Here is a 259,278-nt window from a genome sequence, read left to right as displayed (position 1 = left end):
GCCAGTTCCTCCTTGGTGATCTACTGGCCAACTAGATTTTCAGTGATGACAGGGACACCTTCCTGTCGCAGCTGCTCCCGCTTGGCTTGCCGCAGCAAGGCGACATCTCCTCTGTCCCACTCAAAAATACAGCTGGACAGTTCGGCCATAAAGACAGGGTACAGAGGATGTGCATCCTTTGTACGTCCAGATGCCAGTCGCCGCATGAAGTGTGTCACGACCCGGCGCCGCAGCAAGGCGACATCTCCTCTGTCCCACTCAAAAATACAGCTGGACAGTTCGGCCATAAAGACAGGGTACAGAGGATGTGCATCCTTTGTACGTCCAGATGCCAGTCGCCGCATGAAGTGTGTCACGACCCGGCACTAAGGCCTTGACACACAAGGAGGGAAACGCAGAGCGAGATGAAAACAAGGATAAATTTATTCAACAAAAGACAAAATCAACACATGAGCAACGCAAAAGGCGATGGGATGTGAGCATCAGTAAGTCTGTGGTGAGTGTACGTGAGTGTGTGAGTGAAAGGCAATGTGTGTGTGTGAAAGTGTTGGATGTAGAAAAACAAAAGACAGCAACGCTGGCGAAAATGAATGGGCTCAGAGAGAGGACTCTGGTTGAATGAAGCCGGGGCTTTATAGTAGTGGGCGGCACCGGGCCCAGGTGCCTTCAACTACAGGTTGGCAACTCCGCCCACAAATGACCTGCAGACAAATTGACAATCAGGATGAGAACACAAAAACACAGCCTGAAAGCTAATGACGGAACAGGGGTCCGTCACAGGTGGTAGATGTCAAGCTTGACAACCGGGTCTGGCCACCCACCAAATCTTTCTTTCAATTTGGTCTGTCCTCTGCCCTCCCGACAACAGTCACAGTCTATATAAAGTAGCCGAGGAGGAGCCACACCAGCACTGCTGTATCTGCGGACGAGGTCAGTTGCCATGATGTCCGAGGCAGGACCCTCCTGAGCAGTCAGGGCACTGATAAGGATTTGGCCTTTCTCATTGCTCACAGATGTAAGCCACAAGGCCATCCCCTTGGCAATGCCTGATAGCTTCTTGGTGATCTGTAATGGCACAGAAAAGACAGTGAATGATTAAACAATTTATTTCATTTACATGTGAGCGCTCGTATAATAGTACTATGTTTCATTTCTAAATTTCATATTTTACGTGCATGTATTGCTAATGCTGTATTTTAGACTACTTTTATTTATAATGTAGTAATTTACGGCGTTAACGGTTAAAAATATTTACCTTCTTTGTAGAGTCCATTTTTAGGATACCGCCGAAGGTGGACGTTACGCCGGCTTTGATGTGCTCCAGCCTGCTGAGAATGTCTCGTCCATAAACATCCAGCATCCACCTGTGTGAAGGAATATCTACTGGTTCAGGTGGTTCATGCAGCTCGACAGGGAGCAGGCTTGGCCGGGCAGCAAAGTCCGAGCGTGCCCCAAGGTATCGGCAGAGGCGCTTAAGCCACTCCTCGCTGTGGTTTTCCCTCAGCTGTCTGACCAAGCGAGTGGGACTGTTACCGAGGGCCCTCTCCCTCAGAAAGCGAATCACCCGCATATCACAAGCGCATCTGTATTAAGCAAAGGGAAAGAGAGAAAGAAGGGGACAAATATTAAAACCAGCTCATCTGTAGTGTGTTCAATGACAAACATCTGTGACCTAGGCTAAATTATCTCAGTATACTCACTTTCGAGTCAGGATCAGTCTGAACTCCGCCTTGTGCGCCAAATCCAGCTGTTCCAAGACAGTCTTGCTGGTGGAAAGGTAAGTTGTTTTGCAACCAACTGCACTGCACCAGAGAGTCTCTGTTATCATCAGGTAATACCTATCGACATCCAGAACGTGGCGGGCTCTCTTGTGGGCTCCGTAGCTTGTGAGCCGTTTTCCACACACAGGACAGGTCAGCCTGACCTTCCATAGGTGGTATGGCATCCACAAGAGAAGGCGGTGTGTGAAAAAGCGCTCTGGATCGGGGGCCTGGTGATAAATGAGGGCTGGCTCTGGTGGATCATACCACAGTTTTAGGTCAGTGCGCAGCCGCTGGTGCTTCCAGAGAGCTGCTGAGATCCATTTCTGATCTTGAGCTGGTATGGTCTTGATCAGCTTTGTGGGCAGCCAGCAAGGCTCTGACCCAGGAGCAGTCTCCACATCTTCAGCCAGTGGCAGAGTATCAGGTGCAGGCTGGGCTGAAGGACCAGCCACAGATGGAGCAGCAGAGGAGACACCAGCAGAGGCAGATGCAGAGGTCACAGGAGCGAGAGGAGCAGAGGAGGTACCAGAGGAGATACAGGAGGAGGCGGCAGATGACACTTCCTAATTTATAATTCAAAAAAGTAAATATATAGACATGATTACAAGCCACTCATGAAGAATGCTTGTTTCAAGTGTAGTTAAATATCAATGTGAAGAAAACAACTTAATTTAGTTTCTTACAGCTCCGGCAGTGGCCAGTGGAATGGTGGAAGTTGAGTCGGTCGAAGGCGCAGGAGAGGGAGGAAGTGAAAGAGGAGAGACAGTCTGAACCAACATCCTGGGACTGCGGGCAGGGGACGCTGTCCTCCTCGCCATCGCACTTGTGACAGTGCTGGACGACTCAGACGTTCCACTGACGGGCTGAGAGAATAAGAGCACAGTTTACAACATTATAATAAAAATAATCTGTCATTATTAAGTATTACAGTAAATAGGACCAGATCATTTAACATATCTTTGCTGAATGAAAATCCCACTATAGTTACCCAGGCATGAAAAATAACAGTGCGTAAATTGCAAAATCTAATTCAAACTGTGTCACTCTCCTTACATTACCTTAGTTGCACGCTTCCCAGCCAAACTCAGGTTTGGCTTTAAAGCGGCACCATGAGAGCCACCAAACCGTGGCTTTGTAAACTGACAAAAAGAAAAAGGTAACCTTAAGTGGAGTCCTGTACATTTTGTATAGTTAAATATATCAATTATATAAGTATCAGCATAAGCAAATCCTCATCACTTACCGATGTCAAAATCAAAATGGGCTTTTGAGGTGTCCGTCCAGGCGTTACGGTGGGTGACAAAGAAGATGTTGATGCAGATGAGGGTCCTGGTTGTGGTGTCCCCAAAGATGACACAGGGACAGAGCTGGAAGGCTAGAGGTTCACAGACAAGAAAGTGAAATTTTACAGAATACAACACCAACACTTCATAACTTTATGAGAGACTTCTGGTACCTTGTGTGTATGGAAACCACAGTTACAGGTCTGTGTCCCTCCGAACAGAGACATTTGTCCCCTCAGCTGCATCGGACATTTCTCAATCCGTAACATTGTTTGACAGTGACTCATAAAAATGTGTCTCCTTTTAATATGACATAGCTTTGTGTTTTATGACAGTGCGCACATGACTTTGTCCAAGTTTACCTTCAGATACAGATCATGCCACTTTTTCCGGCATGGTGCCGGCCTGTTTCCCGCCTCAGAGGGCCAGACCCCCGAGGCAGCAAACCTACGCAGGCGGGACATCCACTCATCATCACCCATAACTCTGTGCCTCTTCTGTTTGGAAGCCATCTGCCATTAATCGAGAAAGAAAAGTTACGTGTACACCAAACCAGCTTAGGTTTATAATAATTCAGTTCATTACACAATATAACCATATCAATGTGCTCACTATTACAAGAACACCTGCATACAAGTAATGTTGTAGCAAGCTAGCCCCCCCTTCTGTGTCACCTTGTGTCCCTGCTTTTTCACCAATAAAGGAGAAAAAAAAAAGCTAATGCTAGCTAGCTGCTAATGCTAGCAAGCTAGCCCCCCCTTCTGTGTCACCTTCTGCCACTGCTTTTTCACCAATAAAGGAAAAAAAAATGCTAATGCTAGCTAGCTGCTAATGCTAGCAAGCTAGCCCCCCCTTCTGTGTCACCTTCTGCCACTGCTTTTTCACCAATAAAGGAAAAAAAAATGCTAATGCTAGCTAGCTGCTAATGCTAGCAAGCTAGCCCCCCCTTCTGTGTCACCTTGTGTCCGTGCTTTTTCAACAATAAAGGAGAAAAAAAAATGCTAATGCTAGCTAGCTGCTAATGCTAGCAAGCTAGCCCCCCCCTTCTGTGTCACCTTATGTCACTGCTTTTTCACCAATAAAGGAAAATAAAAAATGCTAATGCTAATACTGGCTGCTAATGCTAGCTGCTAATGCTAGCAAGTTAGCCCCCCCCCTTCTGTCCCTGCTTTTTCACCAATAAAGGAAAAAAAAAAATGCTAATGCTAATACTGGCTGCTAATGCTAGCTGCTAATGCTAGCAAGCTAGCCCCCCCTTCTGTCCCTGCTTTTTCACCAATAAAGGAAAAAAAATCGACGCCTAAGCCTAGCAGCTGCTATTGCTAACCAAACGTGGCTGAGCGCTCTGCCGCTCCCCTGCCCCTAGCACAGGGGCATTGCGCCCAGCAAGCAGAGCTAGCCTCCGCCGGCGGGCTAGCTCGCGCCCCCCCAGCACAGGCAATTGCCCGCCCAGCAAGCAGAGCTAGCCGCCCGGCGGCCTACGCTCGCGCCCCCCCAGCACAGCATTGCGCCCCAGCAAGCAGAGCTAGCCGCCCCTGCGGCTAGGCTCGCCCCCCCCCAGCACAGGCATTGCGCCCAGCAAGCAGAAGCTAGCGCCCCGTCGGTAGCTCGCGCCCCCCCCAGCCACAGGCCCATTTGCGCCCAGCAAAGCAGAGCTATTTCGCGCGGCGGCTAGCTCGCCGCCCCCCCCAGCACAGGCAATTCGCCCAGCCAAGCAGAGCTAGGCCCGCCCTGAGCGGCTAGCTCCCGCCGCCCCCCCAGCACAGGCATTGCGCCACAGCAAGCAGAAGCTAGCCACGCCCGGCGCATAGGCTCGCGCCCCCCCCAGCACAGCATTGCGCCCAGCAAGCAGAGCGTAGACCGCCGTGTGCGGCGCTAGCTCGCGCCACACCCCCCAGCAACTAGGCCCATTAGCCGCCGCAGCCACAGCAGAGCTTAGAAGCCGACCCGGCGGCTCAGCTCAGCGCCCCCCCCCAGCACATAAGGCATTTGCGCCCAGCAATAGCGAGCAATAGCCGCCCCGGCGCTTAGCTCGCGCCCCCCCCAGCACAGGCCATTGCGCCCAGCAAGCGGAGCTAGCCGCCCGGCGGCTAGCTCTCGCGCCCCCCCCAGCACAGGCATTGCGCCCCAGCAAGCGGAGCTAGCCGCCCCGGCGGCTAGCTCGCGCCCCCCCCCAGCACAGGCATGCGCCCAGCAAGCGAGCTAGCCGGCCGGCCTCTCCGCCCAGCACAGGCATTGGCTGAATGTGACGACTTAAAACTAGCCCTCCGACTTAGCCCCCGACTTAGCCCCCCGACTTAGCCCCCGACTTAGCCCCCGACTTAGCACCAAGTCCCCCTGACTTAGCCCCCGACTTAGCCCGCCGACTTCTAGCCCCGACTTAGCCCCCCGGACTTACCGACTAGCCCGACTTAGCCCTCCGACTTAGCCCCCGAACTTAGCCCCCGACTTAGCCCCCGACTTAGCCCCGACTTAGCCCCCGACTTAGCCCCCGACTTAGCCCCGACTTAGCCCCGCGACTTAGCCCCCGAACCTTAGCCCCCGACTTAGCCCCGGTTCAAATTAGGCTCAAAATCATTTTGAGCAGATCCCCTGATAAAGTAATGTTTACAAATAATTCCAATACTTGTAGTTGGAAATCAAACTTTGTAAACCTGGAAAATAAATCTGCATGAAAAATTCAACTTTGCAATGTCAAACAATTGCACTTGAGGCAAAGAGATGTGTATTTGTTAAGACAGTGTCAATCAAAACTCAACAAATGATCACTGGTGAAGTTCAAGACACAGGAAAAGTAGAAAAGCTTTTGTGGACGACTGTGTACAGAGATCAAGAGCAGAAAACTGGAAAACTCAGTGTGCAACATTCCCAGTGAGTGACACTGACAAGCTAGTGAATTTTGTATCGCTTGTCATTTCACTGTCACACTGTGGGAACTTTTGACCAGAGTTTTACAGTTTTCTGCTCTGTATCGCAACACAGATGTCAACAAATCCATTTCTTCTTTTGCAGTGTCTTTGTTCAACCTCAACACTGATCGTTGTGGAGTTTTGATTCAGACTTTCAACAAATACAAATCTCTTTGACACAAGCGCAATTGTTTCACATAAGCAAACTTGAATTTCTCAAGCAGATTTATCTTACAGGTTTACAAAAGTTGATTTACAGCTACAAACATTGGAATTATTTGTGAACATCACTTTACAAGCTCAAAATCATTTTGACCCTAATTTGAGCCTAGGTACACATATAGTTACAGTAACAACAGTTGTTTCCTTAACAACAAATCAGACACAGCAAGATTCCAAACAAGTATTTTAATATTCAAGCCAAATATTGATAATCACATCCGAATTGTTACCTGATGCATTTGATATGACAATAACTTCAATGTAATAAACAGAATATCATTTTAACTCATCTTAAACGTTTAACTATGTAGTGTGTGGAAATGCAATTACACAAAATACAAACTGCTTTTAACAGAAATTGAGTGATTTGAGCCTAAATGTATGGGGTGGAGTAATGTGCATGACTTACCATTTCTTGCTGGGCAAGGCGTGGTTCTGGCCCGAGGTGGATTCTGCCATAGCTATAAAAACACAAAAGGAAAAATAAGGACATAAGCAGCTCCTCTTGACTATGAAATGTTTTTGAAGCATTCTAAGGACTTCACAAGATAAAAGATGTATCAATCATCCATTTAAACTTCATTTACCATATACTGTAATAAAACAAGACTTTATGACTAAATCTGAACAAATGATACATGTACATGTGAAGAAGACACACACACACACACACACACACACACAAAAACACTGAAAGAGGAAGAGCTTCTGTCTATGTACACATGCAAAGCACAAAACTGTAAAATGTGGTGCTCAAAATTCCTGCAAGTGTGTGACACTGAGGTTACAAGTAGAATTTAAATTCAGGTGTGAAAATAGGATCTAAATACTTGTAACCTCAGTGTCATACACTTGCAGATTTATGAAGGCAAGGGGATACTGCAGGACACATGGGTGGTCCTTGGCAGGCTATAGCAACATGAGGACGGGATGATGACATCATCGCAAAGGCAGATTCAGAAAATAAAGTTTATTGCCAAGCAGGTTTTCACTTGCAAGATATTTGGCTTGGTGTAGTATCCAATTAACGTATTCAGAGGAAATAAAATAAAATAAGTAAAATACTGCAACAGTCAAACATAAATCAATACATATTAAAGAAAAAATTAACAAAACAATGAAAACAATCCTACAAAACTATGTACAAAAGTGTTTTAGAATGACAAAACTCCTGCTGGGCAAGATGTGCAAAAGATCACAGTATAGACAATATCCATCATGTGCAGGGATAATACCTCAAGGTGTTGATTTAATGGGGTTGATTGATGAGGCCACATGCAGAAGAAAAGGCTGGTGCTGGTCCATCATTAGTGATTAGACTGGACTTCTGGTCCTGATACAGACAAACATGCCATAGGACAATTCCTTTAGATCATACAAGTTCTTTATAATCAAACATGTTAGATCTGTTGTGTGTGTATATTAAATTGTGAAGATAGATATGAATATGCAAAAATACAGTATGAATATTATGAAATTTAAATGCAAGGAAATGAAGAGTAAACAACTAGAGGTATGATAAGAATTCAATGTACACACACTATATAACCAACAAATGCTGCAATACAAATATGGATATACTGATTTAATCAGTGGTATACACAAGTCTTACTTTTAAAAGTGAATGATAGCATGTTACTCACCTAGACCCTCCCCACTGTCTGGACTCTGCCGTGGGTGAGACAGGTGGAGGCGGTATTGCATCTGTACTGGCTCAGGTCCTGATAAAGACAGGGATGCTGAAATCTCCTGAGAAATGTAAAGACCTAGCTCACTTTCAGTCATGGCTAGTCTCCTAACAGTAATGTAAAGTGGTTACAACATGGTGAACCGAACGACGTGTATTCACTCGGTCTACTGGGTCCATACAATCTCAAGTTACAGTCATCAGTTACAAGATGAGCCTAGAGTTACTGACGTCACTAGCTGTACAACAGCCGAGAGCAACAGACAGTCCTAGTAACCGCTAAAACGTCTGTAGACAAAGTCAATATCACCACCTGAAATGTTCGGCGGTACGGTTTGTCAGTCGTTGCACTGATTATACTTTTAGCTAAAGAGCCAACCTTGATACTACTCACCTGGCTAACAGGAAAGTTGCGAGCTCGGCATCAAACCGCATCTCTTTACTCTCAGGAGCCGTCTCCAGCGGTGGAAAGCCACACCGAGATTTACTCGTGTTGCTTCTTTTCTTTGCCGTTGAACGTGGTTTCTTGTCGGGAGCGGTCCTGCGGGATACAGATGAATATTACCTTTTAGGAGGTTCAGCCATTCCTGTGTTTCTGTGATGCTAACCGCTAGCTGCTGGAAGTTGTTCTTCTTCGTGGGACTGAGGGCAGACTTGACGCTCCGCTGACTCACACAGCGTCTAGTGTCACAAAGTGGTATTACAACACAGGACAGGTCGGGGCTGGCTGGTGCGCATGCGCATTTCAGTAGATAACTCTGAAATACAACAGATAGCGATCTTCACCATGACATCGTCATTGTGGCTGCTTCACACACTGTTGATAGTGTTAATTCGTTTTTTTGAACATTTTAAACTAAACTTTTGGCCACATCTTCTATTGCACCTTTACAGCACAACCACCAAAGCTGACATTTAATAGTAAAGCTACATGTTCTTTGCCCACATTGCAAACCGACTTACAGTTTTGACACTTAAGTTAAAAACAAAGACATTGAGCTGAACTTGACTGATATTGACACATTTAATGCATACAAAACATATTGTGATTTGCTTTGACAGTATACAAATCTATGCTTGGAAAATAAAATACAATCATGCTTTCCCTTATACTTACATTCAATTTGTGATGTACAAATGTTTGTATTTGCCCATTTTGCATTCAGGCCAGTAGATGTTGCACTGTTCACATGAAGCATCAAGATGTAAACCCTTTGTGGAACCACTTTGCTGAGAAAGTAAAACCTCAGACGCCGTGGGACTCGCATCCAGTACCGGGCAGTTGATTTCTGCAAGCAAAGAAGATACAACAGCCCGGCAAGTATTTTACAGTATTTCACTTACTGACCGCGGACTGCTCATAGAGCCAGGTTTCAGTTCACTACAACCACGTTGGCTTCTGGCATCCATCTTCCCAGTCACCATATGTTGGCAGGCTTTGTGTTATGACCCAGCTAGGGGAAAAGGGAAGCAACATAAAACCAGGTGTTATTGGTAAATCAGTTTTACTGATTTAATTTATTGCGTTAACAGGAGGGTAAATAAGTAAACAAATATACAAACAAGGCAAGAGGATAAGTGAAGTAGGGGAACAGGAGCCGACAAAGAGCCTAACTATGCGATTCTAACCAACCCAAAAACACAAGAAGCAGCACCCCTGTTCCTAATGTGTCTAACAGTCTTTTTCTAAGGGTGTGATGCACAAGCAGAATTTTCAACCTAGCCCAGTCCCCAACAATCACTACCAGCATCCCAAACCAAATCACAAATTACACACAAATGTTCACAAAGGAGGCACAGAGGCGAGCTGCATATCATGTCAGCCGCCACTAATGATGTGCGGGCCGGGCTCTTAAACTCTCTTCCGCTGATGCTTAAACGGCAGCAGCTGTGGTGAGGGTTGACAGGATCATTGCCGCACCAATAGGAGAAGATGGCCGTGGAGTCGGAGGCTCCTCCTCTCTGCTCCGACCAATCCCGTCACAGAGGCGGCGCGGCCTTATTAGCATACAGACAAAACACACTAAAATCCAGGTGACTGCACTGACGCTCAGTTGAACATATTTTTATATCGTGCAGAAAGTTGAACAAGAAAGAGCTGAACTGATGACACAATTATGGAAGATTGCGCCAGTAGAGGATAATATTAAAAGTACTAGAAAATTCCTGGAGAACTTTTGAACATGCCTGCTGCTTGGTGTAGTATCAATCTTTACAAAGGACATTACATTGAGTCTCATTCATGTCGTAGAGACTCATCCTGACACTGATCTCAGTCACTGCAGGTGTCCCTCTAAAAGCCTTTTGAAGCTGTCACGACATGCCAAAATAACCTCACGCTGATGGTTTCAAACACAAATTTGTCCCCACAACCACAGCAAGACATGTATACACACATGTACATGCCCTAACAGAAGCTGATCTGCAATAAAGCTGTACCTCTATATCCCCATACAGAAGATAGATGAGTCATTTTATGAAACGGGAGCCATTTGGGTCCGCAACATTTGATGAGATGCATAAGGCACAAAAATGTGCAAAAGTAGGTTTCCAAATCTTAAAACCATTAAGTCAAGTACTCTTACCATGATATTAAATGAGAAAATACTATTTATAAAGACTAACATAGTATTTTTAGCCATTTTTCCTTAGAACATGAACAACTTGACATTTGTATCCAAAAATATCACCATTAAATGTTGTTTTTTTAATCAAACCTTTATTATTGTCAGGATTATATGTGTGTCCCTATTTACATAAGATATTTATTTAATAAAAACATACTTTTTTGTAAAAATGTAATGATTTGTGTGTGTCCCTCATTTTGATTTACCACCCGTCACATTAACATGTTTTGTCTATAAACAATGTACTGTTGCTTTTAACTGACATCACAGAGAGTAAGTGACATCATTTGAGGCTTTGGAGCAGCCAGGAACTAAAGCAGGCAAGTTCTGACCGGCACATAACAAATGTCTAAACAGCTGGTCTGTCCTCTCATCAGAGGAAGCTGAACTGAAGTGGTTTTCTGGCATCATCATCATCACCATCATCATCACAGCCCATTTGAGAACTAAGGATGTCCGTGCAGTCTCCTTTGTCCATACATGAGGTCCTCCTTCTGTGGGCACCAGTCATTCAGTTTTCAGTGTGGATTCCTTTGAATGACAGTAAAAGACAAACACTTTAGTTCAGACATGGTGGATCACAGTTAATCACACACATATACCAGCTGTCAGGACAGGTGCATGAATACCTGCTTCAGTTGAGGACTCCTGTGTATGAATTTACAGTATTAAATGACAAACCCCCACAAGATAATGTTCTATTATACATTGTGTATTGTACTCAATACGATACCAGCGATAAGAGGAGACAGAAAATAAGTTAATAAGATAAACCTGAATGTTTTGCTGCATGTAATAAAATTCTATCAGCGACTGACTTTTTCTAATAACATGACAGTGAGATAAGTTAAACTATATTTATCCTTGTCCTGCAAATGTTTACATGTTTGGGACCAGGTACGGTTAGCATAACAAACACTAAGTTACCCGCTAGCTAGCTAGCTAGGTTAGCAAAGTGTTAACTGTCTCCGTTCTCCGGTCAAAGCACGTAGGGGAAAAAACGAACTAGCCTTTTTACTGGCATCATACACATTAAAACTGTAGGACGTTCAGAAAATAAACATTTATTTACCGAAAAAAATTGTATATCATCATCATCTCTCCAGTTTGTTAGTGACGAAGAATGAGCCATAATTACTGTGAACCGAAAACTCATTGAAACTAAATAACAAACAGCAAAACTGTCAGGGCTAAATTATTCTTCCACCGACAAATATTGAGAAAAATAATATTCAACACAACTGATTCAATACGAAACGCTCACGACACAAGCTCTCCTCCGGTGACTGATCCTCCGGTGATCGACCTCCCGGCCTGCCGCGTCATCTGATCAATCATTGCAGACCAGGTATATCAATCAAACAGCCACGCCCCCAAAAATACCTGTTTTTAAGGCCTAATATCTAATTAATTTGGTGATTATTTTCAGATGGACCACCAGAACACTGAACAAGAAGTGTGAATTTAGCCCTTCACACCGTAATGAGTTCCGGAAAAAATTCATCGACTGAGTATTTCATGAGAGAAGTTGGTGTTTTTATAATGAGTGTGTATTGGAACCAGAGTTTTTTGGAGTCAGCCCCCAGCGGAACCTCGGTGGTATTGCACATTAAGGCACTTCCGCGTTGGCTTCACTTTTCAGCCCCGGAGACTACGTCCATTTTTATATACAGTCTATGACTACAGCAGGTTGAATCTGAGGCTGCGGAACAATAGTCTGTATAGGGCGGGGGGAGAAGAAGGAAGAAAGGGGAAGGAGAAAAATGAAGGAAAAGAGAGGAAAAATTGAGAAATTGAGAGAAATTAAGTGAACTGATAGTCATTGGTGTCTCTGCTGCCCATCACAAGTTATTGGACACAGTTTACGCTCCATTAGTTTGAGAAATATGACCAAACATGACACTTAACTAGAGTATGGCATAGGAAACTGCGGATCCAAAGGTCACCGGTTCGGTTCCCGACTGGAACATGTTGCTACCCAAAATTACCAAGCATTGTAAATCTATCAAATATCACTTAATAAGTGATACAAATTGGATGGGGACTTCTTGTGAATGCCCTACAGCCAAATAGCAGTTCATTGTGTTGTTTAGTGTTTACATAATGTCAAAATTTTATTATTAATAATGAAATAATAATAAACTTTATATAACAATGTAAGAAATATTTGTAAAAATCACCACAACTAGACACATACGTTTTGCATTTACTTTTGGCTAAAATATATTTGATATTTATTTTTAAATTTCGGACCAATGAATACAATAAGTATTGAAAGTACTGCAACAATGTAATTCTGAGTGATTAGTTTCATGCTTTCATGGAACTGTTTGAAATACTATTCTGTTCCTTTGTTGTATTTTCATTATATGCTAGTGTTTGAATAAGTGAAAGATACTTCTGTAGAAATATAGCAAATTTATTACAAATTTCACACCTTAATTCTCCCTCTCATACACACACACACACACACACACACACCTATACATACTAAGAAATAAATTAAGTGTAATAAAATAAAATAAATAAAATATAATAAATGAACTAAAAATAGAAGATAAATAAAGCTAGGAAACTATTAGAATAAGACTAAAATATAACAAGACATTTTTTTTCTTTTAAAACTATTTAAATCATGTACACATAGAGACAAAGAATGTCACAAATCTATTTTTTATCTGCCCTTTTCCTCCACATCTCCTCCATCCACTGATCAACTGGCATGTTGGCTTTTTGGGGACAGTATATGTGTCCATAATACTGACTGTGACCAGTTTCCTTATTGCGGGGCTGGTGGCCCTGACTACATTTATTCTTTTCAACTTTTTTATGACTTTTTATGCCTCATTATACTATGACCTTTTTATGACTTTTTATGCCTTTTATGCCTTAATCCGTTTCAGTGACTTTTTATGCCTTACTATACTGTTTTTATGACTTTTTTCCATTCTTATGCCCTACTATATGACTTTTTCATGCCTTACCATACTATGACTTTGTTTGCCTTATTATAGTATGACTTCTTATGTTTCACTATACTATGGCTCTTTTTGCCTTACTACAGGATGACTTTATATTTCGTACTGCACTATTACTTTCATAGCGATTTTTATGACTTAATGTAATATTAAATTTTTCATCATCTGGACTGATCGGTGCACTATAAAAAATGGAGTTGTCAAAGTCGATCATCTTTTTTTTAATCACAAAAATCAATATTGATATTGCGTGATTTATTAGAGCAAATTTACCAATTCCTAGCACGCCAAAATGTCACCTAGTTATCAAAGTTGTCGGTGGAAATGGCTTTTAGCTCTTCTCATCAATATACAACTTTATGTTTATGCTACTTTTCCATTTCAGTTTTAATCAAATTTGTGTAAAATCTAGCTTTTTAAATGAAAAAATAAAGAAATAAAAGAAAACAAAAAACAATACATAAAGAAACAAAATGTAAAACAGGGTACATGTGTTCATTATGTTTAATTTTCAAATAACTGATGGCAAGATGAGGATATTTACATGTGAAAATATGTAAGATCTGTACAAAGAAATATACATGCAAAGATAAAAAACATAAAAACAAATAGCAAACATGTAATTTATGAAATGGGAAACAAACATGACAAAAGTAAAAGACAAACAATGAAAAAACCCTAAACTGAGGTATCCAGTCCAAGTTTCCTTGTTTCTAACGGTCTGTGCACACCATTAAAATAAATAGAAAGGTAACAGAGGACTGTGACTTCTGTTCCTGGTAGAATCCATTTAAACTTGACATGTCCTAGCCGCCATATTGGATTCATGTATAGTCTGGTGGTTCTCACTTCCAGGAAAGCAAACTAACCAAACTAAAAACCATTCGTTAGTCGCTACTTTTAGGGCAATTTTTTTTTTTCTTAATAAGGATCCGGAATTCATGGAAGAAATATTTTGGCAACAAGTATTTGTACATAAAGTTAGAACACCATTTAGTAAATGATGCACCACAATCTCCCATTCAGCATAAATGTCTTTCAATAATCCCCTGCCTTTATATTAAAGAGCACATGAGACTAAATGAACTAATTGTGTTCCTCCAACGTAGTATTTTTAACTAGTGTAAACAATCAGTTGACATGGTCATAGATTATCTAACTCAAGTGAAACATAATCACAATAAAACATTTTTATTAAGTACTATAAAGCTAGAGCAACTTTGGTGTACCAATACTACAGAGGCATACAGTACAAAAAGTGTTAAATTATTTTTTGATCAAACCATAATGATTGTAGATTGTGACCTCTGACACGGCCTGGCCTGGAAGTCGTAACACTCAAAGATCAAATAAACACAAACTACCAGCAGTGCTTGCAGTACCAAGTACATGCTTTTCTCTAGATTTATTACAGATACAACAGATGTCTTCATAAATAGTTGCATAAAATGTTAAAGCCGCAACATTGCACATGATAATCAAACATAACATACAATGAGTGCATTTACAGTAATTTGTCTTCCTCTGCCTTTCACATTCACTCCCATCTGATTGGCAACCACCGCTGCCACTTAGGCTCCGACAGTCTCTCATCCTGCCGTCCAGAAGCAGGAGTCCACTGTGAATGTGAGGGGGAAGAAGGCAGAAGTCTATATACAAGGTAAGGCTTAAACATCTCATATCTGCGCAACACAAGTTTGTTCTAGGAAAAGCAAACAATGGATGTCTAGTGTTTCTTCTCAGATTGGACAGTGCAGCATTGTTACTCGCAACATGGTCATCATGGTTTCTTAGATTAGGTACATTATGTAAGCGCAGCCATCAAAAAGCTCTGATCGCACGTATAAATGTCTCAGTTAAAGTCAAGAAGCTCAGTCACTGTCTATAGAGTCCAAAGTAGCACAGCAACTTTCAACTGATGAGCATTTTCTACAGTTATTGTTTTTTGTTTTGTTTTTCTCGGAAATGTAGAGACAGTACTTTTCCTTTCTATACATTGTTTCTATAAGAAAGGGCTGCTTCTCAAATGTCTTTGAGTTAACAGTTTAGTGTAAAAGAGCAAAAATGCACGTCTGTGTTCCTCTCTAGCAGCAAGAGGGAGGGCAGTTTGCTCTCAGCGCTATCACTAGCTTCGTTGGCATCACTTTCTCCTGAAAGCTCTGCATCTGTGCAGTGGTGTCAAGGCTCGATCAACTGGCTCTTCTGATCAGCTTTAACTCTTGCAAAGGAAAATAAATTACTTCATAAAGTTTTTTTTTGTTGTTTTTTTTTTTTAGATTTTTGTTCACTTAACTACAAAATCTGTTGAGTTGAATCCAGCAAGCAGCAGTAGACAACGGCATCCATTAATTTATGTGGTAGGAGAGAACTCTGTTCTCTAGGGCTCTGATTGGCTGAAGACCTCAACAGGTCTGTTAAAATTGATAAAAGGACCACAGGACTTTAGTAAATCAACATTCTGTGAAAGAGGATAAGATCAGCATTCATTGTTTCTCCTTCTTTTACATCTAGACAATCAAGATGCTCAACTCCAAAGGAATCTGCAGCCCCTGTGGACAACAAGCTGAAGTGTGTCCAGTTTTTCCTGCTGTGGTCTGGTCAGACTGCTGAGGTGGTGCAGGGCTGGGAGTTGGTTTGGAATTGCGTATCCTCACTCAGGCTTCAAACTCGGGGTTGAAGGCGACTTTGGATGAAGCTCCTGACTCCTCCGATGGACCGGGCGTCAGTCTGGTGTTTCCTCCTGTCTATGAAGGAGATGAGGCGGGAGGTGTCCAGGCAGCCCTCTGCTCTGGCCCGGCCGTCAGCCAGACCAGCCTGCAGCCACGGCTCCTGAAGGCAGAGCCCAGCTGGAGGCCTCCTGCCGGGGTCGGTCCTCAGAAGCAGGCAGACGAAGTCTCGGGCTGCCTGACTGACACCCTGGAAGTAATCCCTGGGGAAACTGAAGTCCAGCCGGCAGATGTTAAGGCAGGTCTCCTCGGCACTCTCGTCAAGGAAGGGGGAGGCGCCGCTCAGCAGCACATAGGTCACCACGCCCAGGCTCCACAGGTCAGAGGTCAGCGAAACCGGCTCCCCGAGGACCAACTCTGGGGAGGCAAACTCAGGGCTGCCCAGCAGAGGGTGAACATAGTGGGCACTGTTGAGCTGGACAGCGTCACCAAAGTCTGTGAGTTTGACTGTTGGCTGGCCGCTGGAGCTGTGAGCCACCAGCAGGTTCTCAGGCTGGAACAAGAGCAAAGAAAAAGTCAAGTATCTCCATTAGTCTTCTTTACTTGACTCTAATTATATTATATATTAATTCAACCCATCAGTCAGGACTCCAGTCTTCTGAAGTGAACCCATTTGTTTTTTTTACAGGTGAAACATAATGCAAATCCTGAAGTTTGACCCTCAACATTCAAAGAAAAACGAGGATCTAACTAAGACTGGAAATGCACTGTGTGGCCTTTAACCACCATGATGACTAACTATAGAGATGAAGTAGGTGCTTGGTCAGATTAAGTGTTTTGGAATCCAGACCTTTTGTTGTGTGAAGGTAAAACACTTTAAACTTGCAGTCACGGTTAAAGTACTTACTTTTATGTCCAGATGTGCTATCCTGCAGTTATGCAGATAGTGTAAAGCTTCTAAAACGTCTCGCAGGTAACAGGCCACTTTCTCCTCTGTCAGATTCCCCCAGCTCACAACGTAGTCCAGCAGACGACCTTGGTCAGCCCTGAAACACACACAATAAATGCAAATGCAAGAAATGCAAGGTTGATCTATGGTGGCTCCTAAAGACTAAACACATATAAGAATGAAAGCACAAACATTTAGGGAAACGAGCTGCAAATCTGGAAATGCAAGAAATACAACAACCTGATCATCAGTGCTGCCTGTGTGGATTTTGAGATTGTTGTATGTACAGATATGTCACCACAGCACCAAACTAAACTATCACCAGGACAACGCTGTGCACTGAGTGACTGCTCTTCACATTTCAGAAAACGTGCAAATTTCCAAACAGACATTATTTGGATAAAGTGAACACATATTATAAAAAAAAACTAAATGGTTACTTTGTTGCCTGGATAAAATATCAATACTTATTCAATGGTCAGGTACATAAAGCCTGATGGACACTGCTGCTTCTTCTTTTGGCATGTGCCTTCCCCATTTGTATGTGGTTTGGTATTTGTATTGTGTTTCCTTTACTGTTTATGCCTTCAGGTACTTTGTCCTTAGAGGCCACCATACTTATAAGTTAATGAGCTATATATGTATAGTTTAATTCCAAAACTCTTTGTGTAATTTTATTTTGGTCTGTACTCACATCTCCAGGACGAGGACGTAGCTGCTGGGGGTTTCGTACGTGTCTATCAGACTGACTATGTGGGGGTGTTGGAGCCTCTGGAGAAGATTGAGTTCCTGAGTCACCCGGTCCCTCCTCATCAACTTCTTGTTCACGTGTTTGACCGCCACCGTACGTTTGGTGCCCTGGTGATCACAACGCTTGACAACAGAGAAACGACCCCTGGTGAAGACAAACAGAGGGAGGGGTCACACAGTAGTTGTTATGGTTGTCATGGTATTATCATAGAGAGGGCTGAAAGCTAAGATGCTCTATTTGTAACAAAAAGCTAATTTGTTGTAGTGTGTTGATTAAAATCTATACAAGGGTCTAACTTTGCTAGAAACTACAGAATGATAATGGATAGTGTAAGTAAGATCATTTTACCTTCCCAATTCAACCACCTCAGTGTAGTGAGACTCGAAGTTGTCCTTCCAGCTCACTCTGACCCCGTCAGTGGACACAGCTGAGACAAATGACACCACAGACAGTCAGTTAATGTCTGTAAGCACCAGCACTGTCACACCTCTGAGGCAGAACTGATACTGTCCGTTTTATTTTGTACCTGTGCCCTTACCTAACACTCTGAGGCTAGCTGATGACGTTACACTGCCCAGCTCGTTCGTGGCAACACAAGTGTAAACGCCATCATCCTCAGAGGCCACGCCAAGTATCCGCAGCGTCGCTTCACCTGTGTCACTGAAACAAACACATACACGTTCATTTAGTGACCGTCCCATTGCACTGCGTCATGTAATTAACCCCAAAGGCGATATAGACTGCAGTCTGATTTATTATCTAACACAAAATGAGACTCATGCAGTGATACCTGTAGGCGATGCTGAAGTGTCCGTTGTTGGTGAGGTTGCTCTGGTCGGGTCCCTTCCAGGTCACAGTGGCCCGGGGTCGACCACAGACCTTACACCTAAGGGTGACACTCTCGCCGCTGTCACACGTTACATCACTCAGGGGTACGAGGAACTCTGGGGGAACTGGAAGAGAGAAAAAGTCAGAGGTATAATCCTGTTTAAAACTGTTAAAAGTTGCTTTTGAAAAGATGTTGAATTGGTTTTGTTGTAAGTTTTGTTAATTTCACAAACTTCACACTTACCATCATAGATGTAGTTTGGATTTAGAAGCTGAAGACAGAAAAAAAAAACAAAAACAAAGAAAAAACAAAGCATGAGTGAAAAATACACTGTGGAGCAGAAGCATGACTTAATAGTAGTACTAGTGTTTCCTCAGATGAACTGATAAACTCACCTTTACAGAAACTTTATTGGCCAGGCCATCTCTGGACTTCCTGTAACCGTTTTCCAGCTTAGTCTCTTTCTTTGCCTCCTTGTCCTTCTTCTCAGACTTTTTACGGATGCGCAGGGACGTGTGCCAGGATGAAGACTTCCTGCTGGGACAACAAACAAGTTTATTCAAATAAGGATCAAGCTACTACAAATAAGAGACTGCAAAAATAATAACTCCAATTTGCAGAAAACAGTAAAAATAATTCATACTGGTACAGTTTTTCAGAGCTCTTACTTGATGGATCCCTCGGGACAATCAGGGACGATTGCCGAGGTGTGTCCCAGCACAAATCCGGGGATCCAGCCCTCGGCGGCGGGGCCCTGCTCGGTAGCTGCCCTGAACACCAAGAACATGTTTTGCTGGTTGCTGGCCAAGATCTGGACCACCTCGCCCTGAATGACGCTGATCTCATCCTCCTTCACAGCCATGTAGTCCTGGGTCACCAACATGGTGGATACGCTACTGCTGCTGCTACTTTCACTCTGCATCACAGGGAGGAAGCACGGACATGTAGGAAATAGTGAGTACAAATTCATTTGGTTCGCTGCAGTTAAATGTAAAATCTCTTCAAGGTTTGGAGGCAATAGGTATGATAACACCAGATATCTTTAAATCTAAACTATGGGATGAAATCTCAAGAGGAACACAAGCGAACTAGTTTTGGAAGAAGTGAAAAAGAAGTAGAAAAACAAAGAGGATAAACACTGAAAACAGTCTTCGAAAAAGATTAGAGTGAAGACAAAACACGAGCGAGTCAATATTTTCTTCTTGAAAAAAGTGGATGAAGAAAGGCAGGAATAAGATGAAGATTTCCATTTCACTCGTCTTTGCTCTGCAGCTCCAGGCAAAGACGAGATGAGGAACGTTAGCTTGAATGAGAGGATCTTGGTCGAGTACGTTTGCAGGCGAACCACAAACGTTGGAGGTTAGTGGCAGGAAAAGTAGATTTGAGTAACACACCATGAAGACAGCAGGAGGTGAAGGACGGCCAGGAGGAAGTCAGGTGTTAGTATAAGCTTTGTTAGAAGTAAGAAAATCTAGAAACAGCCTTGAAAGTGAATCACTGAAGAGCTGAACGAGGTCCACTAGAGAGGTTTGGAACCTGAAAACATGTTGACAAACTTTTGAGAGAGGATGATGTTGAAGAGCAGTGAAGGTTGTCAGAGATGCGTAGTAGGGGACAGATTAGTAGCGCTGGCTGCAGCAGGACAGGAGACAGCAGGCAGACAGGACAGACCAGGCCTCCCTCTGCCTCGGTGTTAGTCGGAGCAGCACTGGGCAGCAGGTAGTGGTCTTACCCCGTTACTCTGGGTGGACTGGATGGACTGCTCGCTGGCCGATGAGCATGTACTCATGCGGTCTGCCTCCTTGCTGTGCGTGGAGTGCCTGTGGGTTTGGCTCCCAGATCCAGAGCCGGTCTGGATTTGGTTCGAGTTCTGGCGGACCGGACTCTCTCCTGCCTCCCCGGGAAAGGTGAACGAGCCAGGCCGGCTGGCTGGAGAGCCTGGCATAGAGCTCCAGAATCCAGATCCTGACTTCTGGCCGGGGCTGGGAGGGGGAGGAGGGAGGATGTCTTTGCCAAAGCTAGGCGTGGCCATGGGGGAGGCCATGGGGGGCACGGCTCCAGGCCGCGATTTGGAAGTGGGTGTAGAGGGCAGGGGCCCGACTGTGGCACGGGGAATAGGGGCTACAACGCTGGCAGGAGTGGGGGTCTGTGCTTGGTCCTCGGGGGCCTGGCTGGGGCGCTTGCCCTGCGGGCTACCCCCTGGAGGAAGCAGGGGAGGAGGGACAGGACGAGGGGTTGAACCTGGACCATAAGCGAGCAAAACTCACACCTCAGTCACATCTTTCATTTTGCCATACAGAACAAATTTCACAAATACAGACAGAGGTTCCATACCTGACATCTTGTTGGGGCCGTCGGGGTCGGCCCCGGGGTGGTGGCGTAGGGGCTGGGGCAGGCGGGAGGGCTGGGGAATTCTGGAGGGCCGACGAGAACCACCCTGGGGTCCTGAAGGGATGGAACTGCCCTGGGAGCTTCCACCTCCAACTCCAGGGGACGCACTGGACCCACTGCTGCCTCCACCTGGCGCTCCCATGCTGGGTACACATGAGCCACCGCTCGCCCCTACATGGTTCCTCTGATACTCTATTGGTGAGGTCAGAGCTGTGATGAGGTATAAAAGAGACGACGGCAAACATGTAGCAAACAGTTCCTTCTATAAAGAACATGTCCTGTGTGTGTTTGTGTGTGTGTTTGTGTGTCAGTGTACCATTGAGGAAGTTGCGTTGGCTCTCGAGTATCTGGCTGATCTGAAGGGTCCAGACCTCACGCACCCCTGGGTGGGAGGAGTGAAGCACGAAGGACTCTGCGGCGCCGTTGGTCGACCGAGAAGTGAGACTGAACTTACAGGGGTCACCTTCCACATTCTCCTCCAGACCCAGACAGCTCACCTGCAGAGTACAATCACAGGAGAGGTGTCAGGCGATTTCTGAGCTTTAATTGTGGTAATGAGTAAATTAGTGTAATATTATTTATTTGATCAATTATTCTTCTCTTAAACTTGCATTTTTATTCTTTTATTCTCTTTCCTTAATTGACCTACTCTTCTGTAACATACTGACAGAAGCTTAAAGGTTCACCACCTAGAAAAAGAAACATATATCTGACTAAAACTTCAAAATAAAAGCTCGCACAAACAGCAATGAAGATCCTTTTCATGTTGCATAACATGACAGTCTTTTTCTCAAAAGAAAATGCCTAAATTCCACTGGTGAAGCAGTGAGAGGAATGACTAACACACATCATATATCCATTACCTTAATGCTGTTCTTGTAGAGAAAGCCAGGCAGGGAGAAGCCTTTCTTTTTATCGAGGGGCTCGCTGAAGATGACCAGCTGCTCAAAGAGGAAGACTCTCCTCTCCTTCATCCGGCCGAGCAGACTGCCCTCTGGGTCAGACACCATGAATGTGTCCTGCAGCAAGAGGCGGCCCTGAGCCACGATCTTCCCCTGGAGAGGGAGATGAACGTTGTGGGAAGATGAAAAGATCGGTTGTGGGAGAGGAAATGTGAAAATGTAAGTTAAGTCTGGGTGAACACATGCTTTGAAGAGAATACTGTATTAGTGTAAAGCACAATTTTCAATCACAATTTAATGTAATTTCTTACATCAAATCCCTGAAGCCGGCCAACATTCATCATGTCATTACACCTTTTCGGCACAATGCACATGACCTCCACTGCTTTCTGTAAGAGTCAGACATGACCAGAAGGTTGATGGAGTTTTTGAATATGTTTTTTTCTTGATTTTAAACATTTAACAAGAGCTTTAAGTTTTCTTATCTTACCTCTAACTCCATAGACTCCAGCCCAGCCTTTTTAGAGTGTTTCAGGAAATCCTAAAACAGGAAAAAAAAAAAAAAGAGATGTGTTAAGAAAACAGAACTCAGCAATTTACTCTTTAAAAATCAGTGCAGCTTTCAGATGGCAGAGATGTATATTTATAGACGGCAGATTGGGACAAACTGTATAATAAAACGGATGATAAAAGAAAGGGGGAGCAGCAGCCGGAGCTCTGGCACCCCCTGCTGTACTGTAACACACCAACCTTGAGCAGCAGCTGGTACTTCATGATCCTCTGGACCGGCTTGATGAGCAGGTCTGTGATCTGCAGTCTGTGTCCCAGCCGCTGCTTCAGGTCCTGCAAAGACAGAGGTTAATTGAGACATTGATAGCAAGATGTTGGTTTGTAGTGTCTGATCATCATAAAAATAATGGGCTCATACCTCGAAGTAGGTGTCGATGTACTCTGAGACGATGTGCTCCGACTTGGGCTTGTTCTGACAGTACACTACGTACATGTTCAGTCTCCGTTCCTGGGTGTAGAGAACACACACAATTACAACAGGATCGAGTGTGTACGAGAAAAGCAGAAGTTGGAAATAAGAGTTGTTCCCATAGCGATATTAGTAGCAGAAATTCACTGTGGTCGAACCTGTTTGAGAAAGAGCGGTCCCAGTCTGTCAGGGTCCTCCAGGCATTTCTCCAACTCCGCGAGGAAGAAGCTGAGCAGGACAGGGAGAGCAAAGAGAAGGAAGTGAGTGACTGTGCAAGTGATTCTGATCCGAGGAAGCTCTCTATCATCTGGACGTGTGTGCCACGTACTCTTTGTGCCAGTCGTAGATCTGGTGGATGTTGCCAAACACGATTTTGTCTTTCCCTTTCATATCATCGGGGACGCCCTCCTCCTTCATCCGGCTCATGTAGCCCTTAGGACGGAGACACTCGCTTTAACAATAATTTACAACAGGGAGGCTACGAAGTTCAGCAAGTTAATCCAGAAAACTTTCATTGACATTTTAAAATGCCAGATAGAATAAAAAGCTGAGCGCAGCTCGACTTACTACAGAACCATAAAGATGTTCATATTTTCAGATCTGACAGTATAATAATGTACAACTAATTAACTAGTCCCACTGCTCATAAAGCATCAACTCACCTCCACCACCAGGCCGAGGTCTCTGACATAATCTCTCTCCGTCTCCACCAACTCCAGCAGAATGTAACTACAGCGAAGAAAGAAAGAATAAAGATGACAAATTTATAAGAATGAAAACTCTCAAAACATCACAGCGTGTAAGTAGAAGGAGACATACTGTCTCTTCTTGAGGACGCTGGTCCTGCGTTCGTCCATCTCTTCAATGGGGGAGGAGGAGGAGAGGAGGGAGTTGTCAGAAGGGTTGAAGGAGGGAGAGCTGCTGTCTCCCTGTTCTACCGACAGAGAGCTGGGTCTGTCCTCCAGAGCCTGCACCGAGAGAAAAAGGTTAAATGATGTGTTTTAGGAGAAGAGAGAAGAGTGGCATTAATACTAATTAAAATCAAAACTATTAAAAGTACTTTGATCATGTCATCATCGATCATTCTAATGATAATGAAATATGAGACTCATTTTACTTCTCAACTTAAGCTTAATGAAAAAGAATCTAAAAGTAAAACTAAAAGTTTTAAGAAAAATTCTAAGGATTAAAAAAATATATGTGACACTTGTAATATTTCGCTGTAATGAAGACCTCTGAATTCCTCTACGTTGATACAAATTTCGGATGTGTTCTTTTGTTCCTCTGTTATCCTACCATCTTGCTTTTGACCAGCTCCTCGATGGCGCTCACCAACTCGGCGGCACTGGGCGTTTCCGAACTGGATGGACGGACCGACAGACGAGAGGAGGTCTGCGACGAAAACGGAGAGATGAGAGGAGGGACGAAAAACAAGCATAAGACCCTGACAGTTCATGCAACACGACAACCGTTCCTGCTAACGCTAACTCTGCTCTTTGGCTGGTGTCAATACAACTGTTCCTACAGAGAAAATGGTGGCGATTAAAGTAACAAACTATAGTTTAGAATTGATACAAGCTTTACTTAATTATTAAAATAACACGGGTCATTTAAAGAGATCTTGCGTTAAACAGCAAATTCCTCATCTGTAAAACAGACGATAAATACTCTTATGATCTGTTTTAATGGGAAAACTTCAAGGCTGATTGAACCCATGAATGTGAACCTGCATGTAATACGTTTAGTCCATAGATGAACAGCAAAAGAAATGGCTTAATATTATTTTATGGTTAAAGGACATGCTTAAGTTTTGTTAAGATTCATTTCAAGATTAGCTTCTGTTAGTAGTCTATTAGTTTTATTATAACTGAATGAGTTACTTCAGTCATTTGCACGAGTGATGGCTTAGTGAAAATGTTTGTTAAAATGTTCAATGCTGTAATCTAAAAAGAAATCCAATAAGTAGCTTCCACTAGTGAAACCCCCAGTGCAAAGGGGTTTTAAAGCTAAAGGTTACAAGAAAGTGCAAAGAAAAAGTTCATGAACTTTAAAAAACTGTCAGTGAAAAGGTAAAAACATGAGGCTGAAAGTCGGGTGAACGAGATGAAGTTGAAGAAGTGAAATGTCAGAGAAAAGTGATGGGGAGAAGGTCAGGAAAAAAAAAGAAAAAAAAGAAGTGATGTTTGAATAGAGGATGTTTCCGTTGCTTTCTCAGGTGATGATGAACAGCCTCTGAAATAAAGAAAGGATGCTCACAGAGCGAGAATGAAAGAGGTATATGTATGTATGTATGTAGATATAGTTCAGGAGACTCTCACCCTTGCTGTGCTGTGCTTCAAGACTTTCCCCAATTAGGTTTTCTGGGTGAGGCTGTGTGCCCTTCTGGCCTCGCCAGCGTTTAGAAGATGCCAATTACTCGCATGGGTAATGAGGTTAACGCACAGAGGGTAAAAGGGAGATGAGGACGAGTGGGCAGGGCGGGTGAGGAACGGGGGGGTGGTGGTGGTGGTGGGTGGTGGGGGGGCGGGATGATGGGAAACAGGAGGGGCTATTTGAATTTTCACCTCAGTGTGGGGTCATATTTAGATTATTATCCAGGGGAGCTGCCTGCTCAGCTGACAGGATATCTTACCGACTCTCCTCTTTGTGTTTATATTGAGTATTTGTTTCTTTTTAAACCTCACTTACCGACCTCCTCCCATCCTATGAACGATAAACATGCAGGAAAAAAAAGCTGCAGTCCTGTGGTTTTTCTAGCTGGGCATCACGAAATTCTAAATATCCTCAAAATTTATAAAAGTTAGCCTTCTGAGCTTTTCTACTGCCTTCCCTCTTTATCTACATTTCCCTTCGTGCCCTTGCTCATCTGCCAGGCGACTCTCCATTACAGCGGGGTGTTGAAGAAACAGGGCAGAAAGTCCAAGTCAAAACAAGTCAAACTAAAAAAAGATGGAAGGAAAAAAAAATCTGCACTAAAGAAATGCAGGAATGTTTTAGAGTTCAGAAAAATACAAAAGTTAAGAAGAGTGACTTTTAGGGGACAGAGAGGGGTGCATATTAAAAAGAAGAAAGTCTAAAGAAAAAAAAAAAGAAAAAAAAAAAGCTGCTAGCTTAATTTCCTTTCAATCTAGAAACTGTGTAGTAACCAAGGAAAAAAAGGCTTCAGTAAGTAGCGTATAAAGCTGAAGAGTAGGGGGTAAAAAAGAGAGAATTGAAGAACTTGACCGAGGGAAGAGACAGAGGGGGGAGAGCAGGGCATTTCAGATGGAGAGGTATGGAAACTGAGACAAAGCAAAGACAGGACATAAATCAAGGTAATGCTACAGCATGGCAAACAGCAAACGATACAACCAGGAAACAAAACAAAAGAGAAACAGAAATTAGTGTCAGAGGCGTCTCCACTTAAGACGAGGAGGAGACTTGGACCTGCCTGAAACTTTTCATCGCTTTCTGCTTTAGAAGAGAGAGGGGAGAATATGATGCAACATGCCAAGATAAAATGTTATGCAATACAGAAACTAAGGAGTCACTTAAACACCGTGTCAGGAGATGTTCCTTTTTTTTTGGGGGTGGGGGAGCGGGGGGAGTGGGAGAATAAGACTTGAAATGAGCGGAAATGTAACTTTCAAGAACTAAAGATCACAACAGCAATGACAAGAAAGAACCAGTGTAAGTGCTGGATTTATCTTTAAGATAATCATCATGCTGAAATTAGAGGGACAAAGAAAAACAGCTGTTATCCTGCTCATACATCAAAAAAGTAAACACGATGTATGGTCTAATGGAAATTAACTGTTTCAGTCCTTAATATTTAGTTTTTAGCCACTGACTTGACTTGAATACTTATTAGAGATAAAAGCTGTTGCCTCGGGCTTGTTGACTCAATTTTTAAAAGCTTCAACCACTGTAAGTTACAAGAACAAACAGAGAAAATAAACTAAATTTGTTATGTGGAAATTTTGTCTGATGACAAAACAGGTAGAGTCAGTGAAAGTTTCTCTCACTTAGATTAAAACTAGGTTCAGAAAACAGTTCAGTCATAATTTTTCTCCTCTGACTCCTCTGCCTTTCCTGTCATCATCTTTGCCCATCTGTCCACCTCCGTCCCTTTTCTCTGACCCCTCTCTTCTGTACCCACGGTAACATCCTCCCTCTCCTCACCTTGTCATCCTGTGAGTCCGGCTGCAGCAGGCTGTGCTGCTGGATGGCCATAGGTGGGGGCAGTGGTACTGAGTCAGCACCTTCCTCGCCCTCCTCCTCCCCGCAGCTCTGCATGCCCGAAGAGCTGGACTTGGACAACGTGCCGCTCGACAGGCCTTCGTTACGAACCCTCTGCAACACACATGGATCGCAAAGCAGAAATGAATACAAAATACTGCGCAGAACTGCTCAGGAACCGCTCACTGGACAGAGGTGTATCCACCCACCTCCTCCACAGTCTCGTCCTGAGGTGTAGCAGCACTGTCATCTGAGTCCTTCTGGGAGCCCATTGTCATCTCCCCGCTCTTCCTCATCTCGCGGCTCTTCTTGTGCTTGTGAGCCAGCTTCTTCACGTGGCCATCTGCCTTGCCGCTGCTTAGCCGACGCACTGGGCTGGTGAGCCACTTCCGCAGGGTGTTACCTAGGAAATAACCCAAATACTTGAAGATAAACCTACCTAAACATGCCTTTTATCTGAAAGATTTCATCTACATTTTGACAGCTGAGAAGCATCTCTATCCAGTAAAATTCAGAGTACACTTCCATCAGTGCAGAGGGACTTAGTGGGAATTTTTTAGCTACTAAACAAGCACTATTACTTAACTAAAAATGGAGGATATTTTTGTGATTAAGCTGAAATTGTGACATTTTTTTAAGCAGGCACAAGAGAGAATATGGTTCAGGGATCATACCTGGTCGTTTTGGCCCTGGTGAGGTGTGGGAGCCAATGCCATGACCAGGCTGAAGCGTGGCGGACGACCCCGGCATGATGGAGTCATTGCTGCACACTGACAAAGTGTCTGTGATACACAAAGCTACTGTTAATTCTATTTTTTTCCCACATGATACAGACAAAAGTATCAAAACATTGTTTCAGCCCCCGTGCATAAAACTCCTTAAATGCCGATGCACATACACCCTCCTCCCTCACACCACATACAGCACTGACCTTTGTGGTTGAAGATGCCCTCCATCTCCATGGAGGACCTGGAATGGGCGATACAGAGCACGGAGCAGGGGACCAGGCCCTCTTGGGCTGGCGAGCGGTCTGTGGTCCTGACCAGGCACCAGTCTGGCTTGTCGTGACAGCGCTCCAGAACCTCCACCGTCTGGCCGCGCCGCACAGTCAGCTCATTGCTGTTGCTGGCCATGAAATCGTGTATCACCACAGTCAGCTCACAGCCACCAGAGAGCTGAGGGAGAGAGGAGGATCACTAAGACCTGGTCTCCACATGACACTTCTCCCAGGTACAAGGTGTAGTGATTCAGAATAATATGAAATGTGAAACAGTTCACGGTATCATCAGTGTGCGTGCATCCTCACCTTGTCGCTGTCCAGTGTGTTCTGAGAAGTGCGGGATGCCAGAGAGATGGTGTCTGGTTGGCTGCTGCCTTCACCCTGACTGTCCAGGTCCTCTCCATCCCTAAGAAACACACACACCATCAGTTAAAGGTGAGTGTATGTCTGAAACTGAGTGTAAATGAACTTCACTGTGTGCATTCCCTCATGTGCACTACTTTCTGTTCCCTTAGAAAATCTTAAATTTCAGGTGACGCATGTTTACCTTCGTCCCTTGTGGTGCTTGGCTGTAGTTGCTTTTGGAATATGAATGGGCTCCTTGAGCGCTCCTCTCAGGTGGATGGTGCGCTCTTGGATCACCTCCCTGATGTGCTTGATCCAGTCCTGCTTGTTCTCGATGCTTGACGCCTGTTAATGGTCAATGATGGAGGGAGTTCAACAAGCCAAGAGTTAAGAGTTGTCAGGAAATTAAATTCCTTTGGAAATGTTGTTTCACACTGTGTAGTTCACACAAGTCTGAATTTGCCTCTTGTCATCTCTTATCAACCTTAGTCATTTTACTTTTTTTGTGTTTTTTACAGTCCTCTCCAGCTGTGGACCTCTAGAGCAGCGGTTCCCAACCTTCTGTGTCAGCCGTTCCCCCACAGCCCTCTCAGATTAACTCAAGAGCCTCTTCATCATTTGAACTGATTTGATTTGAACTTGGTGTTATTCACTTAACACACTAGTTATATAAAAGTGGATTCATTTCTTATATAACTGAACAGTTTGGTAAAGTTTTACATTTGTGCTACTAGCTACCACAGCTACATGGCAGAAGCTGGACGTCTCACCCATTTATCCATTACTTTTAGCCATCTATGCTAACTGCTACTGCTTTTAGCTAGCATTAGCTATTTCAACTATTTGTTACTTTTAGCTGTTGATATCATCAGTTTCTACATTAGCTAAATAAATAACTATTCTATTTTTTAACTGTTTATAACTTTTATAACTATTTTAACAATGAATTCATCACTTTTAACCAACCTTTTAAACTTTTAATAAATTCGTGTTACCTTTAGCTAACTATATCAAACACTTATTTCAAGTTAGTAAATTTTAGCTAACTGCTAGGTAACTAGTTTCCATGCACTCTCAATCACAACACACAGTCTTCATGTGTTACAGCAGACTCAATATATGGAGATGTGTCTGTAATAGTATTTTAATTTCTTTTGTCAAATGTGTTGTGCTACTACATAATCTTTCCAAGTGCTCTTTGCCAACTGCAGAAAGTTTCCCCCTGATGTGCAAGTACCCTTGGTTGGGAATCACTGCCCTAGATTATTTTATAACTTTCAGCCCCACACCTGTGGTGGCACTGGGCTAAAGTGGGTTTCTGCTGTGGATCATGTCTGCCGTTAGGTTTTCCTAAGCTCCTGTTTATGAAGAGCGAGGATAAGAGGTGCAAAGAGTTTGTGTTTCAGACTTGTGAGAAGTGGCTGAGGGCTGTGTTGTGGGATAGTTTGTACTCACCATTGCTCCATGTTTGGATCCCTGACTTAGCTTTGAATTTAAAATATAGAATAGAGAATTTCACTGGTTTGGTTTTAGAAGATGTTTACATGACATTTCTTATGCTGACAAAACGGTTTGACATGAGAGAAACGCACAACACTGATAATTTGTGTTCTGACAGCCAATTAAAAAGTGTAGCAGATTGTAATGGATGGTGTGCATGTATATGTGTGTGTATGTGAACACGTGTAGTTAGTAATGAGACACACTTAATTTACAATGCACATACGACATGACTGCTTCTCAGCGGTTAGTTTGGTAGTCAATGCTCAGAATTAAATGTTAGGATATTAGCTTCATGCTGTTCCAACGGCTGACACACAAACTTTAATCCATCTGTGACAGTGTTCAACAGGAAGTTTGAAAAAAAATAGGGGATGGAAAAATCCACTCAGGACTAAATAAATGTATCAATGTTGAAATCAAATAAAAGCTTAGTTTTCTGGCAGAGGAAGATGACTGCTCGTCACTTTGGTAAAGTGGCACAGAGCCAGAATGAGGCGATTGTGGGCGTTCAGGAGTTGAATCGGTGTCAGCAGCGTTGGTGGAAGCACATCAGCCCACAGAAAGAAATTAGAGATACAAACATCCACAGAAAACACAGCCCCAGATATACAGATGTGCCTGTGTTTGTTAAGAGATGGAACGAAGCAGAATCTAACCAGAGGACAGAGGCTGGCACAGAGAGACGGACAGAGAACAGAGAGAAAGAAGAAAGAAATCAAGGAGACAGAGGAGTGTGTGACTACAGAAAGCTTCTTGGCTACCGTGAAGCTGCTCATGCAATAAAACAAGATGTCAGAGAGAACAAGGAAAGTTGAGAATATAAGAAGAGAGGCGGGAGAGGGTTGAATGAGAAGAAAGGCGAGAAAAAACTAGGTGAGACCGATATAAAGGTTTTCCAACACATTCGGCCAGCACTGGCCTTTTCCTCCCCATCAGATATTAATCCGTCAGTGACATCCAACACACTCATATGGAAGTTTGTTTGATTGCATAAGTATTCTAGAAATTAGTATTTTCAGTGTTACTATCTTGTGTTTCAAGACTTCTAAGACTTCTCCCCTGTGATTCTTCCTTTGAAAACCCATATCGGTCGAACCTTAAATGATATTTGAGAAGGAGTCGAAGAGAGGTGGTGTGTTTTACCTTGAGCACAATCTTGTTGTCGGATGTCGGGGTGCGTCCCACCCATAGAGCAAATTTACAGGGGTCTCCTTCAACATGCTCTGTCACCCCCAACTCTGATGTCTGGAGAGAGAGAATAATAATAACAGAGTACAATGGCCATCTGAGAAACTCTCGCTACATTTAAAGTGTGATTTCTTGAGACAATGGAAAAGACAAACTTCAATACGTTTATTTGACCATCATTTACTTACAAAGAGTTTGCTCTTATAGATGTATTTGCTCCTGCCGTTTGAGTCCTTGACCTCCTTGCTGAAGACCAGGGACATCTCAAACAGGAAGAGGTGGCGCTCTCGACCCTTACGGATCAGAGTCTTTGGATCCCAAACCTGGAACGACTCCTGGAGGATGAGCTCGCCCTGGGACTCAATGTTTTCATCAAAACCTGAAGGAAGGAGGGGATGTTGGCATGAAAAAAACATGTTGTTGCCTGATTTATGTTGATGGCGAGTTATAATTTGATTAGAGGTAAACATTCAACAGTAAAGGAGTAAAATCACAGCAACATAAATAACGAATAGAGTGTTTTCATCACCTTCCAGCATAGAGAGGTGCATGGCATCGTTGGCTTTCTTAGGAACACTGAGCATCACCTCGAGGCCGTCCTTGATCTCTCCTTTACCTTCTTCACAGCAAGTCAGCAGCTCCTAAACACACACACACAGACACACACACACACACACACACACACACACACACACACACACACAGCAGAAACCATGACGACAGGAACCGTAGAGATGGCAACCACAGCAGTGTGACGTGGTCAGGGGGGCTACCTTGAGCAGGAGCTGATACTTGGTGATTCTCTGCACAGGCTTGATCAGGTAGGAAGAGATGGAGTTGGCCAGTCGGTGCCTCTGTTGAATTTCCTGTCAACACCCACACAGAGACGTGATGCGATCGCACGCAACCGACGACGACAAATCCAGTTTCTTTTTAATGACCACAGGTGATACTCACATCAAAGTAGTTCCCAGCATGCTCCAGGATGAGCTGGGTGGAGTCAGGTTTGTTCTTACAGTAGTTCACATACATCTGGAACTTATCAGCCTGGAGGAGGAGAGAAAGTGTTTGAAGGTTAAGCATCTTTCATGAAGGTACAGGCATTCAATCATACTTAAAACCTACAACCTGTAAGCTAAATATGTAAAATAATTTTTGCCAAATTCCAGAAACATTAAGGAATTATGCATCTAAATCTCCATTGACACAGTACAAGAACATAACACATACCCATGTGACGAAGCAATGGCCGACATCCTCTGGTAGCTGCTCGTACTTCTCCAACTCTTTAAGAAAGATGCTGACAAAACAAGGAGAGAGAGATGTGAGAAACAGCAAAGTCACAAAAGCTTTATTAGATGAAAAGTGTTTCCAAAATGAAAATTGGATTTTACTTTAATCCAGATCTGATGTGTATCTGATGTGAGACCCTGTGATAGTTGCTTGCAAGGCTGAAAATTTCATTTAAGATAAAGCACAGAGTGACTAAACTCCAAAAAATGTGTTTCTTACTTATGGTGGAATTCATAAAGGTCCTGCATGTTTCCAAAGATGATGTGCTCCTTGTTGATGATTCCTGGAGGAATCTCCTCAACTCCACTGGTCATCTCCCACAGGTAGGTCTGCACCGAGACAAGAAAAAAAAAAAGACAAAGCCAATCAAAAACTTTGACAGGGTTCTGATACATTTTCACATTTTCGTGTGTTGTTGCACAACTTGCACATGAAACAGGTTAACAGTGGTGGGTTGTGAAGCTGAACTCACATCCATGCACTCCCGCAGGTCTCGCACGTAGGCTTTTTCTGTCTGAATCAGCTCTGCCATGATGAACCTAGACACACACACACACAAAAAGACACACACATGCACAATATTAGCAATTGTCATACTGTCCTCATCCACACATTGATATATCACCATGCCGATAGCTCCCTTTCAGCCTGTCTCCTCCGTCCATTTACGCTAATGAATAATGAAAGAGTTACAGGCCATAAAACTTGGCCATAAACCAGCCACGAATGAAGCAAATCACGCTCATGATTTGTGCTGCTCATATAAAATGACACAGTCTCCTTTTCCTGTACACTACATGTAGATCCATTTGTTCTCTAGTGGAGCTTGACTGTTGTGTCTGCAGTTCTCGCGCTGACACAGCAGAGAGGAGGGTGCATGGAGGGGGGAGGTTTAAATCACACAAATCCATTATGTATGTACGTTTACACTGAACGCACTCAGTCTCTTATTCAGAGCCGCTTACAACTATTCAGAAAGTGGAGGTTCAGCACTGACATTGCTGTTGACAAGGACACTGACGAGCACAATGAATGACCCTGGGAACATTTTAGTAACCGCTCGGGCCGCTCTGCTGCGAAATTTGGGCGCAGAGCCAGTCATTTAATTTCTCGTGCTTTGCGGCAATAAAACATTTCCAAGAGGAGGTAAAATGCTGTGAAAATGCTGGCTAGCTACTATTTGTTTAGTTTGAAGGCATAGCACGTAGTGCTCACAAGTGCAGCTTTTTTACAGTTTTATTGGCACAACCTTTTTAATTTACTAAATTATTCTCAAGAAACAATTCTGTTTGGAAAAAGCCATGTCTGATATCTGAAACTGTGACGTTAACAAGGAAGTGGGGACGTACTCCTTTCTGCGCGCCGACTTGCGCTTCTCCTCGTTTAGCTCATGGGCGGCATCCCTCAGCTTGACCTCTGACCCTGGAGCTGTGGCTGGGATGATGTCCAGCTGGAGATCCTTGCTCTGACACAGAGAGAGGCAAAGTAAGAGATTAAGTGATTTCAAGAGACAGACTACAGAAGTGAGAGCATGGATTGGCCGGTGTTCTGCACATGTAAACTCCTGACAAAGCACACGGCCACTTACTGCCTTGTTGGAGTCCGAGGAGATGCCCAGGGCTTTCTCCAGGCTGCAGCGGTACTTGTCCATGCGCAGGGAGAAGTCTCGGTACCGTTTGTCCACAGCCGTCACCCATTTTTTGATCTCGCCGGCGTGACTGTGGCCTTTCTCGCAGAAGCCGTCGGCCAACTGGATCAGCAGCTTCACACGCTCCTTAGTTTGCTGAAGAAAAGGACCAGAGAGAGAGAGTTACATGTATGCACACGGATACGCACATTAACATGATTCTTTGTGTGTGTGTGTGTGTGTGTGTGTGTGTGTGTGTGTGTGTGTGAGCCTAACCTTGGCTGTGATGTGGAAGTCCTCATGCTCCTTCAGCAGTTCCTGTGTGTGGTGGATACTCGAGCCAGTGGAGGTGTGTGTGGACAGGTAAAACTCCCCAGTGTCGTGAATCCACTCCAGAGCCTAAACACACACAAAGGATACAGACAGTGAAATGACATGACAACAGAGAGTGCTACGTGTGTTTACTCTCTGTCTTGTTTCAACCTAAACTGAACTATGTGTTCATGTTTTGTTTTTGTTTTTTTGTACCTGTTTGGCGCTGCGTTCAAACACCACATACTGTTGACACTGGTCCAGCCGTCGTTTCCTCATGGTCCAGAAGTGGAGAACACGATTCTCTCTCTGCAGTAGCTCGTTGAGGATGTCTGAACACGAGAGAATCACAGAAAACACTCAGAATTCAGACATTCAGCAACATAACACGCAGTGTAACTTACACACAGGCAATACGCAACAAGAACCCAGATCTGTTCAAGAGCTTTTCTGCCTTTGGATGTCGGCAAGAGAAGAAGTGCTGAAGACAGAAATAAGTTATCAGTCATGTTCATTAACGTTACAAAAAGTGGTAATTTGTACAGTGGTTAAGTGTCATATAATAACTGATTGATTAATTAATGAATAGTTACTCTGCTGTGATATATTTTGCTGATTTTATAAATTAACAAAAACTACTCTTTACTATCATTCATATGCATTGCTTTTGAAGTAGCATATGCACAACTATCACTGGATGCAGGGCTCCAATTGAGTAGGATATTTTTGCTGGGGTCCCCGGACCCCACTTTAAGAACCACTGACAGAAGAGTTTGGTATCACTCGTTATTACTTATTGTTGTTTTTTTTTTTCCAACCATTTATCTGTAACGTACCTGTTGGGACCTCTCTGCTCGCCTGCCAACTGGTTTTCACTCACTCTCAGTTCAGTTGTTACAGCTGAGGTAAATGCTCAATGCGTTTTCTGACACTCACTTTTAACCTGCTGTTCTGGTGCTTTGACGTGGCTCAGCATCCCAGGCATGTTGACACTGTTCCTGTGCATGTACTTGAGAAAGACATCTGCATTTCTTCTGGCCAGAGTGCATGCCTGATTCAAAGATTAACACACACCTTAATTAGACATGCAACTTGAAACTTTGCTTCGGTTTGATGCCGACTTTGTGTGTGTGTGTGTGTGTGCGTGCTACCTTGAGTAAGGCCTCCTTCTGCTCCAGGTGTTTACTGATCATGGGGGTGACATGGTCTGTTTCACAGTTGGGTCCCAGTTTGTCGGCTCCTCCGCACCAGTCCTCCTCTCTCTTGTACTCCTGCTCCAGGCTCTCCAACACACTGCACACCTGAGCGCACAAACACACTCAGTCAGTTGTCTGAGAAACACTGAATTGTGTTTTTGTGGAATTGAGTGTGGTCTCCTACCTGTTCAGATGTCTTGTAAAAGGCCACAGAGGCGTTGACCAGCTTGAGTCTGTCCTCCATCTTCAGCATGAGCTGCTGCCAGTGGGAGGCCACGCTCTCGGCACAGTCTCTGATCAGGTCCATGTCGTAGTGGTTGGCCTGGAGCAGAGCCTCTGCCTTCTGCTGAACCTGCAGAGCACTCTGGTGGGTTTTCTGTAGAGAAGGCAAAAGGTGGAGAAAGGAGGAGGTTAGAATTACCAACAAATAATGAGCAATTAACAAAATAAAATCCAGCTTCAGACTTTGGACAGAAAACAAAACTGAGGGAGAAACTGATGGGACAAACAAACACTATCTCACCTCAATGGCATGTTGAAACTGTTCATGCTCTCTCTGCAGTTGTTCGGCCTCCTGCAGGGAGCTGGCTGTTATTAGACCAGCGTTTAGCATTGACTCGCCGTTACGAATCCAACCCAGAACCTGGAAAAACAATGGGAGCTGTAATAATGTCGCCAACCTGAGACTTTATTTTGATCAGTTTTTTTTTGTTTTAAGAAAAACTTGCAGATATCCTAGCATACTGTAGTTGCAACATCTTGGCCTGCAGGTGGCGCTACCTGTTTGACTTCAGCCTGCAGGTGTCTCAGCTGGACGCACTGCTCCAGATGCCTGCGGTGCTGCTCAGCGGCTAAGTCCAGCTCTTGCTGTTTTTCATGGAGGAACTCCAGCAGGTCCTGAACTCTCGTGGCCATGTCGACATCCCGGTCACACAGGAGCTCCACCCCTGCGGGACGGACAGACAATCACATTAGCTCTGGATGGATACACACAGCAGACCTGTATCTATGCTAGCTGCATTTCTGTCAAACTTCTGCCATGAATCTTGCAAATGAACTTGAATCACTTTGACCCATTCTAATAACTCCTCTGTGAATAATATCATCAGTATGCTCCGATACACGTGACGTGATGTAACCATTCCTTGTGCGGTTTTAGAGAGCACCTATTAGCATGTGAGATCACAGGTGAGTTATTATGGTTAGCGAGTGGGCGCCTCTCATCACAAACACTGACCGAATCCGACCCAAGACACCTACACACTATCAATATTAAACTAATGTAGCCAACACAGAAATCTGTGCAGCAACAGTGAACATGAGCTGTATCCTGTTTTAACCCTCAGCTGGATGATGACTGATGACTGATGTGGCAGGCAGATGACAGTCAAACATCTCTTCACTTCACCACTTCATACCTCACATGACACTTGAGATGTAATAGATTCTGACAGAGCAGTGTCACAAGAGGGCAGACGCACAACAGCTCATATAACTTAAGACTGAAGTTTGTTCTTTTTAAAACTGCTTTCTGACAATGATTTGTTCTTTTTAAAGCACCGGTGGCTACCATGGATGGCATTGTAACTGCATTACAGAGTGTTGGGGGTGTGTACTCACCAGAGGCCTGGACTTCATTGACGTACTGCAGCAGCTCCTGTCCCTGGTGGATGACATCAAAGGTGAGGTTGTTCATGGTCAGAGCCTTGTCAGCGTGGTGCTGCAGCCGCTGCTCGGCCAGCGTCAGGTCCTCCGTGTCAAAATCATTCATCTGACCCGTCAGCTCCTCGTTCCACGACTCCAGGTCAGAGATGATCTGAGGAAAGGACAAAAAGATTGTATTTGTCAGAGGTCACACACACCTTGAATATTTATGTACAATGCTGTAAGGAAACGGAATTGATTTAAAAACATTTTTTAAACAATACCTATAGTCACTGAAAAGTCATTAAGCTTTCTTGTGGAGGGTGTGATTGTCACAAACTGAGAATGAAGCACTAGAAAACTCAGTTTTGCATGGGGACAATGCATTTGATAACACTTGATATCATACGACACAACATATTGATATCATATGATATCAAAACATCAGGTCTGAATGGAAGATTATTTTCATTTCTTTAGATTCTGCTTTCTGGCCTTGCACCTAGCTCAGGAAAAGTATAATTTCATTTCAGTGGTCTGCTCAAAATGTCTTCGTTTCAACACCAGTCACTTAAACACACACACACTCCCCTCATCCCAAGCAGACTCACGTCAATGGCATCCCTCTCGAAGATGCGGAGCTGCAGGAAGAGCTCCAGTTTGATCTTCCTCTCCTGGAAGAGTTCCTCCATCTGGGCCTGGGCCTCGTCCAGCTGCTGCAGGACGCTCTCGATGTGGTTGATGGAGCTGTTGTGGGGCGTCTTGTTGCTTGAGATGGCCGAGTCCCTGGAACAGAAACACACAATTAAGAAATAAGCTGTGAGAGGCAGAGCAGTGCACTTTAATAAAAACAGCTATAAAGATACTTTCGGGCTTGATGCCAAGTGGACTTAGCTGCTCTTAAAATTGCTGCATAGCTCAGCCTGCAGTGGCTGATTTAGCTGTAATATAGCAAACCAGCAGATTAGAGAAGAATGGCTGATTGAAATTAAACGGGAGGTTATCCGTGAAGGAAAATAACCCAATATAACCTTAAAAATTTTAATTTCAAAACTTAATTTTGGCTTTTTAGGTTGTGATTTAAAAACCTGGTTGATATATATTTAAGTTCCTTTTTTTTTTTTTTTTTTTACTTTAACTAAAAAAACAAATACAAAGTGTTAACCATTCTGCTCTCTTACATCTAAAAGAAACATGGGTTAAAGAAGGAAATAATACCAATGTATAAAACAAGGGTATAAGTGACTATAGATGTGTACTGTGCTAAAATACTGTATCAACAATTATCAACATATAGACACTAGATATTTAGTCATAACTTTCCTAAAACACTTTGACACACTCAAAGATTAGGCAGAAACTTATCCACCTAGTTTGTGTCTACATTTATAATTACATTTTAATTTACGTTATTACACACATCTTTCAAAGTAAGCATCCATCTCTAGCTGTAATATTACTCATGAAATCTAATCTTTAAACCTTTGCTTCCACGGCTTCAGAGTTTGGTAGAGTTTGTTTATTGTCTATTAGAACCAGACCTCTGAGCATGTCATTTTTATTTTTATCCAACATGTCTGTAGAAAATTTCCCTGGAACAAGGTCAGAGGGTTCGAAAACATATGTCTATATTTAGGACAGATTTTTATTTCAGCCTTTACTGTCTCAAAAAAGATGCCATTTGGGACAGCTTCAAAAGTATGAGCAAAAATCTCCTGTTAGACGACATTTTTTTTTTATTATAGCATTTACCTCTAATTCCCATCTATTCTTATATCATAAATATCTCTTGTGTCTGGAGGAATCCTCTCGTAGATACATATCACTTTTATTGAACGGATTTCATTTTGGTATTCCAGGTATTAGATGGTGTTGCTTGTTCATTATTTTATTTTACATGTTTTTTTTCTAAGCCCTGTTTCATATATCTCATATTCATATATATTTTGTGTACATTTTAAATAAATATATTATACAAATGATGATTATATTTTCACATCCAGTGTGAAAGGTGATTTAATGAATGTGTGACAAAGTGTTGCAGCAGAATCGTTTCATCCTAAAAAGACAATCAGAGTAACACTGATCAGCAGCATCGTTCAATACAAACAAAGTACAACACATCATATTGATCATACTGGAGGAGACTAACAGGGTATGGCTGATACATGGATCTTACTCCGGTCCACACAATGTGCACCACAGAGTCTCAAGGGTGCAAAGTGAAACAAGTCGAACAGATTCTGATTCATCAGCCCGACAGACGCACACCTGCATGACGCATGAGCAGTGAACACACAGACGCCAGTGAGGCCTACGAGAGGCGAAATATAAGCAGGCAAAGACAGCGAAGGTCAGACGGATTCTGATTGGCTTCAGGTTGATTAATCGGCGTGACAGATGCACTCCAACAGCCAAATGCACATTCATGAACGCACGTGTGCACACGTACAGTACAGTCACTCTCTCTCTCACACACACACACACACACACACACACACACACACACACACACACACACACACGCAACAGGTGTGTAGAGTTACAGTTGCCTCCTGGGCAGACTGTCACACAATTAGACACGCGCTTATAAAAGCAGACTTATGTAAGAATTCACAGTGGAGCCAATACACCAGGGAGAGAGAGGGATGGAGAGAAAGAGGAAAACAGAGAAAGAGAGAAGGAGAGAAAAAAAAGGGGGGGCGGATGAAGAAGGAGGAAGAAGAGGGACTGGAACATCCTCTGTTTAAAAATAGAGTTGGAGAATGAGGGTCAACTGCATCCACCTCTCCAACACCTTCTCCCATCCTCTCAGTTTTCTGTTTTCTGGTTTTCAAGCATCTCATTTCTGTCTTTTCAAAATTACACTGACAGACTGTTTCATTGCATATATTTAGCTCTTTTCACTGTTTACACATTAAATCCAAATCTGTGCATGTCTTAAACACCCTGCCAAAGCTCTATTCAATATCAATATTCAGTGACACAAAGACTAAAAGTTGATTAAGCAAGCAAAAAAGTTTTTTTATTTACATTTTTTCTCCACTAATTTGTTCAGAGTTACTACTAATCTTCTGCTGGCCACAACATGAGCACTGGTATCTGGCTTTCTGTCGCTGCTGCTGGCCTCTTTCGTTACTTGTAGTTTAGATGATATAAATGATCAGTTTGGGTCGGTTTGTTGGTTTTTACTCGATGGTGTCTAGATTTGCAGATGGCTTCAGGCTGCCTTCAGAGTCTCAATACAGCTGAAATTGAACCTGGTTTCACATCACTGTTAGAGGGGGAATACCAGTTTAAGCGTTTCATGTTTACTTCTTTGTAGTTTTTTGATTTTGCTGCAGAGTTAAAAAAAAAATACAGACTGTTACCGCACATAGAAGAAGAATGTGTCGACTGTGAAAACAGAAATATAGCTGAAGAGTGACCTCGGGAGCTTGATTAAAAGTACAAAATAAGTAATCTCAATAGACTTCACTCTATATGCCTCTCATTTGCTTTTGACAGAAAACCACTCCTTAATGCTTTGCTCTGGTTTAATCGTTAGTAAGGTGTATTACTCTTTACCTGAGCTGCTGGATGAGATCCTCTCCCTCCTTGATGACGTTGACGGTGACCTGCAGCGTGGTCTGCTGCTGCTGGCCGAAGCGTTTGATCAGATCTTGGACGGCCTCCACAGACTCTGCGTAAACGTCATCCAGCAGCTCCTTCTGAAGCTCCTCCAGCCATGTCCAGAGCTACAGGGGGACAGGTATTAGAATTTTTTATTTATTTTTTTTAACTTCAATCAGTTGACAGCACAGAGTGTTCCTGCGCCATGCTATGATCGTTTCTGTAAGTGTCATACATATTTTATTTAGGTAGGCTTGTGTGAAATCTCATTTTTATCATTTAGAAAAATGCAGTACACCGTCGTCGTTTGATGGACTGTGCACTGAAGCCAACACTAGACTGCACCTCTCTGTCTGGACACAGAATAAACACAAAAATCACACTGTGGCTGCACCGTAACACGTAAACAACCAGTTACATGCATTTTCCATTGCTTTCATATTTACGAAAGATGTTTATTGATGGTCCACTGACTTCAATCAATTCTTAATCCCTCGCCTAAAACTTTAGTACAAGCCAACACTTGACACTTGACCTTTACCTTCACCTTAACCTAATCCTAAATCTAATCATACATTTTCCTCTTTTAAAAGGTGAGAACTTTAGGCAAATGTTCTCAGTTTTAATAAGTGTCCATGTCTATGTGACTGGAAGAAAATCAAACAAAACACATATTCCATTTTATCTGGTTATTATTTCCCTCTTGCTCAGAGAGCTCTGTGAAAGCTCTCATCCACACAAACACACAGCCCACCATCCACTTCAGCATTATGTCATCCTCCCTGCCTACCTCTTTGACGTGCGTGTGGAAGGCGACAGACATGTCCAGCAGGACTTTGCGCTGCTCCACGCGGCGAACAAAGTCTTGGATTCTGTCTTCGAGCTGGTGGGCGGCCTGGTAAATCTCCTCTGGGTCACACTCTCCCGTCTGGGCCAGCTGCTCGGCCGCCTCCAGCAGCTTGTCTGCATTGGTGTACGTGTTCTACACCGAGGACGGGGGACAAAGACAGAGATGGATTGGCCCAGGAAGACAATGTAATGCAAGCAAAAATATATTATATTTTGAGGATGGGCAGAGAGACACAGCAGAGGCACGGAGAAAATGAAAACAGGATATGCAGAAGACACAAACACTGATAGAGTCGGTGATAGCAGAGCTGAGCAGAGATAAATACTGAGAGGAAATAGAGAGAGTGTGGGTGAAGGTGATATAAAGAGGAAGAGAAAGATTCTGCAGAAACAAATGTTATATTAAAGGTGGGATATCAAAAGGCTGATATTAATATTTTCTGCTGACATTCTGGGCAAGTATTCTATACACAGCTCTGGAGGAAGTTGTCAGATTTTCTTTTAGTTAAGGCTTAAGCTTAAAGTAGCAATAATGCAATATAAGAGCACTTCATTAGAAGTAAAGTTATATATGATATTATTGGAATGTTATTACTGATGCATTAATATGTAGGTACCGATTTACTGTTGCAGCTGGTGGAGGTGAAGCTGAACCATTTTATATGTTGTTGAGCAGTTTAATCTCTGACAGTGCATTACATTTTATGTGCCCGTCATATGTTTTGTATGTAAATTCGTAATCTGTAAAATAACTAGTAACTAAAACTATCAAATAAATGTAGCAGAAAAAGAGTAAAATAATTCCCTCTGAATTGTCGTGGTAGGAGTTGCAGCTAACACAGCCTTTAGACCATAATGTAAATGTAAAAGGTCATGTGGTGAGCTGCCTGGCATTTCAGGCAGGTTTTGGGGAAACAGCTCGCAAGCCTGTGTAACTTTATCTTAAAAGCAGCTACTACAGCTACATGTGACATTTATGGAATAATTTAATGTTAAAACAGCAGCACAAATAGAGAATAAAGAGTCATAAAGTGAACTACTCAGCAATGTCTATCTAATATGCTAACATCATGAAACATTAGCTAATAAGTTTTGGCTAGTTCTTTAGCTAACATTAGCTAACACTAGCCACGAGCTATCAGACCATGAAAGCAGAAAAAGCCCCTTGTGTTTATTGAACTGAACAAGGCCGCATTTTACTGCTAATGAATACAACTTTTCATTTATAAGAGGACAAATGTCTTATTTCTTCCTTCAAAAGTTACACAGCCTTGCTTTGAAATATAATTGCCTAAAAACATCATGCTACTCCACAATTAACTGAATTGATAAAATAGGGAAAACACAAACTCGCTTAAAATTTTAAGATTTTAAAATTGAATAAAAAAAAACACATACTGATATTTGTCTGATATTATAGAATGATAGTAAACCACTATAAACAGCGTGGCCCTAACAGAGAGTGACAGAAATAGAAATGGAACTGATCTACCTGCGCCACTTCCTCAAAGTCTTCATGTCGTTTCTGCAGAGCTCGGGCTCGGTGCAGGGACTTTCCCACACCTGTGTGTTTGCTGAGGAAGGCCTCACCGTGGTTTTCTATCCAGTCCAGCACCTATGCAGCGAGACCACCGGTCCACAAAGTTAGACACACACTTGAAAACAGGCAGCCACAAGGGGGCACTCTGATAGTGGCAGTTGAGCCACAAGTGATAATCAAAAGAGTGTTAAAGAGGAGGAGGAATGACCGAAACAATGATCAGTATTACAGGAGGTGTTGCACTGAGCCTTTCTCCTCACACTCCTCTCCCTTCTCTTAGTCCTTCACAGCATTAATAGATGAACAGCATCTGCATGGACATATGACCCAATTCAATTGCCATAGCAACAGTTGCCATGGCAACATTCTTAGGAATGCCCAGGATTTTTGGACAGTAAGCAACTGTATTATCATATTGGACCATTTGATTATGGCATGCTCATTATGCTTGTTTTCAGGCCTTTATTATGCAGAGAACATTTACATTTCAGGCATTTATCCAGTGTTCCTTTCCACAGGAAGGCATGATGAGTGCAGACGTAAGGTTCCAGCAACTTGCTCAAGGACATTTTGATAGGAAACATGGCTGCTGCTGGGATCAAACCCTCTATTAAGAGTACAATCCTTCTACCCAGTAAGCTACCCTGCTATTTTCAAATTACTGTCTGACCCTCTCATGTTATGCTGAAAAAACCTGGCAGCAGTTTGGTCCTTGAATTATCACGCGTTTGAACAAATGTGTGCATGCATATAAACAAAAACATATACACAGTATTTGTGTGTGTGTGTTTGTGTGTGTGTGTGTGTGTGTGTGTGCGCGCGTGTGTGTGTGCGCGTGTACCTGTTTAACGTCCTGCTGAAAGACGCAGAGCTGAAGACGTTGGTGCAGCCGCACTTTGCGGTGCTGCCAGATGTTTTCCAGCTGTCTCTGGTGGTGAAGCACCTCGTGGATGATGTCCAGGACGTGGTGCACCGCTTTTGAGTAGTTTGCTGATGCTGTCAGTGAATCAGCGCTGCCTGGGGTCAAAGGTCGCTGTAATTTGTCCAACAGGGCTTTGCCATCTTGGCTCACCTGAGGTTAGAAAATTGATTGCAATACACAGAGATGAGAGGTATGAATTTGACTTAAGCTGCAACAGCTGCAAGAAATAGTGAGGAATACACTCAGAGGTGATATCTTGCACCGTGCAGTAATACTGTTAGCGTAAAAGTAGTCATTTATTTTAAATTAAATTTGTTGTACTGTGCAGAATTTGACTGGAAAAAGCTTTTATTTTGACGATGCAAAATGAAGATGCATTTGTCAGAGACTGTGAAAGGAAACTTAATTTTAAAAGTTTATTTTCCATTAACAGAGAGAAGTTGTGTGTGAATTATATTCTAATAACACAGTAAATGTCACTGCAGTGTTTTGAAACTTAAGTAACAAGGACATTATTGCAAATGTTTCAAATGTTGAACTCAAGTTCTGTCATGAATTTAAAGGCATTGCTGCAGATCCCAATGCTATGGACACATGCTGACTTCATTCATTTTGCATATTTTATATCTATATAGGTATTTAGTGTGATGTTACCTCAGAGTAAGCAGCAGTGATGTGTTCGTACAGGCCTTGGTGATGGTGAATAGCGTCTTCGAGGTCCTGCAGCTCAGATGGCAAATCCACCTCACCGCACGCTTTACACCACGAGTCCACGTTACTCATGTACTGCCGGGGGAAGAACCGCACACTCACATTAACACAAACTGTTCCTCGGATATAAAGCATTTCACATAGACGCATCATGAGACGGTGGTGATGTATACATCCTTGTGCTCTTCCCAGGAGTCACATGTTAGTCAGGCATACCTCGACGTGCATGAATTCGCCTAAGGGAGCATTTTCTTTACTATTCCTGGACTTAAACATACAGGAATGTCTTTGCATGTGGGTATGAGCTCTCTTAAGACTTTTCAGAGGAATTATCTACGGCTGAATGTGCTGTTTATTGGCCTTTGGTGACTTCCAAGAACTGTCTCTACCCCCCCCGTGGGAGGGAAGGGAAACAAAAACAATCAGTGAGTCTAATCTCAAAGAAATATCAAAAAGTCGAAGTGATTTCCATCTCATTATTGCCTTTTAAACATCTTTCCCATGATAGCTGGAATGAGATACAGGAGTAGAACAAAGCTTTAAAACGAGCTTCTCTGTATGTGTAGAAAAGAAAGGGTTGGGGTGAAACCTCTGGAAAAAAAAGAAAAAAGAAAAAAAAAAAAGAAGCTGTTCCTATTTCGGCTCACAAGCATGAAAGGCTGGTCTGATGACGGCAATATTCCAGGTCGGAAAAGTCGTACCACCCATGTTCCCTCGTTGGGATTCTGCTTGTGTGCTTTTTCAGCCCATGAATCATTCCATAGTGGTCCGACTAATGAGCACAGACAGGAATAAACAGCAGATAACAAATGCTTTACTTACATTGTGCATATGTTTATGTAAATATATGTTAATGCAATGCACATGTGAGGCTTTTATAGATTTAATGAAGCCAAATGGGTATTTTACAACCCAGAAAGGGTGTGCCATGTGTGTCCGTGTGCATCCATAAGCACAGTGAAGGTCAACACCTCAGCGGGTTCCAAAGCTACATCACTGTGGGTTTTACCGAGTCCAGTTCCCACCAAGCCCTGACGTGGGAAATCTAATCTCAATGTCAAATCAATATAAGAGCTGAGTGAGTTTTGTTTAATTAGTAAAACTAAACTACAGGTGAAATATTCCAGAGCAGTTACAAAGTTTAGATTAGTTTCATTGTTCTTAAATATGAGATAAAACACAACAATGTCTGAAAAGAGGACAGTTTGTTTCTGCAGCTCTGTGCATGAAACTGTTGACTGGGATTGATTTTCTATGAGATTTAATATGGTTAATAATAATAATAATAATAAAAAGATACTACAGTCCCTTTGCATATGTATAACACATCATCATGACTTCAAAATAAAAGTCCTTGTCATATTTGATTGGAAATTCTTGATATATTCACTAGAAACCAAACGTCTGTGTAGCGCCAAAAAGACTGGGAGATGATTCATCAGCATAAATTTTGATTATCTAATAATTGTTAAAGTCATTTCCATCCATCCAACATTTTTCAGCTCCTCCTGGTAGATCCTAACACGTGTCCTGTCTGTTTTAGTCATTTTTAAAGGGAAAATGCCAAAAACATTTCCTGGGTCCAGCCTCTCCAGTGAGAAGATTTCCTGCACTTCTCTGTCTTATATGTTAGTAAACTGAAAATAAGCAATGCAAGCAATTTAAAAATGCCACTTTGGGCTCTTGATGGACATTCTCTGATAGTTAAGGAATGAAACGGTTCATCTGCTGAATATGTGCTCAATTCATAATTATAATAATCTTCAGTTGCAGCCTTACATCTGTGTTGGCACATTTGTGTTGAACCCACCTGGTCACATTTCTGGTGGAAGCTAGCGGACATCTCCAGCAGCGTGCTGCGTTCATCCAGTGCTGCAGCGAAGGCCTTCCACTCCTGCTCCAGCTGGCCTGAGATCTGCTTGATCTGCTGGGAGGCGTAGTGACCCGACTCCAGCAGCCGGTTACCAACTGACATGATGCGGTTGATATTGACGTACACATTCTGCACAGCAGGAGACAGAGAAGAAGAAGGGAGTGAGAAGGGATTCAAAAAGAGGAGTTGTAGAAGAAGAAATATCAGACAGAGGAGGTGATAGGTTCGAGGAAAAGGATGAAACTGAGCTCTGTAAAAGCAAAAGAGGAGGAGGGAGTGAGGCGAGGGGCTATCAGGCTTTCGCACTCTCATCCACTGACACTAACACAACAGTTTCATAATGGTTATGTAAGGCTGGCTGTAGATAAAGAATAGGATTACTTAATACCTGGTTGTGCTGCTGCTAACACGCAGAAAGCAGAGGCAGCTCTAAACACCCAAACACAGTACTGGAGGTTGACGCTAAGTGCAGTAACCGTATGATAATACAGTGCAGGGCATGAACTTGATCGTCCTAGTGGACTGAAAAGCATTACCACCATGCGCGTGTGTCTGTCTTACCATGCAGTTCATAGCGAAGTGGTTGTGCTGGGTTTGCAGCTCTATAGCGTGGGGGTGGTTGTTGCCGATCTCTGTGTAGCCTGCCAGGAACAAACCCTTGTTGTGCATGATCCAGTCAAACATCTGAGGCATGGGGATGACGGAACAGACAGACATACAGACACACAGAGAAAGGTTAGCGGTTAGCCAGCCAAATGAAAACATGTACACACAAGGTACGGGTGCGCCATTAACTTTCACAGATCATTGCATGAGCAGGTAAAAACAAACAGCTGGCACTTAGCCGTGTGGATAGACCCCAGTGTGTTTGTGCACTGCTGCAGTGTGCTCATAGTTGTCATCTTTCCAGGCCAGAATACAGAGAAATGGACTGCCTCTGTTAAGAGTATCCTCTCAGGCTCTCCTAGAGAACAACTAGTGGCCTATGGTGTCCTAGCAACAAGCTCCTACTACTGCAGTGTATCCAAGACTGCAGCTCTCTCTGTTGCTGCAACCTGCTATTTTATTCTACTCACTCAAACATGGATCTCTGAATTTTTCTCCCTGCCTCCTTCTACTTTGTGCTGCAGCTGTCATCACCTGAGCTGCGTGGCAGCCAGGCTAGGTGTAGCTGAATATGTTATCCCCCACTTAAGGATGTGGGGGAGGGTAAAGCTATTTAGTTTTTATCTCACGTTTTATTTGTGAAATTAAGTTTAAGCCACCGTTCAAGGGCCAAAATAAAAAGGACATGAATTCATACAGAGCATAAATCAATGCTTCTCTGTGGGTGTAATTATGTTTTTGTTTCTATCCGCAGTTGTGTGCCCTTCAGTGATCACCCACTGTGGTTATAGATTACCACTACATCACTGCTCACTCTGAGTGACAACCCCCGCTCCCCCCCGTCCACCGACCTTCTCTGCGTCCTGTTCGAACAGGCGGAGCTGGAAGCACTGGTCCAGCTGGAGCTTGCGGACATGCCAGGCCTGGTGGAGGTGCTGTCGCGTGGAGTGCAGCTTGTCCAGCAGCTGGGTGATCCGCGGCAAAAGGCCCTGGGTGTCGGCGTTGCAGACCCCGCCGCTGCTACTGCTGCTGCCGCCGCTGCCACCGCTGCCGTTACGGTTGGAGAAGGACTCGCTGCTCTGGATGCGCTGCAGCAACCTGGAGGTGGATTAAATATGTGGTTTAATGGCTGGGCTGCATTACTCAAGTCTGTGCTCTAGTTTCTTTAAGAGCAAAGTTTTGCCTTGTTTTGTGTGTGTGTAATATGTCAAATGAGAGACAGCACAGATAGATATCACATCAGCACAAGTGAGATACAATAAATAACCATCACATTCACATTTGCAGGGACTGGATTCTTGTGCACTCATTATGTTTAGATTCATGCGTGATGAGCATGTGACTTGAGGGAGCAAACACTGCCATTAATCTTTTTTTTTTCTTTTAATTTTACATGATCATATTTTGTAGTTTTTAGACTGTTAGTTTCATACATGTGAATGAACAGTTTTTCTGTGTGTTGTCTGCACATCAGCTCGCCTCGAACTGCCCCTTGATGTGACGAATAAAAGTATTCTGATCTGAATTGAATTAACATTTAAACTTTAAATTGACATTTCCAGTGAGTGCACCAAAGGAATAATTTGCATTAAAAAAAAACACAAAAGTCTATAAGCAAGTGAAAATAAAACATGCAACGGGCTGCACAGCAACAGAGATGCTAAAGGAAAGAAGGGATAAATGCTACTTTTTGATACGACCTAGCAGATAGGGAAACATTAGCAAGAAGGTGGTGTAAGTTTCCGGCCTTTCCTCTACTCGTCATCAGGCATCATTTCAGCAACAAAGAAAAGCTCACACTGTCTGCTCACCTCTGTCCTTCGGTGTCCAGCTCCTCTATCGGGGCTTTTATGACTTTCTTCTTCAGTGTGGCATGCTCTTCTATCATCCTCCTGGCTCCCTCCAGGTCTTGGGGAAAATCTTTCCTTGACACAGTTTCCTGCATCTCTTCTAGTCGGGCCAGCATCTGGGTGGCGTGACCGGAGAACTCCTCAAACGCCACACGCACCTGGACAAAAACACAGCAAAAACATCTGAGTGACGGCCAGTAAGTCAGCATCTAAAAAGCAGATAACTATGACTATAATTATTTTGTTCTCTAGTTCTCATTAGTCCTTTTTTTTTTCTTCTTTTTTTTTTTTTTTTTTACAAATTCAGCCTCTTAGTTTCCCGTCTTGTTCTCTGCTTATTGATTGCCGCTACTGTGCATCTTAATGTTGTCGAGGATTTCAGGAATTTCAGGATAGATTTACAGATCAGGCAGACAGCCGTGACTGACATGATGGGTGGGCTATCTGACCTCTATCCACTCTTCGTGGTTGTAGTCCAGACTGCCATCGAAGTCCGCCGTCAGCTGGGAGGGGTCTACGACCTTTGTCAGGCCCTCTAATGACACCATGGTGGTCTGAAGAAAGAAAGGTGAAAATATTAAAAGAGAGGAAAAGGGAGGGCGCCCCAGTAGCTCACCTGGTAGAGCTCATAACATCAAGGCTTTAGTCCTAACCACAGCTGGTTTGAATCCAGCCCGGGGCCCTTTGCTGCCTCTCATCTGCTCTCCCTCCCTGACCCTCCTGTCTCTCTCTCACTGCAGTTAAAGGTGCAAAAAAAAAAAAAAAAACGCCTGAAAAAATAACTTACAAAAAAAAAAAGGAGAGGAAGGAATTGAAGCAGATTTAAGTTAATTTCACTCAGTTCAGCGCAAAATTCCCCCCACCCACTGTGTTTATTTGCTTTCTTGTGCTGTTGAAAATGTTATTTAGAGAAGACATGACCAACCCCGTAGTTCCCAAAAACTAGCAACACAGATTTTGAGTTGCAGAGATCATGTAACTGATCACTTAATACATCAATGAAATGACTTAAGCACATTTTATCCTCTTCATCCGGACAATTCAGCTCAACTATAAAAAAAACAACAACAAAAAAAACAAACTGTAATGTACAATAAAAAAATGTTGTGCTGTCTTTTGTGGCTTGCAAAGCCAGACACCTCAAAAACCTTGGCACAGTTTCTCTTTGATTGTCCTTCACATTAGTGAAATGAAAATAAAAATCCCCTCCACACAACAACTGCATATTACAATATCAACTTCAGAGATACAGTGAGGAAATGTCTCCCTGTTTGGTTTCAGTGCCTCTGTGTTTCTGCTAAGCCACCTCCGCACAACACCCCCACACACATGTCCAGAGAGGGATGGAGACAGAACGATAGCTATATCGCTTTGTGTAGGCCAAACAATGCAGAGACACACTGTTGTCCTTGGGTAAAAAAGCACTGTGGCTCTTGCCAGGGGAGAATACTGATACCACGTTGTTCGCTATTGTTGTTCAAGTTAATTGATTTGTACTCTGTTGAATGGTGCGAGAGTGAGAGAGAGAGACAGAATTTGTCAGGGTGGTTTGGGCAACGTTTGGCTCCCACAGAACCGCGCAATTCATCAACAATCAAAAATCGAGGTTGCAGTCGGCTCGCTGCGCTGCGGCTCACTGCTTCCTTTCTTTCCTTCTCAATTCAACAGGAAGGAAGGAGGAGAGGAAGAAGAGAGACACGTCCGACCTCCGGTTTTCATTTTTACAAAGCGTGGAGAGAATCCTTGATGCACATGCAGAGACAAACACACACACACACACACACACACACTTGCAGCAGTAGCACTCAATAAAGTACATGCTGAGAGCTGATTGGCGGTGTGATTGCTGGACGCAGCGGATCAGTTTATTCAGCCATGGAACATTTTGCACACACGCACAAGCGTTCAGTGCAAGTGTAGCCCTGGCAACAAGTCCTGTGTCAAATTTACTTAAAGCAAAAGCAAGATGAAAACTTTCTGTTCACACAACCTTAAGAAATCTTCAAAAATACACAAGGTGCGTGTACAGCATGTATGAGGTCAGGCAGTGATGCATGAGGACAGACACACATACAAACGCTCATGCAATGTATCCGATCAATGGCTGTGTGGAAAGGCAGGGTAGCTGGTGATAATCGTAGCCCGCCCCGTGGCATCTGGTTATTCTTCCTACCAATTAATCAATACGGTGTCATCAGACTACAGTGGAACTATGTGTGTATGAGCATGTGAGCAATCAGAGCAATTTCCACAACAGAGTGTTCACTCACACAGCTATAGTCAGAGGCCAAAGGAGAAAACATAAACTCAGAGCATCTGAAACATACTGTACAGAAAAGGCCTGTACCAGTGGTTTATGACAGCGCTCACACAAACGCACGCTTCACTACTGTGGACGAGAAACTGATCATTGTCATAGTAATCTAGATTCTTTAATGAGAGATCAAACAGGAGGGTGTGGAACTGGTATCTAGTCGTCATTAGACGGCATTTATGAAAAAGGCTTCAAATCACACGGAGGATTCTTTGCTCAGCAGAAATCACGCACTGTTTTACGTGAGCACATTACTGCGCATTTTCGTCCCGGTTTATAACTATGAAACAGCCAGAGCGTAAAAATCAGCCTGTTCTTCTGAATACATCATTAAATTAGCTGTGAAAAGGCGTTCTAACGCTTGACTGACAGCGTCACAAACACTCGTCCTCGTGATCCTCGCCGCATGCCCCTTTTTTTTTTGGGTTGAGTGTGATGAAATTTCTCCTGTGGTAGACAGCTGGCTGGTGATGTACACATCCGAAAGCCGCGGGGAGAGGGAAAATAATGAAATGTGCCGACAATGAGCAGCCCCGGGGGGGGGGGGGCACAGCGGCCGTTTTCACGGCTCAGCTGACGGCAAGTTGAGGGAAAATTGTTGACTTTTTTTTTTTCTTTCTTTCTTTCTTTCTTTTTTTTTTTTCTATTTATACCACTTCAAAATGCCAAATATAAAAATGGGACACTTAATTTCTCCATGTCTGCGAGCATTTTTAAATGTATTACAGCATGCTAAAAATGTATTCAGCCTGTCCTTGAGCAGCATATAATTACATAATAACAGTCAAACATCAGTTCTTTGGTATGCAGCTTTGACTATAAAGCATCAAGTGTTGCTCCTGTCCATGTTTGCAACTTTCAGGTGAAGGCAGCCGATAAATTCAAAGTGTAGATGATATTTGTTATTGTAACAAATGCACCACAGCATAGGGGAGGACCTGAAGGTTTTCCCTCCATCTCACCTCGAATTCGAACTTGGAGCTGCCGAAGTTGGTCCTCTGCTTCTGCCAGAAGTTGTCTGGTTTGATGATGAGGGCGACGTGGATGCAGGACGGAAACGACTCCTGCAGGATCTTCAGCAGAGGCTTGATGCTGTCCCACTTGGAGCCGCGCATATCAACGATGACCGTGAAGCCATGTTTACACACCTCCTCGCTGGGAATGGAGAGGGATCGAGGTCAGCGAGAGTGGGAGGAATTAAAGAGAAGAGAAGAGAGGAGAGGAGGAGGAGGAGGAGGGGAGGGAGGGAGGAGAGAGAGAGAGAGAGAGAGGAGACAGATGACAGGCGTGGGAAAGGATGAGAGAGGGATGATGGAGAGAAAAGAGAGAGAGAGTAGGGCGATACAGATGGAAAAAAAGGGGGAAAAAAAGAGGGAGAGAAAGAAAAACAATCAAAAACAGTGAGATGACGCATTTTCTATACTGTGAGAAGCCTACGCAGCAAACACACCCACCCACGCACCCACACACACACCCACACAGAAACCTGCGACGAATGACTCACGAATGTGTGCATAAAATAAAAATACAAATCAGCACATTTGTGTATCAGCAACCTCATGTCCCTGTGGTGCTCTGCTCTGGCCGACATCATTATCACATAACACACACACACACACACTCACACACACACACACAAAATGAGATACACTGACACACCTGAAACTAAAATCCGCCAGCTTTATAAAAGATCTAAAAAATTATTATTCGTCTTCACGATTCGAGAACCATTTCGCCGTCAGTTTGGCTTCATCCGTCGAATCTTTCCCACCAAAAAACTACTTCTTTAATCCACAACTCTGAACCGCTTCTTTACCTTCTAATAATTTCACACATCAGAAAGATACAGAATATCTTTTGTTAACCATCATTACACATATTATTTTAACATCCTTCTATCACTGCATCTCCAAATACCTCCATCCTTTTCCAAACCTTTCCCTCTCTCTCTGTAACAGCCAGCCAGTGTGCAGCAGTGTGCAGATGTTGCCTTTCCCAAAATAGAACACCTTTGCTCACAAAAAACCACAGAGTTGAGAGAGATTGAAATATGCAAAACGTGACATGATGACAGTGAGGACTTGAAAGCCTACGGGATATGAAGAAGTAAAAAAATAAAAATAATTTTAAAAAAAAGCATACAGAGACAATGTGATGACAGACTTGGAAGGAGATGAGAGTAGATGGGGAGAGGATGGATTGAGATGAGATGGAGGGAGGAGGCGGGAGGCAGGATTACAGGAAAATAGAGAGATGGAGAGGAGAGATGTTTTACCTGCGAGGTGAGGAGCTACTCGTCCACAGTAACTGCTGCTGCTGCTGCTGCACTGCTTCAGCTACTGCGACACTTTGTTTTGCTTTCACACACACACACACACCACACACACTTGCTCGCTTGCTCCCTCGCTCGCTCACACACACACCTCCTCACACATGCGCTCTCTGTCTCTGTCAGTTTTAATCCACCCTCCCTCCCTCTCCCTCTCTCCCTCCCTCTCTCTCCACTGGTTTCTCTCTGATCCTTCCTTCCATCATTTGTTTTCTGTTATACATCCCTCTCTCAGCTCAGGCTTTCCCCCTCCATCTCGGCATCTCACTATGTCTTGAAACTGATTTTTTGGCAGCGAAAAAGCTGCAGCAACCTAACTGGTCTTGAATTATTTCTCTCCCCCATTCCTCGCTGGCCCCTCACATGCTCATCTCAGCTCCCTCACGTGTTCGCTTACAGAGCCTCATCCACTTGCTCTGGGTGTTTGTTCATTTCAAGACATTGCTTATCCTTCGCTCTTAAAAACATGACAACTCTCACACACACACACACACACACACACGTACTGTGCTCACACACACATCATAGTACAAATGTAATGAATGCACAACCTGGGGATGCCGGCGAGGTAGGCGATCAGTCTTCTCAGGTCGTCCGTTCGTATTCTGTCATGGTTGCTGCGTGATGGAAACGTTAACACTGGACCACCGCGCCTGTCTCTGCCACCTGAGGCGATACACACACACACACACACACAGAGACAGACACAAACACACACAGAGCGTTTGATTAGAAACATGAAAGAAAATACAAGTGTGTATTTATATCTACTTTGGTAGCAACGTAGTAATACACTGCAATTAAGATCTAACAATTCCCAGCGTCCTATTAAACAGGTAACGTTGGAAAGCTGTTTGACATGAGTGTTATATTTGTTTCACCAAATCAGCAAGAATCTGACTGGAGTATAAAAAGGTATTATCGTAGCAAATTAGCTAATCCAATAAATGAGTGAAAGGCTTGACAAATATGAAATGCTGAGCCTGCTAAATTCATCGCCGTTGGCAACACACGTACAATAGATTTGATTTACTATTTTCTCTGCAGGAAACCCAAAATGAATGGGGAGCAGGCTAATAATACAAGGCAGACACTCTATAACTATAACACAGAATATCTAAAATCAGCGGAGACAGGAATGATTCAATTCACAAAGTCGTCCACAATGCAACAACACACATCTGGAGCTTTACTGCAGGTTGTGTCCACCTACGTGTTTCTGTTCGTACAAGTTCTGTGTATCAGAAGCTGCATTTTCTCCTGTTAACACTTAAGTGTTTCTGTTAACAAGCTAAGAGCCTGAAATCCTCAGGTTTTATCTTTGATCCGTGCTCAGGTCTGAACACAACGGAAACAGGAGTCTATGGCCATGCCAGCAGCTGACAGGCTAAATGCAAATGTTAGCATGACAACATGCTCACAGCGACAATGCTAACATGCTGATGTATAGCAGGTATAACGTTTACCGTTTCACTGTTTTAGTTTGGCGTGTTGCATGCTAATGTTTGCGGAGTAAGCGCAGCTGAGGCTGATGGGAATGTTGCTGGGTTTTTTTTTTTTTAATATCAATAGAAACTTTCATGGCAATCCATCAAATTGTCGACGAGACATTTCACGACACCACTACAACCACAAACATAAGCCTCGTGATGGCGCTGGGGGAAAAGTCAGGGGGTCTCTAAAGCCAGTGGGATACATCATCTGAGGACACTGAACATCTTCACAAAGTCTTGTGCCAATCTATCAGGCAGATGTTGAGATAATTCACTAGATAAGTAAATGTATTATCACAGTCAGTAGGATTCATCCTCCAGGGATCATCAATGTCGGCACAAAATTTAATGTGTATCTGTCGAATAGTTGCCGAGATATTTCAGTTTGGACTGAGCATGGCTAAAATATATAAATATTTATATTCAAATTTAAATTTAAATTTACTCATTCCAAACACATGCCGGCTAAGTGAATGGTTGCTGTTTGCCTTAACCTTGTATCATGTGCAATTTTTGCATATTTGACATTTTGCATGTTTACAATATTTCTACATTCAAGAGAATCCCAGCCCGAATCCAACCGTATGAATATTATTTTGTCATTCTAACTGGTAGTTGGGTAACATTTACTATTTACAGTACACAGTCATGAGACTGACTTACAAATATCTGGTACTATAATAATGATATTTTTGCTCTAAAAGCCCCTGACCAGTTGCAGAAGCAGAGAGCAGCTTCACTCACATGGGAACTTGTAAACACAGGCTGACTGCGCTCAGCCCACAAATTAGTGAGTTCAGTCGGGTTGTTGTGCGCCCGTAGGCTCAACCCGGCTGCTCAGAGGAGAAAATCAAACGCTCACGTGGCAAGCAGGCAAACATGAGTGAGGACGAACATGGCCGATTTATTAAGGGACCAGATCTGGGATAATAGGCTTAGCTCATTTACCCTCCTTTTCACCAGCGGTTCCTCCTCTGCCTCCCTCCCTCCTTCATTTCAAAGCCAATTATTCCACCAGTGACTACTATGGGATGCGGTAGCTGACAGTAAGTCATCTCCATAGTAACGCCGCTCCGTCTCTCCCTCTCTCAATTTCTGTCTGTTTGTCTGAGTCATCGTCCTCATCATTGTGTTTCTGCCTGTGACCTTTGCTGCACACACAAGGAGACCAAAGAAGAGTGTGCATATGGCACACGCGCACACACACATTACACTTTGTTATTCCATTTGGCCCGGCTGCGACCCACTGTATGAAGGTTTTTCCAATGCATCTGCCTGCACATAGATACATGTGATGATAATACACACTGTCACACACACACACACGCGCGCGCGTGCGCACACACTTGCACAAGCTGAATAATGTTTTTGTGTGTTGTACAAATAATCCTGCTGGATGTTCTTGGCAGTCTATATCTCCAGCTCGGCCTCCTGTGAGTTTTCCCTGGCACGACTCAAGCGTGTGTGTGTGTGTGTGTGTGTGTGTGTGTGTGTGTGTGTGTGTGTGTGTGAGTGTGAGTGTCAGTGTGTGTCGGACATGGTTGAGCTTTACTTGGAGGGAGCAAAGACACAGGCAGCTGTAGCTCTCTACTCTGATACTGACTAAACAATGGAAGGCTGTGTGTGTGTGTGTGTGTGTGTGTGTGTGTGTTTGTGTGTGTGTGTGTGTGTGTGTGTGTATGTATGAGTGTGAGGAAGGGTCCAGGGTTAAGTGTCTAGGCCTCAGTGTGACCCTGTGAGTCACGGCTTATTATGATGACCACTTTGTCTTTGTGTGTGTGTGTGTATGTGTGTGTGTGTGCCTGTGCATGTGACAGACTGAGAGAGGAAGGTGCTACATACAAAGATATGTGTACAGTTCAGTACCTGGGAGCTGTGTGTCCATGTAAACTAAAGACTCTACTTCATGTTTCATTAGCCTTGTCTACCATGATCAGACAGCCTGGGTTGGCAGAGTTGTGAGACTAGACACACACACACACACACACACACACACACACACACACACACACACACACACACACACACACACACACACACACACACACACACACACACACATACACATACACACAACACACTGACAACACAACACATAATCTTACCTGACAAAAAGGCAACTTTTTCTTTGAGGATGGGAAGCACCTCCATTGCTCTCATCTCCTCATTTCTCCTGAAACCTGGATGGGGAGAAAAAAAGGGGGGAAGAAGAAAACAAGACAATCAGATTTGAATGAAGAAAAAAAAAGAAGCATGTCCATTTTCTGCCTGTTCTTTCCCAGTTGATCTGCCATGACCCTTTTTTTTTTTCCTTGAGGGCAGATTATTTGGGACGGAGCAGATTTTGTCCACTTGTAATCTGAGATCTGCAGCTTTTGAACGCAAGGGATTTAGTCCCATTTCGTATTGCTTGCATCATGAGGAAAAAGTCTCTCCCACACACGGTCTCACACACTCACACACACTCACTCACATACACACACACACACACACACGGTCCAAAAGGAAGAACAGAGGCTGTGGTTGGAGAAACAGTAATGGTGAGACAAAGTGAGGCCAAATTCAGGGGAAGTTCAGGGGAAACAAAGAGCTGTTGTAGCTCGTGCTGTAACAGAGGTGAAATGGGGTAAAGAAACATTACTCACCAAAGACCATTTCAGTTCCCATTAACGGGAGTTAAAACTTAACACCATAAAATACTGAAGATATTAAGAGGACTCCCGAGTGGCGAGTGACTAGCAGTAAGTGTTGGGGGAAAAAAAGCCATATTCATGAGGATTAACCAAGAGTCTACAGCCATGCTAGCACCTCTGTGAGGCTGTAGCACAGCGGTGCTTTGAGCTGAATTAACATGCTGATGTTTAGCTGGTATGTTCACCATGTTAACCACATTAGTTTTGCATGTTAGTTGCTAATTAGCTGAGGCTGACGGGAAAGCCTTTCGTTTGTAAGGTATTTGGTCATAAACCAGCACTGAATTGAATTTTTGACCTGGTGATAGTACGGCGCAGAAAGTCATGAGATCACCAGAGTTATTCCAATTTACCTTCAAGGGACTGTGAATGTCTGCACGAGGGCTGAATGATATGCAAAAAAAATTAATTATTTATTTATCAAAATCATCATATTTCGGCAGATGTTGAGATTGCAATACAAGTGAGGATTTCAGTGTGAGTAGTGATTTTTCCATTTCATTTTCACTGAACAAAATATAAAAATGAGGATGATGTTTTGTTCGGGCTTGTACCAAACAAGCATGTTCCCCTTAAGTTTGATTTGTAGGCCGGGGAATCCCTGTAGCACCATTTTTTTTATGGTATGTTGTGACATGATAATATTTCGATTAAATGTGCAGCCCTGGTCCTGCACCAAACTTCATCGCTACCCATCCAATAATTGATGAGACTACAAATGTCTTAGGAGCACCAAAGTCATCAGGATTCATCTGCTGGGAGCCACAAATGTCTGTACAAAATGGCAAACCATGGAACTACAATTATGACTCCAGCTGCCCTATTCAATACATTTTCTTGTAACCTTTTGAATCCCGGGCATTGTCAACTGACTGTATGTTCTCAATTTGGAAATTGAGACATCTCAGCTTTCAAAATTTCCCTCCACCTACTGTACAAACCACAGTCAGAGGATTTTCTAAATGGCACTATTAGAGAAGGCCAACAAGCTGTCAGCTGAGAAAAAATGAATATAAATAAAGTTACTTTACCCACTTCAACTCTGTTTGCCTTCTCTTAAACTACTAATCTGTGAAATTTTCCTATAAATAAATGTCTGCTAGAACTTAACACATATTCACTGATGCATCACACAATGGCAGCTGAACCTTCAGTTTGCTTCATAAAAGGTTTAATATTTCCTCACCGCTGACTCTCTCATGACTGTAGCTCTTTCTTGGGAACAATCTTCTGGTCTAACAAGGACTGATGTGTTTTACATACTGGTTTGACTGGAATAAATGAAGGAGCAAAGTGGATGGTTGGCTTAAGAATTAATGTAAAAAAAAAAAAAGAAAGAAAGAAAAGCCATAGCAATAACCTGAACTATAAACTATTATTATTACTATTAAACGTCAAGCTGGATCTCAGGGGTGTGATGGTGCCGTAGATGGTGCCACCCCCACCCCATCCCCACCCCCCACCCCCAGTTGTGCTGTTCATAGTCTGTCAGAAGTGAATGGATGAGTGTCAGGAGATATTCACTAAGTGAAAACCTGTTCAAACAACTCCTAAATATAGACACACAATACCCCAAAGTGATTAAAGTCACATCTCAGCTTCAAAACACACACACACACACACACACGCAGGTGGACAGAATGGGCCCAGATTTTGTCCTTCAGACAGAGCGGTCAGAGAGGTCTGGTTTGTGTGACTGATGACCCAGACAAGTCACATTACCCAAGTGTCTTCTTTTCTTCCGCCCCCCGTCTGTCTTTGACTTTTGCTCGTGATCTCTTTGTCATCCTCAGCAACATTAGGTGCGAGAGAGACATATGTTTAACACAAATTAGAATGAAATGAGCTTCTCTCTGAGGTGTACTGGGTCAATCACTAACACACGATTGAACTATTCACACAACATCGTCAGAGAAAGAGAGAAAGCCTAAAAGAAAAGACATGATGTTATATAATTCCTTTTCTCCCTCTACATTGTAAGTCTACAGTGTCTTATAGTGTGGTGGTGAACTGCTAAGACACACACACACACACACACACACACACAAACTGTTACCGTGTATTACATAACAGTACAATAAGTACAATGTAAAAAGGGAGGAGTAACACTAATACACACACACACACACACACACACACACACACACACACACACACACACACACACACACACACACACACCCCTCTCGGGCACTCTTAGTGAATTGTCTCTGCTCTCAGCATGTCGCTGTATTTATGACTGTATGCTAATGAGATGCTAATTCTTTTCCGCCACCGGAGGAGATCGAGAGTCGGGACTTGTCTCTATTTTTACTTTTCTTTCTTCCTCTCATTTTGTCTCCTGACGTCCCTCAGGGTGCCACAAAAAAAAACTAAACAAAAAAAAAACAGTTTAGCATGATCAACTACATTTCCCACTGCCTGTACGGCCTGAGCTTGTAGTTCTTTATAGATGAGGCATGAGAGGAGGGTGGTGCAGACAGAGGGCTCTTGCTCTGCCTCTGTTTGTGAAAACCAAACATGGACCGTGGAGAGCAGCGGTTATTAATCATTTGCGGACATTTTGTCTGACATTTTATCATCATTTAAATTAGCCTGTTTTCCCACATCCCCTTGGGTTTTGGGAAATTATGATGATGTTTTTTTTAAAACGTTTGAAAGACATTATGATTAAATAATCAGTAGATTAACCGATAATGAAAACGACATTAGCTGCAACCCTTCATGAATCCACAAGGCAAGGGCTTATGGTTGCAACTCATAATTATTTTCATTATTGAATCTATAGATTTAAATTATTCGATTAATCGTTTAGTGTATAACAGGTCAGAAAATACTGACATTAGCACCACAATTTTGAAATGAAATTACAACCTGAAAACATTTCCTTATACTGAAGGAGCAGTATAATGTTTATCAGTGTGCATCATTTATAGCAGTGATGCATTTGCTGTGTGAAGCTAAACGTGTTGTCTGAGCAGTGTACGCTTTGAGGGTGAATTACAGCATCTGCACAAATGGATCAGTCAGCATCTTCTTTACCACCGAGTGATCCATCTTCTGAAGAAAGGACTACCTTTGATGTTGCCCGCAAACTTGCTGTCTGATTGGCTTGCTGCCACTGAGCAAGGGGGATAATCAAAGGTCAATGAAAAACCTAATGTTGACAAGATGACAAGCAGAAAACCACGACGTGTGTGCATGTGTGTGAGATAATGTGAGATAGTGTGTAGAGGGAGTGTGTGCACACAGTGAGCGCTTTGTAGCACTGTGTGAATTCGCTACTGTATAGTAAAATTTAACGGCCACTGGATTAGGGTCTGCCCAGACACACATGATCCTCTGTAAACTCCACAAAAACACACACACACACACACACACACACAAAAACACACACACACACACACACACACATTTCCAACCCAGAAAACCTTTCCCTCCTTCCAAACTTTTTCCTCCTCTTTTGCAGATCAACCACAGACTGACTCTGACTCGGTACACGAGCATCTAAATGACATTTTATCTGGAAATATCTGAACATGATGACATGCTTATTTAATAACCAGCCTGAGTGTGAAGACTGTAGTAAACCTGCAGTTGAGGTATTTAAACTGTGCTTAAGTATTTTTTGTGTGGATTTTCTATTTCACCAAACACAAAAAAAGGTAAGTGTAACCACACAGACACATCACTTCCCCGTGCTCTGCAGTGCTCTGGGACTGGAGAAAGTGGCACAGCAGCTAAATATAGAGTGGCCAGGTCACACCCACCCAACACACACACACACACAAACACACACACACACGGAAACACACACACACACATGGAAACACATGCATAGGAGAAGGAGGGTTTTCCGGATGAATGATGAGCAAAAGAACTAAAGAAGTGGCAAAGACAAAAAAAAAATGTGTGAGATAATGACACGTGTCATTGTGTCGTAACTAGGCTGAGAGTATGAGAGTGTGTATGTGTGTGAGAGAGAGAGAGAGAGAGAGAGAGAGAGAGAGAGAGAGAGGGTATGAGGGGACAGTTGAGAGTGAGGGAGAGGAAGGCAGAGAGGGAGCGGGTGGGAAACGACAGGTGGAGAGTCTCACAGAGGGAGGGTAAGACATAGATGGTGATGATGCACGAAGTCAAACCCGTCAAACGCATCATGTCATTTCATTCCCTCCTTTACTTTGTCTGTCTCTCCGAGTACTATGAAGAAATTTAAAAACTAAATTTATCAGAGGAGGGAGGAGCGTAAAGCAGAAAATAAGGGAAATGACCTCATGTTGGATGTTTAATTGCCGCCACCCCCCCACCCCCCCACCACACCCACCCCTAGACATGATATTGTACCTGTCAGCTGGATGAGGGTGGAGCCAGTCTGGGCATACTGCCACTTGTGATTGGTTGCCCAGCAAGTCATGCTTGATAATTCTTCCACAAATTGTAAAAAAATCCATAAATTGCTGTGGATTTGGCTTCGCTCGCTGACGGAGAAACGTAGTCCACTGCTACCGTCAGCTAATGATAGACTGACGGGCCGATGTGCTGAAGGGATCCCAATCCATTGTGGGCACGGTCGCAGCAGCTGAGGCTAATCCTGGGATTCCTGAGGGGAGATATTCCAATCCAGCAGACAACCAAAACCACCCATTTCGGTGCTGTCTACACGTCCATATGGAAAAGCTGGTGCAAACATTTCCAAGCAGAAACAACAGCTATCGGTGCAGACTACTTCCAACGACTAGCACACAGTGTGGATGTGCGGCGTCGGTGCGCACCTCATGTCGGCATTAGGTGAGCTGCTAATCTGCCTGTCTTTTGGAAAGGCGGGTTCCTGGAGGTAATCCTCAATGTGTAGGAGGGGTAATGATTATAATATGCCTGCACTGCATTTATGCTCCCTGAGAAGCTGCTTAGCGTTAGGAGACTGAGGGGATTGATGGGGAAAACCCTTACAGTGCAGCAGAGGCTTAGATATGAAATCAAACAAACATCAAAGTCTTTCATTCCCTGCCATCACCCCAGTGGAGCCACTCGGTGGCCAACAGTATCACACTGTACAGCTTACACATCTGGACGTGTCTAAATGTGTCAGTGTTTATTAAACCCAGAATTCAGCATAAAGGTAAAAAGTGCATAAATACGTAACTACACACTATGATCCCAGTTTCAGCGCTCAGGAGTGAATACACAGGAAACCACTGAGCTGCTGTGGTGGTTTGTATTTAGGTTCATTATCTCACGGTCACAACTTCTAGCGATTAGGACTTAATGATCTCACTATAAAAGAGATAAGTAATGGTTTTAGGGTGCTCACTTTTGTTTTAAAGTTTGTTATCCTGAGAAAACAATGTATTTCTGTTGTTATGTAGAAATATCACACAGTTCCCTCATGATTATGATAAAACACCTCATTAATAGAGAACAGCTTCCAGACTTGACTGGACCATTTAAGCTGCTTAGATGACTATCTATACTTCAACTTACACAACTGATAATGTCAGAGGGAGGAGTCATAGTTGATCACAGTTCACTTTCTACTGTAATAAACGACAGTGTATCTACGACAGACACAACACTGAAATAAAGAGTGAAAGGAAACTGTAAACTAAGAAACATTACAGCCGATAAAACACTGAAGACCTTGCAACCCTGTCACCTGTACAGAGAAGTGGATAAAATACTTCTCGTAATACAATATAGAACAACTCAAAGTTAACATTTCTGGACTCTGAACAATACACCAGTGTGTGTGTGTGTGTGTGTGTGTGTGTGTGTGTGTGTGTGTGTGTGTGTGTGTTTTCACACAAGTCCTGATGTTGAGATACTGGAGAACCATGCTGTGTCAAGTAACTTTATGTTACTCTCTTTTGTGCTGTGATGCATGAGATTTAAAATACTATGACAAATTGTGGTTAAATATGCAATTTCATTACATGCCTCATTTCATTTACAATCAATAAGCCATTCGCAACAGCTGAGAAGGTTATTATTACCTATTTGATGATGTCTAAATTCAGGAATCCAAAGAAACCAAAGTCCATTGCCGAGCCCTAAATTCCCAAGAATAATTTACTCTCCGAAAGCTGAGGTGAGCAGTATTTTCCAGGAAGCTCGTCCATCCCCTGCGACAAAAACGCAGCATCAACTAGATCAATCTCTCCTAAACCAAAGTCAGTCCCAATATTTCCTGGGTCACTAGTGCTGAATGAGATGGCCAATGATGAAAGACAGCAACACTGCTACACCCCTCAGCGAGAATGGGGCAAGGGATGAGAGGGAAATGCCAGAAATGTTCATCATCCTTTGCATGTGTGTGTGTGTGTGTGTGTGTGTGTGTGTGTGTGTGTGTGTGTGTGTGTGTGTGTAATGTGGTGATAAAATATGTCAACACTCTGCACACACCTCAGAGGCTTGAGACTTGTAGGGGCCTCCCAGAGGTCAAGTGGGCATTAGATTGGCTGATACAACAAAGTAAATTACTCAACAACACTTACACAAGTCTCCCCCAGAGAGGTTGTGACAAATACCTCAGGGAGGGGTCGGAGTGAGTGTGTTTCTGTTTACAAAAAAAAAAAAAAAAAAAAACGGAGAGAGAAAATGCAACAGCTGCCTGGACCCTGACAGATGGGACGGGTGGTGGGACGGGTGGTCAGTCAGCGGAGGGAGGGGACAAGTTGCCTGCATACCACGAAATGAGCGCAGCACACACTCACAGCATCTTCCTCGTCAGATTAAAGAGCAGTTACACGCAGGCATAATCTCATAATGGCTCCCCCGCAGCTGACTTGGACACACATCGTTTCTGAACCAGCTGTTACGGGTCAAGAGAAACCAGAACCGCGCACATGTGTGCATCCCTGCATAGTTGTGGACTTCCCACATTCGCAGCGTGCCAGAAATTCCTTGCTGAGGGATGTGTGGGAATGGCAGGAATTCCTTGAGGCTGAGGGAGTGGACAGGAATAGGGCGTCCGTGACCTGGACCCCTGACCTACATCCTCTAAGAAACCCTGCTTGTAAAAACCTAGATACTGGCCAGTGTAGTTTTATTTGACTGCATGCTTATTTCATTCATGAATACTACATTGTTTTACAATGTGGGAAAGGCTGGAATGGAAGTCATTTGATTTTGACACTTTATATTGATTAACTGAAGTATGCATGAACGTGTTTTATGTTTCCCATGGTGTAAATGTTGTTTCAGAGGCATTTCCTTCCTTACAACGAAAACTCTAATGTGGAAAACACTATACATAATGGTCTAAAGACAGATTCAGCTTGTGAAATCATAAATTGGCCTAAAGTGTGGCAGGAAATCGACCTCGCAAAACCTGTCAAGCTTTCCATTCTTTACAAAGAAATTGTGTCAGATTTACCATTGAAATTCTGTAGTAATTTTTGAAACAATCGATCCTTGATCCCAGAATTAATTTCTTTGCCGACAAACGTCAATTTGTCCAGCTGAAGTTTAGACTGTTGCTGGCATTTGATTATCAGGTGTATCTAGCTGAATGGTTAAGCTAACATTAGTCGGATTCGTTGGTTGAAAACACTTTTAAACGTTTCCATCTGACTTGCAACGGGAGCCTTAAACATGCTCATGATGGCTACTTATGACCCATTAGAAGAAATTAAGAAGCCGCATCACTCTTGTCTTTCAGTGTGACGCTAGTATTGTAAGTATGATAATGAAAAATATATGATTTCATTTTAACACGGCCGTGTTTAGCTGCTTAGCTTATGTACTTGTATGAAGACAGTGTTTAAATTCATGCTTGTTTTGTTTGTCTTTTCAAAAAGTATGGTTCCACTTTTAATGCCCCTTGGCCTTGGAACTACTGCTCAGTTGTGTTTTTGGTTTCTATAAATGCTCTTACTACAGCGTCATGCACGCCACTTTCACATATGGTAAAATCCAAAGCTCGACAGACCTGCCATGCCTAGTTACATTTTCTAAGCTACGATTGTACAATTGCTCAATCAATTATCAATTGCTGCAAATCTGGATGTGTTTTACTGGATACAAAGAAACATGGCGCAAATGTGTCTGTGAAACTGTTGTATATTTAAACCCACTAAAGCCCCTCTCACACTGGACAAAAAGCCCACTAACATCTGGCTTTTGTCTTCGCAGAGAAATGGCAGCATTCATTCCCGGGTCAAATGACTCTGCAGTAGTCATTGGTATTTATCGGCTCCAGCTCTGACCGGCAGTGGTGGAAACATGACAACTGGGTGGATACCAATTTTCTCCCCTTATCTAGTGCAATGCTACGACACGAGTCATTCCGTCAGCGTTGAGTTAGAAGAGACTGAAGCAAATAGCAGCCATAGCAGAGACCCTGACCTCTCTTTGTACTGTTGTCCGATGCGTTTGTGACGTTGACAAGACACATGAGAGAGAAACACAGAACGGCAAACTCGTCTACTGGCCCTGGGAACGGAGCCAATCACCTATCTTTAGCAAGTTTACCCAGGTAGGAAAACCCACATATACACACTAGTCTTGGTGTAAAAAGGGTCTTAGTGATGCAGGTGTTTGAGACGTACTGAGGACACACTGAGGACGCCGGGAGAGCAGCACCATATTGTTCATCAGGTCCATTCTATTGTGTTTCCCTCTTTATCGCTCTCTCTTGCCAACGCAACACCTCACCTGCCCTGACTTCTTTGTTTGACACCTCCCATGTTCCTTCTTTCATAACATGAACCCTCCGTCTTTTTGTTCCCATCTTTTCTCTATGTTACAGTTGCCATTTTTTGTGCTTTGTGTTGTTATTCACAGCCAGAAACACTGTCTTATTCATCTCCTTCTGTCTGAGCTGCCATGAGCCTACTTTACTTCTGACTGGGAGCTTCAATCTGCCTCTCTCTCCTAGTAGAGCAGCTCTGATTGGCTGCTGCACCGCTCAGTGTTGCCCGACTGGACAACGCAGAAACAAAAAGGGCTGATCTGATTGGCTGTTGTGATCAAACAGAGCCTTGGCACTCAACCAACAATGTACCAACTGTGGGTACAGCTGGCACTGGCTATGCCACTGTACACACACAGACAAGTAGGTAACGAGTTAACAAGAAAGAACATGTAATTACAGCCTATTGTTTCCTCTGATGATAGAGCAATATGTGCCCATATTTTTAGCTGCCATTAGTGCTAATTCACTATCAATCTGGGACACAACAGCTCTCCACTGGAAGCTCTTTGAGGCAGAGGGAGGCAGGTTTCAATGCATTTTTTTTTTACAGCCTGGCAAAGTAAGTAAATCCATCCCAACACCGCTGGAATAATTTCTCAGGCCAAGTGTCTGGTTTGACCCAGGAGAGACAGCTTGGACTAAAAGGTGCAATTTTCAAAAGAGACGTTTGTGTATTACTTATTTCATGCTGCATTAAAAACCGGGCCTTGTCAATGAAAATGGGGTATCATTATGTAGAAACATCAAGCTGACAGCATAAGTGATTGAACAGTGCAGCTTGGGTGTTTGTTTCCAGTCCACTCAGACTCTCCGTGTCCTTCCATTTTCCTCTTTTTGTCCCCAAATCTGAGATTTGGCCCGGGAGAGAGAGAGCGAGAAAAAGCACCATCTTTCCTTTATCTCCGCCTCTTTCTGTTCTCTCCGTCCGTCCAGACCTCTAATAGCAGGGTAGGCTAACCGAGCGAGAAGCAGGCCAGGGTTACCCCAGCGACCCAAACACAGCAGGGGAGGAGGAGGGAGGGAGGAGAAAGAAAGAAAAAAAAAGACAGAGAAAAAGAGAAGAGAGAGAAAAGAGGGCTTGTTATTGGTGCCAAGGGTTCATTTGTCCGGGTCTTTTAACGCCACCTGATTTCATTCTGACAAACCGTGACGAGGCAGAGAAACAACTCAGTTATTAACACCAAGTTTCACACATGAAATTCTAATACTAGATCAGAGAGAGCAAAAAGACTCATATTTCGTCCACAATTCTCCTCCTGTCACTGACAGATTCAGCGCAACACACAGTGAACCGTTTGACACTGTTTGTCTTGTTTTCAGCTGTTGACTCTCGCTGCAGTTCACTGTCAACAGCCAAACACAGCTCTGCCTGCTGCAACCCTTTTTTCTGCCTCAGCTACTCCAATCTGCACGAATACGCCATCTGGAGGCGACCCTAACATGAAGTTTCAGCTGCAGGATGCAACTGATTACTGAAGATTTACACAGATTCAACGACAAGCGAGGCAGAGAGAGGGAGAAAAAAAAGTAAGAGGAGAGACAGTGATGAAATGGACGAGGCCACAACACTCCCTCCTTGCAAAGCACTCTTCAGCACATCTGTCAAGGTCCATAGGCATTAACATTATTACATAACAGCAATGCCCCCTCCCGCCTCCCCCTCCCCTTGCAACCCACCCCTCAGCCACCCAGTCAGACCAGTGGTTGAGGAGGCCAAGCTAACAGATGGACAGGCCTAATCCCCCACACCCTCCCCTAAACCAGGAAGTGATAACTGGCAAGCACAAGAAAGCTTAAGAAAAACACCGCCCTGACAGCTTCACACAGACAAGCCAAACAGTATCAATGAAGCCAAGTATTGTCTAGGTATAATTACATTCGTGTTGTTTTCATCGCCTGTTTCTGTGGGCGCTGGAGCCGTCTCCATCTAGGCCCCGGGGCTTAGGAGCAACCTGCCAACTCACTGTCCTCCTCAATATCTAGGGTTTGAGGGTTTTGAATTTTCAAGGTCGATACTGCTAATACTTTTAGACTTAAGCTATTTAAAGTCAAAAATGTGCGTGTCTCACCTTTTCAGAGTGGGAAGCCTTTGTCCGTAAAACATTAAAACTTCCCACTGAAGCACAGGGGAGTAATTATCTTAAATATCTAAATGATCATATGTCTCCTCGATATGTCACATCAGAGGAAGACAGCACTGACTGGCAAATATCAACTCTTTCAGATGATAAAACGAACCGTCATTATAACGTACTCTTAAGCTTTGTCAATACTGTGACAATAAAAAGGAAGAACGAGTATGACTGAGAGGAAAGGAAACAAAAGAAATGTCATTTTAGGATGATGGAACGGCAAACTGGGTGAATAAATGATAATGGAGGAAAGAGCAGTAGCGACAGGAAATATGAAATCTCAAATCAAATGATAATGGACACACGAGGCTGGGGGAAGCAGAGGGAAGAGGAATGAAAGCGACAGACATCGTCCATCTCGACTCGTCATGGAGAGGCTGCTGTCGCTACAGAGATGGGCGCTAGGCACAGGTAGCCCAATCACGGCACTGGGGAACGTGGTTTCTGATGGCGGAGGAGAGAGGGGAGGGAGGAGGTGTGGTGGAGCGATGGAGACGAGCAGAGAAGGGGAGTCGCGCAGATGTGATGGTGAGGAATAATGGTGACAATGACCTGTCTTTGGTCACTGAAATATTAATCGTGTCTGTGCGTGTGCATGTGTGACACTCTTATTTCCACCATTAATAAAATACACACCCCTCTCCCACCATCGCCACACACAACAAACAAAAACAGATATATTGAGAATGGAAGAAGAGCTGCATGAGTGTGATTTGCTGTGCACGGTCTGTTGGGATTGATGTATGAATGAATGCTTGTTTTACCTGCTATCTGACTCGATACATCTCCTTTTGGCTCTTTAGGCAGGGATCCATCTGTAGGCACACACACACAAAAAAACAGAAGAGGAAAAATTAAAGAAGAATTAAAATTTGATCCCGCTCCACCTGCTCGGCTAATTCAACAAACATGGAAAACAATTTATCACAATTCTGTGCACTTATTGGATTACTGTGCCGAGAAAAGGAGCGATTTCATATCTAATCTAAAAGTAGTGGTGCTAAATGCTAACATTAGCGTACTAACATGCACACAGTGACAAACATTCTGCTGCTAAACAGGAGCGTATAATCACCCTGTTTACCATTTTAGTTTTGCGAGTTAGCATGCTAACATTAGCTAGTGGCAATTAAAGTCCAGCAGAGGCTGATGGGAATGTCACTGGCTTTGAAGGTGGTTGGTGATCATCAAACACATTATAGTTCATCCTGAGAGAGAGATGAATGTCTGTACAAATGTCATGGCAATCAATCCATTTCACTACCGAGACATTTCCCTTAAAAAAAAAAAAAACCCAAAAAACAACGATAGGCTGATATTGCCATTTGCACAAGTGTGGCTAAAAAAAAGTTAATAGCACTACTTCACAGTAACGACTAAGGGAGTAGGGTGCTGTTTGTCCTGCACAAACAGAGCTGCTGCTCTCAGAAGAAGGTTTTTGCATTAGTTTAAGGCTGATGGAAAACTCCAACATTAACTTGTTCAGTAAAGCGAAAAACCAAAGTAGCAAAATCATCTTAGTCACAGGAAACACTTTGGTTTATGACAAACACAGTCTTCATTTTCAGAAATCTGAGCACACCTAATGCCAGCGGTGTGAGACAACAAGCCGACGCTCGTCTCCACCATGTTCTCCTTCATTTGTCATTATTATACCAAGGTACCTCATTTTGACATTTTTCCAGCTTGTTCTGCTTACGCCGGACCAGTGCATGCAGGAGTCATCTTCTCATCACCCTATAACTCATGACCGAGGCCCAGTGGTCTCTCAGCCAACACAACAATTGGCCCATTGATCCACCGGCCTATAGCCTGTGTGTGAGAGAAGCTGCTGCTGTGACGGAGGGTAACATGCGGTCAGCGTCATGTGCTGTCAACATGTAAACAGGCTGGACGCTCGACTGGTTGACTCAGTGACACATGCTGCTTCTGTTCTGACTCAGGCTAACTCTTTCCTGTTTGACCTTACAGAGTGCCGCATTTAGGCAGACAGAAACTGCTGGTTGTTCTGAATACAGGCTCTGCGCTGCTAAGTATATAACAATATACTCTAGGTCCTAGGATATCTAGGATTCTCTCCTCCAGAATACAGAGGTCCATGAGCTGAAGTGCACTGAAGAGAAACATGTAAAACAAGCTCTGAAAAGGTTCAGTTATAGAGTGAAACTTTTCACACCAATAAGGAAGCTCAATTGTGACACATTTAATGGCTAACTGGAATTACAACACTGCTTTATTTTGGCAGCAAAAGCTGATAGTCCCAATTAAGTAATTGCTTGAGTCACACCTCCGGGAGTGAAAGTATTATTAAAGCCAAAGTGTAACCTGCTTTTTGGGTTTCAGCTGACTCTGTATCAGAAAACAATAACCATCTCGCTCACATGCTTACACGTTCAAACACACGGCACGGTCATCCAACTTACTGCATGTTCCGGTCAGGTCAGCGACGTGAGCCCAGTCCCAGGTCTGTGTTCCCGCACTGGGCTCACTTCACCCACACAAGAACCAACCGTAAAGAAGAAGAGTCTTGTTCACCGTGAAGTATTGTTTCATTCTGCTGTTGCAGAGAATTATATATTATATATTATAGTTCGGGATTTTTTCTTTCTCTCTACTTCTTTATTCTCACTAATAATCACAAATGAATTCGGCCCTGTACGGCAGTTAACACACTCCTGCATTATTTCCTGCAGCAGGTTTTTGTGTGTGTGTGTGTGTGTGTGTGTGTGTGTGTGTGTGTGTGTGTGTGTGTGTGTGTGTGTGTGTGTACACACCCATCCACATGTTCATGTTTTTTTCAGGCACTTCCACATTATTAAAATTAAAGTTTCCCTGTCGTAACTTGAACTTGGATGTTGATGTGAACGCTGTGTACAAGTTGACTTTTGTTTACACTCACACCTATAGGATATACAGTGCCAGAGTAGGGCTGGTATACACTACAAGTAAGGGGACTGTCTGTCAACAGAGGGTCCAGATTCAAGACTCCATACCATTAAGTCTCTGCCTCACTAAAGAGCCCTTGAGCAAGAAACATAACTCCTTTTAGTTTCATGTGTAACAGCCCATGACCTTTGACCTTCAGTCAATAGCCTTGTATCACATTAAATCACCCTGCTGTTTCCATGTATCAGCTGATCCGGTCATTATGATACAATAGTGCTCTACGTGACAACTGGTTCCTTTCTGCAGTGGCTGAGAAACTGGACTTCCTTACCAGACAGCTGTGGAATTAGCAACATTTTGCTGCTGAAAAGTTTCCATTATGAACATATAGAAGCACAGTGCACACAAAACTACACATGAGCAAACTTGCTTGCAACTACTGCCAATGCCAGAGGGGCTCATATTCACAAGAAAAAGCTGTCACGCACAGACATGGCATGGGAAAGCAGAGTGGAGATTCAGTGAAGAGAAGCACAATGACCTCGAGGGAGTTTTCTCTAAAGCTGTGTACCTGGGAGAACTTCACAGAGAATGAATGAGATGAAGGAGAAAGCAGGGGGGAAAAAGAAAAGCATGAGAGAGAGACCAAACACCCACATACTTCACATATTTGCAATGCCAAAGATGTCCACTTAAGCCACAGTGTGCAACAACGTCATACCAGACTACAGTAGTGGTTGCCCACATCTTATCGCAATCTAAACAATAAGACTTGTAGCCGGGCCAGGAATCAAACATGCATGGACAAACGGGAGATTTAAAAAAACAATGTACAGAGAGTGTCCAATACAGCGAGCCCAACTGTACGTGCACGATGAGACACAAATACACATGCAGTCATGAACGGAGGCTTTTCCTCCGAGATGTGGCCGTTAGAGCAGTGGGTTAATCCAACCGCACACAAACATGCATACACACTGAGCCAACTTTGTTACAGACCATAGTAGGATAAGCCCACCGCTAAAACGTCAGCTGAGCTGTTTGGATAAAGTTAAACAGATCACACACACACACACACACACACACACACACACACACACACACACACACACACACACACACAGACACAAATCTAACAGACGTTGAGGAAATGACAAAGCAAAAAAAATGCAACGGGCCCAATCCTATAAAACATCCAAACTCCCCTCTCTCTCTCTCGCTCTCTGTCTCTGAAACATGCAAACACTCAGATACAGTGAACTCACCTAGACCTCAGCTGTGTCGAACACTGCCTATACTGTATCCCAAACCGAGCTGCCTTCCACAGACAGCTCCCTCTTGTCCTGAAAACACACCGTTTCTGTCTACGAGCACGCGTTAACACAAGACCACCCTTTCTGTGGGCCCCTGCCTTCCCCTTCTCGGCAGGCACACTCATCGTTTGACTCACACACAAATAGGAAAGACCCCTTTTCATTTAAAAATACCTATTGTCTGGCTCACACTGACTGAAGTGAGGTGTGAGGCGCAAAAACAATGAGCAATACCCTGCTGTCAAAGTTGTCTTGGAGAGTGTGGTGGTATATGTATTGCTGTAGGGGTTTAGCAAACATTTAAATGTCAAAGGCCATGAACAGCACATTTAACAGTATATTACCTAAGGGATCGGCCATCTCGGTGGATTTGTGTTGCTTGGCACGGAGCTGTAGGTGGTGAGATAACAATGAGAGAGTGAAACTTGTAGGACGCATGGTGTCAACTCCTGAAACTCGTGATCAAAGTAGTCCAGTGGAAGGTAATACTAAAGTGAGAGCATGTTTTTGTTATCTTGTTCTCCGTTTCTGGAGCCAAATGCTCATTGCTGTGGTATTTATGCACTGAACTTCCCGGAGAGAGAGAAAGAACCTCTTAGTTAAACAATGCGATCGTTACTGTGACGTCGCTGTCTGTGGATTTCTGTAGAGTTTCTGCAGTTGGTGCTCTTTTCTTTGTTAGTTCAGCCATGATGGTCGTCACTGCTCTGCCAGCCTTTGCTGCGGGTAGAGACAAAGTCCCATTCAGATTCAGGAGTTTAAAAAGACGGTCGAAATTGATGTGGCAGAACCAGATATAGTCGTTTTTATTCCACGCTTTCTTTTTTTCTTGCCAAAACATGCCGCCTGCATTACCCACAATGCAAGTCGAAAGCCAACAGTCCGAGATTCGGTTGTGTTATGCTAGTAGCGGCTAATATAGCATTGAGCCACCGACGAGCCGTTCGCACATACAAATTCAAAAAGCTGGGACAGTGACAGCTGCTATTCATTGTGAATGAGACCTGGTTTTGCTTTGCTCTGCAGCCCCCCCTGAGCTTTTACAACTCTGTGTGTAATGCACATTCAGCATTTTCCACCACCAGATTCACATTAATATCTGGATCTGTAAGAAATTGTCATAGATATCAACACCATAAATATGTTTGATTGTTTTACATCAAGATCCAAACATTGCAGTGGACACACGAGGACAAAAAAGCTCAGTTGGTACAGTAGGGGCGGGCAATCGTCCCCCAAAAAAATCATATGACAATATTTTTTATCAGACAATCACAATCCAAAATCTGAATTGTGATCTTTCTTCCTGATTTTGAAATGCACCACAGAAAATATCCAGACTCGAACCGGCCTAGAGCCCAGGCACCATTTAAAAAACCCAATACTGCATTAAAAGAATAAACAATGGTCTTGTGCATCAGTGTTTTAAATCCCTTGTTGTCCACAGCTTTGGGACGGCCCCGTATCCTTATCCTCGGTCACTACTTTCCATCATTTGCTGTTGTTATCGTATTTATTTGGACTGTTCTAATGTGTCGGTCAATGATAACTGTTTATGTTTCAGGACCTCATGAGATACACATGGTTTCCGCCAGTGTATTCCAAGTCCAGCAGGTGCATCCCTAAATCTTGGCTTTGTGTGTAGCTGGAAGATTAAAAAGTACATCCCTAAAGCGGCAGATCAGGGCTGAATCATGGCTGACACCAAAATATCTTTTTGAGAACTTCCGATTTTGCACAATGAAAACATAAGTAAACATGACGACACTGGGAGGTTACTATGTTGTCTTTGTGATATTGCGGTACTTGAAACAAAGCTAATCAGAAAGCTTACCTTTATCTAATCCCCACCATCATTCACCTAAACACAGACACTGCCTAAACATAATCCCCTTAAAAGTTAAAACCTATAATTTACAATTGTTAATTTTATCCTTGATACCAGCTTCTTGTTTGTCACAGTCATAGTATCGCTGTCCCATAGTTGTATCTGAACAGATCATTTGTTCAGAGATCAACTACCTATCTACCTAGTTCTTCTTCATTCCATACAAACTTGACACATCAAATACATGTGCACCCAACAGCCGGCTAAATCAAAACTGTCTTTCCATAAATGTAGAGCAGGAACTAAGCTGACGACAGACAGGAGCAGATGGAGTATATGAAATGTAGAACTGTTTATTCATTCATCCAGTCCTCCTCAGTCCTGGTGCTCAAGACCGACATTTTTCTATGAAACAATGTTGTTCTCTGCTCTCACAGGGGACCCCAGGTGCAAAATTGTCCCTATTAGATACTATAGCCAAGATGAAAAAGCCTGGCTGTGTACTAAATATGAGCACTAAAGACCACTGCTTTAAACTGTTCCTCGTTTTTCCTGAGGACCTCAGGGACCCCCCTCCACCCCTCACCCCTCAAGGACCTCAGCAGCCTGTAGCCTTTGCTTTAACACACAAAAGGCCACTGACTGTGATGTTTACAGTGGATCAATTCCTCTCAGTCACTGGCCCTTAGCAGGAGAGAAAAAGGGAGTGAAAAGTAGTCAGAGGAAGAGACAGACAGAAAGAGAAAGTGAGCGAGATGGGGAGGGCAACAGTGAGATAGCAGTTTTGAATGCACTGGAGACCCAGAGAGAAAAAAAAAAGGAGTACAATGGTCTTTCAGGACTTGTCCTAGTTTGGTTCACTCTTTCTCTCCGTCTCTTTCTCCTCTCAAAATAGGAGCAGGGACCATTCTGGCAAATCTTTCACACTTATCCTAATCAATTGCAAACCAATTCAATTCTTCCACTGGCCACTTTCATTAACCAGTTGAAATTCTGTTAACACAACGTGACACTCACATCCACACTTCTCCTCTTCATCATCTTCCCAAGGTCTTGCTCTATCTCCATCTTTAATTTTCACAGCTTCTTCTGTCTTTTCTCTGCCACCTGCGCTGAGCAGACTTCTTTATTTCCCTCCAGCAGTACAATAAAAATCATTCACTCCCTCCCGAGGCTTATTGTTTATGTTCCTCTTGCAAGAATGCGTAAAGAAAATGGTTATCTGCACACGTGAGTTCATGGCCACTTGCAAACCTGCGCTCCCCTCCTACTCCCCCCGCCCCGTCCAACCTACCTCCTGTCTTCTCCTTTCTCTCCATCTTCTCTCCATTTTTCTCTTTGCCCCCTCGACTCTTTTCCCTCCCTCGTTCCAGCTTGTTTTAAGGAGGCAGCGGCGGGGCGGCAAATTTTCCCCGAGCTCACACCAATTAGCTATCACGCCGGAGAAATTACCGAACGAGAGCACAGCAGATGAGAGGAAAAAGTGGGACAAGCTCCTTTTTATAAACACACAGAGGCAAGAGGTTTGCATATGTGGGTATTATGTGCGTGTGTGTGTGTGTGTGTGTACTGTATGTGTGTTCGAATTGTTCCTAACAGGGGATTTAAACAAGCCAAAAACTCTTTCATTTACACATCTGACAAACAACCTAATACCTCAGTTCCCTTGCTAATGCATTAATAGACTACATTTGACTTTTTAAAAAACTTTTATCCAACAAGGTAGAACAGTACTAACAAAGGCCGACTGATACTTAATAGCCCTATTTTCACTTTCACTCATCACCCACTAAACTGAGTGTAAATACTCTGTTCTGCTTGATCTGATTCCCAAGTATTCTGACAGTTGTGTTACCACATGAGCAAACTTCTGCTTTTTCATTTTGGTTTGTTTTTCTAAGTAGACTGGAGCTGCGCCGCAGGGAGAACTTTGTTTTTAATGCATCCAAATACAGTGTTGTGATCTACTCAATGGCCCATATCAGGATCACAGAAACCAGCCATCGCTGTTAGCACTTATCAGCTGGCCCTTGGTCTTATCTAGTCCGTACCTGGGCGGCAACCTGCGTGTCTGTTTTTTGTGAGTGGCACTGGCTCACTGACAGCGGCAGGCCTTTGCCACCCTGGTTTACATAGGCCTGCTGGTAAAGACATAACGTAGGTCAGACGGATGGACGTGGCAGCTGTGGTTACCATGGTGACAGACTGAAAACCAAGCCTTTTGTGGTGGACAAAAAAAGCAGAATTAAAACTGGCACAGACAGCACAGAAAGCTCTCTGTATTCTGTACATTTCTTAGTGTAAAAGTATAAAATATCTACGTTATCTTTCTAGGATTGTGTAGAAAAAACCCATTTATAGGTAAAGAAACTACTTACTAGCAATAGTATTGAAAACATGTATACAACGCCGTTAAAGCCTGTGTTACTGTGTGCATGTGCATGTGCAGTGACCTATCCCTACTTCCCTCTCTCCAACTCCACGCCTACATACAAAAACACACACGGAGTAATCCCAGAGAATAACCACCAGATTAGGTCAGCGTGTGTAATCCAATGAACTCTCACCTCTAACATGCCTAATGCTGTTAGAGCTGACAACATCACACCGCCACACACACACACACACACACACAGGGACAGGGACTCGTACTGCTGTCACATAGCTCTGCTATTAAACACATGTGTAACATGTATATCTTCCTGTTTATGTGAGCAGATTTGTTGTTAAAACAGTTCTTGGCCAGTCTGTTTTCCCACACACTCCACACTCTCTCTGAGAGGATCTGCAATCTGCTCACTTTATTATTAATAACATACTGACTTTCTGGTGTCATAACATTGTATATATTTATGTTCATCTATGGCAATCCTTGGGAATCCTATTAAATCCATTTCTGCGATAACTTCACTGCAGCATAGAAAGACACACAGGGCCAATGCCATTCATCACTCTTTTTAAATCACTCCCCAAACTTGTCCTACCTCATTGGTAAGCAGTTTCAGGCCGCTCTTCACATCGCCATGTACGGCACATCCAGAGAAAGACAAAACTTGTTTACAAGCATCTGACTAACTGGGAAGTGAGCGTTGTTCCCTGTGAAATGCAATCTGCTGCTTTTTGTTCTGGTTTGTGGGGTTGTATTACTGTGGTACGCCTAAAAAGTTCACACTGACATCATACATGCTTTGGGCTACTAACAACTGCAGCACTCCCATTCATTGCACTTCATGGCTTCTGATGGCTTCGCTCACCGTGTTCTGATTGAAAAATTACAGTGTTTTGTCTAGCCAGGCATCTGTGGGCTAGGTTTTCCGACCATTTCTGCTGTGGACCCCAGTCTGTGAGGTCAAAACATTTTTCCCCTCTTTTTCTGTTACCATGGTAGTCCCCCCGAAAATCCTCAATCTGCATCAGTAATTTCTCCATTTGCATTAAAAACCCTAAACCAACGGACGGTGCAAGATAACTTTACAAGTGATTCCCTGCTCTGCATTTATAGACATGCTTATCAGTTTTTAAGACCTCATGAAATTTCCTCATCACCTCGGTGTGATTGATTCCAACCACTAAACCTACTGTGGTTCAGACAGGAAACTGTTACTGCCGTACGGCCACCATGAGAAATTTACCTCTTGGCTCACCTTGTGACATCAGTTTTACAGCACATTCAACAAATAATAAAACAAAGCAGGCAAACCCAGACTTCTCACACTGGAAGACATTGTTATTCCACAGTAAACCTAACCCAGATGACCAGTCCTTACAAGCCTGCGATATGACACGCAGATCAGATGCAAAGGCCTTGAGCAAGATGATGTATTGTGCCAGCTCGGCATCAGGTTCACCGCAATATTTGTGTAATTTTTTTCCAGAGAAATTTAAAGCTGCTATAGTCGATATTTTTTATTCCCTGGAGCATTTTAGCATCTTTGAGCTTATTGTTTTTCTGACGCGCAACTTCGGTTCCCTCTCACAGCTCTCACAACAGTGCTTTTGTCAGCAGTAGGCAGCTAATTTCAGTTAAAACTCACTCTACACTACCTTCTGTCTGCACTAGAAAGACAGATATTTCTTACACGATTCAGAGGAGATCAAAAACAAAGCTAAAAAGGAAAGTGAATATTGGACTTGTGTTCAGTAGATGGCCAGAAAGACAACTCCAAATAAATGTTTTAATCAATGTTTTTGTTGTTTTCCCTTCCTGTATGAGGTTGGTGCTGTTCACCTGTCCTGTGTTCACTCCTACCTTGTTGCTTGAGTTGAGGTGGCGGTTGCTGATTGGACCAGAGACTGATGACACCCACTTTAAAATGACACCTGCCGATGGCAGCTTCACTTCACCTCTTCCCTGACTCCCAACCAGACCGTGCCATGCTGCTCTGCCAAGTCATTGCCAATTTGGTATTAACTTGATTAGCTGATCTCATTGATTCTTGTTGTAGATAATGGAAATATATTCTGAATGCACTATTACTCAAAACCCTGCACAAGACAACGTGTCAGCCACACTATTGTCATTTCTTTTTCGGTGGTGAATCTCAATCTGATGAATTACTTGCATCTTCATTCACCACATTATCTGATAATATTGCCAGTGGTGTGTTTACATTTTAGCTGCCTAAAACTGGCAAAAAAAAATCATTAATTCAGGTTTAAATAAACTAAAGTAGGAGGTGCTGCAGTGCACCTCATCAATATTTTCTGAGCTTTACTTTACCTCCTGCCTATCGTCCCAGCTGGTCTGAGATTTGGACCTTTTGTCATGTCTATACTCTGATTCTTGTTTGTCGTTTGTGGTAACTTTTGGAGCCTGTCCCTCTTTCAGGCTAGAACGAGCTTTAGAAGTGGGCAGAGTTTCAGTCACATGATGTGGAATAACAGTGGGTACATAGTGATTTGTCAAACATAACCTTGGATGTTTTCTTTCCATTCTGGCACAAACACCCATTTTGTATCAACTGTGTCACAGACTGTGTGCGCTAATCCTGATCTGAAGTGTCATTCCTCTCAATGATCGGAGAGACTGGCATCTCTCCGTGTCTAAATGTTAATGATTGACCAGAAAACTTTGATCACACTGCCACGGCCTGCAAGAGATTAAAACTCAAACAAGAAAATAAAATTTAAAAAATGACAATCCTCCCACGCAAACTGACCTCACAGCAGATTGAGGGGGCTCAGCTTTTGTCTGATAGCTGTAATCTGCCTTTAAATTTTAATGTACCTGCACCTGTTACCAGGGACGAGGAAGATTATGTGTTTACACAAGCACTCATGGGAAAATGAGAGCAATTTAAATAATTTACTCTTTACTGTTTACGAACCAACTGATATTTTCAACATTTTTTCTGCAATTTTTCTGCAAATATATGAGATTATGAGAGGAAGAGGTTGTTGTTGTTGTTGTTATTCAGGACAGGATGTGTCAGCAGATGCCTGTCGGTTATATTATTTGGAATACTTCTTATCTCCAAAACACACCATTTTTTATGTTGACAAAATCCCCTTAAATTTCCATCCTTATCCGCATATATAGATGGGATGTTTTTGTCTGTGCCACTAATGGTTTCCAAGTGCCTGATCTGCTGGTCTTGCTTCCATGTGTTCAATGTTTTATTAGTGCTTCATTTTAAGGGATGAATGCCTTTCTAACTGAAACATCACATTTTTAATGCCACAATAAAAAGGAGCAGTTCGAGTAGAACGGATGTTTTCATCTCCATGTTTTTAGCTTAATCCCAGCCTTTTCTAAAAAAGCTTTTTACCCAACCATCCATTTGTGATTGAAGCTGCCTAGCTAAATAAAAGGCTAAAATCTCATAACCATCATCTTTCCCTCCGACTGGCTTCCATTTATTATATTCATGTCGCTCATTTGCACAATAGTACAGTTACTTAGAGGTGTGTGTGGTGCCGGATACATTATGTGTGGATGAGTAAAAATGGCTACTGGCTGTGGGTGAAGCAAGAATGAATGTGGTACGCCGTGACCTTAACAATACAAAGAGAGGGAGAAGACGAGATGGAAGAGGACGGAGACGAGGTCAGTGAGAACGGCAAATCTGAGACAGTGCTCGTTTGAGAGTGAGTAAGTGCGAAAAGCAATAGAGAGGGAGAACAGCGGCTGCATATCACAAAGCCCCTTGTACAAGGAACCACATGACGTCTGAGTGTCGAAAAGCATTACTCTCGATTACTCAGCCTGAGCTTCTGAAAAATTTGTCTTTTCAGTGCTCCAAGTTCTGCGCTCTGAAGCCAATCTTCAGCTAAATTCTGCTCAATTTTTCTTTAGGAGTAACCGTACCTAAACAAATGTATGAGACATTTGGATGTTGTGGTGGGTGATACAAGCATATGCTGTCCGACGATATAAATTTGTCTCGTTTTGCCGTTCAGTTTAAACTGTGGTCTCTCTCCTTAAACTGCCTTTAACATTTGCATCTGTTGTACCAAGGGAGGCAAGGGATTTCTATGGCACTAAAAAGCATTGGCAGTCCATCAAGACTGAATTATTGGAACTGATAGATAAATTTGCTATATCACAGATACTGTTGCTCTGCTGCCTTCATTTTGACCATCATTTCTTTAAATCTGTCTCTCACAAGCCCCCCAGCTTTATGGAAGTGCATCACTAAATTGCTTTAAAGTCATAGGTGGTTTTTGCAATTGGAGATTTTGGTTCAAATGTTTGATACTTGTTTTATTGGCCGTTTTTCTATGATTACCGGTTTTGAACAATCTGTCAAGTACAAACTAAGAACAATATCTATGTTTTCAAGACAGCAACAGAATGAAGACACTACAAGCCCAGCCTTCATTCATTTGTATTGATCTATGATGCACCAATCCTCTGTTTACTTCCATCCCATAAACACGAGATGATAAAAGAAATCTGCTTTGTATAGCAATAGGCTTTAGCCTCTGCTCTGCGTCTGACTTGGCAGCTTTAAGCCCGGAGGAAACCTTTACTGAGGGACCTCAATCAGTCTCCATCTCCTGGATCAATATCCATTAGTCTCAGAGTGTGTGTGTGTGCATGCATGCATGCGTGTGTGTGTGTGTTCAGACATCATCCTGGGTGAATGGTCCTGAGTCATAAATGAAAGCTCTGGATCAGATTTCTCCTCCTCTCCTGGTTGTCTGGTTCACTCCTTTTCTCCTACAAACACCAGTACACACTGATGCTCATTCAAACATACAGACCGACCTTATGAACGACATGCTGCTACCTCGAAACATTCATTCATGGAGGCCTGGCAGTGCGGATTGCCTTTATGTTTTCTTTTCCACTGTGCATAATACCATAAACTACCAACAAGTATTAACTGTATGAAATCAACACTAAATCAGCCTCTTAGTCATCAGTGTAGCCAAAGATATGTTTGGCGTGGAATTACTTGATGATTGACAACATGCCACAACAAAACTCCCCATTTCGGAGCTCTGAGGCCTAGGTAATAATTCCAGTCTGTGAGACAGGGGAGACAGACAGGGGGGAAGCTTTTTTTCTTTTTATTATTATTATTAGTTGTCATTTTTGTCATTTAGCATCAGGACAGAAAGGCCCAACACGAGTGAGGGAGGGAGGAAAACGTGAAACAGACATTGGTGAATCAACGTTCAGACAAGCTGACGGAGAAGAGCGAAGACAGAAAAGAGGGAGGACAGGGGAAAAACAAAGAGAGCAATGCCGAAGGATGGAAAAAGAGATGAGGATGGAGCTGGGGATGGAGGGGGGAGAAAAGCGTAGCCTGTGGCAAGACACTCAAACCTGTGCATGTCAGAACAAGATTCCCAGATCTATGAGGAGGAAGTTCATGAGCAAAACAAAGAGGAGGGGAGCCCGAACGTGACACTCAAGCCTCCCAACAAGCTTGTTGTACAAAGCCAGTGGTATGGTATCTATACTGAGGCCTATAGTGGTTTCACTACTGGTTTCACTACTGAGATGACTGATTCACAGCAAAACCCTCAACAAGGATGCGCCACTTGTTTTTAAGCCAACTGAAGTTGAGAAAAAGAACTAGTGATTGTGTACAGTGTGCAGAGAGCATTTCTTGTCCTCAGTAACTACACATTGCGTGGAGACAAAAGATAACGGACTTGCACTTTGCAACAAAAAAAAAAAAAAAAATCAAATCCCTGTCAGCCAAATCCAATCTCATATTTACAGTAAATATCTGTCCATAGTCATCATTATCTCATACAGTAGGTGGTCCTGTCAATCACTGTCCTGTTGTGCTCAGTTAGATCTGCTCACCACCAACAGCGCCAGGAACGGGGGGGGGGGGTGTTGAAGAAAATAAAAACATATGCTCCCAAAGGACTGTCATATAAGAAAGCAGCTTATGATGCAAAAAGTATACAAAATTGTGGACCCCAAAAAGTTTGGTAAATGCCAAATTCAGGTTAAGATTGTGGTTAACATTAGAGAAAGCTGATTAAGATTAAGGTTACAGTCTGAATGGTACCAGGATCATTACTGTGAGAACTGGGAATGCCTCAAGCACAGATTGGCCTGAAATTTAAATTATATCTATTTGACAGCCAGTGTTAAAATATTCTTTTGATTTAACAGTGCCAGTGGCAGATAGTGGCATGAAATGCTCATTCATGATCCTTCAAGTGTGTTTTTGTCATTTACAGACACAGATCTGTTTTCATTTTATCAAGAATTTCTCTCTTTTAATAATTCAGCAGTGGTAGCCCCACCACTGTTAGAAAAATGTAAGTGCAATAAAAATGAATTATCTGTGTTACTGTTTCTCTCAAACAAACAAATACCGTTAATATGTGGTTTCAGTACTGTATTGGTAAATGAAGAGATATTTCTATACTACAAACTAAAACTGTAGCAAGAACAGGAGGCATATAAAAATGTTTAATTATACAACACATTAGTAACAGATCTGATTAACAATGAAGCAGAATGGTTACAGCTGTGCAGCATCAACAGAACACACAAAGTGTGGTTGCAAGTGAGTTACAGGATGTCTCTCACTTCTCTCCCTAAGAGGAAGCCATCAGATCAGCTCAGTACGAATACTGAACTTCACTCTGCGGCTTATTATCTCGCTAGACACAAAACCACAGGAGCCAGAGGCGGGATGTCAATACTCTGCATTCTCGTCCATGTTTACACGCTTCTAACTGTACTTCAAAATCTCAGTTATACCACAATGGTCCTATACATGACAGTGTACTAGAACAGCCAGTGATTTTCCTTATAAACAGTGGATGCACAGTGAATTCTCTGTTAGAATTTCTTTCATATGCCACCATGTAATATTTGAGTATCATACACCTATGCACATATAACAGGAAAAATTAACTTGCGACTAATAATATACGTATACTACACAAGTAGCTATTGGATCATGGAGAGACTTGCTTTGAATACATATAAACAGTAATTCATACAAGCTACCAAAACAAGTGGAGCAGACATGACATCAGGCACTGGGTCTAATTCACTGCCTGCAGTCAGTGAACAGAGCTGGAGGGGGATCTGGCATATCCAAGTGCAGCCCACAGGCTCATCAGCTTTTTCATGTCAAAGACCCTCAATAGAAAGGCCTTCATCCATTGGATCAAAATTTCATTCAACTGTATCTCAGAAAACCCCATTTAAAAATGCACTGTTATTATATGCACCAACTGTATAAATGTTTATACTGTACATTAGGTGGGGGCATGAAAATGAATATCAAATATGCCATCTTTACATTTGTTTTCACATGCAAAGTCTGCTGGGTAAAATAAAACGTATCATTATATTTCTACAACCCCTTAAATCTCTGTTAGGACCTCTGGAATTCACAGTTTATGAGCCATTGTTATGAAATCACTGTAGGCCCGTGTTGGGACTTCAAGTCACAGTCCTTGCTTATAAATTAGCCTACTTAGCTAGTGTTAGCAATCTATACATGGAGCTGGGAAGCATCTAACAATGTCCAAAAGCGAAAGTTTAGTTGAGTATGAATAAATCGGTGTCAGTGACCTTTGGGTGTTTTACTACGTCCAGCAGACCGTGATAATGATAAAAAAGCAGCCCTTTGGCCTTGATAGCTGTATTACACAGCTAGCTTATCCTGCACAGTGCACACCCAGGCTATGTGTGCCACGCCATGTATTGTTTACATAGCTTGCACGCTTGTGCTATTTTTTTTTTTTTTTTGACCGAGTTAACGGGATAGTGAATTTAAAAACAGACACACAGTACTTGTGTTTGCAGCTAATATAGAATTAGCTGTTAAGATACACACCAGCTTTGTCATGTCACTGGCAAGCTAGCAACGCTAAACTAGCTAGCATTTGTTAGCAGACAGGATTCACCAAATCAGATTCAGGATCCCTAGCTTAGAGGCTAACATGGGAAGCTAATGTTGAATCCAGTTAGATAACACGCAAACCCATTGTCGGACAGCCATGGCCTGTTTCTTTTCTGATTTCAACTAAATCTCTAGTTACTCCATTGGATCTGGACAAATATATGCCACCCATGTGCCATTCTGACAGTGTATTCATCATAATGACAAAAAACGCTAAGATTCAGTTGTTGTTGTGTCGGGCTTTTGCTGGAAGGAGGACATACAGTTGCGGTTCCAATGTTTTTCTTTTCCCCTAACGTTTGCTTGTTCCGACATACATTTCACATCACATTTAAACAGCAGAGAGTGTCGTTAGGGAGTTGAGGTAGCGCCAGTGAAAGGGTAAAACACAGAAAATGTATTTTGAAGAAAAGTAAAGGAAAGCTAGCCTAGCTCTGACACATCTAGGAGATGTGTCCGGAAATGGAACTCGGTCAATTAGCGCTTCAGCTAACGTTGCCTGGCTACACAGTCTGGATGGGCTATCTCATGTAGTTTATAAAAATGCATTCAAGAAACCGATTTTCAGATATTTCCAAAACTGCGCTAGCCATTGCCATTTGTCGTACATTTCGTTTATGACAACCGTTATGAGATTAATTGGTTAAAGCCTACCCTAACCTTTACTGTCTGAGCCCCCAAACAGACTACAGGACGGGAACAATGTCCCTCACGTAGCTGGACCAAAGGGAGCAGCTCCCAGTGGAGCTCAGTCCGACCTCTCCCACTCTTTTTTGGGCTTACCTGTCTTCAAAAACGGCGGTATGTCGCTGGCGTCCTTCGTCGTATCCTCCGCTCCTTCCCCGGAGCTCATGGCTGCCTCAAGCCGAACCTGGAGATCAGTGTCTCCCGAGTAAATCCCCCAAAAAATCGACAAAAAGATGGCACCAACAAATCACTTCTGTCCTGACAAAAGCGTCATTAAAGACAAACGGACGGTTACGGTGACTCGTAGACGCTAGCAGTGCCATCTGCAGACCTCCATCTTGGGGTAACGTAATTGGAAACGATCTGCCGGGGGCACCGGGTTCCTCCTCGGAGTGGAGCCGAGGGGAGAGTCGCTGTAGCGCGGAGGAGGGGGACGGGAGGGGCCGGGTCGCTGCTCGGTGAATCTCCGTAAGCTTTCGGAAATGAGCAGACGGTGGGTCATCAAGGAACGACGGCGGTCAGTGTGTGTGTGTGTGTTTGTGTGTGTGTTTGTGTGTCCGTATATGTGTGTGTGTACCAGTGTCCAACTTACAGTGAAACGTTGGACACTTGAAACCAATGACTCATGTATCAAAAAAACACAGATGATAACAAGGGATATAAATGCTGTCAGTTGTGATAAATAAGTGGTTGACAAGCTTATAGACTATGTGTAACTTGAGCTGTCTATAGTCCACTTATGCGACACCAGCTGTTGGGAGTAGACCAAGTTTTGGGGGATTTGACAGACTATGATTCATCTATTGTTAATTGTTTCTGTTGTGTTTCCATAAAAAGTAGGTGGATGTGAATTACTCATCCTTAAAAGGTGGAGTAGTGAAAGTGGTACAGTCTCCCGGACACAATCCAAACAGAAACGTTTAGCAGTCCTCCCTCCCTCTGCCAGTGATCTGAGCTGTATTACTAACACCATCTGCTGGTTTAGGCTGGAACTGATGCTTCTCCTCCCAGTGAGAACATAAAAAAAAAATGAAATTAGTGTTTATCATATTAATGCTTTTTTTCTGCATAATTTCACCACAGCTCATAATCTCATCATCGGTTGGCCACCACCTTCTACATAAACCATCCTACACACTCCATTAGAAACTATCCAGCCTTCAGAAGAATTAATCATGGGGATTCATTCCCCATGGAAACTCAACGTCTTCAGTATTAAATAAATAAATAAATAAGACTATGAAACCATGAAATAAATACTCTAATCAGAACACGCAGACATGATGTGTAATATAAAACTAAAACTTAATATAATCCAATGCATTTTTAAAACTCAGCTCAAATATTATTAAATGCTGCTTCTTTTCAAAATAAAGCCATAAAAGGACAATCTAATGTCATCTCTGTGATAAATCACTCAACTGTTTGCTGCTAAATTTCTGTATCCAATTTATATTAATCAGTGTAGATATACCTTTCAATATAACACAAATTAATTCAACCAAAACAGATATAAAATTGAATCAACACCTCTCTAAAAGAGCTTGAAATAACTTTCATAAAGGTTACAGGGCTGTTGTATTAATCTCAATTAGTATAAACTATACTGTATGTTATAAACTAGCAACTGTAACAATTCTAAAAAAAAAAAAAAAAAAGTCAATAAAAACAGATAAAAAAAAGTATTTTTGAAATAAAAGGGGTCAATCAGTTCCACACTGATTGAAGCCTTGAGTCAAAGCAGGGTTTACACTGTCATCTTTCTTGCTGCAAACAGCATTCAGAACTATCAGGATAATGCTGCTGCTGCTGCTTGTTTGAGGATTACTCACTAATAATCCCCAATTTGCAGGTTGTATGTTCCTTAGTGACCTCCAGGGCTTCCTCAATTAATGCCAAGTTAATATATTTCTGGAACAGTAGGTCCTTCTAGTAATGAGAGCGCCACAACACAGCTGCATGATCAAAGTGCTTTGACAAGTAACACACACACACACACACACACACACACACACACACTGCTCAAATGTTCCAAATGATTTCCAGTCAGTGAAAATGTTGATATTGATTAACTGCTGGGGAAACATAGCCACAGATAGTAGGGGGATTTACCGATGCAATGACATTATACTGTCATTTTATGACTTGGACTCAACATGGAAAATGACCTTTAGCTGTATTCATTACAGTCAGTAGAGGAGTGCAGATCAGCTCTATTTCTGCTAACTATGCAGCTGTTCAGCTGAACTGGTTCAGCACAGAAATCAGCCCACTGGTGATATGTGAATGCAGGTCTACAGTCAATACACAATAGTCATTATTATTATCATTTCACCACTTATTTCACCTGTTTTCACCATAACAACACTAATACTCACAGTTTATTACATTTATAGTTGAAGCACATTGGCAGGACATTTGGATAACAGATTTTTGTCTGTATATATATGGACCTATTATCAAAACAATATCAGACATTTCAAAAGATTAGAATTAGGTGTCAATGAGGGAATTATGCAGCAATAGAGGATAATACTCACCAGAAATCAGAGACAATAGAGCAAGAACTCACAAAAGAAATCAACATATTGAGAAAAACACATGCAGATGAGGCCGAGGGTAAACCCATCAAAGTCAGGTTAGCCCTGTGTCTTTATGCAGAACAGAGTTTGTATATTTTATCAACAATATTTTATGATATTGATTTATACTATTTATAGTTATAAATGCTGCATTAAACTGATTTGTGAGTCTAAGTGTGGTTCAAGTAACAATGCTTATTTGAAAGTTGATAGATTTTTGTTAGTTTATACTATATTGATTACCTAAAGAGTGTCACACACCACTACAGTTAAACAGTAGCACAACTAGAGAAGAGTCATTAAATTAGCAGACTCATTCTAATGTCAGTTACACAGTAATATCTCTCTAAATCTCAGTAACAGTAACTAACATTAGCCACTATAATCTACTGGTGATACCAGGCCGAGTGAGGCCGTAGCAGCAAAAACCTTTTGTGTTTTAAATTGTGCAAGGATGCCTTTTAATTTCAAAAAGGAAGAATGTGTTATTTTTTAATTAAGAAAATGACATACAAATTACATCTCCCCTTAAAGCATCTATACAGAGTTAGTAGGTTGATCTGCTACAATGAAAATTCGTATCTTATTATTCCCAGTCAGTTGAGGGTTGGCGAAGGCAACGATGCAAACTGTGCTCATTGTTGACATACCCAAAAAGTTGATTGTCTTTCCTTGTGCGACTGCTGTTATGTGTGAGCTCTCCTAGTCAAAGAGGGTTCCTATGTTTTTATGGTTTGTGTTCAGCAATGTACCAACATTGACCTTTTCATTGCCATCATTGCTTTCCACGACTTCTCAGATTCCCTGATGTACAGCTGCGACTGTTTCAGCTCCATCTTCATGGAACCACCTCCTCTTCGGTATCAGGTAGGCACTGGGCAGGTCATTTGTTGCTCTGCTTCCCATGTTTTGTTTGGCAAATTAAGTTCATCATCTACTTTACATATAAATCTGTCTTATGTACATGCTGATGTATTACTTGTCGTGTCCAGCAGGGGGGAGGCTGATACTAGTGATCAACTGGCTTTCCACAGGGGTGTATCATCGCTGGGCAGTGGAAGAATGAGAAGAAACTCTCCTCTCCTCTTCCCCTGCATATATCATAGCACTGTCCCAACTAGAATCACCTGTGGCAGTTATTTGCCTCCACCAACCAGTCAAGTTGCAGTTTGCATCCATGTCTGTCCAGACTCATATAGTATATGTAGTAAAGACTTTGAAATAATTTAATAAAAGGTATTTCATCATATGAATTTTTGACTTATGGCCAAAAATGGTCACAGTGACTTTGACCTTTGACCTTTTACTACCAAAATCAGGTTAATCAGATTTAACTGACAAGTGGAGGCAACACAATAAATGACACATACACGACATCTTCACATTTTCTAACCGAGCCCAGATCAGTTCAAGTCAGTGTGTGAAGAAAGGGCAAAAATACAAATACAGAAATCTCAGGTGTAAAAAAAACAAAACTGCTTCAACTTTTGCAGAAAGCCCTCCCTCCGCGTTGGACCTCTCGCTGCTCACAGTAGGAAGCTGGTTGAGAAAATGGGTCATGGTGCCTTTAAAAGCATTGATAAGGTTCCTGGGTCAAATGTGTTGCTTCATTATGAGCTGAAGCTGTGTGCCTGGCTTCAAATTGTCTGTGCTGCTTTTAATGACATAAAACAAAGGGCAAAGAAGACAACATAACATTTAATTCCATATTGTAACATAATCTAAAGCAGTGTAATATATATATATATATATATATATATATATATAGATGAGAACAAAGCTCAGTAACACTGGTAGCTCCCTTTAATAACTCAGGTGCATTGAATGCCTGACCCCTGCCTTCAGGTGACTTCATTCCCACAGTGACTCCTGCCAAATAGCAATATATCCCTCTGAAATGTCAGCTGTAATTACTCCTGTGCACTGAGACAACCTCTAAAATGAAAGAAAGCAGCTGGTGATCATGCTCCGGCTCCTCTCTCTCCTGCCTCTCTCTTTGTCCACATATCCCCATCGCTAATTTGTTGGCAGTCACATCAAAATCTGTGCTCCCCTGATCTCAATGAGGTTCAGAGTTTCTATTGTGGTTCTATTTATGTGTGTGTGTGTGTGTGTGTGTGTGAGAGTGTTGTGGTCTGGGCCAGCTCACAGCGCAGTGAGTGGTGTCCTCTTATTGGCCACCCCCTGCTGCTGGTCTGTCATAATTACGTGGAGGGAGAGAAAAATAACAGCAGGTGGGACTGACACACACACACACACACACACACACACACACACACACACACACACACAAACACATTCACACGGAAAAATAAGGTGTGTCACTATGTCACCGCTGAAGTCTCCTAAATGAAAAGGCTTGAAGGTTAACTGGACTAACTGGACAGGTATGTGGACAATGTAAGTTTTCTTTCAGGCAACTATCACTGTGCAAGACACACACACTTAGTGATACACAGCGTCTAAAAGGCCCTTTGTAGGCTACCTATTTTGTGTGCCACAAAATAATATTACAATACATCTATTTGCATTTTTATTTGTTGTTTAAAAATACATACAATTCTATTCTGTTTAAAAAAAATTAAAGATTTGAGCTATTCATATTTGGTGTACAGACGTGTGGTATCATCTCATCTAAATCTTGGCAAAATAAGGGAATAAGCCATAAATGTCAAAATGTTGTAGCAGCTTTGCCTGTTTCCCCATTGGATTCAGTTTGCTAACAGTAACTGGATGTGCACCATCTGTATCTCTACATACTGCTGAGGGGATAGGAGATTATTTATACTTTATTTGAAGCCTCAGCAATTGGACTTTCTTGTCACCCATAACTGAACGACGTATTCTGCACAGTGCTTGAGGCATAGTCTGTCCATTGTTATAAATCGATTCTGCTGCCAGAGTTACACCAGCAGATGAAGTGAGAGACCTTCAAAGGGGCTTGAAGGGATAAGTGTTATTAGCATAGAGGGAGACACTGGTTGCAACTATGCAGGCATGTACTATCACTTTATTTTGATAGTTGATTCTCAACACTTTGCAATACTTCAACTGTGTACAGTATCAGCTGACAGACCATTTGATGGGTATTTTTCTTTGAATATCAGCGTGCCTTTAATCAGCTATAGAATTTAGGTAAATGGTTCTACATCTAAATTCACCTGCTGGTGTCAGGCAGGCTGTAACTTTAGTTAAAGATATTAGGCACACAAAGAACTCGGTATATGGATATGTATGAATTTACGGGGGTTATGGTGCAGTAAGCCAACTCCACTTTCATGTACAATTTGGAATGTAGGAATCATTTTGTTCTCCCCAAAGGTTCCAAGAGTAAAAGAATGAAAGCTTTATCAATAATTGATGGTAAAAGTGAAGCAAATTGCAACAAATAACTTAATAATTTCCTCTGGGGCTTTCCTCCTTATTTTCCTGCAGCAGAAATAGCTCTGTGCCTCCATAAAAAGGTGCATTAGTAACAATGCCCCTCCAGGTCATATAGTAAAATGTGGCTTTCAGTTAAACCAGTTGAAATTTGATTATTTTTTAATTATATAAAAGAGCAGCAGAAAAGGAATCCACAAAAATATTCAGGGGCAAAAGGCAGCAAGGGGAAATATTCCCATTTAGCTGAAAATTTGGAAACAACATACATCTGAATGTGTCATGAGCTGCACCAGTCACGATAAAAACATAAACATTATCTTTGTTTTCAGGTGATGGACATTAAATTATTTGTCTCTGTGGAAACACATTTCGGTCAGGTGGCATGTAGCTCTTTAAAGAGCCACATTTAGCACTCAGAAGCTCAGAAGTACAGGCAAAGAGAAAGCAAGTGAAGGCAGCATGAACTCCTGTGCAGTGGGTCGGTTACCTAGCAACCACAGACGCCAGTGCTTCGCTTCCCGTAGCTGAGGATTCACTTTTCTGAGGTTTTGTGACCTTTACTGGGTCATTTGTAGCCGGGAAGATGGACGTATCAGTCCAGGCACAAACCAAACCACTTTCTACCTTGTCTGCCTTCAGTTACATCCCACCACGACGAAAGGAACCAAAAGAAATGTCCTACTTTAACAAAAACTCAGAGGTAAGGTGTTGGAACAGAAACTACGAGAAGCTAATGTGGTTAACTCACTAGCTAAATATTTAAATTTATCACGATACCTTGACAATATCACAGCAGAAAATATGTTCATATAGGATTCACACAAGTCACATTCTCCACATAGCTAATAATATATGAAGACGTGTGTTACAGGAAGTCAGGGAAATTAGTTAACTTAATGCTAACGCTAACTGCCTAATTTGTGAAAGGAATATTCACAGATAGCCAAGAAATGTGTCCCCACAATATACAGTATACTAGAGGATATTGTAATTCAGTAACAACTTTTTTCACTAGCATCAGGGTTAAGAAACATAAAAGTTAATAACGTGTAATTCATAAAATTACTTACAGAAAGACATGGAAATATTATAAAACCACAAAATTAACCTTTGTCCAACAAGGATACTACACTAATACCATGCTTTTAAATGATTCATCAAAATAGCATAGCATTAGCATTCATTAAAACAGCTTTGATGTAACTTAAACCACTCTTGAGAACAGATTTCTACCTTTGGTTCTACCTCTACCCCCTACAGCTTGTCCAAAATGTGTGAGGACAGGCTTTGAGTGCTAAACATGTGTTCTGTCTCCCCACTTGTAGGTCCCAGAGGTCTCCATGTATGACCATGTGTACCATCAGGCTGAGGGTTATGATATGAAACTGCACCGGGATGACAGACAACATCATAAAGGAAGAGGTCTAAACATGAATGAAGAGGTAGTGAATGCATTGAAAATAGTGACTATTTTACTTCTCAAGAATCTCGTTTGAACTGCTTTGGCTTGCTGATGATGATGACCTTAGTTTACTTAATTTTGACTCAGCAAGCCCTTTATACCTGTCCCAGACACTGGAGTTACATTGAAGCAACAAAACAAAACAAAATGGCAAACATTTTGCATTTCAGCTTGAAAAATAACTGAAATGATTATTTGATAATGAGCTTATGAAAGTAGTTGTTGATTTTGTCAATTTTCTGTCAAACGACCAATCATTGCAGCTCTGTTGTTGGCTAAAATCCATGAATTGTCCCCACGATGATATGGAAACACACGCACGCACACACAGTGCACACCACTCAGTGCTACAGACATACAGTGGCAAGAAATTGATCTGATCTCCATATAACAAGTATAGAGAAATACAATGTGCATACAAACTCACCACAAAAGATGTGTAAAAGATTTTTAAATCACCTGTAATTATTGTTGTTATGTTTTTATTAATTATTATTCACCGAATTTCGTGGCCACAGACATGAAACATATACTACTACACATACTTCTGATTAAAATCACTCCTTACTTTTGAGTTGACCCACCAGTGAATCGGTTGTACTATGCTATCAGGGATTTCTTTCAAGAAGATGAATCTTTTATTTACCAAGTATGTTTTTACACACAGGAATTTGACCTCTGCATTTAACCCATTTAACCCAGCAGGCAGCCACAGCTGCAGTGCCTGGGGAGCAGTTGATGGTTAGGTGCCCTTCAGCCACAGATATTGAGAGAGGGGAAAAGCGCTATTCATTCTGTCCCTTCCCACATTTTCTCCTGCTCATCCAGTTAATCAAACTGGCAACCTTTCAGTCACCAGCCCCGTCTGTAACCTCTAGGTCACAGCTCCCTTTCAAATTGTGTTTCCTTGTACGGGTAATATGTTGAAAACTACTGCATTATTTTTATGACTTTGTATAGTGCACATGAGCAGGGGCACAAACAAACCTTGTGCAGTTGTTTTACAGGAAGACGCAAAGCAAAACTAATGAAATGAGTAGTTAAACTAATACATCACAGTGCCTTTCTTCTTTTCCAGTTATGATTTCAGTGGATGCTTCCTTAGAGCACTGACCTCCTGTACACTTGGCACACAGACCACAGACCACAGACCAGTACATTCATTACCACCCTACTTAGCTGATAATTCACCATCATCACTGTTTCCTGAACCTCAGCAGAAGGTGCTGCTTATTCCTGCAAACACGGAACTTTCCAAGGTTTAAATACTGACAGTAACGCTTTTGGAGTGTTTATAGATTGAAACATCAGTATATTATGCAAATGAATTCTAAAATTGCATACATTTAAAATTGTTCCATATTTATAAGTCTGTTAACATTTTTTTTACCATATGGCAGCTGACATATATCTCTAAGTTTTATGGCATTTTTTTATCAGTCATTTTGAAGCTATTTGATCTCCATAGAGTAATTATTCATGTCAAGAAACCTAGCTCACAGTGAGTTTCTGGGTCACTGAAAGCAGAGCGGATGGTGCACAAAGCAGCCACACACACACTGCTGAGTTTGTAATTACAGTGAGTTGAGTGGTTGGCTGTCAGCTCCTGCTGAATGAGGATGTTTCTGTTCCAGTATTCACATTTGAATATGAATTAAAAATATGTGTTGCATAAACTGTTCATAGGATAATGGCAGTCTATTACTTTTTTGTTCCTGTTTCCACTTAAGTTCATGAACATATAAAACCACTGCAGCCAGGAGCAGGTACTGTCTGTTCTGAAGTCAGAGGCTCTCGCTCTTCAAAAATCTGTGTAAAAAACTCAGACTCACTGTTGCTCTGGGTAATATTTAGCAGTACATGTACTTCAGTTTTACCCAATATAACATTAACAATGCATTGGAAGAGTCTCCTGGAAGAACCTGAAACTGCTCACCACCTGTCACTCTCTGTGCCAAAACGCTATCTATCTATCTATCTATCTATCTATCTATCTATCTATCTATCTATCTATCTATCTATCTATCTATCTATCTTTTTTAGCAGGTGGAACTGATTCTGTTAATAATGGCTCTGCTTGATTAGGACATGCACAATACCTGGAACTGACACACTGGATGCATTCAACATTGTTATTAGTAAATCCTGTGCTTTTCCTGTGATGCCCTGTGAAAATGTTAGATGATAACAGATCATCTTTATTTATTTATTATACCTGACTCCTTAATTTGTGGAAATAGGTTATATTAGTAGACTTATGTGGATCCTAAAAATCACAACTAGCACAGCTTTAATATTTACTCCATATCTCGCTGCCTTGTTGTCCCGCCCACTCTCTCCCAGGAGAAGTCCCGAGCCGTGCCGGTGCTCTCCTCTTCAGAATACGGCAGTCGTCCAGTTCCCGCGCTCTATGAAACCGGCCGGCACTACGCACGTGTGGCTTGCATAAAAGCTGAATTTTTCATGAAAAATGGGATCATCTGGAATGTGGCAGAAGGATACGGATCAGTGGCCCCCCTTTGAAAGCCTGAAGTATAGAGTGTTCTCACTGTGAAAGCATTGAATAAAAAACAAGTGTTGTAGTGTGTAGATTTCACTTTACTTGATGGTCTATATAAAAAAGAAATCAAACCAATTAAACCATAATGTAATCAGCTGGCATTTAATTATGATATATATCTGTATTATTAACTGGTAAATAGCAAGAAACACAGAGTCTGTCGAAAGACTGTAAAGAGTAAATGAGAAAAATATGGAGACTTTGACATTTTCTGGGAAGCTCAGGCTACATTTCCTAGTTTGAGGCTGAAATCACTCCATCAATAGGACCATCATGTAAAGGTTCAGGTGGTACAGACTCAATAAATCAAATAGTCTTCTAGTTACTGCAGCTCAACATTGCAAATGATATCAAAGATCAGAGACTTGGTGTTAACATTCCTGCCTATAATGGTTGTATGAACTTGAATGACAGGAATAATGTGAATTCTTAAACCGACTACCACTTACTCTAAAGTATATGATTGAAGCGCAGAACATTGATAATGAAATCGCTGTCCAAGCCAATCTAAGGTACTTTGGTCAAAATATGAACCACCTTCTCCTTTAAAACCTACTTCTTAGCTGCTTTTTAGCTTTAGACTTTTGCCATTGTACGTTCCTTATATTTAATCTCTCCTCTGCCTCGTGCGCAGTTCTTTTTGTGTATCCCTGACCTCTCTGATTTGCAAGCTCCTGAATTCTTTTTGTGTTTAAATTCTGAACCCACACAACTGAGACCAACCTATTACATAAGGTGATTTTTTTTGACATCTCTCATTTGCCTTTATACTCATAGACATTTTTTTCTTAGAAGGGGTACAGTGTTTCAATCTGTTTGGTGTTACAATGGCAGTGTTTATTTGATAGGAGCTAATGTTGTCATGCAAGGTAGTATTTGGTCATAAAAGAATGGTTTCACACCTCAAACACCTCATCATCAGAGATTTCTGTTCAGTCCTAAAGTGCTCTTTGTATTTACCACACAAATGATTTCTGTTCATGTTGTTTATTTTACAAGAAAAATTATACACGTTCTGTGGATATTTACTCTGTTTAAGTTCTGAAGTATTCACGTAAGTATTACGTACTAACATTGACAGTTTGTATTTGTAAGGCATTATTTTCTCTTTAATGAAACAGCCTAAAGACTGATGACACTCTCATATCTGTCAGTTAAATATGAAGCTACAGCCAGCAGCTGATTAGCTTAGCACAAAGACTGGAGACAGCTAACCTCCAACCAGCACCTCTAAATGTCACTAATGAACACCTTGTGTGCTGTTTGTTTAATCTGCACTGTGCTGTTTACCCCTGTTTCCAGTCCTTGCGCTAAGCTAACTGGCTGCAGGCTCATGTTTGACAGACAAATATGACAATGGTATCAATCTTCTCATCTAACACTCCACCAGAACGTGAACAAATGAAGAATGTGAATGAATGAAGTGTATTTCCCTAAATGTTGAACTACTGCTTAAAAGAAAATTGGTAATAGAGCCCCTGTAAAAGTAGAGATGGGTATTACTAACACATTCTGGCCTGTTTGATGGCTACAATAAATAACAATTACCAAAACCAAATCTGTTTTTCTCTATTCATTCAAACTAATGATCTTACTCTATTGTAAGAACATCCTGTGAATGTTTATACACAGTAAAATTCTGCCATGGTGAACTTGTGTTTAAAGCACTAAAGCAAAGACACAAAGACAGAAAACGTCGTTGTTTATATACAAATGTTTAATGAATAACAAAAGGATGGCAGTGAACATTTACACACATTGCTGTTGGTTTGGTTCCAGATGGATTATAAAAAAAGAAACTTCTACTTTCCTCTTGAATCCTGTGCCTGAGTCCACCTACTCTTCAGTGGGACACAAACGCAGCTCTAAAGCTTTAAATACAATTCACAGGTTTTGGCAAACTACTCATCACGCTGGCAATTTGTTGGCGTCGACTGCTCTATATGACAATAAACTATTGTAACATCCATTTGAAATAAAATGGAACAAAACTGGCTCACGGTGCCAACCAGGCAGATATAATAATAATAATAATAAAAAATAAAAAAAAACACAGCTCGGCAGGCAGCTCAGTTTGCTCAAGTATAAGGCTCTGAAGCACTGCAACACTGGCAATTGGGTAATTAGCTCCACACCACTACTACTGTACAGACGGGTGACTGTGGTCCTTGAGAGCTGCGCTAATTTAGCAAACCCCTCTTTAGTCAGGCACTCCTTTAGACAGTGAAGAGACTCCTCAGAGCGAAGTCCTTGTTACACTCGAGACGTGAGAACCATCTGAGGTGCAGTGTTGAAGGGCCGTGGTGGTGCACCTCGGCCCCGCTCTCCCTCGCGGTGCTAAGGACAAAAGTTCTCGACAATTGTCTATCCGTTGCACTGCTGGCTGCTGGTAATGGGTTTTAGTTACGGAGCATGACGATTCACTTCTACGGCCACTTTTCGTGTGTGTGTGTGTGTGTGTGTGTGTGTGTGTGTGTGTGTGTGTGTGTGTGTGTGTGTGTGTTTGTGTTCTCATGTCTGTCCTCAAGTCTGTCTGTTTGTTTGGTTAGTGTGGCACGCTCAAGGCATCACAGTCCCTTGTGACAGAGATCGGGTCATCTCCGTGTGAACAAAGTAGGTCTTCAGCTCTCCTTTGCCCTTCACGTTAATGATGCCACGACATGAACACACGTACCCTAATGTTGACAAGATACGACTCGTCTCCTCTGTTACCTGTACGGATAGGAAGATGCGATTAGTTTACTAACACATTGTAAAACACACACCTGTATTTTGTAAGACATCTCACCTGTATTTTTCCCAGTACCCCAGTGGTCTCCATCCTACTGGCCACATTTACACTATTTCCCCAGATGTCATATTGAGGTTTCTGGGCCCCGATAACTCCTGCAATCACCGGGCCGTGGTTTATCCCTGGCAAAAAAAGCCCACCAAATTTAAATAAACATTAACTTTAAGTTTTAATCTGCGTGTAAGGAAAATAATCAACTTTGTGCACAATTTACAATTTTATGCAGTGAAAAACTATTCTCACCGATTCTGAGTCTGAAGTCGTTGAAGGAGTGTTTGTTGATGACATCTAGCTTCCCAACAAGAGCGAAAGCAAACTCCACCATCGTTCCTATGTGCATGTACTGTCTGTCATGTTCCTGGAGGGAAATGCAGAGGGGAGTAAAAGAGGTTGAACCATGTGTCATTGTAAAATTAACAATGATAACCTGGGATGACTGTAATCACCATGATTGGCAATCTCAGTCTCGTGTGGTGGAATCATTATTTTTGCTTGTCTATACTTTGGAGCTGATATTTGTAGCTTTGAATGGACTCAAAGGAGCATTTCTTTCTTTCCGTCTTGTTCTGTGAATCAATATATTTTTTCTCTGTAAAGCAATTGACTGCTGCTAAACCCCTCCCTCGAACAGTGATTGTCCAACTGTTGCTTGGTAACAGGCACAGCAGGTCTGTCAAGCTCTGGATTTGTCAGATGTCAAAGCAATTCTCCAAGAACACAAGAACAAAATTTCCAAGGAACGGATCAAACACTGTGATTATTGTCAGCTGTACGGCTGTAAGCGTCAAACGTTAGCATCTCCAGCTAACTAGCTCACGCATTACTTACAATCGTGGCCAAGCGTTGCCTCCAAGACTGAGGAATATTTCATCAGCTATGGAAACTACAACTTGTAGGGTTATAGGTTCTGTTACTAAAAAATAAAAGCTAGAAAAAGCTGCTGATGTAGGATATAGGATGCTACTATGTCAGGTAAAGTTAGCGGCACTGTCCTTTGCTTTATTGTATTTTGGCATGTTTACACAGAGAGAGAGAGTGTGTTGCGTTTTCCAAACTCATTAAAACCTTTCCTCTTAGAAAAATGATGATGAATAAAGCTAAAAAAAAGTATATCAATCTAACCCTCATGTTGCTCTTCTACTTATGTTTTTTTTAAACTTAAATTAGCATTATTTGTTAGCTAGCTACAGCTAATAAATCAGCCAGTTGCAGTCGGCATTTCAGCGAAGAAAATGCACGGCTAGGATGAGAAGCCTTAGTGAGCGGTCAATTAAGCAGATTTCCTACCAATCAAGCAGATTTGTTTTTACAACACAATGTGCTGCCACATTTCTGACTGATGATCTCATTTGCTTCCAGTGATTACACTCATGCATTCAAATGAGTTTAGTAATGAATCACTGATCACTGCCTGCATGCTATGTGCGGCACATTTTAAGGAGCAACCCACACAAAGCTTCCAAATGTATTTGGACAGCAACAAATACTTCATCCCGTTTTGTAACCATAAATGAAAAATGACAAGTTTACTGAAAATGAGCTCAGCCTGCCAAAACTCTTCTGACACTCTGAAATGAGATGATCATGTTCAAAACAGCTCTTGTTTTTGCCTCGTCTTCTGCTATTAAAGTAAAGCTGACTGCAGGAGCTTTGACCTCGAGACTTTAAACTCCGAGTGGCTGTCCACTCACTGTGTAACGCGATGAGGTCATATCTGTGTATGCACGTGTGTGAAATGAAGTGCATGTGTGTGATAGCGTGCCTGTGCGCACTCTGGGCCTGGTGTCACATTGAGTCCTGTTGCAGCCATATAGGTGCTGCCAATGGTCTTTATCTTCTCCACTCCGCTGAACTTTGGCTTGGACAGCAGCTGAGGACACATGAGGAATAAAGTGAAGATAAGAAGAAGAGGGGCAGGAAATAACAGCAGCTCTCAGCCAAATTCTCGCACAGTTTGCTGCTTCTCCTACTACTCTGGAGCATAACAACCGAGTGTGACTGCCTCTCATAAAAGCAGTAGGAAATGTATTTTTTTTTCATGTTGACAGACAGCCAGGATTATCAATAGGAGAGGGGTTTACCTCATCAAAGTCTGCTATGATCTCGTTGAGAAGACGGAGGCACTCAAGTCCTTCCTTATTCACATCAGACTCTGTATAAAACTCTTTGAAGTCTGGGATGGAGGCGAACATCACACACACCGACTCGTATGACTGATGATAAAGGTCCTGATAACAAGCAAGAAGAAAATAACAGTTGGATGTGCTGTATTGATCAGGCAGCGGCGAAGGAAAGCTAAAGACGAACGGTCCGCGGTTTCAATGAGTCTTCACCACGGAAAGAAAATCTATGAGCTGAATACGGCCACACTAAACAGTCTTTAAATAAATAAGACGAAACTTTGATTATCTCTGTGGGGACACCAGGTCACCGCAGCAGCAAAATAGCAACAGCATTCATCACAGGAAAGTCAGAACAAATGAGGGTACCCAGTTTACAGCACTGGGCCGAATTAAGGAGAAATATAAGGATGGAAAGTATGTTAGGCAAATAGGCTACATCAATAACAGCATACATGAAGGGACAACACACAACAGCAGCAGAGCATGAAACAAAAAGCTTATGCGCCTATTAGTTTATAGTGGAAAATAAAAGGATGCATGCAATGTCCAACAGTTGAGGACGGTTGGATTAAACAAACGAGATATAACGAGTTAATTAGTGAGTGTTAGAGGTGGCAGACAGATGGACAGAGATGGGCTCCACTTACACATTTACCATTCAAATCTTCAAGAAAGCGATTAAGTGTATTTCCCAAAATGTCGTATAGATGCTCATAATACATGAAAGATAATTACAACTACTCGTGAATCTAATAAAACTGTCATCTTTTCTCGGAAATTCACCTCATTTTTCCAGTTGCGTCCCAGGAAGTGTTCAGCGACGTGAGCAGGTAAGACGTTCTCCAGCAGAACCCGGTTGAGGTTCTCCATGGTTTCGATCTCCTCGCACTCCCTCTTGAACTTGTCCCTCCACAGGAAGTCCAACCTACAGTAATATTCATTCTGTTACAGGAGGACACAGAGTAAAGAGACACCTGTGTCATTCACACCGAGCACTCTGCTCCAAAGCTTCAGGCCACAGAAGAAACCGCCACCAAAGTCAAGAAGAGAAACTGAAATGTTGCCATTTTCGACTGGAGGTTGATCGGACAAACCACAAATGCATCTGCATCCGCCCCCGCGTAGTCCTCCAGCTACAGAAATTTGTCCAAGATACGAGAGCGTTTCCTAGAAAAAAGCTGCCTGTGCTCTCCTCTAATCATTACCACCAAATGGAATCTTTATTGGATTTCTAGGAAAACCTAACCAACGGAAACTAGAAAGCACGCTTGGTATTCATAGAAAATTAATGTCCCAATAAGAGGACACAGACACAATGCGAGAAGCTCCATTGTCATTGCTCAAGGAAATAGTTTGCAGACAGGACTGTTTTGCATAAAAGATAGCCACCGCTTCTTTTCTATGCTTTGGTTATTCATGCTTGAGGGAGTTTTGAACACATCAAAATATGTCAGCAAGACTCATCTATCGGGGTCAAAACATCCCAAGAGTGTGTGTTTGTGTATCAGGCATCAGTGTCACCCTGAACACTGCATCATTATGTTCATATATTTCTGAGAGCTCGGGGCAACTTGTGGGCTGGCCCCTGCAGTGTGTGTGTGTGTGTGTGTGTGGATGTGTGGGAACATTTTCAGTCTCCTGTGACATATATTTCACGTGTGTGGGTAGCAGTCTGGATGATGTATATATGCACTGAATATTTCTTCCCTTGGGATTAAGGTATGGTGCCAATTTAGAAGAACCAACAGCAAAGGCCTCTACACCACTCCTGAGATCTTGTGCTGCAGAGTCAGTAGCCTGAGGCTGACGTAGAAATATAGACTATATCCCAGCGTTAGAGACGGATCATAGTCTGAACCATTTGTGTCTGTATACATCTGGACTTTGAGCACTTGCTCCACTTGAGACGAGAGGAACTCCTGTACCTCCAGGAGTCTAGAAACTAGGCCAGAGGAAACTGAGCTAATTCCAGATGCCGTTTAGAAACCAACTAACAAGCTTGTAAATGAGCTTTGCTCCGTCGTGCATCTCTTCTTGAGGGATGAATTATAGATGCCTTCATTCTTGTAACCTGCTTTTTCCTCCCTCTGACTAAATGGCTGGGAATGGGCTCATTAGGGCTGACGATGAAAATTTTGCAAGGCAAATTTGTTAACAGCAGGCTAAAAGCATGTAAAAACGGACGCCTATAGCCCATGCACCCGTCAGATACAGCACACAGTTTCTGCACTTCTGTGTTAAGAGCCTTGGGTGACGTCACTCTGAACACCTTTTGACCTGTTTCCTGAATCATTTTGATGATAACAAATGAATCATTTTACTGTGTTAATTTATGCCCAAACAACATCCGGAAGGACGAACCCAATTACCCCCGAACAACCTTGATACACGCACATCCTGGACAACAATATGACAGTAACAAAAGAGTTTTGTGCAGCAAAGTTGTGTTTCCAAAACAAACGCTCCCCTCCCTTCTGGTGACAGTGACCCAGAATGAGAACAACAAATGAAGCTGATTGGACCAATGTGGCTCTCAGGGGAGCCCCGGTTTTGGCTACAGAGACTCTGGGGGGGGAGAGTCTTTCTGTCCTGAACATCTGTTTTGGGGTCAGAGATGATGGATGGTACCCCCCCAAAAAAGATAAAACACCAAATCTGTGTCAGCTGAGTTCGCTCTCACATTAAGTGAGGATGGTGGACACAGAGGAGATGGAGGCAGTGGGCCACGCGAACAACTATTTTGATCCTCCAGCATATTGTGCCAAATCCTTGAAGACAGGTTCAATAGCTTCCAAGTTTTGGAAGCTAGAGGGTTTTAAAAAAAATCCCTCATCCTCAGGCAGAGGATTTCTGTAAAACAAGGTTTTGCTATGGTGCTGAACGGCCAAATAAGATGGAGCAACTGTAGTGAATGACCCAGATAAACCTATAGGCTATATAAGCCAGAACATCTAGGCTGTAACTACAGTATGTGTCACTATTACAAAAGTGATGTCTAGTTGTGTCACTGTGGTGGCCAGTTAAAAGGATTACTGACCTGTCTGGCCAACACCAGCAAGGTGACAAAGAAGATGAAAAGAGACACAGAGCCCATTGTCTTTAGATCCTTCAGGACTCCTGGTCTGTGGAGAGAGAGCGAGAGAGAGAGAGAGAGAGAGAGAGAGAGAGAAAATACAATGTTGATATTGCTTAATCAACAAATCCCATGGAAAAACAACAACAACAGCAACAATAATAAATTGATCCTATTAGTACAGTATTCCATGTGTATCCAAATTCTGATCCATCTTATTCCTCTGTGCCCCATTGTTTTTCCAAAAACTATTAAATACACACCAGTGAGCCACACTTTTGCACACGTCAGCATGAACGGTATTTTGAGCCGGTCTGACATTAACCATCTTGGTGCCATAAATGCTTACTAGAGCCGAACAGCCCCCGACTAATACACCGTTTCCTCCTGTGCCCAGATGTTTTTTCTGGAATTACTTGGTTTTCTTCAGAAAACGATGCATCCATATCGAGCGAACATCTTAACCAGTTACTGTATTTGTGTGGTCGTGTGTGTTGAAGTGCAGACCGATTTTAAAGGTCGAGTGCCATTACCCCGTAAACCGATATGTAAATTTGACAACATTAAAGCAGACACAATGTTCATTAGGATATACTGCCAAACTCTGAAACCCTGTTCTGTATTTAGAGCGGCAATTTGTACGTTTTCTCTGCCGCTGAGCGTGGTCTTTTGCCAGGAGCGAGTGGTGATTGTCATTTGACAAGAGCTTTAGCCATCATTGCTTTAAAAGGTTATTATACGCCTTCTGAGCAGCGCCACATCTTCAGGGAAGATTGGAGGCTACAGTGAGTCGCTATTGGAAAATGACAGGCTAGCTGGTTAGTGTGATAACTTCAGTAGAAGAAAAGAATTAACATTGCTTTCCACCACTGGAGACAGCTGTTGGCGAGTAAAGGAATGAAGTTTGTTGCTGAACTTGCGACGTTTCTCCTAGACTGGTAATTAAACAGCTGTTAATGCTAACACTGGCTATGTAGCAATAGCGAAACTTACAAATATCTCCTTTAAATGAACTGAATGAACTGAATCCTTGAGTTCAAGAAAAACTCAAAATGTATAAAAACATAAAATTACTGGTCTGGTCCTTTGATCTTTTTTATAGTTATCTGTGTCTGTTTGTTGATGTAGATGTAAAGAAAACCGATCATCAAAGTTACAAGAAATGTTAGAAATTCTCCTTGAAGATCTGTAAGATCATTTGTTTTCTAAATCATGTGATGGGCACGTACCAAATGTTTTTACTGGTTTACATTGCAGAGTGAAGCCACTTGATGAAGTCAAGGAAAAAAGTTGTCTGGAAACAAAGTTGATTTAATAGGCAGTCCTTGTCTGTTTCCTTTTTATTTAGCCCTACATAACTATTCTATTCTCAGTGCTTTGCCAACAGAGATATACTCTTCGTGCTCATAAAGCCAAGGTGAGAATGAGAAACAAAGAGAGAAATATTAGAGTGAGAGAAAAGTATTTTCCCCAGTCTCTCGAGGTGCTGTGAAAACTTTTGGCATAATGGGATTTTTCAGCAGCGACACTCCAGCTGTCAATCAAATGTGAAAAATGAATTCAGCTCCATCAACACAAACGGCTGTATCTCATTCTGCCACTCATCATCCTCCCCTCCACTCGATCGACAGTCTTATGGGATCTTGCCACATCAGCAAGAGTCTTTCCCTGAAAACTGGGGTCCAGTCTTGTTCGTCTGCTCAACGGACACGAGCTGCAGGTTCAGAGGGCCTCAGACAGAGAGAACTGACCTGAAGTCAGCCTGATATCTGTCACTGTTACTTAGATTAGTAAGTAGAGATGGTGAATGAGATGTGTCTCTGTGTGTGCATGTATGTGTGTGTGCACTTTGCAGGTACCTTTCCAACTCCTTTGTGGGGTATGGTGCATTGCTTAATCCATCCAGCAGAAAGGCATGTGTCTGGAGGATGATGATGTTGTAGATCACCACGGCAACCAGCATCACCACCATCTTCAGCTCATAGTTGATCCTCAGGAACACTGAGCATGACACCAGGCCCAGGATACAGCAGTAGATGAAGTACTGGAGACGAGAGAAAAGAAAGATTTTCTGTAGAGGTGCTGCGCAGCAACAAATAATCTCAATGTGTTCGTATCAAGCAAAGAAAAAAAAAGTGTTCGGTGTATCGTGCTGCTCTAACAGCGGTGACTCACCCAACATATAGTTCCCAAGCAAGAAGAGGACTAGAGTTTGCATTCTGGCAGCAGAATAAGTCAATATTCTTATACAACAAACACATTTATGTAATTGTTTATGTAATACCAAAGAGTGAAACTAAACGGTAAGAGGAGTGAAAAGAAGCCATCTACGCCAAACTGGAGCGACCATCACTAAAGAGAGGAAGTGGTCTACAACACCACTCATCAGCCACTTACAATGCAGTCTTTAGATCCCTCCCCAGGCAGCTTAACACCCATTTACACCACGACTTGTGACCCTAACGATTCACCCGACGGCCGCTGGTTCAACGACTCATGTGACCTCGGCGGCTCTCAAGATGTTAACGAAACCCACAAGCGGGTAAATCCCAAAGACGCCTTTCAGATATGAGGTGAAACTTCAAGGAACCTCAAGTCTGGATGACTGGGAATCAACACAGACCATTCTGTAAGCCTATAGAGTGTTTTTGTTCGTGTGTGTGTGACGGCGTCTACCACCACTAAACAAGGCAATGAATGAAAGCCTAAAGATTTATATGTCTGACAAGCTGGCGCCACTGATGTTTCTAAAATAAACACCTTGGCTTGGCTGTTTTCTCTTGCTTGGTGTGAGATTATATCATGGACTTAACAGATTTGAAACGGCTACACACAAGTTTCCTTGTGAAACTTAATAAAATTGGCATGGCTGTCTCTTTGAATTATTTTGCTTTTATGATATAGAGACAGAGCTGTGTGATGAGAGACATTGCTTTCAGCAAATATCTAGCATCGGGTTTACACCAACATGTGAGGAGAGTGTGTTAATCAAGAACAGTTCCCTGAAAGTAAAAGAAATGTTATGCATGTTGTTTACAACAAAAATGTTGTAAAGAAAGATAAATCAGTATAAGCATGAATGTCACACTTTGCAGTTTTAGAAAAATGTCAGATTGTTTTTGGATCTGGTGGTCAGTGATTTCACATTTACATATTTCTCGTCTTTCTAGCCTCTGTGTGTTGTTGACCTCTCACTTACTGGCAGATAAAATTTGTTTTCTTTCGTGCTTTCCTCCTGGTACACCAACACGCTGCCATTACTTATATTCACAAGGGGAGTGGTGATCAGTACTTCAGGTGGAGTAGATGCTGGGACCTCAGGTGGAATAGATGCCGGGACGTCCTGCATGGATCCTCCAGGATCCTCCACGAAGAACTAACAAACAAAACAGAGAGAATGGAGGACAATAAGTTTATTGTTTTGGCAAGTTGCCATGAATTGATAGTTAACAGCCTATAGACAGACATGCTACATGACATGCATCAAGGGTCCCCCAGCCAGGAATTGAACCATAGACAATGCGGTTATGCAGTATGCGCCTTAGCCACTGGGCCACCGGACGCCCTGGAGGGCAGGAGGAATCATCCATCACTGAAATGTCACACAGCCAGAACAGATTTACATTACATCTGCAGAGGAAAGATTTACCCAGGAGATGAGTTACTGAGTCTCATATGAGCTAACTATAGCACAACTACAGGGCTTCCCTATTGAGGATATTATTCTAAATGAGCATGTTACTGCTCGAGTCTCGTAACAGAATACCCAACGAGCACTTAATGACTTTATTATTGTGGCACACATGGTGGAAACAGAAAGCACCATGATGATCATGAGACTTTGATGTTTCATGCTAAATTGGTGCAGCAATTAAAAATGAATGCAATATTCAACCTCAGAAAAGTATGACCATCCCGCTTTTAATGCCTCGTTACAAAACAATATAATGTATTATGCTTGTAGTCTTTTAATGCATTAGGCATGCGCACTGGTATGGACCTCACAGAAAATGTCTGTCTTTGTATCAAAATCCTACAATAGCAAAGTATTAAAAAGCAATTTGACCAAAGCTTAAACTCAGCTCATGTTAATGTATTTATTTATCTTCAAAATCAACTATGCTGAATTGGTTTAAATTTTTTAGCATGAGCAGTTTCTTTCTGTCCACTGTGTTACTGCAGCTGCTATCATAACCCGCAGCGACCCTGGACAAACCAGATCCACAACAGTTTCACTTCTCACCATATTGAAGACAGCCATCACCAGTATGAGAGCAGTGGTCGTCATGGTGAGGACCAATCGCAGCCAGGGATTATTGGTGACGATGATGCGGGAGGAGGTGGGGCACCAGGTGAGAGAGCAGGAGCCCTTCCTCCCCTGCTGAGGATGCAAAGACACAGAGGGAATGATTAGACAGAGGGACAAGCAGTGGACAGAGCAAAAGAAATACCGTACAACTCACCCCCTGGGGACTTTATGGTCTCCGCCGCTGTGACTCAAACTAATACAAAGATACTGGCTCGGTGGAAAGTCACATTTGTTATTCATATGGCTCACGGCAGCTCATTCGATCTCACTATGTCTCAGCGAATCAGAACAAAGCCAGAAAGTATAGGATCAAAGCTCATCTATCACATACAGGCCAAACTCCAGCTCTAGCCTTTTATTTTTTTGGGAGAGTTTCAACTTAAAACATCTTTTATTAGTGTTATCCTCGATATCGTGTCTCCTCCTGTTCCTATTTAAAATCATTTTCGAGCGTAGTGTGACAGTTTCCTCTCGCGCATCAGGACAGTATGTTCATACTTTGCTACGAGCTCTAGCGGAGACCTCACACTTGGAATGAGTCCTTGGTTATGTGACACTTTCTAGATGAAAGAAATAAAAAAAATCAACAGCACACTTGTTTTCCAAACTAAGCGCGGTTTCATGAGGACATGAAATGCAGATATTTCCCTCTGATTCTCATAAAACAGTGTCAGTCAGTTTTACATCTTTTCTTGAGGTCCTTTCTTTCATCCGACTTAAAAAGACATTTGGCAAGGAATGTGTTTGATCACAATAACTGTGTAATGCTCTCTTTCACAGATGAACACAGCATGTCCTTTAACGATAATATGCCTCATTAATGATGACTCAGACAAACTGATTGTCCTGGGCCACATGACGGCACTTGGTTTGACCTCCTCACCTGCTCGGAGCCTATAAGAGCTGGGCGGTTTCAAGATGGCTCCCTCTCCCTCCCTCCCTCCCTCCCTCCCTGGAGGGCAGGTGCCGTTCAGCCACTCAACGTGGTTTTGTTTGGTTTGGATTGTGTCGTTTGTGTTCATGTTACAAGTAGTTAGGGTTAGCACCTACATTCAGTGTTGGGGAAGCTTCTGTGGAAGCACATTACTTTACACTGGAAGAAGTTAAACTACAGCAAAGCTACTGTAAGGAGAAATTTAGTTTTTCTTTAACTAAAGCTACTTAGAAAAAGTAGCTCAAACTACTTTGCAAGAAAAAACAAGCTCATATTGACGATGTACATGCGATACAAAATTATCACAAAATACAACACAAAATAAATACATGCACGTTTATTGCAAAAAGTTCCTACTTGTTCACAGGCCACACATAAACCAAAAAACTATTCATGGGAAAATGCTGGATTGTCAGCTTTGGTTTCATAAACAGCAACTGCTTAAGTATGGCCATGATAATTTTCCCTCATATTTCAGGAGGTTAATCCATAATGATGCAGTATTAGCCCTGAGCAACACCCGCCCCTTGGCTTCTGCACATGCACTGCACAAAGGTCAAGTGTGTGGTGGTGGCTGCCTGACGAATGCATTGCCTGGGCATGTCTTCACAGTATTCAGGATGACAGAGAGAGAGAAGCAGTAGTAAAATGAAAAATTACAAAATTAAAATTTCTTTCCTTTTATGGGCCAAAACTGTTTTTAACTTCAGTGGTTAACTACACAAAAACCTTAACTATTCAAATCACAATGCACGTCCACACTTCACTGCTCTTTGCTTACATTGAGTTGTCCTTGATAAATATCTTGTTTAATTAAACGGTTGCTATGTGGAACTCCCTGCTTGGTTACGTTCCTGAACGAGCCCGGGCAAAAAACAAAACCCAACCAGGTGCACGCAGCTGAAGCAGCACGCCCATTCACACGCAGGTAAGAGTTTGTTAGACACGACCTCTCATTAGTGAGTTGTGTGCTCTTTCACCAGTGACCACAGCAGCTTTTATTGAGAACAGATCGAGTGTTAAATTGATGGTTAATACAAACCCATCAAACATAAGCTGCTCTTATTGAAGGTGATATCTGGGTCAGGATGGATCCAAGGTTACTGATAACCCCCAATTACTCACAGGTGACCCACTTACTGGGTGATAATTCTCTCTTGAGAGGGAACAAGGAGCAAAATCGGTTCTTGAGGGAGCAATCATTTATTGATTGTCCATAAAACACTTGTGACAGGTAGCTGGAGAAGCCCATCCCTCCACTTGTGCTGGATAACAAACAACAGCTGCGACTGGATGGATGAGGACAATAAAAGGAAGATCAGCTCATATAAAGCTTACATATAATGGGCTGCAGCTGACACCATGGTCCAACTTGTGCAACAAAATGCGTCTGGATGGAAGATCTGGCCCTTAAGAAAATCCACTCTCCGTTTCAGTCCATTTCATTGTTATTTAAATAGCTAAATAGTCAAAAAGGTAACGTTATACCTTACAGTTTACTGTGCCACCCAGTTCGAACCATTGGACGCATTGACTCCAAATAGGAAGATCTCAACATAAAATCAGAACTGACCAACACTGAAACTATAAAGTCAACAGTCTATTTTTTGTTTTTTTTGCATCTGTACGTAGTTATAGGAAAGTAGTGCTTTCTGTCTTCGTGGATTGTGTCTTGGTAACATGTCACTAAGTGAAGGAAGAAACTGTTCAGACAATTAGCACATCGATAATGGATTAAAACCCCCTTAAAGACAAACAATACGTGTCAAAATCCAGAGAATACAAATGAAAATAGTAAGAAAAAAAAGATATAAAAGTTATAAGAAAAAACTTAGAAGATTGGACGGGCAATGCAAAATTCAAATTAATGAGAGCTCAAGGTTTTATCTTGTCAGAGTTCAACACTACATCGTGTCCAGAGGGTAAGTTTGATTTGCACCTTGTGAGCTGCTCACAACTAGTTCAAACATGTCCGCAGTCATAAGAGACCAGATTGGTAGATTTGTAGACAGAGCAAATCATGGTCTGTAACGATAAAAGTCAGACACTGTTTACTCCTGTAAATGTGGAGTTTCTGAAAGACTAGATAAATCATATTTACTGTAGTTCCTTCTCTAAATAAAGTTAATAGATATATATTGAGACACATGTAATAGATTGTTGTTTGTCATAGTTAAAGGTACAGTACGTCTCAATTGTGTAGATATTATTTTGATGGATAAGTCATTAAGCTGCAGGAAATTCCACGTGAAACTTTTAAAAGTGCTCAGGAGAGAGGAGAGGCTCTTCACATCAACCTGTAGGAAAACGACTGTGTCATCAGAATTTAGAGGACAAAGAGGGATAAGTGGGGTAAGTGCATATTGAATTTCTACACAAAAGAAAAAAGTAATTGTGTGTGTGTGTGTGTGTGTGTGTGTATTCACTGATAAATCCATGCAAACCCACCAGAATGTGACCAGCAAAGCAAAGGAGCAGGATCAAAGCCAGCAGCAGGAATGCCAGGCCAAAGGAGATCCCGAGCACAGCAGTTCTGCAACACACACACACACACACACACACACACACACACGCACATTACTCTAAACCCTCTTGGCACCTCTCGGCCCTCTGCAGTGCCGTCCAGGGAAATAAATGTAATGAAGGTCTTAATGTATTCTACCTCAGACTTGCAATCCATTTACATTGAGTAAGCATAACAGTGGATCGTACAGCAGCACAGTGTGTGTGTGTGTGTGTGTGTGTGTGTGTCACGATGAAGTTACATTCATGTATCAGATTTTCTAAGGAGGAACACAGCACATCTGATTTAATGATCTGTGCCATAAAACAGATGATGTCACGTCTAAAAGATGCTGCGACAAAACGAGCAAAGATAAAGATGAAGAGAGAGAGAGAGAGAGAGAGAGAGAGAGGAGCGAGAGAGATAGGGGTGAATTAGAAAATCAATGGCCCCTCAGATGCTGAATTACACCTTTGGCTCTCACAAGCCGTAAATTAGCATGACCGTGAATTTCTCTCCTCGCTGTTAAAGAGACGCCACACTTTGATTCACCTGATCTATAATCACTAGCAGACATGGTGCCCTTTCATCTCCATCTGCTTTTTAGCATTCTGCCTCTTGCTCCCCTGCCTCTTTCATTTCAGCGTGGTCTTGTTGATGAGACAGCTGGCGTCAAATGGCTTTTTAACATCAACCCGCTGCCACAGATGGAGTTTGCTGACGTTACGGGGGGAGCGCCGTGAAGGGGGTACAGACTTACTTGGGCAAGACGAGAACCTGCACGATGAATATGCAGCAGAATATGAGGCAGGCGCAGGTGACATAGTACTTGAAGGCTGGTAATGTTGTGGATCTGTACTGTTGACAGAAGATAAGACACAAAAACAACAAAAAAAAAAAAATGTAAAATTTTGTACATTATGAGGCTGCAGCAAAACAGACCAAAGTCAACAATAACACTGAGCCTGCACAGTGTAAAAATATACCAGACTTCTGTGTGGATTACATAAAGTATGACGCACAAAAAAAATAATCTGTAACTGTTATCGCATAAAATATATAGTGGACAACCCGTGTCCTGTATACTGCAGGTTGTTCAGGCCCTTAATGACTTCTGTTTCCCTGACACCTATACAATCCGATTGATTTGTCCCCCCCCCGGTGAACAATGCTGGCTGGTGTTTTGTATGCGTTCGCCTACCTCTTTCTCCAGAGCTTTGTTGTGAAAGAACAATGAGATCCTCTGGATGTCCTCAGACTTCAGCCACTGTCTGGAGACACAAGTGAAATAGACAGATTGAGAGAGAAGCGGGACACACACACACACACACACACACACACACGACAATATCGGCAAAACATCAAAATACAATTTCCAAAAACTACTACATGCAAAATGCAAAATGCAACAAACAACACCAAGATCGATATAGACGTCGTTTAGTTCAGTGAAATTTGGGATTACAGAACTGAACTGTAAAGTAAAAGTTCTGTATTTCACTGAATGATTGACATATTTCGAGGACATTTGTCTCCACATGAACCACATGTTCTGTTTTCTCTGGGTTGCCGTGGTTTTTTGTTGTGTCGTCCTCGTTCGTTTTGCCACTTTGTGGTCACTGAGCCGCTACGCTACGGTCTGGATCTGCCTCTGCTTTCTATCTCTGACAGTTAAGAGATATTCTGCTCATTCATTACACTGTGTTATAACTTGGTTTACTCTGATTGGTGTTTGGAAAGCAGTGTTGTTGTGAGACCGGTCAGGATGTGTGTCAGAGGGGGGGTGCTCTCTTTTGAATGTTAATGATCAGTGGGTTTCTGCCTGGTTCTGCTCGACAGGCATTTGTTGGGGTTTTTCTTTGTACAGTATGAGTAAAATGTACCTGCATGTAGAGATTCTGAGTGGGTGAACCTGTGATGACCGAGTGGACCCCACAATTCACCACCATAAAGCGCAATGGGCAGAATAACACCATCAAATATTTTAAGACAGATTTTAAGTTAAAAATTTCTATTAATAGCATTTAGAGCTCTTACATCTGTTTATTTTTAAGCTTATACTTTTCGTTTTGAAATAATTTTACAAAAAGCCAACACTTGTCTTTTCAGTGAATAAAGCCGGAGAGTGTTTTCTTGTTTCATGAATAATAAAATTTATGGTAATAAGCCCATTGAAACTGTTCCGGATTCAATTACATTGCAAATATTGTATACTTCCTACTTCTTGTGTGAAATTCGCAATAAAATACCAAAGACAACAGGAACAAACTATAGTAAGTAAAACTTACATTTGTATATGAGTGAGAGGTTTCTGTGCATCATTATGCTTCAGTGTATAACACCTAAATGAACTCCTGAAGGGGCTTCCTCTGAGAGGGAGGTGGGAGGGAGGTGACTGAGCACGACCTGTGACTGTGAAAAAGTGATGCAGAAACAGGAAGTGCAGCGGATATGACTCTTACTTCTGTGAGTTGATGCCATCAATGGTGCGAATCATTCGCTCATTGAGTTCCTCCTCAAACCTCCTCCTCTGAGATTTGGACCTGCAGTTAAAAGGAAAGAAGGGGACACACTCACACATAATGAAGTCTCGCAAAGACTTAAGAGTAAAGTGGTTATTATACAACCACTGCGCTCACCTTTCTCGTCGCTGGAAGTGGTACTGCCCCATTGGAACGTCCTGAAACAGGAGTCACGACATTGATCTATCGATAACTGACACCCGTATCTGTGCGTGCGACGAGACAAAGAGCTCTGCGTTGTACTCACAGTGGTGTTGATCTTGCCGTTGTCTGTGGTCATGCTGTCTCGATGGTGGAGGTTGGCGAAGGGTTTGGCGGCTCCCCAGGACTCCAGGTACCGGGTCATCCTGACAGATGCCCTCATCTTCCCGCTGTCCAGGGAGGGACGAGAGCGCACACCCAGCAAAGGGCTGTGCCTCTCAGTCTGAGAAAACCAGGACACATGTGATCGTCAGTAACTGTTGTCAATCCTTTAACCCGTGGGTAATTCATCTTGACACCACATTTTAAAAATGAAATGTCACGCAAATAATGCTGACATAGATTCATTTAAGTGAACTGAACAGCACCAGCACCAGCACCACAACAACAACAACAACAACAACTGGAAAACACCAGTTGTTTCCATTTCATGATACATTATAAATGCTCTTGGACCAAAGGTAAGAAGGAGAGAGAGCGAGACACCATGTGGGTTACCATCCCAACCACATTAAAAGTGATAGTTCGGGTTATTTGACGTGGTGTTGTGTGAGGTACTTATCTATAGTCACTGTATTACCTGCAGTAGATTTGGATCGCTGTGCTGTCATTTTTAGAGAAACAGCTGGTGACACAGAAGCTGAGCGAAAACAAAACGTGCAAAAACGTGTTTTAGCCAAAATTCCTCCAAAATGGAGAGAAAATGTAGTTCCAAAGGAAAGGCCTGTTTGACGGCAAGATAAAGTGGTGAAAATATTAAAAAGAAAAGTTTACACTTCAACTTATATAGTTTATTTTCTGTGAGCTTTTTTTGTGTGGCCATTTTATGCCTCTATTGAATAGCGTAGTGGAGACAGACAGGAAGTGCAGGGAAAGAGAGAAGGGGAATGACATGCAGACAATGGCTGGGAACGCTGGGTATGCGCCCTTACCATTCAGATATCATGTTGCCCCCTGTGTGGCTTAAACACGTTTTTGTGGAAGGCCCCGCCCACAGCAGCTCATCGCTCAGCTTCTGTGCCGGTGCAGGTTATACACCGACTACACAACCCCACGTCAAATAATCCCGACTGTCAATTCAAGATGATATGAATGATAAATACAACATGTAAAAACCTGACCGAGCTGATCTTCAAAATGGAGAAGAAATATCACGTAAAACCCACTTTGATCCATCAACTGCAGCTGTGTGAGCCGGACTTTTACGCATGTACTCAGCAGGTGTGAGGTAAGAAGGACTGGGTGCTTTGGGAGCAGTGATCTCTTGACTTCTGTGACCTGCCTCTCAGTGTTTTGAGCCACTTAAAACACTTGTAGTCAAGAATGATGCAGTTCTCCTTTTATTTTGGGCGGTGTGCCAAGTGTTTCTCTCTGACAAACTGCGCCCAGCTTCACTGCTGAAACAAATGTTGCATCACTGTAAAGCCATAAACCAGTGAGAGTTGAAGTTTTTCTCCTTTTCCTGCATTTTTGCCCAAATGGAGACGATATTTCAGCGTTTGTTATAGGTAGAATCTGGTGAGGTGACAAGCCCCATACCTCTGGTGATTTACTTTAATTTCTGATAGAGACGGGTACACGGCACAAAAGCCTGTAAGAACTGAAATAGACAATGACTGTGTTCATTTTCAGCAGGTGTGCTGAAAAGCTGTGACAGTGACAATCAATGACAATGACAGTGGAGATGACACCTCCTGTGATCCATGCTCCATATTTGGCCTTGGTCCATTCAGGGCTTCCTGAAAATGTCACATCCTTTTCCCAATATCTGATAGGACATTGGAAAAGCCATCTCCATTAGAGTAAATAAAGGTTACAGGGCAGTACTTTAACATTATTATTGAGACTTCCCATAAACTATATTGCTGCTATATTGTGAGAAGGAAAATTACCACACTAAAAATACCCAGACGCTTCGGTTAAACCTAAAACTGCAGGTTTGATTCATTACTGTAGGGCTGCATGGAGCAAGAGTAAATTAGGTCTCTGAAGTGCTGCTACTTTGCATTCATAAATAGGATACTAGAAAAATCTGAAAAAAGTTAAACGAAAAATATGCAAACAGTATAAATACCAAACTCCCATGACATGCTGTAAACAGAGGGCTGATAACAAGCAGCTTGTACTGTTGCCAAAATAACTTCTCATTTCAAACTGAAACACAGCTGCTAGAGTTTCAACAGAACACTGTGATAAAGGATGTTGAAATATGTTCATGTTGTCGACTTCTTCTTTCTCTGAAATTCAGGATGGCACAGAGGAAAACCTGCTTGAGCTGTATAAACGATATAAACTCATTGCTAACCATTGTGTCTTCTGTTATTCATGCAGAATGTTATATGGAATAATGCAGCTCACTTTTTGTGGAAAAACTAGTATATGCAGGTTTTTATCATGGGATTTTCTTTCAAAACAAAACTTGACAAATCTCATATAGATGTTATAGTGGTTACTCTACCTTTGGTTGTTTTTGTTTTCTTCTTGTTATTGTGCATTTGTGACAATTTAGTTTCTGTTTTCATTGTTTATTGTTTTATATATTACAGTTATTTTACTTATTTTTTGTGTTTCATCTTATTTTCTTTTTTCCCCTATTTTATTAATTTGAATTATTGTTTGTTTTATTCGTTGTTTTTGTGTGTGGACCCCAGGAGGAGTAGCCACCACTGTGTGGAAGCTAAAAGAGATCCAAATAAAGAAATAAATAAAGTATATTAACAACTCCTGTGAAATACTGGCAGAACTTTATCTTTCAGATCATTGAATCTGATACAGCTTTATTTGACTTCTTGCAAATTCTAATCTGGAATATGTTGCTACCGAGACGTGACTCTGAGAACTGTTTGAAGTCAGGTGATGACTTCATGTGAAAGCTACAGATCCCTGGTCAAACTCTTCAGAGATGAAATAGAAGATGAAAAAAAAGAAGACTACAGGGAGTCAAAGGAGCAGATTTGGAGGAATCGGTGCTGAAAAGACACCGTGGCTTTCTGTGTCACTGATGGCATTTCCAAAAGATGCACTGGAGAGTGTAAAGGTGTTAATTCTTGCACTGAGACTCCTCACGTCTATGAGGAAAGCAGATAGTGAACACAGGATGTCTTAAACAGGAAAAGGTGTCACTGCAGATATTTATGGGGGTGGGTGCATCTTAGCCAAGTTATGAGGGGATTATGGAGGCAGGACTGTTAAGCGTGTTTTTTTTTGCAGACTGGTTGCCAACAGTATATTCTATATAGGGATATTCTCAGCAGACAGTTCACAGAGGAGTCAGATGTCTTAAATGTCCTGAACCAGTCCTAAGATGTGTGATGTCTCAAGCAGTGGAAATGGACGTCACTTCAAACATCTTCTCTGAGTAGACAGACTGAGTGAACTCTGGCCCAGGTCTTCATTTGATAACATCCGTTGCTACACAATTGCATTATTTCCCTATACTTGACATTGTCAAAATTGTTCTGCTCTTGGTGGTATTTTTCTGAGTAAACCTGACCAGCACAGCAAGTGTTGGTGAAACAGTGGCGTTGTCCATGGTGCTGAACCCTCATAGTTTTGCACTCTGGCTCAACACACCTTCTATAAACGCCATGAAAACACAAGTCATGACCCAAAACACACACACACTGTCAGCAGTTACCTCTTCTGCAAACTGACAATTACTGTATGTGACTTTTCAAACTGGATCACGACTGATGACATATACTGGATAATGTAAAGTGAAGTGAATGTAATTATTTTTCATGTGTCTCCAAGAATTCGACCCTGCGTGAACTAAGAAAAACAGCCTTGTTTTCTGCTTTGTGAAAACACATTTGTCAGATAATCCACTGGGTTTCTAGTTGTGCTAGCAGCACGGCTCTAGCTCTCTCAACCACTACTGAATGAATTGCCATAAAATTTTAAACAGCCATTCATGGTACCCAGAGGATGAACCCTAGTGACTTTTTGATCCCCTGACTTTTCTCTAGTAGCAACAGGAGGTTGACATATGTGGTTCAAAGTGAAATATCTTGACCACGTTTGCCACATCCTTATTTTTCCTCTAGCGCAACCATGAGGTTGACATATTTGTTTTTTATTGAAAAAGCTACTGAATGGGTTGCCATGACATTTGGTACATACATTCATGATCCCCCAAGAATAAATTTTAACAACTTTTGATCCCTTGATTTTTCATCCAGCGGCATCATCAGATTAAAATTTGAACTAGTGCAATACTTTATGGCCATGTGCCTGCAAACTAATCCCATCCCCATCAGCCTCAGCTGTGCCTTGTGTTTGGTGCTAATTAGCGAAAGTTGGGCGGTTTTCGCACTTCAGGAACTTCCAGTATAAATCTGGAAAAAAATCTAAATCACATCAACATTTTTAAACGATAGCTGAAAACCTATTTATTTAATTAGGCTTTTAATTAGTTCTCATATTTTACTAATCTTAATGGTTTCCGTTTTATTTTCATTTACACATTTTATTGTCTACTGTCTTTCTAGTGTCTAATTTCATTCTCCTTGTAGTCACCATTATTTTATTGCTCTATTTCAATTTTTTATTGTGAAGCACTTTGAGATCTCTTGCATGAAAAATTCTCTACAAATTAAGTTTATTTATTTATTTTATTTTTTATTTTGTTTATTTATTTAAATTCAAGATGATCATAGATACATGGTTTTCTTTGGACAGTGAAGATATGTAGTATTTTGTCTGTGAAGTGATGGGAATACTTTCAATTTTTACAGGGTTAAGGACAGTAAAGGCAGTACAACATTATCACTATGGAATCAGAATAGAGTAGAATAAACAAACAGAAATGGTATGTTTCCAAAATGTTTTCTATATTGTTATACTTACTGAGTTCTTAGTGCCACCAGCTATTTATCTCAATGACCCAACATCTAATATTCATATAATGGTCATGGTTGGAAAAGTACATTAATTCATATTTTCTTTTACTATATTTTCTTAAAATTCAGTTGAAAATTTACTCTAAATTGTATAATCAGTTCAGATTTACAGCATTACACTGAGATAGCTTCAGATGCTCCTATTGTTTTGTTCCCCCTCTGCACTATATGTCATCTGTCAAACATTATTTGAAAGTAAGTAAAGTGAGTATTTTCCTGCATCAATTTCATATGTCATAAGATTTCAAAAGATTTCATAAGATCCGCCTTTGGGGATTGAAAATGTATTGTTTTTTTTTCAGTATCTCAGCTTTATTCAGTAGAGACAGTAGAGAGTAACAGTAAAGGCAGCAGAGAGAGAGAGAGAGACAGAGAGAGGGGAGAGGGGATGACATGCAGCAGAGGGTCCAGGCTGGATTTTAACTACGGCCGCTGCAGTAAAGACTCAAGCTTGTTTGGTTTACGATGGTACGCGCTCCATCGTGCAAGCTACCAGGGGGCTCCAATCACCTTTGTTTTTTACAAATCTTATGATGGGCATGACATTTTATTGTCTGGCACACAGCCACTTTAAAAATATATATAAAATCAATAGCAAAGTGAAAACAGGAAAAGGCAGCTGGGGCCACTAAATAAAAACAAGTCTAGAACAATTTTACTTTAACTAAGAAAGACTAATTACCCACTAAGTGACAGTCCTCAGTATTATCTCCCTCTCAGTGATTTCTGACCGTGTGCTTGAATGTATGGAACCATGTCGGAGATGGTTTCTGACCTTGGGGTTGATGACCAGGTAGGTGACCACTCCGTGCTCCTTCAGGTAGGAGTCCCGGGTCTGTCCGTCTCCAGGCTCCACCTTGTACGAGCCCTTCAGATGCTCCAGCGTCACGGAGGAGATGTGGACCCTCCTGGAGACGAGACGGGAAAGGGATGAATGGACAGATGATGAGAGGTTAAGAGCTTGCGTCACTGCGCCATTAAAAGCTCTATCAAACGTGTTATTTATTTTCCAGCTTCATAACTAATCTAACCTGCAATTCTCACTTTTCAGGTTTGTTTGTTACACCTGCAAATAGAGATGGACAGAGATGGAAATGTGCTTTTTTTTTTTTTTTTAGCTGCCATGATTTTCAGGAGCCTTTCAGCAGGCGTCAGAGGAGACTAACCATTAGCAGCCCAGTGAGACAACGTGGTGGCCCTGGAGAGCTTAGTTTCAGTGTAGCACACACAGAACCACCAATCAATTTTCCCAAGCTAGTTACAGAGCTGGGATTTCAGACCTAATGGCTTTATAACACATGTAGAGCTGATTGGTCAAATGTGGTGGCTTTAATTGTCTTAAACACTATAATAGAATTAGAGCACAAAATCCCACGCTCCATGTCCGTGTCTGTATGTGTGTGCATTTGTATATACCGTATATAAATATATATTTTTTCAGCTGAGTCTTGGTTAATAGCCTCTGTTGTTCCCTCAGGTGTATCATCATCTTTGGGTTTAAGGTTTACTGGGGTTCAGTCAAGACTGATACTGATATTAATATTCTTTTAGGGTGGCCTGGTCAATCTGTCATATTTCTTGGTGTTATTTGATAAATCTGATCATTTCTACACCAAAAAAGCCAAAAGAAAATTGCACAGGTTTAATGTTATTCTAATATGGGTGAGAAAACTTTCTAAACAGCCTCCTTGAGATACACGCTCTCCTCTGAAACTCAAGATAATGATACTTTGGTACTGCTGACCACTGGGACTTGCTCACTTCTACTTTAGGCCACATGGAGCTGCAGCGGAACAGATGGAAATTCACTCACTTGCTCAAGTGCAATTCAACATTAATCAGTGAGAGAGCAGGAAGTGTTAGTAAATTCCCAAAGCATATAGCTTCCTGTCTGGTTCACTGACTAAACCTGGCAACGCTGCAGGTACAGGTCTCTGGGTTGCCAACCAAAAGATAATTACAAAGATTTGGGGAAGCAGCACTGCAGCAGCACTGCAGTGAGATCACATTAAACTTTCTTTGTGTTATTGGTTATGTCTCACCCTGGCACGCCTCCTGCCTCCATGTGATTGGCTAGCGTGACATCATGTGACCATACATCATACTGCCACTTGCGCAGGCCAATCACACCGCAGAGGACATTCCCAGAATGAACACCAACACGCATGTTGATGTCGACTCCAGTGGCATCTCGGACCTTCCTGTGGAGCGAAAGGAAGAAGAAATCTTTAAATTCAAACTGAAACTGAAAGCATGGTTAGCCTAGCTTGGCATAAACCCTGAAAGCAGGGGGGAAAAAGCCCAGCTCTCCGAAGTCAAAAATCCAATCCTACCAACACAATAAAACACTTACTAACAGATTGTATCTTGTTTATGTAAATACATAACTTCTCATGTTGTGTTTTTTTGTTTATGTAACCATTTCTTAGCGAATCAAGTTTATTTACCAAAATGTTGTGTTTTTGGAAAGTAGCAGGGATATTTCCTGCTTTCTCTTTCTTTATATTTCTAGTTTGCCATTAGCAATCCTGCTGATTCACTAAATGGTTCAGTGTTTCCTCCACAATTTAATTGTGGTCAGGGCGGAAAACCCGCTTCACCAACAGACTCTGCTTCATCATGTCAAAGGTGTACGACATCTGAGGTGGATGGCATCTTTAATCTGATTGTGATTAAAGGTCAGTCCCGGCAAGCCAATATATTGGTCCATAAAACTAGTGTGTGTGTGTGTGTTTGTGTTCAGGCATGAGTGAAAGACACAGAGAGCAGAAGGGGGGGGGGGCATCTGCGAGAGAATATTTTTTCATTTGTTTGAAATTTTTATTTGTTCAGCTGGGAGGCTTATCATATTGCATTCACATTGTGTTTACTCTGGAATTCAAACAGAGCTGAAATCAAGTCTGGCATTCCTTCTGCTCAATCTGTTTGACAGGCGCGTGTTTGTGTTTGTTTGTGTGTGTGTCTGTGAGTGAGAGAGAGAGAGAGAGAGAGAGAGAAAGAGAGAGAGAGAGACAAAAAAAAGAGGGAGAGATCTGGTATTTTACTTGATGGCCTCACACATATCCAAGCCCATCTTCACGCAGTTCCTGGCGTGGTGAGGCAGAGACTCAGGCAGACCAGACACACAGTAGTAACAATCTCCCAGGATCTTGATTCGCATACACTCGTTCTCCTGAGAGGAGGAAAGAGAGAAGTAATGAGGGGATCCCTAAGTTATCAATATCTTTAGTGAGGGTTACCTATTTAAAAAAAATTGTGTTTCTCATGCTCTTTTCACCTCCACACACTCCGTCACATCCATCAAGCCCAAAACTCATACACCCACACACATAACACATTAGCCCTTATTCCACATGTGGGATGAGTAACAGCTCATCGTTGGACCGGGTTTATGTAACGGCAGCTTCGTCAGGCGGAAGGACAGAGCTGCTGGACACAGCACTGAAGGAGAGAGAGCCTGACTCAACTGTTTAGACCCATATAACTGAGCACCCATGAGACCGCGAGATTCACTCTGACCGGCCCACACCGCTACGACCTGCAGCTGTGGAGGTACGGCTGCGGAGGCCGAGTGTGGCCGCGGGACGGAGTGAACACTTGTTTCAAGGTCGCGCTTCAGATGATTGACAGCATAGCTCAGACACTGTTCTCTCCCCTCAGTTGTTTTTTTTAATGAACTCATTTGTGTACACTATTCAAACCAGGTGAGCTGAAAGCACTGTTTGAGAAAACACATTCTTTTATGCTTATTAACGTCCTTAATTTCACAATCAAATCCAATTAATTCTCAATGACAAACATCACATTTTAACTTTAGATTGAAACATGTTTTAAGTTATTCACTGGGCTCTAGAAATCAATCTTACAAGACCTTCTTAATAAAACCTTAAACTGAAAATACTGAGGGGTAGTTCACATGGCTAATTCTGGTGTCCTTGAAATTTCCATTCTATGTAGATTCTATGTGGTGCTGCAGTATCAGGGTGCATCATACTGGAAAGTGTCTCCAATGTTTTCTCTACCTCATTCACATACTGTACAAGGAGGAGCATAAACACCAAAACGTGCAGGATATTACAATCCAATACAAGAGCACAACAAAATACAGGCTTGTGAATTACAACAGAATTGAATCAAGACCTCTCTATTTTTTTCCTGAGAGAATGTGGTCCACCCCGGACAGAACAAGAGCTGAACATCCTCTGACGGTGCAAGTTACTACTACTTTTTCATTCATTCCTGCTGTGAAGCACACACAGTGTCCCTCTGTATGAGATGTGATATATGAATGAAGTTGTCTTGAGTTTACCTTTGCGATCTGGTCAAACTTGCCAAACAGTTCGTTCAGCATATGCACAAGTTCACCTGGAGAGCAGTCGCTGGCCAGCCTGGTGAAGCCTACGATGTCGGCGTACAGAATGCTGCAGAAACAACAAACAGGACAACTGATATTGCATTACTGAATAACACAACCATGTAATAAAACAGTTCATTGCGTAGCTAGATTTTCATTATCCTCTATTAGGAGAGAGGCATCAAGTTTCTCACTGTTGGGGATATTTGCTGTACTTGATGGGATTGCTTTGAATTAACTTGTGTCGTTCTCTGCAAACCCACTGAGTTCTTGATGAGCACGTTTACCACAGTGCTGACTATTAAATGTTCTGGAGTAACAGAAGGGATATTTTACTACAGAGGGAAGCCTTTGCGTTCATACTTGGCAAACTACAAACAACAGGTGTAGATGAAAAACACTCAGGTTTCCAATGCAATTAAACGAAATAATGCAATACATTTCTGTATCTAGAGTGTAGGTAACTTCTCTGGACCATGCACCTAATCTGTTAGTTTTTTTTCCATCACGATCAAAGCAACATTCTCAAATATTGAAAAATATTAAATAAACTTATACAAACAGCAGTCCAAACATTATGTCTCCACCCAGGGTGACAAGTCAACAAAGCTTCTACAAATATCAGAATATTTCCTCAAAGAGAAGGCCTCCAGGGCTGAAAAATGAAGCCAACACTGAAGCACCAAAAACATTTCCTCTAATGACCTCTTGAGTCTGGCTTCAAAAGTGAGTCAATCCCCATTAAACTGCCCAACTTTACAGCAGAAATAAACATGTTTACAGCCTGGTACAAATCACAGTTTTGGTCTCTATAGCTAATTTACTCCTTCATGACAATACGGGGGGTGAATCTTTATATAACTCACCTGTTTACATTTTATTAAAGTTGCATAATTGATGCATAATTGAGAGTGTTTGAGGAAGTATGCTTGCCACAAACCGGCATGCACCAAAGTCTCTGCTCCACATGTGCCCCACCTCTTTGCCCATTCTTGGATTAGCCAGGAGTCAGGCGCTGCCAAGATGGCAACAGCAGAGCAGCACCCCTCTGAACTTCAAAGCCGCTCCTCAGAAACATATGGGTGACGTCACAGAGGCTACGTCCATTTTATATCTAGTCTGTGGTAGAAACAGAATTCAGCCTGTTTCTCTTCAGAGACACCAATTATTACAGCTGGAGATACGATGGCGGCAGTAGCTGGTGTCTGGCTCTCCACTGACGGCCAAGTGTAGGAGGATCCCAGCCGGGCCGCACCGCCACCCGTCCTTGAGTGTCAGTTCTTTGTTCTGGAAAGATTGCCCTCTTCACTGGAGCTAGACCATGTGAGAACTTGTTATTATTGGAAGGATAATGGGCAGATCAACATGAACACTCACACCCACACACCTGAGACCCACTTAAAAGTGCCACTGTGATATTGTTTCTTCTGTGAAGCTCGAGCATTATGAGAAACAGGTTTTTAGAGGACATTCTCTGGAGAGGCTCTTGTGCTAAGCCTGGATTTGTGTACTCTTCTCTGTTTCTATGAACCCCCACAATATAGAGGAGGATGTCATTGAGAAAGGAAGACATGGGCTTCTCTTCATTTGGCAAAGTGACCTCAGAGTACAATGAAGGTGGATTAACTCTGAATTGAATTTGGGCATGACAGTGAAAAGGGACCAGGAGATGAGGTGCAAAGAAGATGGCGAGAAAGGAAAGGAGAGGAGTCGAGGAGAGGAAATAAAAGGAGATGATAGGGAGGTGAGAGGAGCGCTGAGTATAGGGGCAATCCAAAATGTGAGAGGGGAGGGGATGAGCAGTGATGAGGGGGAGGACAGGATGGTATAGGAGCAATCAAGCGCAGAGATGAGAGCAGAAGATAATAACCTTTGTTATGGAAGGCGCAGATAGAGGAGCAGGAACCTTACCTGACATTGGTGTGCCGCTGCACGTAGAGGTTGTGGAAGTTGTTGGTGCTCTCTGTTCTGCCAAAGTTCGGTCCCTGCAGCCTCTGGATGATCTCGGCTTTCATCACTCGCGCTATATGAGCCGGGAGTAAGGACAACAGCAAACGCTCCTACGGACAGAGAATGTATTTGGTTCATAAACTGGTTCGTCTGGATTTACGTAGGATAACATGATAATACCAATGACTGAATAACACTGTTAACTTCGTGCTACACAATAAACCTTCAGATTCTATGGCTTTTTCATTCAATGTGGCTGGACATGTTTCCACCTTGTGAGTCTGTGTGTGTGTGTGTGTGTGTGTGTGTGTGTGTTATCATGTCGTCCTGGTGACACCTACTGTAGCAGGAACTATCACTGAGATGGTTGTCAGTAATTTCACAGGTGTTTATGTGTCTGTTTGTCTGTGAACAGATTTCGTCACGGTGCAAGAGACTTATTCTATTATGTGCTGTTCTATTATGTACAGCTCTGTTCAATTCAGTTTCGGTGTTGTTCTCATCTATTTTATTCTTTTTTCATTCTATTTCATTTTATTCTATTGTGTGCTGTTCTATACTGATCAGTTCCATTTACTCTGTTCCACTCTATACTGCTCTGTTCTACTCTATAGTATTCTGTTCTTTTACAATCTATATTATATTGAGTACTGTTCTGTACAGCTCTGTTCTATTCTACTCTATTCTATTCTGTTCTGTTCTATTCCTAGTATTTGCCATTGTGTGCTCTTCTGTACCGATCTGTTCCATTCTATACTGTTCTGTTCTAATCTATAGTATTCTGTTCTGTTACAATCTATATTCTATTGTGTGCAGTTCTGTACAGCTCCATTCTATTCTAGTATTTTCTATTGTGTGCTGTTCTGATGTGTTCTGTTCCATTCAATTCTATTGCATGATATTCTGTTCTATTCTCTTTCTCCAATACTCCATATAAATATAGCCATTGTCATCCACAGCTAATATTTAACCGCCTAAATAGATTTTCCTTCATCCTCTTAATGGTGGTTCAATGAGGCTTATTTTTTTTTAGCACTGAACACAGGAAGCCAGAGTCAAGAAAAGAAGAGCGATTGAGGCACGGAAAGTATCTTCATTTTCAAGACCGTGGCATGGTGGAGGAAAGCAGTGGAGCATGTTCTCTATATTTCTGCATTGCCCGTGATTTTTACCGTGCATATTAGATTATTATGAGGAGATGAAAAGTGAAAATGAAATAAAACCTAATGATAATTAACAGGTTTATCTTAATTCAGTCAAAAGGTACAAAAAGCAGCCTGTGAACACTGCTGCATATCTACACTTGCAGGAAAGCACTTGTGGCTGACGTGCACTAAGGCAGTGAGGTGTGTCTCGTTACCACATCTACTTCAGTGGGTTTCTCTCTGTATGGTTTCGGACGCTGCTTTTGTTGTTGCAAAATTGTGACTACACAAAGATGCTTTCTGACCCTCACATGCTGACATCAGAGTTTTTAATGGTCGCTGTTGATGTTTTTAGGAAGTTGATATATTCTCTCCAGTCAAGTTCCACTAAAGCAGCACTGGAAATCTGAACAAGACATGTCATTGTATAGTATAGTCAGTAATCAGGGGGAATAAGAAAAGTAGAGAATCAGAGATGCGAGATCCATCACCCATAGCTGTTGTGTAACCATGTAAGTTGTGGGGATTTTTTTTGCTTTGATTTAGAACCGTGCACACTGGTTGGAGGGTTGTTTGAGGGTGATTGTGGTGCGTGTGTGTGTGTGCGTGGGCAGAAGTGTGGGTGTGTGTGCATGTTAGAAAGAGTGAATAGCTGCCTGAGGGGGTGTGACTCATAAATGCAGCTCTCAGCAGAGAGGGTCATTACATTGTTCACACACCACGGGCTCATTTCCTAAAACACAGCAGCAAATTAAGTAGAGAGAGGGGTTGGTGGTGGTGGTGGTGGTGGTGGTGGTGGGGGGGTATGCTAAAAATAGAAACCCACACCACCCGCACTTATTTACTTATTCAGCACTGAAGCAATATGAGCACTCTACTGTGAGCATGCAGAGGGGGTATAATAGCCTGAAGAGATGTAGCTTTGTTAATCATGTGTTTGATTAATGAACTAAAGTGATCTGTATTCAGAGATTTGGTGGTGTTTAGTTATGCACTGACATTTGTATTGCATCCTCACACATTATTAACACGCACACGCTCACGCACATACAAACTGGTGCGCGTGGAGAAACGTATGCCAAATAACATTTGTGATTATTCAAATACCATCTACAGCAACCAAAATGTTTTCACTGTCTTGTGGTGATAAATCTTTTACAACTTAATTCACGTGATAAAGAAAAATTATTAGATTATTTTCACTCAAGATTGTTATGCCAACCTGTAGAATAAATGACGTATAAAACATGTCATAAATAACTTAAATAATAAAAAATTTTAATATTTGTATCTAATGCAGAGCATTTATAATATTTCATTATAAATGCATATAAAACATGCATTTTACAATTATATATTATGATTAATTATGTGTTTCACCATTTGTAAAATGAAATACACATTTTACAATTCAAACCCCCCTGCTGCGTAGACCACCACTTATTAATGTGTCATTTCATGTGTCATTTCCCTGGTTGGAGAGAATGGCTAATGTCAGGGCAAAGGCGCTAATGTCAAGCAAATGTCACTGCATAATGCCTCTTTAGACATGATCGACTTACCAAGTCAGCCCTGCATTGAGAAGTGAAATATTTTGGCTATAAAACAGAATAAGTTTTTCATTTCATATGGGCTTAAGTGTGTGTAACTCTAAGAGCGAGGCAGGAACAACAAGAATCAAGAGTCCAGTGCCGCGCTAGCAGCTTAACTCAAGGGTTTACGTTTGAGTGTTACATTGAGTGTTGATCTTTTTACAGAGCAAAGGTGAAGGTGACAGAAAAAGCTTCATTCTCAGAGCAATAAAAATGACAAGTGGCAATAAAAAAAGGCAGACAAACATCAAGCAGTCAACCTCTGTCTGCAGCCATGCTAGCAGCTCTGTGAGACTGTACTTAGGCACAGTTGTGCTTTTAGCTAAATGCTAATGTCTGCCTGCTAACATGCTCTCCAGAATAGTTAATATGCTGACGTTTAGCAGGTGTAATGTTTACCAAGTTCACCACATTGCGTTAGCATGCTAACATTCGCTAATTAGCACCAAACAAAAAATACAGCTGAGGCTCACAGGAATGTCATTAGTTTTACAGAAAAAGTAAACATTTTGACCTGATAACAGCACAAGATGAGAAGTCACAGGATCACCAAAGTGATTACAATTCATCATGAGGGAGAAGTGAATATCTGTACCAGGTCTTACATCAATTCATCCACTATCTATTGAGTCATTTCAACAAAAAGATACCAATCTCCTAGTGTCGCTAGAGGACAGGTCATAGGATCATCAAAGGTGGAGTGACAGAGCTACATGCTAGTGCTAACCACTGCTAGAGCCACGCCGCTAGTGTGGCTAAAGAATTGTGTAGTTGTACAGAGAATGCAGAGACACTGATGAGTTAATGTCTCATGTTTTAACTAAGGTATTAGATTGTTATTTGTGACATTTTGAATCGTAGTCTTGTATTGGAACATTTTATTCCACAGTAAAAGCAGGCCATGCATCCTCAGTAATCTGATGACAGCAAATGATATTAGACTTCACTTCACATATTATTTCAACCCAGGGCATGAATGTAAACATGTACCTGTTGGTGCTTCTCAAACTCTAGTTTGATGGGCGACTTGATGCAGTTGCAGGTGTCTTGGTAGGTCTGTTTGAGAGCCAGGTCCATCAGATGCTTGTGGTACGCCCCAGCCAGGTTACCACAGGTGAATATGATCACGTTGGCTAAGATCTGCCACACACACACACACACATACACACACATAAAGAATAACGCATTAAAATATTAGGTGTATGTACCTTTAATTTTCCCACTATCAACCTCCTTCCACTTATGTCTGTATTACTGCCTTGTAAAACCAGCCCAGAGCACACACTTCAACTGCACTTTTTCCACCACTATGTCAACCTCATGCTCTTTTAAATGTGGCCTTGCATATCAATAGGTTGTCCTTAGTGCTGTATCCAGGGGCAATGAGCGTCTTACAGCATGTTTTATTGTTGGTGTGCTTTTCCACTGCGTATGTGTGTGAGAGACACAGAAGCGAGAGACTATATGATGATTACAGTGTTATCAGCATGTTGACTTTGATGGTTGATTAGAAAGAGTCACTGTGTGTGTGTGTGTGTGTGTGTGTGTGTGTGTGTGTGTGTGTGTGTGTGTATCAGACGTACATGTGATACAGTTAATTTCACTTTCTGTGGTAACTGGCACGTTTCTGTATTTTTGATTAGTTTTACAGATCATATTCTCATGTTATTGGTCATTGTTGTTTTGTTTTTTTTTTGCTCTGGTATTATGAAGTTTCTGTTTCGTGGTGAGATTTTCTTCTGTATCAAGGGTCCATTCAGTTAGAGCCAGTGTTTTAAGAGCTGTTCCCTGAGTACATTAAAAGGCGGTTTGTTTGACTCAGGAGGCTTTTCTGAATGTGCTGTCACATTGATACAGGATGGGTTCACGGTTTTATAGCCCAAACATTATTAAAATGTTGTACCTCATCATCTTTAATCATGCATGGAACAACTTTACCAATTTAATTTTGATAAACTAACCCCTGCGCTGCAGCAAACAGTGCAGTGAAGCAATCACTGAGGCCTTCAGGAAACTAAAATGGGAAGCTCACAGCAGAGTCACATCTACAGCACGATTTTGTGTAAAAATGTGGCTGTCAACAGTCTTTTTCACATGCACCTTTGAAGGTTTGAGTTTGTACAGTCACATTGTCTTTACCTGCCAGTCCAGAGCCTCCGGCTTTGGGACGGTGTTGGCCAGACAGACGCTGAGGGTGACAGTGTGCGAGAAGCAGGTGATGGCGCTGGCGATAATGGCCCCTCTCATGGAGAAGGGCAACATGGTGTAGACGACAAACACGATGAACAGGAAGAAGGACACCTGGAAATGGGAAACAGGAAGATGTCAACAGCTAAAAGGGGGCACACCTGTCCAAAATAAACCAGATCTGGTCAAAGCTCTTGATGTTTTCCAATATTTTCTGATAACGTGGGCTTTTTTTTTTTGTCAAAATAAATAATTTAACACAGATCACATAAATGCCTGCAAATGAATCCCACCACAGATTTTTGTTCTGCATCTTCCATCTTTGTCTGCTTTTTGTCTAAATACAGAACACAGCGAGTCGAGAGTTGAATAAGCTGCCCACTCGTCCTCACAAAAAGATCCGACCATAAACTGCTGATGCTATGATAAATTATCAGAGGTGAGTGGGCTGCTCACTTAGTTTTACAAAAAACAAAATCATGTGATAAACTGACCAGAAGATCCAAGTACAAGGCATCAGAGCATCGCTAAAGTACTGACGTTTAAGACACAAAATGCTTCATTTTTTCCTTACATATGGGAATAGATATGTGTTGTACTTTGGGGTTTCCTGCATGTTCACTGTGATCAGTCCTTTCTCTTTCCAGGTTTCCATCAAAGCCTCTCACTCCGCCTTCCCATCTGCTCTGACTTTGGACGTGTGTGTGTGTGTGTGTGTGTGTGTGTGTGTGTGTGTGTGTGTGTTTGTGTGTATATTCTTGTATGTTGTGTGCACATATAGATGTGTGTTTCTTCCTGTGTTGTTCATTGATACCTTTTGCCTTAACCTCCTGCCTCGTCCCTGTCCACTTCCTCTACTGTCAGTCCACCCCTTCCTGTTATGGTGGCCGAGGGGGCGACTGGTGTGAACGGATCACGACTTTTTTTTTCGACTGGGACAACATTTGACCTCTGACCTTCCTGCCTGTCTGTTTATTTCCCGTGTCTATCAGGTTGAAAGAGTTTGTCTGCAAACAGGAATCCACTGAGACTGACGGCGTGAAGTCACTAATTTTTCCTGAAAAACAAACCGACAGTTATCAGATAAACAAAATTTTAAATAATAAGATATTTCTGTGCTACAAGTCTCACTCTTCAAACAGCATCCAGGAAGAGCTCTTCACATGCTGCTCACAGTGTTTATGACATCAACATTATAAACAGTATCCGCAGTGACGGGTTACTTGGTGTGAGGTTTTATCAAGCAAAAACACGACTAGAACATTGGATGTAAGTGATTGTTTGGTTGACCGAGTTCCTTCTAAAAGAAGACCTGAACACAGAGAACAGAGAGAGAGAGGTGTTTGTGGAGGCTCAGACTTTTTGTTGCTAAGGGAACCAACATAGGGAAGGATGCTGACGTCGGAGCAGATGTGGTGTTTCTTCTATCCTGCATATTTTCCCATCACCTTCAACTCCTAACCCTGAACTCCCACCTCTGGGGGGGGGGTGACATCCGAGTGTTTTTAGGTGGCCGCAGGAATTGAGAATGGCAGCCCAATTTCAGGTGCGTCACCTGCTCCTGTCTGCGACGCAGGGCAGCCAGACACACTCCATCTCCACACAGCACTGAATCCTAATACACTCTCCAACACCTCGGGATGGGAGCCGCAGCCATCATCTCGCTTTAGCTTTAGCTACTTTTTTTTCTTTCTTTTCTTTTCTTTCTTTTGTTTAGAGCGCACCACAGCCCTCCTGTGTTTCACACAAAAGCAGCGCACGCTTGCTTTCCTCCTAACGCAAACACACACAGACGCACACAATAGGCATGCTTGAATGCATCAAAAATGTTTTGCTCTCCGCTCACTGTAGCAGTGATGAGCGTAAGCAGCTCGGCAGCATTTTTGGATGCAAGCACGCACGGTTTTTGTTTTTGGCAAGTATGTGGCAACACACACATATATATACACACACACACACTCTCACATGCAGGTCAGTGTGACTGGATCTTGATTCTCGGGGTACCAGGTGTGGCGGCCATGTTCAATCCGCCTTCTGGAAAGAGCCTCGGCCTTCACAGAAATCAAATAAAGCTCAGTCTAAGAGGGTAATGTAGCTAGATGGTGCAGCTCGGGCTGTATGCGGACAAGATATTTTTGTTTGTGTGTGTGTGTGTGTGTGTGTGTGTGTGTGAGAGAGAGAGAGAGAGAGAGAGAGAGAGAGAGCAGGCGAGCATGTTGATGGCAGTGGGGTGGAGGGGTTAAAAGTGAAGGACCGAGCAGAGCACCAGTTACTCTCTCTCGCTCTCTCTCTCTCACTTCTCTCTCTGTCTCCCCCTCCCCTCTCTCTTCACTGTTATTAGCTCTGTGTGCTCGATCAGACACGCTGTTCTCTCAGTAATCACAATCAGTCCAACCCACTGAGAGCGGGCTGCAATTCCAACTGTTCTCTTTTCACCGGATTTCTGCTTCCCGACAAGTTCCTTTCATCATGCATTTCAGTCTTTATATAGACTAGACAGACAGACAGACAGACAGACAGACAGACAGACAGACAGACAGACAGACAGACAGATAGATAGATAGATAGACAGATAGACAGATAGACAGATAGATAGATAGATAGATAGATAGATAGATAGATAGATAGATAGATAGATAGATAGATGGGGGTATAAGTGGGAGAGTCGTGGAGGCAGAACAGAGTGATTAATAATGCAGACTGATTATGCTGTCACAGGTGGCTGATGATAAAAATATCTCCATCCCAGAGGAGGCAGGGAGGGAGTGAGAGGGAGAGGAAAGAGGGGAGAGAGGAAATTTTGGGCATGGTGGGGAAGGGAGGGAGTCTTAACAGGAGAGGAGGAGGCAGGTGGAGAAGCTGGGGAGAGAAAAATGGGATTTGATGAATAGGGGGAGACAGGGTGCTAGCATGAGAAAATAGGATTCCTGAGACAAAGAGAGAGAGATGAGAGTCTGGCACTGAAAACTAATGTGTCTGTCTGCTGATCCGCTCACCTCCAGCTCTCATCAGGCCTCATTAACACTTGTCACACGTGGAATTAATTCTACTATCACGCCTGCGCACCACACACACACACACACACACACACACACACACACACACACACACGTATATACCTAAACTGCTACGACAGATGTGTAAACATTGTCACATAATTGTAACAATGAAAGGCATTCATTGATTCATTCATTCGCAGTGTTTTTGGAGTTTGACTAAAAGTAATGATATCTTGTCCTGTTGTTGCTTCATGTGGAAGTTTCAGGTCCATTACTTTATATTTTGGTTGGTGTTTCAGTGCTCCCAGTGGGTCATACCTTTTTTCTTTTACTCTAACTTGACCCCTCACTAAGCCCCTCCCGCTGAACAGTTATCCAGTCACAGCTCAGCAACTATAACTAGGCTCAACAGGCCTGACATACTTTGAATATCTCTACATGTTGGAGCAGAGTGCGGGGAACTGCAGCACCAGCAATACTTTATGTATAAAGAGTTCGGATGCTCGTTTCTTTTTTCTCACCTTCTCTGAAACAAAAAACACAAAAGCTAAAGTGTAGGGAAGGGATTAAACAGTGCACTTGTCTGCTGCTATATAAACAGCAAATGTCTCTGGCTTATTACAGTAGTAACTTAACATGCACCCAGTGTTACTTCAGAGGCCAGTGCAATTTTGTAACACATTACTTTGCGGGTTTATAGCTTTAAAAAAATAAGCCTGCCATTGATCTCCCATTGGATGCTACTATATCACAAGGAGGTTAACATTAGTTTCTCTGTTAGGGCTCTAAAACAAAGCTGTTTTCTGTATCTGTGCAGCTTCACAATAATAACTGTATTCCTTTATTTATTCATATTTACACTGGAAGTAAGCAGGGCCTAAAGCAGAAGGAGCTGAAAATTGGCCACAATTTTCTATATTAAACCAATTACACTCCCCTCACATGCGTGATTGGAGTTAGCTGCTGAGAAAATAAACCAAAGTTTTATATTAAAAAAGATAATCAACAAATAAATAATTAAATTAAATTAAATTAATAATTAAAGAAAATAATGTGGAAACTAATGGTGGAAATATAATGTGTGTGTGTGTATGTGTGTGTGTGTGTGTGTGTGTGTGTGTGTGGTTAGCTCACACACACTCAGGGGCTGATTTGAACATTTAAAAACATCATATTGTAGCTGCTCCATGAGATTACATCTCTGAACTAATACAGTTTGGGTGCTAACAGACTGAATTCCCTGTGGCTGCGTTCCAGTGGTGCAAGACAGATACCTTCAAGTGTGAAGATGAAGGCCCTGGAGGGCTCCAGTTCTCTTGTATGTCTTTTTACTTAGTTATTTCCCACCTGCCTCTGTTGGAGTCTAGACTGTGTTTACGTGCTTAACAATATACCTCGTCGATATATCTCTTCAGACGGCACATAAGCCATAATTTTTATGAAAGAAGATATTGTATGACATTTTTTATATCCTGCATGCCTTTAACAAACTGGCCATCTCTAAAATAATATCTCTAAATAAATTCTGGAGCAGATATGATCTGTTAACATAGACCCCTGATGCAACCTGTGAACTACCTGTTATGAAACGGGCACAGAGCCGGCTGCTGGCACAGGCGGCTCAGGCACCGCGCCGCAAACTGTTGCAGGAAAATAAATAAATTCTTATACTCAAATAAAAAAAGTGATACAGTATATACAGACTGCAGCGTGTGTGTGTGATCCATGTTTCCATTGGATTACATTCATTCGTGTTCCTGCTTGTTCAGGCAACTCACTGGCAATCCTTACGCATAGCTGGCATAGTGTGTGGGTAGTACCTTCATTAATTAGATAAAACTTCTAATTTAATGGTAAATGAGCTTGAAATTCAAGGTTCAAATATGCAAAATTATACAACAAATTCATTTGGAGTAGTCTAACCTTCTTCATTCAAGTCTTTAAACTCCATTTGATGTGGCCTGACAATTGCTTTTCTCACTGACTGTTTTAAAAGGATAAAATCAAGCTGCTACAGATGAGCGTACAAAAGTCTACAACGCCAGATGTTATTTATTTTTTCAATTTTTTCCCTCCTTTCTACTGTTTTCACCCTCAGCCCTGGGAGCACTTTCAGCAGGTAAGCCAGTGCAGGTCCTGCACTGCACACTCCAACTGTTTGGAGAGGCACTGAGGAAGTTAATGGGATATCAACTGCAGCATTGTAGTCCAGCGGGTGTCTGTCTGCAATTAAGGGTGAGCATGAGGGGAGAAAAAAAGCTGTTCATATCTGTTAAGAGGGCATCATCCGTTCATATCCAAACAATGCATTGGTATTTGGTTACTCCTTTAGTCTGTCCTGAGCCACAGCATTTACACTCCCGGCAACCCCAGCTAAACAAAAGTGACACACACTATTTGAAAATACAAACATAGCATGAATCTAATGTGTCTTGTATTATTGTTGTATTATTATTGTTGTCCAAGTACTGAAGCAAAGCAGCAAAACATGTTTACGTTAGAACAAAAAAACTGCATGTTTCCTCATCTTACTCTTAAAACTCTACATAGCAAGACAAGAGCGATGCTGTGTCTTTATCTTCATGTCTTCTATGTGACTCACCAACTTGCACGGATGCTAACTGTTCACCTTGGACATAGCTAGTTTTCTGGCTAGCTTCTAGCTTTAACCTCAAGTCTTTTATAATATCCTTTTGTGATGTCACGGTATCATGTACATAGGGATCAGGTGAATATTTAAGACACCTTTACAGGGTTCTCGTTTCAAAACAGGTCAACTGGAAACAATTAAAAGTTGCCTGGAGCTTAGTGAATACTCAACTGAACTGATTGCACACCTGCGCATGTACAACCAGACCTGCAGTAGCTATAACCAAGCCCGTAGATGTTCTTTGAGACACACACATCCAGATACACACACACACACACACACACACACAAAACAAACACACATTTATCTACCTGATCCCACGGACTGAGTATCCCTCCTGAGAACATGAACAGGTAACCCATGGTGACCAGACAGGCCCATATAAGGAGAGAGAAGAGGCGGAGCATCCGCTTGAAGACCGACTCAATGCAGACGAGGATGAAGATGGACAGGAAGAGGATGAGAGCGGCCGGCACCGTGATCAGGAACGCCAAGTGGTCCTCTGTTGTCTGGAGAGGGAGAGAGAGAATTATTGGTTTATACAGTTGCAGGTGAAAGTGATTGGAAAGTGATTTTCAGTACATGCCTGTATGGATAGTCAACAGTCTAGACACCTATACACGTTGTATTAATATACTAGTGAGGACCCTCCACTAGGCACATTTGTAACCACTGTGGGAATCGACTAGCAGCTCTAAAAAGTCATGTACTCTGATTATACGCTAGCACAAAGTCTTTTAAAATGTTGGACCAGAGAAAGACCAACCAGAGACACTAGAGGCTATTTGTAAGTTTCCTCTGCCACCAAATGTGGTTTCTTGCCAGGAACGGGTGGTGGAGTTTCAGCCATTGTTGTGTTTACAAGACAAAAGGTTAATAATACAGCGTCTGAGCCGCACTACGTCCTCAGGGAAGATTGAAGTCGCTGTTTAATGTGCTAACTTCACTAGAAGAAAAGACATGATAGAGACAAGAGTTAACATTAGTGCTGCTTTCCACTGCTGGAGACAGCTCTCGGCGAGTAAAGGAATTAAGTTTTTCATCTAGACTGGTAAGTAAACAGCTGTCAATGCTAACTGTAGCTATGTAGCAATAACAAAACTTACAAAGAATTCCTTTAAGAAGTCCTGAAATGCTCTAAATACCGACTACAGATCAGTTGACCCAAACATTAACCGTAAAACCAACTAATATGGTCAAAATAACAAAATGTCTGCATACTTTAGGAGAACTCCCCACAACTTTGTATCTTAATGAGGACATTATGTGCTCAGGGGGATGGAGGTATGACATGACACGACACACACACACACACACACACACACACACACACACACACACACACGCACAAACAGACGAACAGACGGCACGCAGATCAGCAGACAGACAGTCTGAGCCCAGAGAATGTGCTACAGCATCACTTCTGCGCTCACACTGTCAAAGTCAGCATTTACAAACCGTCAACACACACACACACACACACACACACACACACACACACACACACACACACTCTCTCTCTCTCTGTCTCTTTGACTTGGACCAGACCTCCCTCACCCACCCTCTCCTACTCTCCAGCAGAGAGCCCCTTCCTAACTCTAGGTCTAATGTCATGTTTACACTCCAGGAGGATGCACGCTGCACAAAACTGTCCGTCCCAACAGTTGACTTGGAAAAAAAAGAGACGAGGCTGCTGTAGTTTTTTTCTAAGAAAGGCAGTTCAGTTTTTTTTTTCTTCTCCGCCTTGAGAGGATATTGACTCTTCTTCCTTGAAACTTTTTTAACTCACGTAGCTGTCAGAATTTCTTATTTGTTGAAGATGATTTCATGTATGACAAAATAACACACTCGCTATCACCGCACTATTATCCTCACCACGCTTTCATGGAAGGATGGATGGTTCTCATGTCAATTAAATATAGAGAGACTACAAAATTGTGAACCAAAGTTTGTTCAGCTATCTGGTGAGATTCACGTAACTTCTCTTTGTGATAAATTATTCGTGCCAACAGGAGGAGACTGCAACACCTTTCAGTTCCCACACCATCATGTCTTCATCATCCCATTTCTTACCTGTCCGTAACCTCTGTATGTGCATGTGTCCTCAACATATTTCTAACTATACAAAAGCAACTCTTTTGATTTTCAGTGATAAACGCTTAACTGTGCAAAAAAAAAAAAAAATCCCATCACTTGCAAACACACACACAGAAATGCAGGCAGGGTAAGAATAAAGGACTCTCTTAGTCCTTTTTTTCCCTCTTCAGCGTGTGTTAAATTATGGAACAGCGAGCAAAATCACCATCATTTGCTCAGAGAGACTGTGAACACACGGCTTCCACACACACAGCTCACTCTCACAGACCCGATCCTACCCGACACCCACGTAAACCATTTTAAGTAACTCCAAAGTCATGATTGCACTGACAGGTCCGGCAGCTGTAAATGTTAAATTAGCAAGCTGCTGTACGATTAGATGTCACCAATTTTACAGTAAAATGAACATCAGTGTGGGCACAGAAATGCGTTTGACTCTCTTAGCATGCAATTCACTGGAGCAGCTTTTATGTAACAGAATGAAAAGATGCCACAGGCTCACCCTTGAATTTGTGGCTGATTTGACAGTTTATTGACTGGAGCTAGAGAAATAGCAAGAAGCTATTTGGCCGGAGCAAACGCAGGAAGAGAGCGTTTTGCTGTGTATTAATGAAGCAGCGTGATGTAGCAGAAGTAGTATGAGTCAGGGTCTGGCGAAGGGATCCCATGGGACCTGGTTGCTGACGCCACGCCAGCTATACAGTAAGCCTGAAGCACGGGTTGAATCCCAATGAGGATGTAAGCAAGACTGCAAACCCACAAGAAAAACCAGAGGGGTACCTCGGCGACAGAGACCCGTCCTTCGGTGTCAAAACTCATTTTGTACAAACTGTATGCTCACACACACATACATGCACACACAGGTTAGGGAGCAGAGGGAGCTGCTTTCTCTCACTAAGGAAAAAAAAGAAGCATCCACACTTTTGCACATTTCTCACTGCAGGCCATTTAATCCTGTTAAAACCCCCTTTGAAACCATTTAAAGCCATTTCCCTCGACATGGCATGGAGGGAGGGAGTTGTGCCTGCCTGCCATAATGTACTGCATTGTCAACCAGAACAATTATTTCCTTTTTTAACCCAGTCTGGCTTATCCAGCTATTATACTGGGAGGAAAAGGGGGAACATGGAGACACAGCAGCAGCAGCAGCAGCAGCAGCAAGCCAGAAAGAGACAGAGAGATGCAGTAATGTAATTACTCAGCAGTGAAATGACACAAACACACCAAATACACTGTGTCAGTGGGTGAGAAGAAGGCGAGAGGTGGCACAGGAGGAGTGTGTGTTGAAATCATGACGGTGTGTATGTACTTTCCGTGTTTTGGTGCCTGTTGAATATTTATCCTGCCTGATGAAGCAGCGTCCGTGGCTGGATTTTCTTCAATCTGCTCTCAGCCTGGTTGTGAAAATCATCAATAATCAACAAACCTTTCCTCGAGTGCTCTATTTGCAGTGTGGAGGTACATTAACAGACTTTGCTAAAACAGGTCAAAGGTTGTAGAGCAGCCATGTATATGAACAGAAAGATTATGATATGAATTATTAATATTAGTTGGAAGCAATGTAATGAAAGGACAAACACAATACAAAACTTGCTTTATCATGTATAATGATCTTGAGAAATGTTGTTCCTTCAAGTGTGTGATTGTACATCCGTTCACCACAGCACCCCAGGGGACGACTTTCTCAGTACAGGGTGAAGAAACAGTTGTTTCACAATCACACAGAAAGATGCCAGAGGGCAGGAGCAGCGCGACGTCACCGCTGAGAGGATCGAACCAGTTTGGAAGGCATTCGTACAAGCGAAGATTCCCACAAGCCACACAATAAATGACATACATGTGAAGGAAAGGCCATGGAAATGTGGTGATATGGGCCCTTATGAAGCCGTAAATAAGGAAGTGGCTGAATTATGAATAATAAGAATTTCAAAGAAATCTAAATTAGACTTTAATGTAGACGACCACAGTGTGTTTTCCATTTCCAGTCAACAGTCACTTTGTTCTTTTTCAGTTTGAACATGATTATTCCCTAACCTTGTTGTTTATTACTCTGATTCATCATTTTAACCAGAACAACGTTTCGCTAACCTTAACAACCTACTTACATCAAAGCAAAGACCCTGTGACTAAATCTAGCCAAGCAGTTTTTGTGTCGAAACCTGACCAGACTTTAACAGCAGCATTGTCAAATCATAAAACTGATTTATGTTTCAACAGGGATTTGTAACAGATTCGGAAAGCACAGATAAATGAGGCAATCCTTCAGATAGAGGCTTCAGATCACATTGAATCCATGTAGTCCTTAGTACTTACACCAAGGTCTCCTACCGCACTGAAGCTTTAGTGATGTCCATCACCATCACCGATAAGACGCTTTGGATGAAAGCGTCTGACAAATGAGAAAATGTAAATGCAAATTGAGCACAAATAGAAACAGTACAACTAAAAAGAAACACAACACCAGACGGACGAAAAGATGCACTTGAGTTGTTTCGGTTTGTCTCATACTGCCGCTTCGATTGTGACCATTCTTTGTTGAATGTGTCTCTTGTGAATCCCTCAAACTTATGGAGGTGTAACACTAAAACAACGGAGTGGTCCTTTAATGTGATATTTTCCTGTAGCACACTGATATGAGATGTAACTGAGGGCGGTATCATTCAAAAGTAAAGCTAAGGGGATATCATGTAAGGAGATCAAGGCTTTTTTTTTTTTCCCCAGAAAGTAAAATGAAGATCTTTTTTAAAGATTAAACTCAACATTTTTGTATGAAGTCAGAATCTGCATGTACAACATTCGTCCTTTGAAGTGTTGCAGCTCTACTTCACCACATTCATTCACCTTCCTGCCCCCCGAGTGACAGATTGGTGATCCATCATTACAAAAACACCCTGCTCTCACAGCCCTGCATCTATCAAACTCCGGATGAAATGGAAATAAATCAATGTTTTGCAGATGTTACTGATGTAATATCAACCAACTCTGAAACCGCAAAGACGAAAAGTACGTTGCAAATGATCCTTAACTACCAGAAACTGAAGTCAACACTGGGGTCAATAGTAAACAATACTGATGTAATCAATGACGCGAATCATGAAAATAATGTGAGCTGTTTTATCCAATTTATAGATTTCCAATGTTCCATTACCGGATGTAATATCGATCTCTATTAAACTGTCAAATGGTGTTTAAAATGTCATTTGGTTAACATACTGCCATGTGACTGCGAGAGACTCACACGTGTTTGGGCATGCTAACACACACACACACACACACACACACACACACACACACGCACATGCACAAATACCTACACACATTCCAATCAATACTTCAAGGCAACAAGAAAAAACAAGACGAATGATCTTCTCTAAAAATTGCAGATTAGCCTGTGTAGGAAATGAGAGACTTCCTCAAATAAACACACCCAAACAACACACAAACATGAACACGCATAGCAAGCATATACATGTACATACCCACACTCCCCAGGTACACACACACACACACACACACACACTCACACACATTACAGTATGGGTGGAGGAGTCTTTGTCTTAAAAACACCACATTCTCCCACTCCGGCCCTGATCTGTGGGGAAAGATTAAAGTGTGCAGTCATTTCGGGAGCATTAGTGCTGCTTTGGTTGGGTTTCTGTCGGCTCACTGATAAAGCCAGAACACTTACAACAACATCCTCCCCTCCCTCTGCCGCCCAGCTCCAAACCCACCCTCTATTTATTCCTGCCATTCTTCTACGTCCAGCAGTAATAAATACACATGCCCCGCCGAACAACCACTACATAACTATAGACAAATCTGTCTGTTGTTTAATAGAAACAAATGGGGAAAAAAATGTGATGGATACTGTGAGTAATGAAAAATTATTAGGGGAGAATGCAATCAACCTGTGACCCAAGTGTAGAGGAAGAAGATGAGTAGAACATGGGGAATTAAATCGACCCGCCCGGGTAATAAGTCATATTGATGTGTCTTAAATAGAAGTAAAGGGATTGATTCAGGTGGAGGTTCTCCTGGGAATGACCACATTACAGAGTTCAATTGAATGTTGCAGGACTTCAACGACAGCGTGCCGGCGCTACTTTGAGAGCACATGACGCGCGCACACACACAAACACACAAACACACAGAAGAGTCTACAGCTTGCCCTGAACATACGTACAGCAGCAAAAACAATCATTTTGAAACAACAACAACCTCAGCAATGAGTGGGCTTCCTTTTGTACTGCTATTTCATAAAAAACTGAAAAGCTGCACTTGAGAAAACAATAGCTTGTGTTTGTGGTTGAGTGTTTGTGGCCAAAACAACACTTTTCCCTTGACAAAAGCACCAACACCCACACAGCCGCGAACTCATCTCTCATCCCGCTCTTGATCCGCTCTGCAAACCCGACGTTGCAATTTAAAGTGCCGCTTCACATATAATCATACGCATGCACATCGGCCTCCCCGTCTCATCCACTCTCGTGCTAAAACCAAAACTCTTCTTTTGTTCGGACTCTCCTCTGTGATCCTGACAAGAAGGCTACCATCTGATACTTAAACATGGTATATACAGCTTGTAGCAGGACTTTTTAATGGCACTGTAATAAAATATACAGAGTTCCTCAGCATTAAAAACAAACTGTGGCTTTTATTTTGACAGGTTTTGAACTTTTTTAAAATGCATTTTAGTTTGTTGATCAGTACAGTTCATGGTCTGTCTCCATGACTGCAGTTCTGGTCATCACTTGTACCTGAGAAAACTTCTCAACACTTCTCAGAGTCCATCACAGTACTGCAGAAACAACAAGTGCAGTACTGATGTGTGATGTGTTCATGATTCATTTCTAGAGGTGGCACGCTTTCTCATCCTGCTGCTGATCACTGCTCATATTAGAGGAATAGCTCAACATTTTGGGGATTGAAGTTATTTGCTTTCTTTTGCTGAAAGCATGAAAAGAAGAATGATGCTTCTCTCATGTCTGAATATGCAGCTGATGGAGCCCAGAGGTATTTAGCTTAGCTTAGCACAAAGACCGGAAACACTGGGGAACAGCTAGCTTGGCTTGGCTCTGTCAAAAGGTAACAAAACAAAATCGACCTCCTAGCACCTCCAAAGCTCACTATTTAACACACTATGTCTCGTTGTTTCATTTTCTTTTGGTCAAGAAATTGTCCAGTACATAATGCCCCCGGTAAAACAGCAATGTTATTTTTACACTTTGTCTAAACAAACAAGCTGTAACATATTACTTAGTTAGCTTTAGATTTTTTATCATTAGACAGAGCCCAGCTAGCTGTTTCCCCCTGTTTTCCAGTCTTAATGCTAAGCTAAGCTAACTAGCTGCTCACTCCAGCTACATATTTACTTCACAGAAATGTGAGTGGTATCAATTTTCCCATCCAACTCTTTTTTCTTTTCTTTTTTTTTTAAATGATTGAGTGTATTTTCTAACATGTTGGTCAATTCCTTTAAATACCAAGATCTTCTATTTAATCCAGAGTCTCAGAAACAAAGTTAAGAGAAAAAAGAAAAACATCTAAATGTGAATAAGTCACAGATTAAGCTGTTTGTTACCATAGTGAAAACATACAACAATAACAACATTTCCTGTTAATTGATGTGTGGCATTTATTTCTAAGGTAAAACTAACCTCCTCTTTCTGGATGGATTAACTTACCCACACCTCTGCACGCACGCACACACACACACACACACTCACAAACGCTCTCACTCACCAGTCCTGAAGCGAAGAACACCGCCAGCAGTGCGAGGCAGGTTCCCATGACGATCAGCAGCAGGAACACGATCAGCGGATGCTGCTGGCTCATTCTGTAGTAAGATTCATACAGCCAGTCCTGGGGCTTCTCGCCCTCCACACACACCTCGCCCTGGAACCCCGGGCACCCGTCCCCAAGGCTCTCGGGCCCCTCTGCAACCTCGCCTCCATCGTTCTTCTCCAGCAGGTAACGTCCGCGGGTCCACAGAGCCTCCTGCCACATGGGTAGCTGCCTCTGGAAGGATGGTCCTGCTTTCTTACCGACCCAAACACGTGTGCACGGAAGTGACCGGGGTGAAGGATACTTTCACTCCCGTTCCTCCTCGCCCACCCTGGGCAGTACACCTCTTCCTCTTCTTCTTTTAAAAAAGTTTGGTCAGCTGATAGATGGACAGCTGACTGAAAGAGAGCCAACTTTTCAGCTCCTCCAGTTTCCCTTGCATCTTCTGCCACTCCTCCTGCTTGAGGTGACAAACTCAGTGTGTGAAAACAGATCTTCTTCTTCTTCTTTTTCTTCTTCTTCCTCCTCCTCCTCCTCCTCCCAGAGAAGATGATCAGACACCAAAGAGGAGAGATGAGACTTCCCTTCCTCTTGCTTCTCCTTGTTTGCTCTGAATGTTTGGTCAGTCAGACAGAGAGCAGGCAGCCTCTGCTTACTGCTCAGCGCTGTGTCTGCGATGAGGCAACATGTTACTCTGCTGAGGTGCAGATGAGGACTGAGAGAGAGAGAGAGAGAGAGAGAGAGAGAGAGAGAGAATGTGTATAACTGGGAGGGAGGAAAAGAGAGCAAGAGGAGAGAGGGTGTGTACCAATGTGTGTGCTGGGGAGAGCTGGTGGGTAAAAGTGTGTGTGTGTGTGTGTGTGTGTGTGTGTGTGCGCGCGCGCTGCACCTATTAGAGCAAGTGGAAATGTGTGAATGGTGATGTGTGAGATTAGCTAATGTGAAGAAACTGGTGTATGACTCAAGACAGTGTGAGTATGTGTGTGTGTGTGTGTGTGTGTGTGTGTGTGTGTGTGTGTGTGTGTGTGCGTGTGTGTGTGTGTGTGTTTTCAAGGTGCAGAAAAAGGAAGAGACTTGGAAATTTACATAAGAGAGAACGAAAAGACAGTTTGAAGTTGGCAGAAGAGGAGAAAAAGGGAGAAGTGAGTGTGTGTGTGTGTGTGTGTGTGTGTGTGTGTGTGTGTGTGTGTGTGTGTGTGTGTGTGTGTATAAGAAAAGCAGAGCAAAAGTGAGTGAGTGAGAGACGGGTTGTAACAGCTGTGTTATACCAGGAAGAGCAGCAGAGCGTAGAGGGAAAGAGAATAAAATGGCATCCAGCAGCCGGCGACGAGATAAAAAAGATTGGTAAGAAAAACACACAGAAGGCGGAAGGACGGGAAGGAAGAGGAAGAAGAAACAAAGTCAGGAAGGAAAAACCTCAGGAGACGGAGAGAGTGTGGGAGGAAGAGAGATTGGTGCTTCAAACGGGTGGGGGTGGGGGGGGGGCTGGTAATGAGTGAAAGTTTGTGACTGTCAGTGTGTGTGTGTGTGTGTGTGTGTGTGTGTGTGTGTGGTGGGAGTAAAATACGATCTGATGAAACAAAGTCCCAATATTCCTCTGCACCACCCATCTCTCATTTCTCTCTCTCTCTCTCACTTCGACTCCTGTTCTGCCACGGCTCCCTCTCTTGCCATGCCACATGTGATGCTCTGTGAAGTGTGAAAATGGCCGTGCCACTTCAGTGTGTCATGTCCACATAGTTTCTTTGTAGCACGCTAACGCAGACAGAGAGAGGAGCAGAATCTGTACACAAAGGCTGCGAATAATAAATACGGTTCATAAAACTGAATGTCATATTTCGAAACTGTAGACTTCATATCTGAGTCTTTGTCTTATCCAGAGTGAGAGGGAATGAGCTTCTGTCCCAGAGCAACAGAAATTACAAGCAGCCATAAGCAAAGCAACAAACATGCAGTCCCCTGTGAATTACGCATCCACCCTGTGGACAAACTGGTAACAACTTGTACAGACTGTACAGACACACAAGCAGCTCTGTGAAGCTGTACTCCAGACTCAGATAACATATGTAGTGAAGTCTTTGAAGGAATTTAATCAAAAGGTATTAAGTGTATTTTATCACATTTAGTGTGTGAATTCCTGACTTATTGCCAAAAACGTGTTTGTGACTTTAACCTTTGACCACCAAAATCTATTCACTTCATCGTTGAGTCCGAGGGATTGTTTGTGCCAAATCTGAAGAAATTCCCTCCAGGTGTTCCCGTGATATTGCCTTCAAGAGAACGGGACGTCATTAGGATTCTTCCTCCGGGGACGCTGAACACCCTCTACGAAATGTTATGACAATCTATCTAATTTTTGTTGAGACACTTCACACAAAACCAAAAATGTCAACCTCATGGTGCCACCAGAAGAAAAGTCAGGAGATCACCAAAGTAATTAGGATTCATCCTCTGGGGACCATAAAGGTCTGTAATAAATTACATGGCAATCCATCATGTGGGCCAATCATCCGAGAAATCAATAGACTGGCCGACATGGACATTACTAGACCCCGCTGCTAGCATGGCGACACAAATGCATTTACACAGCCCATTTACAGGACTTGTGTTGCCTTGTTTTTGATTGATTGCACACATAATATAGTCAGAACATGTCGCACTGATGGTCTAGAGGGCAGATTATTACAACATTATTACAACAAGAACATCGTATTTCATCTTATTCCAGCTCTCACTTCCGACCCGTCAGTGTCATTTTGAAAATAATAATAAAATCTTAGACAAATGGACAAGTTGTAAAAATCAGATTGGCAATATGTATGAAATCACGTGAGAGAAGAACGAACACATGAATAGACTCACTCAGGATTCATATTAATTTGTGGAGGATATTGAGGTTTGGATCTTGGATCAACATCGGTACAAACAAACTGGAATCCCAGAGTGCAAAGGACAAAGCAGTCGTGGCCGTTCAATGTTCGTGTCACTGGAGAAAGAAACAAAAAAACGAACATTTTATAGCAATTTTCAGACAGAGCGTAGAGCAGGGAAATCAATTACCGTGGAGAAGGGGACATGGTGATAAATTCATAGAAAATCACCATCCAGTTGGCTAAAGTAATGGCAGTAATGACAGTGATAATGATTCACACATCATCATGTCCTGCTGCACATCAACCCCAAAGTAACCAACTCATTTTTCACTTACACATTTAGAGTCAGACATAAGAGCTGGGGGAGCTCTGCAGAAGTGTTAAATCAAACACATTCACCGTAAAACCATTAATATACACTATGGGCTATGTATTCTGTTATTTCTATCATAAAATTAATGACTTCTATAAATAGAAATGTTCATGTTCATTAGTCACATTTCAAAAATACAAAATTCCATGCAGGTCAGTAAGCAGTGGTTACCTTGACTACAATTCTGTGGGCTAATTAATAAAATACTGTACAGCTGTGATGTTATTAGGATTTAAATCTATTGATTTTTTTCTTTAAATGCCCTAGCACTAGCAAAACTCACAAATCGCTCAGTGCAGATTTTATTTTGTTCACAGTAAAGTTCAGAGTTCTTGTGTGCTAACACTAGCTATCTGTTTACTGCCATCACAGTATACTATGAACAACTGTATATGGCATTAGTGTTTACTTTATAGTATTTGGCAACAGGTTTGGCTACAGTTAATGTTTATTACCATCGTATCACTGTAGCTAACACATTATCAAACAGTTGCCCACCTACAAATCCTTTTTCTAACAGCAATGTTAGCATTTGTCTGGAGTTGAGTTTATAGCGCCCTGACAAATGTAGCACTCACATTTTAGCTCTGTTTTGGTCGTAATTACAGTAGGTTTTTCATCTTTCCTTACCCATTAGCCGTTGACTCCAGCTGTCTCTCAGGAGCTGATAAGAGAGGGATGGTTGTAAGACCTAGAGTCTACCTCTGTAAAGAAGAAAGATATTTTTGTTAGTACTGGGTAAAACAGTGTAATCGGTTCACTATTTAAAATATCATATAATGCTGCTTTAATTTTTTTTTTTTTTTTAATTATGAGTAGTAGTATACTATTTTTCATATAATGTGATGTATTCTGTTTTGTTAACTTTCTTTTCAGCATTTGTGAGTAATTATAGATACTGGAGTTATTTAAGTAGGTATTTACCGCAGTGTATTATTCCACTTAATTAGATAACAGAAGGTAAACTTAAGTAACACGTTAAAGGTCCAGTAACTAATGTTTTATCACCCCAATTCAACACCACCACTAACTACAGTCTCAAAAACAGAGACAGATTCGGCTAGCCTGAATTTATTAAGGCCAGATGCTCCAGTGGTTGATCACCACATGAGGATCAAGTTCACGGTGTCAGTAACCTTCTGAATGTAAAGCAGGACGCTGCTGTAAAAGCCTTCTGGAAAAGCAGAAAGCCCAAATATTTATTTTAGTAACAGGAACGGCGGCAGCGAGATAGAAGGGAGATGACTGATGCCGAGAGTCACGCATCGTAATAACCCAGATTCCCCTTGACAAGCTGATAGCTGTATGACATGGCGTGTGATGTATTTACAGCCATCCAGTGTTGCTCACTCTGCCTCCTGTAAAAGTGTGAGTCTTGTGCTGTCCAGGCGGCTTTTTGCCCCCGTAGAAATTGGTGTGAATCTGTGTTTCATTGTGACATCAAATCTCCCTTCTAGTGATAAGAGGCATTTGACAAACATGTGATGAGGTCTTCATCTGCCGTGTTTGGTCTCTATGTCTGTTTTATCCCTGTGTGTGTGCGTGTGTGTGTGCTCTTACCATATTGCAACATATCATATGCTTCCTGCTTGGTTGCCTTGAATAAGCGTGTGTAATGTAATCTAATTAGGTCTGCCTTGACACAACAAAGACAAGATTAATGAACTGAGCTGAGCTCCTTACACGCAGGCACACACACACACAACCCCCATGATAGTTTAGCAATATGTGTGTGTGTGTGTGTGTGTGTGTGTGTGTGTGTGTGTGTGTGTGTGTGTGTGTGTGTGTGTGTGTGTAAAATTGTGCAAGTGAGAGACAGCTTGAACTGTGAGGCGTTTTCCTTTACTCAACCTGTCCTTCGTTGACTGTGATAGATGTTGTTTTTTTATTAGGCCGTGAGTTATGTTACTCAAATTAGGGGAATCCCACTCTTTATCATCAACAGACGAACACATGCACACACATACACACACACACACAAACTTCCCCTGTGGAACCAATCTGTGAAGTGTAATTTAGACTGTGAGGGGGGAGGGAGAGAAAATATGAGGAAATATCCCAAAAAATTAAGTCAAACACACACACACACACACTGACAGCGACATCAACGGATATGAGCAAGTGTGTGCGAGACACAGCCAGTGACAGACAATATACTACGACGCCTATTTTTACCTTGTTGTCAAACCACATCCCATTCATCATAGATGTGTGTGTTTGTTTTGCTATAAAAGGAATATTCTATATAAGCTCTTATACTCCATCACATTAACAACAGGTGTGGCTGTTGCTGACCACCTGCTACCCACTCCACATGCACACATACACACATATATACACACACACACACACACACACACGGATACAGCGCTAAAGGCGGTGACAGAATGAGAGCACATTGAGGAAGAGTGGCCTTAACGCACTAATTCTGCATCAACACCATCCCACATACAGAGAGAGGCACAGTGTCAGGATAGAAGACGAGGCAACGCAAGCAGATGGGCAGAGGACAACGGCTGCCTTCATGTGCTGTCGGAAATCTTGAAACTAATAGATGAGCATGCAGAAATGACCCCTTACACAGTCGTAGATACTAATGTGAAGGTTAAAACTGAGGTCTCTTGGAACTAGTATTGGAGCTATTATTTTATTACCTCTTAATGCCCTAAAAGCTTCATGCTAGGTTTCCAAATTGTATGTATCATTTAAAAGTCACACTTTCCTTCTTTGTACAATTTATTGTTAACAGTAATGTACACATTCCCTGTATGCCAACACAGTGTACCATAAAGAATTCTTTATAGGGATACTTTATATGTGTGGATTTGTGCCTTTTGCTAATATTTGCCAATATGTTAGCTAACAGTTGCCTATTAACACATCCAGCAGACACGGAGCACGGCCAGGAAACCAAAACACTGACTGAGCTAAAAGAGGCTAAAACAGACCTGAAGGGAAGTTGAGAATTAAGGGATAGTTTTCTGTGGGTTCATTATTTATAATTAACCCCTTTGACATCAAATGTATGTCATATGATCCACTGTTCACTCAAAAATGCAGCTTTAATGTTATAATAGATAATTCGGAGTAGAATTTCTGAAGCCACTATATTCAAAATATCGTTTATGGATGCATTCACCACAAAATATTGAAGTATATTCAATATCATAATCACGTTGATATATAAAAACATTCAAAACCCATGTAACTTTAACTTTAAATAAAGAAGACATCGAAAAATAAATAAACAGCATATGTGATGAGTGGGTCTTTTTTCATCCTCCTGCCAAATGCTTCCCTGTCAATTGGTTGTTAAATCAAAACAACAACCACTAAAATATCAAGAATGACTGTGACAGGATCTATTTTTGCTGGATATGGTCTATTGGTCACAGTCTATTCCTGATTAAAAACACTTAATTACAGTGACAAGTTGCTTTTACAGATTGGGAACTGGAGGAAAAACCTGAGGTGCACAGTGACAGCAACATCTGACCAGCTAACGCTTTGTGGCTGCGATAAAGGGCCTTTGTGTGTTTATCTATATTGCACATGCGCCTGTTTTAATGCATGTTCCTCTGTGTTAAAGTTTTTTTTAGCTTGTCTCGGGTAATCAAATGAATAATTAGGATGCATGATGCTGACAGGCCTGCTGAGACAAATCTGCAACTTGTCACTCTTTTAAAACAAAGAGCAGCATGAGCTCAGGAAGAGACAATTGGATTCTGGCTCAGTCCCCACTGTGTGCTGAAGTTTTAAGTACACCAATAACAGCAAAAACACACCCATACACCCACCAGGATTGTCAGAGATCAGCATATACACAATCTTATTAATCTCCATCTAAACAGAGATGGAGATCAATCCTGTCTTATGGTTTCACTGAGGCGCACAAACACAAAAAGGTCAAAACACAATCTGATCTTCTAAATCCTATAAAGTCTCTGAAGAGAGTGAGGGCTAAAAATGATCTAGGTTAAAAAAAAACATCTTGTGAATATTGAATTATTGTTAAAAGATTGGATAAGATCCCAGATGTAGCTGAGCACGAACAACGATAATTACAGGAGGGCTGATGATGTGCTAGAAATAAAGCAGATTTCCCACCTTGATGAGAGGAAAGTGGGCTTCATCACCTAACTGGGTCTCTCTCAACCCGACGGTGATTAAAACACACTGAGATGACCTAGATAAGTTGCAATCAAGGTGGGAAGGTGGGAAAGACAGAGAGCGGGAGAGAGAAGGGGGGGGGGGGGGTAGCAGCACCCACACACAGAGAACTCCTGATTCCTCATTTAAGACAAACACTGTGGGATTCATTAAGGACGACACACATTGTTTTTCTCAATCAGACGTAGTGATTTAAACCACGCTGTGCGCTCAGCCTGCATTTGATCCCCTGACGAAAATGCTTTATTTGAGAGATACACAAAGTATCGGAGAATTGACAAAATGCTAAACTAATCAGGCTTTTAATTACCTTTGATCGCTGTTGTTTGGGGGATTCTTATGAGGCTTGTTAAAATGCTGCTTGGCTCTGTTTGCTGCAGAGGAAAACCTGGAGAAGTGGGTGATCAGTGAGTTTGAAGACTCCCTGGATGAAAACTGGAGCCTCACAACATCATTCAATACTACAGGTGGTGATCTTTCTGCACTGTAACTGTAAATACAGCCGCAAATAAATCTTTTTAAGATTGCCTCCTGTTTCTTTACTGTCATAAAGGAAACAATTAGCAGCAGAAGATATGCTTATGACACATCAGCTTTGCCTTACCATTGCTGTAATATAATGGATCAGATCAACCACCTGTGGTATGTATTATGATAACCTTTGCTAATTATATCAACATTTAAAGTGCTGGTTTTCAACATAAGGGTCAGGATTCACAAGATAAAAACTAGAGTTATCACCTCAGGGTTGTATGTCTCCTCCAACCAGTTCAGGTGCAGTTTACATACATGTTCGTCCAGACTCATATATGTAATGCACATCTTAAAAGAATTTCATAAAAAGGTGTTTAGTATCTTTTTGGCAAAATGAAACATATACATATATATATATATATATATAGCAGTACAGAGGACTGACCTGAGAGCTTTATCACATGGTGCAAGGACAATCACCTGAATCTCAATATCAGCAAAACCAATGAGCCTGTGGTGAACTACCAGGAAAACAGGCCCCCTGTCCTGGTTGTCATTCAGGCAGAGGAAATTAAGAGCGTGGATTCCTACAAGTCAAATCAATAAAAAACCTGAACTGGACTCACAACACTGAAGCTCCTGTCAGGAAGGAACAGAACAAGGAATTCCTGAGATATCTCTCTCACAAGTCCAAACCTGTATTGTGAGGTCAGAGTGGCTTAAACCTTGACCTTTGTCGACCAAAATCTTCTCAGTTCATCTTTGAGTTCAGGTGAACGGAATTTGAAGAAATTCCCTCAAGATTTCTGAGATACTATATTCACAAAAACAGGACATACGTACTTGCATTAACTGACTTTTGGCCAATTGGGGGCAGTACAAACAAACTGTAAACACAGTTTAAAGATATTTCCACATAAACTGATGCAGAAAAGGCATGATGATGATGACCCCCGACTTAATATGCCCCCCCTCCAATGTTATAACAAAACCTAAGCCCAAGATTACAACAGCTTTAAATACCTCAAAGCTCGAAAACATATACAAACTGTGAAGACAGAGGTTGAAAGAACACATTGCATTATTTCAAATGTCAAAAGCCAAAAAGATTGGGAACCACTTATACAAACAATCATCAATCAAACATAACATAACATAAAAAGAAATTCTGTTTTGGTTTTCTTGCCAAAATTCAACATATCCTTATTTAAACAACCAGGAAATGAAATTTCAAGAACTTCATGGTCAGAGAGGAAAAATCTCATCTGCCTTTAATCTCCCCTCTCTCCTTCCTCTATATAAGAATCTAACCAAGTGTGGATGCAGCTAATCACTGACTTCTGAAAGACTTGTCCATTCAGCCGTGCATGAGGCTCTTCCACTCAAAGCCGTTTTAATTCTCATGCTGGCTGAGGAAAGACTGCTGGCCTGGTTGATCAGGTTGTACGGCTGGCACTGCCAGACATACCAAAGCAAGCAATCTGTCTGTTGGACAGACTCCTCTCCAGCTTAGTTACTGCGGACAGTTTTCTGTTTTTTTGCGGTGAAAATACAGCACCTTTCAAGCTGTAGAGGCAGGTTCAATATGTTGGCAGCCTTACAAAGATAAGCTCCTTCCTTGTCTCTGTCATTATCTTTCTTATTGGAGTTTGTCACCGTAAGAGCTCTCAGACTCCTGCAAGAAGCCTTTGACTCTCTTCTCCTCATCTTCCTGCTGTCAACCTTGTCTATGCTGCTTGGAGCAATAATCCACATGTCTCACCTTTGAACAGGTTGCTGTTTTACAATTCAGATGCTCTTACTTTTTGCCCCCTTTCACCTCCTTCAGCCAAAAGCCAAAGCTTCTTTTGTAATTTAGCTTTATTGCTGCTCAGAGGTCATACCAGTGGGGTTAAGAAAAATGGATAAAGATCATCTTGAAGATGCCTGGGAAGGAGCTTCAGAGTCGGTCAGACTGATTCTGTCCTATCACGGGACGCACCACTGCCAGCACAGATAGTACACCTAATCCTGGACAAAACCACACACATACAAAATCCCTGACTGCCACTGAATGCCCGCTGTGACTGAATGTGAAGCTTGTGGACAAAGTCTGGCAATGTGGAGTTAACGCTTCTATATTTGGTTTAGGGGTTTAAGCGTACTGAAGAGATCAGGGAGCTCAGCAATGTAGAGCAGCCTTTTGTTTGAGAGCTTCTCCTAATTCAGCACCCACAAACAGTACATGTGCACCACCTAGTGTTGATGAGAGGAACCACATGTTGACTGAAAGCTGTCAGCCAGATGGAGACTGACACAGTACGAACTGAATCATACAGCCCAGGGGTTCAGAATAATTAGAAACAGGTTGCGTTCAAGAGAATAAGCTGCACCAATCAATATGTTTATATGAACAATAGGTCAAATGATGCATTATGTGAAAGGTTGTGCCTGTAAGGATGAACTGACATTATCGCTGCACTCAGCAGTTTCCTTCAGCTCAGCAGTTTGGTTTAGCTCCTTTAGCTCATCGTTTTGGGTTTATGGGTGATACCTTTACTGTTTTGGTCCAGTCTCCCTGCTCTCTTTTTTGTCACTTCCAGTCACAGCAGGCAACTGAAACTGATGAATCCACTGTATCCTGCCTGCCCACCACCAAACAACAGACACAATTAGCACCTAGCCAGTGAACATACTGCAGGATTTAGCAGTAAAGAGATAAATATTTCCCTTCAGGGTTGGTGCAGACTAAAACATATCTAAGAGGAGAGTGAATATCAGACTAAATGGCCAGAAACATGATTGCAAACTGATGCTAATGTTGCATATCTGCTGGAAGTGTATACTTTTCAAGTGACAACTTTCCCATTCAAGTAAATTGGAAAGTCTCAGACCTATGGATCCCACTTTATTCACACAATTGTTTGCTAACATTTTTGTCATGATGTCACAAGATAATATGTCAATTTGTGTTTACAGCTTGTTGTGAAAGATGAATTAATTGAGCTTTAAAGATTCTGTAAACCGTCGTCACTTCCACTACATACGGCGCTAGACCACCAGCATCTCAGACCAAAACAAATGCTTCTCTGGCACACCTCCAGTCTCAGCTCTCAGTTAGCAAGTAGCACAATTAAAGCGGCCACTAATCACACAAGTAGCACAATTGAATAAAGTTACCGTGTACACGAGAGTCAACAAAAAACATTTTCAACCACAACCATTAGCCCACGCTAGTATTGCCGTGATATGCTCCATGGCATGCTATATGCTGACAGTTAGCCAGCTAGCAATAGCAACCTTTTACCTAACAGCAAGTTAGCTAACGGTTATCACGCCTACTGTAGCCGTCAGTAATGAAAACAGACGTGGAAGATTATGTAAGTTACTTACACATTGAGGGAGAAGAAGGGCCAGTTCTAAGTCCAGCTGGAGTCCTTTAGCAGCATGTAGAGTTCTCCAACTCAGTAAAGACCAGTATATGTTCCACAGTCAGACTGGGGAAGAAATTCAGCCATGGGCATATCTGGTAGGACCGCGGCCTCTGATTGACTGACTGAGCCGGTAAAAACTTTTAAAACTTTTTGGGATGTTTTGCCTGTCCATTGGCTGAGCAGGACTTGAGCTGGTAGTCCCCATAGCCAGTCCGCCTGTGCTCTGCTCTTAACTCTTTCTTTGTTGGACTTTGAGGTTTTTCTTGTCGAAAAAGTGATTTCTTCAGTGGAGGAAATTTTGGAAGATAGCTTTCACGTGAATCATACTGCACTGTGCAATCTAGCGTGTGGGCGGTGTCTGTGTGTCTGTAAATGTGGGGAGGACCAACTGTTTAACAGGAGGGACTCACATGCACGCCTTACCAGACCAGCTTCCAAAACATAGAACAGAGAAACTGATTAGAACCTAGAACACATACAAAGAGAGGGCGTGACTTCATTCTCTGCTCAGGATGCCATTATCAATATATCTTTACATAGACAATGATTGTTTGCTGCTATATTATTGTTTAAAATCTAATTTACAGAACCTCTATGAACACATATTTTATCAATGTCACTTAAAAAACACACATTGACTGGCAGTTTTAAAATGTTTATTAAAAAATAAAATAGAAAAAAATATATTTACATAAAAATGTCAAAAACAAACAAAAAAAAAAAGGAAAGAAAAAAAAAAAAAAAAAAAAAAAAAAAAAAACAAGCTGGGCAGTGGTTCCCTCTGGCCACCAATAGCTAGGTGTCCATTTTGAGGGCTACTGCTCACATGAATCAGCCAGGACAAAGAGGGGCTGCCACCTTTTTCTGAACAGCGGCCGCCAGTTTAAAATCCCTCATTTTATTGCAATGGGGGTAATATTACATTGCATCTACATGTACATGTGTACGCCAAAATCTCAGTGGTCCAAGCCATTCCCCTTGCTTCCTGTTCCCTCACTTTTACACCAATCTGAGGAAGTGAAGGCAATGTGGCAGAGCGACACCAATACCTTTAATTAAGCATTCCCCATCACCAATCTGATGAGAGAAAATGACACAAAAGTGAGAACAGAAAATGAGCTACATTGGACCGCTGAGATGCACACACAGATTTTAATCCATACAGACTTTCTAAAATACTGCATGTCAGTCTATGCTGTGAAGATGCAGGCAACTCTAACCCAGTCGACAACTTTCCATCACCAGGTTCATTATCAGCTCCTCATAAATGCTGGTTCTAATCTCTAAAAGCAGACATGGCTATCAGGGGTACAGTTTGACAGGGTTAAACAGGTTTTCCAACTTCATCCACCCTGTTATCCAATTTATATTGGGCTAGGATTACATATTACTGAGCATTTCATATGTCATCCTGACCACTTCCCTATAAATGGAAATAATTATTTGGAAAATAATCATCCAGAGAGAATAATAGAGTGACAGGATATGATACTGGGGATCGGCACATCTCCAAAAAACGAACTCCCCTTTCTGGCAGTCTGGTGCATCCATGATGATTTTTTTTGTCAAATCATTAAAATGTGAGAGGAATTTCTCAAAGTACAGGTGATGATTAGCTCATAATCTGCTTTGCCTGTGAGCCAACGGTCAAAACAGAAACCATTCATCTGAGATTGAATTGATGCCAGGTGAAGTTTTGACTGACGGATCAGAGTTGCCATGGTTTAAAGAAAAATGAATAATAAAGAAACATCTCTGAACAGAGTCTCAGTAAAAGGTAAAGAATTGTTGGTGGACACTTTTGGTCCCTTCTGAAGTGCACCTGCAGAGTGCAAGTCGCTCTCTGGGTGCACGCACGGTCGGGCACCTGATTAAAAACATGTGGTGGCAAGTCATGAGTCTCAATACTTTCTCACACACGTTTCACTATGTCACACACTACACAGACCCACACCCAACCATTGACATTTACATCCCCCATTCCTTACATTTGACTGATATATGTAGAAAACTAGACTTTGAAACATATCAGGACCTTCGTACAAATACAAGGGGGGGGGGTCAGGGGATGGGGTTGCAGTTCACATGAGTTGGCTTGAGAGTCTGACTGTCAGTAGCATTACTTCAGTCCTACAAGCAGTGTTTTTCATTGGAAAACAACCCCAAACGGAAAAGAGAAGAGAATTGACACAATAATTAGAATAATCCACTTGCATAGTAATAACACCAGCGTGTGTAGTGTTCTGGGCGAGTCACAGCCTTTGACAGTCCTGTCTGTGAGTGTGTGTATTTGTGTGACACGGTGTGCTCGCAATACGACGTACACACACTCCAAGTAAACACAAAGAAAGGCATTGCAAACAATTAGAGGAAGTACCTGGCAATCAAATATACACAAGATTCCTGAATGGAATCAAAATATAATTCCCTTTCACTAGGGTCCTTGGTTCAGGAAGACCCCCCACCCCCCACCCCAATCCCACAACCCTCCCTCCCTCCTTCTCCTTTGTCCAGGACCACAAAGGAGAAAACCTTATCGCTGAGCATCTTAGTGTTGGTCTTCACTGATTTACAGCTGCGGGCAAGAGTTGACCTCAGCCCTGGGATCAGATTTCCACAACTACGTCCCTCAACGAGGGAGAGTGAGCATCTGAGGAGTTCTCTGACCTGGAATCAGTGGCTTTCTGCCCTCTTACCCTAATCTTGATCTTCAAATTCAAGTCAGATAAGCTGTTGCCTTCTAGGCCTCAACTCCCCCTACAACATGTAATAAAAAGAGACAAGCACAAAAATGAAACACACTAGCATATATGCGTAACAGAACAGGCTCTCTCAGGCCAAAGTCCTGCACCGTCTGGAAGCTTTTCTTTTCAAATCACCTCCAGCGGAAAGAAAGATGGCCGAGACAAAACTAGCAGGCCACTGCCAGCCTTCCCCTGACTGACGAAATATGGTAACAGCACAGCCCCATAAGGGACACACACACATACAGAAGTGTACACGCACACACACAATCTCAAGATGGTTCTACTAAAGCTCTTATCTGCTCAGGAGCTACCTCTTCTAGGCCAAAACAGAAGAACAACCTCTCCTATTTCCCAGGATATCCCAGGGTGAGATTTCATCCCTCCACTTCCCTCCAGGATGCCTTAGACTAACTGGACTGAGGAACAAAACTTCCTCAGGGAATTTCATGTTAACCTCGCCCGTTTTTACAAGACACGTGAAGAAAAATGGAAGGAATACCAAGATAAGAGCTCCGTATCCCTTTCTCTTCCGCTTCTCTTTATCAAACAGAACAACACAAGTAAAGAGGGGAGAGAAGAAGAGGAAGAGGGGGGGCCCTGCAAACTGGGCTCCATCTCAACCTGATGACAGACAGGAGTGCACACTCCCGCACACACTCACACACGCACGCTCACACACGCACGCACACACACACACACGCTGAAATACCAACTGATGAACACACACACTCCAGAGATGCTGCCTGGGGAAAGGTTTCGTAAACAAAATTTAAAACTCTACAAAAATAAAATAACAGTATAAAAATGCCTTTACATACACACACAAAATTAAATAAGCATTTACTTAAGTTCAAAAAAAGAAATACAACATTATTGCACAAAATGAAAAACAGTTTGTTCTTAAGTGTATAAACTGTTAAAAAAAAGTAACACTGAACCTCAGGCAGCTTGGCTGCGAGGGTCGAGGCGAGGTCAAGTGAACTTGGCGACAGCATTGCAACCAAGTTCAGTAGCAATAAACAAGAAAACAGGAATAGACCTGAAACAAAGATGAGAAAAACAAAATACTGAAAGTAACATAATACTGAAACTACAAAACTGTGAACAAAAGTCATGCAGAAATGGAAAGGTAGCGATAGGAGAAAGATGCAGAGCTGAGGGCTGTTATTCCATGTCGTGGCAGCCCCAGAATGAAAACTGCTGGTCTCTGGTCCTCTGTCTGCCTGTCCATCCTCCTTCGAGACGAACGAAGAGCCAGGGTTTGCAGCCAGAGAGGAGGAGAAGGAGGAAAAGTTATGGGAAGAGGAGTGGTTTCTATCTGCTGAGGCTAACCGGTAGACTGTCCCTCTTCCTGCGTCGCCAGGTGTTGCGGTGATACTGTGTGTGCGTGTGAGCGTGTGTGTGTCCACGGTTAGCCAGAGCAGGGCCGTTGACCAGTGGCGGGTTGTGGAAGCCCTTCACATTGAACTTGGTTCCGTTCTGAGGAGGGGTGGAAAGACAGGGGGGATACAGAAAATTTGTATAAACAAACTTAATTTGAACTTTGAACCCTGTAGACCAACTTCTAAACACTTTAAGCTTCTGTCAGTTACTATGTGTTGAGACAAAGTGAGGCTTTCGCACTGTGTCAAATAAAATCACAGCAAAAAACCCAGTAAAAAAGTTAGTTTACTGCCAACTAGCTGTACAGTCATAATTAATATACAGATATGAGACTGGTATCAATCTTTTCTTCAACTCTTGGCAAGAAAGTGAAAATGTCTAACTATTCCTTTAATAAGCCAGCAGGCCCTAAGAACTAAAAACAGGATGAAACCATTACGCATCATGTCCCCGTTTATCTCATTTCCCATAGCAACAGGTACACATCAGATGTTGGAACATCAGGCCTCACTGATTGTGTTGTTGTTTACTGATCATTATGGATTACAGATGGCAATTTCATTTTTTATGTAACCTGTTACACGACTAGTCTGAACAGAGTGACAGAGCGAGCGAGGAGAGAGAGGAGTGAGTGTGAGAGAGATAAATCAGACACTTGACAGAGAATGGAGCCTGTTGAAGAGACACAGAAAATATGGGATGTTTGAAAGAGAGTGAACTTGTGCGAGTAAGAGAGACAAGTTTGTCTTGACAGTGTGTGTGTGTGTGTGGCATCCGGCGCCTACCTTGTGTGTGTGGCTGGAGTGGGGGCTGGGCGGAGGCTGGGGGCTGGAAGGGGCAGGGGCATGAGCATGGGCTGGGGGGGGCATGTGGAAGAAGGGGGGGAGCCCGGTGTCTATACACACCTGTCTGCCAGGTATGGAGTGCATTGCTAGACCACCGGGCAGTGAGACGCGAGCCTGGAGGAGGTAAGAGATAATAATCACCAGCAGGTAAGAGCAACAACCTTTAGTTGTTCTAGATTTTGCAGTTTTTTTTCTGTTCTAATCCCAAAGGTCCCCCTCCATACTTTATATAATGTTAGATTATTTCTACATTTCTACTTATGAACTAGTGTCTGCTGGCATCACTGCGTGCCTACCTGTGAGCCTGGAGGCATGAGCAGATGGTGTCCTCCCATGCCGGGCTTGCCGGTGCCCATACTGAGTCCTGGTGGCAAAGCTAGGCCCAGATGTGGGAAAGATGGGTATGGTGGCAGGGCTGGCGGAGGGACGGGACATGGCAACGTTGAATCAGAGTCCTGGCAGATCAGATCACACAAAGAGGAAGAGATTAAGAGCAAGGTGTAAGTCACAGGTAGCTACTGAATGTTTGCATGCTTCCATCAGCTGGGTTAGAGAGAATAAAATGTTGTTATATCAGGTGGGTGTCAGTATAACACCATTATGCTGGAGGTCAATTATATAATCACAAGAAATTGTAGCTGTGACAGATAATATATAATTTGCAGAGGAAAAAATGGATGGTGGTCTACTGCAATTTACTAGTTCAATTTACCAGTGTGTCATGGGAGTTTCAAACCAGTGAGTGTCGAGGGCAGACAGTATTGTAGAGGCAGAGTTCAGCAGAGTAGCTGTTACATTAATTGACTCTTCACTATGATACTGTACGTTTCCATCTGGTATTTGAGACAAAAGAAAACTTAAAAACTTAGAAAAAAACACATATGGTGGTTTTACACTGTGTCTGCTTATCCTACACGTGTGTGTGCGTGTGTGTGTGTGTGTGTGCATTTTCATACATTGTCTGATCCAGACAGCGAGGAGACAGAGGAGGCTGACGAGTGCTGCTGAGGGCTGGAGATGGACATGGGAGAGTCTGCGCTGTGAGGAGACACTGAGTCCCTCTGCTGCTCCTCCGACCCAACACCACCACGCAGCACACAGCTGGGATCCTGCTCTGACACAGGCTCCTTGGGAGGTGAAACTAGAGAAGAACAAGTGAGAGGTAAGGATGGATGGATTTTAAAGCTGCAATCCCAAAAAAGATCAGTTAAGTACAAATTCTACAAGGTTTATTCAGTGGATTGACATATTTTTACATAAGGGTTTACTTCCTGTTTTCTTCCATGGCAGACTATAATACTCTGAATTCTTTATAAATAAGAGTCTCGAAGTCTGGTACTAGAACTGAAGAGCATATGATAAAAAAAAAGGTATGGAGGTATGGAGCATTTCCCACTTATCAAAATAATCATTCTTTTCTCAGTCTTGGACTCAAGATATTATCACTGTAGTTTTCAAGTGTAAAGAATGGTACCTCTGTTGTCTGTTCGCGTCAGATCCCTGCCGCCCCACTTTTTAATGATCCATTCCCTGTAGTCGATCACTTCCTGGGTCAACCTGATTATCCTGCCCAAGGTGCTGCAGGAAGGAGAGAGAGAGGGTTTTCACAGAGCGCCCGGTTTTATCCAGGGTATCTTTATTGCTGTTGAATGGACTGAACTCTAACCTTTCACAGTCTTTGTTGGGATATGACCGTGCAAGTGGTGACACAGCATGACTCAGGACAGTGTAGGCATAGTCAAACACCTGCTTGACATGCATGGCACCATAGGAACCTCTCCCCACATCATTACCTACATGGTGGCAAGACAAAGACAATAATGATAGTTATGAGTTCAATTCAACCAGTTTTACTTTTTCTAAACTTGCTACTGATTGCAACATTTCATGTATCTATTACATGAGAATATGAACATATATACAAGGTATGTTTGTATATATGTTCTTATTTAAGATCAAACTATATGATCAAATAGTGGTGCTATGTGTTGGAAGTCTGACATGTAAAAGCCAACATGTGCCTAACCATATGAACTGTGGACTTGTGATTAAAGCATATTTAAAATTATTGTAATTGCCTGTGTATTTGTTTGAAGCAGCGCCGGTTACGCTTGTTCAGGGGTTTATTTATTCATTCTGTGTAGAACTGCTGCCTTCGACCATGACATTCTTGACACCACCACCGGATGGTTTCAATGAATTACTTCTTTCAAACTTGTGTCAATCAATTTTTATCAATTCATCTTTTTTTCTAATTAATTTTTCTTTATGAACAATAAATAAACTTAAAGAGCGACTGTACAAATAGCCAGCTATTTTAGCCAGCTACTTGGGTAGGAAGTTTTTTATTCACTGTAAATCATCTTAAACTAGTAAAAAATTACACACCTGGAAGCAGTGGGTCCTCTATGCAGAGCATGGATGGCCTGTATCCATTTGTCATGGCCTTCATGATCTCCTCTTTGGCTATGTATGCGCCTCCATTTTTGATGCGGATCCCTGTTTTCAAGTAGTTGAAATGGCGGCCATACAACTCAAAGAACTCGATCAGCAAGACCCCCAAGTTCTCATTAGGGTTCCTGGCATCAATACGAGGATGGAGCTGAAAGGAAAGAACAGGGAGATTTGACTATCATTATATTTAATACTACTATAGTACTATATTTAAGTACTATTGTGCACTAATTAAAATTATAATTCATGTTTGTCTACGACACCAGATATGCTTAAGAATGTTGTTTACTATGAATATTGTTATTAACAATAATATGAATACTCACTTCCTGCGATGCTGTAAACTACAATACTATTACTACAACTGTACTATCATGTGATCATGTGTGCTGTGTTATCTAAAGCACTGCTACCATAACATGTCCTGGGGCTGCTTCTTGCTCTTACAAGATGTTTTCGTTGTTTCTGTGGATTCTGTGTGTTTCTGTACCTGCAGGAAGCTGATGACCATGAGGATGAGGCTGTAGGAGCTGATGCCCCCGGTGAAGACTTCATTTAGATCTCTCTGCAGCAGAAACTGCTTCAGCACAAAGATCAGGTAAGGCAGCACTGGATACTTCTGAAAGTGGAATGATAATAGCTGATTCAGTGAAACTGTGGATTAAGTCAAAAGAGTGCAGAGTAGAGGAAGAAAGGCAATGAAAAGTAGATGAAAAATGGACTCAGCTTTGATTTGCTTGACTAAGGAGAAATAGGGATCTCTGAGATAGGACTAGACTACATTTAAAGAGCAAATCATTCAAATGACTGCAAATAATTATAATACATCACCTACCATCAGGGGTGTGATTTTTTTGGCTAAATACCAGTTCAGCTTGATTTGTGATTCAGTGGTTGGCAATGTGACTTAACAGCAATTACCTTTTCATCTTAAACTGGAGTCAATTCAGTAAACTGTGATTTTATTCAGCAGCTATAACCATCAAACAGAGAAACTGTATATCCATGCAAATAAAGCTTGCAGCAGATTTTGTGACAGACAAAGAAAATATTAGACACACCAGCACTACCTACAGTCTAAATGCTGTGTACACTGGTTTAGTTTCCACAGTAACTTGGATACACTTTTACAAACTGCTCCCATTCTATCTGACTGAGCTGTCTGTTTTCTTTTACGATGCTGCCAAGCAGTGAAACTCCCTGCTGAAGCCGCGATTATTGCTGAAACCACGGTGATTCATTGTTATTATTGTTTTACTAAGAGGCAATTGAATAATCATAACTAGTAATCAGTGTAGTGTATGAATTGTTACAGCCCCTACTTACCACATAAGTACTCTCTCTAGCTTCCAACTGGGCCAAACTTTCTAGAAAGGTATTAAACAAGGCTTCCTAGAGCCTGTGACTTGATAATGTGGTGAAACCCCAAAGGGCCTGGGAATGGGAATTACAAATATGTTCATTTTCCAATTGAAAAGGCAGCATAACCTCCTGGCAGTGTGTGCGTGTGTGTTTGTGCATGTGTGCATATCTGTGCCAGTGGAGCAGCAGGGCTTGGAGCTTGACATTTCAAATATGCTTTTAAGAAGCGAGAACAAGACTGCGAGGTACGCTGCTACAACCTGACCTATGAGAATTAACTCTGAGGTGACCTCTCAATGACAAGACTGCACTGGAGTCTGTCACACCCCACGCATGAACAACATCAACTATTACTGGATTGACGCTGAGTGTGGTTGTCAACAGCAGCCTGGCAAGCTCTGACACGTATTCCCAAAGAGACATGACACAAATATGCAACAACAAAAGGAAAAAGGCCAAAACCTGACAGATCCCTGGAATATAAGCACCTGGAATTCCTCTCTTGGATTTGCTACTACAACCATGACTAAAGCCGGCAGAGATCCACCTCCAGCAGGAATTCTGCCACTGCCACGGGCTGAAATTCACCTCAGCTTCGGAGATGGCAACAAAGTCTTCAGGGACACACAGACTTTGTTTGAGTTAAGTGGAGAGTATACTGAGCATGGCTGCTGGGGTCTGTTCCAGCTTCACTTTGGAAATGAGTCGAGCCAGTACAAGATTGGAGTGAAGTGTAATGCTTTAAAATGCTGGCTTGCCTGATTCAAAGAGGGAATTTCCAAAGATCTGTATTTAGACCCCGATGTAAAATGGTAATTATGTGACTCCTCTGGTGGTTTTTATTTAAACATGTCTACATGACCTTTTCCTGCTCTCTTCCTCAATCTGTATGTTCTGCCTGCAATGTTCCTCGTGGTCAGATTTCATTTAGTCTGTGAACACTTTAATTCATAATTCTTATCCAATTTTAAAATTGTAGTACCAATAGATGCTAAATAATTTCTGTGTGTCATTTGTTGCCTCCTGGTCTGATTTAACAATCAAACTCATAACAAAATAAAATTTTCAGATCTGCAACCTGTGGATCCTGACAGCAGACGGTTCATCTTACCTTTACGTAGTCTTTAATGAAGCTTGCCGCCTTGACTCCAGTCTCCACGTTGAAACTGATGTCCACCTTCACCTCAGTCTCCTGGTCTGTCAGCTTGATGATTGGCACCTGAAAAAAGACGAAGTGTATTAGCAAAAATTACAGTCAAGTCATTATCTAAAAAAAAAAATGGATGATTGATATGTGGTCAAATCAGGAAAAAAAAAAAAAGAGTATCTGTCCCAAATGACAGCCTTTTAGAAGGAAAAGCTGATCCAAGAATGAAAATCCAGCCATTAGCTACTTATTATCATGTCAGTCAATTCACCATCGAAGCTTGCAGCAGTTTGCCTGGTCATGTGCACACCGCACAGGAGGATATTGCATGCACCCATAGCTCCCACTGGGATTGCAGCTGTGAACACCAGGGCGGGTGCACTCATGACACTGAGCTGCAGAATAACGCCTCAACTTTGACACAATGACAGGAAGTTCTGATAAAACTGAAGTAAACAGTGGAACATCACTGGACTGGGCTGAATTGGCAATTTTCGTTGTGGGTGAACAAGAGCCGACGACGTATACACTTCAGTATTCGCATTACAGTGGTACCAAATAAACAACAATCTGTACATTCACTGTTAATCAGGGAAAAAAAAGACCATAAAGTCCACAACAATTGGCAGACTGTGCCATAGATCATGCAAACAGATGGAGGACGCTAATTGAGTCTCACAGATGAGTTCACCTCTTCTTTTCCCCTCATCTTTGCTCAGAGATAAAAGAGTGAAGGATACTTTTAACTGACCATTTGATGTCAAGAGGAACTTTTCTGGGAATGTAAAAAGTGCTGCCAATTTTTTATTTGGCTGGGTTTACTCCAATTCCCTTCTTCGTTTCCCCATTTACTGAGGCTGTAATATTTTATCACTTACTCTGAAGAATAAAACCTTTAAGACTTAGAGTGAAATTAGGCGTCAAACTATTCTATTTTACAGATCATTTATCACTGCATCACAGTGCATGGAATAATCAATCACTGTATTATTTAAATCTCTCGTATTTGATGGATGTCTGCATTAGTGCATACCAGTTTATTTTAAGCTGTATTTGAGAACAGAGTATGAACACACGATGACATAATGCCTGGAAGATTTGAGACGCACGGCCTGAATGCCACTACTCACTGTAGCCTTGTCCAGCACTTTGATGGAGAACGGTTCTGCCACGTTATGTTTGCGAAGAGCTTGCTCCAGCTCTTGAAGTGGGGGGCGCTCCCACTTCCCAAACACCACCAGGTCAATGTCACTGGGGGCAAAAAAAGGTCACAGTTAGAATTCTGGCAAACAAAATACAGCATGTATAAAATGCTTTCCTTCAGTCATGAATAATCTATCTTGCCTTGTTGGAAGGTAGAGTCCTGTGCTGAAGCTGCCAAAGATTTGGACCTGGAAAAACAAAGTTTAAAATATGTCACAATGATGAACAAAATCACTCCAGTTCAAGTGTTAAAGACAACATAAATATCAACAAGCTGAATGAGGAATATTTTAAGAAAATAAACAAACAGTGGTATTTCAAAGCCTCTCCTATCACAGTCCAACAATAGTGGAGTTGACAATATGCTTTTGAAGAATGACAGATTTTCAAAAGCATGAGCAACAGCTCATTTGTGGCGATGATGTACATATCCAATTCAAATGTTTGCAAACTACCAGGAACTAGGTATTTCCGGGTTCCACTTCAGAGACGGTGAATGCTGCCAAGTGTAGTGTGCTGCCAAGTTAAGTATACAATAGTTAGAAAAAATGCTGTGTTTGGGGGGCTGCAAGCAAAAGCTCTCCAAAGGAAACAGAATGGAGTTCTTTCCCTTTCCGTCTGGTAAATACGACAAGGCAATAGCACAAAGACAAGCCAGGATTAATAGGTTGAAATGAAAAGGGAGGCCGGTACAAATCAGAGGCTTGATCCATTTACCTGACAATCTGGCTCACAGTGGAAGTGGGGAAGACTGGCAGCCAACAAATCACGGCTGCACGTGTTTTACATGATTAAGTGATGAGAGGGGCATTACATCAACCCTACCTCACTGCACTCCTCAACCAGCTGCAAGAGCCCACTCTCACTGTTTCTGCTCATATACAGTGCAAATTCCTCCAAACATCAGTGGACAGTCAAATTTTACACAATGACTTCTAATTACTGCTGATCGATTTACTGTGAAACTTCAAACTAACTACATGCCATTGATATAACTAAAAACAAAGTAAATACTTTTTTGCGAGTTCTAACCCAGTATAAATATACGATAGGTTGTTATCTTGTGCAAACATTTCATCACTTTAAAAGAAAAGTGTTGTCAAAATATGCTGAATAAATTTATGAGCGATCTGAGATCAGTCTGTCTGCTCCAGGAGTGAACGATTTAGGAACCTGCTCTTTAAGATGTTAAGATCCTGAAAGGTAGGGAAATTGATCCGAATAAATAAGGCATGTGTGTGTGTCTTACATCTGCTGTGGGCCACAGCTCCTTGATGATCATCTCTATCCGGTTAACCACCTCCTTCCTCATAGCTGCTTCCTCTGGCCGAGGAGACATGAAGTTGTAGAAGTCCATCACCTCCTCGTGGAGACTGTGGGGAAATGAGATTGACAGAAAAAGGTTATTCTCACTTGTACAACACGCAGAGCAGTATGAAATCTGGACTGAGAGTAGGAACTGTACATGAACTGAAATATGTCCTTTGTTTTAATGTTTTTTTTCTTGCTGCAAATGTGGATAGAACTAACAATCACATGAGGATATCTTCTAAAAATTACACACATACCAGATTTGACCTACATTTTGGAAAAAAACAAAACCACTCCAGATGGGCCAAGATATGCTTCTTTATCACTGTTCGAGTTAAACCCCATCATACCAGCCCAGAGCCAGACATGCAAAGCAATGGCATAGTATGTTCTGGTTGAGGTGTTGTCCAGTTTCTGTTTTCTAATTTTCTACTGAACTTGAGGCCTGTTGTATTATCAGGAAAATGATAATCCTCATTGACACTTATACTGTCCTTACTAAATAGATCAAGTATCAAGCAGATGAGACCAATCGACATTTAATACTATTTATAATAAAAATCATTATAAATTGCAACAACAAAATTGCATAAATCTTGAAAAGACATATTAACATCTTATGTCTGAAAATCCCCAGAAAATAAAATGACTTCACTGACTTCACTAAATTTTAACTGCTTTCAAGTATAGTTTACTTTTTTTTAATTACCCTAACCTGACCTCAATACTAGACTTAGCCCTATGCCAGACAGCAACTGTAACCCTAGCCCTTAACATAGCCACTATCCCAGAAATAAGCCAGAACCAAAGTGGTCATAGTAACGAGGGAAGGAGACTTTTCAGAGTTCTTCTAATCTTACTATCAGTAAACTCCACACAAAAACACAAACACAACAGCACAATCCTTTAAGGTTCTAAGATGGACGTGAAAAGAGGGTTTAGTAAAACAGTGAATGGCCAAATCATTCAGAGTCTGTCTAAGAGTCCCAGGCCTCATTGTTATTACTGATATGGCTCTGTGTTTGGCAGGAAAGCGGCACATTTAACGTAAAGATATCTGACCAGTCAAATGCCTCTGAACAGTAGAACTCTGTTCAACCCCATGGCCATTCATTTTTCTAGGAATGCATGCCATGATGTCAGTGTGAAATACAGAACAGGGAGACTGTCACAATCAATTACCAGGGCTCTGGAGAAAATGCAGGCATCCCATGTGCCCACTCCTTGGTGAAAAGTCTCTGCCAGCAAGCCAGTCAGGCCAGGGCGTATCCATGCCAATAGTCCACCACTGACAGAGGCCATAGTTATTGTTGGTCCCTCCACAATCGCAGCCATCCCTGACAAGCTAGTTTAGAGTCAAACGTCTCTCTTCAACAACTTTAGGGCCCAGTATAAAAGTAATCAATAGTGATCACTGCTGCAGTCTATAACCTCACTACCATGACAGCCATGTATCTTACTGTGGAACTGACAACACACAGTTTTCTATTAACCAAAAACTTAATCTCCGATCATCACAATTACACTGTAGCATAACTACACAATTATTTGTATTTTCAATTTGAAGTGCAAATCCCACTGTGAGACTTCAAAGGGTGCCCCTGAAGGCAAACCACTGCAAGACTAATCAGAGCACAAGCCAAAACTTGCATCTGAAAACTTGTAGAAACACAAATACCCAGAGAAAATGAAATATATTATTAATTTACTATATGAAAAACAAAATATTGATGAAGAACATACATTTCCAGTTAAATGAGGATTAGGGATAGTGGGAAACTTAGCATGAAGCTTGTGGAACTGATTTTATGACAGACATGAAGTTGTTGTAGAGAAAATTCCCAGATGGGTGCAACCAGTCCTTACAAATATCACAAGTTCCTGCAACACATTTGGAAGTTCTTTGGTCATTTGTTTTGTGAGAAGGCCCCTGGCAGAGTAAATTAATACAGTTAAAACATTTAAAAAAAAAAATCATAATACATTCAGTTAGTCAGCTCTTCCTACCCAAACAATGTACATGTCATACATTTATACAACATCTACTAACCATTCATAAATATCAAACGGCAAAAAAGGGAGATTAAACTAAAAATATACTCTAGTTAAGCTGCACTCAAACTGTGTTCATATCGATAATACTATTTCAGTCAGTTTTGGTCAAGTCACTCCCTCTGCTGTATCACACTAAAAGAACACCATAAGGAATCACATGGAAAAAGAGTGTTAACTGTGACTGCACCAAGAGTAAAAACTTTGGTATCAATGCCAGTTATCCAGAACAGTGGAGTATGATGTGCATAACCTTACGTACTGATTCATAGTTTTACTTCACTCTTAATCAGTGTTATGAAATGTAGTGGAAACTACTGAAACATACATCAAGTTTCTCCCGTTATACTCAAACTTGACTCTCATTATGAGCAGAGTGATTACTTTTATGATTTAGGAACAGTCCAGGCACATTGGCTATTCCCCCGGGGTGGGGGGTAATCTGTTACTTCACCAGCATTACACAAGTTAAGTGTTATCCAACCCCGTTAGCTAACACCTGGGGAAGGTTATTTAGAGTTTCACCCTGCTTTCTAGTTTGGCTTAATTTAGTTAGATTAACGCGGGCAATATATTCATTTTATTATTTAGTTGCTGGTTTCCTGACTTTAATGTTGAGCCAAAAAGGGAAAACCGCTAGCTAAGTTAGCTATAAGCTCCTCGATCCGCTAACAAACGGCTACACTAAAAGGCAACATATCCGGTGAAAAAATTTCTAAATAAATCACCCACTGAAAAACACTACGATAAAATTGGATTATGTGATATGTTACTATACACGTTCACACAACGTGTGTTTTCTAACGATACCTCTCAGTAGTTTGTTGGAATTTCCTATTTTTTAACGGCCCGGTTCAAACTTTGAAAGACAAAAATCACAGCACTTCCGGTCTCGTTCTGGCCGTCTATCACTGCCTTTACGCAAAGATCTAACGGCAGCTTTTTAGCTATCCAGCAAACAGCCCAACTCCAGCTCACACTGCAATGCTGGGTGTACTGTCGTATCTAACAGCATTGAGAAACGAATGCATAACGTATGTATGATAATACCCAACACACACGCGAGAATTAACGTGTTTCAGCCATTAGACTAGCGGCCACAGACAAACGTTAACGTTAGCTTTTTAAGCCTAAAGCAGTGAGAGTGTTCAGCCACTCACCCCATGACCCCAGGGTTGTACTTCCTCGTCTTCCAGGGTGTCCAAGTGCTCGCATAATTGCCATTAGTGCAGTTTGAAAGCAAGTAATTCATCCCATAAGTGCTCGCCTTGTTGTCACTTTTCCTTCGGCCTGGGTGGTGATTGTGTGTGTGATTTACAGGTACAGAGGGGTGAACCTGATGACGCTTCACGCAGATCTGCTGTAAATTGAAAGCCGGGTGCTCCTGTAGGTGACGGTGATGATGGTGGTGGTAAAGGTTGACATTATTGTCCATGCTGTCGCTCAAGCTGAAGAGCAGATTGGCACCCCCGACGTTTTTATTAATGTTGCCCGATACATTTACACCCATAGTCCTCTCAAGTGAGCAGCTGGAGGGGGGACTGTCCGTCCCGGATTCCTGTGAGGAGGACGAGGAGGAGACAGATCCCGTCTTCTGAGGAAGGATTTTTCCCTCACCTGGTTCAGCGGTGTTTGCCGTGCTGAAAGCGTTATGTACGTTCCCGTTGGACAGTGCTATCCCCAGCGAGGAAATCGCAGTGCCGTTTATACTAGTAGTGCCGTTCATGATGCTGTGATGGCTGCTGCCGTTGCTCCGATTGGCAGTAACGTTACCGTTGCTGCTGCAAATGCTCTTGCTCGATGCCACCGCGGTCGCCACATTTTTTAAAACATCCAACGCAGCGTAATTGACACACTGGTTGTGGTTTTGATTGTGGAGCTGTTGCTGAGCGGAGAGCGTCCGTACTCCCTGAGAGGTCTCCCAGACGTGCATCCACAAGGCGTTCGCAGGTCCTTTCTGTTCGGGCTGAATCCAAGCTACCCTCGGATCCATTCAACTTCTTTCTCTGGTAACCCCCCTACTAGTATCTAACTGAAGCTAGCGATCCCGTAGTGAATCTGCGCTGCTCCCTGGACCTTTCAAAGGCCGCTACGCTGTCCGGGGTTACGAAAAGAGAAGTATTTAAACATTAAACCGAATTAGGACCATTGATAAAGTGGCCCCTTTGCACCGCTAGCTGGAAAAAAATGCTAGCCGATTCCTACGAGAATTCAATATGGCGTATTCTCTTCAAATCCATGCGCATGCGCTCTACGAGGGGTTTCTTAAATGATGACTGCGCCCCCCATCCGCCCACTCCTTCATCGCTCCGGCCGGTTGATGAATTGCACAGAATAAATAGTTGAATTTTTATCTGATAAATATTTAACTGAACAACAAATGAAATACACGTAGAACCTCAATAATGAATACGGGTCCTGTGGTCCGTGGCTCTTGAAGAAGGGCCTGGGAACCCAGAGGTCCTTGTTGTCTATCTCCACCTCCCGGCTGTCACCACTGGGTGGGGGGAATGAGTGGGTGGGTTCATAGGGTATCCCCATCAATATAAGGCTCATCAGTGGCTGTATCTTGCAGGGATGACAACTATTAATATCCCAGCTTCAGATAGCTAGCTGTTTTTGGCACACATTAAAACTGAAACTAGAACAGTGTTACATATTTATATAAAGGCAAAGCTGTGGATTTGGGGGCAGGTAATAGTCTGGGGCCCCAGGGAATCTGTCTGTTTTGCCCTGTGGGTAATCCAGGCATGGATGCTCTGCTTCATGCGTCTCTGCCTAGTAAAAATGACTGGGAAAAGCTCACTGTAAACATCTGAAATCCTTAAAAAATCTAAAATAGAGCAGCAACATAACTCTTCATCAAAATACAATTTACATAAAGCCCACATTATGTTGTCAGCTGGCATCTGAAATACTGCTGGGGGCCATAATCGCAACCTCTGGCCCTTGAAAGGCTGCTCACATACATACAAACAGCGGAAAACTCACACTGCATTTCATTGGGGGACACAGTGAGATAATTTTTCACTATATAAGCGTAAATGCATTAATTTTCTGTTTATTATTTCACGTGTGCTGTGGCTGCTGAATCCAAAAGCTAATTTTCAAGGGGCTATACACAGCAGGTGGTGTTGATCATCCCAGGCGCTGTGTGCCGCCCAGCCCCAGTAACAGCCATCTCCCAGCCCATTAAACTCTATGATGGAGTGGAGGCAGGCTGGATAAAGCATAACCAGCACCTTCTGGGATGCATATGCATGTAAAAGAGAGAGTGAGGGAGAAAGCTTCTTGCATAATGCCCGCCCCCAACCCCTGCTACTCACGTGCAGCATGTGACAGAGTCAAGGAAAACCCCCCAGAGCAAACTATCTGTCAGCTAGGATATGTAGCTCTTTGTGTAACACACTCAGGCATACACACAGCTGCTCACTCCCACTGTACGCCTGTAGAAATCCATGCTCTTCTTTCTATCTTCCACTGTATGAAACACAGGGCTTTGAGTGACACACCAGTTTGAATAGGTTATTCCTCTCATCTCTCATGTCACAGTGTCGGCTCAAGCCAAACGCTGACACTGACTGTGTGCCAGTGCGTGTGTGTTTGTGATTTCAAGGCTGGTTTGCCTCATTGTCAGCTTTTATGGGATTACCACATTGGTGACGACTGGACCATAGCTGACAGATGCCTAACACACACACACACACACACACACACACACACACACACACACACACACACACACACACACACACACACACACACACATATATATATATATAAACAGAGACATGGCTGGAAAAGTCAACAACATGCTCACAGGCATAACAGTAATAGCGGATAATATTAAGGGGGCAAGCAGTTGTCTGAGGCTGCATGTTGAATGGTAATGAGGCCGCAGCATTTTCTAGATATTTAACCCACATTAGAGGAAAGTTGCAGTTACACTGTTACATCAACAGCTACATCTCTACACGAGCATATTGCCCGTGGTGTGTCAGACTCTCTATGGGGTTGTGTACAGTATAACGAGGACATGACTACAATGGACCAAGTGAATATCATCCAACTGCAGAGCAGCAGCTCCCGCGGGTCCGGAAAAGTAAATCTGGACCATAGACTTTGATCCAGAGCTGTAGTTCCAGTCAACCTGCGGCACCTACAGACAAGAAGAGTAACAACAGCAGTTTAGACCTGAGGATGTAGACATACCAATGTGTGCCACCTACAGGCAAGGAAAAACAGATTCCTTAATTGTCACACTTGCACCACCAACAGGCAATCAGTGCATTAGCTGTACTTTAATTTATTAATTTTTTTACAGATGCTATTAGTGTTAATATTTGAGGCTTTACATTTGTTTTTCATGCATATCTTTTCTACCTATCCTGTTTAGTTTTTTTTTTACCTATTTTAAACCAGCACATTGTTAATTGGGGCATGAGGACAAAAAGGGATAAAAAATAAAAGTGACACTGTAATTTCTGCAAAGTTCTGTAATAGCTGCTTAATATTTAAACTAAAAATATTGCTGTTGATTGAAATCATTTATATTCAGAGCAGGCATCTCTGTATTGGTCTAGTGGCAAAAAAACTAAACATCCATGCATGTTTGGACAGAAGTATAAACCATAAACTCATTAACAAAATGTTTAAAAAGCCAGCATTTGGTGTTCTATAGCCACAACTTGAATTCTCAAAGCCACTTGAGCACCCATGTACTTTACATTAGATGTTATAAAGAACATTAAAACTGCAGCTGTGACTCTCTTTGTCTGAAGGTGGCGCAAGTCTATCTTTGCCTGTGGGAGGAGACACTGCAGGCCTTAACTGTTGCTTTTCTTTCTTTTACGTGGGACAGGTTGACATGTGTATATTATTACGGAGCAGCTCCCCCTGTGGAGTACCTGCTGCCTGCATGAATGAATGTGTGAGTTTGAGAATTACAAGCCATTTCATTGAGTTGGTTTGCATATAAAAAGTAAATCCACTGGTGTCTGGCTGAAGATGAATGGTATTAAAGTCAGATGGCAGCCTCGGTAAATACTGGCCGTGTAATATAGTGATGCAATTACACGAAGCGTGGATAAAGAAGATACAGAGAGGAAATAGCCTGGAAGAGAAAGAGAGAGAGAGAGACAGCGTGGATCTTCAACATGAAGGATGTCACTCTGTATGGCCTTCAGCAACACACAGCCAGATACAGCAGCCTTACTATTTATTGATTACACCCTGTGTAAAAATGATGACAAAATACGTTTATTTTCAATACAATACATTTTTTAAAATTTGCAGTGACACGACCTTGGCTATGACAGGTTTTGTAGAAATGTCCTCCACCGGGACAGAGAGCTGATGAGTTATGGGAAGAAACTGCAGCCAGCACTTTATGGAATAGGTACATTAGTGAGCCAGTGTTTTTCACTTGTATATGAATGTAAGTTGTGAAAGATTTTTACCAAAGTGAAGTGATAATTGCACTTGTTTCCAGTCTAAACCTATTTTGTAAATGTTAGGCACATTAGTAACTACAAAATAAGACATGATTCCAGATAAGTCCTAACTCATGTCAGCAAGATTGTTTGGCTCATGGTAAACATGAGTATGAAACAGTAGAAAAGCAAAAGAGATGTTAACATAAATGTCACATGTACATACATGCTCCTGTTTCCACATACTTCTTCATCAGTTCTTCTTCTTTACTCTCTTTCTAAGAACTGTTGACAAGAGTGATGTATTGAGGCAACACTCTCCTCTTCTCATTTCAGGCATGGGTGAGTTATTGAGGGCCATGCTTGATCTTCATTTGATTTCCCTGCAGCCCAGTAGATGGGGACAGGCCTGCTACTGTCTTGGTCTTTATAGGACAGAGATGCAGTTACCTTTCGTTCCAAAGTGGCTTTTCTATCAGGAGTTTCAGATGATGAGGCAGCTAGATAATTCTCTCTGATGACACCCAGAGCAAAAAGAGGCAGGGAAATGTGTTGAGAGTTAATCCAAGGTCCCTTTTTCATCTATTTAATTCGAATGGATGTTAAAAAGATAGTTTTTCAACAGATGACTCTTGAGGACGAATGAAAACTTTAAATGTCTGCTTTGCATTTCCTAGTTTATGTTCCATCTGGGAGAATATGCAGATCAGCATAGAAGTCTTAAACTGTTTACTGCTGGCGCAGAGTGTTATAAATCCACTGTATTGCTGTTGAGCTATGCTCCAATCACTGTCTTATTTCCTCTGGAGGAGCGCTAAACGTTGCCTCTTCTGCAAGCACACCACTTCCAGTATATTCAGTTCATGGTTGCTGAAGTTTGTTGGTGCTTTATGGACATTATTACCAATGTAATGGCAACAATAAAAATCTTTTTAAGATGATGGCTTTTAACTGTTGCTTGCTTACAGCTCAGAAGAGATCATTTACAAGCATGCAACCTGTGCTTCAGTCTGTTCTCAGTGAAAAAAAGTATCTTCAAGGTTTGTTCACACATCAGAGCTTTCCTAATTGAGGAAAAATTATGAGAATGTTCTTCTCAGCTGTTACAGTACCTTTTTCTGGTTTCAAGTATTTTTAGAATAAGAATGGAATCAAGGCCTTCCTGCTTTTCGGGTAGTCTTCAAACTTAGCATGGTACCATCTACAGAGAGAAGAAGAGGGAAGAGCCATTTTCTTCTATTATTACAAATGTGGGATATACTCCATGCAAACCTGCTAACTCTGTGTGTGTGTGTTATTATTCTTACTTGTGGTGGGCCACAGCCCTGCTGGTGAGGACCACTGTGGTAAAGATGGCAAAGGCTGAGCTGTGAACAGAATAGCCAGCCAGAGCAAACCCTGCCCACTCTGTTATCTCTCCCAAGAAGTTGGCTCCAGACACATATTCAAACATTCCACCTGTGGGTGGAAGACACAGGAATTAGGACAGGTATGCTTAACCTTTTATTTGTTCACTGAAGCAAAAAGCCCTTTTTTCTTACTCTGGAACCAAATTTAAATTCTGTGGATTTTCACCTACTGCAATTCAACATGTAACTGAGTGACTACTGACATTTCCACTATCTCTTAGTGTAATTTTGAGTCTACATGCTGTTAAAAAAATTAAAGGGCATCCACACAGCTCAGTCCACACTGACCATAGATGGCTGAGCACTCACTATTTGACTGCAGGCCATGTGCACGGTAGTGCTGCTACCCTCTATGCGAAAATGGCAGATTCTTGGCTGAGGGGATTACAGACGTGCCTGGAAGTTCATTTGGAGCAACACAGCTCACAGCTTCCTCCTGCTTCGCTTTCTCCACTTTATTTTCCTTAAGAATCCGGGATGGATTGTTTTAATAGGTTCACCGCAAGTTCAAGCTCAAGGTGCCATTGTTGTGACTATGTTCTTAGTCCGGGGAGCCACTCTCTTTTGTGAACCTGTTATGATTACTGATTCATTTAGCAAAGTAAAAATCCAACGTATGGTTTGAATAAGCCCATTATTTGACCTAAAAAAGAAGCAATGCAGATCTTACTTTACTTTTCCATGCTGCCCTCAAGGCTATTTGCCAAAAAGTATTTGGAGATTGGCCAAAATCTTATTTACCCAACCCCTGCTTACATCTCACAGAATGTGCATACACTCTCACACAGTAAAGGTCATACACTCAAAAAATGTCCACAGTTAAAACATTATGTTCAGTCTGTTTTGGTGATGTTTGAGTTATGAGTGTAAATAAGTAGTTGACCTAACCTTTAAAACTTCTCACTTATGTTTTTAAATATCAACACTTAAATTTAGCTTACGTTTGTCTAGAACCATTTAAATTAAACTAGTGCAAGCCAGTGCAGTCAACTGTTGTCAGTGTTAATCATCTTGTACCATTAATTTTCATTTTCTAGTTATAAACAGAGTGATACGACCTATCATTCTTTGTTTTAAAGGAACAGTTTGTTATTTGGCTTGTTCATATCTTATGTCCATTCAATATGAACCTGGGTCAGGCAGCCAGTTAGCTTAGCATAAAGACTTGAAACAAGGGGAAACAGCTAGCCTGGCTTGAAAGTAACAAAATTCCATCTACCATCATCTCTAAAGCGCTAATATGTACAAAAAAACAACTTGGCACCAACTGAGCCTGGCAGCTTCACACTGATGACAAGTCTGCATGAAGTCACTGCTCACAGCCAAGACACAGTCCAGCCCATAAAATCATGAATTGCCATTTTTAGTGGGGATTCTACTGCCTTTGCTCATAGCCCAGCTAGCTTTAGCGCCCCCCACCCCCACCTCGCGTTTTCAGTCTTACTGCTAAACTAAGATAAAGGTCTGGCTGGCTCCTGCTTCATACTAAATTCACAGATATGAGAGTGGTATTGATCTTATCATCTAACTTTCAACAAAAGAGAGAGAATACATGTTAGTCCTTTCTCTGTACTGTCACCAGTTTTGAAATTATTTGCAGCCAAGCTGGCAAAATTATTTCACTGTCTCTTGAAAAATAAGCATTTAAAGTAATAACATGTACACTTTTTTTTTTACAGTCCATAGGCTGAATGCTTTATATAGCATGAATCATGAATCAGTCTGGCCATGACATGTAGAGACATATAATGTACAGTGTACAGTGTAGACTTGGCTTGCTGTCTAACATGATTACTATCAATGCTGTGCGGTTTAGAAAATGTCTATGTCTGTGTCAGCTAAAGCAAAAGTACACACACCAACACTACATGTATTGTGAGTGACTTACACACAAGCTGAGTTTGGACTATATCAGAGTCAAAAGAACCTTTTTATACACTAATGTAAGGGCTCACAGAGGGCAAGGCAGTGAAGAAAAGATAACTAGTGACAACCTGTGATTCTGCTTACGGTGTGATTCTGTATAATCATGTGACCACACTGGAAAATTAGCATCTAGTGCTGTGCACAGAGACCGCGGTGTCCTGTGCCATGTGATTACTGCTTTCTTGACTTTCTTGTCACTCCACAGCAGTGACGGAAAAAGTATTCAAACTGTAGACCTCAGTAAAAATAACAACATGTTGTAAAATGTGCCTTTAATAGTAAATGTCTCCAATTCAGAATTTAAAATACTCCCTCTGAATGATAGTCCCCTTCAGACGGCAGAATGTGAGTATTTAATGTGAGATCCTGGCAGCACCAGTAACTAATAACTGCAGCCATCAGATACAGTACATGTAAGTGTTAAAGTGCAAACATGTAGTGGAGTAAAAGTTGAATATGAAGTCTCTGAAAGTCAGATGTACTGTACTTGTTCGCTGTGGTGAGAAAACTCATTAGTTCCAGTGTTTTCGTGACTAAAGAGCTTACCTGTGGGAATCTTGTAACCAGTCTCTCCGGGCTTTCTCAGGTTCCTCAGGATGTGGTCAGAATGCACATTCACCAGCCAGCCGAAAAACCACAGTACAGACCCTGGAGACGAACCAACCAAAAGCTGCTTTAGCACGAGATTTTACTGACCAACAGACAGACAGCCAAGCTGTATTTTTAAAAGCTACAGCATCTATTCACAGTATTCAGTCAGGATTCATGTGAGATTTTGCTGCTGTGACCCTGAAAATCAATTTTCTCAGTCAACTTCTTGCTGATTTAGCTATATCTGAATCAAAACTAATGACAGTTGAACTGATAGTTGCTTATTTTGCCAGGCCCCTGTCGATCAAATCTGGTGAAAACACAGCCACACAGTCCTGATGAAGGACATTTTGCTGAGTTTATGAGTGTTAAATTAAATAAGAATGTTTTTTTTTTCAAAAATATTAAAAAAATATTTCCACACTACATGAATACAGTTTCATCATGTTTTTGTAAACACAGTCTATTTTGGTTGGTCCTATTGTGGCTATTGCCTGAAATATACACTGGTCAGCCAAAACATTAATGTTGTGTACAGTACTATACACAGTACATATAGAAAAATGGGATATAAATTTATCAGTAGGTCAGTAAGAAATATATTTGTTTAAATGTCAATTGCACTCTCAAGGGTGGGTAGTAAAATGTTGAAAATTAATTAATTAAAGTTTTATTTCTTATTTAATTCTTAAAAGTAACTTTTCACATTGGATGCAGGGATTGATAGGGACTGTAAGGGGAGTGGAGCAACAGCAACAGAGGAAAAATATATATTCTGAATTGACAGATCCCCTTGTTTGCTTGATCAGCAAGAGGAGCCAAAACTTCTGCTGAGCACTTTAGAGAATTTAAAAAAGCATGAGAGGCACCTGCACTGGAGCAAAAGCCAAAAGAGGAAAATGATAAGAAAGATAAAAGAGTTTCAAAGTCTGCTATGTTTAAAGTCTTGCCATTTCATTTAAGAGAAAGAGAAGGGTAGGGAAAATAAGAGGGGGAGAAGGGATGAGCTGGGCGAGATGGTAAGAAGTAGGGAGCCTGTTATTATCCTGACTGTGCATCTTACTCAGTTCCCCTCTTGACATGTAAACCATTAAACCATTCATTAAACATATTCATCGAGAACTGCTTTTATATATTGTTGTTTGTTATGAAGTTACTGGTACTTTTAGTAGTTTATTGACAAAGTATTTTTTTTCAGTTTGGTACTACTTACAATTAATTAAGTAATCAATTAATCTTGTGAGAGTTTATGCCAAACCAGATCTACTTTACACTGAAAAAGGTTGGCAACTCTATTTGGATTCATCCCTTGTTATCTTCCTGTCACAGACAAGCTTTTGTGCAAATAAAACAATTCTTGTCTTAGTTCCCTTGTAGAAAGAGGAGTAGCAGACACAGAACACCTACCAGCGATGAAGCATGGATGTGTAACCCAATATGCAGGGTACTCAGCGTAATGGCTCAAGTATCTGATCTGCATGTAGCCATTGTACAGGCAGAAAACAAAGGCCAGGGCGAATGAGGCAAATGGTGTCGATTTACCACCTCGGATTAAAAATGGATAAATAAGGGATCTGCAGCAGAACAAAAAAAAAAATTAATTTGCACAACCTATTATTAAAAATACATGCTTTGACATACTGACATTGATACTTTACTAGTACTAGTGACATTGTATAAAATGAAATGCACCTTTTGAGATTATTCTTGTTATTCTTACTGTGTCTATTATCAAATAACATATTCAAATATTCATCAGCTTATTGGATGGGAGGGGCTGAAGGTCTTCACTGAGCATGCTGGCAACATTAGCTGAATATTAGTCTCACATAGCCAGACCTATCCTGCCAGCGCTGGAGAGCATGTTGAACATTAGCTGAGCATTAGCTGAACATTAACACTTCAGTGGATCCAGGTGTAAAGTCTGGTTTGACTGATGGTGGTTACCTACCTCTGGATATAGTGGCAGAAATACATGGCAATGAGCAGCTGATTGGGCAACAGTGAGGTTTTCGCAGAGGAGGTCCAAACTACCAGACACAGAGGCACAAGGAAAGCGGGCATCTCCTGAACGAACCAGGCAAACCTGACATTAACTGGAAATCCATATTTGCTGCTAGCATATCGTCCGTACGGGACATTTTCGAAGAGCAACGTAACCAAAGTGCAGGCTGCCATGAAAACCATAAAGTAAGCCATACGGTCCAAAATGTACACTTCCTCCTCCTCCGAGGAGAAGAGACTGGAGAGGACAGCATCCATAACGGCGGGAGAGTTAAAATTACAAAAGAAAAAAAGGGAAACAGTGTAAATGTAGCTAATATTTGGAACAATATGAGAGTGTGGGGTATCACTAGCTAACACTGCAACGGATGGTATACAGTACATGCACGCGACTCACTTTCCCCATCCCCATCCCCATCAGCTCGGACCAATCACAATGCCTGAACAGATATGGTATCGAATCTTATCAACCAATCAAAATGTTCGGATTTACATGGAAGTCATTCAATGTGGTGTGGCCTCTGATGTCACTGATAAATATTCATAGATCAATTTACATATATTACATGCTGTAGACGTTGACCTGGTTACCTGGTTGACAAGAAAAGTGTACACTTGTACCCTAGTAATGTTACATTCAAGCTGGAGTAAACACAGCCCTAATAATGTAAAAAAAAAAAAGAAAGAAAAAAAAAAGAGGAAGAAGTAAACGATGTTTTGTTTAATGCGAATCTCGTTCAGTGTAATAAGTAAATATAGCGCTAAAGCGATTAAAAGCAAAATCATATTTTGGGGTGAAAATGTTTCTGAAATCGAACGAAACATCCCGAACTGCCCCGAAGGTGTTTTTTTTTTTATGTCAGGCAGATTTCGTGGCCACCTCGAGAGGTCCTGATTCACGTGCGTCAGAGGCAACACGTTTCGAGGATACACAGCACAGCGTAGCACTGCATCCTCAAACGCTCAGTAGATTTACATTTTATCCGAGTTGCAGGTCACGTTTCTCTGCATCCACCCATTACGTCGTTCCACAGACTTTTCTCCAGAGTTGTGTGCTTTTCCAAGATGGGGAAAAGAAGCAGGCAGCGGCAGAAAAACCAGACTGCCGGCAGGGACAGCAGAGACAACGCTGTAAGATTTACACTTCTGCTGCTGCAACTCTTGCTAGTATGAGTTGCTCAGCCAGGCCACATATCAGCACCTGTATTTAAATGTAGTTAATGCGAATGGAGCCGAGGCGAAATCAGGGATTTTTTGGAGGGTGCTTATCTTTACTAACCTTATATAGTCATGTTGCCATGACACTGTTTAACATCTGCAACACCAGAGAGCTTTACCGTTAGCTACCCTTAATTAAGATATTTTCTAAGCCATATGGGTGACCAACCTCTATCACCTTTATAATCTCAGCCCACATTTGTACTTATTTTTTTTGTCGGTAGAGATTGTGAGGCTTTGCCAGACTTCGCTCAGAAATGTATTGATTTTATATGGCCATGCGTACAAGTAAGGAAACGTTGGTTTAAACTCCAAAAAGTAATTGAAATAAGTACTAGTTTGTTGATTACTAAAGGCCGAATTGATGATTAGACCATACTAAAATGTAACAGATCTTATGTCATGTTCTACACGTTGTCTATCCTTGACCATGAGCAAGAAAAAATTAAATTGACACATTTTTGAATGACATTTAATGTAACCTTTTCAAATGATTTCATCTCCATTTATTGGTGCTTATCTGGTTATTCTGTACAGCAGTTCAAATAGTCATTATACACTCAGCTGCCAGTTTATTAGATACGCCAAGCTAAAACTACTGCAGTGTAATACAACAGTATAATTTATCATAGGACTCTTGTATTAGACTGCATTAGTGTGAGCCAGGTTTACCCAATAAACTGGCAGTTGAGTGTATATGGCCCGTACTAATGACCACACATCCTTGTGTTCAGGGCTGGGGAGCTGGCTATGCTGACATTGTGAAGGAGAATAAGCTTTTCGAGCACTACTACAAGGAGCAAGGCCTGGTGCCTGAGGGAGAGTTTGAACAGTTTATGGAGGCAATGAGGGAACCGCTGCCAGCAACCATCCGCATCACTGGATACAAGAGGTCAGCTGGACATATTTCTAACCTGGATTCATACTCTTTGTCTTGTGCATGCTAGACATAAAGCAAGAGGTTGTCAAATTTACATGCCTCTGCTCACTGGTAAATGTACACACATCACAGATAATAATTCAAGGCTTTTCTGAATTATTAAGGTCACTAATAAATTATTACCCGGTCAGGGGCTCACATCGTCAGCCTTATATTTAGATGTAGGGTAGGTGATGAGAGAAGGTTAGATTTGGTAATTTAGCTGTTAAATGAGAAGGCTTACACTTTGTAGCTGAATTTGTACAATGCTTTTAAGAGCTTGCCATCGGACAGCAGCATGTGATGACAGAAAAGCCTCATATAAAAGACTAAGGCAAGAATGAAAGTTGACGTGTTGGAAGTAAACCTGCAACTTTGCTCATTTTTATCATATGTTACAGCCTATTAACCCTGCAGGCTCTTGACCTAAGGTCTCCCACTGCTGCTTGACGCAAATATTTGTAGCTACTTCACTTACCATATGCCATATTTCTGCACCTCTCTGCCTTGATCCAGCCACGCCAAGGAGATCCTCCACTGTCTGAAGGAAAAATACTTCAAGGATATTCAGGAGCTGGAGATCGATGGCCAGAAGATCGAGGCTCCACAGGCTCTGAGCTGGTAAGGTCTCACATGGTTTACCCAACGCTGAAAGGCATCACATATTCAAACCTGAAACTCAGTACGCACCGTGTCTGTCTTCTCCAGGTATCCCGATGATCAGGCCTGGCACACTAACATGAGCAGGAAAATCATCAGGAAGTCTCCGCTGCTGGAGAAGTTCCACCAGTTTCTGGTCAGCGAGACGGAGTCTGTGAGTGTAACACAAACCAAACACAATATTTAATAGAAATAATAACTCTGGATAAGGAGTTGAAAAAACATAGAGAAAACAAAATGTCAGAAGTTGTCAGAGAAATGAAGAGGCCGCCGTAATTTTTATGTTTGTCCTTGCAGGGGAATATCAGTCGACAGGAGGCTGTCAGTATGATCCCTCCTCTGCTCCTGAAGATTGAGCCCCACCACAAGGTAAAAAAAGAGCTGCCTTCTTTTGAAGGTTAAATCTGTCAGTACTTAATGCATTTTCTTTTTTTTTTTGTTATTTTATTTTCTTCCTTTGGGCCCTTGGAAACAGCTGTGCTTATAAAAAGAACCTTGTTTGAAGTACTGATGCGCATGTGTTTGTGTGCAGATTCTGGACATGTGCGCAGCTCCAGGGTCAAAAACAGCCCAACTGATTGAGATGCTCCATGCTGACATGGATGTGCCATTTCCAGGTAAGAAGCACACGTTTGAACCTGAATAGATATTATGATCACTGATATATTTATATGAAATTTAAAAAAAACTTGAACTAATTCTAATACTACACAGTATAATATAACAGGCATTTAACAGTGTTCCCGGCCACTGTGACCCTGCATTAACCGTTTGTAATTCTAATCTACGCCTCCATCTACCAGAGGGCTTTGTAATTGCCAACGACGTGGACAACAAGCGCTGCTACCTGTTGGTGCACCAGGCCAAGCGTCTCAACAGCCCCTGCATCATGGTGGTCAACCACGACGCGTCCTGCATCCCCACACTGCAGATCAACTCGGACGGCAAGAAAGACGTCCTCTTCTACGATCGCATTCTGTGTGACGTGCCCTGTAGGTCAGTAAACAGCCGCAGGGCGTGTCTGCACTGATGGGTGCTACAGCGCTGCAGGAGAGTTGGGAAATGTGATGAGGAAGTGGATAAAAACAAAAATATGGTTGATGAGCTCTGCTGTATGTGTGGGTGTTTGGCTGGAGAGAAGATTCTGTGTGTGACAGACGGAGATGTCTGTCGAATTCAAGATATATACAGGTCCTTATATATGGTTGTTATTAATGTTTTACTATTTATTTTCTTCATGTTTCTGTACGGGATAAGTGGTCAATCATGCATCCACATCATACATGGAATTACCCTGGTGTATCCCTGCTTCACTTTAAGTCTAGTGTCATTTTGTGGTCAAAGCAGAACTGCGTTAGTTTGCAATTGCTGTGAGCAGCAGGGTCTACAGCCTGAGTTTGGCCAGCTGCAGTGCTGGAGCCAGGAGTCCCTGCCAAACACAACAGAGGGAGAGGAAGAAAAGCAGTAATGAAGACAGAGGCAGGCAGCAGTGATGTTAGCAGTCAGCTAAAGCCCGGCATTTAGACAGTTTGTGCTTCGCACACATATATATATATTTTTTTTGCCTGGTGGTTTCGGCACCTCGGGCCAAACTGGGAATATGTCTGAGTGGTGCTGATGTTTGCTCTGTGTTTCTGCAGCGGGGACGGCACCATGAGGAAGAACATAGACGTGTGGAAGAAATGGACGACTAGCAACAGCCTGCACCTCCACGGGTGAGTGGGAAGAGTGTGTGCTCCTATTTCCGTGACAACACAGGATTTCATGCACTTGTGTGGTAGACTAAATTGACTAAACAACAAGGGAATGGAGTGTGTTTCTTTGGGTGCTAATTAGAAAAGTTGGCTCTATTACAGTTTTTGTGTGTGTGTGTGTGTGTGTGTGTGTGTGTGTGTGTGTGTGTGTGTGTGTGTGTGTTGTGTGTGTGTGTGTGTGTGTGTCCGTCCTTTCACCAGGCTCCAGCTGCGGATTGCAGTGCGCGGGGTTGAACAGCTGGCTGTGGGAGGGAGGATGGTCTACTCCACCTGTTCACTCAACCCTATAGAGGACGAAGCTGTCATAGCAGCACTGCTGGAGAAGAGCGAAGGTAACAAACACACACAAACGCTCACAGCGAACACAACTTCAGCCATATGTGTTCAACTTTTCTTTTTCAAATCAAAGTTCAATTTTAGTTTTGTTTCATGCAGAAAGTTTTGACTTTAATCCCTGTTACTTTATGCTTTGTGCTACATTCAACAGTTATTTTTATTATCCCTTAATTTCTCAGTTATTTTTCCAGTTAATCAGTAAATGTTGGTCCATAAAGGTTAGCATTCATCACATTGGCTGATTTATTTATTTGTTGGTTTGAAAGCTGATTTATAATTAAAACACAACACTTCACCCAAGTACTTAATATATAAAATATATTTTCTTAATGTATATTTTGAATAATTAGATTGTTACACAATAATAATGTGATGCCCTGTGTAGTGTTATAGTGTAATGAAACCCAAGCGAGTGTCCACAGTGACCACATTCAGAAAACATCTCCTACGAGATCGTATTTTTATATGAATGTGAACCTCAGGAAACACAAGATGATTTCTGGCCTTTCAATATCTTTTAAATTTGAACAGATCACTTCAAAGTGGTCCTTCAAAGGCAAACCACTTCCTTATTGCTGAAACGCGTGAGGTCAGAAGCTGTAGACCCTCCACCAGAAATTCACTTAAAACTGGCTAAATATGTCAAAACATGTGATATGAAAATTATATCTAAATATAACCCCTCAGTCTTTTGCTGCCAAGTTGTAATGGCTCTTCCGTACACATTGCCAGGAGCACTGGAGCTGGCCGACAGCTCCGCTGACCTGCCAGGGCTGAAGTGGATGCCTGGGGTCACTTCCTGGAAGGTACTGGAATGTTTAGTCTTTGGCAGTCACTACAACAAGCCGACCGCAGCCATGAAGGAAGGCAGTGTTTAGGTCATGGAAGCGTTTCAGCTTCAAAGTCAGACTGAATGTTTTTTAGCCCAGTGTTGTGACTGTGGATTGTGCACTTTCCTCTGTAGCTGATGACCAAAGACGGCCAGTGGTTCTCGGACTGGTCCGAGGTTCCAAGCAGTCGGCACACACAGATCCGTCCCACCATGTTCCCACCAAAAGAACCAGAGAAACTGGCGAACATGCATCTGGAGAGATGGTATGTGTACACACACACACACACACACACACACTGAAAGTTTGTTCTGTTAATAAAGTGTGAGGGATTTTGTTTACGACTTGTAATTTCCTCTCAGACCCTAATCTTTAAGTCTGTGTATGGTTGACTTGGCTCTGACAGCGCCGACTAAAGGCTCTATAGCCAAAGCCAAAGTTTGACACCCCTGTGGGAGCCGAAATAATCAGTGTACTCTGTTGGTGAGTTCAGTAGCAAGAGGGTGATTTATAAAATAAAATAAAAAAAGATTTACTCATCTATTAAAGTTCTAATAAAAGGCCCATCCGATGCACTTAAACCCTTTCCCCCCCTAAACCCTGATCTTAATTCAGCTCATTTTTCTCATCTTTTCATCCTTGTGAAAGAATTTTCTTCTCACAAGAGCAGGAAGATCCAAACACACACTTGCAACCTTTTTCTCTTCAATGATGCCAAATTAATTAGCTGAGTAATTTGTCTGATTCATTTTTTTTCTTGGCACAGCTTTTCTCTCTCTCTCACTCACACACACACACACACACACACACACACACACACACACACACACGGACCGTCTGCATGGATGCACATACATTTACACACCTGCACTCTCACGTAATGGGGAATGATGTCATTTCTTCTTTGCAGCTTTTACTGAAATACTCGGACTGACACGATGTTGGCCAGCAGAGGGAACCATTGTTACACGTTGTCACAGCACCTCTTATTTTATGTCGGGGAACATAATCCTTGTGTATCTTCACAGTAGGTGGCACCACAAAACCCAGAGCCATGATTTCTGTTTTTGTGTGTTTGTGTGTGTTAATGTCAGTATGAGGATCCTGCCACATCACCAGAACACTGGAGGTTTCTTTGTGGCTGTGCTGGTGAAGAAAGCCCCAATGCCATGGAACAAAAGATATCCCAAGGTACTCCCTCACAAACAAATACTTAATGGCTGATGAGATTGTCAGTATTACCCAAAGAGGTAAATGGTGCAGTATTCCCCCATGTAGGTACGCTGCATCACTCACCTGTTCAGTTTAACCAACCACAACTGGGGACTTTTTCATTTTCTTTCTTTCTTTGTCTGCTCACCCTCCTCCCACCCTCCTCCCACCCCCTCCTCCCTGTCGTCTCCAGCTGAGGAAGGACGTGTTGTCCAGCTCAGCGGCCCAGACCGGAGGCTCTCCGGCGGCCTCGACCCCCGCAGACACTCCCCACCTCCCCGAGAGTGTGGAGGGGGGAGGCCCAGGAGGAAAAGTAAGTGGGGAGGCAGAGGAGGAGGCACCCAAAGGAGCTTCTTTGGCGCAGGAGACTACACCTAAACAAGATGGAGTGTGTGGGTGAGTCATGTTGGTCTGGTGAGCCAATAAACAAAGGAGACCTGTCGGTTCATATTCAGTAGATTATTAAAAGCTGATTAAAAAATGCATGTTTTTCCTTCATGAAAGCTTCAGTTAAGCTACAGATATGAGATGGTTTTGCAGCAAAGCCGAAGTAAAATTAGTTTTTGGAATTGAAATGTTTATTTTTTTTAGGTAATTATTTAATGTTGATGTGAGTAAATTGTTTAATATGTCTCCTTTCTGTTTTCTAGACCTCCACCCTCAAAGAAGATGAAGCTGTTTGGTTATAAAGAAGACCCCTTTGTGTTCCTAACCGAAGACGACCCAGTCTTCACCACCATACAGTAAGCGTCTCTATGTCTATCAGACGTGCACATAATCGTTTTCAGGATTTTGATGAAGTGAAATTCTTCTCTTTTTTTTTTTTTCCCTCTCTCTCTCTCTAGATCTTTCTATGATCTGTCCCGCGACTTCCCTAAGCTCAATGTTCTGACCAGGACCCACGAGGGCAAGAAGAGACACTTGTACATGGTGTCGAAAGAGCTGCGCAATGTGCTGCTGAACAACAGCGAGCGCATGAAGGTGCGTGTGCATGTGCGTGTGTGTGCTTCAATTTAGATCATCACACACATTGAAAGCCAGGTTTGATGATGATGATGATGATGATGGTGGTAAAGGATTTCCTTGCATGGAAATCAGACAAAAATAGATGCAACAAATCAATAATCAATTCTTTCCTGGAGGTTATGCATCCAGTATTGATTAATTATGCAGTGTAGTCAACTGCATTATGTTCATGATGGTAGAAGTGCACAGACTGGGTAGTGTTTGAATGCAGACATATTGGCTTTACACTGATACCAGTTTGTTTTTCGTGTGTGTGTGTGTGTGTGTGTGTGTGTGTGTGTGTGTGTGTGTGTGTGTGTGTGTGTGTGTGTGTGTGTGTGTGTGTGTGTGTGTGCGCACTAGCCCATCAGGGAGAGGCAGCCTAACAGATGGGACCCTCTCCTATCCCAAATCCCCGTAGTCCTCCACCCTGTAGCACCTGCACAGGTGGCGCTGTGTGTGTTTATGCGCGTCTCAGTCTCTTTGTTCTCCACATTGTTTTTGATGTTTCTCACTTTTTAGTTTTCGCTCAATTGGACCAAACCACAGTGAATTTCATGTTTTGACATCATTACAAATTCCGATTGAAAAGAGGTGCCTGTTCACTTCACTTCTCCTCACAATATCTGCAGTTTCACAAAGTGAAATCAGAATGCTAACAGACTCGTATTCAGAGTTTTTAATATCAATTTCTCCTCCTTCCATATTCTCGTATTAAAATATTACATAAAATCGAATTTCGCTTAATTTCCCTGAGGTTACAACAACAGGTCTACTTACTTCAGAGGTGTAGTTGTGTTTTACTATGCAAATAAGTGACAGTTGCTTCCCTCTCCTGCTGGGACACCAGAGACCGGCTGCACTGTGTTTACCCACAGTTTTGTAATATCTTGCACAGTAAACGCCTGGAGCAGGAAAGTTTGCTAAACATCAGCGATTATAAAAACATTACCAGTAATATTACCACAGCACAAGCAACATAATTAATCCTTTATTTTGATTTAAATTAGTTAAATTGCCACCTTTGATTATATTTTTAGCAGAGACATTAATTAGTGTGCTTTAAGTGAGGGGAATCTGGCATCATTGTGTTGTTTTTTTGTACAGAGCCATATGTCAGCCTGTGGGTTTTATTTTTTCTATTTCTCAGGTCATTAACACGGGGGTGAAGGTGTGGTCGCGCAACAGTGATGGAGAGGAGTTTGGCTGTGCCTTCAGACTGGCTCAGGAGGTAACGCAAACACACCCACACACACACCCACACACACTCAAACACACACCACATTTATCGCCACAGCACCCTGGACATGAGGCGGTAGGTTTCAGCCAATCACAGTTCATCCTCACACGTTAAATCATCTTCAGTGGATTAAAAATAATTTTCTGTAAATCCACTCGGTCTTTATTAATTGAAATCTGTTTTATTGTGAAATTGTAACATTTTCTTTGAATCTTCACACCTTAGCTGCACATTTTCACACCATGTAATCCTCTTTTTATATGCAAATGAACCCAATAGTGTGAAGTGATGCATGGTAAAATACAGAGCTTATATTTCCAGGACTTCAGAAACCTACTTATCCTTTCATTTTTAGAACAAATCTCATTGTATAAGCAGCTTCTTCTGGGTCTGCTCAAACATGCAGTAGGTTCATCTTGCTGTCAATTCTGTATCCGCCATCAAAGAGATGCAGACAGCTGAATAACAAGGGAGCCAGATGGTGGAGTTCACACTCAAATAAACTGATAATTAATTCATTTTATATGCAGAGAGTGACTGTAAAGAATTTGAGTTAATTATATTGGTGTGCAGGTTGTAAAGCACCTCTCTGTCCTGCCAGGGTATCTACACTCTTCAGCCGTATATTCGCTCCAGGATCATCAGGGTGAGTGTGGAGGACATCAAAGTGCTGCTGACCCAGGAGAACCCCTTCCTCAGCAAACTGGAGGACGACGCTCACGCTCAGGCCAAGAAACTGGGTACGTGCTCCACCCAGGGTTGTGCCGATGGACGATGAACTCGGCAATAGCTTAAGCCTTTGTCAACGTCAAGACAATACTTGCTTTCCTATTAATGTGTTAACTTATTATTATATAAATTAATATTAAATTTAAGTTGCCCGCCATAGTTTCATGTATGTAACCACAAATAACCGATGCTTGCAACACGAGAGAGAGAGAGATCTACGCGGCTCCCACTGCTGATTTTGAGTGATTGCTGAGTGTATTATATTAAAAGAATGTATGTTTTATTTGTGATAAGAATTACGTTTTAACACAGCCATAAAACGTATTTGAGATCATATCGATCATATGGGCTTTTGGTAATAGGACAATCTGACTGTGAATAAGATCGTGCAACTCTTACTGCACCGTTTGTAAGTTTTAATCAAATGCCCACTTTCAGTAAGGGGAAGCTGTATGATTAACATCACCACAGATTTCTTTAGCAAACTGACCGAAAAATAAAATATAGATTTGACTAAATCTGGATTTGGGAAGCAGCACCAGCAGCCCAGAGGTTAGAGTGCTGAATTATTTACTGGAAGGTTCCTGGCTTCCTAAGAAAGCGAAGTGAATGATTAATGCTCTGCCTTCCTCAACAACTGCTGTTGAGCTTCCCATGAGCAAGGCACTGATCCTAAAACCTCAGAGAAGGCGTTGAGCAGTTCCGGTAAATGAAAACTGTAGTAACACTGGGTCATTCTCAGATATTCATGAAAATAACGGTTTGGATTTTCAAACAATCCTGTTACTGATGCATGTTTGTCTCCACAGGAATGGGCAGCATTGTGTTGAAGTACATTCCCAACCCAAAGTAAGTAGTTTTTTATACGTTGTTTGTATGCATATTTTATCATTACCTTTTAAGGTGGCGACCTGGTTTGTGACTATTTCTAACACCTGCCGTTTCCCACTGTTTATCAGTAACTCAGCGGAGCCTCAGTGTCCCATCCAGCTGTGTGGCTGGAGGGGAAAGACGTCCATCCGTGCCTTCGTCCCCCGCAATGAGAGATTTCATTACCTCCGAATGTTAGGCGTGGAGGTCTTCAGAGACAAACAGGGCCTGGGGCAGAAACGGAGAGATGGAGAAAAGGAAGGAAAGGAAGAGGTGGAGGACGAGGACGAGGTGGAAAAGGTCGCAGAGGAGGAAGGAGCGGCAGAAAATGACAGAGAGCTGGACTTGGAGAACGGCAATGAAAACGGATCATCAGAACCAAAGACCGACAGCGTCAACCAGGGGACTAGCAGCTGAGAATGTGGAGGAGACAGGAGAGAGAAAGGAGGCTTGACTGAGGACGTATTGTAGCTCTAAGAGCTGCTGACCACGTCCAAGACCACATGACGTGGTAGAGGAGGGTAATACGCTTCTACGGGTTTCTCTGTTGATCACACTGCCAGTGCAGAAGGATTCCCTCCCAGAGGTGGACTCCCTTGGGATTTTTCGTTTTTGGATCCCTCCAGGAGTCAGCTTTTTAGTTAAAGGCTTGTCTTATTTTATAGAGCTGTTTTTCATGTTTTAACAAATTTATTCCACTGATAAAGTGGCATAATTTTTTTTTCAGTTGCTCATGTTTGAGAGGTTTATATTAACTACCATCTCATTTTTTACACCTGTAATTCAGCAGAAGTACAGAGTTGATTAAAAGCGTGAAAAGTTAACTGTGTCACAGGTCAAATTATTTGGCTCATCCTGGGCCTGTTGAAGTGTAAAGAGTGTTTCATCGGGGGTTGATTAGTTTGTGCAAACTACATAAATAATAGAACACAGCTTTGAAGAATTAAATTACACCTACAGCAGTAGTTCCCATAGTGGTGTTTCAAGGACGAACCAAGGGTGCAGCAAGATTTATTTCCCTTTTCTGCTCCACGTTTCAACACATTAAAAACCAATGTGACATTTACATTTATTACATGTAATGATGTTCCCTGTGAAATATGCTGGTATGACCTAAAACTGGTGCCAACAGCTCACAGTCACATAGTAATGGAACATTCAGCAGTCAGAAACAATAACTGTCAGATGCAGTTATGATACCGAATTAGCTCATGAGACACAACATGCCTCTTTAGCCAACAGAGATATTTTTATTATATATTTGTCTTGAAACAACTAAGTAAAGGAAAACAGAACCAATGCAGAAGGTTAACTCCTTCCTGAAAGAGAATGACATTAAACCAAGTTGCATATTTAAGTTTTTACATTTAAGTTTAATATTTATCTACAATCTGCACAAAACTGCTAATGTCTTTCCTGATCGAGGATAGGTCCATGTTATTTGACCTAATATTGATATTAGTTCATATAAATATTACATGTGACAGATGGGGTTGGGCATGGGAAGCACATGGGTGTAAACGAGACGGAATCTACAGCTGCTAGCATGTCACAGTGACAATGCTGATGTCCACCATCTTTATCGTTTACCGTGCTAGCATATTAACATTTGCTAATTAGCAATAAACATAAATTTCGGCTGAGGTTCGTGGAAATGTTAGTTTTGCAGGTATTTGGTCATAAACCAAAGTATTGGACCAATTCGAAGTTTGAAAGCATCACAAAAATTATGATGGAAACTTGGGAGACATTTCACCCAAAACCTGAAATGTCAGTCTTATGGTGGCACTAGAGGAAAACTCAGAAGATCACCAAAGTCATAAGGATCCTTTGTGTAGGAAGTATGAATGTGTGGACCAAATTTTGTGCCAATCCGTCGAGTACGTGTCGAGATATTTTACTGGTCAAGCGAAAACTTTCACCTGTGAGACAAAAAGTCACCAAATTCATTATGATAAATTCTCTAGAAGCTTTACACAATTCTATGCAGATCTATCCAGTAGCTGTTGAGATATTTCAATCTGGACCAAAGGGGTGGACCATCTGATGCAGCGACATTACCATCCCTAAAGCCATGTCACTAGCATGGATAAAAAATGCAGGAACCACTTGTGTTGCCCTCTTGTGGTGTAAAACTTGTATCTTCAAAATGTCAAACTTTAGAAACTAAGCTTTGTCTTTAGTTTGTGAACACTGTATTTAGATGGAGGCCTATTACCCCCCAATTTCCTTAGACTACAGAGTCAAAAAATTCTATTTGTGGGGATCAGAACATGAAAAACATAAAATGACAGCAGCACATTTACTTCATCCTGTCATTGGTTGCCACGGTGGCTTCACTGCACTGGATGGACGGATGGATGGCTATCTCTTCCTCCTGTTTATTACCCACTCCAGCTGCCATGACAACAGCCGTCATGACAACCAGCCCCCTCACCTCTCTCTGGTGACGGGGAGAGAACAGAGGACAGAGGGACCACAGAGAGCATCCTGCACTCCTCTGCTCTTCCCTCTTTTTTTTTTTTTCTGTCAGCTCCTTCATCACTTCTTTATCCTCTGTCCTTTCTTTTTTTCTTTTTTTTTACTTTGATCTGTGACCTCTAAAGTGCACGGCAGTGGGTATTACCATTCAGGAGAGCGGCTGTCATGTCAATTCCCGCGGCTGTGGGTATGCCAGTGACAGCGCTGTTTGCAGAGGCAGAAGGGGACAAGTCTGGGACAAGAAGAGTCAATGTTTGGGTTACATGCTAGGATCGAGTGGAAGAGTAAACCCAGTTGTGCCCTGTTTTCCCTGCACAGAATACAGACAGATGGAGAAGAACGACTAAATGGTTGATTATTGGACAACACAGCTGAGGGAGGAGGAGGAAAGGATGAGCAAGATCAGGGAGAGAGGAAAAAAGAGACTGAGATTTAAAAGGTATTTCAGAGTGAAGGTGAAGCCACAGCAGAGGGGTGAGCCGCTTGTGGAGTCAGTCAAGGATGAACCAGGGGAGAAAAACCCTCAATTTTTTTCAAGCTGAGCAGGGGATAGCACATGAAAATGGAAAGAGTTGAAAATTATAAAAGCCTTGGGCGGATGAAGAGAGATGAGTGGATGGAGGGTTAGAGAGAGAGAGAGGGTGGGGATGAATAAATTGAATTGGACAGATAGGGAAAGGTTTGAAGATAAGGCAAAAGTTGTTACTGAGTCATAGGCCTGTCTGTGCACGTGGGAGTGTGTGTTTGACTTAAGCCTGCATGTGGAAATGTGTGTAAATTTCAGCTAAGCCTGTCTGTGTGTTTAAAGTGTGTGCGCGTTGGTTTTTCAGTGTGAGTAATGCCTTCTTCCTTTTAGCTTCAGCGTTTACTGACATACTAGTAATCAACTCCGCACAGGGACACATACATTAACTTCTATGTCTTTTCTCTCCTCCATCCTCTCCCATGCTTCTACTCTCTTCCTGTCTTTGACATTCTTGTTAAATTTCCATCCAATCTTTGTCTCTAATTTTCTTCATATTACCACTCACCTCCTCTTTTCCATTTTGATTATCTTTCTCCCTGGAAGAGCTTTCTGAAAGCACTTATGGCCTCACAAAGCTCAGAGTCTATAATGTCAGACTGAAAGGTGTCACTCCTAGCGACAACCTAAAAGTCAGAAAGTGAATATGTTATTCGTGCGAATTTGACCGCTGGACCGTTCATTATTTATTCTCACCGAACCAACAAACCCAAGCCAACTGCATAGATGTTAGCTGCAAGTTAGCTAGCAATATAAGTTATCTGCATGTGTCTGTCTTTGTTCTCAGAATTCATCAGAAACTTTGAAAAAAGTCAATTAAAATTAAATAGTTCAATCAGAATCCTTATTGAGCTACTGTAAATCACTTTAACCAATCTTCAAGTTGCCAGCTCATGTAAAACTTTATAATCTAATTATAAAGTATCAGTGATTGATTTATTAATGTTAGCAGCCATTATGCACAGTCCCTCAGTGGTACCCGACCCACTGTACACTACCTGCCAGCACAAGGTGGCAAAGGCAAAGTTAGCAAGTTAGCTGGAAAAGTCAAACATTTCTCCATCTATATATTCTTCTCAGGAGTTGATAAAACCAAAACAGAGCTAGTAGGAAAGGGAATATTGGACTTCCTGTTAGGTGGCCAGAAATATGACTCCAAATGAATGCTAATGTTGCTCTGTGTCAGCTGAATGAGTAACTAAGCAATTAATGTTTGTTTTTTTTAATTAAAATATTAATTCTATCTCATATTATTTGGCATTGTATCCATTAACAGCCTTTAATGTGTTCAACCCAGTTTAAAGTTTAAATTTGTCACACATTTATGATGTTTTGACAAGTAATTACGTAATTCGCCATTTATTACATCATCTTTTGCTTGTCATCTTGTACTATTTAAAGGAATTAATAATATAAAACCTGCTGCCTCCTCTGCTCACCTGTAGGAGGTCTTACATCAGCATGACTGGATTTGCAGCAGTAAATGTGTGATGTCATTGCAGCTCTAATCCTGACAAGAAGTGAACTCGAGAGTACCACAGAGCTGTGGAAGCTGTCCCCTCTTCCCCTCTTTCTTTTCTTTCTCTCCCTCCTCTTCTTCCTGCTCCTCTGGCTCCAAAGCATCCCTCTCTCCAATTTGATGCTCTTGCATGCTTCATGCCCTCTAGCGCTCAGCCTCATGGACATGCATATATGTTTGGGATTATATAATCGAGCTGTTACGCAACACTAAAAGAGACTGAGGGAGGCAAATTCACACACGCACTGAAACACACACACACTTAGAGGGAGAGAGAGTGACAGAGAGGAGGGGTGGTGTGTTGTGTGTGTGTGTGTGTATGTGTGTGTGCGTGGGGGGGGGCTTGTGTTTCATGTTTGGATTAAATCAAATCCCACTCAGCTCTACACACACACACACACACACATACACACATACATACACATACAACTGCTTGCCCTTTTAAAAATCCCCTGGTAAATCTCTGGTTATGGATGTTGGCTCTGTGTGATAGTGTTATTCTGCAAAGCCAATGTACGTTCATATCCACGTGTGCACGTACATCCACAAAATATAACAAGGCAGCTTCCTTCCCACTCCACACATGCACAGAGACAGAGCTCATCCTCTACGTTTTTATTTCTATCTCTGATACACACACTGTCCTCTTGCGTATGACGCTTCTGCTTTCACCAGCTTTAATCCTTTCTTTCCTCTCATCCTCTGTCCGTGACTCGTGCTAAATGTGTGCATGTGTGTGTGTGTCCATCTACACTTCTTCTGTGGCACCATTAGTGCTGAATGTACCGTCTCCTTGGACTGCATCTAGGATTTAAATATGAATTCACCTCTAATGTGCTATAAAATCATATCTCACAGGTGAGCTAAAACCCACTCCTGCATTAGCCTCAAGAAAGCCTCAAGAGGTACACTTGAGTCCTCTTCACTCCTACCTTAATCAACAGCTGAACAGCACCAACATTATGACAAATCTCTCTGCCAACCCCTCACTATGTCGCTACAAGAAGCCAAATAATGTCATCAGATTAGTATCAGAACCATATGTGCTTTTTATTTATCAAATCAGGTAAAAAAAAATTGTGATATGAGTATGATACAGTATTTTATATATTATATATTGTTTACCAAGGTTTAAAAAGAAGTGTTTATGAGTTTAAAGGCACAATATTCCTTTGTATTGGTCAAAGCCAAAATCACCAAACAGCACAGGGTCATTGCTTACAAACTGTACTTACTTGCTCCCTGTCAGGTTGACTGATTTCATATATGGTCCACAGATTTATCCTCCTCAGCAGCACATAGAGAAAGATGGGGTACTATGTCAGAATGACAGTTTGGGGTTAGTTTTACCTGCCTGTGCCCTGAAGTGTGCTGTCTTTAACTACTGCCTCTATCTTTCTATCCCTCTCTCCGTCTCCTCAGCCCTCATCCTGTCTCCGCTGACAAATCACCAAAAGAGATATAACAATATTCTCAAGATAAATGAATTGAGAGTTCAGGGCTCAATCCAGGTCAGGGCCAGGTCACTGCTGCTCGCCCTGCACATTAATACTGCATGCTCATTGGATTAGCCAGCACTGAATTGACAGCAAGGTCTCCATTCAGATCCATTTTTTGGGAGAGATAAAACTCATACCACTCAACTTTTCTCCACTTGACTGCTCAAAAAGTGGCAAATACAATCTTCAACCTGTACGGTACCAGAAAATAGTCCTGCAGGCTCTTACCTCTGCAGACCCCTTTAAGGATGCATGAAATGCTCCACATAGCAGCTGTATTAAAAGAACAGTAGCTCAAAGAGCAAAGGATGGAGAGTGTTTCTGTTGTGGTCTGTGGAGGCGGTTTGTTGATGCCGGTTTATTGGTGCTCTGAAGGAGTTTGAGGCACTTTGCATGCAAAATAATAACAATAAAAAGCAACAACATTTAAATAAAATAGAAAGCCTACATTACATTGTTTGCAAAAGACTTGGATACAGATTCAAAATCAACCCTCCTCTGCACACGTTCTTCTCTTCATGGTTTGGTTCTCTATGATGAAGACCACTCTCTTTCTTTTTTATTATCCATTCAATAAAGCAGTTTATGCCTTTTGGTTTAAAAGTGCCTTGAAGCACTTACTGCAGCTTCCTGGAGGCAATATAAATGTGCTTATGCGAGTCAGAGACTGTAGGATTTTCATTAAGTCCTTGTGGAAGTGCCATGCCTCAAATGCTTAGGTTATTATCAGAACTGATAATAACCTCTACAGACCAGGAGCCGGATGCACCAGCTCTTCGTAAAGTCAAACTTAACCTAGTTATTACATAAGTGTCTACTAAGTGGGGATTTATGCATCACTAATTTACACTAGGGGTTACAGGAGGGTTAATCTACCTCTGGTGTAGAGATTAGTTGTTAATAAATTATTTACATCCAGTAACTGGCAGGTTTAGCTGTTGCATACCATAATGAGCCCAATAAATCTGACCCACCACTTGATAGAAAGCTGCTTAATAATGATGTAAACATCTCACAAATCAACACACAACATTTACTAAACCTTATGCAAGTAAAATTTTGCTTTAACATTAGCTAGGTTAGTATAATCTGAGATCTGAAACACACATTTCAGAACTCTACATATATAAATAGCCTACACCAAAAATATAACCAGTTTAGCCTAACGTTAGCCGAGCTAGTTGAACTTGCTTGCAGTCTCTAACAATTTAGGAAGGTCTTTACCCAGAATTTTGGTATTGGATTTATGAATAGAAGGTGTCAATCCAATCCATCTGATAACCTTGTGTCTTAGTTGCTTTTCCTACTTAACATTTATCTACAGTTCGAAGAGCTAGTTTGCTCCTTTTATAGGTTAGATCGTTCAATCCAATCCATCTGTATCTAGTAGGTATCGTTAGCAGTCGACGTGAGTTATAAAGTTGATTTGGATTCACCACCTGCAGCTGGTGAAAAGTGTATTGGAACCTGTAATCTGATTTACCTTGCTAACCATGTCCCTAACCTTTTTTGTTTTTTCAAACTAAGGAGCGCTGTCTTTCCTGTTCAGTGTCAAACCAGAACCCCATCCAAAAAAAAAAAAAAAAAACTGTTCCTCTGTTCCGTTGTGTGGAGGGGATTATCGAGGAGGAAGAGGACAACACAGGAAAGAACAGGATGTGTGAGAGGAAAGTGATGGGTGCTGGGATGAAGGGGTGAAGGGTAAGGGTCCTGGAGAGTTAAGGGATTAATGAGGGAGGGAGAGATGGATGAGGCTGATGAGGAGAGAGACAGAGAGTAAGAGTTGGACTTAGAGATGGGGGGGTGTTGAATAGTGGGTACAAAGCTTTATTTAGTGCATGCCTGCAGGTGTTGCCTAGTAACAAAGAGGAAACAGATCGAGGGAAGAGAGCTGGAGAGCACATCTCCCTTTATCTTTTTCACTCTTTCTCTTTCTGCTTCTGGCCTTACCCTCTTCCAAAATCCCAACACAGGCACGCACACACAAACAAAGACACTCTCTCTCTCTGTGTCTTTCTCCCTTAGACTCTGTCAGACACACACACACACACACACACACACACACACACACACACACACACACAGACAGACAGCAAAAACCCTGTCCCTCATTAGCAGTCAGGATGGCTGCTGTCCTCATGTCAGGAAGACGAGGAGGAAAGGAGGGCAAGGAGAGGCAGGAGGAGAGAAATGAATTAGGTGAGGAAAAGTAGACACGGAGGAGGGAAAATGCAGTGAAATCCTCCTGTAAAAAAAAAAAAAAAAACATCCATCAAGGTTGTTGCCATAGCATTTGTTGCTCTGTTACACTTTCTCCTCATTTTTACTGTGTGAAAGCTTGTTTTGGATGGGTATACTGCGGTTCCATCATACAGTACACATCCAACCTACACGCCGGCTTTTAATGAGTCTGATTTGCATTCGGCATCTTACAGGAGAGCAGGAGAGATAAAATGAGTAAAGAAGGCAGCTCAATAAACTGCTCGATGTGCTGTTGTATCCTGCATCCAATCATGACCCTTTGTAGAATTGATCAAGGTCAGATTGAGGGCACTCTAGGTGGGAGTGTGTGAATGTGTGTGTATGTGTGTGCATCTAATCGACCCAGTTACCCGTAGCCTTGTTCAAAAATACAGCAGCTAACAGATCAGGTGTAAAATAGACAGAGAGAAAGATAATCACACTGCATCTTTTTCCTTTCCATATTAAATATTTTCATCATGATGTGTGTCTTGATTGAAAAACTGATCAAATCCTCCTCAGTCTATTCAAAGAAACAAATTGCATCAGTGATGTAGCTAATCATCCAAGGACATGTCTAAATGTGTAGTGTATTTTTTATTATTATTCTATTTCATTCTCTTCTATGTCTAAGAGCATACAAAAGGTTACATCCTCGGGTGTTTGCAACGCCGCAACTGTGAGTGTGCGACTGCTGTCTGCTGCTCATGTTCATGCATGCATGTCTTGGTGGCCGGGGGAAGGGTGTGCTTTGCATTTTAACATCCCATCCCTCACTACCGACATTTGCACAGGCTTTTTCTCTCTTCCTATTCTTTGATTTTTCCCTCGCAGTCCCCACGTTGCCCTATCAGTGTCCCTGTCTTTCTAACTGTCCTCTGGGAGAGAGGGATCACCTTGTGTAAAATCCCACATACAGTGAGACGCAGGTCCTTAAAACTGGGACTTTATTGAATTTAAAGCTCACATAGCGTATCCTACCTTAAAAGAACTCATTGAGAATCAATGCTGCAACTGTTGCCAGCGGACAGCAGTCAGAATTGATCGAATTAATCAAGGCCGACTGTGATGTACATGGGCGCATACAAAGAGAGTCGAATTAATCCACACCAAAAAGCTGTCTGGCTTCTCAGAGAGCTGGCTTCTTGTGAAAGCACTGGAAGAGTCTAAAAATACATTTTTCCCACATGCACTGTGCCATATAAAATATTTATAGTGAGCCCCAGTCTGCTAAGAATGGCAAATATGCTACAGAGTGAAAGAGAGAGAGACAGACAGAGAGAGATAGAGAGAGAGAGGGAAGTGGCTGCCAAAGCTTGCTGTAGCCTCCATCCCAGTGCCAGAGCTTACATAAGAGCTAACTGCAGTTTGAAACAGGAGTACAGAGCTTTACATTTCTCTATCTCTAGTGATCACACACACACACACACACACACACACACACGTGCGATCAAACAGAGAGTGACAGAGAAAGACAGACAGGAAGAGAGAGGGGACTGATTCTGATGTGTGTTCTTTCTCCAGGAATCTATATTTATCCTCTTTTTATACGCGGCTCGTTACTACGTACGTCCTGATTTTACCGAGCAGTTGCAGCTGTGGGTGTGAAGCATCATCAAAGGCCAGAAGAATGAAAGACAAAAGAGTAAGGAAGAACACCAAATTTCAATTTGCACTGCATTAATACTACATTATTAAAGAGTACAACACATACAGTCGGATAAATTAGAGACTAGTATCCCTGTACTGCACTGTAAGCAGCTCTCCTGTCCATCCTGGACAATTAGTGGACAAAAGAGATCCTTCCTCACTTGTCAGGAGGCAGACAAATGGGAAATACCCTTTTTACAAGCTTCACATAAAATGACAGCCTACATTTTGGACCAATCTAGTATTTAAGAAAAGTGGGGGAAAACCCTAAACATCAATTTATTTCAGCCACATTAAATTCATTTCCCTGCGGATTACATTTACAAATCAATTTAAGATTTGGTTAATTATACGCTGTTTATTTCTTGGAACTAAAGAATTAGATGTCATCACTACACACAGGATGATGTAGTGCCACAAACAGCTGTGAATCTAGGATGAAAATGACCCATTTCAAAGCATCCTTTCAACAAAATATCACATAAATTACAGCTTATAATTAAAGGATGATAATTTACAATAGACTAAAGTGTTGTGAGAGGCAATGGATTGTCCCTTCCCTTTCATTTATGAATGCAGTGGGAGCACCTAGCAAGATTTTGCAGATTTCACATGGACAAATGGTGTGGTGGTTCTTGTGCTTTTACAGGGGTGAAAAATTGGTTTCCCCTCAAAGACAGTTCAGTTATTCTTTAATACAGTTTAAGTATTTGCTGTGAGGGAAAATGTGTGAGGAACTTCGGACTTGAACACTGGGAACTGGAGACTCAACTCGGACTCAAGGTTTATTGACTCGACTACAACACTGATGACATGCACTAAAAATGAAAACAAAACAAAACGTGTAATATAGCATGAAAATAAAAGCAAATATCCACAGCTAGTAAAACCAAGCTACTAAAGAGGATCTTCAGAGGTCTTCCAATGTGATTTTGATATTGTGCCATAATTGCATAAAACAGTTTGTATTGACGTTGACCTTGGCTGTCTTCTGCACTGTGTCTGTGTCTGGCTGTGTAGTCTGGGAAAATACAGTCTCACAAGAAAAGATATCCTGTGATGGTAAGGTTTCACTCTCGATAACAATATCACAGTAGGACAAAGTGGCCCTTTCATTAATGAAAGTTATGGTGTGAATGTACTGAGTGAGAGCTTTGTGTTCACATGTTGCAGTTCGAGGTTGGATGGTTTCACGGAGAAAAACACCGCACATTTACAGATGACTACCTCTATTCCCAAAGCTTTTGGCTCTTACTGTGTGTATAGGAGAAAAACTGTTCCACGTATCAGTATCATTAAGAGGGCATGGCTTGCACTACATACTAGCTTCGTAAATTACACACAGTGATGCTGATGAGCAACAGCAGCTATTCTAACTGAGTGTTGATAAAGCTACACTTACTGTAATTGCTGCAAACAGCCTCCATTCTTCAAACTGCTCTAAGTGTCCTGCTTTAATTTATCTGGCAGATGTTTGCTCATGGAACAAAATCAATTTTTTATGGCCTAATTTATTCACACACATGCACACATACATACACACTGCATATGTGATCTATGTGCAAAACCTGCACGCATACGCACAGTCCTCCATCTTTTCCATACGTCTGTGTATCAACAGGAAAAATAAATTCATTATTTAACACCATATTTCCAAGTGAGACAACAGCGTACTGGGCATTGATGCATAATGCATACAGCCTCTATAGAATGAAATCACATTTCCAGTGTCCCTCACTCTCCACAGTAAAGCTTCATCTCATCCTACGCTGGAGCTATGGCATCAGTTATGCACACAGTATTTCCGATTTTTTTTCTCATCCTGCTGCGGAGGAGAAGCATCCTTACAATTTTCCAAGACAGCGTCATTGTACTGTACATCATCCCGTGGGAATTAGCATGATCACCAGGTCATATATAATGTGTGATCCATATATCATCAATGCAAAAGCACTTCCAGTATTTCATGCATTTTGAAAGACAGCTACATACATCATGGATTGACTTATGTATGGAGAAGGAGGGGGGCCGATCCATAATTCAACACAGGCTTTTTGAAGGCTTCTCCCCAGAGATTTCTACCCTTGTGGTTTTTTTCCTCTCTGACCTCTTTAAGAGCCCTTTTCTGCCTCTGCTGATCCTCTTGACATTAACTCTGTCACCAATTGAGCAGCAATGTACGTTGCATGTGTGTGTCTAAATGGCGTGTGTGCTTGTCTTTGTGTGCTCTGCAAGCAGCAAGCAAGCGTCCTCTGGCCAGCTCTCGACATGGTTGATCTCATATTGAGACATTCTGGGAAATCTGCTCAGCATCGTGCGTGTCGGCGAGGCGAGGAGGGGGCAGCGGAAATAGGAGACTCACAAATCACATCTTATCTAATGAAGCTAATACAATTCAGACGGAGAGGAGAAGCTCACCCCCCTCCCCAGGCTGTGTGGCCTTGTTTCACTGTCTTGTTACAGCCTTTTTTAAAATAGCCTACTACTTTTTCAATTACTTGCTGTACTTGCTTCAATGAGTGTCACCATGACAGTGTTTTCCTAATTCATTTAGTTAATTGACAGAAAATTAAATAACAACCATTTTGCTAATCAATTACAACAAATCCTGAAAGCTAAAATACCAAATAGGTAATTTGTCAGTGTCTTCCAAGACAACATTTTAACCTGTGTCCTCTGTGGTTAAAATGACTTACTGTCCATTCGCCCATAAAATGTGAATTTTTACACTTTGGTTTTTGTATTGATTAAACAAACAAGATATAATTAGTGATGTTTAGTGGTGGTAAAGTGTAGATACTTGGTCTGGTACAAGTTGGTAGCTTATGGTGGCTAGCTAGTATTAGCTAACTTTAGATATTGTTGTGCAGCTGACATTAACTGAGTCAGTTTGTCGACTATATTAGTCTTATTTGCTCATGCTACTGCTACCCTACATGCTAGCTTCAACTGATAATTAAAGGAACAGTTAGACATGTGTATGTCCTTTCTTACTGAGAGTTGGAGGAGAAGATTAATCCCACTCAGTTACACTACAGAGACTGTTAGCTTACGACAACCTGGTGTCTCTTCATTTTGGTTTTTTGTACAGATTAAACAAATGAGATATAATGTGTTAATTAGCATTAGATGTATTGGTAGATGGATTTTATTTTAAGGTTAGCTAGCTAGCTGTTTGCTTTAGTCTTCATGCTAAAATAAGCTAACTCTCTCCCAGCTGTTGCCTCACAGTTACACATGAGAGCGATAACGATATAGCAGCTGCCTCATGGGACACCTCCTGTGTGACCTGATGAAGGTTGGATAGACTGAAACATTGTAATCAAATAAATATTTCAGCAGTAAGCCAGACAGTGTGCAGGAGTCCCTCTCATTGTTTTCAAGCCTGTTCTTATCTAACACATGCCAGTGTGCTACTAGCTGCAGTGATGTGTCTGACTTCCACAGATACAACTGTGGTTAGACTGGGTTTAGGAGGTTTTTACCCTCCACGACATCTATAATCCTGAATAAAACAATACCGCAGGAATAACACCAGCCATACGAAACAGCTTATCACCATTTCCTCACAACCATTTAAAATCTCATTCCAACCAAGCTCGCCCCATGAAAACAGCTGCCATATGCTTGCATCTGTCAGATTGTCATGGTCCCATTTCATCACGCTGCGTGTTGCTTTTACAAATCACACTAACAGCTTCTTCCGGGGAGGAGTGGGGGGGTTTAAAATAAATAAAAGCAATAACCTGAATACATAAACACAGTCACGGTCACCTTCCGCTCAACTTGCTCTCTCATCTCACTCTGCTCCTCTTTTCTTTCCACTGGCGTTGTTTTGGATGTTTTCTGTGTCAAGGTAACCTTCAGGGGATTCATTCTCGTTGTCTCACATTTGAATAATGAATGTTTTTGTCTATTGCTTTCACTCGAGCAGGAGTGGACGCAACACATACAGCTACAGTACGTACACAGAATTACCTTTTTTTTGTGTGTGTGTTTACTGTGTTAACTAATCAGAAAATTAAGCGTCTTTGCTTGCTCAGGTGTCCCCAGAGCATTCAGCGTGGTGTCATTAATACCTCGCTCGCTCTCTCTGATCCATACACAGCTCCGTCTCTCTCCTCCCCTAATGAGCAGCGGGGAAATATCAGCTAGACAAAAACAAGAGTGCTCAGGGATCAATTAATTGGGGTATGTCAGCAATGATGATAGCAAAGCGCATGTACGTGTGTGTGTGTGTGTGTGTCAGGGTGGGTGTATTTTTGCTCATTTAGGTTTTGCAAATTTGTGTAGTTCAGAAGATACGAGTGTTGTCTAACACCTGCTGAACAGGTGTTGACAAAGACTGAATTTTGATGTTAGAGTGTGTATCCGTGTCAGTTTTCATGGCCTTACTTTACCCATGATAAAACCGCAACGTGTCGGTTTTTACAATGTTTGTTTTAACGAAGCAGCTAAATGGAATGCAGCCATCGGTAATTTTTATAATGTACACCTGTGTTTTTCCTCCTGGGACCTTTCAAAATGTCTTTGCGAACAAAACGTTACTGGATTTAGATCTTGCCAAATACTTCCTTGTTCAAACTACTTAATCAGGTGACATTTACTTCAAATGTGCTGGATCACAAGAAAAAAAAAAACCCTGCTTTTCTCTAGAAGAAAATCAAGCTTTCCCACTCTGTCATCACAGTTTTGTTTGGTTTTAGATGCTCTGCACACTCACACAGGTGGTTTTCAGTTACCTCATTAGTCCTCTGCTCAGGAGGGAGGTGGGTGGAGGTACCTGATGTCACCATGCACTAATTAGGATGTGTCCTGTCCAAACAGGTGCAACAACTTAGGGGAGCACAACCCACAATATCAGTCCTCTACACACCCACTCAGTCCTGAGGTCTACTCAGGTAAAATAAGTGAAAACTTTCTTCATATATATTAGACTATGTGTAATTCAGTATAGATCACAGTGATAAATCAGCCTAGGTTTTTCTTCAAAGTTTTGTCCACCATTCTTCAATTATGATTACATTTTACCCATCAACTTTATTCTAGGAGTAAAAGTAATGCACCAGAAATGTCAGTTGTCACTGGGCCAAAGTCGGTCTGCAAAATCATGATTGATATTTACATTGATTGGATGATGTCATCCTTGCCTGCTGGACTTCTAACTACCTAAAACTATATAAATTAAACTAGATAAAGACTTGATTTTCTCTTTAAATGTTTTTTTTTTAACAATACAAATACTTTTAGCTCCACTTAACTGTTTGAATGTTATGTTCAGCTGGAATCCATCCTTAATCTCTCCCCATGACCCGTGCATACACTCTTTTTAACACATCCGCTTACAGACGCCTGTGTTGCGCCAGGGTCAGCGGGCGCAACACAGGCGCCTGTTAGTGGACCACTCCACACACAAGCAGAGGGAACACTGTGTTTCCATCAGGCTGGAGGCTGTCTGATAAAAGCACAAGAGCAGGGACAGATGATTACAGCCTGTGTTTACTGAGGATGTTCGAAACACTGTCTTATTGACTGCAGTAAATGAAAGTAGGACGGTGCAGGGGCCAGGCAGAGGACACAGCAGCCCTGAAGTGGGTCATTAAAACATATGCATGTGTAGCAGAGAGGCTCAGACGCGTCCCAGATGTGACAATAGCTCGTAACGCCAATATGAAACAAAACAACCAAATCAGCAGAGTTTGAATAAGCTGTAACTTTTATTGCACATTCCTGTTTGGTCTTGCAACGACCTTTCACCTTTTGAACTTTTAAGACCTCGGTCTCGACCAAACACTCAAGTCAGGAGTGGGACGACGAAGTAGCCCAGAGTTACTGATCACAGGTCAGATTCCCTTAACGAGTTAGATTTGAAGCACAGGGAAGTCACACTGATCCTAGATCTTCGACTGAGGGGAACTTTAGTCCAGATCTTTGTGTTGACTGCATTACCCTCAAGCCAAATCACTGTCTAGAGCACGACCATAGGGGAAGGGACAGTAGTGACATCATGGAGGGGACTAGTAAGTATTCAAAGGAGCGTAGGAATTTTCTTGATTCCACTTTGATGCACTCCCAATAAAGGAAATACTCCTTTTTTTAATCTCGAGGCTTTGCAACCTTTTGTCCTTTTTCACTCCCTGAAATCCCCCCAAATAAACACACCTTCCCCCATCACACAAAATACATAGGCTATCATTCTTAGTAAGGTTTTTTTTTTTTTCTTCTCGTTTTCTTGTGACAATACCTGCAACATGCTTCAAATCTTCATTTTGGCAAACCACAAATAAATTAAAACACAAACATTCATATAACACAATGTGACATTTTTTGGGACGCTTAGAAAGAAAGAAAAAAATACATACAGTACAGAACCCAAAAAAGGAAAAAAAAAACAAAAAAAAAAACAAGAAAAGAAAAGCATTTGCATTTTTGTTTTTTTCCCCATATTTTTTCTTGCTTTTCTTGAAAAAAGATATACAGTAGCTAGCTACCAATCACGTATCACATGCAGATATAATACAACATAATCAGTTCACCCAGTTAGTGTCTGCAAACTACCAATCTAAACTATATCACAAAATTATTCTCTTGAAACCAGCAAACACTGAGCTTTTGAGATATTTTGTCTTAATAATAATTCAGTTTACAGTTTTCTCCGCTGACAAGCCAAGAGATCACTATACAATCGACCCTGAAATGACTAGCCAAATTCAAAGAGGACTAACACGCTTTCGTACATGATCACATACCAGATGGTGTGTTGTTGTTGTTTTTTCCCTTTTTTTTTTTCTTTTTCATGATGGGAGTATAACACACATATTTGCTCACACATGCACTCACGCACAGACAGACAGACGATTGTTATTGACCACAAACGCAACATAAGGGGGGAAGGGGCTTTGGGATGCAGCACAACCCGGTCCAAATGTGGCGTGCTGGCAAGCGCGGCTTGGCGTCAGCTCAGCGGTTTAAACACCCTGCTCCAGGATTACGTCTGGGCCTGCTGAGAGGACTGACTGGCATCGAGCTGCTCCTATACCCCTGCCTCCCCTCACCTAACCCACTGTCTGCCCTACCTACTTCCCCCAACCCCTCTCACACACATACACAAAAAAAAACAAAACAAAAAAAAAAAACAGGGCAGGAGCGGAAAGTGACAAAATGTCAGTGCCAAGCGGGAGGTTTGACATCCTCCATCCTTCTGCTCTCACTGCTCTCCTCTAATGACGCGCTGCCGAAATGTCAGACCAATTAGCAGCTTTCCCTCTGACATTTAACTGGCAGATAGCAAAACAAATACACAAGGAGCCCACTGGACTGGACGGACAGATAGTATGTGACTAGTGGGCGCCCAATTGATTGAGAATGATGCTGCTGCACCCGCCAGAGCTAATATTAGATATTTATAAAGTCCTTTCAAAGGTTGGAACTCAGGAACTTTGTGTCTCCTAAGTAACTACAGCGGGTAGAGCAAATAATATCCGTCTTCGGCCATTTTGCAAGCCGCCTGACATTTCCGAGAAGCAGCCAGTAGTGATCAAAGCTCAAGATTCCCTCCTCTCCCTCTGTTCTTCTTCTTCTTCTCCTCTCCCTATTGCCTTTCTCTCAGCAGACATCAATCAGGCGTGCGGTGAAGCGTACACTCATTTAAAGTACCACTCCAATCCACCGTCTTCATTTCTGGGTGGTTACCGCCGCCATCAAGGCCGCAGGTGTGTATATGTGTGTGTGTGTGTGTGTCGGTGAACTCAATGTGTGTGTGCGTCTCGAGCATAGCTAAATGTCCGAAGTGTATTTTCTACTGACTTAAAGTTATTTAAATGGATCGGAGACGAGGCTATGTGCACGGAGATATTCACGCACAGCCACACACGTGTTTACAGTGATAATCAGGAGCTAACAGACAGTGGAACAAGACGGCAACAAGTAATTTAGCAAAAAAAAAAAAAAACAGCACTCCCTTTAGGCCTTAGTGTCATTCACAGTAAATCATATTTTTCTCTGTTTAAAGGGTTATCTCCCTTGCTCACACACACACACACACACACACACACACACACACACTGAGGCCTGGCCTTCAGCTGTACCATCTGGTATCTAAATCATGGGAATTACAGTCTTCTTCCTCTCCTACACACAGACACACACACACACACACACACACACACACACACACACACACACACACACACGATAACATGAGAGTAGAGAGAGGAAGAAAGAGAGGTGATTGACTGTCATTCTATTTATCATACATAGTCTCTGCATAAAGCAACATGTGACTTTTTTTTTCTCCAATAGAAATCAATATCCATCTACGCAACAGTGAGCTCTAAATTTAGCCACAAGAGACGGAGAGAAAGAAAGAGAAACAAAGTGAACGAGCGAGCTAAAGAAAGAGACAGAGAAAGAAGAGAGAGAGAGAGCACAGCTCCACGTAAATTACAATCTTCATGTTGCATTGAACTGTGAGCAACGGCACAGTCGAAAGAAAGGGGAAATGAAGGAGTGAATGAGTGAGTATAAACGCCAGTGCGCTGCCCGTCTATTAAACATTAACAGCTTCATTTACATGTAAATGACCCGACAGCTACAGAGAGAGACGTGGGAAGTAATGCCAGTTCATTGCTAAAGAGAGGAAGGGAGCGAAGGGATGGAAAAAGAGGAGAGGATGGGATGGTGAGAACAGGAGAAGGGGGGGATGAGTCTCCTTCATTTAGTAGTCTTTCACATGGGTGGAGAAGTCCACACTGTTTGATTTGTCCGACTGCACGTGCATGGGTGTGCGTTGGGGTAATAAAAAACAAAAAAACAAAAAGAAAGAAATCCACCACTGTAACGCACACTCCGATGCACGTGCACACACTCCCAGCTGATGTCCGATGGAGTGACAGACACACACACACAAACACACATTCAGACACACACACACATACACACACACACACACAACTCCCTCTCAGGCCTTTCCAAAATGGGGGAAAGAATCTCCGAAAAGTCGCTTCTTGGTGGAGGAGTGACGATGACGATGGTGTGTCTGCTCTCTGAGAGTTTTGGTGGAGATGGAGGACAAAAAATTTCAAAAAATAGTCACACAGACACACAAAACTGAAAAAGAGAAAACTCGAGTGAAACACCAAAAAGGTAAAGATGAGAGATTGTTGGGTTAGCGTGGTGTGTCGTTTTGCGTGTCGGGGCTAGCTGGGTTTGTCCGGCTAGCGCGGGGGTCAGGGGGTCGGCGTCTGAGCACTCAGCCGTCAGACACGGGTGGGGACACCCAACCGTACTTCTCGTGGGTCTTCACCAGGGACTTGAAGGTGGCCTCGGCTTCCTTACGGCTAAACGCTTTCTTGGACTTCCCTGCTTTCCTACATATACGTCCCTGTGAGGAGAGACAGAGATACAGAGAGAGAGAAGCGACGGAGGTTAGGTTGTGTGGAGAGATAAAAAAAAAATACTAAAGCCATCAAAACAAGTGAACTTATTCCTTAATGTCTTTAGTCTTTGTGGACTCTGCGCACATTTGTATTTGGTTATTTTATGCTTATGTAGAGTAGGTGACAATAATAATGTATTTTGTGACCTTCAAACAAAGCCAGGCTAGCTGTTTCCAGTCTTTGTGCTAGGCTAAGCTAACCACCTGCCGACTGTAGCCTCATATTTAATGGATGAAGATGAGAGAGGTATCAATATTCTCGTCTATCTCTGTAAAACTATTCCTTTAATGGTCTGATTCTGATATTATTTACAGTCTCATATAAAAAATTAGATGAATAAAAAAAAAAAAAAATACAGGGATTTTGTATCTCCAACAAAATTATATTCTTGGCAGTGTAGAGTTATTTTAAGCAGCATTTAGATCATCGTGTAGGTGGATAGAATTTCAAGAAAATACAACAGAACATAAATAATGATAATTTACTTTTTTCTGATGTTTTCTAGACTAAGATTTTGCTAGAGAAGAATGGGGAAGTTGGGCTCATGACCTCAGTGTTTCCAAACTCCTGGCTACAGCCCTGCATAAAAATACTAAGCACGACTTCAAGAGAAGCTATTTTCGCACACTACATTTGTTCGACTGGCTGTCTATCAAGAGAAAACAAATCATGAATGAATTTTCACCAAATTGGACAGACAAACATGTCCTGGGCCAAAGAACAATTGATTGGATGCTGGTGATGATCTAAATCTGGGATCTCTGCCATTAGGTGATGGATGTATTTTTGTTTAGCCAAAACAAAGAGACTAATGGAGAAAGAGGCTGTCTTCAAGCCCTATGGTTGTGTCTGCATGGCTGCAAAATCAACTTCATTTCAACTTTCAAGCCACTGTGTGTCAAATTTTAGGTGACAACTAACAGTTATTTTCATAACTGATTAATCTGCTAGTTATTTACTCGATGAATTGATTGGACTGTAAAATAGCCATCAGTTACCTAAAGCCAAAGGTGACATCTTTTTTGATTAATGATATAAAATAGAGAAAAACAGCAAATTATCACATTGGAGAGGCTGCAGTTTGAGAATAATCTGCTCAATTATATAAATAATAAATAATTCTAATTGCATAATTTTTCTTTGTGGGAAAATGAAACAATCCTGGAGAAAATTGATCTTCCATACAACTTCTTTCAGCCCATTTTTCTTTAAGCTTAAAGCAAGAGGAAAGAAATAATTTTGGCATACTGTCATTGATTTTTCTTTATGGCGCTTCTCAAAAAGAATATTATGTGAAAATTGAAAAAAAAAAGAAAAGCAAATGTCAAAATATTATTTCTCTGTTTTGGATATGCATCGTCAGATCAAAAGAAAGATGGTTCTCTTGTTCACAGTTGTCGGTGGTCTTGTCAAGATCACTCTGCAAAACCTGTTTCCAGACAAGCTACAGGATGACAGAGACCCAGCCCACATGTGCAGATGGGTGAACTGGATGGTGAATGCACAGCTGCAGGGTGAGATGTCGACAGGACAAGTGATCTGAATGCAGGTTGACCAACATTAGATCAATGTTTAAAGGGAGGAAAATGGCTTTTAAGATCTCAGGTGAAAATGGGGAGATAAGTGAAGAGCAGAACTGGCTGCATTTAAATGATGAATAGGTTGTAAATATGACAGAAATAAATAAATAAATGAGCAGGTTAACCCTCTCGTGCTCAGCGTGATAAACGTCTCACTCGGAGAACCGTGACATTTTCACCCAGGTGCCACCTTGCTGAAATCCTCCTTCTTTCGCACACTGGTTCTAATAATAAACGTGGGATGACATGGGGGTGGGAGGGGAGGGGTGTTGCCTGTGACGATAAAGCTGCTTATTCTGTTGTTGGCAGCCGTGCTAAGTCTTCCCTGAAGAAGAGTGCGTGGGAGGATGAAGAGAAAAAGAAACAACGATCTTCATTTTGAAAAACGAACACTCAGATACACGGCCATGACAGAGGCATGATTCAGTGGAGTTTGAACTGGATCGTTTTACATTTTAAAAATATTACCTCCGAAATACAGAAACATCACAAAGGGAAGGTCATGATAAACAGATCTGACTGCACAGTTCATCTTTGTCCACTGGTCATACTGCAGCTATATTTAAAGCTTATATCTGAGCTGTGGTTGACTCACTAGACGCACTACCCTGCAGCTGGGTAGCGTGTCAGGTATTTTACTGTCTTTGTTTGTACACCTTCTGTAACATTGCACCACTTCCCTCTACCCAAACGTTTCTTGGCAGGGAGAAAATGGCACCGAGGACACTCCGCTTCACTGAAACCAATACTAATGAAATTCTTTCACATGGCGAGCTCCTCTGCATTCTGCACTGCAGTACAGGTAAAAACCCTTATATTATTACAGTCTGCACTTTAATCCTTTAGCTTTAAGCTTCTGCCACTGGATAAATGGGGCCACTGTTCCACAGCTAAGGACACAGAGAGTTAGCCATTGTTATGTGGTGATACACACGCAGCTATGATCAACTCTTCAATCTGTTTCATTCTCTATCTGGTGGAATAATTTCACATTTTGTGAAGCGTTGCTATTCGAATTCTGGTTAGCTCCTGTTAGCTTCGGGTTAACGTAGCAGAAAGACTGGAAACGGGGAAAGAGCTAGCCTGGCTCTGTCGAAGGCAACAAAATACACCTGCCAGCACCTCTATAGCTCACTAATTAACACCTCATATGTTGTTTGTTTAATCCATATAAAAACTTGAGTGTAAACAACGGGTTATATGGCACGCAATTAGTTACTGGTCCTAGCCTATTGATATCTAGCTTACACTTTATTCCATTCACCTCCATTTTCTTGAAAGAAATCTCAAATGTAGATGTAATGTACAAGAAATGTACAATTGTTTTCTTTTGGGTGAACTGAACTTAGACTACTTGAGATGAGTTGCTAGCTTGTTTCAGTGCTAAATAAGCTATGTTAGCTTGACTAGCTATAGCTATTTACTTTACAGTCTCTGAACTTGGCGTAGCTTGTTACGATGTCATTAGCGAAATGTTAAATGCTGGCCTTGTGGTATTTATTCATCTTTTTGGTGTTTTTCTTTCCTTTTGTTTGTGTGTTTGCTTCTGTGTGGTTAACAGTGGCTGTTGTATCACTGGAACTGAGCATTTATATGTTACAATATTTTCATATTTATGCCTCAGCCACTTTACCGCTAAGCCCTATGTACAGTAGGTACATCCTGGTCGTATTGTATTTGAAAATACTATTACAATGTGTTTTATGCAACATGGATTGGAAAACGTATCGCTGTAAAACACTGGTTCACCCTTGGGCTGAAAAAATAACACTTATTTTAAACAATGTCTGCCTCAGTGTGGCGAAACAAGAGCTTAAATACAAGATTTAGGTAAAGACTAGAGAGATTAAACAAGATAACAGTTATTATATGTAATGCACCACAACATTTAGAACAGATCCGTAGATCACTACAAAGCATGGGCACTAAATTTGCTTAAATTTTCCACCTTCTTTAACAAAAAGTGGATTTTTAGGACTCCTGTTTTGAACTGTGCCTCCCTGTGCAATGAGATACATCAAACACAGCCCAATGTTAATTCTCCACTCCCGTGACATTTGATGGATGATCAGTATGTCCTATTGCGTACTCTGCTATTTTGGGTCAAAGGTGTTGCAGGGGATAAAGGGAGATGAGGTGATAACATTGAATGATCTGGAGATTAGGGTTACAGTTTCCATTCCTGTAGCAACACTGGCCTCATTTCACTGTGGAGCTTAGTGACACTCACACTCTCTCTCACTTTGTTTCTCTGTCTCACTGACAGACAAATTTTGAGGCGCTCGTCCTATCATTTCCCCTTATATTTTCAATACTGAAATCAATCCTCCATGATGAGTGATGATCATGGGTCTTTTAGATGATGATGAGTCTTTTAGTCTCATACTGAATTTGATACATGAAGCGCTTCAAATGAAGTCAGACAATTGAAACTAAGCAGAACACAGCTGATCTCACTTCCACCATGGAAACAATGACATTATTATTGAAGATGATTTGTGCTGGAAACACATAAAGTTTCCCTCTGTGTGGGAATTTCTTAGCTTGTTTTGAAAACCTGCATGCATGTTTCAATGAGTGACTCATCCAGATTTATGACATGCAGCGTCCCTTGGGGTTGTACTTTCTGTTCCTCTCTTTTACAAGGCCACATTAGAAGACAACCTCCTCTTTTCTCAAACAACTGATCCACCGAGCCTTTAACATGGAAAAACAAACCGACTGGGTGACACCTAAGCAGGGCTGTCTGAAACCTGCTCAGCCTCCCTGCGCAGCCAGAAGCCTGTAATACAGATTACCCAGGCTGACAAGCAAAGATAATGCACCGGTTGGCTGCTGTCAGAGAGCATTGGCGAAAAGCTGGGATACGTTGTTCTCTTTTCAAATCACATGCAACCTCATTATCCATGCATATCTTCACATCCCGCCATATGGAAGCTGTCACCACCTCAAAATGGCGGCCGCTGTCTTGGATTGATATTGTTATGGCAATAAGCCATTGTTAAAGAGGTGTGATTACCACGGTGATCGATGGCAGGGATGAATGTACCCTTGGCTGAACACAGTGTTGTCATTTAACCAATCGCTGTGAACACCATGTATTTGTTTTTACACACAATAGCTGGCAATTTCTCATTGGTTTGTTACCTGTGGGGAGAAGACCGGACCGTGGGTGTGTGAAGGAGCAAATTAGATGAACTGTGTTTGTATACGCTGAAAACAGCGGGTTTTTTTCATGTTAGAGAGAGCGAGAGATAAAGAAACAGAGAGATACAGATTAAGACCAGAGACAAAGAGTGTGTGAATAAGAGTCAGACAGAAAGCGAAGATTTGCTTCTGATTATGTGTATTGATTTAAGAGCCAATACAAAAATCTGTGACTCCATCTTGAAAAGGGGAAATTGAGCATTAATTAGCACCATTGTGCTTGCAGTCATCTACAAGAATGGCTCGGTATGATGCATCCAGAGAAGGACCAAGAGAGGAAGTAAAAATATCTGCTCATGATGGTAAGAATGGGCAAACAAAAGAGTGTGTGTGTGTGTGTGTGTGTGTACGCATAGTGTGTCTTGGTTCAGTTGAGCGAATGCCCTGAGCCTGTACAGTGCCATGTCAGTGTTTATCTGTTTCAGCTAAGCGCTCGCTCGTTGAGAGGGACACACTCGTGTAAAGTGGCTGCTGGGTAATCGTGTGAATGGAGATCAGTCAATGGGCAGAGCAGGGAAGGCCCCAGTGCATGTTGGGAAGCAGCTCTGGGGGTCGGTGGAGGGATTGCATAACACAGACATGTGCTTAAAGGGGTCAGGATAAACAAACAGGGATCAATGTCATCATCATCCTCATCAGATCAGTAAGGAGAGCCCCGTGGGTGCTGATGGGACTGATGGCGGGGTCATTAAAGGCTAATGCTTCTGGTTTTTTTTTGTTAGGTTTATGTCATTGGTCTTGGCTCCTCTTGTCTTTTTACTCTTTACACTGTGTAAAAATGAACTTCAACAGAACAGTGAACTCCACCACTGAGAGCAGGAAGCTTTAAAGGGGCACTCTACGGATCTTACACCTGAAGGTCAGTTTACTCATCACAAGGAAGACACCTCAGACACCAAGTGTATAATGTCTTATGTGGCTCTGGAGGGACTTTCCCTAGTCTGTAAAAATAACCTGATGATGTCATGATGTGAATCCCCAATCTTTAGTTAAGTGACACATTGTATCGATGGAAAACCCTTATAATTTTGTTTTAGTTTTTTTGTTTCTAGATATGGATCCAGGACTGCAACTGAACAATAATGAAACAGTAAAAAAAATACCTAAATTTCCAGAGCACAAGATGACTTTTGTCTGAATAAAAATCTAAATGCAAAAATATTCAATTTTCAATTTTTATAAAATTGAGAGAAACGACAAATTTACATACATTTGAGCAGCTGACACCAGGGAATGTTTTACATGTTTGATAAATAAATGATTTAGGCTAAAAAACTGTCAAAAATCCACCAGGAAACTTGTGTTACATCTGTTTCCTTCAGGTGTCTATTAATGGCTCTTGATAGCTGCTCATTTCAAGCTATATTTGACAACAGGTGGTTTATATTTTGAGATGAATAATAATGAAATAACAAAAATGACAACACTGAATTTTACATAATAAAGGTCTGAAGATAAAAACTTTGTCAGTACAAGTGATTGATAACTGGTGGGATTCCTTAGTTTTTTTTTTTTTTTATAGAAATCAACAAAGAAATCTAATTAGAAGCGCCTGCAGTGCAAAGTGACAGGAGCGGAACAGGTTATATTCAGTATTAAATGCACCATAATTGAAATGACACTGATGTACTTTCCAAACACTGCTGTAAAGACAACAATACAGCAACACAGATCAATTTCCAGACTGGCTCATGCTACAAAGGTGCCTGTATTCAACCTGATGCTGAGTTTGCCCACACTGTTTTCTACCACTGCACACCTGGGATAAATTTACTGCCACTCAAGATAGATTGCTCTATGACAGTGATTATCTTAAAATGAGAAGTATCTGAAGGAGACTAATGATCGCTTTTACTTCTGTCAAACCACTTAAAACCTTACCGCGTCCTCACCTCTGTGATTGTGTGTGTGTGTGTGTGTGTGTGTGTGTTTCCTCACATCTTCTGGTGAGGACATGTGTAGCTTTGTTGACTTTCACCTCACCACTGTGTCACCGCATGTATCCTCTCACACTAAAAATAGTGCGGGAGCTTCTAAACAAGCCAGGACACTATTGTCACAGGGTCCCGGTGCAAATAGATATATTCTCTGTGTGTGTGTGTTTAGGTTTATATATAGCTGTGTGTGCTCTGTTTGTCATGATGCATGAGAGACAAGTGCATCGTCGAGAAAATTAGGACATGAAACGCGTGCAGGCACATGTGTAGACACACACCCACAGAAGAGGCAAACAAAGAGATAAAGAGATGCACACACACACAGGAATAATTAATCAATATTGTTTCCATTAGCAAACTGGAGATGGAAGACACTGCACCATAATTAGGGAGCACTGCAGAGCCGCTAGCTCATCTCCTCAAGCAGCAAATCAAGATGAGCACACACACATCGTTCTCTTTCTCTCTCTCTCTCTCTCTCTCTGCTTTGGGTACAAGTTTTGCATGACCTCTCTTGGTAGCAGATGCTTAATGACCACAGATGACTCGGGAATAATGTTAAGTTATATCATCAAAGCTAAAAAAAAAAAAAAGCACTGAGGTTGGGCAGGAGAATCCATTGACAGTTTACATAAGGTCTCCTGCCACAGCGCCGTCACACTGTGACGTCAAAAGAGAGTGAGTGAGGTGCATGAAGCGGACTCTACGGATGAAATGACTGGAAAGTGAGACAAATGTGAGCATTAAAAAACACATTAGAAAACAATCTTTCCTATCTGGGTGGAAAATAGAAAAATCTAGTCAAACGATTATAGCCTGGAGTGCATTTAGAGATGCAGCTATTTCCATTGGAAATGCAGAGGAGCTGCTGCTGCTGCTGCTGCTGCTGCAGTGCACTGAAGATGTGAAAAACAGATTTGACAGGATTACATAATCCAGTCAGTCTAAGTCATTGAGGACTGCTGGTAGGTAAGCTACCTGCTGTCTCTATTTATTCATCTGTTTCTCCATCCCAGCTTTTTCTATCACACTCTGCACGTGTTGAATACTTCTCTTATTCCCCTTTTATAATAATCTGATAGGAGCACAGCTATTGTGACACTGCATTACAAGCTGCATGGGGACTTTTCCGTTGCATGGCAGCAGGTCTTTTGTTGTCAAAGGAAGCTGATTTATGTAGGTGATAAAGCGGGACTGCAGAGAGGAGCTGGCATCGAGATACTGAGCGTTGCACTACATGAAATGGCTGCCATAAAGTCCCATAAAGATTAATAATATTCACAATCATGGGTTTGCTCATAGCAGAGAGGAGGGCAGGTGAGGAGACAAGAGGTCTGAGATATTACAGTGCAGCACCTACAGCTCACACAGTGATAGGAAAGGCTGTAAATAGTCTACAGATACAGAATATAAGCCAATTTGACCAAATATTTCTTTCTTGTAATGATATTCCTCTTTAAAAAATTAAAAAAGTAAAACCTAATTGGATGCACTTGTTTCAGGATTTTCCACTGGTGATCTCTCCACTGGTGTCCAAAAATGACACTTGATTCAGGAGCTTATAATTGCCAGATGAGATTAATTAATTGAATTAAAAGAAATAACCTAATGGTTTAAAACTTCATATAGACCATAGACTAAAAGTCGTGGCATGGTGGACATGTGTTGTATGGTGGACATATGTTGTATGTGCATAAAAGCAGTTTCACACGTTAATTACATATGACGCATGGATGCCTAATGGAATTGCTCATATCCAGTGCGTGTCATGGCTTAAAATAAAAGGTAGCAGAGATGATTAACATGTCGTGTGGGTGATGATATTCCAAGCAAGGACCCTCACCCACCAGCCCCTTCCTCCCCTCACCTGTCCTTTTACGAGGCTGGCTGCAAACTGCCTCATGACCGCCTCCACCGTGTAGGCGCTGGACCATCCGCGGGGGGTCAACAGCTCCATGCATATGGCCCCGCCATCCAGCACGTAGCCGTTCTCCAACCGGGGCGTCAGGACCCGCATGAACGGCGGCGAGAAGGGGAAATTGTCGGGAAAGGTGACGTTGAGCAGTATGAACTCGGTGCAGGTCTCCTTCATGTCCTGCCACAGCGCCGAGTCCTTGTCCACCTGGTGCAGCTTGACGTTCCAGTCATACAGGTTGTCCTCCACCAGCTCCACCGTGATGAAGTTGTCCCCTAACCTCCTGATCTCCTGTAGCTCCTTCATCAGCCTCCGCGTCCGGACCTGGGTGCAGTGTTGCCGATGAGGCGCCAGCGGTGCTATCGAGGAGGCACTGGTCGCTTTACTCCCGCCTCCTCCCGTCTGCTGTTTCTCCTTCGCATCCTTGCCCTGCTTATCCTTGCCGGTCGGCTTGTCCTTGCCGTGCTGGTCCAGCTTCCTCGCCTTAATCTCCGGGGTGCTCAGGATGTTGGTTTCGTTGGCGGTCTGACAGTGTTTGTTGGCGTTGTTTTTCTGGTTCCCTTTGGTCCCCTTTAACGAGCCCTGGTGGTGCTTTGGGTCCTCGGTGTCTCGGTCGTGCAGACGGATCAGACCGATCTTCCGCAGTAGGGTGGCCATAATTTTTTATAGATCTATATTTCTCCGCCGATCCCCCCGCACAGGGGCGAGATTCACCCTTTCAAGTCGGTTCCCGCTCACAGAGACGACCTTTATTGATGGTGATTATTAACCTTGTTGTACCGCAATCCCCCCTCCGTTCACTGCAGCCTCAGGATGAACACTACCGGGGAGCCTGAGCTGTTTTCTCCTCAGTGCATCATCTCGACATCAGCTCGACTAAAAATCAAACACAATGAAACAGCAAATAAATGCGAGTTCAGATGACAGACAACACCAAAAATAAATGCTCAAAACAGATCAATGGAATTTGGTCATTTTTTTTCCTGCAAGTGGACCGACACCATGACTGTGACTGCAGTTGTTCCATGATAGGACGATGCATTACGCAGAACTACGGAGGTGATCTTGTAATTACACGTTAAACATTATACCATAGTGCAGGAATATGCCGTAGGAAAATCACAGAGGGAACCATACAGGCTACAAGACAGGGTATTGAAGGATAAAATGCATGTACTGTATCATCATAGAGAATAAAAATAACCAATGAAGGTGACTATAAGATCTCTACAGGCGTTCGTAACACATCAAACATAAACTGTAAGTCCTTATCATAAGACCACCATAGATTTTCCCCTTACGCGTCTCCTCCTGCCCACACAGACCCGATATTAGACCAGCAATCCGACAGCAGACCGTGCTTACCGAGGACGATTAAAATCCGGAGTAAGTCCGTGTTATGTCCCGTGATGTAGCCCGGACTGTGTGTAAGGAAAAAAGAAGATATGGCTCCACCATCCAGTAGACCTGCCGTCGGTGAGCGCTGCAGTGTGGAGGAGAGCCTTTGATGTGTGTAGTGCAGCTGCGGCAGCTCCAGCTTTAATGCAGCCCAGGACGAGCCAGCCCCCGGTAATGCCTCTGAGCCAGTCTGTCCACACCGGCGAAGCGCTGCAACAGTTTGGTTTTTTCAAAATAAAAGCCCCGGAGTTAGGTTACGTTCAAGGAAAACCAAGCACCAATGGGGGAACATGGTTTAGGCTATATGAAATTACAGCATTGACATATCCCAGTTGGTAATTACCATTACAATTAGGACCATAACAAATCAGCTAAGCTACTTTAAATTGTTGCATTTTCCAGTAAAACTCCCAAGCCCACATACATCTTTAATACTACATAAACCCAATGACTATTGGGTGTATAATGAAAATGGACAGCAAACCACACAATGCTTATTATATATTATATAATACTTAATTATTTCTTACAGGGGAAAAAAGAGCTTGAATAGCCTCTAGCAAAGCGTAGGTTTTATACTATAAACATAACAATGGCTCCAATACACCAAGAATGAATCACACAGAAAAAAACAAAGAAAATGTGAAATATTAGTTAGTTAGTTACAGAGCAGTTCTACAGCTATCAAATAAATGTTTAGGCAACTGATACAAATATAGAATAATTGTTAATCATAATTGTTAATCATAATCTACAGTCAACAGTGTATCTGGGAAACCTCTTTTAGGGTCAGAAATTAAAAACTGTATTGTATTATTGCTGTATCATAAACTGTATCATACACAAAAAATATCGTTATAGTTTGTTGTAGTGCATTTAGGGACTAAATCAGTCCCTTGACCAGCCAAGTTGCCTTAACTGTTAAACACAATAACATTGCTTTTATTTTGAAGGTTTATGGCGTATTTCCGGGTTTATTCTGGCTAACCCTGCTAACTTGGCGTTCCTGTGTTTACCTGGAAGAATAGAGACTTGGCAGGTTAACTATGCCAGAGGAATGTAGTCTCAACAATATTGACATTCACTTTCACTTTCAGACTCCCATTTACACCAGTTCTGTCAGTGCGTGCATTTTACAGATTAATGAATGACTAAGAATATTCAAATATCAGAGTAAACTACAATCTTCAGCCCTTAATGTTAGGACTGACCTATACAACTATAAAGACATGTATTATTCAGAATATTATTAAGATGTGCAAACCTTATTTCACACAGATTAATGGCTTAAGTAATTGCTCACCCCCTCATTGCCCTGCTTCGTTTCCACACAGCAAATAGAAAAGAAAATTAATTCTGCCAACATAATGATAGCATGGAAACACAGGTCTATCAGTAAGATAGTGTAGTTTTATAGAAGTCACAGTGGAGAATGAACAGTGAAGTCTGAAAACACCTTTTACAAACAATTGACTGTCTCAGAACACGTTCAGGAATTATTGACAGTAATTTCAGTCACACATGAAAGGATTAGTTTATGACTGAATTTTATAAATGATAACTCTGGTGTTAGGCCTTTCCTTCAAGAGGTGTGTTTCTGCTTCTGAGTTTAGAATTTAATTGACACTTTGAAACAACATTGCACTCTTTTAGGTTGAGAATTTTCATGACAGACTACCATAATTGATAAGGACATATTTCCAAATGAATAATAGGCTATATATTTGCAGTGTTATCTAAATAAACATGCTATTTACCTTCGGTGCAGCTGCTGTTATAGATGCAGTTAAGTTACTCTGCAGTGCCGAACTCAGTTCATTTTATGCTCTTCACAAAGAAGCCTCTTCCCAACACGCAGCACGACACTTTGAGCCTCTAAGGGCCGGAAAACGGCAGTCAGTCATTGTTTGTTACCTAGGTAGCAGAACAGTACCCGCAGCAATTGGCTATTCTACTGCCGTAAAGTACTTCGACGCTGTGGCTGTCGTCTTGTCGGTGGCTAACAGTAAACAGCGTTTGTTTGACCAAGGGACTCTCCTAAACGGAGTGATTTCTATTTATTTTAGTGCTTAAGTAACAGTTGATTAACATGGCTGAAAAATTTGACAACCTGGAGGAGCATCTGGAGAAATTTATCGAGAATATTCGACAGCTGGGAATCATCGTCAGCGACTTCCAGCCTAGCAGCCAGGCAGGACTCAACCAGAAACTGTGAGTCATGTTTTGTCGAGCTCGTTAACACGGTACCAGTCCGTAAATAAACAGTATGTTGACCCGTTCTGCTGTGTTTTCTTTTCAGAAATTTCATGATATCTGGTCTACAAGACATCGAGAAGTGCCGTCAACAGCTTCATGAGATCAACGTACCGCTGGAGGTCTTTGAGTGAGTCCTTTACGTTACATTGTTGTGCCTGTCCGGTTTTATAAGCTACATTGTCGCCTTGTCTTTACACTTCCGGTTTTCTCTGGCATTGCTATGTCACATACATATGCATATTGTTGTGTTGAGAGAATACATTTAGCTCCGTGTCAATGCCACGCCAAACCCCATTCGTAAATCCTACAATTTTATTTTTCATTCCTTGCCCCGAAAATCTGGTAATGTTACCGTCCTGATAATACATTTATTCTTGATTGTTGTGAACTACTTTAATATTCGGTATACACATATTACAAAAATAACATTTTCAACTGTCAGAACTGGTTCACTCTATTTGTTGCCACTCCTCATGGTGTACTCGGATTAGGTGGATTAGGATTGTTAACATAAAATAAGCAAACAAAACGTTTACTGAAATAAAGATTCTGTTTTATTCTGTCACATCTTGTTATCATTTATTCGTTTTATTCATTTAATTTGTCTTTCTATTTATTATTTATTAAATACATCACATGCCACATCAAAAAGTCAAAGTCATATAGGAAAACGGTGTCATAAAGTGTCATATATTTTGGACCAATTTACCATATTTAGATAATGGAGTTTATAATACCTTATCTATGCTTCATAGTTCAGCTGGTATTATGCCCTGTGTTTGTAGATACATTGACCAAGGTCGAAACCCTCAGCTGTACACCAAGGAATGTTTGGAGAGAGCCTTGGCGAGGAACGAGCAAGTCAAGGGGAAGATCGACACTATGACGGTAAGAGATAATGTTGCTAACATTCCCTGCCAATGACACTACAAGACTAAACAAAGCCTTCAAAACAGTTCACTGATTAAATACTCCTAAGCATATTTAGTTATTCACAAAAAGATGAAGTTCCCTTTCAAGGATCATCCTCATTATACAAAAAGGCATATGCTGTAGATAGCCCTCACTGTTATAGTGGCTTTGTCTGTTGATAATTAATGAATTGTCCTTGGACACAATGCTAAAATCCTTTTGAAGTTCAGTAGAAGCTCTGCCTCACAAAACAGTTGATTTATGGATTTATTCTATATTCAGGTGTGTTTAACATTTCAACTGCATTATTTGGAAATGCAGTTAAGAACAAGTCAGGTTTTACTGATCAGGTCTTAAGTTACTGTGTCTTTGGTACAAATGTACAAAATCTTAGTTATTTTTCGCATAAAATGAAAATAAATAATAAACCAATAATAAACTAACTTCTGCTGTTGTATTTCCTTTTACTGCAGAAATTCAAGAGCCTTCTCATCTCAGAGCTCAGCAAAGTTTTTCCAGAAGAAATGTCCAAGTACAAGGCTATACATGGAGAAGATGCCCCCTCCTAGTGACACCTACACCATGACCCCCCGACCTTCAATCTGTGACCCTCAAAAAAAATGAAAGCCTGGATGGAGTTTGAGCAAATTGGATCCTGTGTGGGTGCCAGCGGAATATGAAAATACCAAGTTATTATTTTTCATGAATGTTGTGATGCAGTTGCTGACCAGTATCCTGAGGGAGACGCTTTTCTTTCTGCTCAGCACCCTGACTCAGCCAAATCCCTTCTCTTCTTTTAATTTCTAAACTTCATTTAAAGGAATGCAAATCAACAGCAAGTATACGGGAGAACTAGAAAGGAGAAACAAATAGTTTTTTCTGTGCTGGCTTGTTATGTTGCCAAGAGACACATTTGTTTTTAATGCCCCCTTTGATGCATGGACACAGAGTTTGCAGCAGAATATGTCTACAGCTCCCAACTGTACAGACAAAAATGTTACAGCGCCTGTCTGATTGTGCATCAACAGATTTACCCCATCAGTTGTACATACAGTGTATTTATACTCTTAAACTCTACTTTTTGTAATTCTTCCTAATCATTGTGCAACATGCATTTGTACCACACACAGTTCATAACATTTTGTATCAAGCTCAGGTTTCTAATGGCCATGATAATTGAATGCAAATGTTATTTGAAGGTACTACTGTGCCTGATCACATGGTCAGAAATGTGTCCACTCTTTATTTGTAACTTGTTTGTACTATAATGTTTGTTAATAAATTATCCTTGTTGGACTGATATTGTGTTTAGTCCCTTTTGTTACAATGGTAATCTTATATTTTTGGATAGAAGTGTTGAATCAAATAAGTTGCATACAGGATGTTTATGTGCTTCAGAATTATTGACTATTTGTTATAAAGGTGCAACAATTAATACAGTTTCATCGAGTATTTGTTGGCTTCCATCTAAAATAAAGAATAAAATATATAAAGATCGCCTAAAGTTGATACACACTGAAAAACTAATACTAAAAATATATAAGTACAGCAGGATGGGCTTACACCTAAAGAGTGGAATCCAAGGACGGTTTTCTCTGCCAATGTGGAATGTGATCAAAATATTTGACGATTTAAGTATCTTTAAAAATGCAATGCAACATATACTGTGCTACATGTTTCCCCTATAATATTTTTCAGGAATGAATGTCAATATCAACATCAAAGTATATTGCTGAAAAATTAATAATTAATTGATTAATAATTCTAATTTATATCTGTAGAATTTGTTTTAAAACCCCAAAAATATAATTTGAGGGTGAACATAAAGGATTAAAACATGAGTAAATGTGTTGTTGGACCACCTGCAGACATGACCTCCATGAACATGATGAAGTGTCAGTAACATGCTCGAGGTCATTCAGCTCAAGTGTCGTCTCCACAACGTCTTGTATTGTAACTATACACTGCCTGAGTAAGTGTGTGTCTACCCACGGTATCTATAAGACAGGGACGGATGCCCCAGAAACAGACAGGGCTGTGTCATCAGGCAGTTCGCGGCCCAACACGCCTCCTCCTGCTGGGGCTTAACCACAGTGACACGCCCCTCTGACCGTGGAGACCGATCCTCTGGGACAGAAGGAGGGAAATGAGCCCTGTTATTGGTTTGTGATCTATGCCGCAGGGTAATACAGACAGCCCTCTTCCCTTGCTGTCACATTTCCCTGAGGATTTCCATACGCGCGTCTCATTTAGTCAACTGTGGTTTAGTGAGGACTCAGCCTCCACCTTTTAATGGGGGAGGAGGAGAGGAGAGGCCAGATTTCAGAGACAGAGAGGTCTGTTTCTTATTTGGTCTCTAAACCTTAGGTGTTGCATGAACTGTGGGTGTTATAATTTAGTTAAGACAATGCAAATAGGCTCATTCTCCTATAACATAACCATGGTTAATACTTTTCATTCTTAGTTCTTCAGGGAATCATTTGTACAATAAATATGAAGTAGCTTAGCTTAGCACAAAGACTGAAAACCATGGATGTATATTAAGAACTGGATACCAGACTCAAACATGGTGCCCAGTCACTTCCATGAATATTGCTCGCCTAGTGCATGAGCATCCGAGTTTTCTTCCAAGGAATAACGATGTTCCTGCTTGTGCATGAGTTCAGTGTACTTGTGCATTTTATTTGTATGGATCATTTAATTTCCATGTTCATACAACCAATATTAAAAAAAGTTAATCTTTTGATAAGTGTCATAAAATTCTAATTATATCCACTGTGATTAAAAAAATAAATGAACAATCGTCAAATGGTGGGTTAGTGTGGTTTAAAGAGGAAAAAGCTGGTGTCCAAGCCAACAGTGTTGATGGGAAATGTTGTTTAAATGGGAGTAATAAAAGAGATAGAGGTAGAAGCTATCAGAGTTTATGACACTGTCAATTCATTACACAAAGTAAAACAAAGAAGAACCTGATCCAACAGGGGCCCAAGGACAGCCACACTTGATCCGAGTAGACCCAAGGATAATTAGACCCAATTCAAAATGCAACCACCCCGAACAGACCCAAATACAGAGAGAGAACACCAACACTGCCAGCAGCATGATGCAACATCAATTATTGAGCAGCCGCGGCTGAAAAGAAATAAATGCATGTGCTTCACAATTCACAATGTCTGTCTTTGAATAAAAAAAAACAAAACATATTTTCTCCAAACAGGATTAAGTGCCATCAAATATTAGACATATTAAGCAATACAACCTTATCCAACTGACCCGAGTTAAGTACAGTTTGCACTTGGACCTGACCCAGATCTCAGGTGGGTTCTCAGTATCTAGTAAACAAATGCACACAAGTGTCCTATGTACCTAAAGAGAATGGAAACCTGCGACGCCATTAGCAGAGTAGACGTAGCGATCACCTCACAGTGTACCACTACTCCTCAGTAAAGATGCAAACAGGCCTGTTTTTAACTCGGAGCACCTGGAACTTCTTTAAACCAATGCTGTCAGTCCCTTCTGTTGCCCTGCTATTCATTTCTAGCCTGTCTTTACCCTTTAACTCCGTTCTTGTGTGTTTTGATGATGAACATCCTCACTGCGGCGAGTCACAGCGGTGTTGGTCAAGGGCACCTTTTCAATCCAATAACAAGCCAATTTGGAGGGATGAGAAATTAAATTAAATGCTGTTTTCATCCAGTTTGAGTTTGTGTCTGCGCACCATGACATTTCTTTCACAGGGTGACACTGTGTGGGGATGTGCGTCGTGATGCTTGACTAAACCAGAAGAGGGGAAGACGGAGAGGGGAGGACTATTGTACTGTAAATATGCCTCTGTATGAAGTGCTGATGTGTTTTTGGTGACTCATCCAAGGTGACTGAGTCTCTCTCTCTCCTCTTTCTCTTCCCTCCATTCACCTCCTCTTCTTGTGCGCTCAGGCCCGACACCCCCGAACGAACCTCTTCTTCCGTTACCTAGGTTACTCTCTTCCCTCTTTTTCAATGGCCGACACTTTTTTCTTCTTCTGTGGCATCTTCCTCTGCATTCTCCCGAGCAGCGGCAGTTTGTCAGTCGAATGTCAGAGGTGTTGACTGAAATGATTCATGTGGAGGTGGATCCTCTTCCCCTTTGTTATTTGTCATTCTCGTCGGCTTAAAGGGTAGTTAAGGAGGACAGAGTTCATATAACACGCTGGGTGGAATAAATACTGTGATCGCCAGATCCTGTGATATTTCATTTTGTCCGCTGGAAGAGGCCTCCATTCTCCAATTTCAGGGTGTAAATGGGACGCTTAACAAATTGCTTCTCAAAAACAAAGGACACGAGTGCATCGCCCCACTGACTCTGTAGGTATCACATTGCAAAAGAGTGTTAGTATCAGGTGACTTGTTGCCTTTGCAGTCTTTAAATAGTCGTTCAATCCCATGAAAACATTAATTTAGTCCAAACAAAAGTATTAACAAACCTCCAAAATAAGCTAGAAATGAGTTTTATGTCCAGCTTTTATTTTTGCTTAGCTCTAGATTTTAAAATTCATATTAATTCAATATGGTTTGTATATATATGTTCTCTGCCGCTGAGAGCCGGAGCTAGCTGGTTAGCATGCTAACTTCAGTAGAAGAAAAGACATGATAGAGACAAGAGTTAACATTGGCGTTGCTTTCCTCCACTGGAGACAGCTCTTGTTGAGTGAAGGAATGAAGTTTGATGCTGAACAATGTTCCTTCTAGACTGGTAAGTAAACAGCTGTTAATGCTAACGCTAGCTATGTAGCAATAGCAAAACTTACAAATATGTCCTTTACCTCTGTAGCAAGATGAATGTTCGCAGCGCCACCTCCTTATTTTCCCAGATCTTTTTGAAAAATGTTCCTGGGGTTCAATATATTATCCAATAATATCCAGTTATCAATATTATTCATGTATTTTAGATTTTGACATAGGTTTTCTTCCTCTGAAGCACAAGAGGAACAGACGATCTGGTTTCACTTTGGTTCTCTGTTCTGCACTGGGTACTGACTTTAGTGCGCTTTACCCTTGAAGCCTTTCCTCTTGCCGCCTTTGAACTGTCAGACCTTTAGCAGCTTGGCCGTGCTTCAACATTTGTGTAATGCATCACATTTTTCCTATTTGTTATTTCATCTTCATGCAAATGCTTTGGGAGTTCGGGCCTGGAACGGTGGTTGAAATGTAAAATCCTGCCGTGCCCTTGGGTTGGCGCAGGAAACACAAAGGCGGGGGCTGCTGCCTTTGATGCTATTAGCATAATGTCTTTCTGATGCTAATGCTAAGTGCCTCAGACTGACCACTGAAGCTCGCACGGCCCACAGCCATGACGGGCTTACATGGCTGCCGATCGCTCGCTCCCTCACTCTTGTCTCTAGTATTCTGACTACTGGCTGCCTTGCCTCAGCTTAGCTCATTCAACTTCTCAATGAGGGTCAGGAGGCGAACCCCCTCTTCCTTCTGTCGCCCTGGTCACCATGGAAACACCCCACCCATTTGCCATCACCCACCCTCTCTCTCTTCTCTCTGGACAATGGCAAATAATGTGTGTGTGTATGTGTGTGTGTGTGTGTGTGTGTGTGCGCCCATGTGCCTCATGGTAAATGTTAAAAGTGTGTGTGTCTCATCACAGCTGACTTGTGCTACTGATTCCATAGTACTCCGGGGCTCAGATATGAATTGCAAAACACAACACAGCAGGAGCAACACTCCTACGTACTGGTCTCTGAACATCTATTAACTCCACACACACCCACACACACCCACACACACACACATGTATAGGCACACAGTATGAGTCAAGCCAAAGAGCCCCGCTGCGGAGGTGAGCAGGGCCTGATTGTGTTGCAAACAGTAACGAGACACACTACACTGAGGTTAGCCAGGAGCACGACTATTATACCTTCTGGACCCACTCAGGGGTGCCATTGTCTGCTTGAGTGTGTGTGTGTGTGTGTCTGTGTGTGGTGGCCAATAATGGGATGATGAAGACAATAAATGAAAACTATAAATTAGCCCAATGATGTCTGCTCCTCTGCGCCTCACACCTGCCGCAGCAGAGCACCCATTGACAGCAGCGACTGAATTATCGAGCAAAAAAAAAAACAAAAAAAAAAGCCACCACAGATGGAAGTTAATGAATGAAAAATATTATTTTCATCTCCACTTTGTGGCCCAACTGCCGGCATGTGTCCTTCCCTCCTCTTTTATCTTCCCTTTCCTTTTTTTTTTTTTGCATGTGTGCTGTTTTCATCTGCAGCTATAGGTCGATTTGCTGACAAGCAGTAAGAGTGGCAGTGAACAAGACAGAGAGAGAGAGAGAGAGAGAGAGAGAGAGAGAGAGAGAGAGGAGATAGAGGGGGAGGAGAGAAAGAGAGATTTGTTATAATTTCCCTCTGGTTTAATTATCTGAGTCTGTAGACAGCCCTACTCTTTCTCTCTTGTCGTTAAATGTTAGAGGTGAAAATGTGGGCAGCCTGTGTGTATACAGTGTCTGTGTGTGTGTGTGTGTGTGTGTGTGTGTATATATATATGATATTCTTTTCCCTTTGTGTGTTAATGGCATGCACAACAAAGCACGGGGCGCAGCAGCAGTACTGAGCAGGGAATAGATGATCCTGCTGTAATGTTTAAACCTTGCTCGTTACATAGTGAAAAGAGGAAATCGATCATTTTCATCACTCGCTGTCACTGTGTGATTACACAAGTCAATGAGCCATCATATACATAGTTATGATTTACTGTACACTAGTGTAGAGCTCCCTCAGCTGTACCATGTATGATTAGAGCCTCTGAGTTATTCTTCCTCTTTAACTAATGCATGGGAAGACAGTCAGTGGAGATTCTCACATTTTTACAGCCATTGTAATGTTGATGTTTGCCAGAGGCTGTTTTGGCCCGAGGCTGTGTGTTTTCAGGATATCAACATGAGTACTGGGGGAATTCGGCTTTATTATGTACAGTTTGTGCTGTAGCGTCTCTCTTTGTCTCATATGTAGAATATCTTGTAGCTAATAGATATTTGAAATCTGTCGGTTGTTATTAAACAGGAAAAGACATTTGAGTCTTCGTAGCATGAAAAGCTCAGATGTAAGTAACAGTAACTCAGTGCAATAAAGTGTCCCAGTTAACCAGCAGACACAAGCTACGTGGGGCTCCACTGTTCGGGGGACACGTTCTTGGTTGTTGTCGTAGATTGCAAAGGCCTGCTGTCCCCGCCCTCACCTAAACGTAATGTTATTAACATCAGAGCTCACTGTTGTGATTTTACACTGCTGAAATAGCAGTTATTTTTCTCTGTATATATTGTTGCTAATGTTGCTAATGCTAATTAAACCACACAGGGGAAAATATGTTTTCTCAAGTGCAGCTCTCAAACACAATTTACTGCACTACAATTATCTGATTGCTGGAGTTACTGGACACAACACATGAAGGAGTTTAAATTGGCTCCACTTCCACCAGCCGCATTAAAACACTATTTTCATGTTAATACATGAGTAATTATAATTCAGTAATAATAACACCTTGAAACTGATGATTCTACTTCACTTAAGCACAATAGAAAATTAGCTTGCACTGAATTCATCATGTAACCAAATGAGTGACTGATGAATTGAGAAAATAATCAGTGTGTTAATCAGTAATAAAAAGTAATCATTAGTTGCATTAGTTTCTACTTGTATTTTCAATTCTGAATGTGGGATTTTTACTTGTAATTGAATGTTTTAACATTTACATAAGTAAAGGATCTGATCTTCCACCAGTGCATGAAACATAAGACACATCACTGCATGTGCAGCATGTCTTGTAATAAAAGACACTGACACTGAAGCAGGCTGAATCACAGTTGTATTATAAGAGTGTGTATCAGAAGGCCGGGAGATATTGAAAGGAAAACGTTGCAGATCATTTTAAGACGACTGTGAGATTAATAGGTGGAGTCCCAAGTGGTCGAGTGAAATGTTAATTTGTTTCTTGAATAATTTCCCCTATAGTCAGCTGCTGCACATAACCTCTATTGTCCTCAGGGTGTCTCTTTTATCCCCATGGACACACACACACACACACACACACACACACACACACACACGCCAGGCTCCATAAAACTCACAGCCACGCCCTGCCTTTGTTTCACCATTTGGCTTCAACTTCTGTCTTCTGATGTGACCCCCACAGAGGTCATCACATAAATGTGCTAGGCCAAGGTGGCCCTCGGCCGAGCGCCCCCCCCGCGCACCCAGACGAGCCCACCCTTCCCCCCCAACTCACTCTCCCCTACAAACACTCCGCCACACACAAGGTGACCCGGCCACATGCACATCACACAAACTTCCACCCACGCACATCTGACCATGAGCCAACCCTATACATGAAGACGGCTGCAGGGAGGCGAGAGAGAGAAGCACGGAAGATAAGACGGGGTGAACGCTGAAGTGGCTGCTTCTAAAAATGATAATGATGATCTGCAGAGGATTCAGAGCAAAGTGCACAGTGACCAGAATTAGTTTTTCACTTTAGGAAACTTTTAGCTGGTTTTATTTTAATGAGCAAAATCTGGGAACAAGCCAAAAATAATTATAAGCAAAATCCAGATTCGAATTACATCTCGCTCCTCAAAAACGCCAGATTAAAAACAACTGAAGTGTTGGATCAACCAGCCCGAGGAGTTAGCTGCTATTTAATGTCTTTGCCTTGCTTGTGTGATCTTTTGCTTTTCTCTGATGCTTTCTGTGTTGGTTTTATTGGTTTTACAGCTCTTCTTAAAACTCCTTATCTCTGTTCCCTGGAAAAATAAATGACGTATTATGACGGTCTACAGTATGTTGACAGTATGTTGACTGTCTGCAGGTTACTATCGCAGGAAAACCTGACAGAAACACTCTGGGAGTTCTTAGGGATGATGGATACAAAATGTATAATGGGCATATGTGTGTGTTTGCAGGGGTCATGTGTCTGTGTGTGTGTGTGTGTGTGTGTGTGTGTTTGGGGGGTGATGGGGGGTTGGTTGGGGACAAAATGAGGTTGTCACCTGCATAATGAGGGCAGAAGTGTGTGTGTGTGTGTGTTTGAATGCGACTGGCCGTGGTATAATTGGACTAGCAGGCCATATTGTTTCAGGCTCGTGCTGAAGTCCCCGTGGCAGCAGATGTGGTGGTACACAGCAACAACAAAAGCTCATTAATCACTGTCTGGAGTGTGTGTGTGTGTGTGTGTGTGTGTGTGTGTGTGTGTGTGTATTCTTGTTCTATTAGGTTGCTTTGCATGTATGCATTTTTTGTCTCTCTGCCCCTTAAGTGTGTGTGTGTGTGTGTGGGGTCTATGTTTTGTACGTGCTTTTCTCTGCAAATCTGCAAGCGCAGTCACTTGTGCGTATAGTTTGATCCCACAGCAGGCTAAAAAAATCTAAGTGTGAAACAGTGTGTGAACTCCCTGGTGTGTGTGTGTGTGTGTGTGTGTGTGTGTGTGTTGGGACAGGGTGGGGTTTTCACAGTAGTCTAATTCAAAGTCTAGCTGTGGGGCTATTATGGGACACCACCATCATAAAACACCAGTAGCAGCTGTCCTTACTCTTTGATTCTGCTTACTGCACACACACACACACACACACACACACACACACACACACACACACACACACAATCATATTTAAAGCAAAGTGTAGAGAGACCTGCTGTAATCTGATAAACACAATTCACTTTGTCCTCTTTCCTCCCTACAATTACGTGACATATTTGATCAGGTCAGAGGCTGTTTGTGTTTAGTTGCCCACACACACACACACACACACACACACACACACACACACACACACACACACACACACACACACACACACACACNCTGCTGTAATCTGATAAACACAATTCACGTTGTCCTCTTTCCTCCCAACAATTACGTGACATATTTGATCAGGTCAGAGGCTGTTTGTGTTTAGTTGCCCACACACACACACACACACACACACACACACACACACACACACACACCTCCTCCTGGATGACTCAAACCCACACTGCCTGAACCCACCTGCTGCCTACACTTACTTTCACAAAGTAGTGAATGGACAAAACATACGAATAATCATCCCTCCTCTCTCTCTCTCTCTCTCTCTCTCTCCCTTTATCTCTCGCTCTCTCTCTCTCTCTTCCTCTCCCACTCTCTCTTTCTGCCTCTCCTCTGACTTACCGACAGTTTCATTCTTTCCGTCTTCCTCCTCGGAGGTGGGAAGATGTGATGGGGTTGTTGTTTGCCCACGGCTCGCTTAACGACTTTTGATCAAGATGTTCCAGCAGAATTAATCAGTCTGAATGATTCTGGATGAGGTGCAGACAATGGCTCAGAGGCAGAGCAGCTCAACTTCAGGGCAAAATTGATGAGTTTCATTTCCACTCTGGACGTCTAATGGTGCATTAACATTCCATGGGAAAGAATACAAGATTTTTTATTGAGTAACGTTGTTGAATAATGTCAAGGCCTTTGACTTTTTGAACTGTAAGCTTCTCAGATGAAGAAACACCTGTATTCAAATACAGCAATGATCGTGACCTTGGAGTTATCTGCGTTTCTGTGTGATGTTGAGAAAAGATTTCTTTTCTCTGGCACTCTGAAGTCATACAGCCTTATTCTTTAAAAAAAAAAAAGGACACAGTCTGCTCTACTTTGTTTAAATACACAAAATCAGTGCATTCATCAGTGAATGACGTTATGACAGAAGATATTTGGGAACAGACAAGAATTCAGCACCACACTTTAATTTAGACACAAAAACCTTTAGTCAACTGAAAGACATTTCACTGGTTTAAAGTGGCAACACGGATTGTAAAGCCGAAACAATGAAAAAATAAAAATGGTAAATGCGTAGCACTTTTCTAGTCCTCTACACACACACACACACACACACACACTCATACACTGATGGAACAACCATCAGACCAGACGCAATTTGGTGTTCGGTATCTTGCCCAAGGACACCTCGACACGCGGACTGGTGGAGAGCTGGATCTAACCACTGACCTAAATGAATTTCTGCTCATGCTTTGTCTTTGATTTGTCCTCTCTCTTTGACTATCACTGTCTGAGTGTGAGCTTTGAGCATCACCCCTGTCATCAGGTTATCTCAGAAAAAAACCACAAACCCAGTTAACGGCGTGGTAGCGTTCACCAATACTAATACTAACGTCCTAAACTGTTTAGCAACTGGCTAAGTTGTAATTAAAACGCTGGCTATAATCGCTGTCCATTCTAAACTTTGTGTTCCTAATAATACTAATAATTTATTGTTAAAAAATAAGTAATGAATCATTTTTATTCATTCACATTAGAATAAGATGTGTAATGAAGATTAACAAGCTGTCTTTGTAATAATGTTAATCAACTTTTCACCAAGTTCAAAGAAAGGGTTTGAGTTATGACTCAGTTTAGGTAACATCTGCAACAGTGTAATAAACTCATCAGTTGTGAGCTTCCATATAGTTTGATTAAAGGTCGAACTCTTTTACCCTAACAGGTGCTTCAAAGCTCACAGCAGTGTCGGAGAGAGAGAGAGAGAGAGAGAGAGAGAGAGAGAGAGAGACAGAGAGAGAGAGAGAGAGAGAGTTAATGTCCACACACCCTCAGGAAGAGGCCAAATCAGGCGTGATGAGTGAAAACATCTGCGTGGGTAGACTGTAGGTGTGAGTGGTCGTAAAGTGGTGCTGACCGATTTGAACATATACTTCATTTGTAGTCAGTAAGTGTGACTTGTTGCAGAACGATTAAAAGAACAATTAGTAATCTAATTTAGGGACTTGCTGCAGATCCTCCACCGGATGAAGAAGAAGCAATAATTGTTATTTAACCAGCGGGCAGACCTGTCTCAGTTGTTAATCGTCCCTGTGATGACTGCAGCCTGCTGTAGAAATAGCCTCTTGGAAGGCACTGCAGTGTTTTTGGTAGGACACAACCAAGGAGAGCTTAATCTGGAATCACACCAAGGCAGTCAGAAATGTAGCAGCTTAGGGAAGAAGCGCTGCTGGTATCAGCATGTCACATAATAGTTTCACTGGCGGCGTCCAACAGACCTCAGTGCCAAACACCTAAATCCTGCTGTGTGTTACCTTCACGGCCGCTGCGCTTCGCCCTCCACACCTGCTGTTCACCAAACACACACTCTGCACTTTCACACTGCGGCGGAGGCCAGAAAGAGCTTGAGCCCAGAGTAAAACATAGAATCTTTGATCATCCCTCGGACACCGGATCCGGTCAGTCAGTGTATCGCCGCCTGGCTAAGCCTAAGCTGTCGAATTTAGACCCAGTTAACTAGTGCTCAAAGGGCGAGCGGCTTAATGGCTTGTCCTGACTGGCAGAGCGTCAGTGGCAACTCTGGCAGAGAGTTACATAACGGTACGTCATGGAGCTGGATGAGGCCTTTTCGTCTGACTCACAGCTGGAAGAGCGCTGTTCTTGGAACCACGACATTTTGAGACATAATTCGAATGTTATGCCGGTGTCCAGCCTCTGGACAAGTTAATCTGGAATTAATATTTGTACTGTCCTCACGGTACCTCTTTGAGAATAGTGGTGAATCACCGCTGGATTCATTAGACCTGAGAAAAACCTACAAAGACAGCGTCATCAAATATTTACCATTTTTTCATGTAAGTTGGACTGTTTTCACTTTCACTGTTTCTCTCAAGCCCCAAACCAAACACTTTTTGAGAGAATGCACTCAGTCAGCTTCATGAATAAGTTACATTTGTGCAGGTTTTTTAGATTGAAAATGGTTAAAAGGACATAAATTTTTCCTGCTTCCTGGATGTATGCCGCAGCGGTGGTTGTGAAAGCGTCTCCTCGAGGCCCAGAGAAAGCGATGACTGTGAATAAGCAAAGCAGCAGAGAGAATCAGCAACACCTGCTCACAGTAATGATGCATGCTCCAAACAATCCTTCCAGACAAGGCTGAAAACTAGGCCCCTGCCTTACATGCCTGCTGCACGTGAGGCACTGCAATGCATTAAAATCAAAGAATATACAGTATGTGTGTGTGTGTGTGTGTGTGTGTGTGTGTGCGACTCCCAGCTCTACCTGTGTGATGAAATTACAAGAGAGGAAATTTATAATTGCCATGTTGCGTGGGCTCCAGTCTCTAGGGTGTTAAGGTAGGAGGAGGTGGGTGGACGTAGAGGTGGAGAGGAGGGGGTTATTTTTAAAGTGCACAGTCGTGAGCTGGCCAAATTTAGATTGGCAGCAAACTGCTGACTTTCCTACAACGTCAGCGTTTTGTCTGTTCAGGGCAGACACATGCGGGGAAATGAAGAGAGCCGAGGAGTAAAGGGGAGTGAGGGGAAGCCCATGTAGAAAAAGCAATTTTTAAAGAGTAACTTCATCAAGTGTGTCCCAATCAGCAAAGATGTGACACTCCCATCTTTCTTTGCTGGAGAAAATGAAAGGACCACTCCACTGAGTAACACATAAAGGTAATCTTACTGGTCATAAGGAGGACAACTCAGCCTGTGAAAACTATTATATAATGTCTTCTGTGGTTCTGTAGGAAGGTTTCCAAAGGCCTGAAAAAAACATGATGTCATCAGTGTTATCTTGAAGACCACAAGTTTAGACTACAAACACAAAGTCTGCATTTTCAAACTGGGAGCATGGAGCGTCTAATAAAAACATACTATTGTTTGGACTATTGGAAATGTAGGATCCATTCCAGGGTCTGAAAGCCAGAATATCTCAGCCTCTGCTGCTTGACCATTTTTAGCCTCAGTAGTGGCAGATTGGTAATGTTAGTGCACCACTTTGGTCCAGACTGAAAAACCTGTAGTCTGGATCAAAGATTTGGTTCAGACATTTACATCCCCTACAGCGAGAACAGTAATCTGTTTGTAATTTGTACCTGCAAAATGAAAATTCCCATCAACTTTAGTTGTACTTTTGTGTGTTTGTTTAATAGTAGTTAACAAATGTTAGAATGCTAACACCCTAAATGTAGACAGTACCTGCTAAACATCAGCATGTTAGCATTGTCATTGCTCGTCATGTTAGCATTTATTTCTGTTGTGCCTAAGCACAGTCTTGTTTTAATCTGTCTCTTGTGAGTTCCCCAACTTAATGCAATTATAAAACTGAATCTCTGGAGTGCCCCTTTAAGAATTCAGTGGAGGGGCGAACTGGGACGTGTTTTTGAAATGCGTGCTGTATGTGTAAATTACAAAGACTGTGTGCAGGATTCATATCATTCATGTAAAATCATTACCGCTTCACACGTGTGTTTGATACGTCAGTGAGGTGATTGGATCAAGGTCGGACGTGTCATCAGCAATCCTTCCCCAGAGTCAACGGCAAAAATGTATCTGAGACATTTGTACATCAACCTATTCATCCCTTTCATAATTCCCGTGTGATAGTTTGAACTAAAACTGCGTCTCAGATCATTTGTGAGTGTGCAGGGACTATGGACTAATCCCTTCCCAAAGACCTAGCAGCTTTGCATTTAATTTTTCAGCCCCTCTGCCTTAATCTTTCTTTCCCCTTAACCCACTTTCTCCCTCCTCATGCCTTCACACAATGAAAAGCAAGAGCAGTGCTATGGTAAGAATGTCTTTGGCTTTTCTTATCCATGTCCATAAGCTTACTTAAGACAATTAATCTATCTGGGTTTGTAGGTTTTAACACTCCTGGTCGAATACAGAGTGCAGAGATTGTATTACAGTAAATGTGGGTGATTTGCTGGGGATTGTTGTACACCTTATACATATCTAATGCTGACTACTGTAATCTTCTCTCACATCACACACAGGCTTTCACACACATTCACACAGGCACAAAAGGGCAAACACCCTGCACAAATACATTACTCACAACAGAAAATCGTTTTTAGTCAAAGCAAGAGTCCTGTTTTTTTCTGAAACCACTGCTGTTACAGCCCTGATCTATTGGCCTCTGATTCTCATCAAAAGTATCAACAAACAAAATATGGTGCTGAAACCTGGAAATAGTTTGGACATGTGGAGTGGATGTAGCTGTTGTCTTTCTCAAAGGTTGTGTATCTTTATTTAGACGCAGGTGTCACCCTCACTCTTTTACTCCTACACTGTTCACCTGACAGGAATAGGATGGGATAAAGATGGATTAGATGAGTGATGTCATGAATACACGCTCTAGGAAAATGTCATCGGGTCTTGGAAGTACGTCACAGAGGCTCCTGGAATAACAAAGCTGGAGTGAGACTACTCCAGCTGGATGGTGGTGAGTCTGGATCCCACAGCTTCCTTCTGGTCTGCTGAAAAGTAGGCTAATCTTTATTAATTAAACCAAACCCTCTTTACCTCATTCCAGCATTAGTCTCATTAGCATCGTTAGTACTGGAATTAGCGGGGGTTATGCTAACTGTAAAAAGCGGCACTGCTCTGTTGTTGTTGTTGCAGAAATGAGATTTCTAAGGTTAAGAGAGACAACCTTACAGAGTCAGAGAGGACTAATAAACATGCACACGTCTCTCCAGCAGACAACATCAGCAGCTCTGTAGTGTTATTGCAGTCTTATACTGCTCCGGAGGTTTAGTGTTTTACACAAGGGCACCTTGAATTGGAGAACACATTACTCACCCGGGGAGTTGATCAAGTGACTTCCTGGTCACAAGCCTCCTTCTTTTACCTTCAGGCTACAGCTAATATAACTTACCTTTCATCTGACATTAGCTCACCTGCAGGATGATAAGAAAAATGCTTCCAACCCATGTCATTTACTAAAGGTGACCAAAGGTACATTTGTCCACAAGTCTGACAAGGTGTAATTGCAGTGGCATTTCCAAACCACATAAATATAAAATCCTGAAAAGGAGTAATAAAAGAAAACCACAGGCTGATGGCAGGCAGTTTTCACAGTACTACACTAATAAAAAAAGTATTGTGATTTGATGAAAGCCAGTAATAAAGAGGGATTTCGAGTCATTTAGAAAGAATCAACATCATGACAGCAAGTGATGGTTGCAGATATCGCGAGGGAGAAGAAACCCAATATCAATATCTACACTGAAGATGTTTTACAGAAACGGTTTGACATTGTGAAAATGAAGTTTATTACCTTTCTTGGCGAGGGTTAGATGAGAGGACTGAAAACTGAAGCTAGAGCCAGGCACTTGTTAGCTTAGCATTAGGTCTGGAAGAAGGTGGACAAGGCTAGTATGGCTCCAAATTAAATGTACCTGCACCTCTAGAGGTCACCATTAACATCTCTTTTGTTCAACTTGTATACAAACAGAGGTGTGAAACCAACAAGATGTGGTGTTGCAGGGAGGTTATTTCTGTTTGTGTACAGGTTAAATTACTGAAATATAATCTGTTGATTTGTAAGTTTTACAGGTGCTAGTAGGCGGTTTTACAGAGGGTTACGTGCCAGACTATTTCTTGGGGGATGTGACACCTCAAGGATGCCTTCTTTCCTGTCTTTATGCTAAGCTAAGATAACTGACTGTTGGCTGTAGCCTCACATTTAGCCCATGCACAGACATCAGATTGGTGTTGGTCTTCTTGTCTAACTCTCTGCAAGAAGACAAATAAGTAAATACATTTCTCCAAATGTCGATGTATTCCTTTTACGTTGTGAGCTAAATCCTACAAAGTAAATAAAATTCAGATATGGCTGCTAACACCAGCAGAAAAAAAAGGTGGTTTGGAACAGAAATACAGAACAAATGGACCACACACAGACAGCTGGTGGCATCTGATGTGGCAACATTAAAGTGAGACGTGCGAGGGTCCACAGCGGTACTGCAGCCTCTGCTGCGAACCTCAGACTCCCTTGGTGCTTTTGAACTCAGCCACCTAAAAAATAATAGACCACCTGCTGTCTTTCTCTTTGGGAGCCAGTGAGTGTACACGTTTTATTTTGTGGACCATTTCTCTGTTTGTGTGTGTGTGTGTCTGTTTGTGAGTATGTGCAAATCACATTTCTAATGAGTCTTTTTCAAGACAGCACCGCTGGGATTTGGCTCTGTAATGGAGGTTAACAGAGTTAGGCCTTAAAGACGCCTCTGTGGTAGAGATGAGGCATGATAAACACTACAACACATCTATCACACACCAAGACACACGCACACATTTGCACTCGCATGTTCATCACACTCATGGACTGCCTTTCAATTGAGTATAATTTCTGCATGATTGGTTTTGTGTGTGTGTGTGTGTGTGTGTGTGTGTGTGTGTGTGTGTGTGTGTGTGTGTGAATGTGGGTGCCATATCACCTTTGCCTGTGTGTTGGTGGGATCATTTGCATGCTGATTGATGAGCTTGTGCGCGCATGCCTGCTATATGTGTTAATTAATCCATGTTCACCAGTCACACTCCATCTGCAGAGTAGGCCTATATAAATGCATGTATACACCCTTCCCTATAAATTTCACCTAATGAGCGTGTGCGTACGTGTGTGATGAAGTCGGAGTGTGTGGAGCGTGTAAATGACACAGAGGAGGTCATAATGTGAGTGTCACCTGGCCCCTCTGCTCTGTTTGAATGTGACAGTGTAAGGTCAGTCTGCACGCACACACACACACACACACACACACACACACAAACACACATAGACACACAATGTTTTGGTCACTTACAGCAGTTCAGCTCCTTAAGCTTATATAAGCACCTTTGTGCTACTGTCGGCACAGACAGGAATAGCCCTAATAAGGGGCTTAAACATAGACACACACACAAACGCAGACACATACACACTCAGTTCTAGATCATTGAATGGGGCTAAGCTTCTTTTTCCCATGAGAGATTTATCAATGAAGTGTTTTCAGGACTTAAGATCTTGTTTTCTCCAAGTGATCTACACAATGCTCTGAGACTTTAGTCCACTAAATGGAAGCATTAAAACCCTGCAACAGGGTAAATAGGGTTCACCCTTATATAACAGGGAACGCACAATTCAATCAGATGAATAATTCCATAAAATAGCTGCTTGTGGCTGGCCAGTAAAATGTTCGAGTGACCCGTCTCTGCTCTGGTACAGTCCTGCCCACGGCGGCTCTTATGTAATGGACTTTATGCAGCCTCATGAGTCGCTGATGATTCTCCCCTTATTTGGCAAATAGCTCAGCATGACACAGCGAAAAACACTGTCGCCATGTCATGTCATTGCGTGGCTATTTTAAGATTACATCCTCACTTGGCTCCTCTAGAGGTGTCTGTGTGTTTTTTCTCAGTGAGGGTGTCTGAGTCTGCCTCCTCGTGTTTATAGTCTGCAAATCTGTTTTTCTTTGCAGGCCGAGGAGAGTAACAGGTTCAAAATTGAACCAGAGTTTAATAAAAGACTGCGTACAAGTGTGCATGTGTTGTAATCGCTGTGGCTCTGTGTTGTTTTGTCCAGTTCGGGGTGCATCCGAGTTAACATGGAGATATAAACAGGGGCGATCTATCATGCAGTACACAGTGTCCAGGCAGGATACACTCAGCTCGTCAACATTAGAGGAACAGTGAGTTGGTCTTTGCTTTTTATGGCTGCAAAGGCATGTTTCAAAGGCACACAACAAAGGACGAAGAGAACATAACAACATTGTGTCTTTGATGCTCATGTTGCCGCGTTACGTGCAACAAGGTAGCTGCGTGATTAAAGCAAAAAAAAAAAAAAACCCTAAAACTATGTGCCTGGTTGTACCTCTACGTACCAGTCTTATTTTACAGTTTACAGTTAATTATCAATTGCAACCAATGAATGGTTATAAAGATGGATGACATCACAGCTCCCCTTCAGTGAAGCCAAAACATCTTGATCGCCCCCTGGCGGCTGGCTGCAGTATAGGTCATAAACCCCGCCCCCTCCACGTTAGTGGATCCAACATGGACCGATCTAACAAATCAAAGTAAATGTCAAATAAATTTTTCCAGATTATGGGGTCTCTCATTTTAGGTCGCTCTTATCACACTGATGTTCAAGTGTTAATCTTTCTGACAGGTTTGGTTTTAATTAGTAATCTGCTGCTGTGAAATGGGAGTGTAACGTTATGATTGACAGCTGATTGACTAGTGATCAGGAAGTTGACATCACAGCTCCACTCCTTGGTCACTACTGCGCAGACACTGGCTCCAAATCACATCACAAGCGCAAGAATGGCGCTAAGCACAGCTTAGTTAGCAGAGCTATTCTTGGTCATCACAACAAGATATTTATGCTATTTGGTCTGCAGATTACTTGTGAATATTTTCTGGAATAGTACAAGTAGACACAACCAAAGTGAACTAAGCTGCAGGCTACAGGCTCTTAACTGCAATTTGTGCGAAGCGGCACGCCTCCAGTATGTCATCAAGGTAAACAACACCTCTATCCCCGCTGTGCTGTCCTGTGGAAAACCATTCGCACTGTGCCAGCATGGCTTGAATGGTTGCAGTTGCCCACAGCTCACCAAAAAAACACTGTGCTTGTATTATGAACAAAAATTCTGTGAGGCAGGTGCAAAATGTGCAAGAGATTTATTATAGCAAGCATTTCCCAGGTCTCGCAGAAACAAAAGACCACCTCTAAAGGTTACCTGAATGATGAATGTGGTCATTGTTGAAACTGAGAGTGAGTTCGTAAAAGTTATTTTTTTAATAATTCAACCCAATTATTTCTTTCTGCTCATTCAAATCAATCACAAAAAAACCCACAATTGTCCTGTTTTTCCTGCTCTTTGTGGCTGTGGATCGTTACATATGGATGTAATCAAAGCCTCTAACTCCACCTTCAGCTGGTCAGAATAAAGAGACCAAAAATCTACAAGGTAGCTCAGAGTGCGAGTACTGGCCCACATGAGAAGTCCACATTATAAAATAAACAAATCCTGCAATAGTTTTTTTCACTTTCTTTTCCGTTTTCCGATCTTTCCAGAAGACGATAAGTAATTGCCTTTGTTTTTATGTGCAATCCTGAGCTCACAATAGTCCTGACGTCTTGACAGTGCTGAGGTATGCAGAAAGGAAAGGTTAAGATGTAGGAGTTGGGGGTTGGGTTGTGTTGGGGGGCTGGTAACCCCGCCGAATATGAAATGCTATCAAATTACCATGCTTCACATGTCTGGAATTAGCATACATCAGATCAAACAGCCTGGGACTCCTCAGTGATTATGCGTCCAGGCGCATGTTCAGTTTCAACCCCATTTTACTCCCAATTATCATATCATTATCATAGCACTGCTCCTCGGCTGCCGTGTAGTCAATTTAGTCTACACTGTTTCTCAGGGGAATGGTAGACAAGGTTTAGCCAGACAGAGTGTCTGCCCATCCATCCATCCATCCATCCATCCATTCATTCATGCATCCATCCATCCATCCATCCGAGTATCTTTGACACTATCCAGTAGGTTTGTATCATCATCTGCATTGACAAGGAAAAAGCAGGGAAACAGAAACACAACAGAGATACAAAGAATAAGCAACAGTCATGCTGACTCCCATGGTGCTTGGCGTCGCTGTCATGTTGCTGTAAACTTTGAATCATCTTTTCCTCTGCTCCAGTTTGACCTTGGGGGATGCACAACAGCACAATAGCTTATGCTATATATGTGCATCTGATGCAACTCAGAGGACAAACACGGGTCGAATGCACAGATCACTGCAGTGAACACATGCAACTAGGTGATAATATGTTGCATTGTCATATAGAAATGTTTTTGTCCCCTGTAGCCATTCATAAAAGTTATGTTCTCTCTGATCAGTGAAAGCCTTGTACAAATGTGAAAATGAACTAAACGAAAACAAAATGAGCACCTGGCAGATTAAAACTTTAATAAAACAGGAGTGTTGTGATTGAGCAGCCGGCAACAAAACTGCTTAGAATTAAATGCCACCTTGTTGTGGCGAATTAAAAGCACTAATGTATCTCCGGTGCTGTTCGGAAGTTGTGAATTATTTCAGAATTAAACTTGCACAATGATGTTCTCAACATCCCTGACTGTCAAAAACCACTCAACCTGTCAGAAGAGGGCCGCGGTACCCGTGCCCGCTGTGATGCACAGCGTTAATATAAGCGAACAAAGGGAGTCTGAGAGCGTACCCTTGGAAGAGAAGAAAAGACTGGTTTAATAAAAGGACTGAGAGAGGGAGGAAATGACGGGTTGGGGAGAGCGGCGTTCCTTAGAGACAGCGATTACCATTTGATTGGCTGTCATATAGTTAACTCCTGCCATGCTGTCAGGGTCTTTGGAGGAATAAATGTGTTTGACTGTTTAGGAATGAACAAGTAAAAAAAAAATGAGGAGGGAGGAGTTACAAAGGAGAGGGAGAAGTGGGGGAGGGAGGAGAAGGATGTGAGGGAGGAGTGAGGAGGAGAGCGTTAATTAGAAGAGAGAAATTTTTTTTGCAAATACCTGTCAGGTCTTTTAACTCTTAGTAGGCCATATGGAGCGTCGCCATCCCCCAACCAATCCCCATCCCTGATTACAGTAGCTGATGCAAGATATGCGCTGGGTTATGAGGGAGAGAAACAAGGGAGAGAGTGGGAGAAGGAGCCAACAAAGAGAGAATGGAAAAAGATGCGACAAAGAAAGGACATGGAACAAAACAGCAGAGGACAGGTACAGTTATATAACCTGCCTGGTACCTCAGGAGGTCACTGAGGCAGGGAAAGGTGTGGACACACCCCAAAACCTGGCTTTACTGAGTCAGGATTTCATCTTGTGTTGCTGTAGGCACATTTCCATACTTATTTATTTATATTTACGTATTTATTAGGATAAAACCCTTGAGATGTATCATCTCAATAAAATGTTGATATTGCTGAACACAGAAACACAAGAGTTTCCTGCATAATTTGATACTATAGACATATGTCAAGCAAGTGCACAAACAGTTGCCCGTTTATGTGTCCAGCAGACACGGAGCAACATTAGCATTTATTTGGAGTTGTGTTTCTGGCCAGTACAGGTCCAATTCACTCTCCTCGTAGCTCTGTTTTAGTCTCCACCACCCCATGTCATGGTTTGCCATGGCGGACATTTTAGGTTTGAATTTATGTTTGGACTTTTGTCACTTCCTGTTTTATTTTGTAGTTTCTTTGTGTGTCTCAATGCTTTTACTTCCTGTCTTGGTCCTGTTTCTGTTTGGTGATTGTCTGCTTCGTCCTAATGTGTTTCACCTGTGTTCAATCACCCTGTCTCCCTTGTGTGTATATAGTCTCTGTGCTCCCCTTCATCTGGTTTGTCCTCGGTCTGTTCATGTTGCCTGTTCTAGCGGCTGTGGTATCCCCCGTGTCTCCAGTTGTTGCTCCTTGTTTCGCCCCCGTGCTTCTGTTTCCTGTTCTGTTTGTTCACGTTCACTTTCACTTTGCACAGAGTTATTTTTTCCTTTGTTAATACAAAACATATTGTTTAGTGCAGCTTTAATTATTTCAGCTTCATTTTTAGTTTGGTACGGCGAGCGGCTCTGATGTCCAGTCTGAGACATGAATCGGAGTTTTAAGATAGTTTATTGGTGGTTTTGTATGGAAATGGTCCTTCTAATGCAGATATCTTCCAATGCAGCTGCTCACCTTTTGTGCTGATAATTCAACCGGGTGAGTTTCATGCCCGTCCAAGCTTTGAAAATGGACCGGTCATCTGTGTGCAGAAGATGAATGGGACATTTACTCTGGTTACATTTAATGGTCTGAAATAACTCCTTCCACTTTTCAACACCATGACTCACCACACTGAACAAATAAGATATCAAGAATCTACATCTTCATCCTCAGGAGGTTAGTAGTTTTGGTTAAGAAATAAAACAGCAGACAATGGTTTGAACTTTTGTATAAAATTTTCATTATGATAGCGCGTCCAACAGTTTTACAAAAACCACCAGTCTACTCATGATGGTAATTTTCCATACAATTTTTATGATACACCTGCTGTAACAGTTCTTTCTCCTAGAGCTGACTAAACCACAACTGTGACACGGCTCCTCGCCATGTCCAGTGAAATGCTTTATGTCAGAAGATGCCACGGTTGGTTTCCCTCGCGTGAGTCTCCCACCGCTGTTCTCTCTAAATCAATGGCACCTGTATGGATCCCGCTGTAAGGGAGGGCGAACATGTGAAGGAAAGAAGGGAGAGAAAAAAAAAGTGCCGCTCGCTGTGGTGATTGATAGATGAGAAAGAGGTCGTGTTGGAGAAAATGAGAGTAGGAGTGGGGCTTTGCAGACGTTTCATACGTTTTCCGTCGAGTGTGTCCATCTGAAGTTGTCCACATTCAAATGATTGAACATTTTCAATAGAGAAATGCAAAAAATCCACTAAAGTCAATCAATTTTTTATTGATTGACAGAAGAAATAGATATAATATAGCGGTTTTCATTTAAAATATGTCAAGAATACGTGCAGCCATGTCAGAATATGTCAAAAATCGCTCATGATGGACGATGCTCTTTATGAAAAAACTATCCCATCTGTCCCCAAGCAGCATTATTGGTTATATAACTCATATGTCAGCCGAGTATATTATTAGATGCGTTTCAACTCTTGTCCTGTTGTGACAATGGACTGAGAGGGAGATAAAGCAGTGGAACAGCATTTGAGTAAAAGTGAGTAATACTGGATATATTATTCATCTGATATGAGGTGAATATTTCATGACCTGCGAGTGGAAACTGCCCCAAGATTATTTCAGAGTCTGGGTTAAAACTCAGTGGGAATCATCCTTGTCTAAAGCAGCAAATCACATCTGCCAGTGTGTTTTCTGTGTTTTGGAGGAACAGCGATGCGCTCTTGCTCTCATCTTTAAAGAAGCGTTGAAGCTCCTTCCCCCCAGTGATTTGTTGGATTCGCAGCGCTAGTGAATGAAATATACTGCATATTGGAAATGTATGATGTTGTAGTTATTTAGTCCTTCAGTTGCTTTTCTCACTCTGGCCTTGGTAATAAACACTGGCTCTACAGTACATTAGCAGTAGAGAAAGATATAGAAGGATTGCAATGCACCAATTTGTTGTACTACAATTTGTGAGGGCATGATTCATAGCTTCTGTTTGCCCACTCCAGAGGCCTCCTAGTATTATGGAACAGGCTGTGCTGCTTTTTAAGTAGAGCAATAATACTGTCTGAATAATTTATTAATTTATTTTTGTCAGAATCACTCAAACACCAAGACAGCTAAAACGACATGATACCGCTCCAACACATTAGTCGTTCCCATTTCCTCTACCTGCTGGAGGACGGATTCAATGCTACAGTTTTTGCATTCTGTTGAATATTCTTGGAGGTTGCAATGAACTGAAAGGTTAATGAAAGATTTCTATCTACTGAGGCAATTGACATTGCTGATGACCTTTGAGATAAGTCTGGAGTGATTTGGCGAAGCCGGGGTGAATGTGAAAATGTTCAATTTAGCAGTAAAGTGCAATCGGCTGTGGATGCCAGCGCGGTAGCTGCTCTGTTGTTTGGCTGAGTCAAAATAATGTGCAGGATTGGAGATGATAAAATATTTAGGCTTGACTTCTCTGTCTGCCTCTCCTGCCTCCAGTTTAAAGCAAAGAGTTCTCCACTTATGATGTAGTTTCAACATGAAGCCTGTCTTACAGTAAAACCAGGACTGCAGCGCAGAACCATATTGAAATCCACTGACACCAACATAATGCAATTACATCACATGATGCTGTACGTTCATCATGACTCTTTCTCTCCATCTGTACCAGCTTTCATGGCAACTACGGTCAGTCTGCTTTAGGAGAAGCTAATGAACATTATGCCCAGCAGAGAGGGACGACTCTGTTTTTCTGGTGAAGGAGAAACACAGGGAGGAATCTATGTACGGAGAGGTGGAGGAAACAGTGAAGGGGAGTGGAGAGACAAACTTGACCTGGGGATGAAAACAGGATGATTACTTGTTCTTCTTCTTAAGGGAGCTATTTGTAAGTTTTGCTATTGCTGCATAGCAAGCGTTAGCATCAACAGCTGTTTACTTACCAGTCATTGATCCTCTCATGTATTTTTGGAAGAAATAGCAAGAATAAAAAGTGTTTATTTCCCCAAAATGATGAATGATTCATTTAATGTTTACAACAACAAAAAAAAGCATCACCCATGAATTTGATTATGGAGACATTTTCTTTTAACATGCTGCCTTCTACTCTTAAGATACAGGGCAAAGCTTCCTTCAGTGCCTTGTATTTTATTAGAGGCAATACATTTCACAGTCGCCATGGAGATTTATATCAGAAAGTTGCTGTTGCAGAAGGGAAATGAATTGCATCAGATTTAGAGTATCCACCGAGCCTGAGTTTTTCAAACTACTCTGTTGCTGCAAAATCCATTATTTATGGTGCCAGATCACAGTGTGAGTCAGATTCAAAAACTACACACCGAAATTTTCAACATGGCAAGTCGGGTCTCTATGCGTCTTATAAATGGAGCAAAATTACTTTAAATTAACTCGTCCCCCATTTTCTCAGAGGTTTGCATTTGTTTTTCATAAAGTGCGTGCGTCCCTGTCTGGCAGTTTGATTGCTGCTTTGTTTTGTTTATTTTGATTATCATTTTTATGGACTGCTTTGTACTCATATTCCTCGTGAGACAAGAATTTCAATCTGAATGAAGCCACTTGATGAAATAATGAAAAATGCAAGAAAACAAACAAGCAGAGGAGGGGGGAGGGAGGGAAGGAGAGATGGAGGATGGAAAGATATTTCTGAAGAGTGACTCAGTCTCTCCCTGTATGCCAGCTGGGTTTCAATTTGTCTGACCAATTTTGGTTCAATAGAGGCTTGTCTGGGACATCAGAGTTTGATGGACAGGTCATTGGTGCTATCAGCTGATTCCATCTACAACTATTCTGGGTGGGCGGGTTTTATCTCTACAATGGGGAAATAGAGTACGGTTGATAGCCCTTACAGGAATAGCTATCCTTTCTGTCTGACTCACATCTAGATCTACGTCAGACTGAGTGTGTGTGTGTGTGTGTGTGTGTGTGTGTGTGTGTGTGTGATGGGTGTTTACAGACTTGTAAATGAACATTGATTCTTTAAACTGCCTTCCCCAACAATCAGTGACCATCACCTCCAATGAGACGACTATCAAACCACAATACGCTTAGTGACAGAGACCGAGTGTATTGAGGCTTCCAAGTGAGTCTGGCCATCTCCGCTTCCCTTCACCTTATCTGTGATTGACCATCTAAAACTGTGTGTGTGTGTGTGTGTGTGTGTGTGTTCCTGTTTATAAATCACACAAATGCTCACCGCTGTAGTAATGGAGAGCACCTATTCCTGTGCCAGCTGCATAGAGGCTTGCTATAAAAGCTGTGCCATTATCTTCAGTTGTTAATGGTGTGTGTGTGTGTGTGTGTGTGTGTGTGTGTGTGTGTGTGTGTGTGTGTGCGTGCGTGCGTGTGTGTTTTCAAGGTCAGGGAAAGACGGGCTCCGTTCTGTGTAGACTACAAAAGTGATCAAATTGTAGTCTGTCAGTTTCTGATTAGTTACTATGCTCTGCTGTTTTGCTTGATCAGTGATAATTACTAACTTATATGATAATTATTTATTTCTACTTAACTGTAAAGACAATTTAAGTGAAAACAATGGCTAAAATTTCATTTTGAAACTTCAGCCATCAGCCTCAGTTCTATCAGTTATGATAATGATAATATATTTAAGGCTGCAACTAATGATTATTTTTACTATTGAGATTTTTTCAGTGAGTGACATTTTTTGCTTGATTATAATCGATTATTTCCTTAATTATTTTATCTCTAAACACCGTGACTTCACTATAGAAGTCACAAACAGAGTCAGATGATCGTACAGGTTGTATAATCCACGTTGACCCATTCATACCAATGGTAGCAGCGTTGTCCTGAGTCCTTGCTCCAGCGTGTTACTTGGTCTCGGGGAGCTGAGTCGAGCTGGTTATGGATGAAGCTCGCTGACAGCTCATTAGAAGACACACTTGTATTGTTTCACTGTGAACTTGGCTCTAATTTGTCAATTCTTGTGTGTGGGAAAGACCTGCAGTCAGTGACCTTACTGGATACCAACTAAATGGTTTAAATATTACAAGTCCATGGCATCTCAATTAGTGTAGATGAGTTAATTACAGACTGATAATGTGGGTACATTATTATGCAAAAAAATGTCTCCTACTGCCCTGCTGATGGTAAAAGAGCCTTTTGGAAATGGAAGAGAATGAAGGTAGATTTTGATGTTGAAATATTTTTGAAATATCTTAATTAAAAAGTGTATGTGGAAGATATTTACTGGCACATTCTCATGATTACTTTTCACCTTTCCAAATCTTTTTGCCCCCTGGTCAGGCATTTATCCATGAATATGCATTTTTCTGATGCTCGGCCATCGCCTTCTGCCCCTTTGCCTCGTCCCCATTATTTGGGAAACCTCCATCACTGTGGGGGTGTATGAGCACTACACAGCATGAGAGGAACTCTCCACTCCCACAACCTCCCCATGCAGCGGACACCATATGCCACGCACAGACACACACACACACACACACACAAACGCACACACACTCACACAAATATGCACAATCTACACCCTGGGGTTCGGTGCTTACATGTAATTTTCTCAGCGCCAAGATAAGCTTTCTGTCTTGCTGTTGCCATGACAACGCAATGTGGCGACCAGGCAGAGGTGTGTGTGGGGGGGGGGGGGTTGGGGGAGTAACGAGGGGTCATGATACCGCCGTGGGTTACAGATGACCCCTGACCCCCCGGGGGGTGAGTGAGAACACGGTGACTACAGAAAACAAGGGTGCCGCAGTAATCACCCCTGTGAACCTAATCTCACACCGGGCTGTTTCAACCCCTCTGACTGTATTTGGGAACAACACAGGTGCCACCAGGACAGGAGACAGACCAGGCAGAGAATGAGGAAGTGGATAGAAAGGGATATAGCGAGGAAAAGGTTAGCACTTCTGTGTTTTGACCTCTCCTCTTGTTTGAAGAGACGGATTCTCCGCTGGGCTTACAGTGCTAAAAACGGCAGCAGTGAAGAACTATGATTTCAGGCTGCTTTCGCCGCTGTAGTTTGGTCCATTTGGTCCATTTTTTAAAAAAGCTAGAGCTGTAAACATGAAGTCATAGGGACTGACAGGTAACTCACTGATTGGACAGTGTTGATGACTGTCAACCAGCATCAGCTAGTCTGTGTTGCTGTGGGGAAATACAACAAAAACTGCATAGCTGCATTTTATGTATTTATTTATTGATCTTCTCTGTTATTCACAAAGAGCTCACAGAAAAATAACTGATAAACTCAAGATTGCAACTGGACCCTGTACGTGTAAACAGTGCTGAACAGACAGAAAATGTACCATTTCATACCATAATAATATGGTAGGATAGTTGTTGTGTTGTCACTACTCATTTTTTATCTGGAAGCTAAAATACACAGAGGACACAAGCACTTTTCATTTTCTGACATGTCAGGTAAAACCGGTTAAATGATCTTGTATCATATGGGCTACATATCGTTTATACGAATCGGGAGATTGCTTTCTCAATCGTTCACAATCAGCTGAGGGATTTAATAATAGTTTAGCTTTTGAATTTATGCTTAAATCACAAATGTACTCTCACACAGCGCTGAGGTTGTGGTTGTGAGAGGACTTGACACAATACAAAAGCCACAACACAAGTACAAAAGTGCCACGATCACTGGCAAAGATCAATAACAACCTGTCTTGAGACTTCTCACCTTTGGGGAAATGGAAACCCGGAGAATCAAAAGTGGAGCTTATTATCACAGCTTACCAGTGGCCTTCCGCAATCTACTTTTATTTAACCTCCTCTGTAAACTGCTCCACAAAGGAGGGATATAATTGCAGATAATTGTGATCCAGAAGTGTTACAAGTACTGCACTTGAAAAAAAAAACGTGTGATGTCATTGTTCGTTGCTGACAGTTAGCAAGCTTGTTTCCTGTATGAATTGCTAAGCCTGCTAGTTCGGGGAGCTTTTTGTTCCTCTTTAATTACTCCTTAAATTACTCTGTCGACCGAAATGATGCACAATTCTGAGAGTGAAATGCCAGAGGGAGTAAATGGTCTGGTGAAGAGAAAACAGAGAGAAGCCTAACCCTTCTCGTAGCGGATATTTCACCAAGCAGCTCCACGGATTCTCTGTGTGTCACCAAGTTTCTAGAAACACCTATTTTGCTAAAACATTTACACTGTATGAATTTTCTTGTGCCATTTTTTTTTTTTTTTGTTGGTGTGGTCCGGCCTTTACACCTGTGTGTTCCTTGTATTCATCTGTACTGCTGACATCTGCATGTCCTCGAACTAGAACGAAGCCTCGTGAGAACATCAAAGCAGGTTCGGTATAAAGGTGACACACTCAGACATGTGTTCACTCTGCAGTTTGAAATGCACCACAAAGACGCTGCTTCACTAAATGGGTAAAAGTGTCAACGCAGCCGGTGATGAAATGAAATTCAGACACCCTGATTATGTACACAACGCAGAGTGATTCTTGTTCCCTTTGTGTGGATGCTGCACCCCCCCACCCCCCCTCGCTCTTCTAGCTACTGTATCTGGGTCAGGGTGATAGGCAGACAGAGAGGGGTGACTCACAGGTGTTTCTATGTGTTTGAACACTTGTGTGTGTGTGTGTGTGTGTGTGAACGTGTCTAAGGTAACTGTTCACTCCTAGCCTGGCAGGCTGGACTGAGCTCAGAGCTCCTGTGACACACTTCCAGTAGAAAAACTAGGTTTCTCTCCGTCCCCCGTCCTCTCAGTGTGTGTGCTGCACGTCGGCAGAAATCCAACAGGAATTTGGATGCTAACTGCGTGTGCGTGTGCGTGTGTCTATATTCATGACATATTTGACAAATCCACTGGTTCGTGGATAAATAGAAATTGTTTGGCAAGATGTGCAAGTTAAACACACTGTGAATAACACAACATTGTGCAGCTTTAAAAGATTTCAGCAAACTCTTGAGTAGTTGATATGATTGCCCGTAGCAATGATGATAGCTGCACACCGAAATAAACACATTCTAACTTTTATTAGAGTTTTCTAGGTTTTTCAGTGCAGAAAAATGTCAAACCAGTCCTGTGACTCCTGCGTCTTTATTTTAGTGACAATAAGTCGAGCGAAGTGATAAAGACAAGGGAGGTTTTATTAGGCAGTCGCACAGTCACTGGCTGCCTTGAATCTAGTGTCTCATTTATAGAGATTGTAATAGTTTTACGTGTTGTATGGAGCAATATTCTGGTTGTAATTCAAGGTTGTGTCTTCATATTTTATGTGTCCCAGTCTAGCAATGCTATGCAGTATTTGTAGACTATTTGAATACTAATTATGTTGACACTTTTCTTTGTGTGTTTCTTTGTCACACTCTCCTTCCTGTCTGCTCCGTCCTCTCACCTTTGAGCCGCCCTCTTTTCCTGTCCTCGTTCTCTTTATCCTCTCCTGTCTTTTGTTCCAGTGAATCCTCGTGAGCCATCTGAATCAGAGATGATGCTCTCTCTCTCTCACTGCATTATTGATCAGAGCAATCTAAGCAGACTCAACCTCGTGACGGCAGCGCGCACACACACACACACACATACACACACACACACACACACACACACACACACACAGAGTGTTTTGAATCACCTCCCCTCCTCCTCGTCTTGATTTCTGTTAGATAAGACCATTAACTGAGCCAAGAAAGGGGGGGGGGGCTGTAAAAAGGTAAAAGGGTAAAAGGTTCACTGTGTACGGCGTAACATCATCCCACCATTTCATGTGTAGGAGTGTAGATGTGTGTGCATTTGTGCAGACTTTAGTGGAAACTTCACCTGGCTGATGTCTATAATTCAACATTCGATTACATCCAGGTCTACATCAAATGTTTTCTGAAGGGGAGAAAATCAATTTCATTGTCCTGGGCTGTAATGAAATGCTTGAAAATGTTTTTCCGTTCAGGGGACCAGTGAGCAGCACTTCACTGTCACACTGTCAGATATGAACACTGGTGTGTTATGGAGTATTTCTTTACATTTGCTGACTTTGTTGACTCCAGTGCATACACAGCACAGTCCATAATTTTCCCAAGAAGGGCTCCGACAGTTGTATTTAATATTTGTGGATAACATCAAATAACAACTTTAAGCATGTTTTTGAGCTGCCAGTTGGAAAAACTTCACTACATTTCTGAGGCAAATGCATTTTTGTGACAGTAATAGTTATGAAGTTCTTCCTAGGATTTGAAAACGCTTTAAAGGAGCTATTTGTAAGCTTTTGCTATTGCTACATAGCCAGCATTAGCATCAACAGCTGTTCACTTACCAGTCTAGAAGAAACATTGTGAGTTCAACATCAAACTTGATTCCTTTCCGTCACTCAACAACAGCTGTCTCCAGAGGTGGAGAACAAAACCAATGTTAACTCTATCATATCTTTTCTTCTACTGAAGTTAGCACGCTAACGGGCTAGCCCTGGCCTGTCTTGTTTCCAACAGCGACTCGCTGTAGCCTCCAACCTGCCCTGAAGAAATAGCTCTGCTCAGATTGCGTATAATAACCTTTTGTCTTGTAAGCGCAACGATGGCTGAAGCTCTTGTCAAACGACAATCACCACCATCCGCTCCTGACAAGAAACATGTTCAGCAGCAGAGAAAACTTACAAACAGCCCCTCAGTAGTAATGTAATGTACTGTATATAAGAGCCACTGTGCATGAAGAATAGTTTTGAAACTTTACCTAAACTTTGCTTTAATATGATAATACAGTTAAACTATAACAAATGTTCTATAGTTTGTATATATGTATATATTATAATATACAGTAATATCGCCTAACACAATGAACATTCTGTCCTGGATTTTTCATTGTAGTGCCTCTTCTATAAAACTCCAGCTTTATAAGCAGCCAGTAGCTAGTTTATAAGGAAAACAGTTGGCAGTGCTGAGTGAGAGAACAGGAAAACTTCACTGATGTCTGGACAGTCACCAAACTTGTCAGCTGTTGTTTTCTGAACTTTTCCTGGTCATCGGCCATCATCAACTTTTGATTGTGTCAGAGACAGTTTGGCCTGCCAACATGAGAAGTTAATTACCCGGGAGTCAAAGTGTCTCTTACTTTCCAACAAAAAGAGAAAAAAAAGTACAGCATTGTCTCACCTTGTCGAGGCAGAAATCTCAAAAGTGGATCTCTCAAACACCTGAAGAAGTAGAACTACAACTGTCTGCGTGGCTGGGTACCATGAGAGGTAAGTGACAACATGTTTTAAATATGTTTCAGCTGTTAACGCATGACCCTACAGTCAGTATGGAGTTGAACTCTATCCATTGGTGAAGGCCACAAGATGAGGCTGAGAGATTTAAAGTAAGAATTTGTTTTATCCAACTGCTGAGGTCAATGAACCTTTAAACTCAATGTTTTTGTAATGTGGGTTAACTTACCTCTTTGTACTTGCTTTACGTATTAACTTATCAAAGTTATTTGGCATTATTAACACCATGTAATATTTTACCAATGCGGCTACAAACAGTGAGCACGGGCCGAGATTTGCACCTGCAGACCTCTACACAGATGCAATCACAGCCTTTCACACTGTCCATAATTGTTCAGAACAGAGCAATGGATGAACCAAGCTGCTCGCATTGCGAACAGACCATCAGTGTGTGTGTGCTTTTAATTGCCGTAATGCTTCCTCATTACAAGCTACAGTGGAGGGACTCCTGCCAGTGTGGTAGGAGGTGGTTGGCTTCGGGAACAATATGATCACAGATGCCGTGCTCGCTTTGCTTGTTAATCACTACCAATCAAAAAAACATTAGTCACACATGCACTATCATGCATGCAAACGTGAGCGCACACACACACATGGTCACAGTTGCACATATAACCAGACGTCGTGATTGGAATTATATTTAGGAATGACATTTTTCTGGATCACGTTTCAATGACATGCTTTATGCCTGATTGATGCGCAATTTAGTGTGTCAGTTGTGATGCGGTTTCACCACCAAATATTTCATTTACCTCATCCAGGTTCAAATTTGTTGTTTGCATGTACTGTTTGCATGACCTAGAGCGGTGGTAAATGTTTTAAATGAACTTTAAAAGCATCAAAATGTTTAAAAACTCAGTTTTGAGAAGGCAGTATTTGGCCTCCATATTGTTATGGGGTTAGATGTGGGCCATGAACATTTTTGAGGGAACCACTGATCTAGAGATTCAAGATTCGGCGCTCTCTCTCTCTCTCTCTCTCTCTCTCTCTCTCTGTAGACATTTAGGTTAAACAAAAGTCAAGACAAACTCAATGTAGAAAGAAAGAGCTGGTGCTAGCAGCGCCGCAGCTGCCACGCACACGCGAGGTAGGAAGTGTGTTCGGAGCTGTGGCGACAGGTTAATAATATTACTGTGACAATACATCTCGGAGTCAACACTGACAAACACAGAAAGTCAGAGCGGTAGAACAAAACACACACAGAAAGCCAGACTGACATTTGGACACAAAGGCTACGTGGACCTAAAGGGTGTGTGATATGACCATAAGGTCATTGTCCCTCAGAGATGGACGAGTGTGTGTGTTCATGTGTGTGTGTGTGTAGACATTTACTTCTCCTTTAGTGTCATTACAAGGCTAAAACCTTTTCGTAGGAACAAAAAAACTAAATACACTGTTGTTAAAAAGCATCTTTTCATGTTTGTGTCTCCTCAAAAGACCCCTGCTTCTGCTGTGCCCCAGTGTGATTTGTATAATTTAAACCATCAATGATTCACTTCAGCGCTAAAAGGTGGGTAAACTGAGTTTGTGCGACGCCTGGCTGGTGTCTGGATTCATAATTCAACAAAGAGTTTTTTTTTAGTGATGATGTTCTAACCCAGACAAAACCAGTAGATGACGGGAAGGTGGAGTCGTCGCCTTCGTCTTCAGAGCCCTCCTTATAACTAATGCCACCCCCCCACCCCCCATCCACCCATCCACACTATTATACCCCCTCCACCTCTCTTTTCCCTACAGGACAGGTTCTCTTTCATCTCCCTTTCATCTTTCTCCCTCTTTCTTTCACCCCCTGCCTTAACTCTGTCATCCTCTGCTTATTTTTTCACCTAAGCCTCTGCTTCATCACTGCCCCCACCCCCCACCCTCATCATCTTTCAGAATCTTCCTCCCATCATCCGTCTCTCTTTTCCTCTCCTAGGTGTCTCTATACCGTACTGCTTCAGCCCCTCACCCACTCCTACTTTCTTCTCTCGTCTCTTTCTTCCCTCTCCTCTCTCTAAAGGGGGCTGAAGGCTGCCAGTCTGCCTTGCTGCTGAATGAACACACACACACACACACACACACACACACACACACGCACATACATCTCCCCAGGGGTCATTGGACATCGGTCTGTCCTGCTGTGGTACCGATCTGCTCACCAAGGTGAGGGGGCGTCTGTCCATATTTCATCACTATGCCCACTCATCTGAGAGGGTGAAGTTTTGGTTGTATGGTTACCCACTGTGGACCTGGGTTGCCAGTTTGGGTGTGGTCATTACCACTTGTGTAAGTAATGAAAAAGATAAAGCTGATATTCAGTAATTAGCACACTCCAGGAGAATGATCTATCCGCATCTGTATCTGTTTATTTCACAGAAATATTTGGGTTAGTATTTCTCCCAGAGGTCTGTGGGTTGTTGTTTGTAGACTGCTTCATTTCTTGTGTTTTCTACATTTATATTCCTATATGTATAATTAAGTTTAATTGTTAACAAATAACTCAATTTCAACCACATACCTGAACCATGCATCTTCATTTATATTTGAAACCCACATTGGAAAAAGATTCTGTCTCAATTGAAGCTAAATAACACACAGTCCAGACTGTAAGTG

At 42.0% G+C, this 259,278-nt stretch overlaps 8 protein-coding genes across 9 annotated transcripts; 3 read left to right on the top strand and 5 right to left on the bottom strand.

The window, feature by feature from the left end:
* Window positions 1–15,713: 15,713 nt before the first annotated feature.
* Window positions 15,714–86,428, bottom strand: LOC111233181 (triple functional domain protein). Its single transcript, XM_022760937.1, has 63 exons — window positions 86,258–86,428; window positions 86,023–86,110; window positions 57,467–57,541; window positions 54,420–54,534; window positions 52,502–52,694; window positions 49,675–49,779; window positions 49,187–49,383; window positions 48,227–48,473; window positions 47,331–47,453; window positions 46,707–46,898; window positions 44,840–44,971; window positions 44,105–44,335; window positions 43,216–43,338; window positions 41,665–41,856; window positions 40,830–40,999; window positions 37,874–38,048; window positions 37,239–37,434; window positions 36,399–36,565; window positions 36,142–36,261; window positions 35,803–35,994; window positions 35,574–35,723; window positions 35,359–35,473; window positions 34,639–34,754; window positions 34,387–34,509; window positions 34,072–34,266; window positions 33,833–33,948; window positions 32,956–33,022; window positions 32,703–32,812; window positions 32,421–32,490; window positions 32,148–32,237; window positions 31,964–32,056; window positions 31,720–31,831; window positions 31,379–31,569; window positions 31,146–31,247; window positions 29,955–29,984; window positions 28,702–28,844; window positions 28,461–28,560; window positions 28,086–28,329; window positions 27,829–27,936; window positions 27,364–27,557; window positions 27,098–27,268; window positions 24,233–24,328; window positions 23,756–23,904; window positions 23,599–23,665; window positions 23,265–23,368; window positions 23,095–23,164; window positions 22,886–22,975; window positions 22,708–22,800; window positions 22,448–22,498; window positions 22,269–22,346; window positions 21,919–22,110; window positions 21,372–21,552; window positions 20,999–21,265; window positions 20,397–20,905; window positions 19,333–19,580; window positions 19,060–19,201; window positions 18,908–18,935; window positions 18,626–18,788; window positions 18,374–18,495; window positions 18,184–18,262; window positions 17,779–17,979; window positions 17,043–17,181; window positions 15,714–16,688 (listed from the first exon to the last, which is right to left on the bottom strand). Exons 1-63 carry the CDS (start codon window positions 86,426–86,428, stop codon window positions 16,131–16,133), a joined length of 9,471 nt encoding a protein of 3,156 aa, XP_022616658.1. The 3' UTR covers window positions 15,714–16,130.
* Window positions 86,429–92,401: 5,973 nt separating this feature from the next.
* cunh5orf49 (chromosome unknown C5orf49 homolog) lies at window positions 92,402–97,114 on the top strand. The gene is made up of 3 exons (XM_022760939.1): window positions 92,402–92,592; window positions 93,218–93,334; window positions 95,698–97,114. The coding sequence occupies exons 1-3, from the start codon at window positions 92,476–92,478 to the stop codon at window positions 95,875–95,877; spliced, it is 414 nt and encodes a 137-aa protein (XP_022616660.1). The 5' UTR covers window positions 92,402–92,475; the 3' UTR covers window positions 95,878–97,114.
* A 1,359-nt stretch (window positions 97,115–98,473) lies between these two features.
* Window positions 98,474–144,407, bottom strand: LOC111233172 (adenylate cyclase type 2-like). The gene is made up of 26 exons (XM_022760928.1): window positions 143,988–144,407; window positions 136,460–136,657; window positions 130,452–130,613; window positions 129,303–129,452; window positions 125,537–125,685; window positions 123,581–123,692; window positions 122,316–122,443; window positions 121,314–121,472; window positions 120,047–120,179; window positions 114,417–114,593; window positions 114,287–114,327; window positions 114,110–114,190; window positions 112,849–112,918; window positions 112,408–112,505; window positions 111,593–111,677; window positions 108,145–108,282; window positions 107,265–107,277; window positions 107,101–107,198; window positions 105,761–105,945; window positions 103,866–103,950; window positions 101,612–101,770; window positions 100,787–100,933; window positions 100,468–100,575; window positions 98,949–99,063; window positions 98,703–98,827; window positions 98,474–98,626 (listed from the first exon to the last, which is right to left on the bottom strand). The coding sequence occupies exons 1-26, from the start codon at window positions 144,249–144,251 to the stop codon at window positions 98,474–98,476; spliced, it is 3,333 nt and encodes a 1,110-aa protein (XP_022616649.1). The 5' UTR covers window positions 144,252–144,407.
* Window positions 144,408–158,961: 14,554 nt separating this feature from the next.
* Window positions 158,962–172,027, bottom strand: papd7 (poly(A) RNA polymerase D7, non-canonical). The gene is made up of 13 exons (XM_022760949.1): window positions 170,997–172,027; window positions 167,723–167,846; window positions 166,615–166,661; window positions 166,401–166,521; window positions 165,235–165,342; window positions 163,252–163,380; window positions 162,696–162,909; window positions 161,974–162,100; window positions 161,782–161,885; window positions 161,264–161,448; window positions 160,604–160,762; window positions 160,248–160,421; window positions 158,962–159,558 (listed from the first exon to the last, which is right to left on the bottom strand). The coding sequence occupies exons 1-13, from the start codon at window positions 171,827–171,829 to the stop codon at window positions 159,394–159,396; spliced, it is 2,490 nt and encodes an 829-aa protein (XP_022616670.1). The 5' UTR covers window positions 171,830–172,027; the 3' UTR covers window positions 158,962–159,393.
* Window positions 172,028–173,854: 1,827 nt separating this feature from the next.
* srd5a1 (steroid 5 alpha-reductase 1) lies at window positions 173,855–181,456 on the bottom strand. 2 transcript variants are annotated; one of them, XM_022760942.1, is made up of 6 exons: window positions 181,146–181,456; window positions 180,602–180,768; window positions 179,150–179,251; window positions 176,576–176,726; window positions 176,381–176,469; window positions 173,855–173,995 (listed from the first exon to the last, which is right to left on the bottom strand). In XM_022760942.1, the coding sequence occupies exons 1-5, from the start codon at window positions 181,454–181,456 to the stop codon at window positions 176,403–176,405; spliced, it is 798 nt and encodes a 265-aa protein (XP_022616663.1). In that variant the 3' UTR covers window positions 173,855–173,995; window positions 176,381–176,402. The 2 variants fall into 2 exon arrangements, with proteins under 2 accessions (XP_022616663.1, XP_022616662.1); XM_022760941.1 differs by lacking the exon at window positions 173,855–173,995 and having other exon boundaries at window positions 175,079–176,469.
* A 654-nt stretch (window positions 181,457–182,110) lies between these two features.
* Window positions 182,111–192,795, top strand: nsun2 (NOP2/Sun RNA methyltransferase family member 2). Its single transcript, XM_022760924.1, has 19 exons — window positions 182,111–182,329; window positions 183,151–183,308; window positions 183,852–183,956; window positions 184,044–184,149; window positions 184,293–184,364; window positions 184,528–184,612; window positions 184,799–184,991; window positions 185,636–185,710; window positions 185,951–186,081; window positions 186,818–186,891; window positions 187,050–187,180; window positions 188,010–188,106; window positions 188,321–188,523; window positions 188,778–188,870; window positions 188,973–189,108; window positions 190,283–190,363; window positions 190,974–191,112; window positions 191,911–191,950; window positions 192,061–192,795. The coding sequence occupies exons 1-19, from the start codon at window positions 182,264–182,266 to the stop codon at window positions 192,386–192,388; spliced, it is 2,313 nt and encodes a 770-aa protein (XP_022616645.1). The 5' UTR covers window positions 182,111–182,263; the 3' UTR covers window positions 192,389–192,795.
* An 18,339-nt stretch (window positions 192,796–211,134) lies between these two features.
* Window positions 211,135–220,573, bottom strand: ube2ql1 (ubiquitin conjugating enzyme E2 Q family like 1). Its single transcript, XM_022760943.1, has 2 exons — window positions 219,913–220,573; window positions 211,135–211,266 (listed from the first exon to the last, which is right to left on the bottom strand). The coding sequence occupies exons 1-2, from the start codon at window positions 220,264–220,266 to the stop codon at window positions 211,135–211,137; spliced, it is 486 nt and encodes a 161-aa protein (XP_022616664.1). The 5' UTR covers window positions 220,267–220,573.
* Window positions 220,574–223,321: 2,748 nt separating this feature from the next.
* On the top strand, window positions 223,322–225,826 carry med10 (mediator complex subunit 10). Its single transcript, XM_022760934.1, has 4 exons — window positions 223,322–223,569; window positions 223,658–223,741; window positions 224,400–224,502; window positions 225,000–225,826. The coding sequence occupies exons 1-4, from the start codon at window positions 223,448–223,450 to the stop codon at window positions 225,093–225,095; spliced, it is 405 nt and encodes a 134-aa protein (XP_022616655.1). The 5' UTR covers window positions 223,322–223,447; the 3' UTR covers window positions 225,096–225,826.
* Window positions 225,827–259,278: the final 33,452 nt, after the last annotated feature.

Source organism: Seriola dumerili, unplaced genomic scaffold, assembly GCF_002260705.1.
Source record: "Seriola dumerili isolate Sdu_G_001 unplaced genomic scaffold, Sdu_1.0 BDQW01000378.1, whole genome shotgun sequence".
NCBI lineage: Eukaryota > Metazoa > Chordata > Actinopteri > Carangiformes > Carangidae > Seriola > Seriola dumerili.
Note: the sequence above shows the minus strand (reverse complement) of the source record. Positions and strands in the feature narration are given on the sequence as shown.

Coding starts and splice junctions, on each gene's coding strand:
- LOC111233181 (XM_022760937.1), bottom strand. CDS start 86,428: ATGACCCACCGTCTGCTCATTTCCGAAAGCTTACGGAGATTCACCGAG. Junction 46,899..47,330: donor ACTTCGCTATGAACTGCATG/GTAAGACAGACA, acceptor CCTGCTGTGCAG/AATGTGTACGTCAATATCAA. Junction 36,566..37,238: donor CAATGAAGTCCAGGCCTCTG/GTGAGTACACAC, acceptor TCCGTCCCGCAG/GGGTGGAGCTCCTGTGTGAC.
- cunh5orf49 (XM_022760939.1), top strand. CDS start 92,476: ATGGACGTATCAGTCCAGGCACAAACCAAACCACTTTCTACCTTGTCT. Junction 92,593..93,217: donor ACTTTAACAAAAACTCAGAG/GTAAGGTGTTGG, acceptor CCCCACTTGTAG/GTCCCAGAGGTCTCCATGTA. Junction 93,335..95,697: donor GTCTAAACATGAATGAAGAG/GTAGTGAATGCA, acceptor ACTCTCTCCCAG/GAGAAGTCCCGAGCCGTGCC.
- LOC111233172 (XM_022760928.1), bottom strand. CDS start 144,251: ATGTGGCAGGAGGCTCTGTGGACCCGCGGACGTTACCTGCTGGAGAAG. Junction 114,594..120,046: donor ACCTGGTCATCAACCCCAAG/GTCAGAAACCAT, acceptor TGGTTTTCTCAG/ACTGAGAGGCACAGCCCTTT. Junction 108,283..111,592: donor GCTTTGCTGGTCACATTCTG/GTGGGTTTGCAT, acceptor TTGCATCCTCAG/CAGGGGAGGAAGGGCTCCTG.
- papd7 (XM_022760949.1), bottom strand. CDS start 171,829: ATGGATCCGAGGGTAGCTTGGATTCAGCCCGAACAGAAAGGACCTGCG. Junction 160,422..160,603: donor TCATGCCTCCAGGCTCACAG/GTAGGCACGCAG, acceptor TACCTCCTCCAG/GCTCGCGTCTCACTGCCCGG. Junction 159,559..160,247: donor ACTCCAGCCACACACACAAG/GTAGGCGCCGGA, acceptor ACCCCTCCTCAG/AACGGAACCAAGTTCAATGT.
- srd5a1 (XM_022760942.1), bottom strand. CDS start 181,456: ATGGATGCTGTCCTCTCCAGTCTCTTCTCCTCGGAGGAGGAGGAAGTG. Junction 179,252..180,601: donor ACATCCATGCTTCATCGCTG/GTAGGTGTTCTG, acceptor GTTCGTCTCCAG/GGTCTGTACTGTGGTTTTTC. Junction 176,470..176,575: donor AGGGCTGTGGCCCACCACAA/GTAAGAATAATA, acceptor TTCTCTCTGTAG/ATGGTACCATGCTAAGTTTG.
- nsun2 (XM_022760924.1), top strand. CDS start 182,264: ATGGGGAAAAGAAGCAGGCAGCGGCAGAAAAACCAGACTGCCGGCAGG. Junction 184,613..184,798: donor CATGGATGTGCCATTTCCAG/GTAAGAAGCACA, acceptor TCCATCTACCAG/AGGGCTTTGTAATTGCCAAC. Junction 188,871..188,972: donor CCAGTCTTCACCACCATACA/GTAAGCGTCTCT, acceptor CTCTCTCTCTAG/ATCTTTCTATGATCTGTCCC.
- ube2ql1 (XM_022760943.1), bottom strand. CDS start 220,266: ATGAAGGAGCTACAGGAGATCAGGAGGTTAGGGGACAACTTCATCACG. Junction 211,267..219,912: donor CCAGCCTCGTAAAAGGACAG/GTGAGGGGAGGA, acceptor CTCTCCTCACAG/GGACGTATATGTAGGAAAGC.
- med10 (XM_022760934.1), top strand. CDS start 223,448: ATGGCTGAAAAATTTGACAACCTGGAGGAGCATCTGGAGAAATTTATC. Junction 223,742..224,399: donor GTACCGCTGGAGGTCTTTGA/GTGAGTCCTTTA, acceptor CTGTGTTTGTAG/ATACATTGACCAAGGTCGAA. Junction 224,503..224,999: donor GGAAGATCGACACTATGACG/GTAAGAGATAAT, acceptor CTTTTACTGCAG/AAATTCAAGAGCCTTCTCAT.